The sequence below is a fragment of the Hemiscyllium ocellatum genome, chromosome 4 (genome assembly GCF_020745735.1).
Source record: "Hemiscyllium ocellatum isolate sHemOce1 chromosome 4, sHemOce1.pat.X.cur, whole genome shotgun sequence".
NCBI classification, from domain to species: domain Eukaryota; kingdom Metazoa; phylum Chordata; class Chondrichthyes; order Orectolobiformes; family Hemiscylliidae; genus Hemiscyllium; species Hemiscyllium ocellatum.
The window spans coordinates 84271482-84559839 of record NC_083404.1 but is presented as its reverse complement, the minus strand read 5'-3'; the positions used below and the strand labels follow the sequence as shown (position 1 = coordinate 84559839).

The 288358-nt window shown below is 40.4% G+C and overlaps 1 protein-coding gene across 4 annotated transcripts; it reads left to right on the top strand.

Annotated features, from left to right (window-relative positions):
- The first annotated feature begins 115969 nt into the window (after positions 1–115969).
- Positions 115970–275728, top strand: LOC132814652 (protein EFR3 homolog A-like). Of its 4 annotated transcripts, none has more exons than XM_060823555.1 (25): positions 115970–116050; positions 116243–116340; positions 141955–142092; positions 148497–148573; positions 163353–163480; positions 164590–164740; positions 168582–168703; positions 175950–176099; positions 189174–189311; positions 210214–210292; positions 211681–211816; positions 213236–213385; positions 217270–217384; positions 221483–221534; positions 224408–224580; positions 235589–235664; positions 238893–239054; positions 240448–240579; positions 241564–241625; positions 246061–246188; positions 260529–260617; positions 265126–265174; positions 268951–269054; positions 269621–269670; positions 272924–275728. In XM_060823555.1, the coding sequence occupies exons 3-25, from the start codon at positions 142002–142004 to the stop codon at positions 273030–273032; spliced, it is 2523 nt and encodes an 840-aa protein (XP_060679538.1). In that variant the 5' UTR covers positions 115970–116050; positions 116243–116340; positions 141955–142001; the 3' UTR covers positions 273033–275728. The 4 variants fall into 4 exon arrangements, with proteins under 4 accessions (XP_060679538.1, XP_060679537.1, XP_060679536.1 ...); XM_060823554.1 differs by having other exon boundaries at positions 241564–241631; positions 272927–275728; XM_060823553.1 differs by having other exon boundaries at positions 241564–241631.
- Positions 275729–288358: the final 12630 nt, after the last annotated feature.

Genomic DNA, 288358 nt, shown 5'->3' with positions numbered 1-288358 from the left:
AAAATTGACAGTATGGGTCAGCTGTGGCCCTAGAAAATTCTTTGAAGGCCCTGAGCACTGACTGCATTTACTATCACATGAAAAATCAATCGCACTTTTGCTTTCCATGTGACACCATATTGACAGTTACTTTATTAAAACTTAATCTTAATGCGTCACTACCCTAACATATTCTATAATTGATCTAAGTTTGATGTATTCATATTTGTTTATTGACAGACTTATTCTGCTCAGTAAACATTGTGGCATCCATCATAATTACATCCCATAGCTTTGCAATAAAACATGTGCTATGCCCAACATTTTATTGCATTACTTTGGAAATATGAGAGATTGTTAATATATCAAAACAATTCTCTGCATAATATTAAATTGCTGAAAGATGCCAAAATATAATGATAAATATATTCCTTCACAACTTTATTTTGGAGAACTTTATTAATAAATCTGGAATACAGATCCTCTGCATTCTGTTGAATTGTCTTTTATTCACAGGCATAGATTACATAGATTGCAGAATCCAGTCACAAGATCTTAAAATCCCAGTGCCTTTGATTATAGCAAACACCCTGAGTGTCTGTCCAGCACATCTACAAATTGAAATATTCTGACAGAATTTTAAGATGAAAATGGACCAAAATTGAATGATGTATCTACGAAGGTAGTGTTGATCAGGGATCAGTGCAGACACAGATATTTTTATATCATTTTAAGCACACGATAACTGTGCCATATGATACAGAGGCCTTTTTTTTGGGAAAGGGCCTCTTCAATGCTCATTGACTTAATAACTGCAAACATGTCACAATCTTTGCGATGCATCCTCTGAAAACAAGCCAGAAATCCAAGGAATCCACTTCACTTGTTACATGACACAATTGCAGGCAATCTTAGTTATGTCTCTTGTATTCAAATTTGTTTTAGGATAGGTTTCAGAAGACAATGATAATACAAAGTGCATTTTCTGATCATAACTCAGCCTACCAAAAGCTACTGAGTTGAATATCATTAATACCAGATCAAAGAACTGCAAATAAGACCACCTTCTCCAGGCAACTTAGAGTGGACAATGCTGGAGGCAACCACCTCACAGCATAAAAGCCAGAGAGCAAAAGAATACAGTGTGGTGAAGGTTAGTGAGAAGCCAGAAGATATGGAATCCTTTAAAACCAGAAGAGGATGAATAGAAACACAATAAGGGAGGAGAAGGTGAAGTAAGGCCAAGCTAGTTAGTAAAACAAAAGAAGATTGCAGGAGTTTTATTAGATATGTAAAAGGTAAGAGTGGACATTAGACTGCTGGAAAATGAGGCTGGAGAAGTAGTAACGGGGAACAAATAAATGATGGAGGAACTGAAAGGTATTCTGCATCATTTTCACAGTGGAAACACCAGTAGTGCACCAGAATTTCATCAGAGTCAGGGGGCAGAGGTGAGTGTAGTGGCCATCACCAAGAAGAAGGTGCTGGGGAAGCTGTAAGTCCTGGAAGCCAACAAATCACCCAAACCAGATGTACTACACCCAGAGTCCTACAGGAGATAGCTGAGGAGATTGCAGAGGCATTGATGATGATCATTCAGGAGTCACTGGAGTCAGGGAGAATTGTAGAGGAATGGAAAATGACTAATGCAACACCCCTGTTTAAGAAAGGAGAGAGGCAGAAGACAGGATTCCCTAGGTTAGTTAGCCTGACCTCGGTTATTGAAGATCTTTGACAATGGGCCAAACTGGAGACTGCTAAATAAGATAGGGGCCAAAAGTGTTAGAGCAAGGCACTGGCATGGATGGATGATTGCCTGGTGGAGAGAAGGCAGAGGATAAAGGGATCTTTTTCAGGATGGCAGCTGGTGACTAATGGAGTTCTGCAGTGTCAATGATGGGACTACAACTGTTCATTTTATATTTTAATGTTCTGGATTAAGGAACTGAGGGTATTGCTGCTAAGTTTGCAGATGCTGGCACAGAGATTAGATTAGATTACTTACAGTGTGGAAACAGGCCCTTCGGCTCAACAAGTCCACACCGACCCGCTGAAGCACAACCCACCCATACCCCTTCACCTAACACTACGGGCAATTTGGCATGACCAATTCACCTGACCTGCACATCTTTGGACTGTGGGAGGAAACCGGGGCACCCAGAGGAAACCCACACAGACATGGGGAGAATGTGCAACTCCACACAGTCAGTCGCCTGAGGCGGGAATTGAACCTGGGTGTCTGGCGCTGTGAGGCAGCAGTGCTAACCACTGTGCCACCATGCCGCCCACGTTGGAGGTGGAGGGGAGGTAGCACTGAGGAGGTAGGAAGACTACAGAAGGATTTGGACAGGCAAGGAGGGTGGGCAAAGAAGTGGAGGATGGAATGCAATGTGGGAAATTGAGATTATGTGCTTTGGTAGGAAGAACAGAGGCATAGACTATTTTCTAAAAGGGAAAAGGCTTTGGAAATCTGAACTACAAAAGGAATCCTAGTTCAGGATTCTCTTAAAGTTCACATGCAGTTTCAGTGGCTTTTGGGAAGGCAAATACAATGCTGGTATTCATTTTATTAGGGCTGGAATACTATAGCAGGGATGTATTGCTGAGGCTGTGTAAGACTCTGGTCAGATACCATTTGCAATATTGAAGGAGGGTTTGGCCCCCATATTGGAGAAAGGATGTGCTAGCATTGAACGGGATCCAGACAAGGTTTACAACAATGATCCCAGAGATCCCAGAGATCCTTGTCATATGAGGAGTCTGGGTCTGTACTCGATGGAGTTTGGAAGCATGAGAGAGAATCTCATTGAAACTGATAGAATACTCAGAGGCCTGGGTAGAGTGGGCATGAAGAAGATGTTTCCAGTAGGGGAAACCAGGACCTAAGGGTAAGCCTCATTAGGGATTACCCTTTTGAGCCGAAATGAGGAGAAATTTCTTCAGTCAGACGGTGGTGACTCTGTGGAACACATTGCCAAAGAAGGCTGTGGAGGCCAAGTCACTGACTGTCTTTAAGAGAGAAATAGATAGGTTTTTGCTTAGTTAGGGAATCAAGGGCTGTGGTGAGATAGCTGGAGAATCGGGTAGAGAAATATATCAGCCATGTTCAAATAACAGAACAGATTTGCTGCTCCAAACAGCCTAATTCTGCTACGATGATTTATGAACAGATGTTCTTGTCATCTTCCTGGATCCTACTGCCATTATTCAATTCCTATACTACAAAGGCATTCTGAATCAGGTTACTTTTTAACAAATGGTTTCAGCATTGTTCTATTTGTTCAAGTCTTATTCATTTTAGAAAAGAGGGAAGCAAAAGTAGTTTAAATAAACTTTTAAACTTTTGAAAATTAAAAATGGGTCAGTTTGCATTTCCTAACGCAAGAAGTCTGAACAAATAATAAACACTTCAGTAGTTATTGTTACCATTTCAATGAAACCCCCGGGAACAAATTACAAATCATGAATCCTTGCCTTATCCTCTTTTTAATTGAAAAGGAAGGAAAACAGAACTGTTCCTAAAACAGTGCAACTAAATTACTATTTAACGTTCTACTTCATTGGATAAAATTATTTTGAACGAAAGCCACTCTCACTCATCCCTATCAAATTCTTACTGAACATCCAATAAATGTCTAATTACAGTCATCATAAAGCTGCCGTTGATGTTTTTAAAATGTCTTGCATTTATCTCTTTCACGTTCATGTACAATGAATTACTTTAAAGTTCAGTGATTACTATAACTAAAGGAACACAATAGTACACAGTTGCTGTACAATTTCATGTACAGCAACTACCTACTGAGGTTTGTGTTTGTTCAATTCTGGTCTCTTGAAAAACCCTCATTTTAATTGCTGTACTACTAGTGACTTTGCTTTCAGCTGCCTAGCTCTTAAATTCTGGAAGTCTCTCTTCAAACTTCTCTGCTTGCTATATTTCTCTTTTCCTTCAATATATGCCTCAAAACAGATAGTTCTTCAATAGTTTTTGCCATTTTCCCATTATCTCCATATATGACTTAGAGGCAAATGTTGCTTGATCATGCTCCTGTGAAACATCTAGGGACATTATACTGCATTAATGGCACAATGGAAATACAAGTTGCTGTTGTGGCTACCAAACATGCAGCATTCTGAGCAAGCAAAGAAAATGCTGCTGTTGAAAATCTGAAGTATAAACACAAAATGCTAACAGTATCTGTGGACAGAAACAAACATAATATTTCAGGTTAAACGTCTTTGCCAGTTCTGTTGAATGATCACCTACTTGAATAATTTTGTTCTCTCCACAAATAGTGAGTATTTTCAGTTTTTTGATAATATTTCAGCAAGCTTGAATCAATGCTTCGGCATATGCACAATGTCTTGCTTCCAGGTGGGTATTTTTTTTATGTCTGGATGAGGGAGAATTGCATGCATTATTAAGGTGACATTACTAAGTTTGTAAAATGTTCAGAAGATTCACTGCATTGCCTGTCCATTTTTACATGCAGCTTTGTATTAGATTGAAGTTGTACTGTATACAAGACATTCAGTGTAAATCTATTTCCTGACAACCAATTGGTACTTTATATTATCAGGGGTTGAGGGAGAGTTCCATTCGCACATTTCCATTCCTCATCAGAATGAATGAGGTGAAGGATCAGATGCTGATCAAAGGTGATTTGCTCCATGCCATTGACATCTCAATGATGCTGAAGTTAGTAGCAATGTCTTAAGATAAGATGAATGCTGGCCAAAGATGACCCATTATTTGCTCAGCTTCCAAGAGTGCTGTGAGAGACACACCTTTCACCACCTTTTCACCATCATTTCTGTCAGTTCAAGGATGGTCTGTACTGATTTCAATGAAAAGTTGGATGTTTGATATGGTCTGGGGATGGGAAAGGGATTGAAACAGACTGGCAATCTATTTTGCTATAACTTGCTGGTGTCTTGCCCGACGCTGTACCTTCTAGGAGAAAGTGAGGACTGCAGATGCTGGAGAGCAGAGCTGAAAATGTGTTGCTGTTAAAACGCAGCAGGTCAGGCAGCATCCAAGGAACAGGAGAATCAACGTTTCGGGCATGAGCCCTTCTTCGGACTCATACCCGAAACGTTGATTCTCCTGCTCCTTGGATGCTGCCTGATCTGCTGCGCTTTTCCAGCAACACATTTTCAGCGACGCTGTACCTTCGCCAAGTTGGTTCCACACTGAAGCTGAAGCTGAATGATGGAGTCATGGTCCTCATTATTAGGGTGCAACATGTCTGAATGTGTGGAGGAGGGTACCCAGCCCTTCATCTACAGAGCATGTCACCATTAACTCCTTATGTTCCCAATGTAGGTCATTTCCAGGAGGAGGCTTGTATCGAGTTGCTGGTGGGATGCCTTCCTGAGATGATGAATAGGGTGGGATATTGCAGGAGGATCAGAGCTGACAGCACTCTCAGGAGCAGCAACAGGCTCTCACAGAGCCCTTCAGAATATGTGGGGTCCGTAGGAGGACTGGAGCTCCTTCGGAGCTGATCTCAATTTCTTGGGATGAGTAAAATGCAAGGTCAACATAGGGTCCATATGTCCCAAGATAGTGGGACAGAACTTTACTGACTGCTGGAGGGATCCTGAGGTCTGCAGGAGACCAGGACCACCCTCTGCCACTCATTATAAATGTTAGGAATTGGTGGCATAGTGCTAATGTCAGGCTAAAGTTCTGTGGAACTAGGTTTGAATCTCACCATGACATTGGGGATTTGAATGACCTAATTAATCAGGTGTCTGATTTTGATGTGGTGTGCGATGTTATCAGAAAATTGTTGATGTCCTGCTGCGATTGCTTTTCAGTGCAGGCCTGATGGGCTGAATGGCCCCGTTCTGGGCCATAGCATTTCTATGATTCTGTGAACTTCTATGCTACTGGCTTCTACCAGTGAGCAACTAGTGACCTGTGGATGTCATACACCCACACATACTTCAGGACAGTGATCAATACCATCTGCACAGGGTCACAGCAGTTCAATCTGTTCCTCCTTGATACAGTCAATGCAATAACCAGGCAGCAGGATTTGGGAACACGGCTATTTTCCTCATTGGCAGGAGCCATTGACTGCACACAAACATGGTGGTGAGAGGGACGTACCGTAATGCTGTGGGATTCATCAACAAGTACAAGTTCCACTTGTGATATGTGATCACTGTTCCCACTTCCTGGAGGTGTGTGCCCACTACCCTGGACCTGCCATGTCTCCTACATCTTGGAACACTGTCATATAACTAGTAAATTCAGGGCCCAAGTGTCTTACTAAGTTGGTTACTGGAGAACAAGGGCTATCCACTGCAGCCACAGCTTATGGCAACATTGTACAAGCTTCTGATTGAAACTTGAAAGGGTTCAGAAAAGATTTACAAAGATGTTGCTAGGGTTGGAGAATTTGAGCTACAGGGAGAGGTTGAATATGCTGGGGCTGTTTTCCCTGGAGCATTAGAGGCTGAGGGGTGACCTCATAGAGGTTTATAAAATCATGAGGGGCATGGATAGGATAAATAGATAAGGAGTTTTCACTTAGGTGGGGGAGTCCAGAACTAGAGGACATGGGTTTTGGTTGAGAGCGGAAAGATACAAAAGGGACCTAAGGGGGCAACGTTATTACAGAGGGTGATGCGTGTGTGGAATGAGCTGCCAGACGAAATGGTGGAGACTGGTACAATTACAGCATTTAAAGGGTATCTGGATAGGGATATGAATAGGAAGAGTTTAGAGGGATATGGACCATTTGATGGCAAATGAGACTATATTAGATTGGGATATCTGATCGGCATGGACGAGTTGGACTGCAGGTCTGTTTCTGTGATGTACATCTCTATGACTCTATGACTCTATAAATCTATGACGTAGACTGCAGGTACAAGGCTACGCAAGCCTTAAACAGAGTTGTGGTGAAGCAAACAATAGTGCTGCTAAAGGTGTGCTTCCTCTGCTTGGACCAATTCGAGTGAAGAGGATGGGAGGCCTCCTCTATAATCTGAACATAGTGTGCCACATCACCCTGAGCTGCTAGTTCTGTCCAACTGGAGCAGGAACAAGGTGAGATGCTGAATGCTGAGTAGCTAGAGGAACTGGAGTTTAGCTGCATTGGGTGCTATGCAGCAAACATGACCTGACTGACACCAGGTGGGAGTGGGTGCAGCTGACAACCATGGAGTGTAACCTTGCCGTTGGTCAAGATGCCAGTATTCGGTTTACATTGTGGGGGCAACTTAGAGCCTCTATTCCTTTTATTGCATGTGCTTTTGCCTCCGGTAAATAAAAGCTCAGCTCTGCAACTATCTGACTGCCTGCCTCTCTGTAATATTTTCCTACTGGACAAATATGGGACATGAGCTTCTAACGGGCATTGGGTGCAGTGTAATAGTGACTCTGAGAGGGTTCAGACAGAATGTAGCTAAGGAGAGCTTAACGGCGTGGCCTTGTGGTTAAATAGTGACTAGAGTGAGAGACTGGGATTAAATGTGAGGGAGCACATGTCAGCTATGTGCATTGACCAGCATGACTTTGTGGCTATTGTGCCATTACATTGCAGGTGAGGGGCAATGCTATATTGTTAATGTCTGTCCGGGTACACAGTGGCCTTTTAAAGATGGTGCAGCAGAATGTGTTGCTGGTCTTTCAGCGACTAAGAACAATATCAAACTCAACTTCAAACTAAACATATCCATCAATCTAGGTTTCATTCAGCAAGCTGAGTTGTCCAGCAGTTACCATCAGCTGGTATCATAACAAGTGTTATGGCTTGTTTAGGATCAGAATTGAATTTGAGAGAGAGCTGTGTTTTTTCTGAATAAATATAAAGGTATACAGAGCTGTGGGACAAAAAAAGATTGTTGCAATGAAATGTGTTGCAATGATTGAACTGTCAAAACAGTTTTGAGTTTTTTGAAGTTTATTCATGATCTTATAGTGTAGGTGTCCCTAGGTAACCAAAACCATAATATTATAGAATTTTATGTTTTACAGTTTGACAGACAGAAGTGAGTCTGAGATTTTTTGATAAAAACAATCAATAGAGATACAGTGGTAAACATTTAAGGGATATTTCAGAATATACAGTATAGCTCAATTTCAATGAGCAAAAAAACTTCCAAGGGTTGGATCTGTGGTTAAAGAGAAATGTTAAAGATTACATTAAACTTGAATAAAAAAAAACATGCATTTGTGCAAAAGCAGGTAGCAGATGAGAAGATTAAACAGAATATAAAAACACCTCAGAATGAGCAAAAATTTAATAAAAAGAGGAAAAGTTGAAATATGAGAGAAAACATATTAGAAATGTAAAAACAAATAGCTATAGATATTAAAGAAGAATTATCAAAGTGAGCATATGTCACTAGTTCAAAATTCAAACATGTAAACTTAATGTAAATAGTATTAAATCATGCACCATACATCACAACATCAAGAAAGAACCTGATGAATTTACATCATAATTTCCCATAATTGTCTTTGTTTTTTTTCTCAATTCACCTGAAACAAATAAAATTTTTGATTTGAAATATTAGACATCACTATTTGCTTCAGGAAAAGCAACTGACAGCACACTGAGCCAGGGAAAATAGACTAGAGGTCAAAGGGGAGAAACTGTCAGAGAGCAAAACAATGCCAGAGGAACCAGCGCTGGAAGTAAATCGCCAGAATTCCTTAAATGAGCTTTCATCTCTGATCCTCACTGCAATTATGAGTCAAATCCTGAATATGTTGGCAGTGGATCAAATATATCTGAACATTCTGGTGTGAAGAAGTGAAGAAGAAAGCCACCTTCAATGTGCTGCACATATGCTCAAGTATGTTTCTTAGGAGTCACCAGACTCTGGTGTTCTTATCGTGCAGGTAAATGAATGCAAGAGGCAATTGTAGACCTGAGTTCTGACACAGTCCCCACCCACCATAATATATGAGGAGCTCAGGGCGAGTTGGTAGGTAGTGGGAAGAACACCTGTTTTATTGTATAAGCCTCCGCTTCCTTCAATTACACTACCAAGTGACTGTAAAAACTAACCACACATAACTTAAATTCCTCATCCTCGAACATACTCAAATCTAAATCCTTTCTGTGCCCTTTAGAAAACTGTCCCATCCTTCCTATGTGGAAGTGGAACACAATACTCCAGTTGAAATCGATCCAGCATTTATAAAGATTGTCATTAACTTTTCAAGGAAAATAAGAGCAGTAGAATGGATTCACACACAGGAAGCCATGTCTCCTTTCACTTCCTGGATGTGTCGCTGGGTTAGTGAGGATTTGGAAAGAGATAAAATTCCCTCATAATGGGACAAAGAAATCTGCAGTTGATACCACAAAGGTGAGGTTGGAAGTAACATTGGATGTCAGCCTCAGCAATGAATTGGTACATTCCTGGATTCAGTGCAGAATCCATGTTCATGACCTAAGCAGATCTTGTAACACAACCACCTACATTCATGTGTGCACATCACTTCCTCTCCTCACTATTTCCTTTTCAAGTTTACTCCATCAAAATACTCCCTTCACTCACACACACTTTACAGGTGTATCTATCCCTGTTTTACTCCTCCCAAACCCTAACTATCTATTCACCACTCACAATGACCCTGCATCCTTGTCTAAGAAGAACTTATGCCCAAAACGTCAAGTCTCCTGCTCCTCGGATGCTGCCTGGCCTGCTGCGCTTTTTCAGCACCACACTTTTCAACTCTGGTCTCCAGCATCTGCAGTCCTCACTTTCTCCTAATGTTATACTTTACCAAATGAATTACATGCTGAACCAGAAGGAGTTCAAATCAAGAGCAGCGTAGACATGACAGTTTATTAATTTTAATGAGATAATATTGTGCGGTGTCAAAGTAGGCCTGACAAGTATTTAGACTTTTTTATTTCTGTGGCATCTACTGTTGTTTTGTTTCCCTTGTTATTCTTTCCAATGGATACATAAAAACAACAACCTAAACCTTGTTGAAATATCAAACACCAAAGATTTTGGTTTTCTGTGAGGAGTACTGACTCCTCAGTTGAAATACCAGCTAATATTCACCCAGAAAGTTATATGATCACAAGCATGACAAAGTACAGAAAATGTCAATGGCTACAGGCCAACTCTTGTCTTTCTCAATCTTAAACTTGCATTTGATGAGCTCAGTTAACTCAAACTAACAGAATGACAAAAATGGATTTATCCAGCTGATTGCGAGGTCTGATGCTTTCAGTGGAAAGCTACCCTCAAACAACAACTTGAGTGTATATGATGCCTGTGACAAAAACTCAAATCCAAATGTGCTTAACAACAGTGATGTCACTGAATCTTAGAAGGAACCATTAAGACAGATGACCAAAAGCTTGGTCCAACAAGTGGGTTTTAAGGAGTGATAGATAATGACTCTGGAGGGAAATTTGGGATCTTAGGATTAGCAAACTGAAAGCAAATTAGGGAACCTGCATCAGAAGGGGACAAAGACTTTGAAGGCTTGAAGATTTGGAGAAGTTCACAGAATTAGGGAAGGTCATAATTCAGATATAGAGTTATGACACCCTCATCCCATATGCACACCTATTGAACAAAGCTGGCATCATAGAGGCACAGATTAATTATTACATTCTGATAGTTAATGCCTTATGTATTCATTGTTATTTCTTCCAACAAAACCTTAACTTCAAAATTGATCCTCACTCAGTCACAGCTGTAAAAGCACACATTGAATTGTAAGAAGAATAATGTTAACAATCAAAGTGAAAATGGACTATCAATATCCAACTTTTTTCATTTGATTTTAAAACCTAAGATTTTCACAGGCTAAAATTATTTATAAAGGGATACATTGACCTAAAATAACTGTTGTGATTGCCTTACATGACCAAGCAATACACATGGATTATACAAACCAACTGACTCAGAATTATAATTTTTAAGCAATTGGCATAAAAACTCAACAAGGAGTAAATTAACAATTTCCCTTTTCTTCTATCACACACACAAACATAACTTCACATCTTGGGGATGAAAGGTTATATGTGGAGTCTTCAGTTTGAATTAAAGCAATGGAACAAGACTGGAAATAGACAAACAAACTACATTTCAGTATCAAGCTTTGACAAACAATAAGTCAGGAAAAGCAACATGGACTGATAACACAAAGAGTACTGAAAGTTCTTTTTATCTCCAGTGCTCGCTGAATTTCCAACTGAGATTTGTCGAAGAAAAGCAACTTAAAATATCAAGATTCACTGAAAACTGCAGCCATCTGCACCTTTGTATTATGGAGGAAACAAGGCAACAACTTGACAGTTGGGCTTGAATCATTTCAATCTCACAACGAAAAGACTTACAAAGAAAATTGAATGAGATCTCCTTTAACCTTCATACCTCTACTGGGTACACTGCAGCTACCTTCTCTGTCAGCTCACAGCGTTTGCTGTTGTGTTTGTTTTTCAACGTAGTGTTAGGTAATAAAGCTCCACCCTCTTTCACTCACGATCTTTTTTAAAAATCATTCATGGGATGAGGGGATCTTTAGCCATGTCAGCATTTATTTCCTATCTCTAGTTAAGAGCCATTGTTCAGGGTATGGAGACTGGACCATATCGATTTTTAGAACCATGAACGACAGTTACCTGCTCTCTCTAGGGCGGCTTTTCATTCCAGATTGTTATTGTATTAAAATTTCACCATCTGCCAAAGCAGGATTCAAACTCATGTCCCCAGAACATTAGCCCGGGGCTTAGAACTGGCTCTTTGATTTTCAATCTTGTCAACTTAAGTTTAATTGAGGCACAATAGCTATACATTAAAAAACAAAAATACAAAAAAAATGTTCTGACTGACTGAGAGATGGGTGTGGAGTCAAAAAATAAACATTGGCTCTGACCTTTCCTCACCTGGTTAAAACAAAATGAAGGGCAGTCCTGAAGTAGATTGATTAGACTGTAAAGCAAGGCTAAGATTTGGAAGGAAATTAGTCAGCTTTGTAATGATGGGGTGGAATCCTGCCCATTTTAAACACCTATATATGCCAGGGCAGCCATCAGCAGTTCAAACCCTTCCTGACAGGTTACATTGCCAGGAGCACGTAAGGTGGGGCATCCTGCTCAGAGTTTAAAATGTTGTAAGGGACCTGTGGGACTCTCATATGCAGCTAGTATTGAGGGTGCACTGGAGTCACCTGGGAACTTCCATCTCTGACAATAGTAATGTATCAATTTGAGGGAGCAATGGGAGATAAGTGGCAAAAGGAGTTGTTTTAGTTTAATTATTTCCCTTCTCCTTTCTAACTGATGGGAACATTCAGATACTACTTTTACAGAACGACGAGGAGAGAAGGTGGAGTGAAGCGAGGGCCACCAGGCAGGTAAGGGCTTAATTTATATTTGGGCAGTGGCTAAACCCAAGATACTACACGTGTAGTATCTCCCTCCCACCCCCCTCCTCTAAGCAGAGGAAAAATACTCTGTAAGGAAAGGCTTTTATTTTTTTCTTTATTCTTTCTTTTTCATATATTTAAGTGCATTGTTTGGTTTTAGTTAGTTCATATAAAGCTAAGCCTACAATGGCAGGGGACCTCAGACCCGTGGCATGTGCCTCTTGCTTGCTGTGGGAGCTTAGGAACGTGTCTGACATTCCTGACTCTTACACTTGCAAGAAGTGTGTCCAGCTGCAGCTGTTGTTTGACTGCATGACGGCTCTGGAGCTGTGGATGGACTCACTGTGGAGCATCTGCGATGCTAAGGAGGTCGTGGATAGCACGTTTAGTGAACTGGTCACACCACAGATTAGGATTGCTGAGGGAGACAGTGAATGGGTGACCAAAAGGCAGAAAAACAGTAGGAAGGCAGTGCAGGTGTCCCCTGTGGTCATCTCCCTCCAAAACAGGTATACAGTTTTGGATACTGTTGAGGGAGATGGCTCACCAGGAGAGGGCAGCAGTTGTCAAGATCATGGCACCATGGCGGGCACTACCGTTCAGAAGGGTGGGAAAAAAGCTCGTAGGACCATATTCATAGGGGATTCTATTGTAAGGGGAGTAGATAGGCGGTTCTGTGGCCTAAACGGGACTCCCAGACGGTATGTTGCCTCCCAGGTGCTCGGGTCAGGGATGTCACCGATCAGCTGCAGAGCATTCTAAAAGGGGAGGGTGAACAGCCAGTTGTCTTGGTGCATATAGGCACCAATGATCTAAGTAAAAAATGAGATGAGGTCCAGAAAGCAGAATTTAGGGAGCTAGGAGACAAGGAGGAGGACCTCAAAGGTAGTGATCTTAGGATTACTACCAGTGCCACGTGCTAGCCAGTGTAGAAATGAAAAAAATAGGCAGGATGAACACGTGGCTTGAGAGATGGTGTAGGAGGGAAGGGTTCAAATTTGTTGGACATTGGGACTGGTTCTGGGGAAGGTGGAACTGTTACAAAATGGACGGTCTACATCTGAACCAGACTGGCACTAATATCCTTACGGGAGTTTTTGCTACTGCTGTTGGGGAGGTTTTAAACTAATGTGGCAGGGGGCTGGGAACCAAAAGAGAAAACAAGTAGCCAGCGAGGTGGAAGCTGGAGACTGCAAGAATCATGAAGATAGCAGTAATAAAGGGAAGAGTAGGCAGACAGCAGATGAGCGCAAAAGAACTGGTGGCCTGAAATGCATCTACTTTAATGCAAGGAGTATATTGTGAAAGGCAGATGAACTTAGGGCTTGGATTCTTGCCTGAGAGTATGACATTATTGCAAGCACAGAGACTTGGTTGAAGGAAGGGCATGATTGACAACTAAATGTTCCAGGATATAAATGCTTCAGACAGGACAGGGAGGGAAGTAAAAAGGGTGGGGTTTGGAGTTGCATTGCTGGTCAGGCAGATATCACAGCTGTGCTAACGGAGGAGACTATGGAGGTCTTGGGTAGTGAGGCATTATGGGTAGAGCTGAGAAATAAGGGTGCAGTTACATTGTTGGGGCTGTATTACAGGCCTCCCAACGGTGAGCATGAGGTAGAAGAGCAAATAGGTAAACAGATTATGGAAAGATGTCGAGGCAATAGGGTAGTGGTGATAGGAGATTTTAATTTTCCCAACATTGACTGGGATACACTTAGCGTCAGAGGTCTGGATGGGGCAGAATTTGTAAGAAGCATCCAGGAGAGTTTTCTAGAGCAATATGACAATAGTCTGACAAGGGAAGGGACCATATTGGACCTGGTACTGGGGATCGAGCCAGGACAGGTGGCAGAAATTGCGGTGGGGGATTTCTTTGGGAGCACTGAACACAATTTTGTAAGTTTTACAATACTCGTAGCTAAAGATGAAAGTGGTCCTAAGGGAAAAGTACTAAACTGGGCCAAAGCCAATTATATCAAAATTAGGCAGGATCTCAGAAATGTGGATTGGACACAGTTATTTGAAGGGAAGTCCACATTTGAGATGTGGGAGGCTTTCAAAGATAGGTTAAAGATAATGCAGGATAGGCATGTCCTGCTGAAAGCAAAGGATAGGAAGGGCAAGATTTGTGAACCATGGCTGACAGGAGAAATTGTACAACTAGCCAAGAGGAAAAAGGAAGCGAACATAAGGTCTAGGCAGCTAAGAACAGAACGGGCCCTGGAGGAATACTGGAAGAGTAGGACAAGTCTTAAACGAGGAATCAAGCGAGCTAAAAAGGGTCATAAAATAGCTTTAGCAAGCAGAATTAAGGAGAATCCCAAAGCATTTTATTCTTATATAAGAAGCAAGCGGGTAACTAGAGAAAGGATTGGTCCACTAAAGGATAACGAAGGAAAGCTGTGTGTCAAACCTGAGAGAATGGGAGAGATTCTGAATGATTACTTTATATCAGTGTTCACTGAGGAGAGGAACATGATGAATCTTGAGATTAGAGATAGAAGATTGATTAGTCTGGATCACGTTGACATAAGTAGGGAAGATGTATTGGGTAGGCTAGAGGTTATTAAAGTGGAGAAATCCCCAGGAGCGGATGGGATCTATCCCAGGTTGCTGAGGGAGGCAAGAGAGGAAATAGCTGAGGCCCTGACAGATATCTTTGTGGCATCCTTAAATACAAGTGAGGTGCCGGAAGACTGGAAGGTTGCTCATGTTGTCCCCTGTACAAGAAGGGCAGTAGGGATATTCTACATAACTACAGACCAGTGAGCCTGATGTCAATGGTGGGAAAGTTGCTGGAGAGGGTACTGAGGGATAGATCTATTTATATTTAGAAAAGAATGGGCTTATCAGTGATAAGCAACATGGTTTTGTGCATGGGAGATCGTGCCTTACTAACTTAATAGAATTCTTTGAGGAAGTGACCAAGTTGACAGTTGAAGGAAGAGCTGTTGATATCATATACATGAACTTTAGTAAGGCATTTGATAAGGTTGTCCATGGTAGACTAATGGAGAAAGTGAAGTCACATGGTGTGCAGGGTGTTCTAGCTAGGTGGATAAAGAATTGGTTGAGCAACAGGAGTCAGAGAGTAGTAGTTGAAGGGAGTTTCTCAAAATGGAGAAAGGTGACCAGTGGTGTTCCACAGGGGTCAGTGTTGGGGCCACTGTTGTTTATGATATACATAAATGATCTGGAAGAGGGCACTGTTGACATGGTCAGCAAGTTTGCGGATGACACAAAGATTGGTGAGTAGCAGAAAGCATTAGGGACTGTCAAAGAATCCAGGAGGATATATACTGGAGAGTTGGCGGAAAAGTGGCAGATGGAAGTAAATCCAGACAAATGTAAGGTGATGCATTTAAGCAAGTCTAATTCTAGAGCGAATTATACAATGAACGGAAGAGCCTTGGAAAAAGTTGATGGGCAGAGAGATCTGGGAGTGCAGGTCCATTGTACCCTGAAGGTTGCTGCACAGGTGGATAGAGTAGTCAAGAAGGTATATAGTATGCTTGCCTTCACTGGACGGGGTATTGAGTATAAGAGGTGGCAAGTCATGTTAAAATTGTTCAAGACATTGGTTTGGACGCACTTAGAATACCGTGTACAGTTTTTGTCATCAGATTACCAAAAGGATGTGAACGCTTTGAAATGGGTGCCAAGAAGGTTTACGAGGGATGTTGCCTAGTATGGAAAATGCTAACTATGAAGAGAGGTTGAGTAGGTTAGGTTTGTTTTCATTAGAAAAATGGTGATTAAAAAGGGACCTGATTGAGGTTTACAAAATCATGAAGGGTGGTTAGAGATAAGCTTTTTCCCAGGGTGAGGTCATGCTTTCAAGGTGAGAGGTGGAAAGTTTAAGGGGGATACACACGGCAAGTACTTCACACAGAAAGTGGTGGGCATCTGGAACACATTGCTAGCAGAGGTGGTAGAGGCAGGAACGGTAGATTCATTTAAGATGTGTCTGGACAGATGGATACAGATGCTTAGGAATTGGGCGACAAGTTTAGACAGTAGATTTGGATCGGCTCAGGCTTGGCGGGCTCAAGGGCCTGTTCCTGGGCTGTAAATTTTCTTTGTTCTTTGTCCTTTTTGCCATTGTTTTCATCCATGTCTGCGCATTCCATTTTTTCTTTCTCTATGTTACAATTTCTTATCAATTTGTTAATATACCTTGCCTGGTGGTATCAACATAAAATTGGATATGTAGTGTTACAAAATCATTACAGAACCATAGAACACCATATTACAGAAATTGGCAATTCACCTCATTTTGTCAGCAGTGCAAAATCACAACATAACATCTGGATGGAAGTTTATTGAGTTCATTGAAGAATGTTTGCTCTGAACATGTCTTAGCACAGGGAATGCATTGCCGTGGTAACAAATTTTGATTTTTGAGGTTGGTTATCGATAATACAGTGACTGTTTTCTTCCATCCAACCTCATCCACATTTCAGGGCAAACGGCAATAAAGCTGATTTTCTTGATTCAGTAGCATTAGCCCTGCAATTTCAGCAGTCAGGGAGTGTGGATCCATTAGGTAAAGGAAAGTCATTAAAATAAATGTGTCCTGCGCAGAGGAATGTTGTGGTCTTTGGAAATTTCTTATTATGCAAGTCTCCAGAATACTTCAATGGTGTCATGATTAAAAATTAGAGTTTGATGCAATAACCTACAGCTGACTGTATAGCAGTTATGTTTTATTTAACTTTATCATCATCAGAGTCACACTTTCAGCTTGTAAAAATGTTCTGTATTATTAATTCTCAATGTTTCTCTTGAATCATTTTCTTGTGTGCCAGTTAAGCACCCAGCAATCATTTCAGCACAAGGAGTTATGATTCATTTAAAATGCTATTGGCCAAAGCATGAAAGATTTGAACAAAGTTGTGATAGACCATTGAGTTCGAAAGGGATGGGACTCATCAGTTTCTATTTTTCACAAAATTACATCTATCAATCCTTTTGGTTGCACCTTAACTCAGTCTTATGTTTTACTTCATACCTCAAAGCCAAGCATGCCTGTTTACCCCATAATTAACTGAATTTGGAGTCATTTAGTTGTCCATTCAGTCTCAGATATTTCATCAGCCAGTCAACACTAAACAGATACGACTTCATCCCCTCTTCACTCTTCATTCCTTTCTCAGTTTATACTGCATCTGAACAGCTCAGATCATAATCCCATTTGAAATTCACAGCCAACTGCCACAGTATTTTCCTCTGTACTCCATTCCCCACCAGACTATTCTATATCTTCTTCATTATGCTTTTGTTTCTTTATTTATTTTAAGACCCTCTCCTTTGTATTATACTATCAAACATGTTTGTTATTTAATCTCTCCTGTTGTCCATTTTAGCACAGATCTTCTTTTGTTTTGGCACCTACTAATAACAGCTCCTCCCCTGCCAATCCCACAACTCTGTCTCTCTCTCTCACACACACACAAACACATTCATAGCTGCCTAATAGTTTCTAACTATTTCGAGTTAAAGATGAAAAGTCATCAACTTGCTGAGATTTCCCAGTGCTTGTTGCATTTTCTGATTTTATTTTGCCCTGAATTTCCCATGAGTAATATCACAATGGCTGCACCAAACCCAGAAGAACAAATGCCCAATCCTCTGGAAAAATTATGCTCAGTGAGATTTGCCATTTCATGTTCAAGACTATCATTGGTGACCTTCCGTAAATTATTGCTCAAAAATACAGGAAGAGAAAGAAGAAAAACTCGGTTTTTGTGCCAATCCTTCACAAAAATAATGTTATGAGTCCTAATTTGGAAGTAATCAAAAATCTGTTCAGAAAGGAGGCAATCTCCTACAGATAACAGCAAAATCTCATTGAAGATTTCAAGTTTCCTTCAGTAGTTTTCAATGTTTGCTCTCGCCCTTTGTTTTAAGACTTATTGCTTTGCAGTTTAAAGTTTATGCAACCTGAAATTTTTCTGTCATTTTAAAACTGAAGTGAATTGCTTATCGGTAAAGGTCCAATTACTTGCTGATCACTTGTACATAAAACATAAAACTCAGTGGAATTTCTAAGGTTCAGTCTCAAACATGGCATAGCATTCATATCAATAATTGGACAAAGATGAATTCATCAACAGCAAATGTACACAGTCTACTTGTTTGTTAATTAATATAACCAGGTATCTTCTTGTGTGTATATTTCATATAGAATCTGACATAGTTTTACACAAGCATTAAAAAGCATTGGAACATAATCAAGCATGGCAAATGTACATTGAGGCAACACTTTCAGTATCTGCGGCAAACCAAACTCTTCAGGGAGAAATACACTTACCTAGAAAAACAACAAATCCACTGATGCAAGAAGATAGGACAACACACTTACGCAGGATTCATGGATTTCTTACAATTAGTAACAAATAAACAAGAGCTAACAAATAAACTAACTCTGTTTGCACTTAGACATTATTCAGTCATCGAGGCCAAAAGGTTTGATCAAGAAGGTAAAGTATAGTATAATAAAATGCAGGGAACATAAAAATGACCATCTATAAATACATGAAAGGAATGACAAGAGAGCACCATTGAGGGAAAACAGTGTTAGTAAGGAAATAATGCGAGGGAAATTATTTGGGTTAAAAGCTGACAAATTCCCTAGGGCCTGATAATTTACATGCCGGAGTAGGAAAGGAAATGGTCCTGAAAATATTGGATACATTGGTGGTCATCTTCCAAAATTTTAGGCTCTGGAGCAATTCCAACAGGTTAGAGAGTAGCAAAAGTAACCACACGAATTAAACAAAAAGGGAGAGAAAACAGAGAAAATTACGGACCCATTAGCTTAAAACAATTGGTAGGAATCATGCTAGAGTCTATTGTGAGATATGTCAACAGACTACCTGGAAAGGATTATCAGATTTGGAAAAAGGCAGCATGGATAAATGAAAGACAAATTGTGTTTCATAAGTTGACGAGAGCTTTTTGAGGAGATAAAAGGAGAACCACTGGATGTGGTCTACTTGAATTCATAAGGGCCCATATAAATTGTCAGTGGGCAAAGTCGGGCAGCACGGTGGCACAGTGGTTAGCACTGTTGCCTCACAGCACCAGAGACCCGGGTTCAATTCCCGACTCAGGCGACTGACTGTGTGGAGTTTGCACGTTCTCCCCGTGTCTGCGTGGGTTTCCTCCGGGTGCTCCGGTTTCCTCCCACAGTCCAAAGATGTGCGGGTCAGGTGAATTGGCCATGCTAAATTGCCCGTAGTGTTAGGTAAGGGGTAAATGTAGGGGTATGGGTGGGTTGCGCTTCGGCGGGTCGGTGTGGACTTGTTGGGCTGAAAGGCCTGTTTCCACACTGTAAGTAATCTAATGTAAAAAAAGTCACAGTACAAGGGATTGCAGGAATATATTGGCATGGATTGAAAATTGGTTGGCGAACACAAAAAAGAGAGTGGAAATACAAGGGTCTTTTTTTGAGTGACAGAGAGTGGCCAGTGGGGTACTGCATGGAACACTGACTTGGCCCTAGCTGTTCATGGTATATATAAGCCACCCAGATGTGAGAACCAAATGTAACATTTACACATTTGCTAATGACACAAAACTGGTTGGGATTGTAAGTATGAGAAGGATACAAGGAGGTTTCAAGGTGACTTAGACAAGCAGTTATATAGGGCTTTGGTGAGACCACACCTTGAGTATTGCATGCAGTTTTAGTCTCCCTACCTAAGAAAAAATATACTTTAGACAGAGGGAGTACAATGGAGGTACACTAAGCTGATACTGGGGATGGCAAGGATGTCCTATGAAGAGAGATTTGTTCAAATGGGCCTGTTTTCACTTGAGTTTAGACGGATAAGAGGGGTTCTGATTGAAATGCATAACATTCTAACAGGGTTGGACAGACTGGATGCAGAGAGAATGTTTTACCTGATTGATGAGTCTAGAATCAAGAGTCACAGTCTCAGGATATTTAGAACTGAAATAAGGAAAAATGTCTTCACTCTTTGGGTAGTAAAGCTGTGGAATTCTCTATCACAGAACTCTGAAGTACAAAATCACTGAATATATTCAAAAAAGAGATATTTAAGTGATTTCTAGGAAAAAAGGGAAGTGCCATGGATGATCAGAAAGATCCAGAGAAGATTTGCAAAATTCCTGAAGACCAGTTCAAGGTAAGATTTAACTTCAGGATTAATAGTTTCCATTTTATGTGGTACTTACAGCAAATCTTTTGTTAGTGTATGTATGTAATTTCTCTAAAGAGGAACTGTCAGACCCACCATGCTAGGCATTACCTCTGCACTAATTGAAACATTTAGGAAGTTTGTTTCAGACAAGCAAAATGACACATACCAATGGCACATTACTTGAGGACTTCAACTAGGCACTTTACAGCCTTCTGGACTTTATATTGAGTTCAACATCTTCAAATTGTGAACCATTTCTTCCCTTTCCTTTAGCTTGTTACATTCTGTTATCATGTCCACTCTCCTCTCCCCCCTCCCCCCACCCAAGTGGGACTGTCAGTTCTTTCCAATTTGGCCATTAAACACATCATTATCCAGCCATTCTCACATTCCGATCACTTAATCTGAACTTTTGACATTGTTTCTCCCCAACATCCTGCACCACAATCTCTATACCACCCCTGCCCCAAACTGTAGCATAAATGCTGCCCCTCCATACTTTACCAGCTCTGGTAAAGAGTCATCTCGACTTGAAATGTTAGCTTGCTCTCTCTCCATGGATGTTCCCTGGTCCACTGTGATCTCCAGCATTTGTTGTTTTCAGCTACTTGAGGATTGATGTGTTGTCTAGTTCTTCCTTAAACAAGTTACAGACAACTCTGGCCAGAATGTTATGAATGAATTTGCCCCGGTGTCCCACAATACTGAAGCAGTCAAGTCAATATAAAAACAAACTGGTACCAAAGAAAAGCACTTCACTAGGAACAAAATTACAATAATCTTTAATACTAAACAATCTATCCCTAATCCCATTTGGCCCACTTAAGGTTAAAATACTTCCCGAGTCATTGTAGATTGACACAGTCGCTTTTTCTGGGGCTCTGTCTCTGGGTTTGCGAAACTGCTTTCTTCCTCTCTCTCTCTGAGTGGCCAGTTGGCCTCTGCCTGTAGCCACGCAGTTCTCCTCAGAAGGCCTCAGATGACTCCAAGAGTGGTTCCAAGAGAGGGGTCTGCAGGTGAACTCTGTTTTTATACCTTTTAGAAGGTTTTTCTGGAACTTTCTATAGTTCTGGCCGATTAGGGAGATACACTTAATAGTTTGAAACAAGAGTCAATCATTTAGATGGCATTCTATTGATAATTTATTCATGGTGCAGGACCTGTCTGTCTGGGCTCTCCTCTGTTTAGTGGATAAGTTTTTGGCGAATTTCTGTCCAGACTAACAGTTGCCTTTTACATTATGCTAATATTATTAACATCTTGCTATTGTGTTAGCATTGTACCTGTGTGAGGGTTTTGTGATATCAGTGTTTTACTTGGCCAATGTACCCAGCATCCCTTGCTGTTTGGCCAAATTAGCAACCTATCTGTGTTGTAGCAGCCAGGAGGTTGCTACAGATGCAAATATGGAGCCATTATGGTATAATGGCAACAACTATATGATTTAGATGCAGTCAGTATCATTGCCACAGTTAGCAAAGTGTACCAAACAAATTAAATCTGCCACTGTTAGAGTTTGTCACACCAACTCAAAAGTTGTCCGATTTTCTTGGATGTCACAGTTTCCTGCGATGCTAAGAGACATTGGGCATGCATTTATTGGATATAAAGTTTAGTTTCAACTAAGTAAAAAGCATATTTGGAAATCGGTAACCTCACATATAATTTCAATGGCATACAATGATCACAAGTTTTTACAACTATTCATGTTATATGTTGCGAAAAGGCAGGACAACAGATAGTAAGACACTAAAAGCTAAAATCAACATAAGAGCTAACACCAACATATTAACACTATGCACTTGAAGGATGTGTACCTCAGTCTATAGTGTTCCATGGTACAGCCTGTGAGAAACTGTTTCACAGCATGACTATTGATTCATCCTTTGACAGAATACTTTGCAGCACCAATACACAGGCTCCTTTCGTCTTTCTGAAATTTTCCACTGGGTAAATTCCATTGGTGCTGGAGTGGCAGGACTACCAGTATGCACAGACTTTGGCAGAGTCACCATTCATGAGACTGACACAAAACCGTGGGTGGAACAGGTCACGTGTGACACAATTGAATCAAGGGTATGACTGTGAAGTGATTTATAAGGCAGGGAGTAGGGTGATTATGTATGACATGCTGAACAGATTGGCCAACTCACGCAAAAATTTCTTGATCTACAGAATTGGCAACCGCTGAAGTTGAAGAACTGCCAAAGATCATTATTCAGGGATGGCCTGACTGTACCAAAGAAGTACCTGAGAAGATACATGAATCTTGGCTATACAGAGACACACTTAATATATCACAGGAACTCATTACCAAAAGATAAACCTGTCCTGATTCAAAAGGCATTAAACCAATGTATGATATGTTGCACCAGGGTCAAATGGCTATTCAATGCACAAGATAGTAAGCATGTGAATCTGTACTTGCATGGATGAATCAGGATATTGAATAACTCATGAATGCATATGAACCATGCTGAACGTATCATCCCCAGCAGCAGAAAATGCTTCCATATTGAAATTATGCTCCTTTCATTTGAACAAAAGTTGTAACTAATCTGGTCATAGTGCATGAGGAAGATGTCATCCTTTTGACAGATTACCTCTTTGAAGGTCTTACAAGGAAAGGCTGAGGGAACTGAGGCTGTTTTTGTTGGAAAGAAGAAGGTTGAGAGGTGATGTAATTGAGAGATGTATAAGATAATCAGAGGGTTAGATAGGTGGATAGTGAGGGCCTTTTTCCTCAGCTGGTGAAGGCTAACACAAGGGACCATAGCTTTAAATTAGGGGGTGATAGATTTAGGACAGATATGAGGTGTAGTTTCTTTACTCAGAGAGTAGTAGAGGCATGGAATGGCCTGCCTGCAGCAGTAGTAGACTGTTAAGGGCATTTAAATGGGCATTGGACATACATATGGATAATAATGGAATGGTGCAGGTTAGATGGGCATCAGATTATTTTCACAGGTCAGTGCAACTTCGAGAGCCAAAGGGCCTGTACTGCACTATAACATTCTACGCTCTTGAAATTTCCCATTGCTCGACCACACAGTATCGCACTGAATATGACCATCATTGACACAATGAGTCTCATTTCAGCTTATCAGTCACGTACACCGTGACAGTAACCAGCACCAAGATAACCAAATTAAACAAGTGCAACAGACGATAATGTGTACATTCTCCAAGTGGATATGTGATTATCAGATAGGATGAGTTTTCAGATCTTCAAAGCATTACACTGAGTTTTGAAATGTTAGTCCTGTAATCTCAGTTTGATATGTTTATATAATTGTAGAATTGTTAACATATGCTATGGTAAAACTATCTATGTTTACTTGGGATAAGATTTTCTCTTTGGAGAAAGGGCTGTTATGTTGTGTCGCGCAGTCACCATGTCAGTGCACCTAAAGCAGCATGCTTATGTCACTGCTTGTGACCTGAGGATATAAATTTGTCATATTCCACCTTCTCCCAGAATGATTTAATATGCCATTGAAAACAATGTGTTCTGCCGTAACCAGTAAATCAATGTTAACCAAGATACTGATGTGTCGGTGAATGTAATGGTTGTACATAATAGTGTGGCAGCACAGTGGCTCAGTGGTTAGCACTGCTGCCTCACAGCGCCAGGGACCCAGATTTGATTCCAGCCTTGGGAGACTGTCTGTGTGGAGTTTGCACATTTTCCCTGTGTCCGTGTGGGTTTCCTCCAGGTACTCCGGTTTCCTCCCACAGTTCAAAGATTTGCAGGTTAGGTGAATTGGCCACACTAAACGTTATCCATAGTGGTCAGGGTTGAGTAGGTGCAGTAGTCAGGGGTAAATGTAAGGTAATAGGGTAGGGGATGAGTCTGGGTGGGTTACTCTTCAGAGGTTTGGGGTGGCCTTGCTGGTCCAAATGGCCTGTTTCTACACTGTCGGGATTATATCTTTAAAGGATAGTTATAATAAATGTCCATTGGATTCATGATATTTATAAACAGTTTCTTATTATGGGTAATATCATGAGCATTGCTAGAAGTAAAATCATTTACAGCCCACTAGTCTGGATGAGCACAGCTCAACAACACTCAAGAACCTCAAACCCTTCATGACAAAGCACACATCTTGATCAACATCTATTCACCACCTCCACTCGAACTTCTCCACTGCACCAATTTGCTAAACATGTTTGACAGCACCTTCCTCACCTGGGACTTCTATAGCCAAAAAGAACAAGAACCGCAGACTCTTTCGTACCCAAACCACACACCATCCTGACTTGGAAGTATATCTCTGTTCCTTTACTGTCACTGTGTCAAAAGTCATTAAAATCCCTCTTTAACACCAGATGGATTGCAACAGTTAAAAAAAAGATGTTTCATGAGCATCTGTTTAAAAGTAATTAGTTACAGGCAAGAAATACAGTACAAGCTTAGATAGTGGAGATTACAGCTGAATTACAATTTTAATTTAAACTGCTGACCTTTGTACTGGACCATGTAGCAATAAACTTACTTTCCTCATGAAACTAACAGAACTTCATTACTTAACCAGGATTCCAAAATATTCTCTATGTTACATTGCAACAAAATCACCTCATAACAGTTTCAAACGTTTGGACAGAGGATGTACATTGGACAAAACAAACAGTATACTAACATGCAGGTATTGGAAAGAGTAGTGATTAAAACGAGTGAAAGCAATATTAGAAATTAATAGATGATCAGAACTTCAATTTTATTTTAATTCATCATTTTCAATGAAGATCAATTACAAAATGTAAGCAGAGAGATTTAGGTAGGTTAATAGTTCCCAATGCATTGGTTCACAAAGGCACTGCATCTCAGCAAATGGTAGAACATGAATTGACAGCTGCAATAAGCTCTGATGAATTCACCACCTCAAATCTGAATGGTGTGGGTTTCAACTGAATAATGCAGCAAATAATTCTGTTGCCTTGGAAGCTGTATGCTGCAAATGATGTACAGAAAAAAAAACATTCAAAGAAATTCAAATTGGTCAGGACTTTGGCCACAATACAGTATAACCTCCGACTCCCAACTCCACACACAACATAAGAATGAGCAGGAGTGTTTTGGGGGTTAAAAATGAAAAATTGAGAGAGGTACGTCCAACTGTCTTCCCATAATTTTTATGTAAATCTGTCATAAAGTGTGCAGATGACTGAAAGTGAGTCACTTCATTTTAAACTTTAAAACTGGCTTTCAACTTGCAATTTAAACTATGGAAATACATTTCCATGACAGTGCACATATGTCTAACACAGGGACTTGTAGAAAATCTCAAGGCTCTGCCATTAAGTGACCTGAGCCTTTAATTCTAAAACCCACATTTAATGGACTGTTCAGCAATGTCTTAATAGATTGTGGAGGACCCCGACCTAAAACCAGGAATTAGTAACGTTTAATGATTATTGGATTTGTTGGGAAAATTTCCATGAAGCAGTTTCTTTGGGGAAAACTGCTTCAAAATTCCATCAAAAAGCAGTTCATTTTTTTCCCAGAAGTATATTACTTGAAGACATACAGACCAATGTTCAAATTTTATGTGACAAATATTCAAATAAACAATTAATAGTTTGGAAATAAAACAATTTATATCTTCTGTTTAGCATCCAGAATCTCAAGGTGCATAGGAAAGTTGACCTCAAGCTTTGAAGATGGTCTTTAGAGCTTATTGACAAGGATATCCCCATGATTGAGATAGGTGAGTTCCCTTGTTACTGTTTGGCAATACAGATGCTTCTAATAAGTCCTGAGGATCCAATCCTTTGAACTGATATATCAACATGACGTGAGTGGACCATTTAAACTGCTTAAAGAAAAGTTGATAAGTCAAAGAACATAGATTAGCTTTCGAGTCAATGTTTTCAGTTTCAAAGAGAAACCTACCAACTTGTTTTTATTATACATTTATGGGATGTGGACGTTGTTGGCTGGGTCAGTATTTATTGCCCATTCCTAGTTGCCTATGAGAAGGTAGTGGTGAGCTGCCTTCTTGAACAGGTGTTATCCACCATCTGTGCATTGACCCAAAATGCCATTATGGAGGGAATTTCAAGATTTTGACCTAATGACAGTGAAGGAACTGTGAAATATTTCCAAATAAGGACAATGAGTGGCTTGGAAGGGCACCTGCAGGTTCTGCTGTTGAAATATATCTGCTGCCTTTGTCTTTCTAAATAGATGTGATCATTGGTTTGGAAGGTGCTGTCTGAGGATCTTGGGTGAATTTCTACAGTGAATCTTGTAGATATTACATACTACTGCCACTGAGCATCAGTGGTGGAGGAAATGGATGCTTATGGACATAGTACCAATCAAGTGGGCTGTTTTGTCCTGGATTCTTGAGTGCTATTGGAGCTGCACACATCCAGGCAAGTGAGAAGTATTCCATTACACTCCTGCATTGTGCCTTAAAGATGCTGCACAAGCACTGGGGAGTTAGGAGGTGATTTACTCATTGCAGTATCCCTAGTCTCCGATCCAGTCTTGTTTGCATTTATGTGATGAGTCCATTTGACATTTTGGTCAATGGTAACCCCCAGGATGTTGATAGTGGGACATTCAGTGAGGGCAAAACCATTAAATGTCAAGGGGCGATGATTACATTGTCTCTTATTAGTGATGGTCATAACCTGGCATTGGCGTGGCATGAATGTTACTTGCCAGACCAACCCTAGATATTGTCCAGGTCTTGTTGCATTTGAACATGAACTGTTTCAGTATCTGAAGAGTCATGAATGGGGCTGAACATTCTGCAATCATCAGTGAACATCCTCAGTTCTGACCTTATAGTGGAGGGAAGGTTGTTGACTAAACAAATGAAGATGGTTGGGCTGAGGAGAGTATCCTGAGGAACTCTTGCAGAGATGCCCTGAAGCTGAGAACAACCACAACTATCTTCCTGTGTGCCAAATATCACTCCAACCACTGGAATGTTTGCCCTCAATGCTCGTTGATTCCAGTTTTGCTAGTGCTCCTTCAAGCTACACTGGGCCAAATGCAACCTCAATGTCATTCTCACCTTACCTGTGGAATTCAGTTCTTTTATCCATAGAGTCATAGAGTCATACAGCATGGCCCAACCAGTCTATGCACCAAGGATGTAATAAGGTCAGGAACTGAGTGGCCCCAGTGGAATCCAAACTGAGCATCACTGAGCAGGTTATTATTGAGCAGGTACTGCTTGTTAGCACTGTTGATGATACCTTCCATCACCTTACTGATGACCAAGAGTAGACTGACAGGGCAGTAATTGTCAGGGTTAGATTTGTCCTGCTTCTTATGTACAGGATATACTTGAGCAATATTATCACATTGTTAGGTCAATGCCAGTGTTGTAACTATATTGGAACAGCTTGGCAAGGGGAGCAGCAAGTTCTGGAACACAAATCTTCATTACTACTGCCAGAATGTTATCAGGAACTCTAGCCTTTGCAGTATCCAGTGTCTTCATTTTTTTTTAAGTGAATCAAATTGACTGAAGACTGGTAGCTAAAATGCTGGGGACCCCTGGAGGAGGCTGAGATGGATCGTTCACTCAGCCTTTCTGGCTGAAGATTAGGTGAAAGCTTTTGCCTTATATTTTGTACTGATGTGTTGGGCTCTTCCATCATTGAGGATGGGGATTTTTGTGGAGCCTCCTCCTTTAGTGAGTTGTTTAATTGTCCATCACCATTCATGACTGGATGTGGCAGGACTGCTGAGCTTAGATCTGATCCAATGGCTATGGGATTACTTAGCTCTGTCTATTACTTGTAGCTTCTGCTGTTTGACACATAAGTAGTCTGTTTTGTAGCTTCACCAGTTTGATATTTCATTTTCAGGTACACCTGGTGCTGCTCCTGGCATGTCCTTCTGCATTCTCCATTGAATCGGGGTTGGTCCCCTGGCTTGATGGCAATGGTCAAATGGGGGATATGCTGGGCCATGAGGTTACAGACTGTGCTGGAGTGCAATGCTGCGGCTATTGGTGGCCCATAGTGCCTTATGGATGTTCTGCCTTGAGTTACTAGATCTGTTTGAAGTCTATCCCATTTAGCACGGTGATAGTGCCACAGAATACAATGGTGGTTATTCTCAGTGTGAAGGTGGGACTGTGCAGTAGTCACTCTTACCGAAACTGTCATAGACAGATGCACCTGTAGCTGGCAGTTTGGTAAGGATGAGGTGAAGTATGTTTTTCTCTCTGTTGGTTCCCTCACCACCTGCCACAGATCCAGTCTAGCATCTATGTCCTTTAGGACCTGACCAGCTTGAACAGTAAGTACTGCTGCTGAGCCATTTTTAAAGTCCCCCACCCAGAGTACATTTTCTGCCCTTGATCCTCAGTACTTCCTCAAGTGTTGTTCAACATGGAGGAGTGCCAATTCATTGTCTGAGAGGGGATCGTATGTAGGTTTCCTTGCCCATGTTTAACCTGAAATGATGAGACTTCATGGGTCCAGACTCATTGCTGAAGACTCCCAAGGCAACTCCCTCCGACTGTATTGCACAGTGCCACCACCTCTGCTGGGCCTGTCCCACTAGTGGGCAGGACATATCCAGGGATGGTGGTGGTGATATCTGGGGCATTGTTGTAAGGTATGATTTCACAAGTATGACTATGTCACCCTGTTGTTTGACTAATCTGTGAGATAGCTCTCACAAATTTTGGCACTTGCCCCCACGTATTAGTAAGATGGACTTTGCAGGGTTGACAGGGCTGTTTCCACCATTGTCTTTTCCAGTGCCTAAGTTAATGCCAGTTGATCGGTCCGGTTTCATTTCTTTGAGATGTTGAGACAATCGATAACAATGAATAGGCTCTTTCACAGTCAAGGAGAAAGTGAGGACTGCAGATGCTGGAGATCAGAGCTGAAAATGTGTTGCTGGAAAAACGCAGCAGGTCAGGCAGCATCCAAGGAGCAGGAGAATCAACGTTTCGGGCATGACCCCTTCTTCAGGAAATTCCTGAAGAAGGACTCATGCCCGAAAAGTCAATTCTCCTGCTCCTTGGGTGCTGCCTGACCTGTTGCGCTTTTCCAGCAACACATTTTCAGTTCTTTCACAGTCAACCACATTGTTGGGGATTGGGAATCACATGTAGGCCAGACCAGGTAAGGATGGCAGATTCCTTCTCTAAAGCGCATTAGTGAACCAGATGGTCTTTTCTGAAAATGGAGAGCAGTTTCATGGCTGTTAGGAGATTCTTAATTCCAGATGCGTTTTAACATTAAATTCAATTCCACCATTTGCCATGGCAGGATTCAAACCAGTCTCCACACCATTAGCTGAGTTTCTGGATTAATAGTCTAGCGATAATACCACTAGGACACTACCACCCCCACATATGAGTTGGTGAAAAGGCATCTGAAGAGTGCTTATCAACTGAAAAAACTGAAAGCAGATTAAAAAGGCTAAAGTTCAAAATGTTGTTGCTGGAGTTAAGATGTTGGGATTGATATCAATCTCTGAGAAACCATTAAGAACAACATTGACCGGACCTTATTAAATAAAAAAGCTCAGTTAGGTAAATGTGGCGAGTATTCCAGACCGGAGAAAGAATCAGTGAGTGTGTGCCATGTTATTATGTCAACAAGATTTTATAATGGAGATAATAGTTGGGATAAAATACATTTATGGTCTTGAAAGAAATTGGGTAAGATATAAAAGTTTCAGAATAATTGGAGAATGAATCAGAAATTTAAAATACAAAAGTCCAGCAATCAGATTGGATAATACAAAGATACCTGAAAGTTTCGAAAACATAATATTTTGTTCTTGAAAAAATTATCAAAATATCTTACAAAGGCTTTTACATAACCATAAAGCAATTTGTGTGAACAGGCCATGAAATACATAATTTGCTGCTAATGTTAGTGAAGTTTACCTATGAATTAATATCCTCACAGATGTAATCCAGAAAAATTAACTCAAGGAAGAGGTTAAATTCAGATTAGACAATGACATTATTGAACTGAGATATACCAGCTGGAGCTCACCTATCATGACGGTGCTGAATGCAATTGAAAAATAAGGATTCAGTATCAATTATCAGAAAGTCAATACGCAATCAAAGTGGACTCGTGTTCTGTTCCAAGATTGAAAGAATTGAACATGTATAATTTGTCACCAAAATTGACCGGCAAGAAGGATCTTGGGAAGTTCCATCGGCTCATAAAGCCATTTAAATTTCAGTTTTTATAGTATCAGATGGATTTTATCAATGCAAAGTCATACAATTTGAAATGAAAAATGCAGCAGCAACATTCCATTGATTGATCAATGGTTATTGGTGGACTATGTAACTATGGTTTACACCAATGGCAAAGTTGTTTTCAGTCAAATCTGAGAAGAACACTTATACCATTTGACTGAATTGTTGATGAGCTACAGCAAGCCAATCTGGTTATAAATCTGGCTGAGTGAATTTGCCAAAGTTAAAGTGACTTATTTCAAAACACTATGAGGAAAGATTAAGTAACGTCTAGAGGAGTCAACCTGAGGGCTGTTTTGGATCTTGTTATACTTAGGACAAAACACAAGATTTTGCATTACATTGGCAAAAGTGCATTTTTATGGAGTTTGTTCTGAACTTAGCACTGCCATGGTTCCTTTGAAAAATCTGTTAAAGAAACACATCACCTTGAATGGGCATAAGACTGCCAGATAGCCTTTGATAACTTCAAAGCTATGCTGATAACCACACCAATTTTAACTGTGCTGAATTTTGAGAAGCCCTTCGAATTGGCTATTGATGCATTGACATTGATGTGGATGCCATTTTACTTTATTTTTCTGAACAGCTTCCAATTAATTAATTCATTCCATCCAGAACCATTACTCTACAAACAGTACGTATCAGCAAGCAGGAGTCTGCATGGATCCCTGAGTGTCGAGGGTAGTTTGTTTATGTTGAGAGGGTCTACAACAGGAGGGAGAAAACATTAAGCCAATAGTTTCAGGACAGTTGAGGATGAACAAATATGTTTTAAGCCAGTTAATAGAAGGTTTTGGTTCATTTCAAAAGAGACCTGGCTGGGTTCAGAAACAAGTATGGTTTTTCCTCAAAAAAGAGATTGTACAGAGCAGTTAAGGAAATGTATTGCCTCAGAGAGTGTAGTTTGCGAAACTTCCAGACCATACATGCTTGGTTAGATCTCTGCAGATTATTAAAAGACTGAGAAAATCTAAGCTTTCAGTTGTGTGAGTGTTCCTGGAAAAAGACTCCACAACTCACAAGACAGGAATTAAGAGAAAGCACTAAGTCCTAGAGTCATAGAGATGTACAGCATGGAAACAGACCCTCTGGTCTAACCCGTCCATGCTGACCAGATATCCCAACCCAATCTAGTCCCACCTTCCAGCACCCGGCCCATAGCCCTCCAAACCCTTCCTATTCATATACCCATCCAAATGCCTCTTAAATGTTCCAATCGTACCAGCCTCCACCACTTCCTCTGGCAGCTCATTCCATACACATACCACCCTCTGCATGAAAAAGTTGCCCCTTAAGTCTCTTTTATATCTTTCCCTTCTCACCCTAAACCTATGCCCTCTAGTTCTGGACTTCCCGACCCCAGGGAAAAGACTTTGCTTATTTACCTTATCCATGTCCCTCATAATTTTGTAAACCTCTATAAGGTCAGCCCTCAGCCTCCGATGCTCCAGGGAAAACAGCCCCAGCCTGTTCAGCCTCTCCCTATAGTTCAGATCTTCCAACCCTGGCAACATCCTTGTAAATCTTTTCTGAACCCTTTCAAGTTTCACAACATCTTTCTGATAGGAAGGAGACCAGAATTGCCCACAATATTCTAACAAAAAATACAAGCTGGACAGGGAAAGAAAATATCTCTGGATTTTGATTAACTGTAATGTGTTGGTGTGGGGCATAGTTAGTATTTTGTTTTGCCATGTGTTTTAAATCTTTTAAATTGTGTTATATTTAGATAAATTGATATATTTAGATTTGATTTATTTCATCTTAGCTTTGTTTATCTTGCATAATAAGTGATTATCTTATTGTTACAATGAAACCTGTAACCTTGTGTACCTATGTTTCAATGAAAAATGGCCATTCAAATTAAAAAATGCAAATATGATCTATCAAGCCAGCTTTCACTTTGGGATCTGACTTGTTCAGTAGTAACATCAGCTGGGATCATAACGGTTGGTAACAGAAGTCTCAAAATCCTTGAGAATGCAAGATCTAGTTATGGGTGTGACTGCTAACACCAAACACAATCAAATATCCAGGAAGCCTTCACAGCCTAAATGATTTGAGCATTAAGAACATATGTTCTGAGAGGCTAGTCTGCAGATTACCATCGAGTTGCTACTTGTTCCAAAGATAATTGAACACTTTCAATCCTGTCTATTAGAACAATATCATGCTTTAATTAATACTCTGCAATATCATATTATTATTGAAATAAAAATACCAATATCACATGGCTATTGCAATTTTTCCATAATCAAATTACAATCAAAATTAGCTCTCCGATATCATACTGCAACTAAAACCTTTCAATGATGCACATCTTTGCTGTTCACAAACAAGAAAGAGAATTGTTGTTACAAATTTGAATTTACAACAGCGATTGAATAATATTGGTATGTTTTATGATTGTTGCACAACAATTTGATTTAAATCTCCCTGATTATATTGAGCATTTATATGTGTTGCAATAAGTAGGAAATAACAAAATAATGACTGAAGCAAAATTCACATGTCTGAATGCTTGAACTACATAATTGCATATAAATTTATGCAAACTATACATTTTCTTTGAAACACTAATTCTTTAATATAATTTGACATTGCAGTTTGTAGCATTATTAAAATGGCAAAAGTAAAAGCTTAAAATATCAGGCTTTTTAATTTGAAATAAAATTATTCCAACTTCTAGTTAACCAGATCATATTTAATCATCCAGGCAGTGTGCTACCATGTTAATACAGGTTGTACCTCCCTAATCCAGCAGCTTTAGGACTGAACCATTGCCAGAGCAGAGAATTTGCCAAACCATGGGAGGACATGTGACAGGGTTTAAGTAGGAGTTTTTTAAACAATTCTTTTCTCTACACCCACCCATCTTCTACCATATTGAAGCTGCGGATTCTTTCGTTTTAATGGTGACCCTCAATGGGCTACTCTACCACAGGATTATTACGCTTGTACAGGTGCTTATAGAGGGTGAGTGACAACTCCACTGTCCTATCTCCATGAACCAATCTTGCAGCTTGGTACATCTAACATGCTTTGACTTTTCCTTGATAACTTTTTCCAGTATGACATATCTAGATATGACATCTTGCTCTGAAATTGATCTTCTTTTTTTCCATTCAACTATCAAATCTAATGCCAACTGAACACACATCAGTGAAAATACCCTCTGCAACTTTAGATTTTCATCAGCTTCCTTGTTTCTTCAATTTCCCTCTCACATTTTGCACATTCTTTTCATCAATCAGTTGATTCACAACTAATGAATCTTTGTCAACATCTATACAGTCCTTTGAATCTTCCTCTCTCAAAAAACATTGTCACTTCAAACACTGCAGGACCAAATATACTGTTGGCGTAGTCTAGAATCTCAGGAATAATTCCCTTCTCTTGAGACAGTCTGAATCCAGAGAGGTTGGTCTCCTGAGTTACAGGACTCAGGCCCATCTTCAATCGTTAAGTGTGGCCACTGAGTGTGGCATCCATTCTGCAGAGGGGAAAGAGTTACTTCTTTCCAGGCACGAGCTCGTGTCCAAATCATATCATTGATGTTACATTCCTTCTGAGAATACAACCACTGAGCTCCCAGCAAAAAAATACAAGATATCTATGTCAAATTTGGAACTGTGCTTAGACTTAAGGAATTGAAAGGCTGAGTTACAGAGATACAGTAAAGGCTTTGTGGTGGGCAGAACAAACATCAAGAATCAGCACAATTTTTGAAGTCACATGTAGCCTAACATTTCTGCAATAGGCTCTGGTTTCTGGTACAAAATATTGCTTGAACACCTCCAAGCATAACTTAGAGCTTATGTAACCTTTCTGGTTGCCCAGTACATAATTGGAATAATTGGTATTGAACACCCTTGGATTCAGACATTTGTCAATGACCCTGGACTTGGTGGGAAGTCTGCTTGGTCACATTAAACTATTCTAGCAATTAAATGTCTGGAAATATGCCTTGCTGCAATGTAAAAAGTATATTCTTTGATAAACTGAACACACTGTGGATTTTTCAAAACTTACTGGTGCTCGCTAGTCCTGAGAATTCCGAATTAGAGAGATACAACCTATGTCTTAAACATACTTCATATCAGTGGAGAGAAAGTACAGTACTATACAGTGTTGTACAGTACATGCTGCGTATGTAACAAATAGTAAATTTGATACCATACTATCTGTGCCTTGCTTTGAGAATACAGTCATTGCATATGGTACACAAGATTGAATTCAGTTTGGATCAATAGGTCAAGTTAAATCTGGTGTGCTAATGGTAGGTCTATCTAGTGCAGATGATTATGTCAATGCAAAACAGAAATAGTTGAGATTACATTTGTACCATCTACACAGAGACTGGCTGATTCCAATATGAAGGACAAAAAGGTTTTTTTGGTTCAAAATTCCTTATCAAGAAACCAATCTTAAAGAAGCTGATAGTCTTTTAAGCATGCTTGCAAAATATCAAATGTTCTCTGGCTTTGCTTGCCTTGATGACTAGTCTCCCAAAACTATAAAGATGTTCTTTTGTCCCTTCACTGCAACCATAGAACATAGAACATAGAAAAGTATAGTACATAACAAGCCCTTCGGCCTACGATGTTGTGCCAAGGATTATTCCTAACCTAAAATAAAATAACCTAACCTATGCACCCCTCAATTCACTGCTATCCATGTACATGTCCTGCAGTCGCTTAATTGTCCCTAATAACACTGCTTCTACCACCACTACTGGCAATGCATTCCATGCATTCACAACTCTCTGCGTAAAGAACCTACCTCTGACATCTCCTCTATACTTTCCTCCTAATATCTTCAAACTATGACCCCTTGTGCCAGTCAATCCTGCCCCGAGGAAAAGTCTCTGGCTATTGACTCTATCCATGCCTCTCATTACCTTGTATACCTCGATCAGGTCACCTTTCTTTCTCCTCTCCAGAGAGAAAAGTCCAAGCTTAGTCAACCTCTCTTCATAAGACAAGCCCTCCAGTCCAGGTAGCATCCTGGTAAACCTTCTTTGCCCCCTCTCCAAAGCTTCCGTATCTTTCCTATAATAGGGCTTCCAGAACTGGACACAGTATTCCAAGTGTGGTCTCACCAGGGACTTGTAGAGCTGCAGCAAAACCTCGCAGCTCTTAAACTCGATCTCCCTGTTAATGAAAGCCTAAACACCATATGCTTTCTTAACAACCCTATCCACTTGAGTGGCAAGTTTGTGGAATCTATGCACCTGAACACCAAGATCCCTCTGTTCCTCCACACTGCCAAGAACCCTGTCTTTAATCCTACATTCAGCATTCAAGTTCGACCCTCCAAAATGCATCACTTCGCATCTATCCAGGTTGAACTCCAGCTGCCATTTTTCAACCCTGCTCTGCATTCTGTCTATGTCACACTGCAGCCTGCAATAGCCCTTGATACTATCAACGGCACTTCCAACCTTTGTGTCATCGGTAAATTTATTAACCCACCCCTCAACCTCCTCATCCAAGTCATTCATAAAAACTACAAAGAGCAGAGGCCCAAGAACAGAGCCTTGCGGGACACCACTCGACACTGACTTCCAAGCAGAATACTTTCCAACTACAACCACTATTTGCCTTCTGTCAGCCAACCAATTCTGAATCCAAATACCCAAATCTCCCTGTATCCCATACCTCCTGACTTTATGAATGAGCCTACCATGGGGAACCTTATCAAATTGGAGAACTTGCCCCTTTGATTCCAGCTTTGCTAGGGCTCTTTGATGTTACACTCAATTGAATGAGGCCTTGATGTCAAAGGCTGCCACTTTCAGCTGCCTCTGGAATTCAGCTCTTTGTCAATGTTTGAACCAAGGCTGTAATGAGGTTGGGAGCTGAGTGGCCCTGGTTGAACCCAAACTGGGTGTCAGTGCATAGGTTATTGCTACCTTCATGCTGCTTGATAACACTGTCAAAGACTCCATGGATAATTGAGAGTACACTGACAGAGCAGTAATTTAGAACGTTCTATTATCCCCTATTTCAGCTTTGGGTTGTCTATGATTCTACCTTCTTCTATTATTGTCTTGTTGCTTTTGAAATAAGTAATTGATTATTGTTACATTTTGTGACTGAAACCATATTATTCCTGATTTAGAGGTGCCGGTGTTGGACTGGGTTAAAAATCACACAACACCAGATTATAGTCCAACAGGTTTATTTGGAGGCACTAGCTTTTGAAGCATTGCTTCTTCATCAGGTGGTTGTGTCTCGGTCTACTTTTGTTTACCTGATCATCTGAATTATATGTCTGTACGGTCTTATATTTGTCTCTCTGTTCTTGTATCTCACATTAATAGTCTTTGCCTTTAACTCTCACTCACGATACCTGATCAAATGCTTTCTGTTTGAATCAAAGGAATAACATCACCTTTTTGTGGAGTCTCTGTTGTTCGAAACATGATCTAAATGTTAGACATTTGCGCTCATGGACTTTCTTTAACATATGTTTCTCTAAATACTTAGTAACTTCATTTTATTGATTGAAGTAACTGAGCTGGCCTATAATTTTGCAATTTATTCCTTTCTCCCATTTTATCACTGTTTATCCCTTCACTCAATTTCCTTCAAAAGGAAATAAAGTTGATCTTTCAATTTTCTTCCCCAGCTTCCCTGGGGATCCTCAATTGTCAAAGTCTGAGGATTATTTTAAATTTTAAATTCCACATTTATATATATCACTTGGTTCTGGGATTTGAGTACATATCCTCCTCTGATTCTTTAGTGCAGCATTGCGTGTCATGCTATATTATTAGAAGTGCCATATTTTGGATGAGATCGACAACTGTCTGTTTGGCTGAAAATAAAATTTCCATGGAACAGTGCGTTCTCTTAGTGTGCTACCCATTAATATCAGCCAAACACATTATCTGATTGATCTGAAGCCATGAAAAGCACTTCAGAAATGCAAGTAGTTCTTTCTTTCTTTGAACTGTAACCTGCCCCAACTGCTGTAATTTACTTTGAGGTAGTTTGCAGAGGAGCAGAAACTTACCTGACTTAACTTTTGACTGACCCTGAATTTAATCACAATGGAGAAAAACAAATCAGAAGATGTTGGGAATCCTAAGTTTTGCTCTAAAGTGAGAAGCTTTCATTTTCACTGGGTGACACTGGCTACAGGCTGAAGTTCAGGCACACATGGGCTCTTAGAGGCAGCAGGTCATTTAATGGACATCAGCTTTTGGAGTTCCCATTGTCGTGAACCCAGAGGCAAGTAAGAACAGCTCTCATCTCAGTGTATTTCTTTCAGATAGCCAGGTTACCCATTTTGAAGTCCTCTGGATCTGGAGTCAGGACACCGTGAAGTGTAGGAATCAGGGATCTTTCATGAGCAGAGGGGTCAGGTGACTTTTAGGGATGTAAGCTGTGTTGAGGTGCATAATCCACTTGGAATTGAATAATTTGTCAGGAACCTGACAAGAACCATCATCCAGTGTCTGCAAGTGTCAACAGTGAGCTATCAAGAAGTGTTAACGTGCGAGTCCACAATATAAAACTTTAGTTAATAGAGCAACATTTTGTCTCCTATCTGTCTGCGGTGATAGTGAGTAAAAAGGGTCAAGAAGACTCAAAGTTCTGGAAAACCCTTCCAAACATGACTATGGGTATATCTGCATCCCAAGGTCTGCAGCAAATCAAGATAGCACCTGAGCACCCACCTCCTACTCCATGGCAGTTAAGGGTGGGCAATAGTAAGCTTGGCAAGTGATGCCCACATCCCATCAAATGAAAAAAATGCATTGAGACTGGTAAAGTTGCCAAAGGACTGCCTGAAAAAGTGTATCATTAAAAAGAGCATTGCTAGGTATTTCCGCATGCCTGTCCACATAAAACTATCGAGGAGAAAGTGAGGTCTGCAGATGCTGGAGTATCAGAGCTGAAAATGTGTTGCTGAAAAAGCGCAGCAGGTCAGGCAGCATCCAAGGAACAGGAAATTTGACGTTTCGGGCATAAGCCCTTCATCAGGAATAAGGAAAGTGTGTCCAGCAGGCTAAGATAAAAGGTAGGGAGGAGGGACTTGGGGGAGGGGCGATGGAGATGTGATAGATGGAAGGAGGTCAAGGTGAGGGTGATAGCCTGGAGTGGGGTGGAGGCGGAGAGGTCAGGAAGAAGGTTGCATGTTAGGAAGGCAGTGCTGAGTTCGAGGGATTCGACTGAGACAAGGTGGGGGGAGGGGAAATGAGGAAACTGGAGAAATCTGAGTTCATCCCTTGTGGTTGGAGGGTTCCCAGGAGGAAGATGAGGCGCACTTCCTCCAACCGTCGTGTTGTTATGGTCTGGCGATGGAGGAGTCCAAGGACCTGCATGTCCTTGGTGGAGTGGGAGGGGGAGTTGATTGGTTGGTCCGGGTGTCCCAGAGGTGTTCTCTGAAACATTCTGCAAGTAGGCGGCCTGTCTCCCCAATATAGAGGAGGCCACATCGGGTGCAGCGGATACAATAGATGATGTGTGTGGAGGCGCAGGTGAATTTGTGGCGGATATGGAAGGATCCCTTGGGGCCTTGGAGAGAAGTAAGGGAGGAGGTGTGGGCGCAAGTTTTGCATTTCTTGCGGTTGCAGGGGAAGGTGCCAGGAGTGGAGGTTGGGTTGGTGGGGGGTGTGGACCTGACGAGGGAGTCACGGAGGGAGTGGACATCTACTATAAACCGACTGACTCCCACAGCTACCTAGACTACACCTCCTCCCACCCTGCCCCCTGTAAAAACGCCATCCCATATTCCCAATTGCCGCATCTGCTCCCAGGAGGACCAGTTCCAATGCCGTACAACCCAGATGGCCTCCTTCTTCAAGGACCGCAGATTCCCCCCAGATGTGATCGACGTTGCCCTCCACCACATCTTCTCCACTTCCTGCTCCTCTGCCCTTGAGCCCCGCCCCTCCAACCGCCACCAGGACAGAACCCCACTGGTTCTCACCTACCACCCCACCAACCTCCATATACAGCATATCATCCGCCGTCATTTCCACCACCTCCAAACTGACCCCACCACCAGGGATATATTTCCCTCCCCTCCCCTATCAGCGTTCCGAAAAGACCACTCCCTCCGTGACTCCCTCGTCAAGTTCACACCCCCCACCAACCCAACCTCCACTCCTGGAACCTTCCCCTACAACCGCAAGAAATGTAAAACTTGCGCCCACACCTCCTCCCTTACTTCTCTCCAAGGCCCCAAGGGACCCTTCCATATCCACCACAAATTTACCTGCACCTCCACACACATCATCTATTGCATCCGCTGAACCCGCTGTGGCCTCCTCTATATTGGGGAGATAGGCCGCCTACTTGCGGAATGTTTCAGAGAACACCTCTGGGACACCCGGACCAACCAACCCGTGGCTCAACACTTTAACTCGCCCTCCCACTCCACCAAGGACATGCAGGTCCTTGGACTCCTCCATCGCCAGACCATAATAACACGACGGTTGGAGGAAGAGCGCCTCATCTTCCGCCTGGGAACCCTCCAACCACAAGGGATGATCTCAGATTTCTCCAGTTTCCTCATTTCCCCTCCCCCCCACCTTGTCTCAGTCGAATCCCTCAAACTCAGCACCGCCTTCCTAACCTGCAATCTTCTTCCTGACCTCTCCGCCCCCACCCCACTCCGGCGTATCACCCTCACCTTGACCTCCTTCCACCTATCACATCGCCATCGCCCCTCCCCCAAGTCCCTCCTCCCTACCTTTTATCTTAGCCTGCTGGACACACTTTCCTCATTCCTGATGAAGGGCTTATGCCCGAAACATCGAATTTCCTGTTCCTTGGATGCTGCCTGACCTGCTGCGCTTTTCCAGCAACACATTTTCAGCACATAAAACTATGGTAGGATTTATGCTACATGACTGATTTTCTAAACTATCTGTTTCACAATTGGTCACCTTTCAAGTAAGCATTTTGATGAACAGCTCTAACTGCCTTCAATGGAAACAGTTGTTGAAATAAGGGTTAAAGTTAAGCATTAAAATTAAATGCTTATTTTCATAGGGGGTAAGTTGAAGGAATTTCAGTGGAATGATTTTCTTTGTTATCATGTCATATTTTAACATCAAGACACCTCGTTAGCATGTTTCCTGAGGTTTGTCCATAATGGATACTGTTGAACAAGTGTAGAAAGGAAGGGCTGTAATTGGTGTGGAGGGTGTATGTGATGATATGAGTTGTGAGAGGGGTTACAAAGGCCTTGGCAATGACTTGGGAAAAATATGGTATGGAGTAAGAGGGGCTCTGGCAGAATGATATATGGGCATAAGGTGGCATTGGGCCTATAAAGCAGCCTGGAAATAGGACAGTAGGTATAGAGCGGTGCAGGGGGTACAATTTTCTATGGGGATGGGCAAATGGTGGCATAGGTAGAGCAAGGGCAGTGTGCAGGGATGAGAGGAATGAGTAGGAGGGTTTTTTTAAACTCTATTTTTAAACTTTAACTGCAGTACTGAAGCCTTGTAATAGTGGAGAGCAGTGTCTTTTCCTATCACTTGGTCACCCAGCCCAACTTGCAATCCAGCAGGGCCCCAGCCCCTAACCAGGCCAAGAAATGTGGATGCTGGAGTTCTGAAATAAAAAGAAAGTCAGTGTTTTAAGTCATATTTGTCTTTTCTTTGGAACTGAATTTCCTCAATTCCAAAGAAATGTTCACACCGTTCTTCTCTCTCTACATATGCTGCCAGATCTGCTAGGTTTCTCCAGTTAGTGGTGGGCTTTCTGTTTGAGTTTTCTCACAGGAGGAGGAAAATGGGAAAGGACAGTCTCACAATTCATACTTACATGGTGGAAGCTGTAAGGGCAAGGACTATAAGACTTAGGAGCCAAAATAGGCCATTCAGCCCATCAGGTCTGATCTTTCATTCAGTAAGATCATGGCTGATATAATAATCCTCAACTCCATTTTCATGCCTTATCCCCAAACCCTTGATTCCCTTACTAATTACCTTAGCCTCGAATACACATGACAACCCAATATCTACTGCTCTCTGTAGTAAAGAATTCCACAGAGTCACTACCCTTTGGGGAAATAAATTGCTCCGCATCTCTGGCTTGACTATGCAACCTGTTACTCTGGCATTATGCCCTCTGATATTCAACTCTCCCACAAGAAGAATCAACTTCTCAGTCCAACCATAAGAATCTTGTGCATAAAATTAATAAACAAACATATTCATGTAAGGGATCTACATTTGCTTAACTAATAATTCTTAACTAACCTTTTTTTTGGCTTTTGTAACTATAGAAACTTTTACAATCTGTTTGTATGTTCATTGCAAGTTTACTCTCATACCTTACTTTCCTCCTCTAAATCAGTCCCTTTCTCCTCCTTTGCTGAAACTTAAACTGCTACTAAATCTTAGGTCTGCTGCTTCTTTTTGGTCAATTTCTAAACCCCTTCCTAGTATCTAATAATTGCCTTAATTTTTCTCGATAGTCACAGTTCATCCACTTTTTCCATTTTAGCTTGGTGTTAGATAGGAATGAACAATTATTGCAGTTCCTCCACAGACACATAAATTTTTAGCCATTATATAACCCATCATCCCTTTCAGTAACATTCCACAAATTATCATGTCCTTTATTTAGATTCAGGACCCCTGGTCTCACAATCAACTTTGTCACTCTTCAGCTTATTGAAGAATTCTGTCATACTATGGTCACTCTTCTCCAAGGGGCCTCACACAGCTAGATTGACAATTATTCCTTTCAGATTTCCCAATACCCAGTCTAGTTGATTCTAAAAACCATCCCATATGCACTCTAGGAATTCCTCCTCTATGGTATTGCTATTATTAATTTGATTTGCCTAATCTATGTACGTATTAAAGTCACCCATGATTATAGTGGGACCTTTACTGCTTTTTTAATTTTCAGGTTAATGCCTTCCCCAGTATTACAACTCAGGTTTGGGGGTTTATATATAAGCCTCACTATAGTTTTCTGCCTCTAGGTGTTTCTATGCTCTATCCATAAGGATTCTACTTAACCAGAGCTAATACCTTTCCTCACTGATGTATTTATTTTATCCTTTATTGAGCAATGCTACCCTTTGATTTCCTGTTTGTCTGCCTTCCCAAAAACTTACAAACCTTGAATATTCAGTTTGCATCCCTAGTCCTCTCCAACCATGTCTCTGTGATCTCAATGAAATCATACATATTTAGATCTATGAGTGACTAATTTGTCGACTTTATTGCGAATGCTGCACACAATAACCAACAAAGCCTTAAGGCCTTTAACACTCTTTGTCCTGTTTGCATTATTTTGAAATGTGGCCCTGTTTCATTTTTGCCCTAGAGTTCTCTGCCTATCACTTTTCTTATTTCCCATTCTGCTTATTATCTTTGCCCTTGTTTCTCTGTCTTCTTTCTCCCTGTATAGGTCCCCTGCCATTTTTAGATTAAACCTTCCCCAGCCACATCAGCAAATACTCCCTCTAGGACAACAGTTCAGGTCCGACCCAGGTCAACCTGTCCAACTTGTATTGGTACCATGTCCTCCAGAAGTGGTGCCAATGTCCCAATGAAATTGAAACCCTCTCCATCATACCATCTCTCCCCCTACATATTCATCTGATATATCCTACATTTCTACGCTGACTAGTTTGTGGCACTGGTAGCAATGCTGAGATCACTACCTTTGAGGTCCTGATTAGATTGAATTTCCTACAGTGTAGAAACAGGCCCTTTGGCTCAACAAGTCCACCGACCCTCCAAACGGTAACCCACCCAGACCCATTTCTCTCTGACTAATGCACCTAACACTATGGGCAAATTAGCATGGCCAAGTCACCTGACCTGCACGTCTTTGGACTTTGGGAGGAAACGGAAGCACCTGGAGGAAACCCACGCAGACACTGGGAGAATGTGCAAACTCCACACAGAGAGTGGCCCCAAGCTGGAATTAAACTTGGGTCCCTAGCACTGTGAGGCAGCAGTACTAACCACTAAGCCACCATGCCTTCCTATCTAGGTATAGAAATATTAATAAAGTACTACTCAGTAAAAGTGATAAATTTACAATACATACGATTTAGATTGACAGATTGGAATGCACATGCTAATTTAACAATACTCTCATTAAATTCTTAGAAGTGTTGAACTGATCGTGACATGGTGGGCTATTAAATGTCACCTTCACAGATGAAGACAGTCAAGAGAAAGCTAAAGAGCATAGCCTACTTGGTTTATTTTTAGGATGTGGTTTTCTTTGCAGTTCAAATTTTTGTTGCAATCAGACAATCAAGCACTGTTAATTTCTTAATCAATAATGGGAGAACGGGTGAGGATCTATGTCATCCCTCAGTGTACATATGCTCCTTTATAGATTCATTACCAAACTCCCAAGAGAGAATATTATATTTTTTGGTTTATTATCTCTACACTGGATTAATAGAAAGTGGTCCAGCAGAGGATGTCATGGAAACAGATAATGGACTGTGTTAAGGCAGAGGACTGGGGATACAAAAAAAAGCAAAACAGCTAATTACTCTAAGCTTGGTATTTACATAAACCGTTCCCAGACTAACGTTGCCACAAACAAAAGAAATTTCAGAATCAGTGCGGCCTTTTTGAATAGTTATCTTATTTACCGTATTGAAGAAATATAGAAATTCCTGTTTTCATATTCCTTACTCATCTCCTTTGACATAGAACTTTTACCATCCAATTCTAGAAGTTAGGATAATGTGAAGTGGCGTTGTTAATATACAATAGCAAAAATAAGGCACCTCCAGGCATCAATATAATTACAAATGTGAATGAATTCATAAGTATTGTGACAAGATGCATCATTTTGCAACATTAGCCTCTGGATATAGCTGCCTAATCTATTACTGAAAACCATTTAATTCAGAAGGACAAACCTAATGACAAGAATTTAATGACACTTTTCTCAAAAATACTGAAATTTATTGTAATAAGCTCTGGAAATATACAAATGTCAATTATGTTTCATCAAGAGAAGAGGCTTTAATAAATCAGATGTTACTGCTATTGTTGATTGCTATTGTTCTCAGATTTTACTTTTGCTGCACCTCATTGAAGATGTGCCTAAAGCATTAAATCAGTGTCTCTCTTCATGGAATCTGACGGACGTGCTGGCTATTTCCAGCATTTTCTTGTTTTTAATGGTGCCTTTTCATACGTTAGACTCTAGATCTAAGCTATTGGCTCGAATTCCATTTCCTAAAATTACCCTGTAATTATATCTTTATATTTCAAGTACCCAATTACCTCTTTAATATTGTCATTGACTCAACTTCAAGAGTCACCTGCAGTGATGTATTTTAAATTCTAAACAAAAATTCTTTCAAGTCTTTATTTTTCTGATTTTCATTCCAACCACAAGTTACTGATGACTTATTGATTAAAATATTTAATTAATTTTTCATCATTTCATTTCATAAACACTTATTCAATTTGAAATCATTGAATTAAAACTCCCATCCCTGTTTGCATCAGGGAATACATTTGCAAATATAAAGGACTGTGACTAAATTTCACAGGGGCATTTTTTGGAAGGTATAGCAACATGGTGGGACTTTCCAAATTTTGCTAAAATAGTGGGACTGTTTGTGAGCTGGGAATCTGGTGGCCTAATTTTCCAGCTTTGCCAAAGTTCTTTCACTGAGACAGGGCATTAACAACCTACTTCCAGATTGCCAAATCAGTCGGAGAATATAGATGATTCATTCAGATTTAAAATGAAGAACCTCTATTTAAAAGTGCCTCGACAGGGTTCACAATGACAGCAGTCAGTAATGGAGCAGAGAAAGGTACTGCAAGATGAAAGCAAAACTTTGGGCGGATATCTATGTTCACCCTCCTCAAACACCCCAATCCTGATCTTAGAAACATAGAATCTCAACAGTGCAGAAAAGGGACCATTTGGCCCATCAAGTCAGCACTGACCCTCAGAAGAGCATCCCTCTGAGATCCTTTTCCCCCATTCTTCCTCCACAGCCTCACATTTACAGTGGCTAATCCACCTAACTTGTGCACATCTTTGGATTGTGAGAGGAAACAGGAGCACACTCATGTAGACATGGGGCTGGAATCGAACCCGGATTCCTAGCCCTGTGTGGCAGCCGTGCTAAGCACTGCACCACTGTGCTGTGATCTTGGGACTTTTTTCTGGAAGTCCCTGAAACATGGAACTTTTTTCATACATTTTGTACCATTAAGCTGAAAGTGTAAGCTAGATAATGATACAATGTTAATTAACTTGGTAATACAACTCAAACCAAAACACGACAGATTAGGGCAGCACAGTGGCTCAGTGGTTAGCACCGCTGCTGCCTGTGTGAAGTTTGTACATTCTCCCATGTCTGTGTAAGTTTGCTCCTATAGTCCAAAGATGTGCAGGTCAGGTGCATTGGCCATACTCAATTGCCCATATGTCCAGGGATATGGAGATTAGGTGGATTAGCCATGGAAAATGCAGGGTTATGCAGATAGGGTAGGGGGTGTAGATCTTTATAGTGGGTGAGATGGCCTTCAGAGGGTCAGTGTGGATTCAATGGGCTGAAGAACCTGCTTCCACACTGGAAGGATTCAATGATTTTACTTCTCCGTGTACTTTAGTCAGACTATCTAACCATTCAAATAAAATTTCAGATGTGTGCACATTAACTTCCATTTATATTGCATCTTTAACATCGTAAAATGGTCCAAGGAGCATTGCAGCTGCAATATTGTTTAAAATTTGAGACCAAACATTGAGTTATCAAGTAGTTGCTTTGTCAAAGAGATAGCTTTTAAGGAGTGATTTAAAAGAGGAAAGAGATGTAGAGAGATGAAAAGATTAATAAAAGATGGACAAAGAACAATGGTGGAGTGTTGAAAATCGAAAATATTTCAAATTCCGGAATTGGAGCAACGCAGACATCTCGGAAGGTTATTAAAGAGAGGAGGTTACAGAGATATGGAAGAATGAGGTTATGGAATAATTTGAAAACAAGGCTGATAATTTTAAAAAAGTCATACAGTTTAACAAAGAGGCTTTCGACCTCAGCAAGCACAGAGGTGATGGATGAGTGGGACTTGGGGGGCAGTAAGGACTTGAGAAGCAGTTTTTTGGATGACCCCAAGTTTATGGATTACAATGTGGAAATCAGCCCGGAGTACAATGGAATAGTTAAGTCTAAGGTTAACAAAGCCACATGTGAAGATTTCAGCAGGAATGAGCAGATGCATTAGGTGAGTCAGGTGAAATTACAGAGATTGGTTTCATTTGTGGTCCAAAGTTCATCTCAAAATCAAATATAAAACATGCAACAAATAAGCAATATATTTGGAAACCAAGTGTGAAATGATCCCCAACCTGTAGGAGCATGGGGGATAGCAAGAAACATTGATGGATCTGTAAGTCTATGAGAGATGGGTATAAGTAGGAAAGAGATTTTGCTGAAGGAGCATAACATGTTATGTGCTAAATTGAAAAGAACGCATTTTTCGATCACTCCCTAAGCCACATGCAAACTGGGGAATACATTGAATACAATTCGAGAAGCGAATGCATGGCTCACACTGGGAGGTGTGGGAGATAGTGTGTGAACGAGTGGCTCTACTACAGGGGAAAGTGGAATCTTTACCATTGGGATGACTTGATCCTGCACCGTGCTGGGGCTGATGATGTTGCAAGGTACATAACTAGGGGAGTAGAGAGGGTTTTAACATGAATACATCTTTTTCCAGACAGGGTTTATGGGCTTCACTGGTTGAGCCACCATTTACTCTGAAACCCTCATTGCCTTTGAGGAATTGGTGGTGAACTCAATAAAATATAATCCATTTGGTGAATTTACTCCCACAATACTATCAGGGAGGGATTTCCAGGATTTATCTCAACCTCACTGAAAGAATAAAATTAGGATGGTGAATGGCTTAGAGACGAAGTTTTAGGGTTGCAATGTATTTGATGTCCTTGTCCTTTGAGGTGGCCGTGCTGTTTAAGGAGTCTTGGTGAAGATCTGAAGTAAATCTTGTCAATGGTACACTCTGCTGCTACTGACCATTGATGGTGGAGAGAATGAAAGTTTGTGGATGTTGTGCTAATCAAGTGGTTGCTTTGTCCTGGATAGTGTTGATCGTTGTTGGAGCTGCATCCATCTAGGCAAGTGAGGAGTACTCCATCACTCGCCTGACTTGTAGCCTTGTAGATGGTGGACAAGCTTTGGGGAGTCAGGAGATATATTATGCAATACCAAGATTCCTATCTCCTCACCTGCACTCCTAATTGTTTTATTTATATGGCTAATCCAATTCAATGTCTGGTTAATGGTAACACTAAGGACAGTGATAATGGGGGAATTCAGGGATGGTAATGCAACTGAATATCAAGAAACAATAGTTAGATTTTCCCTTACTGGAAGCAGTCATTTCCAGGCATTTTTGTGGTATATATGTTACTAGTCATATGTCAGCCCAAGCCTGAATATTATCAGGTCTTGTTGCAGTTTGACATAGAGTCATAAAATCCCTGCAATGTAGAAGCAGGCCATGCAGCCCATCAAGTCCACACCGACCATCGAACAGCATCCCACCCAGACTCCAACCAGAGGAGAGTTTACCTCCTGATTCTCATTGAATCTAGCTTTGTTAGGGCTTCTTGATACTGCCAGTTAGATGCAGGCTTTATGCCAATGTAATCACGTGCATCTCACCTCTGGAGTTTAGAGGATGACAGGATTGGGTTCTAAATGTTGAGTGCATATGATAGTCAGGAAGAATAGGAAACTATGACTCTAGAAAATGACTCAAAGGCTAATCATGATAAATAAAGTATAACATGAGAAGAAGCTACCTGGAAATGTAAAAACAGATAGCAAGAGGTTCTATAGGTACCTGAAAAGGAAACATTTAAGTAAAGTGAGTGTTGGGCCTCTAGAGGATGAGAATGGGGAGTTAATAACAGATAAAAACAAAATGGAAGATGGAATGAATAACTATTTTGTCCCTGTCTTCACAATACAGGATAAACAAATCAAACTAGTAATATGTGTAATTTTGGAGGTTGAAGGGAGAGAGGAACTTTGTGAAAATGTCACTAGACAAGTGGTACTGAGCAAATTGATGGAGCAATCAATTGGTAAGTCAGTGTTGCACCAATAGCATGTGCTAGCTGCTTAAAGGGCAAACTTATTATTATATGGGCTTCAAGCGAATGGTCATGTCTGAAAGCAAATGGGAAGCAGTCCTTAAGGAGGCTACAGTTGGTCACAATGTTCCACCACAGTTAATCAAGGGGTCCAATTTATGGGGTTGGCCATGATCAGTTGATCTATTGGTATGATCTTGGGGATCTGTGCCCTTCTAAGGGATTGTACTATGATCAGTCAAGGGATTGGGCATGGTCAGTCCTGTAGTTCAAGTACAAGCAGCCTCAGAATCACATCAATGAGGATGCTGTGAAGATATCAGTCTAAGTATCGGGCTGTTCTCAGTCAGGGCTATTCTTCCAAAATAGTTTATAGTTGGATCAGCCAATCTTTCCAATTAAAGTCTGATGGAAGTAGATGGTGGTAGTGCAGGAAGAGGAGAGTTGATCAGGGGTCCCTGTTGAGGGAGTAGGAAGCAGACAGTGAAGAAAGGATTACCAGTTTGAGAGGACGATAGGATCGAGAGCCATTGAGTAGTGCATGAAATAGTGAGAGCTGTAATCCATGCACCTTGGTAAAATATGTGTGCGATGGCAGATGTAAAGTGAGTGGGGTGGCCCTGAGATTGTGAGATAATAGAAAGAAGTTGGTATCACTTCCCTTTGCAGAGAGCAGAAGATCATTGACCATTTTCCATGTACTACTGTGCATTTTGTCTTACCCATGATGCAGCACTGACCAGACTTTACTTTGATCCGGAGTAGCTGGGTCCACTGCATGGCCTCCTTTGGCAGTCAAGAGGATACAGCCCTGTCCTGCTCTCCAGCACCAGAACCTCCAGGTTCCTGTCAGCAAACCGAGCTTCCTTTTCTGAGCCATTAGTTCTGTTATGCTGTCTGATGGCTAGTTCTTGGCTTGAATTGAATTGAGTTGCATTAGCTTTACTGTCACATGTACTCAAATGAGTATGGTGACAAGTTTACAGTTGCTGCATTACAGCACCATGTTAGGTACTTAGGGAAAGATACTTAACGTCAAACACTTAGGAAACAAAAAAAATTAGAAAAGTAAAGAAATACAGATAGTTCTTCGACAATGTGATGGTTGCGTTCTTATATAACCCTGTGTTATAAAAAAATCGCACTTTAGAAACTGCGCTGAAAGTGTTGGCCATATAATTGCTTTGCAGCCAACACACATTTTTAAAAGTTTGTGGTTTAGAAACAATGTCCCCAGTTTGTCAATTGTGTTATAGCGAATTTGTGTTTACAAAATGTGCTTTATAGCAGAACGACCAGTAAATAGTCAAGATTTACAGGTCATAGAAATAAATTACAAAAGTAAAGAAATAAAAACTTCAAAATATCAGCCTTTCTGAGCAGTCCACACCAGTACCTAGCCTCAAGGGAGACCTTTACTGCCTCGCTGCTGCCTGCGCCAATCCCATCAATGGAGGAGTCGCCCCACTTTAGGTGCTATCTCTTCACCACTGAACCCACCCTCGCCCCGTAACCAAGAGTCCCTGGCTCTGCTGCCAGACTAGGCCACTGCTAGGCCACAAGTCCCATTTCAGCTACAGATGTCAACTTGCCGGTGTCGCCATCTTGAAGAGTCTGCTGTTGCTAGCACCGCTATCCCCGATGGCCAGAAGAGCTTTGCTGCCACTGGCCCCAAATGCCAGGAGAACATCCTCACTGCTGCTGCCTCCTATCACCGGGCAAAGTCACATCCGTCACTCTGCAGGTGACCTGGCACACCAGTGCTTGGAGTGCAGATGGGCTTCAAACATGGCCCCAGCAGGGTAAATGTTGGAAGATCTCAGCTCTGAAGAAAACCTATGCCTCTCCTGTCATTTCTTTAAATGAGAAAGGAACTGTAGAGCTCAGACACATAAGTAATAAGATAAAAGCTCACGACTGTGTGAAATGTAGCTCCAAGCCATAAAGGATTGGTTGCCATGAGTCTCACTTGACAAAATACTTTAACTCAAAATGAGAAATTTCTGTCTCAAAAACATATTCTGAAGCAAATAACCACATGTCTTGGAATTTTTCACTTTGTTCTCTATAAAGTTTCTCATCACTTAATTGTAATCTCTACTAGTTTACGTTATTTCTCCTGTGGCTATGGAATAGTCAATGATATTCCTTTCAACATCAATAATGGAGAAAGAGTAACAGTGTATGTGCTTGGCTAATATTGTATTATTATTACGGAGAACTTGCATATAAACTGAACACATGCAATCCAATCTATCCCATAAATCTATAAGATGCTTAGTTTCCCAGTGAAACATGTTTACCTTGGTCGGATATGTTTCCAGTGATGCTTTGGAAAACATATTTCTTCTTTACGTAAACATTATCCTCAAATAAATTAAAGAGGGGTGTATGTGATAACAATTCACTATAGAGTCATAAAGTCATAGAGATGTACAGCACGGAAACAGACCCTTCAGTCCAACTCGTCCATGCTGACTAGATGTCTACTCCCATTTGCAAGCACTTGGCCCATATCCCTCTAAACCTTCCTATTCATATACCCATCCATTTCACATGCTGTAATTGTAGCAGCCTCTACCACTTCCTCTGGTAGCTGATTCCATGCATGAAAAAGTTGCCCTTTAGGTCACTTCTAAACCTTTCCCCTCTCACCCTAAACATATGTCCTCTAGTTCTGGACTCTCCCAGGGAAAAGACCTTGTCTATTTACATTATCCATGCTCCATATAATATTATAATGAACTCTATAAGGTCACCCCTCAGCTTCCGACGCTCCAAGGAAAACAGCCCCAGCCTATTCTGCCTCTCCCTATAGCTCAAACCATCCAACCTGGGCAATATCCTTGTAAATATTTTCTGAATACTTTCAAGTTTCACAACATCTTTCCTAAAAGAGGGAGACCAGAATTGCATACAATATTGTAAAAGTGGTCTAACCAATGTCCTGCAAGCCACAACATGACCTCCTGACACCTATATTCAATGCTCTGGCCGATATAAGATAACATGTAAAATGTCTTCTTCACTATCCTGTCTGCCTGAGACTCCACTTTCAAGGAGCTATGAACCTGCACTCCAAGGTCTCTTTGTTCAGCAACACTCCCCAAGACCTTACCATTAAGTGCATAAGTCCTGCCCTGACTTGCCTTTTCAAAATACTTCACTCCACATTTATCTAAATTAAACTCCTATCATGGCATGTTTGAGGTAGTGTGCCAAGTTTGTAGTTGGGGCAGGGATGTTTGTCATTGACCATAGATGAATGGAAGTAGGATGCAAAATGGGTGGGGAATACAGGTGTAATTTGGATGGTATGTGCTTAGAAATATTGTGGCAAGTGGATAGGGAGGTAGAGTGACAGTTAAGTGGGCAAGGGTTTGGGGTACATTGAGAGGGAGCTGTTGAGGGTTGCCAAACGGGTTCAAATAGGATGGGGGAGCTGTTGGATCGTGGGAGTGGAATGGTATGGTCCATAAGAGGATTTTGGGGTTGGGTTGAGAGATTGTCAGGTCCAGGGGATGGATCCAGATGGGATGAGTGAATGTGGGAATTTGAGGTTTAGGTCAGGGGTTAGGAAGTATCAGGTGTTGATTGTCTGGGATGCATTGGGGAAGTCAATGGTCAGGTTGTGGAGAATTTGGATCCAAGGTGTTTGTCTGGCTGTACAGATTTGGGGATGCTGTTAGAACAGTACTGTTGACTCTACTCACCAATCCATGCTTGCAAATGTCAAAATAGAATGCTACATTAGTAGTGATTCGGAGATTAGACAACATTTGCTAAATAACCCTGAATGCATGTAGAATTACACTTACAACCAATTCAAGGTTTTCTGTTGAGCTTACAGTGTGGTGCAATTTTACATACTGGAAGCTAGACATATTAATTAATTATTTTTTAAAAACATTTTTCATTTGTGGGATTTGGGCATCACAGCATTTATTGCCCATCCCTAGTTGCCATTGAGAAGGTGGTGGTGAGCTGCTGCCCTTAGGGAGGGAATTCAAAGATTTTGATCCAACGTTAGGGAAAGAACAGTGATATACTTCCATGTCAGGATGGTGAGTGGCTTAGAGGAGAAACGTGAAGGCAGTGGTGTTCATGTGTATCTGCTACCCTTGTCCTTCTAGATAGAATGTGGGTTTGGAAGGAGTCATCTAAGGATCTTGGGTGAATTTCCACAATGCTTATTGTAGGTAGCACACATTGCTACAACTGAACATTGGTGAGCTTAATAGTCCTTATCCTTCAAAGGCAGAAAGAATATGTAAAGCCACTCCATGTATTTCAACTCAACCATATAGGTGATAGTTTTTCTCTGTTTTGTTCTCTCAGTCCTTGCTCAGTTTTGCCTGATTTAAAATTTAAATGAAGCTTAGCAGTGAATTGTCAGTCATCATCCAACTAGTGCACTCTCAGTGGCAATGTCTCTACGAATCAGAATCCACTTGCCAACATATTCAAACTTCCCTAGCATAGAGTAGAAATGTTGATTTCCTTTACATTAGCATTTCTTTTAAAGTGCCTGGTGAATGCAAGACAAAACGATTTGCCAAAATGTGTCTCTTTTCAGAGATACGCAGGTTAAGAAGTATTAAAGCAGGCTCTAATTTCTCTAACCATTCCCAGCAATCTATTAGGCAAGTGAGTTGGAAACCTTCAAAGTCATTAAACCAAATTCAGAGTAGGAGACATTTCCAGAGGGTTTTAGACATCACTTCCTGGGCAACTCCTGGGGTGTTAGCTGTGTAGGGACTTCACATGGTCCCCATGTGCAACTCTTGTTCATGCTCATGCAATAACTATCCATCTCCAGTCAGAATATCTGAGCCCTTGTATTAGTGGGAGGGTGTTAATTGATTACTTTTCAATCTGTCCTATCACCACATGAATAAGCAAAAAAAAGCAACAATAAATAGCAACAAAAAAAAATTGCTCAAGTGACTGAGCAGGTTTAGCAGCTCTTGATGAGAAAACAAAGTTAACATTTCTTCAGAACTGCTAGCAGCTAGGAATGGACGGTATTTAGGGTGAGGACAGGGGGTGGGAGGGCAAAATGAGTAAGCAGACAAGCAGAGATGGAGCCCAGAGAGATCTAGGGAGACAAAGGGATGGATGACAGCATGTGCAGGAGAAAGAAAAGCAAAAAAATGGGGCTGTAAGTAATTGAAAATGGATAGGTTGCATTGAAAGCAATTAATATCAAGACAGGGTGTGGAGGTGGGTAAAGGACATCGAGGAAGGTGTTCAGGTTCTAAATTATTAAGTGCTCAAGGCTGCAGAGTCATCAAGTGGAAGATGAGATGCTGTTCTTCCAGCTTACGCTGAGCCTCACTGAAACTCTGTCTCAGGCCTGCTGCAATATCAATTTCGAGTTCAGTAACTTAAAACTTGAATATCTCCTTCCACGTCCTTTAGCCATCTGCATACCCGAGGACCTTGTCATGAAATGAGTTGTTTTCAGCACAGTCAAAACATTTTCACTTATTTATGGTCCCTATTAGCAGTTTTTCTCCTTTCCTGGCTTACTATTATCCATTTCTCTGTCTCCCAAATTATTGTTTCCTCTCTCTCTCTCTCTCTCTCTCTTTCTATCTCTCTGTATTTCTCTCTCCCTTTGGGCTCTATGTCCACCTATCTTTTCAATCCCTTCCCTCGCTCTCCCCAACCCTTTGTCTTCAGCAAATGTACCACCTAGCCAGTTTCAATTCTGAAGAGGGGTCACTGGACTGGAAATGTTAGCTCTGCTTACTCTCCACAGATATTGCCAGACCTGCTGAGTTTCTTCAACAATTTCTGTTTTTGTAAAAGATTTCCAGCATCTGCAGTTATTTATCTTTTTTATTTTAATCAGCAACTAATAGAATTTGCCACCAGACAAAAAGAACAGTAGATGTAGGCCATTGATTTTCTAAGTTGCAAATAGAATGTACCTTGATCCTTATTTGCCAAGAAATCAATATACAGGATAAAAAGTCATTCTCTGACAATGACCCTATGCAAAATGCGTAAAAGCTAGTTATTGAAAATATAATTGCTATATTCTCCTTTCTAAGCCTGTGACCTTCATAATCTGGGACCAACAGTACATGGAAACACCAAAACGTACAAGTTTCGCTCCAAGTAAGAGTCAGATTTGGACAGAAATCATTCCATTAACATTTTTGATTCAGCTTTCCAGATTACCCTATTTCATTGTGGAAATAATTTCAGCACATGAAATAGAGCTTTTTACAAAGGATGGAAACAAACTTCAGGACAACTAGGGAAAGATAATATACATAGGTCTTACCAACAACACACATCTCAAAGATCAACAAAATGAACTTCTGGTGAATTGCATCAGTTAAAATCAAACTCAATAATTGTCATTGAAATTATTAATTAAAATCATAAATGGCTTTGTACTATTATAAGATTCATAGCTCCATGAGGCTTCTTCATTTCTTCCTCTGTAATTCTGCTGAGAGATCTGCACAGTTGTTGGAAAAGAATATAAATTTCTGAAAAAGCCTATTTATGCCATCGAGTGGTCTATTAGTCAGAGTGGAAAATGTGGACAATCCTTAAAGAATCACAGATATAATCCCTAATATGAGAGAGACTGGAAGACAGTGGATATCTCATGTCTGCAATGAGGAAACTCAGAAGGATCAGCATTGCAAAGGTTGGCCCAATTTGATCACAGGACCATGTTAATATTTTTAAAATTCCATTTCCCACCTTGTAGCTGTCAAATTAAAGTGGGTGGCTGCCCAGTAGGTAGGCACTACTGGGGTCTTGAGGACTGGGTTGGGGTTTTGGAGCATGGGCAGAAACGTGAAATAGAGTTTGCAGTAAGATCATAAAATTACAATGGGAAGTACGATGTTTGCAGTACGTTAGCAGACATGAGGTTAGACATGAGGTTAGATTTAACTGAGCAAACGAAGAACACTCTTCGTTTTCTTGAATCATGAAGAGAGTTCTTAAAATACTATCCTACTGGGAACTGTAAACAGCCAGCTCCCTCTAATTACTGGGCTTCCCATACCTTGGCAAGACCCAGCTTGCAACCATTAATTGTAAAATCAGAGGACAGTTGTTGTTTATTGGTGTCACGAAGATGTGATGCATCAATATTAATATTTCAGACTTACCTTTAAAAAAGACATCAGTCTGAAACAAAACACATTGATCAACTTTAAAATAGCTGCCAATGTGCATCACTGTAAGTCACATTCCATGCCACTGAATTGCAGACCTTATAAAAACTGCCAGATAAAATACAGCCACAGAGAGATGCTAACAGCTTATTTCATACCTTATCAATAATGACAATATGGACAATCACTTTGGACTTTAATACTGTGACTAAGAATATGTGCAGTAATTCGCTGATTCAAGCTAATATAGTGCATTTTTTAATCTTTAGTTGGCAGTTAGACAGAGGCCATGTGATTAACCAAGCTCCGTGTGTGTGTTTGTGTGTGGACTTGAATTTGGGTTGGCAGAGAATGTAACATCAGCCCAGAAAGAAAACAAAACATTAGGATTTGTGAATGTTACATACTAGGTTGACTGGAAGGTAGATGTAGACAGGTTGATCCCCCTGTAGGATCAGAGGGCATAGTCATAAAGGGTAATGCTGGAAAAGCACAGAAACTCGGGCAACATCTGAGGAACCAGGTCAGTCCATATTCCTGATGAAGGGTTTTTCCCAAAAAAGTCGACTCTCCTGCTCCTCGGGTGCTGCCTGACCGGCTGTGCTTTTCCAGCACCATTCTTTTTGACTGACTCTCCAGTATCTGCCATCCTCACTTTCTCCTCTGAGGCCATAATCTCAGAGTAACAGCTCGCACTCTACAGGTAGTCATTCAGTGGAATTCTTTACAACAGCAGGTTATTGAGGTCGGTTTGTAAAGTTTGTCAAGGCTGAGATAGATTTTTAATCAACAGGGAGCCTTTCTTTCTGTTTCTCTCTCTGTCTCTGTCTCTGTCTCTCTCTCTCTCTCTCTCTCTCTGTCCCTTGTTCCAATCTACCAGCTAAGCTTGGAGTTTGGGAGTTTTGACCGAGATCCCTGCAAGCAGACAGAAAATTTTACTGGCAACTCTTTCAAATTTCCAAGCAATACCTACAGAAGGAAAATGAGCTATCCATTCACAAACGTGACCTTGCTGTTTCCTGTTCCGTCAGTGACAACAAATGAGGCTGCCCTTTACAGGTCAAAAGAGGTGACTCAGTTTCTCAATGCAGCCAACCAATCTCCTGGCGCATAGCCTCTGTACCCAACAGCTCCTGCCCATGGTGTTCCAGTGATGCGTAACAACCAAAGTAGCCAGGCTATCCTGCTATACCACCCATCCTCAGCAGCTCCAGCCTCCAAAGCTGCAAGTACTCCCCCATGCACCTCTTATTTGCTTTCACGCTTCTCCTCTGAACTTCTTCTATTCCATTTGGAAAGTACTCATCAGGGTTATTAATGTCCTTTCAGGCAGGAGATTGGCCATCCTTACCTGGTCTGGCCTATATGTGATTCCACACACTCGCAGGCAGCAAACAGCCCAATATGGGGAGGGATCAATGTTGGAGGGGTGCCTGCTATCCATAGCAAGTTTGTGGACCCCAAGAGGGCTTCCCCACTTTTCCTAGCTCCATACCTTTTGGAAGCTTTCACAGCTTTATCCCCACAAGGTACAACAGGGCACAGCCTACACAATGCACTTAGCCCTCCAAATAAATAGCAGGGTCTAAAGTACATATTCAAACCCCTTCTGTACATGAATCAGGTTTGTTTTTCAGCAGAAAAACAACTGGGTGACCCAGTCCAACAGTCAAACAAACATGAGGATGGCAAGTGGTTAATACTTCTGCCAGGAGTGTCCAGGCAAGACCAATCCAAACTAAAACGTTGACAATAATATCAGTCCCAATAGTAGCCAGAGTTCAGGGATGAAATGGTTATTTTCTCTGGAATTATGTTCTCTGACCAAGCATGTTCCCATCCAACTGCTTATAGTGTAACAAGAAAAAAATTCTATTTTAAAATAGATTGCTTCAAACTAATTAACTTTACATTAAGATGCTGCTGCAAGATAGTCACCCTGAACTATTACCTCAGGCGTTTTCTCCCCACAAATGCTACCTGACCGACTGAGTGCTATGAGCATTTTTTGGTATCTGTTTCTTTCACCATTTTTTGTGTTGCATCACTTATATTTTAATTAACTTTGCTGTAATTTAACAGACAAATTATTTGAAATTATTATAAGCCTGCTGGTACATGAGCTGAAGGTCAAGGATAGCTGAGGAGAGAATTTGTACAAGCATCGTTTAAAAAAAAACTGCAGTCTGCCCAAAGACTTACTTATTGACAAATGTAATGTCGTTTACTGCGCTGCTGTGGACAAGACAGTTTCTGTTGCCTTGTGCCACATAAGACAATTAGTCAGGCTGAAGCAAATAAACTGAGCAATACTGGCAATAATATAGAAAGCCCAATGAACCCATCCAGTACGTCAGTGTTTAATACTGAACCAGCTCTGTCCAAGGATCCACATCTGTTTTCCCCAACTTAACCCGCACCTCTACAGTAGTGTCTGAGAACTTGTGTGCTCTAACATGATTCAGTTTGCGCCTGTCCACCTCCGTACAAAGCCAGAAAGGCATTTTAACAACTGGAATGGAACTGTCCTTTAAGAGGTAGGTTCAGGCTGTAAGTAGTGAGTAGGTGCCCTGCGTGAGATCCAGTCTGTAAGTCTGTTGTTGGTATGATCTGGTAAGGCAGCTGTTGATAGGATTCAAATGAGCCTCACCAGGTCTCGGACTGATGATACTGCACAAGGGGGGGTTGCCAGGCCCATCTGCCCAGTTCACCTGTCATCCGAAAACTGCAGCCAATTTATCTCCCCTCGAGTGTTTGCACAGCCTTCAGATCATTGATCTTGAAGGTCGCAGAAATGTTAGTTACATAAGAATTCAAAGAACAAGAATGCTCAGTGACAAATCTATTGTCTAGCAAATAATAAGTTTGGATTTTACAGCTGAAGAGTCAAATGCTGAACATAGAACATAAAACAATACAGCACAGGAGCAGGCCCTTCCGCCCATCATGTCTGCACCATCCCTGACATCATTCTAAACTAATCCCATCTGCCAGCATATTGTCCTTATCCCACTTTTTCGAGTTTCATACATATCTGTCTAAATGCCTCAACCATTTCTGTACAGTCTATATAGCTGAAGTCTCAATCCTGGAACCAGGCTTGTGAATCTATTTCTGACCTCTGTTTAATGCCCTCATATCATTCCTAAACTTTAAAGTAGGAGGAGACCACATTTCTTATTCGTGGCACGACCTAGGGAGTCATATTCCCAGAGGTGGCCAATTCAGTAACTGCTTTCCAATTAAAGATGATGAGTTATTCCTAAGGACCCAGAGATCCTCAGCAGTGCCATCAATAGTAATGGGCATTGCTGAGTCTGTATCAGCAGATAGAGGGACCTCAATAGCCAGACCCCTTGAAGAAGCGTAAAATAAAGAGCAGTACTTTGAAATGAATGCCCTAGTTGTATTGGAGCTCCATTTTGAGGCATGGAACCATTGAATCCCTACAGTGTGGAAGCAAGCCATTTGGCCCATGGAATCCACACCAACCCTTCGAACAGTATTCCACCCACCTCCATGACTGTAACCCTGCATTTTCCCATCGATAATCCACTTAACCTGCACATCTGTGGACACTGTGGGCAATTTACCATGGTCAATCAAACTAACTTGCATATCTTTGGACTGTTGGAGGAAATCAGTGTATTCAATGGCAACCCACACAGACATAGGAAGAATGAGCAACCTCCAAGACAGGCAGGCAGTCAAAAAGTGAGGACTGTAGATGCTGGAAACCAGAGTTTAGATCAGAGTGGTGCTGGAAAAGCACAGCAGGTCAGGCAGGGTCCGAGGAGCAGGAAAATCGACATTTTGGGCAAAAGCCCTTCATCAGGGAGGGCAGTCACCCAAGGCTGGAATCGTACCCGGGTCCCTGGCACTGTGACGTAGCAGTGCTAACCACTGAACCATCCTAAATCAGTCAAACCAGGAGGTCTCATTCATACGTTTTACTGATTTTTCTTTTTGGGAAGTAGGGTTTGGGAATATTGGATATCGCAGGCCCACCTGTTGGGTTGAAGAGTTTATCCAGGTTGGTGGTGTTATTGTCACTGAGGCAAACACTGTCCACTGAGGGGAGGGGGTTCTCTGAGTGAAGTGATCTAACAAGGATCCCTGTCCTGATATTGCAAACGGCCCACAGCTTTCAGTGAACAATCTCTTTGTGTGGTAGTGGTTCTCCCCACCTCCCAAACATGGGCAAAATACCTGCTGAGGATGAAATTGGACCTTCATTATAAACTTTCAATGGGGTTCCCACTGAGTGACCAGTCTATCAACTTCCTCTTTGCTACCTTCTCCCCAGCCCCACCCCCCACCCCCACCCCCCCCACCCCATTTATCTCTCCACCCTGGAGGGTCCCTGCCTCCATTCCCGATGAAAGGCTTTTGCGTGAAACGTCAATTTTCCTGCTCCTTAGATGCTGCCTGACCTGCTGTGCTTTTCCAACACCGCTCTAATCTAGACTCTGGTTTCCAGCATCTGCAGTCAGCCCTCGCCTTTGCCTATCAACTTGCCTGCCAATCACAAAATGGTAAAATGGTCTGGCAGAAACACCTAAGCGTCTTCCCCTCCCTTTGCCAATCTTTCTAACCCACCCTTTAGTTTGTCAACATTTTCCATTGTAAACTCCTGTCTCCTCCACAATGATCAAAATAGCTTTTGTATGTACACTGTGCTGTAATGACTCCCTCCCAGCAGTGGTTGAGCTGTAATGTCTCAGAGAAGTACACGATTCTGCAATCCAAATAGCACTAAAAAATAGACAGCAGAATTGGGCTGAAACTGTCCCTGTATACTGAGTCATGATCTATGAAATGTCCCACTTGACATAAGCATCACCTAATTATAATTTTTGCTGTTTTCTGATTTACATATTTGAGGCTAGCAGCCAAGCAGAAGCCATGCTGCTGATACGCCCCACATAATGATCAGAATCAAATCCAGATCATTGAAACAAGAAACCAGGCATTTGGTCCCATTTAATGGTGTGAGGAACTCAGGCTAGTCTCCCAGCAATGGGAACACCTCCACCAATAAAGTCAGAGGTGGGAAGAAATGTACTCACTCACAATGAGGTGTTAATTAGGTTTATAAATAATCAAAGTGACACCATTTGTCCCTGACCCCACCCCTTACAAATGTAAGGCTCACTGGTCTAACTGTTACAGTAGATAAGGAGTCAAAGAGCCTGACCTAGAGACAAAGGGCAAGCAGACTCAGGAACAGTGTAAGTGTGGACACCCATAGCCTGAGGTACTACACACCATAGCTCATCATGCAAGTATAGGTGGCATCCTGGACCATCATGCAGTGGTCCCAAAATAGATCCTTGTGGCACACCTCTTGTAATTGGACTCCACGCTGAATATTTTCCATCGATGGCCACTTGCTGCCATCTTACAGAAAGCCAGTTTCTAGCTCAAACTGCTAAATCACCTCAATACCCCAATCGTATTTTCTGCATAAACGTACCATGTGGAACCTTATCAAAGACTTAACTGAAATCCATGTACACCATGGCAACTGCCCTATTCTCATCCACATGCTTGGTCACCTTCTCAAGTTTCTGAGACACGACCTGCCCTTGATGAAGCTATGTTGACTATCTATGACCAAATTGTTGCTTGCTCAATGATTCCTACAACAAATGTAAGGCTCACTGGTGTATAATTACTTGGGTCGTCTCTACTGCCCTTCTTGAGCAAGGACACAACACTTGCAATCCTCCAGTCCTTTGGTACAAAACCTGTAGACAATGATGACTCAAAGATCAAAGCCAAAGGCTCCGCCATCTCCTCCCTAGCTTCCTAAAGAATCCTTGGATAAATCCCATTGGGCCCAGGAGACTTATCTATTTTCACACCTTCTAGAATTGACAACACCTCCTCCTTACTAACCATAATCCCTTCTAATCTAATAGCCCATGTCTTAGTCTTCTCCTCTATGATATTTTCCTTTTCCTGAGTGAAAACAGATGAGAAATATGTGTTTAGCACCTCTATGATCTCCACAGGATCCACACAGAACTTTCCATTTCTGTCTTTGACTGGCCTTATTCCTACCCTATTCATCCTTTTATTCCTCACATACCTATAGAAAGCTTTAGGGTTCTCCTTTATTTTACCTGCTAAAGACTGCTCATGTGCCCTCCTTAACTCTCTTGTTAATTGCTTCCTAGCTAATCTATAACTCTCCATCGCTTCATCTGAACCATCTTGTCTCATCATCAAATAGGCCTCCATCCTCCACTTAACAAGAGATGCAATTTCTGTTGTAAACCACGGTTCCCTTACCTTATCACTTCCTCCCTGCCTAACAGGGGATATACCTATCAAAGACACGCAATATCTGTTCCTTAAACCAGATCCACAATTCCATTGCCCCCATCCTTGCATTTTGCTACCCCATTCTATGCCTTCCAAGAATTGCCTAATTGCACTATATTTGCCCTTCCTCCATCTATAACTCTTGTGGCATATACCTATCCATTTCCATCGCTAAACTAAATGTAACCGAATTATGGTCACTCTCTCCAAAGTGCTCACCTACAATTAAATCAAACACCTGGCCTGGTTCATTACCAAGCACTAGATCCAGTGTGGCCTTCCCTCTTGTTGACCCTTCGACATACTGTGTCAGGAAACCCTCCTGCACACATTGGACAAAAACTGATCCATCTAACATATTAGAGTTATAGCATTTTCAGTCAATGTTGGGGAAGTTAAAGTCCCCCAAAATGACCACCCTGTTCCTTTCGCTCCTACCCAGAATCGTTTTGCGAATCCTCTCCTCCACATTCCTGGAACTCTGCGGAGGTCTAAAAAAAACTCCCAGCAGTGTGACCTCTCCTCTCCTGATTTTAACCTCAGTCCATACCATCTCAGTAGACAAGTCCTTGTCAAAAGTTCTTTCAGCCGCCGTTATACTGTCCTTGACTAACAAAGCCACACCTCCCCCTCTTATACCACCATCCCTGATCTTAATGAAAAATCTAAACCTTGGAACCTGAAACATCGATTCCTGACCCTGTGCTATCCATGTCTCCAAAATGGCCACAAGATCGATGTCCCAGCTACCTATCCATGCTGCAAGCTCAACTACCTTATTTTGGATACTCCTGGCATAGGGGAATGGGTTAGTAAGTTTGCATTTGACACTAAAGTTGGTGGAGTGGTGGACAGTATGGAAGAATGTTGCAGGTTACAGGGTAACTTGGATAAACTGCAGAACTGGGCTGAGAGGTGCCAAATGGAGTTCAGTGCAGATAAATGTGAGGTGATTCACTTTGAGAAGAGTAACAGGAATGCAGAATACTGGGTTAATGGAAAGATTCTTGGTAGTGTGGATTTGCAGAGGGATCTTGGTGTACGTATGCATAGATCCCTGAAAGTTGCCACTCAAATTAATAGTGCTGATAAGAAGGCATACGATGTGTTAGGTTTTATTGGTAGAAGGATTGAGTTCTGGAGCCATGATGTCATACTGCAACTATACAAAATGCTAGTGCGGCCTCACTTAGAATATTGTGTACAATTCTGGTCGTCCAATTACAGGAAGGATGTTGAAAATTGGAAAAGGTGCAGAGGATATTTACCAGGATGTTGTCTGGTCTGAAGTGAAGGTCTTATTGAAAAGAAGAAGGCTAAGAGGGAATTTGATAGACAGGGGATCAGAGGATTGGATAGGGTGCACAGTGAGAGTCTTTTTCCTAGGATGATGACATCGGCTTGCATGAGGGGGAATAGCTACAAATTGAAGGGCGATGGACAGATGTCAGAGACAGGTTCTTTACTCAGAGAGTGGTAAGGGCGTAGAATACCCTGCCTGCCAATTTAATTAACTCAGCCACATGAGTGGTATTTAAGCAATCCTTGGATAAGCACATGGATAATGATGGAATAGCGTTGGGGGATGGGTTTAGATTAGTTCACAGGTGGGTGCAACATCGAGAGCCGAGGGCCCTGATCTGTGCTGTATAATTCTACGGTCTATGTTCTATGTTCTAAGTAGCTGTATTGGCTAAAAGTGCAAGATCAAGATCCTGGCAGCTTTGCAGATCAGCTGCACATTTTGGAATGGTGGCTTGTGTGTTCCCTAAATCTATCCCATTAAATTGATTATCTGCCGTGTCATACGCGTGCAGCTATAGATAACCTGCACCATCAGGAATCTGCATCCTGGAGAAGCTACATGCCCTCTTAGCCCTGGTTTGTCCCACTGCAATCAGAAGATGTGGAGATGCTACAAAAGTGACATAATGTAAGATGTTATTAATGTCTGCCACCTAGAAGAATGTGGAGGCATAAAGATTGATGGTGAAAAGACTTCACCAGCCTCTTACAGGGCCATGCGCAGCTTCTGCAAGATTCTAGTAAGGCACTGCTTCTCGGTAAGCTATAGGATAGAGAGAAATGAGCAGGTATTTCTGTGTACAAACCTCTCCTCCACCCTCACTGCATCCTCAGCTCCACCTCCTGGTCATATTGCCTCAATCTCAGTCTCCTGACATGCTCAAACATTCCTCTTTCCTGCCTGTCTGCAAGAACAGCCTACTTCAATCACAAAGCTTCAGTGTTTCCATTATATCAGCCCAAGCACAAGTAAGTCATAAGCACTTGACCTGCAACTTCTTGACTGGTTTTTTAAATTGTAAGGTTGCAGTGTACATCTTGTAGTTGAACACTTGATCTTTATAGGGTGACATGAAAATTCAATGAATCCGGATAGATCAAATTTAGAAAATGAACATCACACCAGCCAGTTGTCAGTGTGACTCACCATCTCACAGTTCCATTGCTTCCAGCATTTGCAAAGGACTCCCACACAAGCTCCTTCCTGAAGCAATAACATTGAATAGGTCATGCTGGAAGTGAGTGGCAATGCAATGTGCACCCCTGCAGGACTTTCAGGTTCAATATTGTTGCCTGCAGTGCCACTACTGATCTATAATGTGTGCTCCATTTATTTAAAAGAGGGATTAAAATAATCTATACACTTGGCACAATTACTGTTAAAAGAAAACAATAATGTGTATATTGTCTGACAAGTGGTACTTATAATTTTTTGTAAAGATTGTCTGGGCAATAGTGTCCATCTAGTAATAACATCAGTAACATGCAAAATCACCTCTGTTCAGGTTACCCTGGATAACACAGTTATATTAAATACTTAAATGAACATGCATGCATTATATATATGCATTCAAAAGGATCTGTTTCTGGGTATTTTTTGAAAAATAATTGTGAAGTATTGTAGTAAATCCTTGCTTTATTTCCAATTTAGATAAGGAGGAAATTAAAAAGACACATCAGGGAGGTTTGAATAAATGGTAATAATATTCAGATAGAAGTCCAGCTAACACTATGCTTTTAAGGTGGATGCTATCTTGAACAATCAAAATCCTTTTTCATATCATCAGGGAAGACCAACATCAAAGATGTTTTCACATTTAATTAGATGCTGCAAGCAACATTCATTACTTGTAAATCTTAAAGCCACATTTTTTTTAGAGTAAGGAATTCTCTATGGAATTTTTCTACCCTTGGTCTGTCGGAAGGAACATCAGAGAGAAACTCACATAAGGAAGAAAGTGTGAGCCAAATACTCCACAGCTTCACTGAAGCAAAGCATAATTACTAATGTAACAGTTTGTTTATAAGCTGTACAACATAATCTATATAATCAAAGAAGATAGGTTCATGAATGAAGGAAAGAGTTTACAATTGAGTAAAATCTGAATATGTTCGAGAAAATTAAGATCAATATTACATCAAACGCTAACCACACTGACATGATGACTACATGTTACAGTATAAAATATATGATGAGGGTTTCTGCCTCTCCAACATTTTCAGACATTAAGTTCCAAACCCCCACAATGTTCCAGCTGAAAAGAAATTCTCCTATCCTTCAACCAATTCACATTTATGTCCAATGATTATTGACCTCTTAGCTAATGGAAATAAATCCTTCCTACCCTTTTGTTTAGACCTCTCATAATTTTATACACCTCAATTAAATTGCCCCTCAGTTTCCTCTGTTTCAAAAGATTCATTCCCAAACGTATCCACTTTCTCCTCATAGCTAAAGTTAATTCCTGCAAATAACTTCATAAATCTATAATGCATATTCTTGCATTGATCACATCCTCCTTCTAATGCAGTGTCTAGAACTGATGCTTAATTTTCAACACTGACTATATAGATACTTGCATGCATCTTACATAATGGGGAAATATTATGAATCAAAACCAGGATCATTTCAACCTCCCTTTAGAAAGTAAAATACTGTAGATATTTCAAATCTGAAACTAATCTGGAAATGCTGGAAATACTCACCAGGTAAATAGAATCTCTGGAGAGAACAGGAACAGACTCTAAGCAAAACCTTGACATTAACTTGCCTCTGCAGATACTGCCTGCCTTGCTGGGTGTTTCCAGCATTTTCTTTTACTGTACCAGTTTGGTTACTTAATTGTCTGTTGCATCCACGGAGGATACTGACCAGCACTTATTATTTGTGTTGTAACTGTCTTTTTGAAATACAATTAGCATGCAAAGTAACTGCAGATTTCATTTTTGTGTGAATAATTTCAGTAATTATATATTGTTAATAGAATATAAGTGCAAAAGCACGCTTTTCTAAAAGGTATCCTTTTAAAAGGTCACAACAAGATAACAAAATTCAGAAAGGCAGTTTCATAACAAAGTAGGTATTGGACCAGCATAATTTTGAGAGTAAGAAAATTATTAATTAAAATGAACAAAGCTCGAACTCCAACCTTCAAAAGTGAACTATTTATCTCCCTCTTGCAGCCTTCCCCATGAATTTTCTCCAGGCTTTGGGCTATGATTTGGATATGAAAAACCTTCCCTGCACTCTAGTTGTCACGAAGGCATAGATTGCAGTCTTTGGATGGATACCAATACTTGAGTTTGCAACATGTTTTTACATCTTCCTTCCTTTATAAAAAGGTTATCAAAGAAGGAAATATTTTGTAAGCTTATCAGTCCGTGCATTATCATTGTTTTCAAACCACTCACAAATGGATAGATGAAAAATTACATATACTTTGTGCCAATCAGTACATTATGAGAATGATTTGCTTTACTGTAGAATTGTCAAATGAAGGTAATTAAAATTGCAATAACATTATGCAATGAGAAGGGGCAGTTAAAAGTTCAAAGCATTTGTGCGCTCCAATATCATAAAAGGGGGAACTGTCAATTTAACACTATGTCATGGATAGATTTCAGGTTTTTCCTTCCTTTTTTTGGTAAATCAATGTGTGTACTCTGTTATCTTTGAAGTGAGTAATTTTATCTAAATAACTCAGCAGCAAGCTTTAGTGAAATTAAGAGAGTTATTTTATTTCTCATGCCCTTTCACCGAACGTTAACATAAAAATGAGATCTCAACCATTTGACTCAGTAACATTATCACACCATAAAACAAAATACAAATTCAGGCAAACGGTAATAATAAGGAAGACATTTAACTCTGCCTCTATTTCTGTGCAGACCTGATATTTCTTAGCTGAGTTGATATTTGGCATGGAGTAAAAGGCTTGAAAAAACAATCTTGCAGTGGACTTGGCTAAACTGGAGGTAGAACAGGTGACAGGAGTGAGTCCTTTTCTCTTGTTCTAGGTATTGCAGTTTAGTTGTTTTTGGTTGCTTAGGAATCTGTAGTGCATTTGGTGGCGTTTCCTGCAAGATTTTCTTGGTGGGAACTGCTGGCATGCCACTTTGACCTCTGTTAATGCCATTTTTAACATGGAACAATGATAGCCATCTCACCAGGAGACCTCCCACAAAGCGTCAAGTCACTCAATAAATAAGGTGCTATATTAAGTTGATAAGCAGGCTGGGTTGTGACTCCTCACCCTCTGTGGTTTCAGTTAGCCAAAGATCTTTGTGCTTCAAAAGGTGAACTAATCATATTACAATGAAGGGGTTGGACAGGATTTGTTTACCATTGGCCTGATCAACAGTGGGTAACATCAAGCAGAATTATCTCTTTGCTTCCTCAGGTAACTTCTTAAAAGATGTCTGGTTAGCATTAGAAATTATCTTGTTTTACTTTTTCCTCAAAATGCAGTTTCTAGAACATACCATGAAAGATTCAGGATATTGATATATAATTTGGTGCTTGGCATGTTACATTTCCCTCTGTGGAAAGAAAAAAAATACATATTTTACAGTATGACAGGCAGAGTCTTTGGAGTAAAGAAAAGTTAATGTGTGGAAATTACTCAACCCTTGGAATTGTGAGCAATAATGAGCCATTTGGGAAAATATGACAGGATGTGAAAAGTGACATTCTCAATATCAAGTAAAGATGCCTGGTTCTGCAATCAGGTTTTAAACAACAAGATGAGAAACTTGATACTGACATTGATGTTGCAGCTGTACAGGACATTGGTTAGGCCACTGTTGGAATACTGCGTGCAATTCTGTCTCATTCCTATCGGAAAGATGTGGTGAAACTTGAAAGGATTCAGAAAAGATTTATAAGGATGTTGCCAGGGTTGGAAAATTTGAAATATAGGGAGAAGTTGAATAGGCTAGGGCTGTTTTCCCTGGAGTGTCGGAGGCTGAGGGGTGACCTTATAGACATTGACGAAATTATGAGGGTTATGGATAGGATAAATAGACAAAGTCTTTTCCCTGGGGTGGGGGCGTCCAGAACTAGAGGGCATAGATTTATAGTCAGAGGGGAAAGATGTGAAAGAGATGTAAGGGGCAACTTTTTCACGCAGAGTATGGTACGTGTATGGAATGAACTGCCAGAGGAAGTGGTGGAGGCTATTACAATTGAAACATTTAAAAGGCATCTGGTTGGGTATATGAATAGGAAGGGTTTGGAGGAATATGGGCCGGATGCTGGCAGGTGCGACTAGATTGGGTTGGGATATCTGGTTGGCATGGACGAGTTGGACCGAAGGGTCTATTTCCATGCTGTACATCTCTATGGCTCCATGACACTATGAGAGGCCTATTTGCATGCATTAACATCTCATTTTTACCTAATCGCTCCTCATTGGTATGCATTTTCCAATTTCACGATGTAATGGAGAGAAATTAAATGGTGACAATTCCTAACATGAACATCTGAGTGGGCAATTGATAACTCCAAATCACTTCTCCGACCTCCACCTTACAGAGGAGCCACCGACATCTCAGGCCACATTTCATGAGCAACACCACACATATCCACTCCACCTTCACACAGAGAATGGCATTGGACATGTATCACCCTCATTGCATCACCATAGCATATCTGTAACCCCTTTACAGTATAATTATTCAGTTCAAAGCTACACTTTTGAGCACCCACCCATTATATGGATTCAAACATATGCATCTCAGGGCTCAAGACTTGTTCTCATAGTGTTCACACACTTTGCACCTACATGAATGCTCATAGCCTTTCACTGACATCCCAGAATGCACTTTTCCCCCACAACCAGAGCTTACAGGCTCGCAGGCCTTCTGTCTTTGTTGACCTTTTCGAGCAGACATGAAGCCAGGTAGCTAGCCACAGTGTGAACAGTGATTAGTCAAGGTGTTGGACACATTAGTGTTCGGAACTATATCCCATGTGCCAGTTACGCAGGCAGCAAACACAGTGCATGTGCTTCAAACGAAAGGTCATCTCTCAAATCCTCTGTCAAGTCAAAACAGTCAGTCTTCAATCGGGAGTCCTAGCATGATGAGTCAAGTTCATGATGGTTTATTAGTCCCAGGGCTTGGACATGCCCAATCAACTGCCTGGGTGTTCAGGAGGTCAGTACTTCCAGAGTCCATAGAATGGGGAAAGTCAGTGCCAAAGGTTAATTAAAACTATTTTGGGGAGTTGTAATAAGTCAATAAGGCAGCTGCACAGAGATCAGATGGGGCTCTGTTCATTCATCATTTGGGGCTGTCCTGAAGTCAGCTAGAGGTGTGTTCTTGGTGAGTCCTGCATGCCTGTCTACAGAAACTAAAGGGGCTACTGCTTGTCAAGGAAGCTGGGGTATTAAGTCATATGTATTGGAGGCAGCCTGCTGGAATGGAGAAGGGGAAACAATTGTGAAGGGGCAAACACAATACATAAGGATGCGAGACAATAGACCATGGGAGGGAAAGGAGTAATGAGTGGGAGAGGTTTGGGCTATACAGTATGCCTGGGGCTCAGGATATAAAGTAGGGAGTTTATAATTAAATAGTCTGAGTGATAGTAGGGGAAGCTGAAGGTGACTTGGTGGTTAGTACTGCTGTCTCACAGCATCAGGGACCTGGGTTCAATTCCATCCTTGGGCAACTGTCTGTGTGCAGTTTACACATTCTCCCTGTATTTGCATGGGTTTCCTCCCTGTGTTTCAGTTTCATTGCACAGTCCAAAGACACAGGGATAGGTTGTGGGTCCTCTTTTGTTTGTCCTTTATATAAATGATTTGGATGAGAATGTAGAAGGCATGGTTCGTAAATGTGCGAATGACACCAAAATTGGTAGCATAGCAGACAGTGAAGAGGGTTTTCTAGGATTACAAAGGGATCTTGATCAAAAATGATAGATGGAGTTCAATCTGGATAAGTGTGAAGTAATGCATTTTGATACAACAAACAAGGGTAGAGTTTATACAATTAATGGTAGGGCCTTGAGTGGTGTTGTAGAACAGAGGGACCTAGGGGTTCAAGTGCATAGTTCTTTAAAGTTTGTGTCACATATAGACAGGGTGGTTAAAAAGGCATTTGGCATGCTTGCCCTCACTGCTCAGACCTGTTGAGTATAGGAATTGGGAAGTCATATTATATTTGTACAGGACACTAGTGAGGCCTCTTCTGGAGTACTATCAAGAGTGTGGTGCTGGAAAAGCACAGCAGGTCAGGTTGCATCTGAGGAGCAGGAAAATCGATGGTCCGGGCAAAAGTCCTTCATCAGGAAAGATGCTGGGAGCCTCATTTCTGATGAAGGGCCTTTGCCTGAAACATCGATTTTCCTGCTCCTCAGGTGTTGCCTTACCTGCTGTGCTTTTCCAGCACCACACTCTCGACTTTTACGTCCAGCATCTGCAGGCCTCACTTTCACCTTCTGGAGTACTATGTCCAATGCTGGTCGCCCAGTTATAGGAAAGATATTATTAAGTTGGAGCGGGTTCAGAAGAGATTCACCAGGATGTTGCCAGGTATGGAAGGAGTTATAAAGAAAGGCTGGATAGGCTAGAACTTTTTTCATTGGAGGGTAGGAGATTGAGAGGCGACCTTATAGAAGTTTATAAAATATTGAAGGGTGTAGATACAGTCAATGATAGTTGTCCTTTCCCTAGGATGGAGGATTTCAAGACTGGGGTCATATTTTTAAGGTGAGAGGAGAGAGCTTTAAAAAGGGCATGAGGAGAAAATGTTTTACACTTAGGGTGGTTTGCATGTGGAATGAACTTCCTGAGGAAGTGGTGGATGTGGATATAATTACGACCTTTAAATGACATTTGGATAAGTACTTGAAAGTACAGGATAATTCCAGGAAAGGGTTGGAAGAATATAGGCCAGGCACAGGCAGATGAGACTAGTTTAGTTTGAGATTACTTTCAGCATGGACTGGTTGGACCAAAGGGCCAGTTTCTGTGCTGTATGACTCTATGATTCTATGAGCAGGTTAGGTGGATTGGCCATGTTAAATTGCCCATAATGTCCAAGGATGTACAGGTTATGTGGGTTAGCCATGGTAAAAACTCCACGCAGGATAGCAGGGATGAGGTGGAATGCGGGTCTGGGTGGAATGGTCAGTGCAGACTCAATGGGCCAAATGGCCTCTTTCTGCATTGTTCGGATTCTATGATTCAATGCGGTTGACAAGGAGGGCAACTAAGAAGGGAATGTGAAAATCTTGCAGAGAAGGAAGCAGTTTACTGATATTGAGAGGCTGACACTGCGAGTCACTCCATAAAGTGGATGGCACGGTTGCTCAGTGGTTGGCACTGCAGCCTCACAGAGTCAGTGACCCAGGTTCAAATCCAGCCTTGGGTGACTGTGTGGAGTGTGCACATTCTCCCTGTGTCTGCATGGGTTTCCTCCGGGTGCTCTGGTATCTCCCCCACAGTCCAAAACATGTGCAGGTCAAGTGAATTGGCCATTCAAAATTGCCCATAGTGTTCAGGGATGTGTAGGTTAGGTGCATTAGTCAGGGATAAATATAGAGTCGGGGATTGGGTCTGGGTGGGTTACTCTTCAGAGGGTCGGTGTGGATTTGTTGAGCCAAAGGGCCTGTTTCCACACTGCAGGGATTCTAGGATTAGAAAACGTAATTGTCATTTCCTTCAAATGCAAATCCCGGCCAAAGCAATCGATGCACATTATGAAACATTATGAATCAATTCTGCTAATGGCTGTGAGGTCAAAGCAATGTTTAGGGCCTGAAAAGATTCTCTCTAGCTGCCAAAGCAGCAATCACTATTCTGATTCAGAAATATGTCAATGGGTCAAATATTGGAAATCCCTCCATAACAGCATTGTGAGTCTTTCTATGTGAAACAGACGGAAACGGTTCAAGATGGCAACTCACCAGCACCTTCTCAAAAATGGGTAATAAATTCTGATTCGACCATATCCCATAAATTACGACAAAAATGTCCCATAGCCGACACCAGATGCAGGAACTGCTCACTTCACACCTCACACCATAAATCCAATGTCCTCAATGTAACTCGGCCCTTCTCAGTTACTGTGGGCATTGGGTGAATGTGGGGAAAAGTCCTCTTTATTACTGTCCCCATGTGTACAAACAGCTTGAGCAACAGTGATTGGTCTCTAATGTCATTTGTTAGAGGCCTCCATGTCCCAGTATTTGGAGGGTGTAGTTCAAATGTTATTTGTGAATATGCTATGACTACTGAAAGCTGCTGTGACCAAGGAGCTGCTTTGTTCCTTACATTACCCACACAGGCCCATTGGAACTGTCCTGACTGGATCCAGGCACTGAAGCTGTGTCAGGCCCAGTACCCGCTGCACTAAGAGCTCCAACATAAATGGATGGGGAACACATGCATCCACACACCCAGGACCAGCAGCAATGTCCAGCAGATGAGGAGCTGACCCCTACTGTGGAGGTTGCAGCCACAGGTCCCTCATGATGTGGCGAAGAACAGGGAACTACACCCCCTCGGCTCCCATGGATTGTTGTCCACATGAGAGAGGGACTGTGATGCTATACTCTGTCTAGAACTGGAGGTCAGTTTACCACACACTGTCAGTGCATCTGCATCGTAACCCTTCTTTCCACTGGGGCCAGTGAGGGACATGAGATGGCCATTCCATATCAGGTGTCCATGCAGATCATGTCTGGGGTTCTATAGCAGCACTGTCCAGACACAGGACACTGCTTAATCCTCAGAATCTCTGATCCAAACAACTGGAGGATGCACTGAGGCTGTGGGATGGATGTTGGGGTCCATGCGAGCCGCAGCATTGCAATGGGGAGGATGTTTATCAGATGGAACAGTACCATGTGGGAAGAACTTCCTGGTTAAACACATTCAATAGAATTTATTTGCGAGGAGTCATCTTCCAGTGAGTGCAAATATTTCAATTCTGCTGCGATCATCATCCCTGTTTAATCCCAGCTTCAAGTGTAGCTTAACACATTGATCTTTCTGCAATATAGGTTAGGGCTACAAATGGATGGAAGCTTTCACAACATCTGACGCTCCCTCTTTGAATCATGGTCATGTTTCACGATAGTATGGGCACTACTTGATAGTGATAGACATTGTTAGTGAGACTGAAGACTTAGATGTTAGGTCTTATTACTTTGAGATCCTAAGCTGTCAGTGTAACATGATTATAGTGGGCAGTGCTTAAGGTATTCATGGTATGAACATTTCCAGACCCTCACACCCATCTACAATTTATAAAGAATCAACCAAAACTCCACCGTGGTGGCTCAATTGTGGAAGTTTGAGTCTCAACTCTGGATGACACAAATTTCAATTCAATGTTGGTTTATTTATTTTTGGACATCTGGCAAGAGATTCTCAGTGACACCAAAAGAAGGAAGTGCAGTTTACTTGAGGTGGCACCCCTCGATGAATCTCTGAACTTTCCATACAAGCAGTGTTTTTTATATCTTAATTGCGTGTGGCTAATACAGAAGTCTGATTGATTTTATGTTGTTTAAGACAGGTATTTCACAATCTTACAAAGCCCGGTAATTGTTGACTTCCTGTGACAAATAATGAATGATTTACAGGAGCTGGCCATTATATTATTCACAATCGTATGTTAATGGGTAAAGGGTTTAGAAAATAGGATTTTTGTTTTGTTCCCATTGTTGGTCTTCAGATATCCTTGTTAATAGGTAAGGGAGTAGTTAATAGGGACAGGGAGGCAGTTAATGAGATCTATAACCTTGGCAATCAATCTTGTCCAGGAGGAGCAAACACTTTTGCCTGGGGCTGAAAGTAAAATCCATATGTCTGGCTCCAGACCATTTTGGCAGTTTGGAGATAGCAGCCAGACCTCCACTGTGATTTCTAGTCTCACTCTGTCAGAGGACAGGCACGCAATCGAACCTGCAGTGAGTCATTTTAATCGGGATCTTTAACCCTTGAGTTCCCAATACAGGATGATAAGCAAGTAAAACAGAGCTTTTTTCTTTTGTGTTTCTCAAACTTCATCACAATAGTATCCCCACATTTTGCCAACAGGGAAGTGCAGGGGGGTGGCCATATGAAGAGAGGTAGAAACAAAGCTAATAGCACTGACACTCATCTTAAGTTGCTCTGTCTTCTCAGACTTGCCCCTCTTCCTGTGAAGAGAAAACAAATGTTGGTAGCTTACAGTTGGAATCAGGTGAATTCATAATGAAACAACAAAGAGATGGCAGACCAGTTGAACAAATACCATCTTCGCTACGGAGGACACAATTAACCTCACGGAAGCACTCAGGGACAGAGGATCAAGCATGAAGGAGGAACAGAAGGAAATCTTTGTTAGTCAGGAGATTGTACTGGGGAAATTGATGCAATTAAACCCAACCAGTCCCAGAGTACTTCTGGAAGGAAGTGGCCCTAGAAATAATGAAAGCATTGGTGATCATTTTCCATCATTCTCTGGAAGATCAGCAATGGACTGGAGGGTAGTTGATGTAACTCCACTTTTTAAAAAAGGAAGGAGAAAGAAAATGGGGAATTATAGGCCAGTTAGTCTGACATTGGTGGTGTGGGGAGAACGCTGGAGTCAATTGTGAAGGATGTAATAACTGAGCATTTGGAAAGTGCTCGGTCCAAGTCAGCACGGATTCATAAAGGAAAAGCAAGTTGAGAAACCTTCGAGAATGTTTTGGGGATGTGACCAGTTGAGTGGACAAAGGTGAATCAGTGGATTTTCAAAAGGCTTTTGACAAGGTACATTACAGGGGATTAGTAAGTGAAATTAAAGCTCAAGAGTATCAGAGGTAGTTTATCAGAGGTCGGTAGAAAACTGGTTGACAGACAAGAAGCAGAGAATTGGAATAAATGGGTCCTTTTCAGAGCGGCAAGCAGTATGAGTAGAGTGCCACAAAGTTCAGTGCTGGGATTTCAGCTATGCACAATATGGATTAACAATTTGGATGACGGAATTGAAATTTTCAGAAGACACTAAGCTGGGTAGCAATGCGTGCTGTGAGGGGGATGCTAAAAGGCTGCAGGGTGACTTAGACAGACTGGCTGAGTGGGCAAATACTTGTCAAATGCAATATAGTGTGGATAGAAGTGAGGTTATCACCTTTGGTGACAAAAACAGTATGGCAGATTATTGTCAGAATGGTAGCACTTTGGGAAAAGGTGAGGTGCAATGAGAACTAGGTATCACAAAGTGGAACAGTCCCTGAAGGTGGGAAGGAAGAAGGACAGGGCAGCATCTGAGGAGCAGGAGAGTCAACATTTCGGGCATAAGTCCTTCATCAGGAATGTGGGTGGATGCTGAGAGATAAATATTGAGGGAGTCCAGCAAAGGTTCACCGGGCTGATTCCCGGGATGGCAGGATTGACACATAAAAGAAAACTGTATCGACTGGGCTTGTATTCACTGGAATTTAGAAGAATAAGAGGGGATATCGTAGAATTATTTAAAACCCTGATGGGATTGGACAGGCTTGATGTGTGAAGAATGTTCCCAATGTTTGAAAAGTCCAGAACTAGGGGTCACAGTCAAAGAATAAGGAGTAAGTCATTCAGGACTGATATGAGGGAGAATTTCTTCCGATTAGAATAGATTAGATTCCCTACAATATGGAAACAGGCCTTCAGCCCAACATGTCTACACCAACCCTCCGAACAGTAACCCACCCAGAACCATTTCCTTACCCTATATTTACCCCTGACTAATGCATCTAACACCGTGGGCAATTTAGCATGGCCAATTCATTTGACCTGCACATCTTCGGATTGTGCCACCACATTTAGAGCTTTGTGAACCTGTGGAATTCTCTGCCAGAGAAAGCTGTTGGGACCAGTTCATTATCTTTATTCAACAGAGAACTGGACATGGCCCTCGCAGTAAAGGGATCAAGAGGTATGGAGAGAAAGCGGGAACGGGAGACCAAAGCATGATCAGCGATGATCAGCCATGATCATATTGAATAGTGGCACAGGTTCAAATGGCTGAATGGCCTATTCCTGCACCTACTTTCAATGTTTCAACGTTTCCTCAGACAGAGCTGCTCAATCTGCTTCCTCCATCAATGACTGAATCCATCCCTGCAGAAGGTACATGTTAGAGAGGACTTCTGTGGGATCCAAAATCCAGTGATGTCCACAAAGGGCATCCCATTTGTCAAAGCGAGGTAATGAGCACCCAACTCTGATGAAATCTCAGGGATTGCTCGACATAGGCAATAGAGGTAATGGATGGGAAAATTGTCAATATTGCTCATGGGAACTCAATTTGGTGCTTTTATCAAGAGTAATGGAGTTAAAATTATGCCTATTTCAATGCATGAAAGACTTTGTGAACTGCTCATTTTCCTTTGATAAAATTCTGTAAGTAGATAGTACAGCACAGAGGAGGCCATTGGATATGCATCAAATATATACTGGCTTTTTGAAACAGCGATCCAATTATTTCCACTACTCCACTTTTTCCCTTAGCCCTGCATTGTTTTCTCCATTAGATACAATCATAATGGTAACACACATTTTTACATTCAAAGAAGTTAACGTTTCCAGTGAACCGGAACTTAAATTAATTTGAATGCAAGTCAGTTGGAATCTGGATTTATATTTGCACAAAGCTGACGGTCAAATTTTGCAACTCATCTCAAGTAGAGATTTATTTGATGTAATTTTTGGTGACTCTTAATTGTAGTTTACAAGGATACTTCTGTGAGGAAGTTACTTTGAGTAACATTTGTTTATATACTGATTGGTAGACATAAAATATACTGATTCTCAAGTAGAAAATAAACATTGAAAGTATACCATGGATCTTCATAAGTTGTGTTTCAGCATTTAAACCAGTTGAGATGGAGTATTCCAGTTATAAATATGTTATAAATCTCATCAGGTATCTTACAATAGAGTTTTATTAGTGCTCACATTTTTGAAATGCTCTAATGTGGCAAAATAAAGGCTTGTTCAATGTCTTAAAAGTGTATTAAGAAAAACATAAATTGCTGCAATGCAGAAGGAGGTCAGTTAGCTTACCATGTCCAACCCAGCTCTGTAAATGGGCACCTCACTTATTGTTTACTCCCCATAAGCCTGCACATTGGCTGTTTTGAAATAATTATCTAATTCCCTTTTAAGCTCTTGATTCAAACCTGCCTCCTCCACTTTATCAGTGCATTGCAGATTCAAACCTGTTGTATGAAAAGTTTTTATCCGTACCCATTTTTGCTTCTTCAAGTAATTACTTTAAATCGGATGTGGAGATGCTGGTGTTAGACTGGATGAAGTGGACAAAGTCAGAAGTCACATGACACCAAGTTATATTCCAACAGATTCATTTAAAATCACAAGCTTCCAGAGCGCTGCTCCTTTGTCACATGATGAAGGAGCAGAACTCCAAAAGCTTGTGATTTTAAATAAACCTGTTGGACTATAAGCTGGTGTCACCTACTTTAAATCTGTGCTTTCATGTCCTCAATCTTTCCACGGGTGGTAATATTTTCACCATATTTACTCTAACTAATCTTCTCATGAGTTTTAACACTTTGATCAGATATCGTCTCAGACCTCTCCAAGAAAAACAATCTCAATTTCTCGAATATATCTTCATAACTGAAATTCCTTATCCCAGGAACCAATCTCATATATCACTTCTGTGCTCTTTTCAGTACCTTCACATTTTCCATTAAGAGTAATGTCCTGAACTGGGTGTGATAGAAAATGAAAACTTTGGAAGATTTAGTTGAAGATCAGGAACTTGCTCAATAAATATTTTCTTGTCGAACCGAACTGGGCTAAAATCTGACTGCTAGTTTTTCAAAGTGTCTATCCCACTATGTCTACCTATTTTTGTTTAAATCGTGAGCACCCTAAAACAATAAGTCACCACGATATAACTTTGTAGATAGCTTGAGCTCCTCAGTGTTTTGCTCTCTGAATTAATTTGCTGCACTAACAATAGCACCAGCAATTTAAAAAGATGCAAGGGATGTTGCTCCTGGGACTACACATGGCCCATTGTATTTCACAGTGAATATCAGGAAATCATACTCTATCATATTACCCATTTCGGAAATAACATTAAACATCTGAGTGGACTCTGCTATATTCCCCAGAATGCCTTTTGCTTTTGTGCAGAAGAAAATGCATGCTTCAATGATACAAGCTAATATTGTATAATCCTCCACCTGAAACCAGGACCATTGGAGGTGATAGAAATGACAGAGTATGATTCGTTCAATGCAGAGGCTGATGAGGTGGAAAGTGAGGACAAGGGGAAACCTACCATTGTTCTGAGATAGAGGGGAGGAAGTGAGGGCAGAACTACGGGAGATGGGTCAGACATAGCTAAGTGCCCTTTCAACCACAATGGGATGGAACACTCAGTTAAGGCAAAAGGAAGACATGTTGGAAACGCTTGTGTGGATAATGGTTTAATTGGAACAGATATGACAGAGAAACCTGGAGAATGGAATTGAATCCTGAGAGGAAGCAGAGTGTATCAAGGTAACTAGTGAAGTTGGTGGGTGAGCAGTAGACATTTATGGACAGCCACCTTCAGAAGTGGAAATAGTGAAGTCAAAGGAGGGAAAGAACGAGTCAGAGGTGGACCATGTGAAAGTGAGAGAGGATGGAAATTGGAAGCAAAATGAATTAACTTTTTCAATTCTGTAAAACAGAAGGAAGCAGCTGCATTGATGTGATTGTTGTACCGAAGAATCAGGCGAGAGCAAGTGCTCATGTAAGACAGGGACAAGGAAAGTTCAACATACCCCACAAGAGACTGGCAAAACTGAAACCCATGTGGGTACCCAAAGACACACCTTTAACTTGGAGAAAATGCAATGACTTAAATGGAAATTGTTCAAAGTGAGGAAGAGTTTAGCCAGGTGAAGGAGGCTGGTGGTACAAGGGGATTGTTCAGGCTTCTTTTCAAGAAAGAAGGAGGGAGCCTTGAGACCATGCTAATGGGGGATGGATGCAAAGAGTGATTGAACATCAATGGTGAGGAGCAGGCTAGGAAACTGCAAGTTGTGAAACTGACATAATATGTGAGAAGACTCACAGATATGAATGGAAAGAAACTGAAGGAAGGAAAGATGAACTGAATCAAGATAAGACCAGATACGTTCTGTGGGGCTGGACCAGTATGAAATGATGGATCCACTTTTGTCCTGTTTATGGATTTTGAGAGGAGATGGAAGTGGGTTGTGCAGGGTTGAGAGACTCTGAGGTGCGAAGCTGTGAAAGGAAAATCTCCAGAGGAGATGCGGCTAGTGACAGTCCTGAAAATAACAGCTTGGTATTCAATGCTGGGGTCATGATCCAGGGGAAGAAAGGAGGAGGTTGGCACTTGCCATCCGCCAGGTAGAGGTCAGCACACCAGATGATAACAAAACCATCCTTATGTGGTGACTGTGATAAGGATCAGACTTGGGAGAACAGAATGAAGCAAGTTCAGAGGGATACAGGGGAGTGATGGGAGCAGAGAAACTAAGGAGAATGGCATTGAGTCACAATCCTCAATGGACAGGCAGTACAAACATGATGGGGCTCTCTCTGCACAGTAACAGATCTGTGATTCTGAAACCTTGTTTGAACTCTTTACAAAATACTTACATCTTTCCTTGTACAAGGTGACCAATACTATTCTAGGTACTCCAGTTGCGGTCTCACCAGTGCCCTATACAACTGAAGTATAACCTCCATATTTTCGTATTCAACTCTCTCCATAATAAAAGATAGCACTCTATTAGCATTGTTTTTTTTTGTACCTGCATACAGGCACTTGGACATCCAAATCACTCTATATCTCAGACCTCTGCAATTTCTCACCATGAAGATAACATGGGGAGGCAGTGGCACAGTATTAATGTTATTGCATAAACTATCCAGAACCTTAGCCACTAATCTGGGATATGGGTTTGAATCCCATCAAAGGTTGTCAGATTTGAACTCAGTTAGCTCCAGAATGAAAAGCTGGCCAATGGTGACCATGTAACCATTGTCAATTGTAGTAAATCGTCACATGGTTTTTGTCATTTGGAGAACGAAATTGGCCATCCTTACTTGGTCTGGCCTCCAAATGACTGCAGACCCATACCAATGTGGTTAACTCTTAACTGGACAATTAGAGATAAACAATGAATGACCTAACCAGTGACACATATCCACTTAAAAATAACGCTTACTTTTTATTCTTCAAATACAATTGACTATTTTGGAAACATTGTCTCTCTGTCTACACTTTTAAAACCTTTCAGCATTTTAAAGATCTTGACTGACTCATCCCTCAGACTTGAAAATGTGTTGCTGGAAAAGCGCAGCAGGTCAGGCAGCATCCAAGGAGCAGGAGAATCGACGTTTCGGACATGAGCCCTTCTTCAGGATAGTTTGTCCTCATCCCTCAGACCTGTCTTCTCAAGAGGATAGACCCAACCAGTCCATTCTCTCTTGTTAGGGGTACCTTTGCATTACTGGGATTTGCTGATAAATCTTTGTTGTATCTTCTATACGGCCTTGTTTTCAATAATATGGTGACCAGAATTGTACACAATGCTCCAGGTATGGTCAAAATCAGAGTGAAATACAAGATTGATAAAATTTCTTTATTTTCAATTCCACCTATTTTTCCAGAAACATTTACAATTTTGTTTTCATAATCTTGTTCGTCTGTGTTGCTTCTGTTCTTGGTTATGTACTTGTACTATCAGGTATTCTTTCTCCTCTATCCTAATTAGATTCTTATTTTCTAATTAGTATGCAACACTCTTTTCTTTGCCAAACTATTATATTTCACAATTAGAATTTTGAAAGTCATATATTCATTATTTGTCCATTTTGAAAGTCTGTTAATGTAGTATTTCTTATGAATTTACTCCTCAGTATTGCTTATGTCACGCCAGGGCCCTGAACTCCCAAGTTGGTGTAATTTTCAGGATTAGATATTGGCCCAGTTCTTTTGGTCCCAGATAGTTGGAGGCTGGACATATCCTGAAAGATGAATGATGGGACCATGCAAGAATTGTTCAGGAGGTTGATGGACAATTACCTGGCATCTGGAACTCTCCTACAATGTCCCCAATTCTTCCAGTCAAAGACCTTTGGGGAATCCAACCAAACCTGAACTGTTGTCCAAGGAGAATTAGAGGAATGTAAAACCTGGTGTCACTGCTGGCTACCTTTGAAACTGTGTCATCTCTCCATCACGACAAGTGTACAGTAAAAATTACCCAGAGTAAGTTAGCTAGGTTGACTATCAGGTTTTAAAACGGACAAAAATTTATTCACAAATTTACACAATGAATTACAAAGAACAGAATGAAGATCCCCTACAGAACTCAGTCTACCCAAACTAGACTTAATTATGCTGTTCTGAATATACACAACAGTCCCAATAAGCAAACCCCTTAAACACAGTAAAAATGAAACAAAGACTTACAGGTCAAAGTTAGAAGGACAGAAGGAGAGAGTTTAGCAGCCTGTTTTCACACAGCCCACAGGTGAACTCCATAACTAGTTCTGAACAAAATTGCACAGATAGCAAGCTGGCCACACCCCCTTGACTTATACAGGTTATTTCTAAAAACATAAAGGCTTTGGCCAAAAGTCTCATCTGTTTACATATAAGCAAAAAAGGCCTCGTAATACCCTTAGCTCTGGTTAGGCCCCATTTGGAGTACTGCGTCCAGTTTTGGTCCCCACACCTCAGGAAGGACATACTGGCACTGGAACGTGTCCAGCGGAGATACACACAGATGATCCCTGGAATGGTTGGTCTAACATACGAGGAACAGCTGAGGATCCTGGAATTGTATTCATTGGAGTTTAGAAGATTAAGGGGAGATTTAATAGAAACTTACAAGATAATACATGGCTTGGAAAGGGTGGACACTAGGAAATTGTTTCCATTAGGCGAGGAGACTAGGACCCCTGGACACAGCCTTAAAATTAGAGGGGGTTAATTCAGAACAGAAATGCGGAGACATTTCTTCAGCCAGAGAGTGGTGGGCCTGTGGAATTCATTGCCGCAGAGTGCAGTGGAGGCCAGGACGCTAAATGTCTTCAAGGCAGAGATTGATAAATTCTTGATGTCACAAGGAATTAAGGGCTATGGGGAGAATGCTGGTAAGTGGAGTTGAAATGCCCATCAGCCATGATTGAATGGCGGAGTGGACTCGATGGGCCGAATGGCCTTACTTCCACTCCTATGTCTTATGGTCTTAACTTTGAGTCAGATTAAGCCTTTGAGAAGAAAAAGACACTTTGGCAATATGTATAGATTTTATCATTTTTGACAAAGATAACATTGTTGCAGAGAAACAATACAGTGAATCAACTATTCAACCTCAATAGTTGCATCATGTATCATTTTTATAAGACACTCAATTCTAAACAATACCTAGTCCTGTTTTATTAATAGATCAACAGAGTTTCCAGAGAAATAGGACAGTTGGACATGATCTTAAATAATGAGATTTAAAATAAGCTAACTGAATGATTGAAAGAGGAGGCATGTTCAACATAAAGAAGATACACCTATGGATTGGTGCATTTTAATAAACTATCGAATGAAGAATGAGCAGAGGCATTACTACACATTCTATAATTTTTCAGAGAAAGTAGCAGTCTCAGAGCACTAACATATAGTCGACGGTATTCCATTTACAAAAAGGAGCAACAACATGTTTGGTATGTCATAAGACCATGCAGTTCATGATGAGTGACTGGAAGAATAATGGAATATCTCCAGAAGAAGAGAATAGTAGAACATCCACGAAGACATGAATAAGATTATGCCATTCAGCTCCCTAAGCCTCTTCCACCATTCAATAAAATCAAGGCTGATCTGTCCACTCAGTCATTGGAGCAGTAATCCAGAGACACAGGGTAATGTGCTGGGGACACAGGTTTGATCCCACAATGGAAGATGGTGCAATCTGTATTAATTTATTAAAACAGCAGGAATCTTTTTTTTTTAAAAAGTTAGTCTAATGATCAGCTTGAAACTGAAGTGGCCTCAATTTTAAGCCCTGTGACAGGAGTTGAGGGCAAAAGGATGCCTGGTAGATCGTACTGTTCAGATTTCTACTGGAGTGGGCATCGCTAGGGACTATTGCATCCAACTTTCAAAGTGTTCCAATGCTGTTTCCCCTCTCCAGAATATTGTAGTTTGTGACAAGGCTTTGAAGTCCTCTGAGATTCTTTTTCTTCTGCCTTTCAGAGTCTTCCCACTCTGTAGCTTTGTAATCAAGGTCACCTGAGGTATTTTCACCGCCTACGGAACTTCTCCTTTGGCAATTTTCTTCTTTTCTCTTGAGATCTTCAAAACACTTAGACTGTGTTTTGAGTCTCCTCACATCTCTGGTCATTCCTGAATCATAGAATCACTATTCTTTCACATTTATTTCCTTCTCAAGATAGAATCATAGGACAGCAAAGTTCATGTTTAATTTTTTTTGTTCAAATAAATTAATGGTGGAAGTGAGCTGGAAGTTAGATTAAATTGAAAGTCACTTGGAGTCTTGATCATCCAAACAAAGCTTATGGTATAATTTTGTAACTAATCTTAAATGGGAATTGTTTCCTAGGCTTTTTGGTGAATATTAATTATCGTTTACAGTACATGTTTGGACATGAATGTTACCTTGAAAAAGTGCATTTAGCCTTTATGTACACACTGATTTATCAGAAAAATATACTTAATTGAAAGTATAGCATAGAACTTCAGACATTCTGTATAACATTTCCTAGTAGTCAGCCTCTCAACTGGATATGGAATTGCAGACTTAATTGTAAAGTTAATCTGATTTAATACAATACAAATTCAGTTTCATTTGAACTTGGCATGTTGAAATGCTTTTGCCTTGTCGAAATATTCTGTGGTTGGATAATAAGAAGAATTACTCATTAAAAAATCATACAACACAGAAACAGGCCCTTTGGCCCATCATGTTGATGCTGACCAACAAACAGCAAAGTACATTAATCCCCTAGACTACCGCACCCTGGTATTTTAAGTGCTCATTGAGAATGCTTCTTAAATGTCGCGAAAGTACCTGTCTGTACCACCCTCTCAAACAGCATGTTCCATGTATCTACCAGCCTCTGGATGACAAAGTTCTTTCACAGATCTTCTCGGATCCACTTACTCCTCACTTTAGACATACGACCTCTAGTATTAGACACATCTGCCATGGGGAAGAGATTCTCACAATCTACTTTGTTTATGCCTCTCATTATTATGTACATCTCAATCAGATTCATCCTCAGCTTCCACTGCTTTAAGGAAAACAAACCCAGCCCATCCAATCTCTCCACATAACTAAGACTTTGCAATTCTGTATCTGATTGGCCGCTGCTCCTGACTTAACATCTACCCTGTGCCTCACCCCACCTGCCAAATTAGTTTAAAACTTCTCTGACAGCAGGAACAAACCTTGAGCATTGGACTTTTTAAATTTCTAAAACTATTTTAAAAATAATTTAGGAAAAACATGGAGAATAATAGGCCAGCAAGATTCAGTTAAGTACCAGAAATGTGCTTGGTGAATATTTTCCTGTCAAACTCAGCTGAAATTTGACAGCTTCACCCTTATCTGATTCTTCAATGCCCAACCTGTCATCTCCTGGGAGGATAATATGGCTATGTGCCATTCCTGTTTGAATCATGAGCATCCTGAAACTATGAATCACTCTCACTTAATTCTATTCAGAAATAACTTAAACTCCTGAGCATTATGAGATAATTTGAAGCTACAGTGGTAGCACCAGCAAGCTAATTAGGATGCAAAGAATGATATTCCTGGGATTACATCAAGGTACATGGGACTGTCTTTACACAGTGAGTGGCAAAATTGGATGCACCGTGACCTTGCTTATGTTGGGGATGGCAGCCATAATCAGAACATTGGGCTCTCCAATATTCCCTAGAGTACCCTGTATTATTGTGCAAAAGGAGGCAGGTTGCTCCACAAATAGTGTTGATTTGAAATCAGTAGGAGGACATCTGTATCCTCCTATAACTCTGTAGAAAATTCCCTAGGACTGGAGGGTTCTTGTTTCAACCCTTTTTTCACTAGTGCAGTATAATAAATAATGCAGCTGCGGAGGTAGTATCATGTATCCCTTCTTAATGGGATGGCAGTTCAAATATCATCACGGCATCTGATGGGATTTAATTTTATCTTGTGGTACAGTGGTAGTGACCCTGCCCCTGAACTGGGAGGCCTGGGTTCAAATTCCACTCATTCCAGAAGTGAGCAATAACATCTCTGAACAGGTTGAAATATAAAAATAGGTGAAAACATATATTCTGGAATTGAAAGCTAATCTGCTGCCATGAAACTATCATGTGCTGTATAAAAACTCATCTGGTTCTCTGGTCTTGAGAGAAAAAAAGCTATTACTTTGTGGGTCTTTGCCTACATGCAGTTATTTGGCCTAGGTTTATAACAAAATGGAAAGGAATATCAAGTCACATTCCAAATGTGGACATTTCCCACTTTCATGAAGGCAGACTTGGGAGCAAGGCATAATTCACACATATAGGGTTCCTGGGGCCATTTAAATGACCAGCCATGTCTCTTGATATCAGATTTGAGTGAAGATTAGGCCAGGTAAAAGCAAATGCCAGAGAAAGTGATGAATGACAGATGCTGAACTAACCAATCTATAGTTTCCTACTGTCTGTCTCCCTCCTTTTTTGGAATATGGGTGTCATATTAGCATTTTTCTAATCCATTGGAATCTTGCCAGCATCCATGGAATTGTCGCTACTGCCAGAGTCGTATTGCAGATATACCTGTCCAAATCATTACCTCTGCTGCCACTTCCTTTAAGACCCTGGGATGTAGGCCCTAAGGACTTGCTCTCCCTGCAATCCCATTAGTTTGCTCATACCTTCTACCCTAGTGATTGGAATAGTTTTAAATTCCTCCTTTTCTAGGACCTCTGCATTCCCTTACACTATTGGGATGGTATTAGTGTCTCCATCACAAAAACTGAGCCAAATTATTAATCTTGTACGATTTCTGTGTTCCTCACCATTAACTCCCCAGCTTCATTCTCTAAAGGACCAAGTTATTTTAGCCACTCTTTTTCTTTTAATATACTAAGTAAAAGCTTTTGCTATCTGTTTTTATATTTTGTACCAGTTTTCTTTCATTATTTACCTTTGCTGTTTTTATTACTTCTTTGGTAATCTTTAAAATTTTTGCAAAATTCCAGCCTGCCACTTGCCTTTGCAAAATGGTTTACTTTGGTTTTTGCCTTTATGTTATCTGTCATACTGTTGCTTAGCCAACGATTTCATTTTCTCCCTCTTACAGCCTTTCTTCCTCTCTAGAATATATTTTACTAGGACAGAATTGAATATCTCCTTGAACATCTGCTTCTGCTCAACAGTTTTCCCTTTTAGTCTTCCTACCCAGCCCCCTATAGCCACATCTGTTGTCATGCCGATGTAATTGTTTCACTCCAGAAAGCAAGTATGAGACTCAAGTTTCTCATCCTCAAACTGAATTTGAAACTCTAGCATGCTATTATCACTTTTGCCTAGGGGATCCTTTACTATGAGTTTAGTACTTCATTACATTGTACCAAATCCAGAATAGATTGCTCCTTGGTTCCATAATATATTGTGCAAAGAAACAATTCCTAATACATTCAATGAACTCTCCCTTGAGGCTACCTTTGATTAATTCAGTTTATGTGCATATTGATCTTACCCATGATTGTTGCTGTACTTTTCTTACAAGCCCTGTATTTTTTGGTTTATTCTGTGCCCTGTTGTGGAACTACAGTTTCAGACCAATACATTATTGCCACCAAGGACTTCTTCCACTTGCTTTGTCTTGATCTCCAGTGTCTCACTACAGCTCTGACAAAGCTAGACAACCTCTCTTTCCTTTCTGCCTATCCTTCTGAAATGCTGAGTACCCTTAGATATTCAATTCCCAAACCTAATCTCCCCTTAGCCATTTCTAAGTAATCCCCACAAAATCATACCCATTTGTCTCTATTTGCACTGTTAACTCAATAATTTTATTGTGAATGCTTCCCGTATTCAGGTACAAAGCCTTTAAGTTAGTTCCAAAATCAAATTTCCCCACTTTTTCATAATTTGTTAGTGCAATATGACATTCACTTGTTCTGTCTCTTCCTATTATTTTCTGATAGCAATCAGCTTCATCATTAATCTGCACTCCTACCTTCTTTAACTTTTGATTTTCTAATTTTCCACGCAACTGAACTCTCCCCCCAGTAATTGTAGGCTTACTTTTTAACTGTTCTTCTAAGCGATATATGTCTACTGTGCCTGAAGAAAAACATTCTGACTATTTTCTTTCTTCTAAATCTATCAAATCGTGCTGCTCATCAGTCTGATTATCAGAATAACAACCAGAGTGAGGAATTTGGATCCCAGTTGCTTCAGTTTCCAGTTCCAGACTTGATCATTCTAATTGAACATTGACTTCCTGCACTTCAAATTCAATGCATTTCATACTTTCTCTATCTGAATGTAGACCTCAATCCTCTTCATCACAGCCATCTGGGAATTTCTCCACTTCAAATCCTGCATGAAACACTCTGGGAAATATTGATTCTTTCTGACTATAATTTGACAGATCTACATGAGATTCTAAATAAAATATGTAGTCAGAGATTCAATATCCATTTTGCAGTCTTTTAACAAAGGCTGTGTGTATTTTCTCAGCCTCCTCCTCACTGGCAATGTTACTGCTTCCACAGTATGTTGTTAGAGACAAAAAAACTGCAGATACTGGAATCCAAAGGAGACAGGCAGGAGGCTGGAAGAACACAATAAGCCAAGCAATATCAGGGGATGCAGAAGTTGACGTTTCGTGCGTAATCCTTCTTCAGGTCTGAAGAAGAATTACACCCGAAACATTGACTTTTATACTTTCTGATGCTGCCTGGCTTGCTGTGTTCTTCCAGCCTCCTGCCTGTCCACAGTATGTTGTGACAGATCTATTTATGATGTTACTATGGAGATTGTTAAAAGATGTACAATGATATTATGTTCATTTAATTGCACATAGTTGGCCAGCATTATCTTGTTCTCCTGCACGTTGTGCAAAGTTATTATTTCCTAAGCACTGTAATCAAAATTTAAACCTTATTGCATCGATGAATCTGCTACAAACACTTAACAGTTGTTTCATATCCTTCTATCTGAGCAGATTTTTGTTATCCATTTATTTTCACTAGAGAATTATGTATTCTACATTCCTTGGTTACAGCTCATATTCAGTACATTTATCTGTTGTTATAAAGCATTTCTTCATCACAACTAGACTGTTTTTCTGAATTCAATAACAATGCTGCATCAACGAATCAAAAATTCCTTCTAGAGATCATGACTAATTTTATTTTATTGTAATCCTCCTTGGACAAAGCTGTCATTGTCCTCAAGCTAATAACATCCAGGAATTTGGTCCTCACATCCATAATTATCAGGATTGTTATTTTTAGTCAACTTGTTCAGGCATGTTACAACACCTAATAAATACTGAAAGTACTGTAAATGCTGTAAATTAGAAACACAAACAGAAGTTGCTGGAAAAGCTCAGCAGATCTGGTAGCATCGGTGAAGAGAAATCAAAGCTAATGTTTCAGGTCCGGTGACCCTTTCTCAGACCCTTCTGAGGAAGGGTCACTGGACCCAAAACATTAACTCTCATTTCTCTTCACAGATACCTGCCAGACCTGCTGAGCTTTTCTAACAACTTCTGTTTGCGTTACAACACCTGCCTGGGACACATGGGACTTGAACTCTGGCCTTTTGGTCTAGAAGTAGGGACACTACCAATTCACTCAAGAGTCCCTAAAGATGTTTTGATAGGAATTTTAATTCAAGGGTTTCCCGCTTACAAGGCAGACACTTTAACCCACTAAGCCACAACATCACCCCGTGCAAATGTAAATAGTAGAAGGTGGCTCTGACCCATTGATTTCAGGGCGGTGAACCCAGCACACACATGTTGTACGACTCCCCTATGGTTTAACAGTAAGGATGTATTGCACCGTGCTCTCATTCTTGGTCGTGATCCTATACAATCTACTAACAGTTGGCTGAATGGTTCCTCAAAACTTAGGATGGATATTAAAGATGCCAATATGACTACTTGTTGAAGTTTTCCCACTACATGAACTATGTGGCATGTTTTTGCAACATTGTACCATAACCCCAGGAAATTCTGACCAGGTAAAATGTCTGCTTATCAATGCTGAAGATTTCTATTTTGTTACATATCCTGCCATGTGACTTGCATGTGTTGCTCACAAGACATCTGCTATTTGGGTGGGAACACTATCCTGACAGTTTGACAAGTTAGTCAGTTCCAAGGGTTAATATACATTTTACACACAATTCTTTTCACTGAAGTAGAAGATGACACGGGGCAGGGTGACACTAAGCACATGGACACACAAGATGGCCACTGAGCCATCATTTGGCCACTTGACACATAAGATGGCTACTGGACAATATGGAGAAAGATAGCAGAGCAAATACAAACACTGCCTTAGCCATCAGAATGCCAGCACAATGCACTCACAACCTAGTTGATTAGTTTATGGCCTTTGGGGAGAGAATACACATGAGTAACGTACACTGCCCACCAAAGTGCCTTGGTCCAGCCAACACCTTTGATAGAAATGCTAACAGCTTGATATGGACTCATATAGAGTGGTAATAGCCAGGGCTGCAGTATTCATCCTTCTCAGGAAGAGCAATTAGCGCCCATTACTAGGCAAGGGACTTCCGTGCAGACATTGAAACTGACCATGTCTGCGCTGAAACTGACAACGACCGTGCTGAAATTAACAAAGGCTGCGCTGGAACTGACAATGACTGAATTAAAACTATCAATGATTCTGCAATCATTGCTATAAACAATACAAAGAAAATAATCTCATCATTGACCTTTTGTATCACATGATGTATAAAATGTGCTCCAAGTTGAGAGAAGAATCGCAGCTGACCACTGTGCTGTTGGTGTTTTTCTCTCCCCTGAGCTCCAGTATTTCCTTGTACAATAAACTCTGTCATTGAATCCCAACTCTGACTCTGAGACTAGTGATTTTCCCCATTACATCACAATTAACAGTCCCAAAGGACATCTGACTATATCCCAAATGATCCCTGACACCTACCAGCAAAGGGAAGGATCCATCTGATGCCTTCAACACCCAGAAAGGATCCTTGAACCCACCATCCCTGAGGTGTCTTGGGATCATATCTGCAAGGGTATCTCAGCTCTCCAAAGGAACACCATGGCTATCTCAGAAGAATTCACAGACGTACCACTCTCTTTGTTAAAATGTTGCCCCAATGTCCTTTTTAAATCTTTCTTCTCTCACCACTGATGCTTCCTCACACCCTTCTGAGGAAGATTCACTGGACCAAAACATTAACTCTAATTTCTCTTCACAGATATCTACCAGACCTGTTGAGCTTTTCTAGCAAGGTTTTGTTTGTGTTTTGAATTCCCCCACCCTAGGGAAAAGACCCTTGTCATTCAACTTATCTATGCCCCTCATGATTTTATAAATCTCAATAAACTTACCCCTCAATCTCCTACAATCAATTGAAAAACATCCCAGCCTTCCCAATCTATTTTTATATCTCAAACACACCATTCCCAGCGAAATCCTGGTAATTTTTTTTTTCTGAATCCTCTCCAGTTTAATAATATTCTTCCTATAACAGGACAACCAGAAGAGGTTTTACCAATGTCCTGTATAACCACAACATGACGTCCCAACTCCTATGCTGAGCAATGAAGATGATTGTACTAAATGGTCTACTTGTGACGCATATTTCAAAGAATTATGTACCTAAATCTTCAGATCTCTCTGTTCTACAACATTACACACAGGGCCCTACCATTAATTGCATTAGTTCTGCCCTTGGTTAAATGACCAAAGTGCAATACTTTGCATTTATCCAAATTAAACGTCATCTGTCACTCCCTTGACCCAATTGATCAAGATCTGTTTGTCATCTTAGATAATCATCTTCATTGTTGACTATACCACAAGTTTTGGTATCATCTACAAACTTACTAACCATACCTCCTATCTTATCATTCAAATCATTTACGTAAATGACAAACAAAAGTGGGACCGGTATCAATCCCTATGGAAAGTCAGAGTTGCCAGCGTTTGTTTTCCTTCAAAAGCATACTTTTTAGCTTCACTGTTGTTAATGTGGATCAATCACCTCATCTGGTTGACAATATCTGGTTCACATATTCCTTCACCATAAATCCTTGTGCCAGATCTGAGAAAAATAGAGTGCTGCTCCAGTACTAACCACAATCTCACTTACAAGGTTGAGTATTCTCCTGTGAGTTCACAGGCACCTTGAAAGCTCTAATTTCAGCAGAACTAAATAATCAGAAAATCTATCTTTCATAGTCAACATCTATCACATCTAGTCAGGAATGGTCTGATTTGTATACATAACAAATATTCCTCTATCTTGTGACAGACAATATATCTCCAACTTTACTTCAATGTAAGTTAAATATGATAATTATAGTCAATAGTTTTACACATATTATATGATGATATGCATTCAAATATAATGTTATTTTTGCCAGTGCTATGATTTCATCTTTATCAAACAATGTACAAGATTGGGCTTACTGTATTGATTACAAGCTGGAGTTCACTGAAGGCAAAAGTATGATGAGAGTGCGATCAATATGACAGATCCATACCATCTAATCTTTCTAAGTCTGTTGGAGGTAATCAAAACAAGATTGGTTAAGAAATGGCTGTAAAATACTGATCATAGATAACCTCACAATATTGATGTTCTGTCACATGATGCAAGTAGAAACTATATTGACAAATTACTGTTCTCTTCTATTTATGAGGAGGAATTCTTACAGTATTCTATTACTAGGATTGAAGTTTTCTAAGTTTTTGACAAGGGGCCACACACTTGTATGCAGTCTGTTGTATGTTAATTGACAATATGACAAACCAGCCATTGTTAGCTAGCAAATAATTGGATTAAACCTGTCAGCACTTTCATTAAGAATAATTTGCATCAGAAATAAATCGTGTCCTTTATGCAATAGCGCTACTGTTTTTTTAAAAAAAGTTTAAGAAACTACTTTGTAAATGATTGCAGCTTTACAAATGAACAACTATGAATGTTTCAATGGTAGTTACATTTATTAGAATGAATCAATATTATTATTTAGCTTACGTTTAAATATTACCACTGGCAAGGGCATTCAAAGAAGAATTTAATTCCCAAGGGCATAATTAAACACTAAACCTTCAATCTCAGCAAACTAACTTACATACCTACCATCACCTTGAGCTACAAACCTTCTCAAAAATTGCTAACTGGTAGATGTATGTAGTCAGGACATCAAAATTTACAGAAAAGGTTTGATTCTCAAAGGGCAGAAGAGAAAACGTGACTACCATAATTCAGTTTGTCAACACAGTTAGTAATTCTGAAGTATAATTAAACAAAGCAGTCACATTGCTTCATCATGTTGGTGTGTTTTTTTTTATCTTTTTTGATTATTTTTAAATTTGTTTGATAGAATGGGCATAGATGGACATTTAATTCTAGAAACACTCTTAAATACATAACTTCTGTTCACTATGGAAATGTATTGATAGGTTTGGAGTGCGAACAGAAATATCTAACAGCACAGATACTTTATCAGGACTGTAATTTTCCTCTAACTTCCATTTCTTTACTGCATATTTCCATTTCATCATTGATATTCTTTGAAATAAATTCAAGGTTTAAAATTTTCTCTTGTGAATGTTATTTTTCTTTCCAATACAAAAACAAGTTCATGTTTTTTTTATTAAAAAATAATCAATATTTATTCCTTAACTGTAGAACCAAAATAGCCTCATATTCCACGTCATGCAATCTGCCACTTTATGGCTGGATTTTGTTGGGGGTTGGGGGGGGGCGACAGAATAGGTGCAAAGCTAGCGGCAAAACCTCAACATTTTGGGGACCCTTATCCATATTTTAGGCCCATTAGACTGACAATGAACTATTTTTGGGGGTCCTCTGCATTTAAATAAGAGATAACATCCCCAGCCCTCAAGAACTACCATCCAGTGTAGGGCCAGCAACTTTTCCATCTCAGCAGTGTGACTGAGAGCAACAGCCACAGCTGGGCCTGCATTCACCCATGAGATGTCACAAGTGGCACTCTCTTTGCAAGTGAATTACTGGGAATTACTTTGGGAATTACTGGGGTCATTCAGTCTAAGCCAGGCTCGGAGTTGTGGGAGGCAGTGTTGGTAAGGGCAAAAGAGGGTCTTGCTGTGGGGACTGTAATTGTCACTGAGAAGTCCCTTCTTTGGCCACAGATTAGCTGATTGGGAGGCCACACTCCCTACCGTACAGGGAGATGATCAGTTCTCCCCATCAGCGTGTCTCACCATGCAGCAGAGGGCCTAACTGCCACTGGTAAAATGCTAGTGGTGGCAGAAAAAGTTTATTTTTTGGCCACTTGAGTAGTAGAATTGGCTTCTGGGTTGTGCTCCTGTTTCATAATGCAACTAAAATGCCTTGGTGGTGGAAAGGTGACCAACATCAGCAATATGGGACAAGTGGGACATCTTCACGTACACTGGGATGCCCATAGCATGTAAAATTGGAGGCAAGAACTTAGGGTTTGCAATATCCTGTTTAAAGGTGGGATGTTCTTCAAAGAGAACAGACATGCAACAGTCTTAAAGCATGGGGTAAAAGGAGCCAGCAAGTAAATGTCTCAAACTTCTGTAACATTAACTTATTCAAGCTGAAATTAGGCATGGAGCTGATGGAATTATGGGAATGGGAAGCCCAAACTCATTTAATACTGGAAGCAGCCCTACGTGGAAGAAATACTCATTGAGAATACCCAAGCTCTTCCCACTTCAACTCTTTCCAATCCCCCACTCTTCCAAAGCAAGATTAACTTTAATGACCTTAAAATCACCACAAAGGTTGGCAGGAAAATATGCTTAATATACATTGTGATGGAATCCATTTAGGGGAAATGATAACAAAGTAGTATTATTGACAGACTAGTAATCTAGAGTCCCAAGTAATGCTCCAGAGGTCTGGGTTCAAATGACCATGACAAAATATCCATCAGTTCACTAATGGCCTTTGGGGACTGAAATCTATTGTGCTTATCTGGTCTGGCCTATGTGTGACTCCAGACCCACAGAAATATTGTTGACTCTAAACTGAAATGGCCTAGCAAGCCACTCAGTTCTATTCAACTGCTTAAAGGTTGTCAACAAATAAAGAATGAAATTGGATGGATTTCCTCGCATTGGATTCGGCATTTGGAAATACAAGTAGTTCTTCTAAAACACGACAGTTGCATTCTTATGCAACTCCACATTATAGAAAAGTCGCTTTAGAAACAGTGCTTAAAAGTGTCGATGATGTAAATGCATTATAGCAAATGCATGTTTTAAAAGTTCATGCTTTAGAAACAGTGTCCCCAATTCGTCAATACGTTACAGCGAATTTGCATTAAAGACCTGTAACAGTGGCAATCCCAGCCACGCTGACTCTGTTAAAATCCTTCTTATTAACGTTTGGGTGCTAGCACCAAAGGTGAGGGAGCTGTCTTACGGTCAAGTAACAGTTTGTTGTAGTCCATGGAATTGCACCTTACAGGCAATGTACCAGAGATTACAATGACCAGCCTAGCAGAGATGGCAGCTCAGTGGTACACAACCAGGAGGGAGTCACCCTCAGGGTGTGCACTCCATGAATCCCATTGCACCAGCTCAAACGTGGACAAGGTAACTTTCCAATTTCACCGTACTATCCTACACCCATTGGCTGATGAATCTGTACTCCATCTTCAGGACTGTTTGATGAAGGTGGTAAGGGTGAGAGATTTCAATGTTCATCAACAAGACAGGCTTGGCAGCACTACTACTTATTGATAAGTCCTGAAGAACATTGCTGCTTGATTGGATATGAGGTAAAGGGTGAAGCGAAGAGAGAAGAGCATACTTGACTTCATCTTCACCAATTTTTCAGCCAGATTCATATCTATCCTTGACAGCATTGAGAAAAAGTTTGGTACCTTCCATCATGCTATGTGACAGTCCCAGGCATACCTTAAGATAATGTGTCACCTTGGTGAACATAGAAGGCAAGATGTTTGTGTGCCAAACAGCATCACTCCCTCCATTGTCATTTGCTTTTCCAATGTCACTTTAACTCTGTGTTTCGGCACTGTCACCATCAAACACACCCTCCAATGTGACTGTGCCTTGCCCTTCACTGTGACTGCCTCACTCTCTCTCTTCAGCTATGGTCATGCACTCACTGATTCCATTGTCACACTCCTTCTTTCCATTCTCTGTTACACTTTCTTTCTCTCACTACTTTCACTTTACTATCTCACACTCTCTTCATTGTGACTGTCACTCTATCCTATTCACTACGTTATCTCTCTCTCTCTCTCTAGCTTGCTTCCTACTGTCTCTCTCTCTCACTCTCTTTCGGTACGGTCTCTCACTCTCTCTTCACTGTCTGACCCTTTCTTGTGGGTGTGTGCCTTAGAATGGGAAAAATGTGTTTTCCAGGTGCTCCAAGTGACCTACTTGGGTTACAGAGTTGAGAAAACTGGGTTACAGCTGTTGGAAGAGAAAGTGAGGGCAAACAAGGGAATCTCAGCAGCCATGTCTGTACTGGAGCTTAGGTCTTTCCTTCGGTTAGCGAATTATTACAGAAAATTCATATGTAACCTGGCCTCTATCTTGGCACCCTTACACCTGGTATTGAAAAAGGGTCAGCCTTGGAAATGGTTGCAAAGTCAAGAAGCAGCCTTTGAGGAAGTGAAAAAGCAGCGATCATCATCTAGGATGTTGGACCATTACGAGCTGAAGCGAGAGGTAGTGCTGACATGCGAAGCCTCCCCATACAGTATCGGGGTAGTGTTGGCTCACCAGTGGCCCAAAAGAGAGGAACGTCCGAAAACCTGTTTCTCGGACTTTGGCTGATGCCTAACGCAGGCGTGCCCAGATAGAGAACAAAGTTTTGGTGGTCGTCTTTGGTGTGAGGAAGTTCCACCTGTACCTTTAAGGATGGGAATTTGTAATAGTAACAGATCACAAACCCCTGCTAGAGTTACTGAAGGAAGACAAGGGGGTGCCTCCTAGAGCTTATGGTAGAATTCAGGATTGGGCTCGTATTCTCAGCACGTCCAAATACAAGTTAGAACACCATCCAGGAAGCCAAGTGGCTCATGCTGATGCCCTCAGCCACCTTCCACTGGCAGATGGTGCCTCCTCTGGAAGAGTCCATTCTAGGTTTAAACTTCCTTGACACTCTTCCAGTCACCACTGACAACATCCAACTGCGAACACGGAAAGATCCTGCCCCAGCAAAACTTAAACAGCTGGTGATAATGGGGGAGACAGAAGGGCTGTTGCAACCAGGATTGAAACCTTTCTGGACCTGGCAAGACTAGATCACCGTAGAGGATGTCATATCACTGTGGGGAGCAAGGATGATTGTACCAAGTAAAGGTCACCACCAGATACTGGCCAAACTCCACCTGGGTCATCCAGGGGTTCCCAAGATGAAGCTGCGAGCAAGAAACTATGTCTGGTGGCCAGGGTTGGATGTCAACCTAACTGCAATGGTGGGGCAGTGACCATGGTGCCAAGAAGGATAAAACTTGCCACCAGTGGAGGCCCCACATTTATGAGAATAGCTGAGTAAACTCTAGACTCGGGTGCCTGTTGACTATGCCTGTCCTTTCATTGGCTCATTGTTCATGACCATTGAATGCCATTTCAAGATGGTTGGACATATATAAAGTTTGTTCAGTAAACTCAGGGATGACAATTGAGAAACTGTGAGCATTGTTCACGATACACAGAATTCTGGAAGTATTAGTCACAGACAATAGGACATCATTTACCAGCAGGGAATTTGAATATTTCCTCAAGTCAAATGGCATTTGGCACACAAGGACTGCTCCATACCATCCATCTTCCAATAGTCTAGTGCAAAGAGCAGTCCAAGTGTTGAAGATAGGTTTAAAGAAGCAGCCTACGGTATTACTTGATACCAAACTGTTCCAATTCCAATTTCTGTTATGGGACCACCCTACACCAACTAAGCGATAGCTCCAGCAGAATTGCTGATGAGGAGAAGACTGCACACTAGGTCAAACCTGATATTTCCAGACCTGAAGTGGAGGGTGAAATGGCAACAGGAATGCCAATGCCGGCCACATGCTCCTCTAAACGAAAGAGACAATTCAATTCAGGGGATGAAGCTTGGGGTTGGCACCATGGAAATAGCCCTGTATGGGTACGAGGTGAGGTTGATGTGAGGTCAAGTTCTATGGCTTACAAAGTGCTGGTAGGTGAGACAATCTTGAAAAATCATGGGGATCATCTGAAAGCTGTTATCTCACAAACAGGGCAGGAACAAAACCTACCTGGCCCTCAGAACAATCAGAAAGCCTGTCAGAAACCGTAGGCTCTCCCCCCTCTGTCTTATGTTGAGGAAAGTTTGGAGTCCAAGATGGATGCGGCCTTGATACCATTGCCACCAGATGAAGAGGAGGAAACTCTGCTGAGATACTCTGGACGCAATAGATGGGCAACAGGCTGGTACACACCGCTCGTGCCTGAGTCCGAATCAAAAGAACTGAAGCTGGGGTGAAAATAGTGCAGAAAAAGCTACAAGAGAAAGGCCAAGCCTACATTCTTGGACTCAGAGTGGGAGGGGAGAGATGTAATGGTGGTAGACCAGGTAGACCTTGTTGACGAGGTCCTTGATTGGGGTTGTTAATCTGAGCCAATCAGGAAAGCCTTGGCTGACCAATATCAACAAGGATTAGGTACATTCCCCTGTATCCCTGGAGAAGGAGTACGCAATATCTACCAACTCCATCGAGCTGTTCAGGGAGATGTGGGCACCACAGGGAGTTCAGTGTTTTATTTCCCTCTCCAGCGCTATTTTGATTTAATCCCTGCCCTTGATGTGAAGGGCACTGCTTGTCACTGACCACTCAGGTGTTTAACCTGTTAAGAGTTGGACCAGTGGCAGTGTTGTGCTGAAGAGAGAAGAAGGTGGAAGACCAAGGAGGAGGTGGAGGAAGGAGGTGAGAGCTTTGTGTTCTGGGCCCTGTGTTTGAGCTGACCTGGGGCCCACTCCCACTGCTGGTCTCTGGGACCCCGCCTGGGCCTGCCCTCCACCACCGCAGCCTGGGACTCGCCTGAGGCCCCTTCCCACAACCTCCTCCACTGGTGTGACCTGAGGCCTACCTCCACTGCTGGGACCAAGGGCCAGCCTGGGACTTGCCAGAGGCTTGCCTCCACCAGCGCTGCCTGGGACTCGCCTGAGGCACCTTCCACAACCTCCACCACTGCTGACTGGAACTCGCCTGGGAGTCCCTCCCCAACAGGTCCGCCTCCACTGCTGGGACAAAGGGCCAGCCTGGGATTTGCCAGAAGCCTGCCTCAACTGCTGCTGCTGCCAGAGGCCTGCCTCCACCACCACTGCCTGGGACTTGCCTGGGAGTCCCTCCCCAACTGAGGGCCTGCCTGGGACTCGCCAGACGCCTGCCTCCACCACTGCAGCCTGGGACTTGCCTGAGGCCACTCTCCACAGCCTCCACCACTGCTGCGACCCGAGGCCCATCTCCACCGCTGCTGCCCAGGACTTAATTTTGGGGCTGCCTGGGACTTGTCTTGGGGACCCTCCCCAACAGGCCTGCCCCTACCGGTGACCAAGGGCCTACCTGGGACTCGCCCGAAGCCTGCCCCTGCCATTGCCTGAGGCCGGTTTCCACCGTCGCTGCCTGGGACTCTCCTCGGGTGACTGGCTTTGGGCACGACCCCAGGACGTCCGCCACTGCTACAGCCAAAGGCCCACCTCCAGCAGCAGAATATGGCGAGCCCAAAGGTCGCAGGGCCCAGCCGGACCTACGCCGGGGTAGCCGCTGCCTTGGGCTCGGCTGGCCCAACCCCGGCCGCAACCGCATCCCCCTTCAGGCACCTGACCAAACGCCTGGGGGTCAAGGCCTATCCCCATCCCAACATGACCATCGAGGCCTGCAGTAAGGCCATGGCTAGTGTGGTCGGCCCACTGGCCATCGTCGCTGCGGCCCGCATGTACGGGAAGGCCGTATTCTTTCTTAAGACCGAGCAGGCGGTCCACCTGGCCGTGGAGAGGGGGCTCACTGTGGGCGGGACATATTTGCCAGTCGACCCTTTGGAGGTCACGGCCCAGAGAGTCGTGATCTCCAACGTCCCGCCCTTCATTGCCAGCGAGCTCCTTCTTCCCCACCTCAACACCTTGGGGGAGATCCGGTCAGGCGTTCAACCGCTCCTGCTCGGTCTTAAGGACCCCACCCTCCGTCACGTGTACTCCTTCCGACGCCAGGTGTTTATTTGCCTGGCCCGGGAGGAGGTCACGGAGGGCTCATTCACTGTCCTCCACGAGGGCGCGGCATACCGCGCCTTCTGGACGGCGGACGGCGTGCGGTGCCACCTGTGCCGTGAGGTGGGGCACATTTGAAAGAACTGCCCCACCCAGAAGGCTGCCCAGCCCACACCAACGGCTGCGGGTGGTGCCGCCGCACCCACTCCCCCTCCCCCAAAGTCAACACCACAAGCCCCGGCACCGGGGGCTAAGCCGGAGGCTCCCAATGCCTCAGCCTCTGGCAGGGAGGAGGGTGAGCGTCCGACCGAACGGAAGGCGCTCAGGAAGACGCAACGCGTCAAGCCCGCCCACGGGGAGACCACCCTATCCCCATCCCCTTCCCCTTCCCCTCCACGTAACCCACGACCTGCCCCGCCCCGGCACGACAATGCCCCTGCGGCCGTGCCAACGTCGCCCCGGCGCGGGAACCCTGACCCCCGAACCCCCAAACCCGTACCTGATCCTGGCCCCACTGACCCCGACCCCAACACCGACCCCCACCTCGTTAAGGAAACTCCTGGGGCTTCAACCCCCCCTCCAGAAACTGAGCCCCGCCCCACCCAGCCACCCCCTGGCACTAACCTGGGGGGAACCATCGCTGCTCCACTTCCTGCAGCGACCGTGTCTCTGGGCCCCGGAGAGGGAACTGGGCCCCTGCCCTGCCCGCCATCACCTGATATACCGGGGCGGGGCAGGAAGTGACACGGCTGACCCTCCCCACCCTGGCCACGCCCCCTGCCTTCCCCCAGCCAATCATATTCCGGGAAAGGCGGGGGGGAGGGACCTCGGGCCCCATGACCACCAAGGCGGGCGGGGAGGGGAAGACCCATAAATCCCCCCCTGTCTCTCTGGGGAAGAGGCGCCGGCCCTTGGAGGGGGGAGAAATCCCATCAGCGCGCCGGCGGCGCTGCCCCTCTCCAGGGGATGAGCCGACGGTGCCCCCCCACTGTCCTGCACCATGGCCCGACCTGCCCAAACCCCCAGGGGCGACAGCTGGGCCTTCCACCGCCATAACTCCTCCAGCCCCTGGGGAGGATTTTATTAGCAACACGGGCCATGGTGCAGTCGACAGACTTTTATTCACTGCTGGGTCGTCGAGCGGTGGAGGGGAGGAAGGTGTTATCCTCGCTCCTCCCTCCCAGACTGTTTTTCCGGGGGCCTTGGCCCTGGGGGAGGACCTTTTCCCCGAGGAGCCGGGCGTCCCGGTGTCGGGAGAGGAGCGGGGCCCCGAGCCTCTGCCGCCCGGCGACCCGAACTCGGGGCGTTCCGGGAAGGGGTGCGCTGAGGAAGATACGGAAGGTGACCCTGGGGGTGGGGTCACTGGAGGTTTGAGGCCAGTTGGCGGTGCCGGACCAGCCCCCATCCTCTCGGTGGGGGAGGGGTCGGTGACCGAAGGCGACCTCCCGGAGGAGGGTTCTGGATCGGTGGCGGACACCGGGGACGACGCGGAGTCCGTCTCCAGCGACATTTTCGAGTCCCAGGTGCCCCCCACCGATCTCCCCCTCATCCCCCTCGAGGAACTCCGGGAATTTGTCGAGGAAACTCGGAGTCGCCGGGATAGAGCCCAACTGGCGCTCGACCGCTGGAGCTCCTTCGAAAGAGTCTACTGGTCGGCCCACGCTGCGCGCCAGGCGCCCGGGCTTGACGTTAACGAGCGAAAGCGAGTCAGGAACTTCCTGGGAGCACTCCTGGTGAGGGCGAGGGACTTCTGTGCCCCTCTCTCGTCCTCCCAGTAAATATGTACATAGTTTTTGTTAACTGTTTACTGGTGGTGGTTGCACTATACTTTCGACATGGAGACAACTATAGCCAGCCTCAACATCAACGGCAGCAGGGAGTCACAGCGCAGATTCCAGACCCTCTCGGCCCTTCGGGACGGGAGGTATGCGGTGTGCTTCCTGCAAGAAACCCACACTACCCCGGGAGACGAAGCCACCTGGCTCCTGGAGTGGCGAGGGGGGGTCTACATGAGTCACCTCACCCGCAGATCTGGCGGGGTGGCTATCTTGTTGGCCCCGCATTTTCAGCCGGAGATCTTGGGGGTCAGGGAGCCAGTGCCAGGCCGTTTGCTTCACCTGACGGTTCGGCTGGGGGGCACGGTGCTTCACTTGGTGAACGTCTACGCTCCCCTGGCCGGGCCGAGGCAAGCGAGCTTCTTTGAAGAAGTGTCCGCTCATCTTGCTTCCATCGACGAGAACCAGTGCGTCGTCCTCGGGGGAGATTTTAACTGCGTCCTCGAGGACAGGGACCACGGCGGTGCCCGCACGAGTTCGACGTCGGGGAGGAGGTTGGGGGACTTGGTCAAGTCCTTGGACCTGGTGGACGTCTGGCGGAATCTCCATCCTGACTCCATCGCCTTCACCTTCGTGAGGCCTGGGGTCGGAGCGTCCAGAATCGACCGCCTGTACGTTTCGCGGGCGTACGCCTCCTGCTTTCCGAAGGCCTCCACGCGGCAGGTGTCGTGCACGGACCATCACCTGGTGTGGGCGGAACTCCTTCCGTTCGGCGCCAGGTTGGGCTCCGCGTACTGGCACTTTAACAACCTGCTGCTGGAGGACGAGCGGTTCCGGGACTCGTTTCGTCGTTTCTGGGCCGGCTGGAGAAGGAAGCGGGGAAGCTTCCCCTCCCTGAGGCTATGGTGGGACGTGGGCAAGGCTCACGTCCGCGTCTTCTGTCAGGAGTATGCGAGGGGGTCGACGAAGAGGCGGAAATCCAGGATCGGGGAGTTGGAGAGGGAGATGCTCGACCTGGAGTCACGCCTCGGTCAGCCCGACGCGGACCCGGCCCTGCGCGGGGTGTACGAAGAGAAGAAGGCCGCGCTCCGGGACCTGCAGCTCGTCGGGGCTCGGGGCGCGTACGTGAGGTCGCGGCTCCAGCTCCTCCAGGACCTGGACCGCGGCTCCCCCTTCTTCTACTCGCTGGAAAAAAGGCGTGGCACCCGTCAGCAGCTCCTTGTGCTGCTGGCCGACGACGGGTCCCTCGTCTCGGATCCGGAGGGTATCAGGGCCCACGTCCGATCCTATTACACGGCCCTGTTCTCTCCGGATCCGTCCAGCGAGGACGCTCGCAGAGTTCTGTGGGAGGACCTGCCGCAGCTCAGCCCGGAGGACGCCGGAAGGCTCGACGCTCCTGTCACCTTAGAGGAGCTGACCGGCGCCCTCGACCGGCTCTCGAGGGGCAAATCCCCGGGGCTGGACGGGCTGACTGTGGAGTTCTTCAGGGCGTTCTGGGACGTCCTGGGGAGCGACTACGCACAGGTCCTGGGGGAGTGTCTAAATGCCGGAGAGCTGCCCCTTTCTTGGCGCAGGGCGGTCATCGTCCTGCTGCCAAAGAAGGGGGACCTTCGTTCTTTGAAGAACTGGCGTCCGGTCTCCCTCCTCAGCACGGACTACAAAATCTTTGCCAGGGTGTTGTCTTCTCACCTGGCTTCCGTGCTGGCCCACATGATTCACCCGGACCAGTCCTACACGGTCCCGGGCCGGAGGATACAAGACAACGTCCATCTGGTCCGGGACCTGATCCATTTCTGTCGACGGGCTGGTCTGCCGAGCGCCTTCCTGTCTCTTGACCAGGAGAAGGCGTTCGACAGGGTCGATCACGAGTACCTGCTCGGGACTCTGCGGGCGTTCGGGTTCGGGACGCAGTTCGTCGCCCGGATCCGACTTTTGTACGCCGCCGCAGAGTGTCTGGTTAAAGTTAACGGGTCCCTGACGGCGCCCCTTCGCTTCGGGAGAGGAGTGCGTCAAGGCTGCCCCCTGTCCGGCCAGCTGTATTCCCTGTGCGTGGAGCCTTTCCTGCGCCTCTTGCGGAGGAGGTTGTCGGGGCTGGTTCTGCGCGGCGCCGGCGCGGGGGTGGTCCTCTCGGCCTACGCCGACGACGTGCTCCTCACTTTCACCGACCCGGCTGACCTGGGGAGGATGCGCGAGTGCCAGGCCGTGTACTCGGCGGCGTCTTCCGCCAGGATCAACTGGGCCAAATGTTCCGGGCTACTGGTGGGTCCGTGGCGGGTGGACTCCCTGCCGGAGGAGTTTCGGGGGTTCAGCTGGAGTACCACCCATCTCCTCTACCTGGGGGTCTACCTCAGCCCGACCGAGGAATCCTGGCCGGCCAACTGGCAGGAGCTGGAGGCCAAAGTCTCGGCTCGCCTAGGCCGCTGGACAGGACTGCTCCGAGTGCTATCTTACAGGAGCCGAGTGCTGGTCATAAACCAGCTGGTGGCCGCCATGCTGTGGTACCGGCTGGTCACTTTGGTCCCTCCTCCTGGCTTTGTCGCTGACATCCAGAGAACGTTGGTCGACTTCTTCTGGGACAAAAAGATGCACTGGGTCGCTGCGCAGGTTCTGAGTCTCCCCATTGAGGAGGGCGGTCAGTCGCTGGTGTGCGTCCGCACCCAGGTCGCGACCTTCCGCCTTCAGACCTTGCAGCGATACCTTTACGTCGAGCCTCCTCCTAGGTGGTGCGCCCTGGCGACGTATTTTTTCCGCCAGGTGCGTAACCTCAACTACGACACGCAGCTCCTGTTCGTCGACCGTGACGGTTTGGAGGTCGCCCTCAAGGTGCTGCCTGTCTTTTACCAGGACCTGATCACTGTCTGGAACATGGTCGAATCGCGTCGCGCCTACCCTCCGGCAGGAGTAGCGGCTGTCGTCAGGGAGCCGTTGCTCAGGAATCCGCACCTCCGTGCTCGCGGGTTCGAGTGGCTGTCGGAGGGGAGGGCCGTGGCGGCGAGGGTGACCAGGGTCGGGGACGTGCTGGGTGCCGGGGGCCTGGGCTGGACGTTGCCGCAAGACATAGCGAGCAGGGCAGTGGTAGACGTCCGGTACGTGGCCACCGGCATCCGACGCCTTAAAACGGCGGTGCTCGGACCCGACGTAGTGCACCAGTTGGAGGACGCTCAGGTGTGCGGTGGGATCCCGTCCGCGCTCACCCCTGCCCGGACGGAATTTCACATTGGCCCCAAGGTCCCGTACTTCCCGCGGGAGCCTGTGCCCCACAACCTGAGCCGCCTCCGAAATTTTAACTTTGTCCCGTTCAAGGACGTTAAAAGGTGTGTCCTATATCGACTGCTGCTGCACACCGTCCACCTCTTCTCCCTCATCCACCGCCCGGACACGCCCTGGCGTGCCCATTTGCCACCGGGCGGTGGGGATCCCCAGTGGAGGGCCCTCTACGCAGGAGTCCTCCCCCTTTCTCTCGGGGATCTGGGGTGGAGGGTGTTGCACGCAGCAGTCCCCTGCAACCGCAGATTGCGGTGGTTCACGGACTCCCAGCCCAACTGCTTGTTCTGTGGCGCTGTGGAGTCCGTGGACCATGTGTATGTTGGGTGTGGGCGTTTGCACTCCCTTTTTGATTTTCTGAAAAACCTTCTCCTCTGCTTTTGGTTGCACTTCAGTCCCACGCTCCTGATCTTCGGGCACCCGGTGCGGAGGAGGGAGGGCAGGTCTGAAGACCTCCTCGTGGGTCTGCTCCTGGGCCTGGCCAAACTGGCCATAAACAGGTCCAGGCAGCGGGCCGTGGAGGGGGTCGTTAGGGCCGACTGCCTGCCCCTCTTCCGCGGTTACGTTAGGGCCCGGGTGTCCTTGGAGAAGGAGCACGCGGTGTCCACCAACACCCTGGAGTTGTTCAGGGAGAGGTGGGCGCCGCAGGGAGTGGAGTGCATCATTTCCCCCTCCAACTCTATTTTGATTTAGTCCCTGCCCTCCCCTTCACTGTTTTGATCACACAGCATTGCCCTTTGATGAAGGGCACTGCTCGTCACAGGCCACTCGGGTGTTTTCCTACTTTTCCTGGTGGTGGAAATTAAATAAAGATTTGTGCACTTTATGTCTCTCACTGTGTCTCACAGCTGCACACACACACACACACACACACACACCATGGGTGCTGGGAAAAAAATAAGCACTACCGCAGTTAGGCGGTAGTGTGGGGGTAAAAAGAAAAAAAATATATAAATAAATAAAAAGAAAGGAACAACAGAGTCAAGAAAAGAAAAAAAAAATATCAACAAGGATTAGGTACATTCCCCTGTATCCCTGGAGAAGGAGTACGCAATATCTACCAACTCCATCGAGCTGTTCAGGGAGATGTGGGCACCACAGGGAGTTCAGTGTTTTATTTCCCTCTCCAGCGCTATTTTGATTTAATCCCTGCCCTTGATGTGAAGGGCACTGCTTGTCACTGGCCACTTGGATGTTTTCTTTCTTCCTGGCAGTGGAAATTGAATAAGAATTGGTACATCTGTTGTCCTTCACTGTGTCTTACACCTGCACACACACAACATGGGTGCTGGGGAAAAATAAGCACTACCGCAGTTAGATGGTCGTGTGGGGGGTTTCTAAAAAAAGAAAAACAAAAAAAAATTAACAGGGAGAAGGAGCACGTGATATCTACCAACTCTCTTGAGCTGTTCAGGGAGAGGTGGGCACTGCAGGGAGTGGAGTGCCTTACTTCCCTCTCCAACTCTACTTTGATGTAATCCCTACTCTTCCTGGGACTAGATTTATTTAGGACGTTGGTTGGCAAGGATGAGTTGGGCCGAATGGTCTGATTTTGTGCTGTACATCTCTGTGACTCGCCACCCGGGTGTCTCCTGTCTTCCTGAGGGTGGAATACAAATAAAGATTTACACACTTGTTGCTTTTCACCGTGTCTCACACCTGCACACACGCACCATGGGTTCTGGCAAAAAATAAGTACTACCGCAGTTAGGCAGTAGTGCGGGGTAAAAGAAAAAAATACATAACCAGGAGATTTAGCATCACCTCAGTTTAGAGAACTTGAAAAAATTAACAAGGGATTACGTATGTGCCTGGGTGTCCCTGGAGAAGGAGTACACGGTGTTCACCAACACCTCGAGCTGTTCAGGGAAAGGTGCTCTTTTATCTTACTCTTATCACAATCTCTCTCTCTTACTGTATCATTTCCTCTCTTTCTCCCAATATATCCCTCCCTTTCTCTCTCTCACTCTGTTTCACACTCTCTCTCACTGTCATTCTCTCTCAGTCTCTCTCTCCCACTGTATCACTCCCTCTCTCCTTCTCACTCTGCATCACACACTCTTTCTCTCTCTCAATGTATCATTCCCTCTCTTTCTTTCATACTCTCTCTTGCACTGTGTCACTCCCTTCTCTCTCTCTCCCTCACTATGTCACGCACCCTCTCTCACTCACTCACTATAGTCCTCCCCTTCTCTCACTGTGTCACAATCTCTCTCACTGCATCACTCCCTCCCTCTCTCTATCTCTCTCACTGTGAGTTCATGGACATAGGCTACTCAGGAACCAGGTCTGCAGACAGTGGGAGTCCTGCATGCAGAGAGATAAAGTGCTTCTCTTTTGTACAGGTTGTTCTGTTATAATGTGCATGTCGTTAATGCAAATTTGCTATAACGTGATTGACAAATTGGGGACAGTGTTTCTAAAGTGTGAAGTTGTAAGGCGTGCATAGATTATAACAAGATTCGAGCCCCATTAGTTTAAAAAGGGCTGCTATGATGCGATTTCCTTGTGACACAGGATTGCATGAGGACAGAGCTATTGCGTTCATACAGAACTGACTGTAATTGTAGTCAGGGTGATTAGGAAGAAGATTGAAAAAGGAACGCTAGTCAATTAGGCCTTCTTCATGAAGAAGATTCTCCTGGATTGGTGTAGCTTCCAAACAGCAGATATATTTTTGTCTGCAGTATTTCCCTAGCGGGGTTTTTTTTTAATGTGACCTTCAGGAATGTGAAACAATGTGGGTGTTGAAGACATTTGAAGAGAAGGAAGGTGAGGGTCCCCTCTCCATCCCGAATGCAGCATTACTGGTTGCACTTGCTGCGTAGAGGCTGCTCACTATCCACATGCTTCCCTGCTGCCCCCACCTCCCCACCCCGGGCAGCAAATGGCCTGACATTTCTGGGAAGGTATATCCAATTGAAAGGAGGCAGCACCACTGAGGTGGACCCATTTGGGATCTGGATCAGCAAACAACAGGTCAAGGTGACCCTGAAGGTGGACACTGAGGGGAACATCACCCACTCTCCAGCTTCGCGGGATAGTGTGCAGGAATCTGCAGGAGGTCAAGGCACATGACAGTGGACTGCAAAGTGACCCTTTGTAAAGAGTCAAAGAGCTGTAACCTGTGTGGGGGCACGAGGCACCTGTACAAGGCCTGTCTAAGATTGGGATGGGGGGGGGGGAGGGACTTCACATACCCTCTGATGGCTGGAAGTGGCAAGCAACCCATGGATCCCCAACGGACTGTAAGGTGTCATCCTCCAGCAGGAAAACTGAAACAAGGATCACCAGGAAGGAGGGACAGGCTAGCGAGGAGAGAAAGCACACAGCAAGCAACTCAGCCTCCACCTAAACATGTGGAGTCAATGGAGGAGGGGGAAATGAAGGAGGTGGGGGAGTGAATACCAGTGAGAAACAACTGGAAACAGCAAACCACATTGGGCCCCCACAGGCCATATTAAAATGGAAAAAGGCAACTGCATGATGAACACGGCAGCAGATCCTCTAACGATGAAGACCTGCAGAGGAATGGCCACAGCACCACAGGCGAGAAGGAGAGGAGCACGCCCCAACCCAGAAATGCTAGATGTAGCGAGGGGCCTGGTGAAACCATCCGTTGGGACCCAAGGGATTCCCACCACAGCACTGCTCCAGGCCCCTGGGAGCAGAGATGGTCCACATAAGGAGCAGAGCACAACACTCTCTCTGTCAGACTCCAAACCGGACCCTGCTGGCTTTGACATCATTGCGATGATACCCAGATCAGGACAACGTCCCCACGGAGGAACAGGACAACTACCTCAGCCCTGCAAGGGTGCATCTGTTCACCTACACCATGGGGATACAGGAACTTACCCAGGGATAAGACCATAGAAGAATTAGTATTGGATAATTGGTCATCTTAAAAATCTTTTGGTCTGGGGGAAACAATTGCCATTCCTCCAGCCTGGGTATTCTGCTGTGAGGAGGCAAGTTCACCATCACCCAGGTTAAAGAGGTGGAGAACAGGTACAGAAATTATGTACAGAAAGCTCCTCTGAGGTTAATTAATGTGTATGGTCCAATAGTAAAGAGTGAGCAGGTCCTGCAGCAGCACCCATTGCTGCTGCCAACATCCAAACTGGTCATTCTGGCTGGAGACTTCAACTGCATCATAGATGTAGATAGACAACCTGGAGGAGGGGCTAATAGCAAACTGAACACCACATCCAGATTCCTGATGGAAATGGTTAAAGTTGCCAAGCTGCATAACATTTTCAGTAATCCTGCAGCCACAGAGCAACATAAATACACCTGGTTGTAGCCAGACGGATGTATCTGCTCAAGGATAATTTCCTGTTTGTGACCCAAGGGTTCTCAGTCAGATCCACCAACTTCAAGCTGATGACTACTGCCTCCTGCTGGCCGACTGTCACCTACAGCAGGAGGCAGTAAGGCACATTGAAGTTGAGTGTGAAAGTGTTGACCCCAGCACATATTGAGGAGCTCAAAAGGGATTACACAGGTTGGAAAACCATGAAACCCCTCTTTGAGTCTCCTGCAGACTGGTGGGAAGAAGTCGAGGGGAACATCAAGAGGTTCTTCATCCTCAAAGGTTTTCAGAAGGCAATAGAGAGAGACAGACAGAAAGAGATGGCGAAAACTGTCCAAACTCCAGAACAGCATACAGAACCTACTTCTGCTGCAGATGATGGGGGCTGATGTCACAGAGGATCTCCAGAAAGTGAAGAGCCAGCAAGCCTCGCTTTTTGCCTCAGAGGCCTCCAAGATAATCTTCAGGCGCAGGATCCATGTGTGACATGCTCATGTTTTGCTTCCAGAAGGTGCACAAGGAGAGCTGTGTGCACAGCAGCCTGAAGGAAGAAGATGGCTCAGTAACGTCGTCTCAGTATGACACCCTAAGGATCAACAGATCCTTTTATGCCAGATCGTATGACACAAAACCCATAGCTAACGTGGCCTCCCAGTGGTTCTTGTCCTCTATCACGGAAGTCTTAGACAATAGCATGCAGGAGAGGCTGGACTGGCCATACCTGTGGATGATCTGACCAAGGCCCTTGAGTCCTTAGGAAAGAATAAAACAGCTTACTGGCCAAGTTGTACTCGTCTCTGTGAGACTTGATTGGCCATGACCTGCTGGAGGAGTCTGGCAGGTAGCATGTCTGAATCCATGAGGAAAGGAATCATCACCTTCATCTACAAATGGAACGGAGAGAGGGGGAAGATGTGAAATTAGTGACCAATTTCACTTTTGAATATGGATTATAAATCTTGTCTAAGATTATCACCAACCAGGTAAGGTCTGCTGTAGGAACAGTCCTTCAGCCCTGTATCAGGTAGGATGATCTCTGAGAGCCTTTGGGATATGATCGCCTATGGACTGGATGGGAGAGATGGATGCCTGCCTCATCAGACTGGACCATGAGGCCTTTAACAGAATATGGCACACTACATAGAATCATAGAATCCCTACAGTGTGGAAGCAGGTCGCTCGGCCCGTACACACTGACCCTCCAAAGAGCATCCCACCCAGACCCACCCCCTTACCCTACACTCTACACTTCCCATGGCTAACCCACTCAGCCTGCACACATCCTAGGCATAATGGGTAATTTAGAATAGCCAATCTATCTACATGTGGGACATGGTCTCCAAAGTGGGCTTTAGGGAGGCAAACCACAATTGGATCTAACTGCTCTACACTAACTTCAGTTGTACAGTCTCCATCAATGGGTCGGATCAGAAAGCTTCATAATCAGATCTGGAGTCAAGCAGGGCTGCCTACTCTCTCTTGTCTTGTCTGTGTGTTGTACACAGCCTTCTTCAGAGCCCAACAGGAAGGACGTGAGCCTGAGAGGGGTGTGGAGGCCTGCAGGTCAAAGCCTCCTGTACACTGATGACATCACCGTTTTCTGCTTGAATCCAGTCAGTACCAGACTCATGAGCATCAGCGACCAGTTTGAACTGACCTTGGGAGCCATAGTAAATCGAGACAAGAGTGAGACTATGTTCTTTCAGAACTGGGCTGACTGATCTTTTATTCTCTTCACTGTCAGGCCATATTACCTGAAGGTGCTGCAACTATGGTTTGGAGAGGTCGGGGCATGCACAAAACTTGGGAGGATCATATTGTCCATGCGAGGCAGAAATTCGGCTTTTGGAAGCACTGCTGCCTCTCCATTGCGGGTAAAAACCTGGTCTTCAGATGTGAAGCACTCTCACTGCTGTTGTATGTGGCGTGGGTCTGGCCTATTCCCTGAGGCATCTTCCACTTCATCTGGGGATCTAAGATGGACCACGCCCAAAGGGGCACCATGTACAAACCACTAGATAGTGTGAGGGAAGACATACCCAATGGCTCCCTCATTCTGAAGGCCATCCTTGTGTGTGGCTACAACAAGCTGTGCGTAGACCCTTGTTATGCAACAGTAAGTGTCACTATGTACTGAGCTTCTATCTGCCCCTGGTGTTGCGAAGGATGGGGCTGGCCTCAGCACCATGGAATGCTCCAAGTTATTGGACCATCTCTTGTCACCTGTCCTTCATGGAGAAATTTGCAAAGAAAAACACATTTGACCACAACTCCATCAGGAAGTGGTCAGCACCTCATGCACTCAAGACCCTGAGAAGAAAGGAAAGAGTGGATCCTGTCAGATTGCTCCCTGAACAGACTGTCAAAGTCGCTTGGCAGAATGTCTCATCACCAGAACATTCCAACAAACATCAAGACATCACTTGGTTGGTGATGAGGAAGACACTACCAGTAAGATTCTTCATGTATTCCAGGTTTTTCAGTACCACTGCATGCTACCCTGGAAGCCACTGTACGGTGGGGTGGGTGGACAGAACATTGTACATCCCCTGCTGGGATGAGCCTTTACAAAAGAATTCTGGAGAGAGATGCAACTGTTCTTGTTTCAGTTCGTCCTGAGCATCACCGTGACACAGGACACTTTCTTCTATGGGCGGTTACCCAGGACACAAACCAAGACAAACATCAACTGCACCTTGAGGACCATCAACTTGGTGAGAGACACCCTTTGGTCTTCCCAAAATTTGTGGGTCTTCCAGAGTTGACCTCAACTAAGTATTGTAGACTCTCATATTCCAAGAACCAGGACCACATACTGAGAGATGCAATTAAGTTTGGAACAGCTGTTGCCAAAATGCAATGGGGTAAGCCCACCATCTCATGTCTTTCTGCCAAGTACACTGGAGGTCTGCTCAGTTCTCAGGGCCTCTCATTACCTTAAATGTATGTATCTTGCATGAGTAAGAAATGGCTTTGACCTTTGCAACTACAGGGATTACCAGATCTAAGATTTTTTCAATATGCAAAAGTTGTACAGGACCGCTCCAGAACCTGGTTATGTACATAAATGTATTTTATGAACAAAGTACAGTCTTGCTATTAAAATCCTGACATTTTGTTATTGTAACCTGCTAGGAATAGAGAATGGGAGTGAGAGACCTGATTAGTGGGTAAAATTGTGTAATCAGTTCCTGGATTATTGCCTGTAGTCGATAATGTTCAAAATGCCAGAAGAACTTGGCCGCATGGAATGCTCCTCCTGCAATATATGGGAAATCAGGGACAATTCCAGTGTCTATGGTGACTGTGCATGTAGTAGATGTGTTCAGCTGCTGTAATTTGCTGAATGGATCATCTGGATGGACTCACTATAGAGTATCCATGAGGCTAAGAATGCCATGGATAGCATGTGTAGCGACCAGTAAGGACGGTACAGACAGTGAAATGGTGGGTGACCACCAGGAAGATGATGAAATATGGGCAGGCAGTGCAGGGGTACCCTATGCCATTCCCCTCTCAAACTGGTATATTGTTCTGGATATTGTTGGGGCAAGTGCTATTAGGGAAAGCAACAGCAGCGGCTGGATCAGTAGCACCACGATTGGCTCTGTTGTACAGGAGGGAGAGTCAAAACGTCAACAAGTGGTAGTAATAAGGGGACTCTCTATTCGGGGCACAGATAGGCAATTCCGTGGCCATGAGAAAGACTCCAGGATGGTGTGTTCAAGGATGTCTCTGAGTGGGCACAGGATGTTCTAAATTGGAGGGCAAGCAGCCAGAGGTTGTGGTACACACTTGTACTAATAACACAGGCAGGAAAAATGATAAAAACCTGCAAAGACAGAGAGTTAGGTAGCAAGTTGAAAATTCGGATCTCTAGGTTTGTATTCTCGGGATTAATCCCTGTGTCACATGCCAGTGAGGCTAGGAATAGGAAGACAGTCCAGTTAAATACTGGGCTGAAGAGCTGGTGTAGGAGGGAGGACTTCAGATATGTGGATCATTGAGGTATCTCCTAGGGCTGGTGGGACCTGCATTAGAAGGATGGGTTGCTTCTAAACTGGAAAGGCACCAACATCCCTGCAGTGAGGTTTGTTAATTTCACTCAGGAGGGTTTAAACATATCTGGCAGGAGGGGGTGTTCGGAACAGTAAAATGACTGAAGAGGAATTAGGGACTTAGGCCAGTAAGGATGAGGAAGAACAGATGAGGAGAGATTACTGAACACACTGGGACTATTGTCTGAATTGTATTTATTTTAATACAAGGAGTATGACTGATAAGGCAGAAAAACTTAGAGCTTGGATTCATCCATATAAATATGATATTTGTAGCTATTACAGGGTTGAGAGTGAGAAAAGATTGACACCTTTACGTCCCGAGATTTTGATGTTTCAGGTGAGATAGAGAGGGATGTAAAAGAGATAGGGTGTTGTGTTTCTGATAAGGGAGAATATCACAACTCTACTGAGGGAGGGCCATGAAGGATAGATGTCAGGAATAGGAAGGGTGCAACCTCCTTGATAGAATTATATGGTATCCTTCCAAAAACCAGCAAGTGATCGAGCAGCAGATACATGGATTGATTATTGAAAAATGTAACAACAGAGTTGTTGTTGTGGATGATTTTAACTTTCCTTATATTGACTGGGACTTGCTAAAGAGAGGGGCTTGGATGGGGATGAATTGGTTACATGTGTTCAGGATGGTTTTTTTGAAACAACACGTAAAGAGTCCAACTTGGAAAGGAATCATTCTCTCCTTGGTATTGGAGAATGAACCCACCAAGTGATCAAAGTTTCAATGGGAGAGCGTTTCAGGAGTAGTGACCATAATTCTGTAAGTTTTAAGATACTTATGGATAAGGACAACAGTAATCCTAGGGTGAAAATATTGAAGTGGGGAAAGGCTAACTACCACAATATTAGGCAGGAATATTTGAGGGCAAATCCACATCTAGTATCTTTTAAAGGCCAGTGGATTAGAGACCAGCATCCTGTAAAAATAAATGATAAGAATGGCAAAATTTGGGAACCTTGGATGACAAGAGAAATTGAGAGCTTCATCAAAAAGAAAAAGGAGGCACACACTAGGTTGAGAAAACTGAAGGCAGACAGACCCCTAAAAAAGTACAAAGATAGCAGGAAAGAACTCAAACAAGGAATTAGGGTGTTGAAAAGGGACTATGAAATGTCTTTGACAACAGGATTAAGTCCCAAGGTGTTTTATACACACATATGGAGCAAAAGGGTGACTAGAGAAAGGGCAGGTCCATTCAAGGACAAAGGAGAGAAATAATACATGGAGCAAGAGGAAATGGGTGAGGTCCTTAACGAATACTTTGCTTCAAGGACATGTTGGAGAGAGATATGTTGGTATTCTAGGGCATGTTTTGAAAATCATTAGAGGTGATAAGTGCACAAGATCTAATGAGATCTATCCCAGAATGCTGAGGGAAGCAGGGAAGAAAATTGCTGGATCCTTGTAAAAAATCTTTGTATCCACTTTAGTCATAGGAGAGGGCCCAGAGGACTGGAGAATAGCCAACGTTTTTCCTTTGTTAAGAAGGGCAGCAGGGAAAATCTGGGAAATTACAGGCCAGTGAGTCTTATCTCAATGTAGGAAAATTATTGGAGAAGATTCTTAGGGACAGAATTTACTCACATTAGGAAGAATATGGACTTACCATATATACTTGCGCATAGGTCGAGTTTTGAAGATTTTCTTTAAGCTAAAATTAGTGGGTTGACTTATACACGAGGTATTGTTTTCGAGGGGATGAAATTCATGCTTAGTATGAGTCAAAAAATGGACAAACAAGTGCCAGATCTTAATTTAAAATAATAAACAAGAAAAGGAAAAAGAATTATGGCCATTATTGAATATTTATCTACAAAATAACTGTTTCCATTCTGCCTGCTATGGTAGAACGGTAGTGTCGTACCGTATTCCAGTTACCAGTACCGTAAAGTGCATGTAGGTCTACACATATGTATAAAAGTTAATAGACATACCAGCAGGTGGTCAGGCCATCTGTCAGGGGTATTTGTACAACATGCAATTCATGAAATAAAAAGAAGAGCAGTAAAAACAAAAAAGACTGGTAGCATTTGATTCTGGACGGCACGGTGGGTCAGTGGTTAGCACTGCTGCCTCATAATGCCAGAGACCCAGGTTCGATTCCAGCCTTGGGTGACTGCCTGTGTGGAGTTTGCCCATTTTCCCAATATCTGCATGGGTTTCCTCAGGGTGCGCCAGTTTCCTCCCACAGTCCAAAGATGTGCAGGTCAAGTGAAGTGGCCATTCTAAATTGCCCATAGTGTTAGGTGCATCATTCAGAGGGAAATGGGTGGGTTACTCTTTGGAGGGTTGGTGTGGGCTTGTTCGGCCAGAGGGCCTGTTTCCACGCTGTAGGGAATCTAATCTAAAAAAAAAGACCGCATGAAACTGTTAATAATATATGACATCAAAAAACTCTCTCCCTCTCTGACACTATCTTCCACACACTGTCACTGTGACCACCCCACGTCACTCCCAGGCTCCTCCTGTCACTGACGCCCTCCGGAAGCGCCTCCCCGTGACCGGAAGTGTTTCTCCTCCGTTCCCGGTGTCTCGCGGATGGTTTTGATTCGCCCGGAAGCTGGAGGTAACTGTATGGGGGGGGAGATTATCGGGCATCTGGCTGGCAGGGTCAGGACATCTAGGCCTGTCCTATCTCCCTGGGAGGTGTTAGGCCGTGAATGTGCTGCTGTCGGGGGCTTGGGGCCGGGACATTGGGCCGGGCTGTTCCCGGAAGCTGCTTCCTCCTTGTGATGGGTCTGTGTGTTTGGGTTTGTAGGTGGTGAGATGCTCCATTTGGATCCATGAACTAAAACCTCTCGGTAACAGTCTGCCAGTTGTAAAGGTGCAGGTTACCAGCGCCCAGGATGCCTGCAGGTAAGGATTTGCCTCAATCCCTTTTGAATTCCTGTGACCCTGGTGTTAGTGACTAGTGACTGACAGAGGACTAGAATGTGTTCAAGCTAGAGTACTAAAGAAGGCTGCATGATTTGCTGGTTAACTTACCTGGTGTTACTGAGGCTACTCTCAACCGAAAGTTTGTGGGGATAGATTTTTTTGAAATGCAAGATTTTAGCCTGAACAACATTCTTTATTTTCATTGTCGTCCTTTGAGTTGATGGGATAATTTATGTTTACCCTTTCCTTAATGATTGTGTTCTTGCAATCTTCTTGAAATATTACATTTTATGAAATGTAAATTTAGATCATGTAACTTCAGATTTGGAGACTACATGACAAATCATTTCCATTCTGTGTGTGGGATTCTTATGTGAGTTTATATACTAGTGGTGTGTTTATATGTAATATGTATAACTTAAGATAGTATTTAACTTCTTCCTGTGTAACCCTAACCCTACCTGTAACCCTAGCCCAAAGTCTCTCTAGACCTAACCCTCAATCTAACCCTTTTGCACTATCTGTAGTGCTAGCCCTCGCCCTAATGCTAACCTTAACCCTATCGTGCTAGACTTAGCCTTAGCCCTAACCTAAACCTAACCCTGTCTGCATCATTCCAATGCAAGGATGCATTTTTGTTCTGATTCAAAACAATGCAGTATTTTGTATGTGAAGGACAGTGGAAATTTTAAAATCTGTTGCTTCATATATATACCTTGTGATGTCAAGTCAGGCAGTATCAACTTGTTGAATGAGTCATAAACTGCTCTAATTCACAAAATGTGGAACTGTTTAATTTAAAAGTTGTTTGAATTAGTTCATTTCTGCATTTCCACTAGGTATGATTGGCTTAATATTTTAGACTTGATATTTAATTCTTGACTAGTATTTACTATTGTAATTTTGTACAGTAGTTTGGCTTTTTAAAATTTTCTCATAGGATGTGAGTGTAGCTGGCTCGGCAACAGATGCTGGCCTATCACTAATTGTCCACATGGCTGTGGATCTGAAATCTCATGTAGGTCAGACCTAGCAAGTAATATTTGCACCCCACAAGTATAAATAAGAGACAATCTAACCACAGCCCTTGATATTCAGTTACGTTCCATCACTGAATCCTCACACTCAACATTGAGGGTTGCCAGTGACCACCAATTGAACTGCCCTCATCATATAAATGCAGTGGCTATATGAACCTCACAGCATCAGGAACTCTGGTTCGATTCCTCCCTTGGGCTACTGTCTGTGTGGAGTTTGTACATTCTCCCCCTGTTTGTATGGGTTCCCTCTGGATGCTGCAGTTTTCTTCCGCAGTCTGAAGATGTGCAGGTCAGGTGGACTGGCCATGGTAAATTGCCCATTGTGTCTAGGGCTATACAAGCTAGGTAGATTAGCCATGTAGGAAAAGGTTGGGGGTGTGGGTCTGTATGGAATGCTCTTCGAGGGTCGGTGTGGACTCAATAGGCTGAATGGCCTGCTTCCATACTAGGGATTCTAAGATTTTAAGAGCAGGTCAGAGGCTAGGGATACTGCAGCAAGTAACTCACCTCCTGACTCCCCAAAGGCTATTGGTCATCTGCAAAGCACAAATTAGGAGTGTGGTGAAATATTCCCTAATTGCCTGGATACCTGTAGCTCCTGTAGCTTAGCTCTATTCAGGGTAAAGCAATCGCAAACATCCACTCTTTCTGCCACAAATGCTCAGTAGCAGAGTTGTGTACGATCTATAAGATGCAGTGCAGAAATTCGGCCCTGATCGCTAGACAGCACCTTTTAAAGTCATGAATATTTTCTTCTAGAAGGACAAAGAAAGCAGACACCTGTAAGTTTCCCTCCAAGCTGCTCACCATCTTGATTTGGAAATATATTGCTATTTCTTTCCTCACCGGGCCATAATCTTGGAATTCCAACCCCCGTCCCCATTTTTTAAAAAAATCACGTTTTATTGTACTCAAGATTCCCAGAATATTGACCTGAGGATCTAGATTACTAGCCAAGTGACATTACCACTTTGCCACGGTGAGGTATTGGACCAAGATCTTGCAGTAGAGAAGACACAGTAGAAAATAAATTTATTCAACCTAACTTTTGTTCCAAGTAGTAAAATACTCACATTTCAATAATGCAAATGTTCGTCAGAATTCTGTTTTAAAAATCCCTGAGGATTGATTGTTCTGAAGTTGTTTCTGAAGTTTGTGACCATTTAATGTCTAGATCTGTCTTTAGAAGCAACTTTTGAAATCTAAACTGGTTTCAATGTCCTAGGATAGTAGAAGGCGCATTAGTTGTGAGATTTTGCATTTTCTTTATTTTAACCACGTTATATAATTTGCATTTTGCTTCACTTGTTGGTGTTCAGTTTGTTATAGGACATATTGGTGTAATAAAAACAAAATGCTGCACAACTCGTCAACCTAAAATAACGCACTTATTCTTACCATCTTTTCTTTCCACTAAGCAGTACTTATATTTTCTCATATTGTTTGTTAATTATCTATCTGGGATGTTAGCAGAAGCCTTCAAAATGTCTAAAGTCACCACATTGGAGTGGCCTTAATTCCCTAAGTTTCAGTGAGCATTGCGTTGGTCAGTAGCAGCTGTTTGATTGGCAGTGACACCTTTCCTTGTTTTATTGATGACTGAGAACTGACTGTGAAACAGTTCCTCACTGGATGGATTTGTCCTGCCTTTTGTGAAAGGAAATAGTGGGGGAATTTTCCACTTAGGTAGATGTCAGTGCTGTACTTGTATAGCGCAATTAGAGGTGAGGCTAGCCTTGTAGCATAAGTTTTTAATGTTTACAGCCCATAGACTTTCTACCCAGTCTGAAGATTGCAACGATCACAAATGCCAATCTCAGGTAGAGGCCGGAATGCACCATCTACTTAGCAATTCTGTCTAAAGACAGTTGTGAATGCAGGACACTTGCTTTTTACACTCAAGTAATGAGCTCTGCCTTTGTTGAGGATAGGGATAAAGGCCTCTGCTTCTGTTTGTTTCATTGCCCACCATAGTTAATAATCGGATGTGGCCGATCAAAAAGCTTTGAATTAGTCATGCTACATGTATGGATAAATTTCCTCTTCGAATCAGGGTTGTGAATCTGAAGGAAATAACAGGTCATAGGATAAGACGTTACACCATGGAGTACAATTCTGTTGCCTCTCCTGACCCACATTTAAGCTGTTAGTTGCCAAATCTATCCTATTTAGTGTACCAGACATGTCACGTTACAAGAAAAAGATGTCTTCAGTGTGAAGACACTACTTGGTTTCTACACACATCACATAGTAATCTCTCTCTTCAGTATTGTCACGTAGTTGTGTGTCTACGACAAGTAGTTTGGCAACATACCTGGCCTTGCCATTCTCATGATTAGCCTAATCCCATGAGACTATAGGAATTGGCATCAATGTTCACTCCAAGGGATACATGTTCCCAGTGTGAAAGGATACTGCATCTTTTCATTTGGATATAAGCCCTCTTTTTTTTCTCTCTTTCATGTGAGGCTCAGTATATTAAAGACCCAAGCTGAATATAGAAAATATGAAGAAGAGCTGCAAAGGGAAAGAAGGAAAAATAGAGCGTAGAAAATAGGAGAGGGATAGGCCATTTGGCCTTTGAGCCTGCTTCACCATTCAATATAATGGCTGATCATCCAACTCATTACTCTGTTTTGACTTTCTCTGCCTACCCTTTCAAGCTTTTGCCTTAACAGTCTTCTGCAGCAGAGTGTTCTACAGGCCTACAACTGAATTAAGAAATTTCTCAAAGCAAAATGTGTGAGAAACGATGATTAACCTGACTGAGGTGCAAAATGAGTATTTTATATCAATATTGTTAAAGAACTTGGAGAGGATAAAATTAAATAAAGAGGTGTTTTAAGGTTGGTAGCATTCAAAGTAACAAAAGTAAAATTAGCTCCTAAGTTCACTTGTTTTAAATGCATAATTCTGTGAACTGAGACTTTTTAAAGGTGTCTTGGAGAACAGCAGTGTTGATCTTTTAACTGTGTTTGGGAAAGGAAATATCTAATGGTCACTGCATTGTGTTGATTTCAGATTAATAAAATGCTTAAATTCTGAAGATTTCTTCATTTTTACTTTTGTCCTTTCTCACGTACAAACAGCTTCTGAGATGTAAAATCTTTTTGTGACATAACTGGGGTAAATATTTTGTTGCAGTGCATTTCAGTCTTTTGATATCTATTTTCAGGATCAAAATGGGGGAAAAATTGCAATGAAAAGTGTTTTTGCACACGTGACAAATCTTTGATGAGGATAAAGAGTAGGCCTCATTTGTTAAGTACATACGTTAAAATCTGTACGAGTAGCCAAGGGTTGGCTTCACAAAATTCTTGTTGCTTAAAACATGCTGCATTGAAATTAAGTTCAGCATCAAATCAGGATCTACATTTCCACTTAAAAAAGAATCATCCTGAGAGAAGTACTATCTCTGGTTGGTCTCAGGATAGCCAGAGATTTTGTTTCATTTTAACTATATTTTTGATCTGGGCTGTCGTTTATTGATGTTTTTTGGGATCTTGACATTTTTGATTTGTCGTCATTGATCATTGAGACAGTTTTGGTCATCTGGGAAAAGAACAGTAGAACAATTTAATATTTTTGTGCTGCATCTGAGTGATGGGAGATAAATCATTTCTGATACATAGAACACAGTGTGTTACAACACAGGACAAGCCCTTCGGCTCTCTGTTGCAATTATGCATTTGTGTTTCAAAAACAAAACAAAGAATAATGTATTTTTTATAAGAATAGTTTACTTCCTGGTCTTTAATGAAGATCCGAAAAGTCTAGATACATGATGGTTCACAGATTGATTTAATTTCACAATATTTCATTTGCAGAAGAATAATGTCCAGGTTGGTGACCATGTATAAATGCTTTAATCTTAAACCTTGCTCGTCAAGTCTAGTATAAATCTTTTTGAAATTACATTTCCCCTCATTTATCCTGTGCTGAAGATTTATGTAAGAGCAGAAGCACTAGATGCGTGGTAGGTTGAGCATTTACAATACAATTTCAAGTTTTAAATTACTGTTTATTAATTATGTAAGAAAGTACATGTGGAGTGTGATGCTACTTCTCTTATAGTGAAGAATAAATTTGACTTGAGGTTCCTGGCTATGTCTTAGTTGTTGGTTGTAATGATCTCCAATACAGCTGACTCAGAAATTGCTGTGTGTTGAACTGTGGATCACAGGATACTAGATAAATAAAATTGGGAGAAAGGGAGAGTCTTTGTTCTTCGTTCAAGCAATTTTAAACTCTGGATTGGAACTGAAGTAGTAACATATTTTTCAAAAAATTTTTGGCAATGTTATTTTAAAATGTGATGCCATCATCATCAAATGTGACTTTTATTAGTGATCTGATTTTTGCAGAATTATTAATCAGAGTGCATATTTGCCTGCTACTTGGCAGCAATAGATTAATCAATGCAGTTATATCACATTAAGATGTGGAAGAGTGTTGATATTGAGGAGAGCATTGCAGTGCTGGAGAGCCAGGAAAGGAGAGGCACAAGAAAATCTATGACTGAATAACGTGCTTCCTTCAAAGAAGAGAAAGTTTGGGCACAGTTTTCATTTATTCCGTCAAAGAGGACACGTACGCAAACCAATTCAAAACTTGTTGGATTGCAAAAGAGAGAGAAACTTAAGACATAACAAAATGTGTGCTGGTGACAGATGTCAAGTGGATGACATGATGGAGAATGTAGATGGTTCAGAAAAGCAAATAAAAGAAGCAAGGACATGGGAAGAGAAATTGGTAATTGATATGAAAGTTTATCCCAAAGTCTTCTACAGATGTGTAAATGGTAAGAGGAGTGGGGTTGATTAAGAATAAAATAGCACTCAGTGTGGTTTGAATGGTCATGAGCAATATGCTTTAGAAATTGTGGGTGGGCAGCCAGTGTTTTCATTCTAATTAGGTTAAATGTTGTATATTTGTCAGTTGTACTTGTATCCCTGTGGACAGGAGGCATGAGGTGTGTGTTTTGATTGAAATGTACTTGATGAACAGTCCAACAGTTAGAATATTAACTTTTTTAGAATTGCCCCTACCTGTTTTGAGCAGTGATAAATAGTATTACTCTCAAGTCTAATGCATCATGTCGCATTACATAACAACAGATTCTAATGTAGCTACTGGTTGTTGATGCTTCAATTTATTGCTATTTTAAAGTTGTGTATTTTTGAGGAGTCAAACGAAATGGGATTTTGATGATTATAACTCCTTGAAAATATGCAGTATGTGAAAATTACTGCCTTTGAACCACATAATAAAAATGCTTGAAGTATTAACAATTTTGTGTGAAAGAGAAGGGTCCTTTAATGATCTCCATATGCTTGCATCATAATGAGAATTAAAAGCTAGATTAAAGGTGTCCCTTTTCACTTTTGAGCTTTTCTTGGTCATTTAGCTTCCCTGCATTCATTTCTGGTTTTGATATGTAGTTGTACTTGTTACAAAATTGACATTCTCTAGAATGGTATTAGCAGTTTCAAGTACTGGCATTGAGGTAACAGGTTCCTTTATTTAGAGCCACACTGCTGAATGGTAATATAGGCATAATACTGTATAGGTTAGAAATGAGCATGTTGAGGTGGCAAGCTCTGTCCATAGCTGATATTGTCAGCTCCCTCTCTGCATGCTGAGTCCGGGTCTGCCAAAGCTGGTTTAAAAATTTTCATCCTTGTTTTCAAAACCCTCCCTATCTCTAACTTTCTGTAGTTCAAATCCTGAGATCTTCAGTGTTCCTCCAATTTTGGCCTCTTGTTCATCCCTGATTTTCATTGCTCATATTGGCAGGCGACGGCCTAGTGGTATTATCGCTGGACTGTTAATCCAGAGACCCACGTAATGTTCTGGGTACCTGGGTTTGAATCCAATTAAATTCTGAAATTAAGAATCTAATGATGACCATGAATCCATTGTTGTTTGTCAGAAATCAACCGTCTGTTCACTAAAGTCCTTTCCAGGAAGGAAACTGCTGTCCTCACCTGGTTTGGACTACATGTGATTCCACAGCGATGTGCTTGACTCTTAACTGGCTTATGGGCAATAAATGCTGCCTGATGAAGGGCTTTTGCCTGAAGGGTCGATTCTCCTGCTCCTCAGATGCTGCCTGACCTGCTGTGTTTTTCCAGGACCACACTCTTGACTCTGATCTTCACTTCTGCCTAATAAATGCTGCCTAGCCAGCGATGCCCACATCCTGTGAATGAATTTAGGAAATAACCGAAGGCTTGGCAATGTCCTAAATGTTTCCTCTAAGTCTACCTCTTTGATCAAAGTTTTGGTCACTTATCCTAAAATCTCCTTTTGTGATTTGGTGTGAGTCAAGGTTTATTTGGTGTGATTCTGTGAAGTGCATTGTGAGGTTTTACTACATTAAAGATGATATTCTAGTGTAAGATTTTTTAAAAAGTGTGTGAAGAAAAAATAGTTTTGAATCCGCATCATGCCAGGTTAGTTATTGAATAACTTGCTAACTGGGTCATATGTTCAATTAGATTAATCATCAAACTTTAAATACCCAAACCTTTCCATCGCTTTTTTAAGAATCACACTAATTCTGACCTACTTTTTAAAATTTAAATAATCAAAATTTTTTATAGTTTTTAAAGCATCAAAGCATTTTCATTTTTAGAATAATTGGGCCCTTTTACTTTGGACTTTCTACACATATTAAGTAGTTTTCTCACTTTCCAATCTGCTTTTCCCTTGATTCGTCTTTTCCAAATTCTTTGCTCCATGTTTTCTCATGGTGTTGTCAGTTGTGATAGCCCTCTGTTCTCTTCATCACAGTGTTATAGAGTTCAGTTAAGCTTCACTGTAATATCATGTGCAGCATTGTTGGTGTCATTTTTCAAATGATATATTGGTCAGAAGCCAGGTCTTCTCCCTTCGAAGAGGTAAAGGATTGCATGGCATGAATGGGAGGGGTTGGGATTGCAGGGAAGGGTAGCTGGAAAAGCGACGGGTAGATATAGGTGAGGGAGAAGGTGATAGGTCAGACGGGAGAGTGATGGACGGGGTCTGGAGGGCGGTGCCGAGTTGGAGGCTTGGGACTGGGATAATGTGGGGGAAGGGGAAATGAGGAAGCTGTTGAAATCCACATTTATCCCAAGGTGGAATAGGAGGTGTTTCTCCTCCAGGCATCGGGTGGTAACAGTTTGGCGGTGGAGGAGGCCCAGGACCTGCAGACCTCCCACATTCTCCCAGTCCCATGCACCCAACTCAGCACCGCCCTCTGGACCCGTCCATCGTTTCCCCTTCTGACCTATCACCTTCTCCCTCACCTTTATCTACCTATTGCTTTCCTAGCTACTTCTCCCCACCCCATCTGCCCTCCCATTTATCTCTCAGCCCTGACCCACAAGCCTCAATCCTGATGAAGGATGTATGCCCGAAATGTCGATTCTTCTGCTTCTCGGATGCTGCTTGACCTGCTGTGCTTTTCCAGCACCACACACTCAACCCCCAACATCCTGGTGAATCTCGTCTGCATCCTCTCAAGTGCAATCATGTCCTCCGATAGTTCGGTGACCAGACTACACACAGTGTTCTATCTGTGATCTAACCAATTTTTGTAACAAGACTTCAGCTAATGAATGTCAGCATTGTATATGCCATCTTTGCCACCCTATCTACCTGTGCTAACACTTTGGATTGTTAGACTGAAAGTACCTAATGGGTTCGTTAATGTCTGATCAAAGTATTTACAAGATGATGTGAACTTCAAAATATAGCTAATTACTAGCTTAAGTTTCTTTATGTACAAACTAATGAACAAATCTATTAGTCAAAAAAGTTATACACATGGAAACTAATGAGTCTCACTGCCTCGTGTTCTCTTTGGAACTTTGGACAAATGGCACTTGGAGGTCTATTTCTGAATAGTGGACTGGTCTTAAGAACCCAGATCTCATGGTGAAGTTCCATGGCCCCAGGGGTTCAATTGGAAAGTCCCACAAGTGGGGTAACGTCCCTTGTATTAATGCTCTTCTGGTTACATGCTTTATCACCATTTCATAGTACTTTCATTATTTTTCCTGTCATTCCATTGTGCAGAAAACAAGTTGAAAACACCTCCAAGTGGTTCTGTGTTAATTACATCAAAGAATGGTTCCAATAGACAGGTTATGCAGATACCATCCAGCCAAAACAGGCTGATTCTTTTACACCATGCCTATTTCATGTATTTTCCCTTCAGTTTCTCATTGTCATGTGCTCTTAGCTCTGAGCCATTAAGTCTTAATGCTCTTATTTGGCAAAATCATTTTTAAGACCAACTTCAGGGGTCTGTGAACTTGTGCACTAAGGTCCTTTTGTTCCTCAATGCTCCCGATGAACCTGCCTTTCATTGTGCATATCCTACCCTTATTAGGTTTTCCAAACTGCATTACCTCGCACTGAGCAGGATTAGTTTTCATCTGCCATTGCTGTGCCCAGTTTATCAGCTGATCGATGTCAGATGTAGCCTGAGACCATCCTCCAACGTACTTTTGATCCCATAGGCTCTTACCATTTGGACCAATCTTCCATGTGGGACCTTAACAAAGGCCAACTGAGGTCCATGTAAACCACATTAACTGCAGTACCCTAGTCAGTGTATTTCGGCACCTTTTCAAAAAAAAATCTATTAAACTAGTCAGACTGGACCCCTCTCTAACAAATCCATGCTGACTATCCCTGATCAATCCCTACCTTTCTATCTGTTGTTTAATCCTATCTCTCGGAATTTTTTCCAATAATTTCCCTGCCACTGACATTAGATTAATTGGTATGTAATTTTCTGTCGTGTTCCAACTGCCCTTCTTGAACAAAGGAACCGCATTAGCTATCCTCCAGTCATCTGGCACTTTGCCTGTGGCCTGCAAAGTATTAAATATCTCTGCCAGGGTCCCAGCAATATTCTGCCTTGCTTCTCAAAGCAGCCGTGGATACAGCTTATCAGGCCTTGACAATTTATGCCCACTAAGGCATCTAATACCTCCTGCTTATTATGTTAATATGTTCTGGAACCTCACCACCGCAACTGAAATCTCCAGTCAGTGTATTTCTCTTTTTTGCAAATACAGCTGAGAAATATTCATGTTAGACCTCACCCACACCCTGGATCTGTGTACAGATTGCCTCTTTGATCTCTTTCCCTGGTAATCCCATTACTCTTATAAAATGGTGTATTGGTAGTGTTTCTATCTTTTTAGTGACTGTACTTGATAGTGTTGCAGGTAAGTAATCACAAGTTACTCTTAATTCAGCTACTTAAGAAGAAATGTCATAGACAATCAAGTACTGAAACAATTATTCAAACTTAATTGCATGTAGCAACCAAATATAAGACCCCTCAAGCAAGGAAGTATAAACCTGCAACCCAGCTTCGTTATTACCTGATTAGTGGTGAAATCTGGCCCGACTTCAACCAACAGTGATCTGTCTCTGGAAATTTCCAGGGTTTGGTCCTTCTGCAGTGTTCTTTCAAGTTCTGTTATTGAATTGTTCTGGTGTTCAGTGTTGTACAGATTTTCATCATTTGGTCTCTGAGGTAATATATAGATGATATATATCAATGTCCTTTCATCCAAATTACTCCAACACTCCAGATGACTTCCTTATCACAAGTAAATTCTTTGTTTTTTGTTACATTTGACATTGACTATTCGAAGACTAAGCTTTCTTCTTGTTAACTCCTTAAATTCTCCTGCAGGGCGATCAGTTGTCCTTGTGGCAATAAAGTATCCAGTTTATCAGGCATGTGTCAAAGCAGCTTTGTTTGTGTAATCTCACAAAGGCATGGCTAATTGTTTGAGTCTCTGAGCAGCAGCTTGTCTTTGGTCCTTAACACTTTATTCCAGACAGAATTATTGCTGTGTGTGATAGCTGATCTTCTGTTGATTCAATCAGTCGACAAGCAATTATTAAAGTCCTGAAGTCTATAATATCACTGGTTAGGTTAATCCTAATCTCTCCCAGGTGTGATCAATGTTAGTCCTGACTGTCTAAGGGTTACATTTCAAGCAAAATCCATGTAGCTTCTTAATAATAGTTAAGATCTGGAGTTTAAAGTTTGCAATCCTACCTGAGCAATTGTGCTGGCTCACCCAAATTCATTATATAGACATGAGCAGTTTAAAGTGCATAAAATGAAAGTTTAATCTCTATTTACAAAATGGAATGTGACAATGACTCCCAGTAGTTTAAAGAAACGAATATTAACATGGTTAAGCACTGTCTATAATTAAATATAATTCCTTTAAATGTTAATGCAATTAGTACAATTGCATGGCAACTATAGTTTCCTTGCATGGGATTTCTTCAGGTATTGAGCCAATGCTTATGTTTCACCTAACATCACTAAGACTTTGGTCATAATCTCATTGCTGTTCAGGGCACATTACTTTGTTCAAATTGGCTGTGAAGTGCATTGAGCTGTCTTGTGGTTGGAAATGTTGTGATATGAGGCAGGGCTCAGTGTTATCTTCCAGTCTTTTACCCCTGCTTGACTTGAGAATGGAATTTGAAGTTGAGAACCCAGTACATCAGCACTAGGAATTACAAGTAATACTTTAATTGATGGATCCTTCTGTGGCTGTGGCTGAATGTTCAGGGTGGAAGGTGATGATGGGGCAGGTGAAGACCGATGGCCAAGGGGATGAGGGCATTAGGGTTAGGGTGAGAGAGCTGGAGAAGTAGGGAGAACTATTTAATCCACAGAATTTGTCAGCAGTACATACCTTTCCACAGGGTTTTTCAGGACCTGATTTGGGCCCCTAGCATCAACCAGTTACACCAAATCCATTTTGAAGAGGCATGCAGCTGTTTTTACTGGTTCAAATCTCCACAGCAGCCATCACTGCCAGAGAGCTCTCAACCCCAAAAGTTTGGCTGGCAACCTCACTGGGAGTCATGATGCAGAATTTGGGAAACCCAGTTCTCAGCCATGCCATTGGTCTAATGGAGATGGTTTTCAAAGTAGTCAAGCAATTGCTTGTCTCTACGTTGTAGAGATTGTATTGTGAGCAACAAATAACCAGAAGAAAGTACGGGTAAAATTACGATTTCATTTGGAAGGTGCATTTTTTACAGTCTGGATGATCAGAAAGAAAGAGTTTAAGGATAAATGTTTTGCATCTTACACTTTAATTCTCCCAGGTGAGGGCTGGTCAATTGACTGTCATTTTCTTCCTGTCACGCCCTGAATTAGGAAGTATAACTGCTTTTGTTGTGATTTAAAGAGACGCAGGGTTTGTTCAGTTTTTACAATAGTAATTTTTCTTGTACTCCACTCAGTCTAATAAAATATGCGTCACCTTTTCAATTTTAAAAGTACAAAGTTTGCAAACACACATATGGGTTAGAGTGAGGAAGGATAAATTTTAAAACAACTGTTGAGTCCAATCAAACTAAAGGCAACTTGTGAAGATTGATGACTTGCCTGTCTTCAAGCTAAATTCAACAATTCTGCTGCTTTTGAATCTGTTACTTCTGGTGTCAAGATGCAGTCTTATGTATTTATTTTGGCGTTGGTCATGTTTGATTGTCCTCTTTCAAGAAAGCTCCTTGGCACATGGAGTAGTCAGAATCAGTCAGTTCAGTTTCAAAACTTATTGGTTGATTGGTAAAAGGGGAAGAAACCCATTTGGATCTTGATCCTTCAGCTTTTGGCAGCTGAATATGTACAATATAAAAATTGTGTAGTTATCTTTGCCTGCAAGCTCTAGTCACTGGAAAATATGAGAGGATTATACAGTGGGTTTAAAGTTTTAAGCAACTTGAGCTGCTGAGAGGGAGGGAAGGAACTGCTAGCAGAAGTATGAGAAATGGGATGGAACTGTTTCTCTATAACTTTTCCAATTCTGATGATGGGTCATTAACCTGAAACCTTAAATTTTTCTTCCTCTTGATACATTTTGCTGGTTTGCTGAATGTTTTTTGAGCATTTTCTATAAATTTTCAGACTTTGAGAATCCCAGTATTTTCTTTTGTATTAGTTTTGTATAAGTTGATTTCTGTTTTCAATTGAATGTTTGTGAACTGTTCTTTGTATGTGAAATTTCTGTAGGAAATGTATTATTCTCTTAATCAAGCTGTCTTAATTTGAATTTGCTGTACTGTGCGGTTCAATTTTCATTTAAGTGCCTTGCTTTTAATTGATAAGTAAGTAAATAACAACTTTAATTGCCACTTGCAATAATGCATTCCACTAACTGGGAAGAAAAGTATTCTGATCTCTCCTACATGATAGTACTGTTATGTAAGGCATATTTGTTTGAGTGAGAGAGTAGCTTATGACAGCACAATTTTCTATTCCATGTTCTTCAAGTACTCAGAATTGAAGTGCTACCCTATCAATCATAGAATCAGGGGTATTGTATTTGTTGCTCCCGATGCAGTCTCCTCTACATTGGGGAGACTGGACGCCTCCTAGCAGAGCGCTTTAGGGAACATCTCTGGGACTCCCTCACCAATCAACCACACCGCCATGTGGCCCAACATTTCAACTCCTGGGCCTCCTTCACCGCCGCTCCCTCACCACCAGACGTTTGGAGGAAAAACGCCTCATCTTCTACCTCAGAACACTTCAACCCCAGGGCATCGATGTGGACTTCAACAATTTCCTCATTTCCCCTCCCCCCCCCCCCCCCCCTCCCCCCACCTCACCCTAGTTCCAAACTTCCAGCTCAGCACTGTCCCCATGACTTGTCCTACCTGCCTATCTTCTTTTCACGTATCACTCCACCCTCCTCCTTGACCTTCATCCCCTCCCCCACTCACCTATTGTACTCTATGCTACTTTCTCCCCACCCCCACCGTCCTCTAGCTTATCTCTCCACCCTTCAGGCTCTCTGCCTTTATTCCTGATGAAGGGCTTTTGCCTGAAATGTTGATTTTACTGCTCCTCAGATGCTGCCTGAATTGCTGTGCTCTTCAGCACCACTAATCCAGAATCTGGCTTCCAGCATCTGCAGTCATTACTTTTACCTACCTGAATAGATCAGCTTCTCTGGGTGTTGTGCAGATGCCAAATTCAAGTTGCTGCACAGTGAAAGGTCACTTATTGCTATTTGGCAGACAAAAGTTTTCTTAAAGTAGTAGCCCATTACAGTACCTTTCTTGTGAATATACTTTTTGTGTTTCATTTTTCTGAATGTCAGAAATTTGAAACCATAGAATGGAGTTATGGAAGTCATGTTATTGGAGTCAAAAGTATTTTTAGTATCCCAGGGCTTATTTCTGCCTTTCTGATCCAAACATCTGCTCATGTGAATCATTTTCCAATTGATCAAGATTAAATCAGCTGTAGTTTTTATAGTTTGCTTGTTTATCTGTGTTATTCAAAACCTTTAAAATTTTGGTTTAATTTACTTTCTCAATTGCAGTTTGTATTTGGTTTAAGTAAATGTGAAATGGTTAATTGAGCAAAATTATTGGATTTCTATCAAAGGCACCTAAACTTTAGGTTGTTTTCTGACTAATGCATTGAATTGCTTGCCTAAAACAGGGGAACTTCTGTTTCATCTGTCCTAGTCTATTCAGGTCAATGCTGCAGTTAAGAAAGTACAGCAATGTCGCTACTCCCTCATAATGCAAAGGAAATTCGGTATTACCACAACGACTCGTGGAAATTTTTATAGATGCACCACAGTTTGATATGGCAACTGCTGTGCCCAGACTGCAAGAAATTCCACAGTTGTGTACACAGCCCAGTTCTTCACGCAAATCAACCATACTTCCATTGATTCTATCAATACTTTCCTCTGCCTTGGAAAAGCAACCAACATAATCAAAGACTCCCTCATAGCCCAACCATGCCTGCTTTCACCCTCTTCCAACAGGCAGAAGATACAAACATTTGCAATCATGCACCAACAAATTCAAGAACAGTTTCTTCCCACTGTTATTACTTATGAATGAATTCTTATCTATTAGTGTTGATCTTTCTCTGCGCCTTCTCTGTAGCTGTAACACTATATTCTGCATTCTCTTCTATTACCCGGATGTGCTTATGTCAGGTATGATTTGTCTAGTTAGGATGCAATACAGTACTTTGCACTAAATCTTGCTACATGTGATAATAAATCAAATCAAATCCAAACAACCCAGTTCAAATTGTTATTTTTGTGATTGGTAAAATGATTGTGCCAAGATGATAGTTTGGAATCTTTTGCTGAACTGAATTTTGATTAGCTGATGAGATTATTGGCTGAAACATTTGATATTTTTTAAACTATTTGATTTTTGGAGTATGAGATAGGGAATTTAAAGTATGTTGTATGAAGAACACAAATACCTCTCTACTGGATTTTATGAAAAAAATTAATTTGAAACCATTTGTATGATTTCAGTAGCTGGAAAATCTGAGGTAGAAGACTTGTGATTTGAAAGTGCTTGCTTTTAATTATGGAGAATTCTAAAATCTATAAATTCTGGCACCTTCAGTGGGAATTCAAGCTGGGCTCAGTTGGGTTATGTGGGAATCAATGTCAGAGTGCATAGAGACAGACATAGTTGACATATGGTATGTACAGTGTTAGAATGTTCAACCAAAAGGAAGCATGACTGTGCAGCCCTGGTACGCAAACAGTGCTGTAACAATATTGCTTCAAACTGACCAGTCCTGTGTTTTGTATGCTGGAGTTTTAGGAAAGTCAAACTCTAATAATAACAACAAATAAAACTTGCACATCCAGCTTCCTTGAGCTTTTAATGACTGATCCATGACCTACAAGTGGCAAAGTGTAAGTATGGGGTTTGGGGATAAGAATGAGATTAAGATTTATACCATTTCATGTTGCTTCGATTTGCCAAAAGCCCCACTCCAACCACTAATCACCACCAAAAACATGGAATAATTTAAATCCTTCAAATGTCAATTTGAACTAGCTTACCAGCTGAGATTTAATTTGTCTGTTGTGTGTTGTGAATTAAGTTGTGTTGCTAAAAGCAGTCTTCTGGTTTGCTACCTAACTCCTTGATGAGATCATCCTGCTCTACTATTTAATGACATTCAAACAATTTGAATGAATGAAAATTAATGAGAATGGATATGATACTGAGGTTATGTATATTATGGTGTAGCAGTGATATGAATCAGGTGCAAGAGACTGAAGAAAAGATGGAATAGCTTGCACTAATGGGAGATGTACTTACCATTCTGTACGGTAATGTGAATGAAAGAGTTTCCAGACACCTACCATAGTCAGAAAACAGTCATTCTTGGTAAAGTGAAACCACTGTAGGTTACAAGTTGAATGAAGAGACAAAAATAGCCATTTCTCCAATGTGCAGAATTAACTCCAAGCAAAAAGCCGCATTCTGCTTCCACCACCCTCACAGGTAACGGGTTCTACATCATTAGCACACAATGCATAAAAATGTTATCCCTCACATACTCCTGTGGATTCTGGGCAATCCAAGATGGAGGACGGGAAAAAAAATTTGATTTTAAGAGCTGCTCTTTATTGAGGTATTTTAGGTGTTGGAGCTGATTATTATTTTATCAGCTGTTGCATTGTTTTGGACATTTGGAGGAAAAGATCAAAACAACAACACTTTAAAAATGAGACTGGTACAGTTGGGAAAAGGAACAAGTCAAACAGTCAGGGTAGGCAGGAACAAAGCAGAGTGTGAGGTAGGACTGATAAATTAAACTATTTATTTCAATGCAAAAGGCCAACAGGGAAGGCAGCTGAACTCTGGGCATGGTTAGAAACATGGGACTGTGATATCATAGCAATTACAGAGACGTGGCTCAGGGTAGGGCAGAACTGACAGGTTACTGTTCCAGGATACAAATGCTTTAGGAAGAATAGAAAGGTGATGGTGGGGTTGGGGGGGGGAGGAGGGGTGGCGGTGGGCAAAATAGGAGGGGGAGTGGCATTTTTGATCAGAGATAACATTACAGATGTACTTAAGGTGGATATTCCTGGTAATACGTCCAGGGACGATGGTGGAACTGAGAAATAGGAAAGGGATGATCACCTTATTGGGATTGTACTTACTATAGACCCCACAATATTCAGCGAGAAATTGAAAAGCACACTTGTAAGGCGGTCTCAATTATCTTTAAGAATAATAGGGGATTTTAACTTTCCGAATATAGACTGGGACGGCCGTGGTGTTAAGTGTTTAGATGGAGAGAAATGTAAGCATGTACAGAAACTTTTCCGATTCAGTATGTGGATGTACCTACTACAGAATGTGCAAAACCTGACCTACTCTTGGGAAATAAAACAGGGCAGGTGATTGAGGTGTCGATGGTGGAGCCCTTTGGGGCCAGCAACCATAATTCAATTAGTTTTAAAATAGTGATGGAAAAAGATAGACAGGACGTAAAAGTTCACATTCTGAGGAATCCCTATGTTGATAGTGTCAGGCAAGAACTTTGAAAAGTAGGGGTGGGGGTGGGAGTGGATGTTTGCGAGTAAAAGAATGTCTGGAAAATGGAAAGCCTTCAAAAATGAATAATAAGACTCCAGAGACAGTATGACCCCGTTAGGGCGATAGGGAATTCTGGATGACTAGAGAAATGGAAGTTTTGGTTAAGAAAAAAAAGGAAGTGTATGTCAAGTAGATAGCCGAGATCGAGTGAATCCTTGGAGTATAAAGGCAGTTGGAGTATACTTCAGAAGGAAATCAGGAGGGCAAAAGGGACATGAGGTAATTTTGGCGAATAGGGTTAAGGAGAATCAAAAGGTCTTTTATAAATACATTAAGGACAAAAGGATAATTAAGAGGAGAATAAGACCCCTCAAAGACCAGCAAGGCATCCTATGTATGAAACTGTAGGAGATGGGGGAGATACTAAATGACTATTTTGCATCAGTGTTTGCTGTGGAACAGGACATGGAAGATACGGAATGTGGGGAAATAGATGGTGACATCTTGAAAAATGTCCATATTATAGAGGTAGTGGTACTGGTTGTCTTAAAACACACAAAAGTAGATAAATCCCCAGGACTTGATCAGGTGTACTCTAGAACTCTGGAAAGCTAGGGAAGTGATTGCTGGGCCCCTTGCTGAGATATTTGTATCATCAATAGTCACAGGTGCGGTGCAAGAAGACTGGAGGTTGGCTAATGTGGTGCCACTATTGAAGAAAGGTGGTAAGGAAAAGCCAGGGAACTATAGACTGGTGAGCCTGATATCAGTTGTGGGCAAGTTGTTGGAGGGAATCCTCTGGGACATGATGTACATATATTCGGAAAGGCAAGAACTGATTAGGAATACAATAGTCAACATGGCTTTGTGCATGGGAAATCATGTCTCACTAACTTGATTGGGTTTCTTTTGAAGAAGTAATGAAGAGGATTGATGAGGGCAGAGCAGTGGACATGATCTATATGGACTTCAGGAAGACATTCGACAAGGTTCCTCATGGGCCGCTGGTTAGCAAGTTAGATCTCTCAGAATACAGGGAGAACTAGCCATTTGGATACAGAATTGCCTCAAAGGTAGAAGACAGAGGGTGGTGGTGGAGGATTGCTTTTCGCAGTGGAGGCCTATGATCAGTGGTGTGCCACAAGGATCGGTGCTGTGTCCACTGCTTTTCTTCATTGATAAATGATTTGAATGTGAATAGGAGGTATGGTTAGTACAGCTGCAGATGACAGCAAAATTGAAGGCGTAGTGGATAGCAAAGAAGGTTAACTCAGAGTGCAATGAAATTTTGATCAGATGGGCCAACAGGTCGAGAAATGGCACATGGAATTTAATTTAGATAAATGTAAGGTGCTTCATTTTGGAAAGGCAAATCAGGGCAGGACTTACGCTCTTAGTGATAAGGTCCTTGGGTGGGTTGTTGAATAAAGAGACCTTGGAGTGCAGGTTCATAATTCCTTAAAAGGGGATGCGCAGGTAGATAGGAAAGTGAAGAAGGTGTCTTGTATGCTTTCCATTATTGGTCAGAACATTTGAGTATAGGAGTTGCGATATCATGCTGTGGCAGTACAGGACATTCATTAGGCCACTTCTGGAATATTGTGTACAATTCTGGTCTCCCTCCTATCGGAAGGATATTGTAAAACTTGAAAGGATTCAGAATAGATTTACAAGCATGTTACCAGCACTGGAGGATTTGAGCTATAAGAAGAGGCTGAATAGTCTGAGGCTGTTTTCCCTGGAGCGTCGGAGGCTGAGCGTGGCCTTCTAGAGGTTGATAAAATCATAAAAGGCATGAACAGAGTAAATAGACTTGGTCTTTTTCCTGGGTTGGGGGAGTTAGAACTAGAGGGCATAGGTTTGAGATGAGAGGGGAAAGATATGAAAAGGACCTTGGGGCAACTTTTTCATGTAAAGAGTGGTGCATGTATGGAATGAGCTGCCAGAGGGAGTGGTGGAGGCTGGTACAATTATAACATTTAAAGGCATCTGGAATGGATACCTGAATAGGAAGTGTTTAGAGAGAGATGGGCCAGGTGCTGACAAATGGGACTAGATTAATTATATAATATCTAATCAACATGGACGAGTTGGACCTCCAAAGTATCTGTTTCAATGCAGTATATCTTTGTGACTTTGTCTCTCACTCAGCGTTAAATCCCTGCCATCAAGTTCTTGTAGCATCAGTTAAAGGAAATGGGTTTATTTGTTTACTTCATTTAAATATATTATAATCTTGGGTAAATAAATTCCTCCTCAACCTCTGTTGCTCCTTGGACAGCAATCTTACTTCTTCAATCCAATCAAACTCTTTCATCACTGGACTGTCCAGTAAATCTCCTCTGCATCTTCTTGAGGAGCCTCGCATCCTTGTTAAAATGTGGTGACCAAAAGTGGATGTAGCAATTCTGTTTTGACTTGATCTAGAGAATCAGAAAAACTTCCTTAGACATTGATGAAGACTGAGATCCTATCTGATCGCTAATTACGTGATATTTCTTTCGATCCTCAAAGATTTACACAAATGATTCCCAGGCCCCCCTACCCTGACAGACTTGCGAATAGTTTATCTACTCATGGGGCATGGACCTCTCTACTTGGCCAGTATTTATTGCCTGTCTCTAGTTGCCCTTTTTAGTTATCTTCCACCATTCCTTCTGCCAAAGTATGTCATCTAATACTTTTCTGTTCTAAACTCCGTTTTACACTTGTCTACCCTTTCTGCTAACGTACGTTGTTGCAGTTAATTTCTCGAGATATCTTCTATGCATGTGTAATATTTTGTTCATTCACAGGATGTAGATGTCACGAACTAGGCCAACATTCATTGCCCATTCCTAATCGTCCAGAGGGCTGTTAAGAGTCAACCACATTGCTGTGGGGTCTGGAGTCACATGTAAGCCAGGCCACATAAGAATGGAAGTTTCCTTTCCGAAAGAGTTTTAGTGAATCAGATGGGATTTTTCCAACAATTGTCAATGGTTTTTAATTTCAGATTTTTTATTAAATTAAAATTTCACCATCTACCAAGATTCAAATCCACGTCTCCAGATTGATAGTTGCGTCTCTGGATGAAAATACTGCTCGGTCATTCTCTACCTTACAACGATAGTCATGTATAAAAATTGATCTCTGACTCATGCCCAGAAAATCTCAACTCTTAGTTGCTAACCAATCACTGTCTCTGCTGCAGGCTGATTGTCTTTCTCTATCAGGCTCTATCTCTGTCGTTCTCACAAGTGCTCTCACGTTCTCTCTGTCTCTCTCTCACTTTCCCCCCTTTCCTCCTCGTCACTACTACAGGAATAGAGCAGGAGAACAAGACTGTCTGGATTCTTGTTTAGTGAGCTGATGTGGCCTGAATCAGCCAAGTGGCTCCCTTCTATACTATGTATGGTTATAGTAGAGTAACTCCAATCAATTGAGTAAGTCTTTTAAATGAGAGTTAGGCCATTTAGGGAGTATGTCACAAAATACTTCAGGTGTCCAAAGGGTAATGGAATTCTGGACTTTCACAAAATGCATCTGAGACTTGATTAATTTATAGTTCCAGTACTTAGCAGTAGTTCTTTGTTAGATAAGGTTTTGAAGGTTATAAGACCATCAGAGGTGGATGAAGTCACGAAACGGGTTTAGTGTATCCAAGCAGAGCTGGGTCTAATTTATTTTCAAGTAGCCTTATGCACGTGATCTGAGAGGCACGGCAAAGTGGAGAATTCAATTCACAAAACACAAACATGGAATAGTTTTTAACCCTCGTGCAAACATTCTTCAGTAAATGCTGTAAATAGTTTTGTAATTAGTAGGATCTTTGTATGCTGCAATGTTGTAAGAGGGGTAAGTTAACATTGCTAGGAAGTTTTAATCTCTAGTTAAAACTTAAGATATGACAATATTCACAACTCAAAAGCATTGAAGTCCGTGAAGTCAGCTTCCCTCTCTATCATTGCATACTAGAATTCATGCTTGGTGATATTCTGTTAAGTAGCAGGTGTTCTCTCTGGTCATCTTACCTACTAATGTTTTCAGCATGTTTAATTTATTTCGCTTCTCATTGACAACCTGGCCTGAGACAAAAGAAAAATACTCTTGAGTATCTGAGGAGGGGAATAGAATGAAAGTGAGGAGATGGTGGCGTAGTGTTACTACCACTGAATTAATAACCCAGCAATCTAGGCTAATGCTCTTGGAAGAGGGGCTCAAATCCCACCATGTCTGCTGCTGAAATTGAAACAAAATTTGGAATAAAGGAAGCTTGGCTCAGCAATGGTTATGATGAAATAATTTTTGATTGTTGGTTCATTAATGTTCTTGCGGGGACAAAATCTGCTTTTCTTACCTGGCCTTGTCAACATTTGTTTCCAAACACTCAATGTTGGGATTGACTCTTAAATGCCCTCGGAAATGTTCCAGCAAGCCATTTGGCTCTAGGGTATGATATCAATATGTGGCAGATTAATGGAGAAACAACTGGACTCCACCAGTTTATTCTGTGCATGTGTGTGCATTATATAAATGCACACAAATGGTAACGGTGCTATTACACTCCTTTTGTCCTTAAATTTGGAGAAGGATCTTGACCTGTTCAGATCTGAGACTGAGAAGACTTTCTCTTTAACTCACTGAACTGTGAAAATAACAATTGCTTTTGTGATGTGCCTCACAAAATGATTGACATAATGAAGGTTAGTTTTCTTTTATCAGTATCATTCAGTACCTGCTGAATATATTATGGAGGAACAGAAAAGAAATGACAATTGAAGAATCTTAGAGTTTCTGGTCTTTGTGATAAGATATCAGGAATGGGATTTAAGCCCACGATCTTTAATTAGTTGCTTGACTTGTCTGTGAGACAGCTCTCCCAATTTTGGCAGTATTCTGGTAATATGAATAGGAAGGGTTTAAGAGAGACATGGGACAAATGTTGAGCAAGTGGGACTAGATTAATTGTAGGATATTTGGTCTGCATGGATGAGTTGGACCAAAGGGTCTGTTTCTGTGCTGCATATTTCTCCATGGCCTGAATATTACACAGTGGTGTTTTGGCAACTGTATCAGGAGTGGTGTTTTCTGATTCTTTTCAGTTTATAGAAGGGTGTTTTGGAACTAATGGAATTATACTTTTGCTGGTGTCTAAAATGTTTGAATTGAATTGCAAGTGGCTAGTTTGGATTATTCTATTTTAAATTTGTTTATTTTGCTATTAAATCAAAATCTGCATCATTGAGTGCTAATGTTTCTGGAGAGATCACTTGAGTCATAATTTTACTTGGCTTGTTTTTAACTGCCATGCCAGGTTCCTAATTGGGATCTGACTTTTTAAATAATAACATCTGGTGAGATCATGACAGAAGGGATTCTTGAAAAGCTTATACTTCTTGGTGCCAGTCAGTGATTGTTTTCAGTGAAATCTTCCATGCTAATGAACAAGATTCAAGAGCAATTTTTATTTGCATAAAGGAAGAATAGTTCAAAAATAGTTCAATCAAATTAGGTGGATTTTAATTCATTCACGAATGTGACCATCACTAGCTAGGACAGCATTTCATTGTCCATCTGTTGGATGAATTGTTCAGTAGCTTCAATTGTTTCAAAACCCTTTTGGAAATTAAGATTAGACCCTCAGGAAAATCTGCAAGTCTTCATTTAATGGAGGAGGATACTATTTACTATAATTAATTTTATGCTGAGAGGAATAATTATTTGACATGCAAAAGTACATTTTCTGCAGACACTACAAGAAGGTTGTTGTATTCAAAGATATGGATTGTGTTAGCATTTAAATAATTTTCTGTCATCATCACAAACCCTAGCAATGCATAATGTTTTTGCCAGGTCCTCATAGCACCTGACCTCAATCTGCAGGTCTTCTGCAAATCAAATGGATGTTCTGTATAAGGAACAACATGATCAGGCTTTGTAGTAAAGCTTTTTTTTGTGTCCTGGTGTAAAATGAAGCATTCCCTACTGCATGGTTCATTTAATTGAAACGTTTCTTGTTTCAGCCTATTTAAATTTTAAAATAAAGAATTTATATGTTCTGCTTTTTGTGTCAATACAAGCACAGAGCTGGTGTAGTTTGTTTTGAATCTACAATACTGGCCACTTCCATGTTGTTTATCCAGTACTCATTCCATTTGTTCAGAGATTTAAAATAGTCCTTTCTAGTTGCAATCAGTTGTAGTCCCTAGTTGAGTCAAATGTGACTTTTATACAAAAAGATTTGAATTTGTACAAGTTTCTACAAATTTGTACAAAAGCAAAATACTGTGGATGCTACAGATCTGAACAAAATAGTGTTGGAGAAACTCAGCAGGTCTTGTAGAATCTGTGGAGAGAGAAACAAATTGTTGCACGTCCAGTATGACTCCTGTTCAGAATTGTAAAATAAAATGACATTCAGTTAGCATTACTATTTCACAAAGTATTCTGGGTTGCATTTTTAATTCTGTTTCCTATTTGTTACTAGGAACAATTTTATTTTGTAGCAATGCAAATATTCAATATTGTAAAAACTCTGCACCAGTGAAATTAAGACATTTTGCATTATGTCAATCATGGGCGGCATGGTGGCAGTGGTTAGCATGCTGCCTCACAGCGCCAGAGAGCTGGGTTCAATTCCCACCTCAGGCGACTTACTGTGTGGAGTTTGCACATTCTCCCCATGTCTGCGTGGGTTTCCTCCAAGTGCTCCGGTTTCCTCCCACAGTCCAAAGATGTGCAGGTCAGGTGAATTGGCCATGCTAAATTGCCCGTAGTGTTAGGTGAAGTGGTGAAGTGGGTGGGTTGTGCTTCGGCGGGTCGGTGTGGACTTGTTGGGCCGAAGGGCCTGTTTCCACACTAAGTAATCTAATCATACAGCAGTGTGTAACTGCTTTGGCTCAAATCGAAGCAGTTCTGCCTTGAGTGAACATACACTTGTTTTTGAGTGGTTCAGCCATTGTTAGGCATCCATTTCTGCATATTCTAAGATTCTTTGACTTTTGTGTGTTCAAGGCAAGTTGGTAAGAAAAAAGACAAACCTGAAAGAGGGTGGTGGTTGAGGATTGTTTTCTGGAATGGAGGCCTGTGACCAGCGATGTTCCACAGGGATCAGTGTTGAGTTCACTGTCGTTTGTCATTTATATGAATGAGAATATAAGAAGTAGGGTTAATATGTTTGCAGATGACACCAAAATTATTGATTATAGTGGACAGTGAGGAAGGTTATCGTAAGATTACAAGGGGAATTTGATCACTGGGCCAAGGGGTAGCAGATGGAGTTTAATTTCAATAAATGCAAGGTGTTGCGCTTTGGTCGGACAAACAAAACATGGCTTACACAGTTAATGGTAGGACCCTGGGGAGTGTTGTAGAACAGAGAATCTTTTGGATTCAGGTACATACTGCATCGCAGGTAGACAGTGGTAAAGAAGGCATTTGATAAGCTTGCCTTCATTGCTCAGACCATTCAGTACAAGAGTTGGGATGTCATGTTGCAGTTGTGCAGAATGTTGGTGAGACTACATTTGGAGGGCTATGGGCCAACCACAGGAAAATGGGACTAATTTACTTTGGGAAAGTTGGTCAGCATGAAGGAGTTGGACCGAATGGTCTGTTTCTGTGCTGTATAGCTATGACTCTTTAAGTTACAAAGGTTATCTTAGAATTTTTATTTATTCATGGGATTTGCACCACAAGAGGGCCCACCAAATTTTTTTTTAGTCTAATAGGCCACTTGTAGAATGATTTTATGGTGTTAATGAAATGCCAAATGTTTACTGTGGTTGTTCAGAGCACATTGCTGGTGGTAGGTATCTAAGGTGGTAGAGGCTACAAATTTGTATAATTCCCCCATCCAAAACCTTCCAATTTGAAAAGCAAAAGTTCAGTATTTGGTGACCATGCAGTTAAATGCTTTTAATATATACTCTCAGCTGGGGAATCTTTATTCATTTAAAAATTTCAGTTTGCATCTTTCTGAATGGATGCATGACCAGTATGTTTCTGGTTGTAAATATGACACAAACTGCATTGTATCTTGCATTCTTGTATCCCCAGTTTTCATATCCTGTTTGTCAAATCAATGGCAATACAAGATGTTAATTGGAAAGTTATTTATCTGATATAAACTCATCTAATGTTTCTGTAACTAGACTCCAGAGATCATCTGTCTGACTGTGGGTATACAATTCTGTAGGTGCAGTGAAATCTAAGTCTTATGTCTGAAGCTACAGAGTGTAGAGGATGCGGAGGTATATTCAGGTACCGAGAGCTGAACCTGAACAAGTCTACAGGTTTAACACTGGGTGGGAACCAAGACCCTTGCTCTCCTGTGGTAAGTTAGAACAATGTACCTTTATATTTATACAGTAGTTTATCTAGATTTATGTAATAAAACCATATTTCTATGGGAGATGCAATTGTTTGATATTTGAAAAATAGGATGCTAGCACATTCTTTTGCAACAATCTTTCTTTTAAAAAAGCTATGAACTGATTTGTACGAGACTTATTTATACAAGTCTATTACATACACATCTTTTAAACCATTGGACTAAAATATTTTAAGTATACCTTAAATGACAGTGTGGAATTTCTGCAAGTTTGATCTCCCATGTAACTTTGGAAAAGCCAGAGAAAATTGTTGTTTGTACCGTTTGTTGTATTCTGCTGATCCTTCACTGAAGTTATGATAGATTTTCAGAAAATCTAATGAAAATTGTGTTGAGGAAATGTGTTGAAGTAAATGTTGCATTGTGAATTCTTAAAGCCAAGTTTGTACTTAATATTTCCCTAGTTTACAGCGTATTTATATCTCTGGAACATACAATGTTTCCCACTGGACCCTTGTTGACATCTATTGTATCATAATATCATAGATCTCTCTGAAGTTTGCGCTTAGTTTTTTGCTGGAGGAAGATGCCCCAACTAATTCATCCTTTTTTGCTAGTTATAATCTTTATGTCTCTCAGAATTCTAGTAAAACTTTTTTTATACATACTCCAGTGACTCTAACTGGAGATCAGAAAGTTCACAATATTTTGAGTGTGCTCGAACCAAGATTCCCTGTGGGTTTGGCATAACTTCTGTTGTTTTCAATTCTATCTAGGGATAATGCCCAGTGTTTTGTTTGAATGCCTTTATTGATCTGCGTCGTTACTTTCCACATTTTGTGCATTCAGGTTCTCATGCCCTTTTAATTAATTATTTTCCAAGGAGTGCGTGGATTTCTTTGTCTTTCAACTAAACTGTACAATTTCACTGTTACCTATGTTGAAGTACTTTTGCCAATTACATATCCGTTTGGCCAGTTAATTAATGTCTATCTGTAATTTATTGTAGTCCTCCTCTGCATTGCTATGCGATTTGGTGTCCTATGCTAGTTTTGAAATGCTGATTCAGATTAATAAGATCCAAATGTTTATGTGAATTGTCAATAAGTTTTCTTTTTTGCATTGATCCTTGATCCTTCTCATCTTTTTTCTAGTTCCTTAACAATTCCTCTATTGTAGTTTATAGTTAATTTACTGGTCCATTCTACTTGCCCATGACCTCAAAAGTTCTGACTTTGGTCTTGAGGCGACAATCATCAATGAAAGTTGTTTTTGGGAACTCTAACATGCCTAACCTAATGTATTAATGAAGGGCTTTTGCCTGAAACGTTGGTTTTCCTGCTCCTCAGATGCTGCCTGGCCTGCTGTGCTTTTCCAGCACCACACTCTCAACTCTAATCTCCAGCATCTGCAGTCCTCACTTTCACCATGTTAATTACCCTTGTATGCCCTTTGTTTATCAACTTCAAAGAATTCAACATTAGTCAAGCATGATTTCCCTTTTGAAAAAAATGAGTTAACTATTCTCATTCTTAGTTTCTAGTTCAATTTTTCTTGCATTTTCATATAAGTCTATCTCTTCCCTAATGTTTAATATGTTGTCCACCAAGTTTATACTTTCTAATCAACCTTTTCAGAGATGTTATAGCACACCTATGGAGCAGTCGGCCTGAACCCGAGTCTCCTAGACTAGAGCTAGTGACATTACCACTGCCACAAGAGCCTTTTCCAAGGCGAAGGTCTTAACCTATTTCCTAATCAACCTGCTTAGTTATTACAAACTTCTGAAATGGGGGGACCCTTGAATCTAGGCCTCATGGCGCAAAGGTAGGGATTCCAACACTGCGCCACAAAAGCCTTCAAGGGATAGTGTTTATTTTTTTAAGGTTAAAAAGTATATTAATAAAGTCCTATTTATTCTAAATATCTTGTATTTTATTCTAATGTCAGCTCATCTTGGTCTCCCTGGTAAATGGTGATGCAAAATAATGATTGATATGTTTGCCATTTTGCTGTTTTGAATTGTAAATTTATCACATCTATTTCTTAGATGTCACATCCCTAACCTTTTTAATATTTGTCTACGTAGAATACCATTTTCATATTCCATGTTCAGCTGTTATTGGAGTTTATGTTTGTCTTACTAATTGTTTTCAATCTCTTGCCTTAGCTTTTTGCATTCCCTTTTGCTACCTTTTCCTTTTGTTGCCTTTTGTATTTATTTATCATATTTCTTCCCTTCAGCTTCAAGTTTGCACTTTTGATTTCTTTAAATATCCATAGTGTAGCCTTACTGGCTAGTTTGCAGGGTACTTTTTCTCTTGGATATTCTTGACAATTAAACTACATATTTCCCACTGCTGATTTTTTTTTTGAATAAAATATTTTGGTTTACTTTCTTTGCATTCAGATCCAGCCCTCTTTACCAGTTTTTTTTCTCTAATAGAGTTACTCTTTATCTTGTACTCTTTGCAATCTTAACTTCATGTTGTGATCACTTCTGAGGACTGCCCCTGTGTATCTCATAACCGTCCTAGTTCATTTTCCATTACTAGATCCTGCAATGCTCCCTCTTTTTACATGAATGGTAAGTAAGGAAAAAGTATCAAATTTAGTCTTTCTTTTTGTAGATTTTTGTCCTGTTCAAATGGCTACTATATTTAATTTCTGACGATGGATAGTTAGTTGAGGCATTTGCAAGCTAAAGATAATTACTTCGAAAAGTAATTCTCAACTATAACACCGTTACGGTTGAGTGTATTATTTTTGTTGTAGCAGTAGAATGTAGTGCCCTTGATTTAGTGCATCAAGGAAGATGCCTTGTATCTGTGTCTTTATTTGTGTATGTCTTGACATGTCTTGCTGTGGGTGTTATTCTCATATCTATTACAGGAAAATACACACCTAATACATTATAGATTAGCAGCTTTCACCCAATAGACGACTGAATAATAATGCATGATGAATTTATGGTTTCTGTTTATTATTACATGTTTATTATAGTTAGTTCCACCAGTAAGGAATTTATTACTGGGCAGTCGAGTGTTTAAGTTGTGTTTCCATACAATTTAACAGTTGAATGCATATATAAACTTACATAACAGTCTACTTTTAGCACATTTATATATTCAACTCTTTTCTGTAATCATATCACTTAAATTGTATTCATTCACCATGTGTCTTCATCCTGCTTTGAAGTCGCTTTCATGATCATTTTCAGCTAGATCAGAACAATCTGAGATGCTGCTGATTAACACACAATTTCCTCGCGATTATCTGTTTTTATTCCTTTTTTTTGGTTTACTGTAATGCAGTAGTAAATTAGAAAGGATGAAGAGATGAAAAAGACGTGAATGGTAACATTTGAGCTGCAAGGCAGTTGTGGTTGCTAATGAATGGTGGAAAATATTGTTTCTCTTCCTGTGACTAGCCTTATCGATCTCCCCCAGCACCCCCCACCCCTAACAAAAATGGAAAAATGGAGGGAATGTGGGGATTTTAATTTTCTCATAGTTCGGCTATGTTAATATACTCCAGTATAAAGATATGGTCCTAAGGACAACTGGTTCCGTTTATTTGCTCTTCCATTTTAATTTTTTTTAAAGTTGCTCATTTGGTCAATGCATTTTTTTGACACTGATTTTAGTTTGTGAATTAGGAATATGAACTGGATGTTAGAAATCTATTTTTAATATGAAGAATAGCTTCTGCTACAATGTGGTAAGTTGTAGGTGGTTGTTGTCTATCTATCTTTCAGCAATTCTAGAAGATAAAAACACATCTCAGCCATATTTTCAGCTTTATCAATGTCAAATTCATTAACCACCTTTAAGTGGTTTGCTGGCTTAGCCTATATGCTTTAATAATGAAAATCATCCATAACTGAATCGGTAAGTGTTAAAGAATTTTACTAATGCACTCAGTGTAATTTGCAATTTCATTGTCTGATTTCTCCATTTAAAGCAGGATTTTGATAAGTATTCTGGAAAAAGAAGTTTATTGCTATTCTGCAGAATGTCTATAAAGATTGTTCCAAACATTTTATATGGTTTATTTAAATATTTACCCTCTGTAGCCCTTCCATTATTGAGCTTCAATTATTCTAGAACACATGATTAAGCATATTAATAAATTAATAAATATGGTTCAGTGCTGATTGGTAAAAATTCGTCTATTAATAAAATGCAATGGTGCTTTTGCTGTGCTTTGTGATTGACATAGCAAGTAGACTATAACCAATGCACTGCAGATGTGATCTGCAAAGCACAGTGCAGTTATTGCTGTGTTCGGTACTCTTAATTAATCATAATCCGTGTATTCCTTTTTATTTTCAAAATCCTATGTTACATCGTAAACTTTTTGATTTCAGCAAGGGCTATCATTTGATGAAATTTGAATGTTCTTTTACTGTTCGAAGTACTCAGGCAAACAGTGTCTAATTATCTTCTCCTGTATTATGCAAATTAATTAAATGATTATGCACCAAAGGGGGCTATCTCAGACTAAAAAAGTTGATTATTTTGATTCTACAGTGAGTACTATACCATCATGTAATATTTTTGTGCATTTTAGATTCTAATGTTCTCTTTAATGTCCTGCTCAAATCTGAATTGATTTTGAAGGAAGGCTGTAATAAAATCTTGCAAAATCTTATGTTGTGTCTTAACATCTGCAACTAAGTTGGACAACTCTTTCAAAGGGCTAAAAAGTGAATGACTATCTTTGTCATACCCTGTGTGCCTCGATAATACTGGGACGTTGGGGATGAGAACTCGTGAATGACAGTGCTTGAATTTCTCAAGTAGATGTTTCCCTGCATAGCCTTCCTTCTGAATGATCCCTCATGTGTTTGTGCTTTCTTTATGTTGCTTCATCTAAGATATCTGCATTTTGTTTCATGCTGCAGTATATTTGTATGATCCAGCCATGCCAACAGCTGTGTAATCAGTGTATCTCTCTTGAATTCTTCTTCCATATTAGATGGGTCAGATAAATTAATTGCTCCAGTTGATTGTGAATAACTCAATTTCAATTCCTCACCTTTTGCAAGTTGCATCTCAAAATTCAGTTTCTCTGTGATCTGGATAAGCAAAGTACTTCCCTAAGCAGTACATCACAAGCCATTACTGTCTTATTTCTATTTATGGACATTGTGTTTCAAAGGTATTAATAAAATATTTTATACTCGGGGTTTTATTTTCATGTTTGCTCATTTTATCAGGGATCTCTTCCGGCTATACATTGACATAGCTGTGTTAGAATCTTAATCTTATGACTTAGAAGGGTGTCATTTGGCCTGTCATCCTTTTTCATGTGACAGACCAAATGATGGCCTTGGAAAGAACTGACCAATTTAGTTCCACACTATAGCACTTTGCAAATAACAATTAGCCCACTTTACATGTCCACTTGCTTTTGCAGATTCCTGCATTTTGTATCCAGGAACTTATTCATATCTTGCATTCCAGACCTTAACGGTACAACAATATTCTCATTTCTCTTGTAGCTCCTGAGCCAATTATTTCAAATCTGTGGTCCTTATTTCCTGATAGATTGCCATTTTTTTTATGAAAACCTCTCGATTTTTGAATACCTGCATTAAGCCTCCCCTTGTCTGCTTGGTAAAGAACAATCCCAGTTTTTCTAAAGCCTTAAAATAACTGAAATCCCTTATCTGCTCTCAACTTGGTAGTTGTTTACTCTGTCCAAAATCTAAACATTTTTCTGAAGTGTGGTGCCCAGAGTTATACAGTATTGCAGCAGAGACCTAACCAAAGATTTGTGAAGGTTTACCAAGACTGATTTTGTTTTGACAGTCAATGCCATTCTCCAATCACTGTTACACTCCCAGTTGGAAACCCACTGAAAGACACTCAATTCAACTTGCATAATACTAAATTCGATACTGCTTCATTCCTCACTGAGTTAGAAATATGCCAACCCTTAGTATGCTGTCCCTCTGTAGAATTGTGCTGGTGCAGCAAGGTGACAAGTGTTTATCAGGTTCCTCTCCACCCTGCTTGTCTTTTTCTCTTCCCTGTCTTTATTATTATATTAGAACCATGAAAAGTTTGTTTCAGTCAGTGTTTAAGTATGGTACTTTATGGCCATTATTTTGTAAATTCATTTGCAACTTAGACCTGTAACTTGTAAGCCTTATTTATAACTTTCTTTGCATAAGCATGCATTCCAACACAATGGACTGCTTTGCTTTTTTTTCTATCCAGCTAGGTCCTGTTCTGTTTACACCATTTTTTAAAATTGTACTCTTGCTGCTTAGTGTTCTTCATTTTCTGTATACCTTATGTCTGCTATGGCTCAGTTCTGGTGCCTTTCTCTTGCAGAGTTAGTTATTAGTGATTATTAATATGTAATTGTAAGTAATTAGAACATTTATATTTCTATAGGAGTATGTGGCTGTTGCAGCGCTTTTCGTCCACGTTACAAACGCCTGGTGGATAACATCTTTCCTGAAGATCCAAAGGTAAGTTAAAAGTGTAATAAAACTGCCAACTGTTTAGTGTTCATGTTTCATTGAACCTTATGGAGCTGCAGCTACTCTAATATTCAAAACAATTGAGCAGAACTTGTCAAATTTGATGATGGAACATAGATAGCCAGGAAAGCAAATTATGAAGCAAGCAGAGTTGACAAAGGAACATAAATAGGTTCAGTGAGTGGTGTTACAACCAAGGCTGGATTAAGTCATTGCTCTAGTACCACTATTCCATGGGTCAACCTGGTCTTAAAAGGTAGGTGATTTTTCTGTATTAATATCGATTGAATTTTAAAGTGTAAATTTCAAACCAAAGACATAGCTGTTGGCCAGTTTTCATGACGGGGATTAAAAATATCTAAGTCAGCCTTTCTGTAAACATTACTTTTAAGTCAGTAAATATCTATCAGTGAACAGGTAACTGCAGAGACCCCTGGAGAGTTGACAGGACTTTGTTAATACTTCGATTTTACAGTTCATGACAGGAGAGGAAAAGAAAGCTAAGCCATTAGCAAAATTCAGAATGAATTTTTTTTATTTTAATTTAGTTAAAAAAATCTTTTGGTTTCAGTTTGAAGGAAACCTGACTGAACGCAGATGCAGGTATAACCTTTCCTAGAAAAGGTGATTGTTCAGAGCAGTAAAGGAGTAAGTCACTTCATCGTGCTTATCATGGAACTAGAGATTAAAACAGACTTCTCTGCAAAGGTCGGCGTTCAGTTTGAAGAAAGTACGTTGGCCAATGGATTTTCTTGAATGTGAAAGGATAAAATGCAGAATATCCAAATCTGTTGCTTTGGCACAGGTGGGCACATCACTAATCTCCCACAGTCTTCTCTGAAGCCTTCCAAACACAGTTTGCTCAGAAAATACGTGTTCTCAAGGTTGTTCAGTCACTTGCAAAAAAAATTCTACTTTGAATCCAATAAGAGAGCTTTCTGTAACTGATGAATTAGGTGAGTTGAGCAGCTTGCTCTTAGTAAGCATTTCCAACTTGGCTTCTGCTTAGCATGCTTTTCTTCCAGCACAGCTTGTTCTTACCGAGCTTTCCAACAACTAAATCAGTCAAAACAAGCACCTTCCAAACCAGTCATTTTTCAAAACAGTCTCCATAGGGGTCTACAGTAAAGCAAGAACTTATCACTAGTTATGTGCTTTATACAAAGCCTTGTTTGAAAAAGCTCCAATGTCCATTATGAATTTCTAGCAACTTTGTTTTAAGAAACTGTTCCAGGTATTTATGCACAACATGAAATAAATCAATTTTCCAAAATCTTTCAAAGCCTAAGTTTTCTCACCAATATTAAATGTAAAGTGATTTCATAACCTCCATTGGGGAAAGGGAAATACCATTTGTAGTTGCAATTCATTCTATCTACCTCTGACAATATTTCACCCATCTTGCTTGATAATATTCCATCTGCCTCTGACTTAACAGTATTCAGTAACTCTGCTTCCAGGGGTTCCAAAGATTCATGGCCCTGTGGGGAATAAAAAGGTTTTGTCTCCTTTCTGTTTCTTTGGGCGATCCCTGATTTTGAACGGTGGCCCTGAGTTCACCCATGCTCCCATTGAAAGAAGCATTTTCTCAACATTACCTTGTCAGGACCTCTCCAGGATCTTACACTTTTCAATCAAGATACTTCTTACTTTTTTAAACCTCAGCAGACACATGCCTAGCTTAACATGAGATATGCTATAGGACAAAGAGTAAATCAGGAGAGATTGAGGGCATTACAGAGGTGGTCACATCATATCTTCAGGGATGGTGGGAAGGAAAGAATTGATGACTGCTAGGCAGGCCAAGAGAAGCAAACAAGTGGTGCAGGAGTCCCCATGGGGGTTCTGTTCGCAAATTGGTTTTCCATCTTGGAAACTGATGAAGCTTCTGTCCCTCAAGGGAGTGCATTCAGAGCCAGGCTTCCAGCATCATGAATGGCCCAGCTGTCCAGGAAGGGAGAATGAGGAAAGGATGAGCGATACTGATAAAACTTCATTAATTAGCAGAGCAGGTATGTGTCAACATCACTCTTGGATGGCATTTTCCTGTTTGATTGGTTAGGCCACATTTGGAATATTGTGTGCAAATCCGGTCTTCCTCCTAACAGAAGGATGCTGTGAAACTTGAAAGGGACCAGAAAAGATTTTCAAGGATGTTGCCAGAGTTGGAGGATTTGAGCTGTAAGGAGAGACTGTTAGGCTTGGGGCTGTTTTCCCAGGAGCATCGGAGGCTGAGGGGGTGACCTCATAGAGGTTTATAATATCATGAGCATGGATAGGGTAAATAGACAAGGACTTTTCCCTGGGGAAGGGGAGTCCAAAACTAGAGGGCATAGGTTCAGAGTGAGAGAAAAAAGATTTAAAAGAGACTTCTTCATGCGGAGGGTGGTGTGTGTAAAGAATGAGCTGCCAGAGGAAGTGGTGGAAGCTGGTACAATTACACCATTTAGAAGGCATCTGGATGGGTACATCAATAGGAAAGATTGTGAGGGTTATGGGCCAACTGCTGACAAATGGGACTAGATTAGTTTAGGATATCTGGTCGGCATAGATGAGTTGGACCGAAGGGTCTGTTACCGTGCTACACACCTCTGTGACGATGACTGTATGATGGTCGGATTAGGAATGTAGGATTAGAGCGGCTCCAGAACATTCTTTTGGAGGAGGGTGAGCAGTGAGAGATTGTGGTCTACATCGGTACCAATGACTTGGCTAGAAAGAGGGATGTGGTGCTACATTCGGAATTTAGGGGGCTAAGTAGACAATGAGTAAGCAGGAACTCAATGTAGTAATTTCTGGATTACTCCCATTGCCATGTTCAAGTCGATACAGAAAAAGGATAAGATCGATAATGCATGGAGGCATAGAGTTATACAGCATGGAAATAGATTCTTCCACTCAATTTGTCCATGCTGACCAAATTTTCAAAACTAAACTAGTTCCATTTGCCTGCATTTAGCCCATTCTCTCTAAGCCTTCCTGATGTATTTTTCAAATGATTTTTAAATGTATTAGCTGTACCCTCTGGCAGTTCATTCCACATACTGGATAGGCTGGGACTTTTTCAGTGAAGCGAGGGAGGCTGAGAGTGACTTTATAGAAGTTTATAAAATCATGAGGGGCATAGATAAGGTGAATAACCAAAACTAGGGGACACCTGGCCTGCTGTGCTTTTCCAACACCATATTCTCAACTCTAATCTCCAGTATGTGCAGTCCTCACTTTTGCCTGGCACATCTTTAAGGTGAAAGGCGAAAGATTTAAAAGGGACCTCTTTTTCATACAGCTGGTGGTTTGTATAGATTAGATTAGATTCCCTACAGTGGAAACATGCCTCTCGGTCCAACCAGCCTGCACTGGCCCTCAGAAGATTAACTCGCCCAGACCCATTTCCCTCTGACTAATGCACCTAACACTATGGGCAATTTATCATGGCCAATTTATCTGACCTGCACGAGGAAACCAGAGCACTCGGAGGAAACCCACGCTGACACAGGGAGAATGTGCAAACTCCACACAGACAATTGCCCGAAGCTGGAATCGAACCTGGGACCCTGGTGCTGTGAGGTAGCAGTGCTAACCACTGAGCCAGCGTGCTGTGAATGATTGATCTGAGAGAGTGAGGTGACAGATGTTTTGTGACACTTACTCTTGCAACGTACACGGAATAGGAAAGGTTTAGAGAGATATGGCCCAAATGCAGACAATAGGACACGTTCAGTTTAGAAAACTTGGTCAGCATGGATGCGTTGGCCTGGAGGGTCTGTTTCTATGCTGTGTGACTTTCTGACTCTGCTTATAACTCAAACCCTCCAGTCCTGGCAACATCCTGGTCAATGCAGATTTGGAGAAGATCTGTAGCTCAGGTTGTGGATCAGGTTGTAAGTTTGCTCACTCAGGAAAAGAATCAGAAGTGATATCACCCACCACAACAGAACAAGAGACACAAATAGTAAGTGGGACAGAACACTAGCGTTTCATCGGAGACTCACTGGTAATGTTACCTACCATGGTGACAAAACATCTGAGAACAAATCGACCAGCTCAGCAAGCAAACTTACAGCCTGATCTTGGTAAATCTTATCTGAACCCTGTCCAATTTAATAACATCCTTCCTATAGCAACCATATCTGTACACAGTACTCCAAAAGTAATCTCACCAAAGTCCTGTACAATCTCAACATGGCATAGTTGGAAAGACTGGTGCAGGGGGCAGTGCTTTAGATTCTTGGGACTAACTCTAGGACTAACTCAACCTGTACAAACTTTCAGGTTGCATCTGAACAGATTGGGGCAGAGTTCCTTGAGGGATGATTTGCTAGTGCAGTTGGTGAGGAACTTGAAGTTAACTTACCACGGGTATGGAAACAAAGAGAAAGTGGTCAAGGAGAATATCTTGGTTTGCAAAAATATTTTAGCTGGATGCACAGAATAACAAGTTATTCGATGAGGTCAGCACATGGGAGAAAGAAATGAAGTCCAAAACAGAGTTAATGTGTGTGCGTGTCAATCCCCTGAGTATAGGAAATAATATTGGGGAGTTGAAGATACTGATTGCTATGTGAAAAGATGATGTTATGGCCATATCGGAGACCTGGCTCAAGAAAGGGCAAGACTAGCTGTTAAATATTCATTGGCGTAAGTTATTCAGGAAAGAGGAAAGGTGGAGGGGTGGCAGTATTAGTTAAGAATGCAGTTTTGGAGAAAGAGGATGTCTCAGAGGGGTTTAAGGACAGAGTTAGTTTGCCTACAAGTAAGGAACAATAAAGACACTATCATTAGTGTAGTCTATAAATCACCAAATGGTGGGAAGGATGTTTAGGAACAAATCTGCAGGGAAATCACAGTGAAATGTCAGCATTGTAGAGTTGTTACAATGTGGCACTTCAATTCCCCTAATAGGCAGCAAAGGGTATGTGTTCCTAGATGACTTTGAGGAAGGTTTCCTACAGCAGTATGTGTACAGTCCAACAAATAAAGATTTAATGCTGGACCAGATCCTTGGACACGAGATTGGTCAAATGGATGAAATGTCAATAAGGGAACATTTTGGAGACAGTGGTCATCGTATGATAAGGTTCAGGATGGTGGCAGAGAATAACATGAAACATTCTGGAGTATGAAAAGTTAGTTGGCGGAGGGCTGATTTCATAGGGACTAGAACAGAGCTGAGCCGGATTGGTTGGAACGAAAGGTTGGTGGGAAAGACAACAACTGAAGAATGGGCCATCTTCAATGAGCAGGTGGTTTGGATACAGTCAAGGTATTTTCCCTCAAATGGCAAAGACAGGACAAACAAATCCAGAGCTCCCTGGATTAACATTATGACAGATGTAAAGCAGAAAATGCAATTGAGCTTCAACAGGGATGTCAAAAGTTGAAGAGGGAGCTGAAAAACAAATAAGAAAAGACTAGTAGCTAATATAAAAGAAAATCTCAATCTTATTTAAGCGTACAAACACTAAGAAAATGGTTAGAGGAGGGATAGGGCTGATCGGAGACCAGAAAGGGAATTTACACATGGCGGCATGAGGCTTGCCTGAGGTCTTAAAGAATGTTTTGTATCTATCTTGACAACAGAGGAGGATGCTGCCCAGGTCATAGGGACAGAAGAGAAAACTGATAGTAAAGGTATTCAAAATTAAGAAGGAAAATGTCTTGAGTAGTTTTTTGGCACTTAAAGAACAAGATGCTTCTAAGGATTTTGAAGGAACTGAAATTAGAAATTGTGGAGGCATTAGCCATAATCTTTTAGTCTTCCCTTGCCTCAAGAAAAGTGTCACAAGCGTGGAGAATTACAAACATTACAACTTTGTTCAAGAGATGTTGTAAGGATAATCCCAACAATTACAGACCAGTTAGTATAACTTTAGTTAAAATTCGAGAATCAATTATTCAGGTTAGAATTAGTTGTCATGTGGAAAATGATAGGTTTATTAGGAAGAGTCAGCACAGATTTGTGAAAGGGAAAATAATGTTTAATTAACATGCTAGAGTTTTTTGAAGATGTAGCTCGCTGTAAGAGTGTAATGCTATTGATGTGGTGAATGTGAATTTCCAGAGGTGTTTTATATAGTGCCACACAACAGATTTGAGGAAAATTTATATGTTATATAAAAGGAACAGGAGTAATTCTGAAAGATTCTACAAAATCCTTAAAGTGACTTGACAGGATAAATCCAGTAAAATACTTTCCCTTTATGACAGAGCCTAGGACCGGAGGGCATAATCGCAGAGTTAGGGATTGCTAATTTAAGACAGATGATGTTTTTTTTAGTTAGTGTTAGGGTGTTTAGGTATGGAGGAAAGCCAGGAAAGTGGAGCTCACGATTTTAAACTCAGCCAAGGTCTTATTGAATGGCAGAGCAGATTCAATGGGCTACTTCTATTCCTGCTTTTAATGGGACTCAACAGTGCCTTGTATAATTGAAGCATAACTTCACCTCTCCCCCACCTTTTGTATTTAATTCTATTATATTCTGCTGGTTTTCTTGCTAGGTTGTTCTACCCAATACTAATGTTATTTGATTCATGCACGAGAACACTCCGGTTCCTTTGCCATCTTGAGCTATGTAATTTTCCACCATGTACATCACAACATCTTCCAAAAAACACATACAATTGCACATATTTCCACTTTATATTCCATTTGCCAGATGTTTGTCCACTCACTTAACCTATTTGTTTCTTTTTGTAGCCTATTTATGTTCTCTTCACTATGTACTTTCCTACTTTCGTGCCATTTGCAAATTTGGCAACTGTGCCCTTTGACTTCGTCCAAGTCATATATGTTATGAGTAGTTGAGTTTGCTGTATGGATTCTTGCGATACACTATTCATCTTGCCAATCTTAAAAATGTCTCCTCTCTGCTTCCCATTAGCTAGCCAATATTCCATGTGTTCCAATAGGTTCTTGTTACAACTTGCATTCTGCAACACCTTTTGTTGATGTGGCTCTTTATCAAATAAGCTTCTGGAAATTTAAGTACAGTGCTCTCACCAGTTCTACTTTATGTTCAACATCCTTAAAAAACTCCAATGGATTGGTGAAATATAATTTCACTGAAGTCTTTCAGACACAGCTTGGTCAGGAAGTAGAATCTTTGGATTTCTTCAATATCTATCTCAAATGAGCAAATACATCTCAACAACAGCGCTTCCTTCTCAGAAACGGGTGTGTTCAGCTGGACAGCTTGCCTTAGTTTCTCCAATTCAGTTGGTTCTTAGGCTTCACTCCAAATTATCTGGTTGTTAGCGGTTTTCCCTTCATCTCATCTTGTTCTTAACAGTCTTCCTTTTAATCCAATTGGTTCTCAGAACCTTCACTGTAACTGAACTAGTTAAAATTAAGAACCTACTCCAAACCAGTCAGTGTTCAAAGCAACTCCAGCAGGATCTATAACAAAATAAGCATTTATTACCAGTCGTACAATTTCTAGGAAATCTTGTTAAAAAGGTACCCAGAGTACTTGGTGAACTTTCAGTTATCTTTTTAAAAGAAGCCACTCCAGACATATCCATAGAACTTGAGATAAATTCATTTTCCACAATCTTTCAAAGCTTAGATCTTCCAAACAATATTACATATCAATCATTTGCATAACATTGGGCAAAAAATTTGCAGATAGAGTGTAATACAGAAAAATGTGATATTGTCTACCGTAGTGATGTAAATGGAAAATCAGTCTGATTTGAAAGCAGAGAAAGATTGCAAAACTGCAGAACAGCAGGATCTGGATGTTCAGGTATATGAATCGCAAAGGTTAGCATTCAGATATAGCATGTAATTCAGAAGGCACAAAATCTATTTTTACAAGGGATACTGAATATAAAAGTATGGTAGCTTTATTCCAGTACTGTTGTTGAAATGTATTGGCAATATTGATTAATAATAGTGCTGTGTACAATTTTGATCTCGTTATCTGACAAAAGGCATAATAGTAATATAAGCAGTTCAGCAAAGGTTCATTTGATTCAAGGGACAAAGAATTTATCTTATAAAGAAGGTTTGGATACATTAGACCTACATCTAGTGGAGTTTAGAAGAATGAGAAATGATCATATTAAAACAAGTAATAATTTCAGAAGAATTGAAAGTCGATGCTGTAAGGATGATTCCTTTCATTGGACAGTCAAGAGTTAAGGGACACAGTTTTAAAATAAGGGGTTTCCCCATTTATCTTTAAGGTGAGAAGTCTTCCTACACAGTGTTGTTGGTCTCTTGCATTCTCTTTTTTAGAGAGTATATTTTCCAGGTTGAGTTAGATACATTGTGATTAACAAGGGTTTGGAGCAAATTGAGACCACAATCTGATTGCAGGCTTGAGTGACCAATTTGACCTGCTGTTAAGGCCTGTGTTTGTATAAACTTGGTCCAGTTTTCCTCGACCAAGGCTAATTTGGCAAATGTTCAGCAACATTTTTATTCTGATTGTTTGTTTATTTTCAGTCATTAAATGTTTCAGGTTTAACGTGTTGTTAGTCATCATGGCCCAATGTATAGATTTATAGGTTATTTTCTATCAATTGCTGTATAGTATAAATTGGCAGATTAAAAGCCCTTGGTTACTGTGTGGATTTAGGCAGTATAGGTAAGCCTTGCTTTCATTTGTAGAGAAGTGAGTTAAAAAGGCAGTGAGAGAAGAGATTTAATATAGTGGGAAAATAAAATGTGCGCACACTCTAGGTATCGGTTTACCAAAATGTACACTTCACATTTCACTTCAAGATGTTTGAAGTAGCTTATTGAGGTATTGATTTGCTTTAGCACCTATGTTGCAAAATGCTTTGCATCGATCGTTGTGACATACTTCAAAAAGAAAAAGAAAACAATACTGGTTTTTCTGTTGCATGACTACTTCTGGGTGATTGGATCTGATCTTTTTGTTCTTCCCCTCAATATGCTGGTTCTCACCAGATGATTGTTTTCATGTTGCATTGTTGAATATTAATTCATTCACTACTAGAAATGAAGTCTGTCACCAATCATATTTGGATGAAGAATTCATAATTCTTCAAAGTAGCTTTGTCAATTTTAAAAAAAATCAAGATACAAGATCAAGGGAAGAACAATAGTAATTTGGACTGAATAACTTATTTGATAGCTTTTGCTATCATGCTTCACAATCTTTAGAGAGAGAGCCATGAGCACTTAGGTGTATGGATTTGGTCCCATTTTCCTCAACCAAAGCTAATTTGGCAAATGTTTAGCAGCATTTTTTCAGACTGATTGTTTATCTATTTTCAGTCATTACATGTTTCAGGTTTAACACATTTAAAAACTTAAATAACATAATGCCAGTGAATGTACAAATCTGACATCTACATACTGTTTCAAAAGCTTCCTTGTTAATGTTAAGTGCAGATTTCTAAATTAGCTGTGCATTGGGTTGTTAGAGGAAGAGGAATAACAGATTTCTTTAAAGGTAGAGGGTCTGGGGAAGTCTTTGCCACAGAAGACTGTGAAGGGTTAAGTTTATTTAAGGCTGAGACAGATTTTTAATGAGTAAAAGGTTTGAGAAACAGGTAAGAAAGGAGAATTCAGGATTATCAGATCAGTCATCTCCTAGTCATCATGATTTGGATATGCCGGTGTTGGACTGGCGTGTACAAAGTTAAAAATCACACAGCACCAGGTTATAGTCCAACAGGTTTAATTGGAAGCACACTAGCATTTGGAGTGCCGCCCCTTCATCAGGTGTTTGTCAAACCTCCTAGTCGAGCAGACTTGAGTGGCCTCCTTTGCTCCCATGTCTTGTATATTAGATCAGATTACTCACTATGGAAACAGGCCCTTCGGCCCAACAAGTCCACACTGACCCTCCGAAGAGCAACCCACCCAGACCCATTCCTCTACATTTACCTCTTCACCTAACACTATGGGCAATTTAGCATGCCAATTCACCCAATCTGCACATTTTTGGACTGTGGGAGGAAATTGAGCACCCAAGGAAACCCACACAAACATGGAGAGAATGTGCAAGCTCCACACAGTCAGTCGCCTGAGGCTGGAATCGAGATGGGAATTGAACCCAGGTCTCTGGCGCTGTGAGGCAGCTGTGCTAACCGCTGTGCCACTGTGCTGCCCCAATTACCTTTTGCAAATATCATTACCTTTTGCAAATTCTTGGTATTTGTGCCTTTCATTATCAGTGTAGATTAAATAGTATTTTTAACGATCATTCTCGGATGCTTCATATAGAACAACTTGTATATGATGGGAAAGATTTGAGATCACGTCCAAACGGACCCCACCACCAGGAATATATTTCCCTCCCCTCCCCTATCAGCGTTCTGAAAAGACCACTCCCTCCGTGACTCCCTTGTCAGGTCCACACCCCCCACCAACCCAACCTCCACTCCCGGCACCTTCCCCTGCAACCGCAAAAAATGAAAAACTTGCACCCACACCTCCTCCCTTACTTCTCTCCAAGGTCCCAAGGGATCCTTCCATATCCGCCACAAATTCACCTGCACCTCCACATACATCATCTATTGCATCCGCTGCACCCGATGTGGCCTCCTCTATATTGGGGAGACAGGCCACCTACTTGCGGAACGTTTCAGAGAACACCTCTGGGACACCCGGACCAACCAACCGAACCACCCCGTGGCTCAACACTTTAACTCCCCCTCCCACTCCACCAAGGACATGCAGGTCCTTGGACTCCTCCATCGCCAGACCATAACAACACGACGGTTGGAGGAAGAGTGCCTCATCTTCCGCCTGGGAACCCTCCAACCACAAGGGATGAACTCAGATTTCTCCAGTTTCCTCATTTCCCCTCCCCCCACCTTGTCTCAGTCGAATCCCTCGAACTCAGCACCGCCTTCCTAACCTGCAATCTTCTTCCTGATCCCTCTCCGCCCCCACCCCACTCCGGCCTATCACCCTCACCTTGACCTCCTTCCACCTATTACATCTCCATCGCCCCTCCCCCAAGTCCCTCCTCCCTACCTTTTATCTTGGCCTGCTGGACACACTTTCCTCATTCCTGATGAAGGGCTTATGCCCGAAACGTCGAATTTCCTTTTCCTTGGATGCTGCCTGACCTGCTGCGCTTTTCCAGCAACACATTTTCAGCAAAGATTTGAGATCAACAACTTTGGCACTTACACAGCTAAAGTATGCTGAAATATGTGAATGTTTTTCTAGTGGATAAATACGCCTGGGTGAATTGTTTTCCCAGGTTAATATTTGAAGTGTTCTCTTCCACACTTGTTTTTAAACTTACACATGCACCTGAAAAAAATGAACCATCACTGTAGAGACAAAATAGTGTCACCCGGAGCAGTATTTCGTCTGCAGATAATTTTAGATTTACTCAAATGTTAAAATGACAATTTATGAATGAGTTGTATTTGGGTCATACTAATGCCCATTTACTAATTTTAACATTGGTCTACTGGCATGAAAGAATTGCCAAAGATAAACATTCTTTTTTCAGACTACTTGAAGGACGTTGCTGATTCCAGATTAGAGTCTGTCATCGACCTTCATCTGTCTTATCAGGACCTACTGAGCTTCCATATATTTTGTATAATGTGAAATTTCTTACCCAGTATCTGCCTCTCTCTATTCTTGGATCCAAAAATTCAGATGAATCAAAGATCTGCTAGCCCTGAAATGTTGTTTGAAAATTTACGTCCCAAACATTTCCTCAACAACTTGGCATTGATAGAGGGGAGCTAGATGATTAGATATTGATGTTCCAACTGATGTTCTCTCTAGACTCTAGAGAGTCTAGTTTTAATCTTTCTCAGACTGATAGAAATGTATTTTCTGGAGTTAAAAAAATCCACATGAATGATAGATCTGAATGCAGTTTTCATAAGAACATAACAGCTAAAGAAGTAGGAATAGAATTAGGCAATTCAGTCCTTGAACTTTGCGCCACCATTTAATAAGATTGTGACTGCTCTAATCTTGGCTTCAACCCCACTTTCCTCCCAGTCCCTATAATGCTCTAAGCCATTACTAATTATAATTCTGGCTCCTGAAATTTGTACTGTCCATGCATCTAGTGCACTCTGGAGTGGTTAATTCCACAGATTTATGACTCTTTGAGATAAGTAATTCCTCATCATCGCTTTCATAAATACTCTATCCCCCCTGACCTAAAACTATGGCTTCTCATTCTAGTTTGCCCCACAAGGAAAAGCATCTGCTCTTTGTCTATCTTCTTCATCTGCTTTAGCATTTTATACACCTCCATTAGATCTCTCATTCTTTTAGATTCCAGTGAGCATAGGACAAAAGCACAAGATTCCTACATTGCTGAGGTTCAGACTCTAAACTCTGTATCAAGATTGCTGTTGTAGTCATGTGCTAAATCATATATATTTATTATTATTCTTGTTAATTTCACTGAATCTTTATCTCCTAATGCAATTTTTAAAAAAATTCCAGACCTCCCTAATAAATCCCTCTTTGTCTGCCATCACCTTGCCTTTGGAATCTCTAACCAAATATCACTCCTCCTGCTACTGAGTTCTGGAATTTGTTTTGCACTATCATCAATTAAATGTTTCATTGGTTAAAAGCAAGTATTTTTTGAGATGCATTGGAATTCTTCAGTGTATGCTGCACTGTGGTGAATGTAATTGAACACATGATAGAACATGAGTAATCTTTAATATTTGAGGTAGTGATTGAACTTTGGAAACTTATTGCCATTTAGAAGGAGATTTATGCTTTGGCCATAAATTCACCAGGTGCTAGATTGATTTTTTTTTCATTCACGCTGATGCTTGCAACACTCAATTCTCCTGTGTTATATTCTGGGTTGTTCTTCTCTTTCTGGTAGCCACCCATTCCCTCCCTGCCTGCACTCGTAAGCTGTGGAGTGGTGACCTCCAGAAACATGCACTCTACCCTGTGGACATATCTCAGTAATGGCAATTGCTGCTCAAAGTCTGAACCAAAGCTCATTGCAACCTCCCCAACCTCAGCTGACAACAGTTCCTGTTCTTATTCAGGAGATGAGAAATGGACTTCCTACATGGCAAAGGATGTGGATTTGAGGCATTGAGGTGTCCTGCCAGGCTTCACTCACTTGGATTAACTAAACATATCAAAAATAATAATTGAGACTTTAAAACCTTAATGTTTAATTATTTATTTATTATATATTTTATAATAATTCCTTATTTTAGATCCTTGCCTCAATAGCTTGATCACAAGCCTAGTTCCCTTGGGGTTGGCTGCTGCTCCTCAGTTTTGACATCATTTGACATTTTCACTGTTATGGTCTGTTTTATCTATCCATGCCTACTCTGTTTTATTTCTTTGGTCATCCCACAATGCTCTGCTTCAAGGATTGCTTTAATTCTTGTTTTCTTTGATGTAATGTGTTTGATTTTTAAATCCAAACATTTTTAATCAGCTTTAGGAGTTAGTTATCGGCATGCCACTATTAGGAATGTGCTACACAGTGTAGAATATATGTCACCAGGAATGCTTCCTGAATGTGGATCATGCAAGTTTAGAATGTTATATTCTTGCATAGCTTTGCTTCTAATCAGATTGATATACAGTATTTACAAACATGGTACAGATAAATAATCTTTTTTCCGAAATCTGAAAAGTTCCGAAATCTAAAATTGTTTTTGTGGAGTGTGGAGTACCATTTTGGTGTGCAAACAGGTGACCCAACTCCACACCCACTCGAACCACGTCACTCAGATGTGACGTGGCAGTGTGACCCAGTACTGGCAGGCGTCAATTGTGTCTCAGCGCTCATACTATTGACACGTGCGTCTGCTGCTAGGTAATTTTTTTAATTTCACTGTGAAAATGTCACTTATTCTGAAATCTGAAACATTCCGAGAAACAACTGACCCCAAAATTTTGGATAAAGGATTGTCTGTCTGTACTGATTGAGATATAATGCCACCTAGTGACCAAAGCATTGATTAAGCTGATCCTGGCTAGTGCTTCTGAGCTAAAAAGTGAGGTCTGCAGATGCTGGAGATCAGAGCTGAAAATGTGTTGCTGGTTAAAGCGCAGCAGGTCAGGCAGCATCCAAGGAACAGGAAATTCGACGTTTCCTGATGAAGGGCTTATGCCCGAAACGTCAAATTTCCTGTTCCTTGGATGCTGTCTGACCTGCTGCGCTTTAACCAGTAATACATTTTCAGTAGTGCTTCTGAGCTGTTGACAGTGGAAGGAGTTACTACATTGCATATGTGAAATTCAAGGTCTATTGTTCAATTTTTTTCTCCTACATATGCTGAAATTTGGGCAATTATAATGTTTTAAGATATGGCTGTCTTCAATGGGTTCATCACTTTGATTTTGGTAAAACAACCCGATTAGCTGTGTGGCCACAGTCTGCAGAGTTGGAGATGAAATTTATCAGTATGCAAGTAACTGTTGAGTTTTTAAAAAAAAAATAGATCTGTGCAACAGCAAAGTTTGCACCTCTGTTATAATTTATAACTGTTTATAGTGATGATAACTAATATTGGTTGAGAATTAGTAATCTCCATGGGTTCATCTTATTCATATTTAGATTAAAATTTATTATCTAGAGTAGAGAGGGATTTGAATCTGCATTTCAAAATGCATAGTAGAGATATCACATTGTACAATGAATGAGTGTTACATTCCCTAATGGGGGTGTCCTTGACTTTGAGCATTACAAATGAGTTTTAGTAAATCTAGTTATGGGTAAAGTGCATAACACCAAGTCAGTATCTAGTAGGAAGAGCAGGTAACAACATTTTTAAAGCCCATTCATTAATCAATCCAGTCTTTTATTGCTAGGATGGCCTTGTCAAAGCTGACATGGAGAAGCTGACCTTCTATGCAGTTTCGGCTCCAGATAAACTAGATCGAATAGGGAAATATCTTGCGGAACGACTCAGTCGGGATGTTGTCAGACACAGATATGGGTAGGTTATTTGATTGTTTAAACATGATCCTGTTTTAAACACCATTGGCTGTTAATGTTTTTATTTTTTTAAAGATGTCTCCATGAGCAAAATACATTGGTGTGGTCTCTGCAAAAGCTATTATTATTTAGGCTGTGAAATCTCTGATGGCAGTACGATGAACAAGTATTAACAAAACTATAAAGAGATGTTGCAGAACTCTGCAGCATCTGGATATCCTGATATACGAATCACAAAAAAGATTAATATTTAGAAAGGCAAAGACTGCAATATAAAACTAAGGAAGTTTTATTACAAGTCCACATGGCATCAGTGAGACTTGTTTTGAGTAGTGTGCATAGTTTTAGTGTCCATTATTGGGAAAAAAAACATATAAGCAGTTCAGAGAAGGTTCACTTGACTCATTCGTTCCTGTAATGAAGTGCTTATTCTGTGAAGGCAAGTTAAGCCTGTACTCATTGCAAGATACTGAAGGGCATGGATAGGTGAAAAATTGCAGGCCCACCCCCACCAGCAATCCATATGGGAAAACAATCTGGAACAAATATTTAAATTCTTGCAAAATATATGTATGTTCTAATGATCACCAGAAATGGATTGGCCAAAAAGGTTTTGCCTGCTTGGTCTGCTTTCAGAGTCAAATTTCCATTCCACTTTCCAAATCCCTATGTTCCTATGCAAGAGAAAACACTCTGGTGACATGCTGTCTTTGTTATTTAGATGTTGTATATTTGATTGTTCATTGTATCTACATAATTAACTAAATCAACCAACCTGAAATATTGTATCTTGCTGCACAGATGCTGGCTGACCTTTATGTTTTCATGATGATATGCTGTTAAGCCCTCCAGCTTTTGATCAAAACATGGTTCTTCCCTACTCTATCTAAATAATGAATAATTGTTTATAAAAGTTGTTCTTATTTTCCTTTCTCTCCAGTATCACTTCATAACTAAAGCCCCCCCATCTCTGACATTGAAGAACCCCTTCTCCATCCTTTCCATGGCTAAGCATCCTTCCCAAAAGGACAAAATGTTGCATTTAGGCAAGGGGGAGGAATAACAGTATGTTTTTCTATATGATAGAGTTGATAAATTTGTTGTCTGCAGGTATGTTTTCATTGCAATGGAGGCATTGGACCAGCTTTTGATGGCTTGTCATTCCCAAAGCATTAACCTCTTTGTTGAAAGCTTCCTTCAAATGGTGGCCAAACTACTGGAGTCTGGAGAACCTGAGCTTCAAATTCTTGGCTCCAATTCGGTAAGTGTTGTGAGAAGGTGTGTTTATTTAAATCACATTTCGATATCAGGCTATCCATAGAGATTACAAATTTTCCACTAGCAGCTTAAAACAAATCTTTTCAGATTCTGTTGAAGGTGATGCTAAAAGCAGCATATAACATGTTTTTCAAGTTTTTTATAAGCTTTCATAAAACTTATTGTGCCAAACCATCTTTTTCTTCCTTACCTTGTGCAGTAGATATCTATCAAATTACTGACAAATTTCATAGCTCTGTACGCGTGCATCTGCTTCCTTAGACTGCTTAGTTTCTTCACCCTTCTGTTTCTTGCGACTTCACTTAGAGATGGCACTTACTTTAACTACTTCCTCAAGTGATGCCATCGTTCACAGATGGTGTTTTTTCTTTCCTGCTATTTCATAAAATCATAAAATAGAATCATACAGCACAGAAAGTAGCCTTATTGTTTACCAATGTTCGTATGAACTCTTTGAAAGTTGTCCATTTAACCGTATTCTCTCGGCCTGTAGGCAAATTGTTGTATTATTCCTTTTAGTCCCCGAATTGCTATATTTCTTAAGCTCATTTATCTGTATTCCTCATATACCTCAATGTTGGTTTTGAAATTTTCAATTATCAGTTGTTTTTGAAATTTATTTTTGTAAAACATACTCTGGACTGACAGAAAAATAATATTTAATACCTTCAACTAATGCAGTCTGGCTTTTAAATTAATCCTGACCACCCCTTCAGGTTAAAAAAAGGGAGTGAGTATGTAGTATACAGTTTGCTTAGCAACCTGTGTAGAAGCAGTGACGTGGCAGTGCTGACATTTTGTTTAAAGTAAATTTTTAAGATCTATATCTGTGTGTGGAATAGCTTTTTACTTGATAGAGTGGCCAAACTAAATTGCCTTGTAGTAGCCAGGGATGATCAGGCTAGGTTAATTAGCCCCGGGGTTATGGGTCTAGGGTGAGGGGTGGTGGAATACTGTTTGGAGGGTCAGTGCAGAACCAAATGGCCGCCTCCTTCACTGTTGGGAATTCTATGAAAAAAGTAGGAGATTAAGATACAAGGAAGATATTTTGTTTGTGGATAATGGCGTTACATCATCGGGGATAGATCCTAAATACTAATTTTTAAAACTTGAACAATACTGTATTTAATCTATACCCAAATATTTTCAGCAAAATAGAAAATGTCAAGGTTGCATGGCTTTACAGCAGCCTTTGTTGGATTTAATGTTTGTAATTGTTACATATGTATTTTCCAAGTCTTATTTAACCATACTTGTAATTAAATAAGATTGTAGAATGTTTCATCTAATGAGTTTACAATAATGTTGCAATGAGTTTCTTTGCTTCTGCTAATAGTAATGAAACTGCATTGTGTTGGTCTGAGAACTTTTGAAAATGGTGGTTACCATAGTGCATTTTTAGCAGAAAGCACATGGTTTCTTTGGCTCTTCAACAAATGCTAATAGCATTTGAATACAAATTAGCAGAGAATGCTCTCTTTTCTCTTGCCAGGAGAACAATATTGACTTGACAGTATAACTCTAACTTGCTAACACTCTACTGCTTTGAAATTGTAATTTTCTTACTTTTGTATAGGGTTTCCAATGGAAAGAGAAAAATTGATGCATTGTCAGGATTTTCAACTACTGAAAGAAAAGTTATTACTTTTTTTTGATTGGCTATGTTTAGTGAACAAGCACAGGGGAAAAAAAATAAATTCTCATTAGATGAACAATAGCCTAATATTCCAGGACATTTCCAGTTTACTTTGTAACCCCTCAAGTCCAAAAAGCTCCATATTGGCTTCAAGCTATTACATTTATTAAAATAAATCCATAATCACCAGCTCTGGGTGACAACCTCTCCATCATATTGCATGCTAATTTCACGGGATTATGAGAGGTCTTTATGCTTTTCAAAACTATCCAAATTTGCATGATAGAAATATTTTAGTTTTAACTGATTATACAAGCCCAGACATTTTGTGGAGTAAACTTTCAAAATTTTGATTGCACATATTTTACTGCATTAAAAAAAATCCGTGTCTTTTGCTGTAATGCAAAGAAAATATGAAATTGAGGCTGTGTTTTTATTAAAGGAAAGACCTCATGTGAGTAGACAGTACCAGTACCCTGACTTGCAACTACATACTATACTCCTTCACTATCATAGATTAAAATCATTCAGATTATTCTTTGACAGCACTGTGGGTATATATTTACATTATACTGACTTACTTTGGTTCAAGGTTGTTTCTCAAAGATAATTAAGGATGATCAATAAATACAGTATAGGCCTTGCCTGTAATGTCATACACCATGAACATTTTGTTTAAAAAATCTTGTTTAGTACAGCCAATTGTGCAATGGTGAGAAACTCTTGATTTGTGTAACTGTACTGCTGGTTACTGTTCAATTTTGCACATATTGTTTTGAAAATTGCAATTTGTCACTTTTTAATTACCCAGTTAAAGCTGAAGCTACACTATGGCAAGCTGAGAATAGTTTAAAGTCTTGTCTGATGGTAAACTCCGTAACTGAATACTGTTGTCTCAGTAGGTGGAAGGGATGCTATCTTTTTCTCATAAAGCATCTTCAAGACTGCTGGTAAAAGTGAAAGATCATAACCTAATTATTTCAAGTAACAGATGACTAATGAGACTTGTACAATCACAGATTTTATAAGTAGACACTTAATGCCAGCTGTCAGTGGAAAAGAGGAATTGGAGATTCTGAGAAAGTGTTGATTATTACCTCTCGACTGCTGGGCTCAACTTCTGTACATACAGAGACATCATTTTGAAGTTGATTGCAATAGCTGTTGAAAATTGCAGGCAAAATTACAGCCTTTCCATAAAAATGTTAATTAGTGCCATCGTAAGGCAACACTATTTTTGCAGAATTACCGCTGTTAAGTGGTCAGAAAATGCTCCACCCTTGACCTTATTCCAATGTTGAACATATTATTTGAAATAAATCAACTTAAATTTTCAGCTTTATCTGTGTTTGTTTTCAGCTTTATTTGTATCTGTTGTTTGGTTTATATTTAAACAAATAAAAATGATAATTTAATGATGTAAATTCTAACTATGGATACAATTTAATTGGTATGAGGAGTACATTGTGGGAATAACCCTGAGCTAATTTATGCCAGGAATATAGATGAGACATTCTATTATGGATATTTCTGCAGTATATTAAAATTGTAACTGATGTCCTTTGAAAATATGAGTTTCTGTATTACATAGATAAATCTTCTGTTTTGTTTTTCACAACTGTCGATGGAAATTTCCTCAATGTGTAATTTGAGATTTTTTTCAATTTGTCAAGTTTTTCTTTGGGAGCAAAATAGATTCACAAGAAAAAACAGTCGTGAATAGGTGGTGATTAATGTGTCCCAATGTGTTTGTGGAAAAAAAATGATTTAGGTGTTCATATTTTACAAAGTTGCATCTTTTATTTCTTAATTCAAGTTCTGTACTTTTAAAATTCACCAGATATTTGTCTGCATTCTAACCTGTTGGTATGTTGCTAATGCCTAGTAAACTTAAGAGTTGGAAGGAGCTATGATTTGGGGTACTCAACTGTGGGAAAGCCCAGCAGAAATGTAATCTATTAAAATCATATATATTTCCAGCTCAGAGCATAATGCCTCCCATTGATTGTCCATATAAGACCATCTTAAATTGTAAGAAACCCAACTTCAAGTGACAGTCTCACCTTCCAGGTCTTTCATTGATTCAGACTGTCTAACCAACAGCTCCCTGGAACATCTGACAAGTTATAACCTTCAAAACTGGTGCAAATTCCTCTTACTTTTTTAAAAAAAATGTCTTTTTTCGTAGTTTGTCAAGTTTGCAAACATCGAGGAAGACACTGCTTCATACCACAGACGCTATGACTTCTTTGTGTCTCAGTTCAGTGCAATGTGCCACTCTTACATTGATGATCTGGAGAGCAGAACAAAGTGAGTACATGAGGCTAGTCTTCAACTTAGTCCTTCTGTTGTGCATGTCATTTGTTGTGATGGGAAAGTATTTAAAATGTGGCGTCTTCAATCACTTTCAGATATTATGTTACATAATGTATATAATTGTTTTGATGGCTAATTTGCACAGAGTTGTAAAATACCCAAATAGAATTTTTGTCTAGTCTTTGACAGTACAGATGGCTTTCTGATGCAAATTAATCCCTATCAGATTGATTTGACAGGTTTTCACAACACCTACACACAATTGACATCCAGCTACAGTTCTCAGTTTTTAAAAATAAAAACCCTCAAAACTTGAAATTTCTGTGCCAGGGATGGGTGCTAATTTAATGCCTGGAAAATGTGCTAATTAATGCAGCAAAGTATTATGATGACGCAGGCTGTTTCGGAGACAGTGTTTCTATTTTTGTACAGCCCGCAGTACATTTGATATCTGTAAAGCCTGCTCTGTAGCTTTAGGTGTTTAATTTGCAAGTTGATAGTCATTTGCAAAAGTAAACTCAATCCCATCATAACTTGCAAATGTTCTGTGGGTTTGGATGAAAAGTTATCAACTTGAAAAGTTATATCTGGTTCCCCCTTGTTACCCCACAGATACTGCAAGGCCTGTTCAGTATTCCGTACAATATCTGTGACATTTCTTTTTTACGTTGCCAGTGTCCATGCCATTTTGCTTTTATTTTGCATAAAATACTGCTTTATAGCTTCTGCAGTTCTAAAATGCGTTCATGATTATTTTAAATTTGTAAGCTGAAATGTATTGAAGTCAACTATTTGATGAATATCAAAGTCATTCATATTGTATAATTGTTCGTAAGTGAGTATGTAAATTTATAAACTGTAGAAAGACACTGGATGCAGCAAAGATTAAGTCTTGGCAGTATCTTGGCGATGGTACTGAAAACTCCTGGTCCAGAATGAGCCATGTCCTGAGCCAAGCTATTTCAGTATCGTTACAGTAGAGGCATGTATCAATGATGTAATAACTTGCCCAGATATGCCCTCTCTTACAGATAGCATGTCAAATTCAGTTTTGTCAATTGCTGCCCTCGTACTATCAATCATTAGTAAAGTGATAGAATGTTTCTTTCAGACCGTAAGACATAGGAGTGGAAGTAAGGCCATTCGGCCCATCGAGTCCACTCTGCCATTCAATCATGGCTGATGGGCATTTCAACTCCACTTACCAGCATTCTCCCCGTAGCCCTTAATTCCTTGTGACATCAAGAATTTATCAATCTCTGCTTTGAAGACATTTAGCGTCCCGGCCTCCACTGCACTCTGCGGCAATGAATTCCACAGGCTCACCACTCTCTGGCTGAAGAAATGTCTCCGCATTTTTGTTCTGAATTGACCCCCTCTAATTCTAAGGCTGTGTCCAGGGGTCCTAGTCTCCTCGCCTAACGGAAACAATTTCCTAGCATCCACCCTTTCCAAGCCATGTATTATCTTGTAAGTTTCTATTAGATCTCCCCTTAATCTTCTAAACTCCAATGAATACAATCCCAGGATCCTCAGCCGTTCCTCGTATGTTAGACCAACCATTCCAGGGATCATCCGTGAGAATCTCCGCTGGACACGCTCCAGTGCCAGTATGTCCTTCCTGAGGTATGAGGACCAAAACTGGACACAGTACTCCAAATGGGGCCTAACCAGAGCTTTATAAAGTCTCAGTAGCACAACGGTGCTTTTATATTCCAACCCTCTTGAGATAAATGACAACATTGCATTCGCTTTCTTAATCACGGACTCAACCTGCATGTTTACCTTTAGAGAATCCTCGACTAGCACTCCCAGATCCCTTTTTACTTTGGCTTTACGAATTTTCTCACCGTTTAGAAAGTAGTCTATGCTTTTATTCTTTTTGTCAAAGTGCAAGACCTCGCATTTGCTCACATTGAATTCCATCAGCCATTTCCTGGACACTCTCCCAAACTGTCTAGATCCTTCTGTAGCCTCCCCACTTCCTCAGTACTACCTGCCTGTCCACCTAACTTCCTATCATCGGCGAACTTCGCTAGAATGCCCCCAGTCAAGTGGTACACACACAGCAATAACCTGCTCACTGGTGGGTGGGGAAAGAGCTGACTTATAGAGATGAGGTGAGAGTGATTACTGTTGAATCAAAGCAATATTTAATTGAGTTTGACATCAAGAAACTCTGCAAAATGTAAGTCTGTACGATTCTAGAATGGGTAGGAGAGGGCTATCTCCACTCGTTAAAGTAGTTAATTCTTTGGAAGTTTGTCAAGGTAGTGTTTTAGACCCAACCATCCTCAGTTGCTTCATATGATTAAACGTAGATTTAATCGTTGATTACACAATATTTAATACGATTTGCTAATCCCGAACACCAAAACCATCTGTACCTACATGCAGAAAACCTGGTCAGCATTCACATTTGGGCCAATAAGTGATGACAGTATTTGTGCGGAGCAGTTATCATCACAAACAAGTGAGGCTTAACAATCTCACATGACATGTCCTCCTGAACATGGAAAGTGATTGGGAGTGGAGAGATAGTAAAGCTAGTGGGGTGGGAAGAAGCTGGGCTAGAAAGGGAGCCACGGGATGGGTGGAAAAATTACTTGAAATTGGAGAACCAGCTTCACTACCTACTCACTCTGAACCTCATCCCATGTCCAGCCCTTACTCTCCTCTCTGTCTCTTTGACCTGACCTTACCTGCCCATCTTCCTCCCCACCTTTCCCACTGACCTTACACAATAACCTCCGACCTGCACCCACCTATCGCTGTCCCACCTACATTTCACCCAGCCTCAGCCCCTTCCCTCTATTTATTTCTGAGCTCCCTTACTCCTACCCAATCCTGATGAAGCAACTTGACCTGAAACGTCAACTTCTCCACATCCTGATGCTGTCTGTCTTGCTGTGTTCTTCCTGCCTCCTGTTGGTCTACTGTGATGTGTAACTGGACAAGCGCGTGGACCACAGGAAAGTTGCAAACTCTCAAACAGAGCAGGAACAAAACATAACCATCCCTCAGGACAGCTGGACAGGCTATTGGATTCTGTGGGTTCTTCCCCACTGTGTAGCGTCAAAGAAACCTTGGAGTCTGAGATGGACATGGCAGATGTCACAGCCTCAACACCTTCACCTGATGCAGAGTTTCTTCCGAGACGCTTCAGGTACAAGAGATGGGTTATGGTCCAGTGTGTGCTGCCCATAGCTGAAGCTGAGTCAGAGAAACTGGACCCGGTGTAAAAAAGCCCAAGCGAGACTACAAGATAGAGAACAGGCTTGACTTAGAGGGAAAGGATGTAGTGATTTGTAGTGAGATCTGAGTTCCCTGATTAGGGCTGTTAATCTCAGCCAGTTAGGGAGCTCTAGCTGACAGATGTAAAGAGGAGTGTCAGAGGTTCTGCTTTGAGAGAGCTAGACCAGTGTCAAGTATTATGCATGTGTAAATAAAAGATGACTTGGTGAGGACATGCCAGCCTCTGAGGTGTTATTTCAATCTTGACCTGAGCTTTCTCCATAAAATAATCAAAGAATTGTGGTTTGTTAGAAGTAATCATTTTGCGCACATTGTTGGTAATCTCTATTTCAAAATGATGAGCCAACACAAGATTCAGTGTCTCCCTCTCCACTGTCAAGTATTTATGTTGATATGTAGTCAGTTCCTTTGAAAACTGATGGCTTGTTTGATTCTCATCTTGTTATCTTGTCGTAAAATGGTACCAACAACCAACTTGAGTGGCTTCGCATAACACAACACTGCTAAAACCTGTCAGTCATCGGCGCAGATTATAAGTTGTCAAAGGCATTTTTGAGTCCCTTCAAGTTTTCTGCCTTTCTTTGACAAATTTGTTCACCGAGCCACAATAGTGCTGAAGTTCAAACAGTAAAAAATGAGGTCTGCAGATGCTGGAGATCACAGCTGCAAATGTGTTGCTGGTCAAAGCACAGCAGGTTAGGCAGCATCTCAGGAATAGAGAATTCGACGTTTCGAGCATAAGCCCTTCATCAGGAATAAGAGAGAGAGAGCCAAGCAGGCTGAGATAAAAGGTAGGGAGGAGGGACTAGGGGGAGGGGCGATGGAGGTGGGATAGGTGGAAGGAGGTCAAGGTGAGGGTGATAGGCCGGAGTGGGGTGGGGGCGGAGAGGTCAGGAAGAGGATTGCAGGTTAGGAGGGCGGTGCTGAGTTGAGGGAACCGACTGAGACAAGGTGGGGGGAGGGGAAATGAGGAAGCTGGAGAAATCTGAATTCATACCTTGTGGTTGGAGGGTTCCCAGGCGGAAGATGAGGCGCTCCTCCTCCAGCCGTCGTGTAGTTGTGTTCTGCCGGTGGAGGAGTCCAAGGACCTGCATGTCCTCGGTGGAGTGGGAGGGGGAGTTAAAGTGTTGAGCCACGGGGTGATTGGGTTGGTTGGTTCGGGCGGCCCAGAGGTGTTCTCTGAAGCGTTCCGCAAGTAAGCGGCCTGTCTCACCAATATAGAGGAGGCCACATCGGGTGCAGCGGATGCAATAGATGATGTGTGTGGAGGTACAGGTGAACTTGTGGCGGATATTGTCAAGTTCCAGTAACCGATATTACCTTGCATCTATCAAATTTTTATAACACCAGATTCACTTTATCACCACAAAGTCAAGCCATTTAGAAATGAAAAAATGCGAAAGATATTCTAACAATTAACCAATAAAATCATTAAAATGCTATACAACTGTAGGGTTTACATCAACAATTTGGCTGTTTTCAGTCAAGAACATGTACACCACCTGACTGAACTGAGAGATCAGCTACAAATGCCAATTTGATTATATATCTCACTAAAGGTGAATCAGAATGAACGCCACAAGTTCACCTGTACCTCCACACACATCATCTATTGCATCCGCTGCACCCGATGTGGCCTCCTCTATATTGGTGAGACAGGCCGCTTACTTGCGGAACGCTTCAGAGAACACCTCTGGGCCGCCCGAACCAACCAACCCAATCACCCCGTGGCTCAACACTTTAACTCCCCCTCCCACTCCACCGAGGACATGCAGGTCCTTGGACTCCTCCACCGGCAGAACACAACTACACGACGGCTGGAGGAGGAGCGCCTCATCTTCCGCCTGGGAACCCTCCAACCACAAGGTATGAATTCAGATTTCTCCAGCTTCCTCATTTCCCCTCCCCCCACCTTGTCTCAGTCGGTTCCCTCAACTCAGCACCGCCCTCCTAACCTGCAATCCTCTTCCTGACCTCTCCGCCCCCACCCCACTCCGGCCTATCACCCTCACCTTGACCTCCTTCCACCTATCCCACCTCCATCGCCCCTCCCCCTAGTCCCTCCTCCCTACCTTTTATCTCAGCCTGCTTGGCTCTCTCTCTCTTATTCCTGATGAAGGGCTTATGCTCGAAACGTCGAATTCTCTATTCCTGAGATGCTGCCTAACCTGCTGTGCTTTGACCAGCAACACATTTGCAGCTGAAGTTCAAACAAACTTGCAATAAAATGCACACCTGCCAACATATTTTGCAAAATTTCTTGTTTTACCTTAGGCATAGGAAAAACCTACTTGTCTAGGTGCTACTTGGCCTTCACCCACTGTGTGACCCAAGTAAGTCACCTTTTTTCCCTTTTCTGATTCACCTTTAGTGAGATATATAATCAAATTGGCATTTGTAGCTGATCTCTCAGTTCAGTCAGGTGGTGTACATGTTCTTGACTGAAAACAGCCAAATTGTTGATGTAAACCCTACAGTTGTATAGCATTTTAATGATTTTATTGGTTAATTGTTAGAATATCTTTCGCATTTTTTCATTTCTAAATGGCTTGACTTTGTGGTGATAAAGTGAATCTGGTGTTATAAAAATTTGATAGATGCAAGGTAATATCGGTTACTGGAACTTGACAATATCCCTTTAGCAATAATTGAGAGTATCCAATTCCTGCAATTCAGTCCTCCAATCTTGGAATCATATATGAGGCTGTATTTGTGTACTGAGTTTATTTTGTGATAATTAATACAAATAATTCGTAACTCACCTGATTACAATACAGACATGTTAAGTGAGCTCCAGGTGCTATGATTCAGTTCATGACTGCTTGTTGTCCATTATAAACTTATTCTCTTTCCCAATCTGAGCTAATTTTTCTGAATTGAGCCTGACCAAGTGTTGTTTTAGAGGTAATACTTCTCCTACCTTAGCATCATAAAGAGCAGAGGATGTTGTTCTTGGTGTATACAGTCAATTTATGATTCTGTAATAGCCTCAGTGGATCACCTTGTTTTCTGGAAGGGAAAGTATTACGTTATGTCACCTTTTAAGCATCTCTTTAGTATTCAATTTGATTACTGGAGGATCACCTTTTGAATTTTCAATTTCTGATTCATTCCTCAATTGTTTTGGTATCTTTGTTTCATCCCCTATGTTGTTCACAATTGTAAGTACACCTTTCTCCTGTTTATTGTCCCTGTAGTAATATCCTTTCTGCATTCACTGCTGCACCTTGAAGTGCAACAGTTACCATCAATGTAATACTGTCAGAAGGACACTTGGCACTCAGGGACATGAGTCCAACTAATGAACTAGATCAAGCTGCATTTCTGGCCTGTTCTTTGCTCTCTTAGTACTCATTCACATCAAGCATACCCAGATCTGCGTAGCATTCCTACCTTGCATTCCATTGCCTTTTTGCATCTTGTTCCTCAGCTAGAGATACCAGGCTCATAGAACTGCTATAATGCCATGAGGTTTAGCACAGAGACAAAGCCAGCTGATTATGGTGATCAGTAGTCCTCAGTCAAGCCATCTGTCCAGAAATCCTGCCCTAGTGGTTAACGGTGGCCTCTGATACCAGTTCAGGGGCTTAGAAGTGGTTAGACTCAGGATGCTGTCCTGACTATTCCCAAACTAGTGGTCATTTCTTTTTCCAGCTTTGCATAAAAACATTTCTGTTTCGTGACATTCTATAATTCATGTGATTTGTTCCTGTAGCAGTCAAAAGGTAATAAAGTATAGTTTGATTTTAGTTTATCATTGAGCCACCTTGTGGTAAATTTCATGTAATAAATGATGCTGGCAATCTGGTGGTGGTCTTCAAACTACTGGAGAAAAACATCAACAAAATGTTCAAGAACCTAATTTGTAAGTGCAGTAGTTTGTTGATTTTTACTTTCCATTAGCATTCTAAATATATGATTTACAAATGCTTAAATAAACTGTATACATGTGCTAAAAGGAGAAACTTTTGTTTGTTCTTGGCAGGATCAGGATTGCTGGTATCAAGGGTATTCAAGGGGTTGTGCGGAAAACTGTCAATGATGAGCTGCAGACTATAATATGGGAACCTCAGCATATGGATAAGATTGTTCCTTCACTTCTCTTCAATATGCAAGCAACAGAGGACCCTGACAGGTTAGACTTCTAATGAGAAATGAAGATGGTGAATGGTGAAGAGTGCTATGAAATTGTTGAAAAAAAATTAAAGTATTTAGTGTGCTTGTTTCTAAGAATGGATAAGAATGCCAGTTCTGATAGCTGGCAAAACTTAGCAGCATCAACGATTTGAGTGACTCCTAAGCAGAATTAGTTCTTTTCTGTCTTTAAAGATGCTGGAGAAAGGAATGATTTGATTGTAGGTTGTTGCCGTTCAAGTTTTTTAAAAATTGATTGCATTCTAAAATATTTGCTATGGTATCAAAGCAAATACTTTAGAATGCAATTGTTTAGTTCCAACAAGCTTTACGTAAAATTCAGGCCTTTTAAACGTTTGAAATTGTAGACTGCTGCTCTTTTCGGACTGAAGTCATTGAGGCTTCCTCATTGTTTTTAAAGCTAAGATAACTTTTTGAACAGTAAGGGAATTAAAGGTTATGATGAAAGGCTGGGTAAGTGGAGCTGAGGCCACAAAAAAAACAGCCATGATGTTAGTGAATGGTGGAGCAGGCTCAAAGGCCCAAATGACCTATTTCTGCTCCTATTTCTTATGTTCTAATGTCTGACTCCTTAAAATAACAAGTAACTGAACAAGTGATAGCTTGAAAGTCAGAACCAAACATTCAAGCTGCTGGAACTGTAAACACAGGTTTACTTGAAGGGTAGAATAGTTCTCTACTTTCTTGGTGCAGATTTCTCCATTAAAGACCAATCATATACAGTGTTGGAAGAAATATTCCAATCTGGCCATATTAAAATGACGTCAGCCTCAGGGGTATTTTATTCTATTTAGCACACCTCAACAAAGTGTTCACTTTTGCATTAATGAGGTGAAAACTATTACGTAACAACAGCTGTGTTTGCTGGTAATGAGGAAGACATTTGAGATGCTATAATCAGCAATTTTGAAATTAGAGTTAATACAGATAGATAATGGTTATTGTTTTTCACTGAGATAAGCAAGAGTTCATTTAGTGCAGGAAATGCCAATTGTACTAATCCTGATCTTAAACTCTGCTGTTCTGCTGATATGTATCCTGTACGAGTATCACTAAATGCAAATTTTATGTTTTGACCACAACTTATGAATTTAAAGCTTCTACATATACCTTTTGAAGTGAAATTGCAAGGACACCTCCGCATAAGGGCACATTTGTATGTATTTTACCATGGAGTCTTGACGTATGCAATGTATACATTATAGAGAGAAATGCAATGTAGCATAATAAAACCTTGGGGGAGTTTACAGCTCTCTTCAACTTTATCCATCTGATAGCTAATGCTTGCTAGGTAATATTTATTATTAGCACTCCAAGGTTTCCAATTTAAATGTTAACTCAAAGGAGCTCCATCTTGAATTTTTGATATCTATTCCCAACCTTTTTAATTTAATTCCCTCTGACAGGGAGCAATATGTTCATTTATTCTGATTGTTTCATTTTTCGAAAAAAAATCATTTCTCTCTGGAGCATAGTGCCCTAATAATTCTACAAGTTGTCTTACTGTACCGAGCCACATTAACTATTTCATATCATGTTGTAATTGAACTTGTATAGACATTTTTCAATGAAACTTCACCATACCTTTCACGTTTAAGTTGCTTCCTATTTTGAGCACAAAAATCTGTGTGCCAATATGAAGAAATATCTGACACGAACAATTATTAGGCTTTCAAGTCAATTTTCTTTCAGTGTTCATAAACAGTCTTTGTCTAACTTGCCCTGTATTATACTGGTCAGACTATCAAATATGACATTAGAGAGTATGGATTAAAACATCACTCACATCTCCAGGAGCAAGCTATCAATTTACTGTTCTTACCTAGTCTTTTTGACTTTCCCTAGAATGTATTGTGCTTTTAGGATGATATCATGATGACTTGTGTTCAGATGATTCATTCAAATTATATTACATTAGATTACATTCCCTACAGTGTGGAAACAGGCCCTTTGGCCCAACAAGTCTACACCGACCCTCCGATGAGTAACCCACCCAGACCCATTTCCCTTTGACTAACGTACCTAACACTATGGGCAATTTAGCATGGCAAGTTCACCTGACCTGCACATCTTTGGACTATGGGAGGAAAAAGTGAGGGCTGGAGATCAGAGCTGAAAAATGTGTTGCTGGAAAAGTGCAGCAGGTCAGGCAGCATCAAAGGAGCATCAGGAAGAAGGGCTGATGCCCAAAACGTTGATTCTCCTGCTCCTTTGCTGCCTGACCTGCTGCGCTTTTCCAGCAACACATTTTTCAATTGTGGGAGGAAACCGGAGTACCCAGAGGAAACCCACGCTGACACGGGGAGAATGTGCAAACTTCACACACAGTCGCCCGAGGAAGGAATCGTACCCGGGTCCCTGGCGTTGTGAGGCAGCAGTGCTAACAACTGAGCCACCATGCCGCCCCTAATTAAGCTAAAACATTAAGCTAAAAAAACTGATTTGGAAAGTTTCCCGCTTAAACATGGTCATACAGCAGGGAAACAGATCCTTCTGTCCAACCAGTCCATGCTGATCATCATCCCAAACTAAATTAGTCCCACGTGCCTGCATTTGGCCCTTATTCCTCCAAACATTCCTTATTCTTGTACTTAGCTAATGACTTTTAAATGTTGTAACTGTGCCCATATCCACCACTTTCTCTGGACTTTCATTCTACACAGGAACCACTTTCTGTTTAAAACAACAACAAAAAATTACCCCTCATGTCTTTATTAAATCTTTCTCCTCTCACCTTAAAAATATGCTCCCTGCTCTTGAATTCCTCCACCAGAGGGAAAAGACACCTTATCTAAACCCCTGATGATTTTATATATCTCTAAAAGGTTACCCCTCAACCTCTTACATTCCAATGAAAAAAAGTCCCAGCCAATCTATTCTATCCTTATAACTGAAACCCTACATCCCTGGCAACATCTTGGTAAATGTCTTCTGATCCCTCTCCAACTTATTGATATCCTCCCAATAACAGGACAATCATAACTGGACACGATACTCCAGAAGGGGCCTCACCAACATCCTGTACAATTCAACAAAACGTCTCAACTCCTACATTTAAAGGTTTGTGCAATGAAGGCAAGCATGCTAAATGTCGTCTTAACCACCCTATCAGGAGGTGACGCAAAATTCAAGAATTATGTACTTGAGTCCCCTAAGTCTCTCTGTTCTACAACACTACCCAGGGCCCTCCTTTTAATTGTAGAAGGCCTGCCCTTGTTTGTTTTATAAAAATGCAATACCTCACATTTATCCAAATTAAACTCAATCAGCCACTCTCCAGCCCATTGGCGGTGCTTGATACACTTGACGTATATCTCTTTTTGAGTGCCATTTTCAACTAGTGTGGAGATGCATAATGAAAATTAAGTCCAACTTTATTTTGGAATGTTCTTTCAGGGAAGTGGTTGCTAACTGCAATTTTTAAACCTTTTCACTGTTGTTAATGGAACCTTGCTGTGCTTAAAACCATTTCCACTTAATCTCTCAGAAATGCATTAGATTAATTGTATGTGAGGTGCTTTAGGATATTTGGAAGCCACAAGAGAGTGCTAAATAAATGTAAATCTATTCAGCCTCTTAATGGAGTTAGCAACAATGCAAGCTGCAGGGGATTAATAGCCTTTTCTTATTGTATGCTCTCATGTAGCTAAATATCTTGTAAGGAAGACACTGACAGCTGGCTGCAAAAACTGCAGAGTTACTTCAGAGTCATGTGGGAAACTGTTGGAGATGGAAACAACTGTTTCTTGGTCAAGTGATCTAAACTACAATTTTACAACTGCAATTTTTTTAAAATTCCAAACCCATTTATTACAGGGCATCCCAAATTGGAGATCGAGCCCCAAGTGGGATCAAAGCTTGAAATTTTGGCTTTGCAAGCTCCAAGGCAAGAATGGCTGACTCACCTCCCCACCACACTCAATGTCTCGTCCTCTCCCTCAAACATTCACCAAGTAATTATGACAATTTTCAAGCCTTGGAACGCTTCCACAGTGGGAAAAATCCTTGGGAAATAATGGTTTATTTCAGCCAGTAAAACTGAGATCTGAGAAGTGAACCATGTGGGACACATTTTATGGCACCATTTTAAAGCCACCATAATACCACTTGCACAGCTTTATTGCCTTTCTCTAGGGTAGTAAATGTGTCATTTTCAGGTTAGCACGCAGTGATGAATAGGATACCTCAGAATTAATGGTTGGATTCCAATTATTAACAGTCTGTGGCAATGATTTGCTTATAGACATTTTCAAGTTTGCAATTGTCACAGAAGGTAAAATGTGATTTGAGAAAAGTGCAGGTATACTTCAAAAGTATGTGGAGAGGCTAAATGAGTGCGGGCAAAAAATGTCAAATGGAATGCCATGTGGGGTAATGAGCAATTATCCACTTTGGTAAGAAAAACAGAAATGCAAACTATTTCGTAAAAGGCAGAAGTTTGAGAAGAGTTGAACTTCAGAGCAACATGGGTGACCTTGTTTGTAAGCCATTGTCGATTAAAAGTTAGCAACGGGTACAGTAAGCAATAAGAAAGTGAATGATATGTTAGCTTCTATTGCAAGGGGAGTTGAACAAAGGAGTAGCTAAGTCTTAATACAGTTAACTCAAACTTTGATGAGACCACATGTGGCGTATTATTCCGTAATGCTTAGTTTTGGCTCCGTAACTTTAAACAAAAGTAATACTTGCCTGAAAGAGGCTGCCATAAATGTGTATGAAACAAATTCCTGGGATAGAGGGTGATATGGACCAGAAACCCCCCGCCCCAAAAAGAAGAAAGTATATAATAGAGATAGCCTTATACCCTAACCTTGATACTTTTGTAAAGGCAATTGTAAGGCATTGTGTAGCAGATATCATTCATCTACTGTTCCACCATAAACCGCATTCCTCATACACACCCTTGGCAAAGACAATTTACCAACAGTTATTATTCTTATTTGCCTTTTTTCTCTCTGTCTCTCTCTGCTCTCTCTCTCGCTCTCTCTCTCTCTCTGCTCTCTTCTCTCCACTTTTATTCTCTTTTTCTTTTCGTCTCTCTCTCTCCTCTTCTCTCTCTCTGTCCTCTCTCTCCTTCTCCTTCACTCTCTCCTCCTCCTCTCTCCTCCTCCTCTCTCCTCCTCCTGCTCTCTCTCCTGCTCTCTCTCCCTCCCCGCGCTCTCTCCCTCCCCGCCCTCCCTCCTCCCCCCACCACCCTCCCTCCCCGCGCTCTCTTCCTTCTCTTCCTGCTCTCGCTCTCTCGCTCTCTCTCTCTCTCTCCCCTCCTCCTCCCTTTGTCTCAAGGTGTTAATTTTTTGAAGTTCATAATTTCCTTTTGTCAAATTGTACAATTAACCATGTGCTAAAAAATGTCATTTTAATAATGCTCAATCTCTCTCCAATAATCGTGTTTGTTCTGTGGTGTCATTTGAAAGTCAGTCAGCAGAAATTACGTCATTACAGACTGACTGTTGTATTGTTTCATCTGAATATTAGTAAGAAGTAAGTCCATTGAAACAATAGATATCACCAGTAACATCTTTCTTAGATGGCTCCTCCTCATTAGCAACTGACATAACTCAAAACTACACCAGTTTCCCTCTGCGCACTAGTGACACCCAGCTTTACCTCTCAGCCATCACTGTCAAGCTCATCACTATCTCTGAATAGTCAGAGTGTTTGCCCAGTATCTGGTACTGCATGAATAGAGATTTCTTCCAATTAAGTATTTGAAAGACATAAAGGAATTGATGTTAGTCCCAAAGACTATTCCCTCACTTATTCTAGCCCTATGTTTGGTAGCTGAGGCTGAACCAGATTGTTGGAACGTTGGTGCCAGATTTGATCTTAAAATGTGTTTCCTATTAAGCAATTTTCACTATCACTAAGATCACCTATTTCCACCCTCTGTGATATTGCCAAGCTTCACCCTTGCCTCAATTCTTAACAAATAGCAAGAGTACACAGGATCTGACCATAGTTTAAGTGAATATTATTTCTGTGACCTTTGCTGTGCTTAACTATGTTTGTAGTTGAAATATTCCAAGCAAGAAGAAGAACTGTCTTTGAGTGCATTGCAACAGTCAACACAACTTAACTCAAAAGCAACAGCCAGAGTTGAAATAGATGTTAAAATGGGTCCTTTGGTATTGGTTCATGAAGAAAAATGAAATCCAGAGGAAACACATGTTGAGTTATTTCGAATTCAGTTACAAATCAGCAACTTGAATTTAAAAGAGGAAGAAGGATGGAAAAACACTGAACTGGAATATTCATCAGTACTTAAATTCAGCAAGGAATATGCTGAAATTATTTTGCTTTGTTTTGAGTAAATTGCTACCAAGTCACAATGGCTATTAGAAATTTGAACTATTTGATTAGAAGGAATTTAGGTAGTAAAATCTTTGAAAGTTTTTGCTACCCTTTCAAATGTAGAGTCCAGGAGAAAGTGAGGACTGCGTATGCTGGAATTCAGAATGAATTTAAAAAACATTCATGGGATGTGACAAGACCAGAATTTATTGTCCAGCGGGCAGTTAAGAGTCAACAAAATTGCTGATGATCTGGAGATCCAGATAGGCCAGACCAGTAAGGATAGCAGTTTCCTCTCCAAAGGACAAAATTGAATTACAAGTTAGGTTTTTCCAACAACTGATAATGGATTCCAGGTCCATTATTAGATGTTTAATTCCAGATTTTTTTAGAGTTCAAGTTACACCATCTGTCGTGGTGGGATTCGAAGCAGGGTACCTTGCTCTTTAGCTTAACAGTCCAGTGATGCACTGCCGTCACCTCTCCTACAAGACCCTGCCTAATCTGCTTTAGAAATCTGAGGAAAAAAAACACAATCAAGAATTTGTAGAATTTGCTGGAGAACAAACAGATGTTTGATGGTTTAGAGCTCTGAAACTTGATTTGTACTTTGAAAAGATTGGAGAAGTGTTATTGATAGTAAACTTAAAATTGTATTCCTTTAGGAATTCAGTTCCTTTTGAAATGCAGTGTAAGATTGCCACTCTTTGGAAAATTTGGCCCATTTTATCTAGCAGTCTGAGTTAGTAATTCACAGAATTATTATCATGTCTTAAGTGTAAATTCATAATGCCTTTAGCTGGTAGCACTGATCTCTTGGCTCTGTGGTCGGCAATGTTTTTAAACACAAGGTCACTTTTTGAATTAAAGTGCAGCCCAGAATATACCCAAAAAAATGTAGAATAAACTGTTTAATTTTAGTGTTATGTAAATCTAAAACCAAATGTATGTGATTATTTATTTTGTGCTCAACTCATCAAATCGCAGTGTGACACCTGTGACTGCACATTATCTGACAGTGCCTTAAAGTTTGTGTTATAGTTTGAGATACTAGCCACAGTCTGAGGGTATTGAGATTCATTGGCTTGTTTATCTTAATTTGCTTCACAGAGGTAAATAGAGTAAGCTTTCACTTTAAAAGCACAGCATGATGGGAGTACATTTCTCTGTTTAAGAGTCCCTAAAAATCTCTGTTCGTTGATCTGACTTTCAGCTCAATGTCATTTTGCACAGTAATTATCACCATATCTTACACTCCACTTTACGAAACAAACACTTGATGGAATCTGTACTGAAAACAAAAAGTGCTAGAAATCGCATCTAGACTTGAAACGTTTGCTTGCACACTCCACAGATGCTATCTGCCCACTGTGATTTCCAGCATTTTTCATTTTCAGTACAAATTCCAGCACCTGCAGTAATTTGCTCTTATCTGATGGAATTTGGTAGCCAACCCACCAATATCTACTTGAAGAATTGAGACAAACATGATGATTTATTCCATCATATTGAATTCCTGAAATTGCCTGTTGAATTGCTCTGCTAACTTTCTCAGGCTTTCACAGAAGTTTTCAGGGTGGAACAATTTCCTTTGTCTTCCATTTTTTTTCCCCCCAGTATTTTTTGCAGACTCACAGTGTGTTGTAGTGTTTTTGTTTTTTAACTGGCAATACCACAGACTCCATTCACGGCACTGATCATATGTGTTAAATCTCTGCAGTGCACAGTTCAATGTGTTCTTTTTTAACATTATGTAGGGAACCTGAAGTCGAGCATCCACAGATTGACTAATTACTCATTGCACAATTCATTGTTTGACTTAAGAAAAGTGATGATTTCAGACAAAAGACCTTAAAATCATTGCAAGACCTTCCCTTGAATTAACAATGTCACATCAGCATGGAGGTTTAATTCAGCATAGGCAGCTTTGACTTAAAGGATTTAAAGAAACAGTACTGAAGGACTCTTGCTCAAACTGAAGTTTACCATATAACATCTTTCATTTCATGAGAAAAGTCCATACTTTGCTCTCTAATGCTTACTGGTAGAAGGGAAAAGACAGGATCATTCCTGCAAAATGCAATATAGCCTGCATTCCTGATGAAGGGCCGATTCACAAAATGTTGATTCTCCTCCTCGGATGTTGCCTGACTGGCTGTGCTTTTCCAGCACCACACTCTTCAACTCTGCTCACCAGCAACTGCATTCGTCACTTTCTCCTGCATTTGTGCTAAGCATGTTTGGTTCCCTCAGTTGTGATGGAAACCAGTTCTTGATTGGAATGTTTTTCTTAAGCATGTAGCTTTTGAATTTGTTGTAGAAATCCTCACCTTTTGTTGCCTCTTGAAAGGGCAAAATAGTGAGAAAGTACTCTTCAGTTGTTTTTGTGTTAATGTTTATTCAGGACGTGTGACCTGGACATCAGTCATAGAGTCATAGAAATATACAGCTTGGAAACAGACCTTCGGTCCAACTCGTCCACACCGATTGGGTATCCTAAATTAATCTAGTCCCATTCGCCGGCATTTGGCCCATATCCCTCTAAACCCTTCCTATTTGTATGCCCACCCAGATATGTTGTCATGTTGTAATTGTACCAGCCTCCTCCACTTGTTCTGGCAGCTCATTCCATACACTTTTGTAGTTGAGATATGTTTCCAGGGTCCTTGGACAGCTTGCGTTGCTAGGATATTGGATCTGGGGTGTGGCAGTTTTCCTCATAGGTCTGTGCAGGATGATAAAGATTCATCAGATAAGCAGCTGAAGAAAAATAAAACTGTCTGTCTGCAGAGGGAGCAGGCAGAAGAACGGGACTGGCTGAGCTTCTCTTAGTGTCCACATAGGCATGATTGACTGAATAGTCTCCTGTGTTTCTGGTACTGTAATATACTGGCTTCGTGCATCAGTTATGAACATATCTATTCATTTGTTTGCATTACCATCACACAACTTCTTTATTTTGCAATGATAGATTGTCATCTATTGTGACAGGAGAGACCAAACACTTGAATTGCTGAGCTCCTTTCTCCTGCATAGATGATGCCTACCTTCAGCCAGAAGGAACAGTAAATATCAAATGATGTGTTAGAGAGAGTCCCCTCACTTGAGCACAACCTTAAGTGAAAATACTTTAAGTCAAGCATTGATTCACATGGGGTTCAATGTTCAAATTGGAATTACGTTTTTTCGGGCCTTCCTTAGCAGAGGAAAAAATTTGCAAATTACCTGTATCCTCTAAACTTCAGTAGAGTACTACCTGCACTTGAAATTGTTGAATTCCTGCATTTTTAAATGAAAAATAAAAGGAAAGAGTAGTACTCTATCCTACTGTTAAATTGACTAGATTCCACACCGTGACTGAAGTTGACAAGGCCCGGGTGGGAAAGAGATGAAGAAATAAGGCCAGGTGGAATAAGTTGGGAGATGAGGCTGGAAAGAGGGACAGGAGGGAGGTAAGGCAGCTGCTTCGCATCCAGAGTATAGGAGGTCTGTGTCTGTGAACTAGCCAATGCAGTCCTGTCTACTGCTTTGTGCTGGCACTGAATGCTGATAAGACACACAAACGATGCTAAACAGCGAGAAGATAAAATAATACATTTTTAGTGGTGTTGATTGCGAGATAGGTATGTGCCAGTATATTGGGAAACTCTCCCTGCACTGCCCTCTTATTCAAACAGTTCAATGGAACATGTCATGTCATGAAGAAGATTTTATTTAATGTCATATCTAAAATGATGTACTCTGAATAGGTTCAAACTTGCAACTTTCAATCTGATAGGTTAGGCTTTTAAACCTAGATTACACAGAATTGTTTTTATTTTTAAATAATTCAGTGATGTACTTAAAATTACTTGATGTATCCTCAACATAAGTACATAGAAAATCGGAGTAGGCCATTTGGCCTCCATTCTGCCAATTCAGTGAGATCATGTGATCTCTGACATACCTCCATAAGCCTGTCTTTGCCCCATTTACCATTACAGTAACAGAGTTCTGAAAATCCCATACTTTAACAAATCATCAAATCAAATATGGAAAAAGTTTCAAAGTTCCAACACCTTAACTCAAAACCACAAACTAGTAAAGTTCAATGCAACATCCAGCTAGGTCTACTAATGTTTCAAAATACAGTTCTATTGAATTTGTGTAGATATAGGTGGAAGAAAGTATCTGACGATCATATAATTAACCAGTAGTTAGATTGCCCAAATCTAGGAACGGAGCAAACCTCGGGAGACAAAAAGAAGATTTTAATTTAAGAGTAATCTGGAGGAATGGACAGGAAGTGGAATTGCAAGGACAAACTGGTGGGGGAAACTGTGTGTCATGGGGCATGGAGTGAAGAGAAAAAAACTGTTTCATTTTTAAGGCATTAACATTAGAAGAATTTGGCATCCACACAGATGACAGCAAAAGGAGGGAGAACTGCAGGAATAATGTTCATTTACATAAACCAATTGGAATTTGCAAAAGAAAGATATGTTCAAAACATCTATACTGTATATCGGCAAGTCTCTTCAAGGTCTAAAAAATGTATGAAGTTGATACCAAATTAGCATCTGCAGTTAATGATTAATAGCAAAATGCTTAATTTGTCTATAGTCTACAAAAAATCTCGACTTCAAAATGTATGTCCTCGTTTTTTTCTACAGACAGCAAAATTATAGCATAGTGAGTTACTTAATAACTATTGCAGTTATTGCAACTCCATTTACTTTATATAGTACCTTCCTAAGTTAGATACATTTTCAGAAGCAACTGTGGCAGATCATGTTCAAATGCAGCAAGACCTGATGATGTCATCTTCATCTGACAAGTGGCAATTAAAATTAGCACCACTCAAATGTTAGGCATCTCCAAAAAAATCCCCACTGTGATTTAGTTGGGCTGTGTGTGATATTTGATGTTGTTTATTCAATTATGTATTTAATAAGCCTAGCGATTGGAAATAATTAGAGAAAATTCACAACTATGTAATTTCTATAGGTAACCAACTAACAGAGTAGATAGAGGAGCAAATTTAGAAGGGAATTAGAGATACAATACTATGGAGTGCAAACGTTTGCTTGATATTAGAGGACTTATGCTTTCCAAAAAGATATTTCAAAGCTTTTTGTCTTGTGCGACAAATGGAAGAAAACCATTTTTCAAAGGGAAGAACAATTTATACCGCATGAGAAACAATGCTGATTGGTTGCTAATTGGGACTGTGGCTCAGGCTTCGTCAATAAACAGTTACCCCAAAGCGTTTTGTTTAAATTCAGAAAAGGCAAGTTGATTTTGTTTGAGGAATGTACTAGAGAATAATGTCCCTCAAGTATATAATAGGATTCACCAGGAGTCATACAGGATCCTGAATTTTATGTACAGAGACGAAGTGTCCAAAAACAAGAAATCTATGATGAGTCTTTCTAAAATTTCAGTTCATCTTCAACTGCACTATTGTGTCCAGTTCAGGTTATATTAGAAAGGATATGAAGTCATTGGAAAGGGTGTAGAAAACCTGTATGAGATGACAGATTTCAATAACAAAGCTGGATTGGTGAAACTCAGTTCTTTGGCTGCAGAGAAGGTTAGTGCAGATTTGACAAAGGTGCTCAAAATCATGAAAGGATTGAACAAGGCCAAAAGAGGTAACTGTTTTCATAGATGGGTTGAGAACCAGAGGACACTATTTAAAGTGATTGTTTTTGGTTCTTGTGTCTATGTCAGGAAGTCTTGTGGGAACTGGAATGCACTGCAAGGGAGGGTGATACAGGTGGATTTATTTATAGTTTTCATAACAAAATTGGATAGTTGGTGCAAAGGAGTGACTCGAGCTCAGTTGGTCTAGTAGAGAATTGGCACATACACCATGGGTGAAATGATTTCCTTTTGTGCTGTAAACATTGTTATGTTTCTACTAGGAATATAGGAGCAGGAGTAGGCCACTCAGGTCCTCGAACCTCCTTGATGTCATTAGTAATGACAACAAAGATTGAGTTACTAATGACTGAGATTTGACCAGCCAGTGTGATAGAGAATTCCAAGGGTTCACCAACCTCAAATGAAGAAGGTACTCCTTATCCTTTATCCTGAAATTGTTTCTCCTAGTTCTAGATCCCACAGTCAGGATAAACATCCTTTCTGCATGCACCCTATCTAATCCTTCAAGAATTCTAGATGATTCTGAGATCAACCCTTATTCTTGCAAACTCCACAGAATATAGACCCAGTCTCCTCATACTCTTATCATTGACAGTCCCTTCATCCCCAGGAATCAGTCTAGTGAACTCCACTGCATTCCTTCTAAAGCAAGTATCTCATCCCTTAAGCAACTGAACTTGAACTCCACTCATTACTCCAGCTGTGGTCTCATTCATGTTCTATACAAATGAAGTGAGATTTGTATGCACCTGTACTCAAATACTCTTGTGATAAAGGCTAATCTACAATTGCTTGCAACAGAGACTTAAATATTGCAGGGAATTTGAGTGAAATTGATTGAAACACTAGGGTTAGAGATCTTGAACCTGGTGAATCTAGACCATTGAAGAACCTGTACTACAGTGCAATAGCAAAATAAATGAGAAAGTTGTCGCATACCCTGGGCCAGAGTAATCTATGAGTCAGACCTTGCAAAATCAGTACGTGAATAAAGCTTGCTGCTTGTCTGACCACATGATCTAAAATTTATAATATCTGTAATTAATCATATATACACCACTGCAAAGTTGGTTCACTTAAAGTATGTTCTTGATGTGCTGTGAATCTTTATTTTCAGTCAGAACAACCCTCCCTCAATATCAAGAAGTGCAGATAAAGATGAGGACCCTGCTGCTCTCGCAGAGAGTTGTTTTCGAGAACTACTGGGACGTGCAGCCTATGGTAACATGAACAATGCCATCAGACCTGTTCTAATGTAAGTCAAAAATAATAGAAACGTATTGAATATTTTTCCTCAAAATAATTGCATTGTAAATCTTTTTTTAAAAAAAGACAATGGTTTTTAAAACTGCACCACTACTCTCTTGTTGTCCTTCGTTTGCGTCTTTATTCACTTCTCCCCTGCAAAAGCAGAAAGCTGCTATCTGGTGGAGGGGATAGTACCAATCCTACAGAAGGTGATGAGCAGAAAAGAGGCAAAATAATTGAAAACTTATGCTGTAATATGGGATTATAAGGTTCCAGTCTTCAGCTCACGTGATTATAGACTTTAGCTCACATATTGTGCCACAGAAATAAACCATATCTGCTATAAAACAATTTAGTTGTGTTATAATATTCATTGAAATAATTTGTGTTACAGTTTAAATTCTGCACATCTTGTTGCCATGTCATAATTTTACTTTTAATTTCTGAACTTTTAATGTCTTGTTTGTCTGATTGCTTTTTTTTTTGGAACCCTGATATTTAATGCAAAGTGACTCGTTTCGTCATGCTATAACCATCGTGCATTAAAAATACATAACAGCGCTGCTGCAACTCATTTGAGATCTGTGTAAATATGAACTTGACAATTCAAAAAGTAATATTCTGTTCCCAGAATTGACAACTTCTCCGCAATGAGAAGTACACAACCAGTCAGAGGGCTGTATCTGGCTATGAAAACTTAGTGCACTGAGCTTGTGCGAGAGAGGCTGTAGGCTCTCAAAATGCATTATTACAATAAATATTGCTGCTAATGGATGTATAACATTTATTATAATTGTAGTGATAATGATGTATTGCATATGATAACAAACTAAATGTGCCCACTCTTTTAGACTATCCTGTCTTACTGTTCACCCAATTTTCGCAATGGCATCAAATTTCATTCTCAAATTTTCACTGAGTGCTGCAGATGCTTGACCTGCTAAGTACTTGCAGCATTTTCTGTTTTTTTTTCTTTCAGATTTTCAACAGTTGCAGTATTTTACTTTCATCTTGCCAATAGAAATCCTTTACTGTGATCTACATTATGGTGCTGCACAATCCACCAAAAGAAAAACAGTCAAGAAAATGTGGAGACACCAATAGATAATGAGACATGCACCCAGGCCTCACCCTCATCCTCATCATAATTAGAAGACCCCTAAGTTTTAAGCTGAGACTTGCATTCTCACCTGTCCTACAGGGAAAATCCTTCAGCATCCATCTATCAAGCCCCCACCCTCCACACCCCCCGGATCTTAAATGTATCAACAAGATTAACAAACAGGGGCACGAGTAAACCATTCAACCTATCGAGCCTACTTTGCAATTCAGTATGGTTGTATCCTTTATCTGAATGCCATGATCCCATTTTCTCCCCATAGTCTTTGATGTCTTTAGTGTCAGGAAATCCATTATTTCCTTCAATATTTTCAGTGTCTTGGCCTCTCCTGCCTTATATGTTACAGAATTTCACAGGGTCACCACCTTCTAACTGAAGAAATTTCTCCTTGTCTCAGTCCTAATTAGTCAATCCTGTACTCTGAAATTATGACCCTTTGTCCTAGACCACTCTCTTCCCGCCAAAAAAAAAGGCTGGGAACATATCTCTGTATGTAGTTTGTCCAATCCTGTCAGAATTGTGTATGTTTCAATGAGATTGCCTCTCGTTCTTGTAATCTCCAGTGGTTATAGGTGCAGTTGTCCTAATCTCTTCTCTTATGTAGAACCTGTCTTTCACTGCACTTATTGTATGAAAAATATGTCTTTCCTTGGTGAGGAGACCAAAACTGCACATGGCACTCAGGGCCTTGGCGAGATTGCACCCAATGTAGCTGCGGTAAGATATCTTTGCTCCTGTACTCAAATCCTCTTTCAATGAAGGATAATGTACCATTTGCCTTCCTAACTGTTCACTGCATCAGTCTTGCAGAATACTCTGTGTTCTGTTTTTCCTTGCTAAAGTGATGAACTTCACACTTATCCATGTTAAACTTTATCTGCCATCTATTTGCCCATTCACCCAACTTGTCTAAGCTGCCTTGAAGCCTCTTTACTTCCTCCCATATCCTCCTAGTTTTGTTTCATCAGAAAAATTGGAAATGTTACAGTTAATTAGCTTATTCAAATTACTGGCACATCATGTGAATAGCTGGCCACCTAAGCTCTAATGTTGTGGTTCCCTACTCGTCCACACTGCAAAAGACACATTTGTTCCAACTGTTTCCTGCCTGCTAACCTGTTCTCAATCTGTCAGTTTATTCCAGTAATCTTGTGTACTCTAACGTTGAACATAAATTCTCATGTAAGAGGTTATCAAAAGCTTTCTAGAAATCTAAATGCACCATATCCACTGACTTTCCATTATCTATTCTGCTAGTTACATCCACAAACCAAAGTTTGTCGAATCCATGTTGACTTTGCTTAACCCTGTTGATATTTTCTGTGTTTTCTGTTTTTGTATCCTTTATATTAGACTCCAGGAATTTATTTATTACTGGGGTGTTAGACTAATCAGTCTACAATTCTTCATTTTCTCTCTCCGTTTTTTATAAAACCAAAACTGTAGAGTTGCATTTACTACCTTCTGCTGTGACTGCTCTTAAATCTGTAGACTCTGGAATGTCAAAGCCAAAGCATCACTATTTTCACGGCCACCTCCTTTAATACTCTGGCATGTAGATAATCAGGCCCTGGGGGATTTATCAGCTTGCAGCCCCATTTAATTCTCCAGCACTTTGGTTTCTAAAAATGCTAATCTTCTTTAGTTACTTCTTCCCGATTGACCTTTATTCAGTAACATTTCTGACAAGTTATTTGTGTCATCTTCTATGAAGACAGAACAAAAGTAGTTATTTAATCAAACAGATCTGTCATTTCTTTTTTCTCTATTGTCAATTCTCCAGTTCCAAACTGAAATTGACTGACATTTGTCTTCACTAATCTTTTCCTTTTAGGTATTTACAGAGACGTTTGTAGACTCATGATTGTACAGGTTCTCTACATACTTTGTCTTTTTAGAGTCAAGACTCTTTCTGTCTTGATTTCCTTTACTAACTTTGGTAGGGCCACTTTTGTTGTGCCTTTGTGTCCGAAAGGAATGTATAACATGGGAATTCATGCACTTATTGCTTAAAAATTAGCTAATATCTATCCATTGTCATAGATTAGGTAACTTCACTGAAAACTATCACAGCCAATGCATCTCTAATACTTTTGGTGTTTCCTTTGTTTAGACTTAGAACCCTAGCATCAGTTTGGTCCACTTCACTTTCTATCTCACTGAAGAATTCTATCATGTTATGGTCACTTTCCCCTTTTCTATTGCACAATAACAAATCAGGACAGCCAGTACCCTAGTTTCCTTACTGGTGTAAAAACTCATCTTGGACACACTCCAAGAATTTATTCACCACCACACTATTGAACATGTTCTTTGCCTTGATCATATGTAGATTATAATCACTCATGTTTACTGCAACCCCCTTCTTACATGCATCTCTAGCATACTGGTTTATTACTGTCCCCACCTTAGCACCACTGTTTGGAGGCTGATTAACAATATACATTGAGTTCTATCTAAGGTTACACACCTTCAATCCCCAGCTTCTTTTGTATTTACCTTAAATCTGTGTCTCTAGTTACTGATGCTTCTGCCTTGAGAAATAGTTTCTATTTACTTACTAAATTGATATCCTTTGTGATTTTGAACTCCTTTCTCTGTTCTCATGGGAACAATCCAACCTTCTGTCATCTTTGCACTTTATTGATGTTCCTTATGCCTGGTGTCAATATAATTGTGGCTTTCTGAATGTATAATGTGGCATGTTGGCAGGATGTACACACAGATGCAAGAAAGTTCAATATTTTAGAGATATGAAAGTATTTTCATGGGTTGTGGTATTCCTTCAGTGTATCACTCTGCCATTGCTGACTCAGGTTCAAATCTTGAACTGTTGGCATCCATGGCACCAACAACAGCAATAATCAGCCCCTTCATTAAGAGAAAAATTGATAAGTTACACAAGACTTGACTTTCCATGAAGAGAATTAAAACTTAAGTGTGCAATAAATGTAAGTTTTCAAATTAGTGTATATACTTGAAAACCAAAGAGCAGCAATCTACTAAATAATCTTAAATGTATACTAATGCTGTGCTGTTCTCTCTACTCTACATGTGCTTGTCCCTTCAACATGACAGCTGCCCCCCCCCCCCCAGACAACCTCTGTCTGCTGCATCCAAACATTGGCTAAAATATTTTACCTGTGTTTAATTTTCACAACTCCCAATGTAGATCAGTCGATGCCAGAACACTTGTCTGTTGACCATTCAGCCCACAATGCTTGTACATTGCATCTTGCATGCTTTCCCTACTGTAAGCATAGGCCAGTTTAGAAGTGCCCAAGGGATGTTTGAGGCCCTCCTAGATGTTATTTGTCCAAGTTTGTACTTAACGGTAATGAGGCATCAAGTTTTTCTTTTTGCTTGAATGTGGTCTCCATCTGAAACCTTATTCATTAATTGAAATGTATTTAGCAAATGAAGGATTATGAATGTTATTTTTCTTTTACTCTAGTTTCCTGTTCAATGACAATGAATCAGTAAGGACTTTAGACTTTGGAACGGGTGGAGCCGGGATTGGTGGTTGGGCTTGTGGGCATATTCCAGCACAAATGGTGTCTGCCTCAGGTCTCTGCTGTTGATTGTATCAAAGTTCATGAAATAAGGGAATTCTGACTCAATTCCCCACAAAGCAGAAAATGTTGATAAATTTCATAAACTAGTGTTTGTGAACCCTATTGGATTTTGGACCATTATTTATCAGGATATTTTGCATGCCAATACTGAGGCTTCAGAAAATTTCAAATTCTCAATGTAACAAGTTCTTACTGTCTATCACAGACAACAATAACCTTGTTTTGTGGTGGCTATTGCTTCCATCACCATTAGATCATCTGAGTTATTTTAATGTAAACTTGTGTTGCTCTCCAGCTAGATTGTGGTATTTCACTGACTCTCATTCAAGCAATGACAGAAATATTCAGGAAAAACACATTCTTGGTGGGCTTAAAGTGCTTTAAAAAAAAAGACCTGTTCATGTTTGTCATTCATTGAACTAACTGGTGACCTGTTCTGAATAAGTACATTGAGTTTTAAGTGCCCTTGTTTAATCGAGTCTCTTAAGCTCAATCGTCCTTACCAATCCGGTTTTCTAATCTGACTAGTCCCATTTGCCTATATTTGGGCCTGTATGCCTCTCAACCTTCCTATCCACCTACCTGTACAAATGACTTTTAAATATTCTAATTGTACCCACCTCTAACACTTCCCCAGCCAGCTCTTTCCTTATTTGTACCATCCTCTGTGTGAAATAGTTGCCCCTCTTCCCTCTTTAAATCTTTCCCCTCTCACCTTAAACCTCAAGTTGTGGACTCCTCTACCCTGATCCAGATACTTGACTGTGAATATCTCAAATGTTCTTTAAACCTTATTTTATTAGCCTATTGGTCAGTTTTAGTTGATTGTTATTTTCAATAAGCAAACTTATACCATTTAAGTTGTTAAAAATATGACCAAATTATTCAAGCTGCAGCACAAGATTGACTGGAATTGTGCTTTAATCTGCAAAATGTTTGTTCATATTGCTACAAAGATAAAGCTAGATGAAAGTGTTGTATTAGTGTGTTCTGCACAACCTAATATAGTGCTCGCACTGCTATGAAGTGCTAATTTCTCTATTCAAAATCTGCAATCCTTGTAGCAGTACCCAATGTTATGCTGTTAATGAATCAAACCATTTTGTGGAAATATATGTTCCATGTTTTATTCAGCTCTAGCTAATCTTACTTGAATTGTAAAATTACTTAAAAAGTATTATTTTTGCAAATTTTATTGATGCTGAGCTACATGGAAGCGTGGCAGGTATGGAAATATATAGGTTCTGAAATATTTATTCTGCATTGCTGGCTTACTCTTTTCTGGTGCTGGCTGTGCATATGCCATATCTATAAAGGTAAGAATTTTAGGCGGAGAAATTTGCTGAATTAAGCAAACTAGACAGGTTGAACAATCATTCTAAAAAGCCACTAGGTGCTGGAGAAATGCAACAGATTTGACATCTGTGGGGAGAAACCGATTAATATTTTGAGTTCCAACAAATAGTCAAATTGGACTCAAACCCTTAATTCAGTTTCACTGTCCACAGATGTTGGTTGACCTGCTGGGCCTCTCCAGTTCTTGTTTTGATTTCAGATTTCCAGCATCCATGATGCATTGTGGCATAAGGGAAGCCACTGAAACTGTGTATTCCAAAACAATTGAATACATTTCATTTTTTCTTGACCGAGATAGGAATGTAGAACATAAACATGATTCATAGGATTGCTGGCTTCCATTATTTGCACAAATGGCACATTTCAGGTCTGCATATCAATGAAGACGTATTGCAACAGAAAGTAATCCCACTGTTGTGTGATCATACATTTTGTATCAAGTCAATTCCCAGTATCATGGCAACCACTGTTTCACCTTCTATCTGCAATAGTTAGGCATGCCAGCTGTATTTGTGTCACCAAAACAAACCAGAGTGTGAACACTGGTTGCTGAGTGCTGATGGTGTGGATCGTGACTACCGTGCACAGTTCATACTAAGGTGGACAGCATTTAAGGACATATGCCGCATACAAAATGCAACCAGGTGCACCATTTGGTGCTTAAACAACTGTTTTGCCAGCTGGACAAACTGTATGCTTTTCAACAGAGTGCTGAGCAAAGTCCATGGTGGTGATGCAAGCTGTAATCTTACCATCATGAGAACCTTTCTCACCAACTACATAGTGACCAAGGAAGGAGACAGCCAAGTCTGCCCCTTTTTGGCCAAGATGTACATGACCAACTTTAGTATCGTTTAATATGCTCTCATACCTTATATTCCTTCTCTTGAAGACCATCATAGCCTCCTCTCAAGTATAATGCTAATATTTTAAAAATCACAATTCAAATGTTCTAAACCAAAATTTATAAATCAAATCAAACTGTATTGCTTAGAAACATCAATGAATATCAATTGTGTATTCCCTTAGTGCCTAGCACTATTATTGGTCGATGCTGTTGGATTTCAGCAGGGAACTTTACAGGGTACCTTGCAAGATAGCCTTGAGTAACTGTGTACCCAGAAAGCCTGACTTTGAACTGTACCATCTTAGCATGGACAGAAGTAATTTGGACTATCTGACTGGCAGCAACATTGACACTAATAAATTGGCAATAGTAAAAGTATGAATACTGTATTCTGAGAGGATACCAGCTTCATGCTGCACAGTTTCCTCTTGTGTGCCAGGACAGCCTCTCCGCATCCTAAAATATGTTGGAGGACAAGCTATTTGGTCACTCTAACACAGTGGCTGCCACTTTGAACACTGATATCCATAGTCACGAGGCAGTGAGCTGAGCTTGTATGACTAAGGTTTGAGCTTTACACTGTAATGTTCAGATGTTAGGTAATTTCTGTTTGTGTTATGATGGAAAATGAGGCATTGACTATTAGATACCATATTTTGGTTAGATAAAAAATGTTCTTAAAGTTTACCAACACTATCACATTGACAATGATGAGGTTGAACCACTCCAAAGCCCTGTGCCAAACTGTTGATGAACATTTTTGTGCTGCTTGATCTTGAATTTAGGCCTGCCAATACACCAAGTGTTTCAGTAGATGAACATTAGCCTTCTGAGGGCTTACCTACTGGTAAGATTATGTCTGTACTGATGTGCTGCCCTGCGGGGGTCTCATGCATGATGTCACACCACGTGCAAATCTCAGTTTTAAGTGTAAGTCTCAAAGTAATGCCAATTTTTGAGCTGGTGAGTACAAGTATGAAAGTGATGGTATTGTTTCTTTGTTGTCTTTATGTGTCTTCCACAACTGTCTGACCAAGTTTCAGCTTTTGGTCCTCTTTGAAGAGAAAGGGAGAAGGAAGGATTATGATGACAGGTCAAGGAGAAAGTAAGAATTTAGTGGTTGAATAAATAATAAGATGAACGAATTCAAGATGGGATATTCGTTCTAAGGTTAACATCATATTCAATGTTGTCAGGTCTGAACAGGCCACAATTGTAGTTTGTGGTTCCTGATGAAGAGTTTATGCTTTAAATGTCGATTCTCCTGCTCCTTGGATGCTGCCTGACTGGCTGGACTTTTCCAGCACCACACTCTTCGACTCTGATCTCCACCATCTGCAGTGCTCACTTTCTCCCCGCAGGCCACGATCATAGTCTATCCATCAGGTCAATATTGTTATTGTTTCACTCCATAATTTTAGAATCAGTAATGGGAAATGTTGATGTTGAGGCCACTTTTTATTTTGGATTGTGTATTCCAGAATGTTGAAGACCAGAGCATTGCGACTGCAGTAATGGCTGACAATTATGAACTGATTGATGAAAATAAACCTTTTATCCTTCTTGCAAGAAGTATAGAGGATGGGAAAGTGAAAAGAGGATCCCCTTCTCAGGGCAGCAAGGAAAGGTGGAGGTTGAAATCTAATCCCTTAATGATTCCATTGTAATAAAGTGAAGCATCTTGGATGAGAACCTTGGAAATCGCAGGGGTGGCCCATGGGATTAATTGGAGTTTGTAAGAGAGAGTCTAAAAAGGGAACTTAAAAGGAATACCTCTGAGCAAATTGTAGATTTAACTACAAGCAATAAACTGCAAGTAAAAACTGCTATAAATGCATGGGAGGTAATTAACATTAAAAGAGATATTTGTCAAAAAAGTAAACAACCCATTTTCTTCAAATGATGAGCTAAACCCATAACTAAATATTCAGGGGCTGGAGAAAGATCCAATTTTACCCTTTCCAACAGAATTGAATGAATGCAGGTGTATTGTTAAGCAAAATAAATGGAGAGTATATCCCCATATCATGATAAATAGAGAAGTCATGGTTTGGATTATTATATGGAGCAGTGAAAAGTAGGAGTAGTAAGAGGTTGCATATGCTCCAGGAAATTGTTTGGCTGAAATAAATGTTAAAGCTTCACCATAACCACAAAAAAAAACAAAGTGAGGCTAAAGAGAACAGTTACAGGAACAAGTTCCTGTTATTTTTCCATCATGTGTAGTGACCAGAGCGATAACAAAACAAAATCTATCACCAAAGGTCAAAGTAATGCCTCAAGCAGGTGGTAGAGTAGCTGAAATTTTCTTCAAAGAAGAATATGTTCAGAAAGCATATCCGGAGATAAGTAAGCTAGTTCAGGCAGCTTGCAATGAACTGGAGTCTGAAGGAGCTCCAGGTGACTATTGTGTTCAGAACAGAGTTGATTAGACTTACAGTGTGGAAACAGGCCCTTCGGCCCAACAAGTCCACACCGACCCGCCGAAGCGCAACCCACCCATACCCCTACATTTACCCCTTACCTAACACTACGGGCAATTTAGCTTGGCCAATTCACCTGACCCGCACATCTTTGGACTGTGGGAGGAAACCGGAGCACCCGGAGGAAACCCACGCAGACACGGGGAGAACGTGCAAACACCACACAGTCAGTCGCCTGAGTCAGGAATTGAACCCGGGTCTACAGGCGCTGTGAGGCAGCAGTGCTAACCACTGTGCCACCGTGCCGTTCTACTGAGGAAATAGAGACACCCTTTCAAACCTGCAGACAAGGAATGGGCAGTTGTTTATCACATTATTATACCGCCCTGATATCATAGGGAAACATTGGCATATGACATTTTTTTTGACCAAGCTTGTGGGAATACAGAAAACTCTGACAATGATAAACAGGCATTTTATCTGTTCAAAGACTCCAGAAAGATGTCATGTAGTAAAGTGTCTCTTTCATGGCAGATGGTAGGTAAACCTCACCCTGCAATCAACCCTGCATTTGTTTTACTGTAATACCAGTTTTTGAAGAACTATTCAAGTATTTAGTAGATTATTGAAAATTAAAGTAGGATGCCAGTATGTCCTTACAGTTATGGATATCACATCTAAATTTCCAGAAGGTATTCTTACGAGAACTATTATAGCTATTTAGTCGTGGAAAAATTAAACCAGTTTTTTTTTGTCAATTGAAAACCAAGGTTCCAACTTTCTCAGGTCACAATTAAGAATCTGGGTTGTCAAAATACATGGAACTTTAGAGACACCATCAGATTCTCAAAATGATACTTAAAGTCTATTGTCATGATTATCACACAACTGGGTCAAAGAATTCAGTTTCTTGTTATCTGCCAATAGCTATTTCAAATAAATCTACTGCCTTTAGTTCATTTGAATTGATCCCTAGCATGAGATGAAAGATCCATTAAAATTGATTCAGGAAACATTAAGACAAAAAAGATAAATCCTCAGTGTTAGATTAAATGCTCATGTTTATAGAAAAAGGAATGTGTAAAATCACTTTGGGTACAATTAAAAATTTCACACGTGAACTGAGAGAATGGACAAACAAACATGTTGCAACTAGAATATCTCAAGCAGATGATGTAGTGATGATATTATTTTCACAAGATGAACCTCTGTGGTCACTATAAGGTAGTTAGAAGGGTTAATAAAGTAATTTATCTGATAGATACTCGTTGCAGGAAGAAAAATAAATTTTGACATATAAACATATTGAAGCAATATCATCACAGGGAAGATAATGAGAAAGAACAATTCTACCAGGTGTAAGAGTAGTGAAGAATGGCAGGTACAATAAGAGTGAAGTGACACAAGTAAGTGAGAGAGAAGTAAATACCTCACAAAGTGAGCCTTTCTCAATTTTACTATCCAATACAGAAAAACTGCGACTGTACTTGAAATTAGAATAGGGATGACAGGAAGTTATAGTAAGATTACTTGCAAAGTATAACGAAATCTGGGATATACACATGGATGTACTACTTGGTTAGTCATGATTTGGATGTAGGAGACTCTGTGCCAGTAAAATATTATTCTTATCAGTTGACCTCAAAGAAGAAACAGGCTAGGAGTTATGACCTGATCCATATAACTAAATTCTTTATCCTTCTTACAAAAAGTACAGAGGATGGGAAAGTGAAAAGAGGACAGTTGGGAATACCTCACAATTCCCTTCTCAGAGCAGCAAGGAAAGCCGGAGATTGAAATCAAAAGCCTTAATGATTCCATTAATGGAAATGGAAATTGAGTAAATGCTGGAAAATTACTTGATTTGAACACCTGGAATTAATCAGTGATATTAGTTCCTAAGCCAGCTTCATCAACTAGGTTCTGCGTAGACTACAGAAAAGTACACACTGTGATAGAAACAGATTCCTATCCATTTCTTCAGTTAGAGCTGTTTACAAGGAAATATGAATCACAACAGCTTTTTACTTTTACATAGTGAAGGGAGATATCCAGGTGCTTTCTCTTTGCAGGTGTTTCAGCTGTATTGTTCAAACACACAAGCTACCGACACTTGCCCAGGAACCAATCAAGAATTAGTGGTTACTATTCTAAGCACCTTGCCACACAACACAACTGAACCTGAAAGAAGAAAAAATTTAAAAGGCAATCTGTGTAAAACAGCCCTTAACATCCATCCATGGAGCTCCATCTGCAAATTCAATTGAAAGGAGACACTGAAAGGTGTAGATTCTCTACCGGTGAATTAAAGAAAGCAGTCAGTGTCTGAGCAACGTCTTCTTATCAACAAAGAACTGAAGGAAACTTACCAGGGTGGATGCTGAGAGGATGCTGTCAAGGCTGTCTGGAAGCACGGGCGCAATTTTAAAAATTACAACTCTCCAATTTGAGAGATTTTTTTCTTGTATGAGGGTTACAAACAAAGGAACAGGGGACAAGAATGGGTCTGTAAATTGTTTCTTAAACTTAAATAATTTATAATGAGAAAGAAGATAGGCCGAGATTTGGGTAAATTGGCGACTAGGAAAGATAACAGGCCAGGCAGCATCTGAGGAGCAGGAGAAATGATGTTTCGGGAATAACTGCAGAAGTAGGTGAGTGGGTTGGTTATAATCTTCCAAAATTCACTAGATTCTGGAAGGTTCCCAGCAGATTGCAAAACTGCAAGTGTTAACATCTTTGTTTTTAAAGCAAAAAGGCTGGAAGATGGAAAATTGTAGGCAAGTTAGGCTAATGTCTGTGACTGGGAAATCCTAGAGTTAATTTTAAAGTGCTGGTAGCAGGACATTTCAGGCAGAATCACTATGAATCTGTGAAAGGCAAATCATTTTTAGCAGATTATTTATTTGAGGATGTAACGAGAGGGTGGATGAAGGAGAGGCAGTTAATATAGTGTATTTGAATTTACCACATGTAAGATTTCTACATGAGATGGAATGATGGGGTTTAATGTTAATGTAGATAAAGAACTGGCCAACAGGAAAGAGTATGAATAAGTGGGTTAGTTTCAGATTGAAAACTGAAACTGATACAGTAACACACACATTTGTGAACCTCCACCTATTATGTATATTAATGACTCAATGAAGAACCAGCTGCTCCAGGTTTGGAGGCCAGGTTGAAGTCCTACATGCTTCAGAGATATTTAGTCGCATCTCTGAAAACATTGATAAGAAAAACATCTACAAATAGATGGCTCTGTGGTTAGCACTGCTGCCTCACAGCACCAGGGCCCAGGTTCAGTTCCCACCTTAGGTGACTGTCTGATGGAGTTTGCACATTCTCCCCATGTCTGCGTGGGTTTCCTCCAGGTGCTCTGGTTTCCTCCCATAATTCAAAAGATGTGAAGATTAGGTGAATTGGCTGTGCTAAATTGCCCATAGTGTTAGGTGCATTATTCAGGGGAAAATGTAGGGAAATGGGTCTGGGTGGGTTACTCTTCAGAGAGACAATGTGGACTTGTTAGATCGAAGGGCCTCTTTCCACAATGTAGAGAATCTAACCATGTAGAAGAGCAACTTGTGAGGATGATACATAGTCTGCAAAGAAATCTAGATAAGTAGATTTTGTACGTAAAAATTTATAGGTACAGTAAAATATTGGGATATGTGGCTTTGTATATATGCAGGAAGAATAGAGAGGTGAAAATTTATTTAAGTAATGAGAAACTGCAGTATTGCTGGATTTAGTTGACCATGATTCTCAAAAAGTCAGTGTGCGGCTACAGCAAGTAATTAGGAAGTCAGTTTAGATGTTGGCCTTTATTGCACAGGACAACAGTATAAAAGTAAAGAAGTGTTTCTACAAATGTATGTGGCATTAGTAAGGTAATACCAGTATTGTGTACTGTTTTGGTCATACTTTCATGGGTATCAGTTCAGAGAAAGTTCATTAGGCTACTCCCTTTTGTCCTTTGAGGAAAATGTTGAGCAGGTTGGGCCTTTACTCATTTAGAAGAATGAGGTGATTTTAGTCAGAATACAAGATCCTGAGGGATCTTGACGGGGTAGATGCTGAGAGGATGCCTTTTCTTGTGGAGAAATCTAGAACTAAGAGTATGGTTTTTAAAAAAAGCCAATGACTTTTAATCAGTCTCCTCTTTCCACCAAAAGGAAAAGTTTCTCCTCAGTCCAGATCCTTGTAATTTCAGTCACTTCAGTCAAGTTTCCTCAAACTTTCTCTGTTCTGTGGAGAAGTGTAGCTTCTTTTGGTACGTCCATGTAATTGAAGTCTCTCGTCTTTACAGCCATTCTCATGAATCTTTCTGAAATCTCTTCAGTACTTTCACACCCTTCGAAATTTGAACTAGAAATTGAGAATCAACTAATAAAAATTTACTGAAACTTCTTTGCTTTTGTGCTTTGTTTCGAAAAAAGCACAAGATCCTGTATATTTTTCATGTCAAGATAGTATATTGGATACTTCTTTTCATTAAGGCCCAGAATGTAAAAACATTATCTCATACCATACAGAATTATACCATATCATACCACAGTGAAATACTGACTATGATTTCTGCATTACAAGAAGCACGATCAAACCAGGCAGGGTGCCAACAAAATTCGTAATGATGTTTCTAGAAATTAAGTTTTTCGTAATGAGGTAGAGATTGACGTTTTAAAAATCTTTCTGGGAAAATTAACAAACAGTGAAATTCACAACTAATCTTGGAGGAACTGTTGGGCAAAGTTCACAGCACAGAATCAGATAAGTTAATTTTTGTTTTAAGTCTGTCCAAGAGAGGCTGCAGTAGTGAGTATAGTGGAATCTTTCCTGATTGTGTTTTTAGAGATAAGTCTCAATATTAAACTTAAAATATAAGCCATAGCTATTAATTTAACCTGGGGCAGTGTTTGTAGAGGAATAAGACGGTGCTATTTTCTGAGTCTGTAGATTGTGAAGGAGCAAAATTGGCCTTTGCAGTGATATGTACTTCTTGTCAGATGTGAGAGTTTAAAGAGAGTTTAAGGGTTACTGCGGATTATATCTGCCATAAATGCTGTCGAATGCAAATCTTATCAGATCGAGTGGATCAGTTGGAGAGACAGATAGAAGCTATGAGGAATTTGCAACAGCAACAGTATGTGATGGATGGCAGTTATAGAAAGGGGGGAAAGTTTCAAATACAGTCACATAGATGGGTTAAGTCCAGGAAGGGTAAGAGAGGTAGGCAGCTAGGGCAGGAGTCTTTTGTGGATATATCCATTTCAAACAGGTATGCTGTTTTGGAAAATGTAGGGGATGATGAATTCTCAGGGGAACGTAGCACGAACAGCCAAGTTTCTGGTATTGAGACTGGCTCTAATGCAACGAGGGGTGCGTCGGCTTCCAAGAGATCAAATTGTGTTAGGGGATTCTGTAGTCAGAGGTACAGGCAGACGTTTCTGTGGCCAGCAGAGAAAAAGCAGAATGGTGTGTTGTTTCCCTGGTGCCAGGATCAAGGATGTCTCAGAGGGTGCAGAATGTTCTCACGGGGGAGAGGGGCCAGCAGGAGGTCATTGTCCACATTGAAACCAACGACATTGGAAGGGAAAAGGTTGAGACTCTGAAGGGAGATTACAGGGAGTCAGGCAGAAATTTAAAAAGGAGGTCCTCAAGGGTAGTCATATCTGGATTATTCCCAGTGCTACGAGCTAGTGAGGGTAGGAATAAGAGGATAGAACAGATGAATGCATGGCTGAGGAGTTGGTATATGGGAGAAGGATTCACATTTTTGGATCATTGGAATCTCTTTTGGGGTAGAAGTGACCTGTACAAGAAGGATGTATTGCTCCTAAATTGGAAGGGGGCTAATATACTGGCAGGGAAATTTGCTAGAACTGCTCGGGAGGATTTAAACTAGTAAGGTGGGGGGAGGGGGGGGGGTGCGGTTGGGTGGGACCCAGGAAGATAGTGAGGAAAGAGATCAATCTGAGATGGGTTCAGCTGACAACAGAAGTGAGTCAAACAGTCAGGGCAGGCAGGGACAAGGTAGGAATAATAAATTAAACTGTATTTATTTCAATGCAAGGGGCCTAACAGGGAAGGCAGATGAACCCAGGGCATGGTTAGGAACATGGGACTGGGATATCATAGCAATTACGGAAACATGGCTCAGGGATAGGCAGGACTGGCAGCTTAATGTTTCAGGATACAAGTGCTGCAGGACGGATAGAAAGGGACACAAGACAGGAGGGGGATAGCATTACAGCTGTGCTGAGGGAGGATATTCCTGGAAATATATCCAGCGAAGTTATTTGGTTGGAATTGAGAAATAAGAAAGGGATGATCACCTTATTAGGATTGTATTATAGAACCCCCCCCCCCCCCCCCCCCCCCCACACCCCCCAGTAGTCAGAGGGAAATTAAGAAACAAACCTGTAAAGAGATCTCAGTTATCTGTAAGAATAATAGGGTAGTTATGGTAGGGGATTTTAACTTTCCAAACATCGACCGGGACTGCCATAGTGTTAAGGGTTTAGATGGAGAGGAATTCGTTAAGTGTGTACAAGACAATTTTCTGATTCCGTATGTGCATGTACCTACTAGAGAAGGTGCAAAACTTGACCTACGCTTGGGAAAGAAGGCAGGGCAGGTGACTGAGGTGTCAGTGGGGGAGCACTTTGGGGCCAGCGACCATAATTCTGTTAGATTTAAAATAATGATGGAAAAGGATAGACCAGATCTAAAAGTTGAAGTTCTAAATTGGAGAAAGGCCAATTTTGACGGTATTAGGCAAGAACTTTCAAAAGCTCATTGGAGTCAGATGTTCGCAGGGAAAAGGGACAGCTGGAAAATGGGAAGCCTTCAGAAATGAGATAAGAATCCAGAGAAAGTATATTCCTGTCAGGGTGAAAGGGAAGGCTGGTAGGTATAGGGAATGCTGGATGACTAAAGAAATTGTGGATTTTGTTATGAAAAAGAAGGAAGCATATGTCAGGTACAGACAGGATAGATTGAGTGAGTCCTCGGAAGAGTATAAAGGAAGTAGGAGTATACGTATGAGGGAAATCAGAAGGGCAAAACGGGGACATGAGATAGCTTTCGCAAATAGAATTAAGGAGAATCCAAAGGGTTTTTACAAATATATTAAGGGCAAAAGGGTAACTAGGGAAAAAATAGGGCCCCTCAAAAATCCCCAGGACCAGATCAGGTGTACCCAAGAACTCTGTGGGAAGATAGAGAAGTGATTGCTGGGCCTCTTGCTGAGATATTTGTATCATTGATAGTCACCGGTGAGGTGTCGGAAGACTGGAGGTTGGCAAACGTGGTGCCACTGTTTAAGAAGGGTGGTAAGGACAAGCCAGGGAACTATAGACCGGTGAACCTGACCTCGGTGGTGGGCGAGTTGTTGGAGGGAATTCTGAGGATTGGGACGTACATATATTTGGAAAGGCAAGGACTAATTCGGGATAGTCATCATGGCTTTGTGCGTGGGAAATCATATCTCACAAGCTTGATTGAGTTTTTTCAAGAAGTAACAAAGAAGATTGATGAAGGCAGAGCAGTAAGGCGTTTGACAAGGTTCCCCATGGGAGACTGATTAGCAAGGTTAGATCTCATGGAATACAGGGAGAACTAGCCATTTGGATACATAACTGGCTCAAAGGTAGAAGATAGAGGGTGGTGGTGGAGGGTTGTTTGTCAGACTGGAGGCCTGTGACCAGTGGAGTGCCACAAGGATCAGTGCTGGGTTCTCTACTTTTTGTCATTTACATAAATGATTTGGATACGAATATAAGAGGTACAGTTAGTAAGTTTGCAGATGTCACCAAAATTGAAGATATAGTGGACAGTGAAGAGGGTTACCTCAGATTACAACAGGTTCTGGACTAGATGAGCCAATGGGCTGAGAAGTGGCAGATGGAGTTTAATTCAGATACATGTGAGGTGCTGCATTTTGGGAAAGCAAATCTTAGCAAGACTTATACACTTAATGGTAAGGTCTTGGGGAGTGTTGCTGAACAAAGAGATCTTGGAGTGCAGGTTCATAGCTCCTTGAAAGTGGAGTCGCAGGTAGATAGGATAGTGAAGAAGGCGTTTGGTATGCTTTCTCTTATTGGTCAGAGTATTGAGTACAGGAGTTGGGAGGTCATGTTGTGGCTGTACAGGACATTGGTCAGGTCACTGTTGGAATATTGTATACAATTCTGGTCTCCTTCCTATCAGAAAGATGTTGTGAAACTTGAAAGGGTTCAGAAAATATTTACAAGGATGCTGCCAGGGTTGGAGGATCTGAGCTACAGGGAGAGGCTGAACAGGCTGGGGCTGTTTTCCCTGGAGTGTCGGAGGCTGAGGGGTGACCTCCTAGAGGTTTACAAAATTATGAGTGACATGGATAGGATAAATAGATAAAGAATTTTCCCTGGGGTTGGGGAGTCCTGAACTAGAAGGCATAGGTTTAGAGTGAGAGAGGAAAGATATAAAAGAGACCTAAGGGGCAATTTTTTCACGCAGAAGGTGATACGTGTATGGAATGAGCTGCCAGAGGATGTGGTGGAGGCTGAAACAATTGCAACATTTAAGTGGTATTTGGATGGATGAATGAATAGGAAGGGTTTGGAGGGATATGGGCTGGGTGCTGGCAGGTGGGACTAGATTGCATTGGGATATCTGGTCAGCGTGGACGGGTTGGACCCGAAGGGTCTGTTTCCATGCTGTACATCTCTGTGACTCTAAAGGCAACTATGTGAAACTTTAGTAGGCAAATTGTGCTGCGACCTCCTGCATAGTTGTGATGTGATGTATAGTTTTTAATGTTATTGAAAGTTGAAGTTTCTGGTTTTGATTTAATAAGCAGTGTGTCTGAAGTTAATTCTTTGTTAAGTATTTCAGTAGTCATGGTGACATCTTTTGAAAAGTTTTTTGAGGCCTGGCTTCAGAGTGAATAAACCTGTAATGCAGTTCTAATGGGCTTCCATTCATTTTGCATCGTTTGCACCTGCTATAGTAACTAATAAGACCTTGAAGATTGTTCAAGAGTTCTGGAACTTTTTTCAAGTTTAAGGAAGACACTCGAATCAGAGTGAGAGAGATACTCATGGATTTTTTTTTTACTTTGAGTGGGGCAATCTTGTAAAGTCCTTAGAAAATGATGGCAAAAATGCACCCAAGAAGGGAGAAGTATGTGGGACCGAGGTTATCTTAGAATGAAGACTGAGTATTTGTCTCAAACCAGATGTGTTGGGATAAAATCCTGAAGAGATTACTTAAAGCTGAGTACATTTAAGCAGTATTATAACTCCAAGAAAGTGTTATCTAAAGTTCCATTCTAAACATTGAAGTCCCAAGTGACAGAAACCTACTGAGGTGTTGGTACCTGGAAATACTGAAGTGAGTGTTGTACGAGTGTTTTTTTTTTGCTTACCAGTGGTATGTTTTGTGCATTGTCCAAGAACTATTCTGTTTCTTTTCAATTTATAAAGGAAAGATTTAGGATTAACAGTGTTATAGTTTTACAGTGTGTTTAAAATAAACTGAATTTCTAGTCAATAACATCACCATTGTCTGCCAGACCATAGGGCTGTTCTCTCATTTGAGAGAGGGAGAGAGGTGACTGCTGGTGATTTAATTTGAGTGTCACCACATAGCATATAGAACATTACAGCGCAGTGCAGGCCCTTCGGCCCTCGATGTTGCACCAACCTTTGGAACGAATCTGAAGCCCATCTTTCCTGCACTCTTCCATTTTCATCCATATGTTTATTCCATGACCATATAAATGCCCTTACGTTGGTAAGTTTACTACTGTTGCAGGCAGGGCGTTCCACGCCCCTACTATTGAGTAAAGAAACTACCTATGACATCACGTCTCCGGCAAGGGGAGAGGTTGAGAAGGAGAATCCTCGATGGTAACCTCAACCGATGTAGGATTTGAACCCAGACTGTTGACATTACACTACATTGTAAATCAGCCATCCTGTCAACTCTCTATTTTTATTAAAAGTAGGTAGTTTGGATAATTTTTCTTTTTGTTTGATTATTACCTGCTTATGTTTCAGTGAGAGACCACTTTGTTAAAAGCAAAAATATAAGATTTATAAGGCCATGTTCCTGTCTGAAATCTGACTTGTCTGATAAGAACATTAACTGGGATTATAACAGTATTCAACTTAACAGGTCCCTGGATGCAATGACTAGAATGGACTTGTTTTCCTTAGAGGAGAGGTCATTAAACAGGGGCTATATTTAAAATAATTAGCAGAAGGATTGAGAGGACATTTGCTTTCATCAGGCTCATGGTGAGGTTTGGAGCTCCCCAGCTGAAAGACTGATGAAGATTAAGAAAAAAACACAAAAGATTATAGGAACAGCAAATGAAGTGCCAAAGCCTAAAGGACTGCAGATCAAAAGGTAGTAAGTTTAATTGCGTTGGTTAACTTCTTTCCCTGCCTACTGCTGAGTTCCCTGCCATCATACATGCTATAACATTAAGCCAAGTTTGTTCATTTCACATCACCTGAAGTGAACAATTAGACATACCAGACACAGCAAAGGCTGAGTTTGAACTATTAAAGGTCTATATACACAGTCTAGTAGCTCTGGTCCAGCTGTTCCAGCTTCAGCATTGGCATTTATCATGCAGATGTTTGCTGAGGCATACCCAATGCAAACAAGTGAGTAAATTTAGCGTGACTGTTGAAAACAAGATAATAGGCTACAATCAATAATTTAATGTTGTTCTGATTTAAATGTATTACTGTGAATTGATTTTGTTAATTTCATTAGCAAGTTTGAGTCATTCAAAGTGTTATCAGTAAGCTAACTGATGTTCAGGTTATCACAATATTCCAAAATAATTGGGCAACTAGAAGTTAAAAATGAGAGGAGTGGGTCAATTAAATATTGCTCTTGCATCTTGAGAAATTGTGCATACCACACAGAGAGGAATCTGCTTGAACTGCTGTAGTATCCTAATGTCAGAACTCTACCCAAGTTGTATTTTTACAAGCATGTGTATTACTCTGTAATGGTGAAGCAATCCATGTATCTTCTATTTTAAAAATATATTTTTAGAAATATTAAGTAATTATAATTTATTTTACAATGGAAAAAATAACTTTTAAAGAATAGCCTTTGAAATGTTATTGCCTTTGTGAGTGCAAAACTGCATAATTTGCTGGTTTCTGTATTCTTTCAACAACATTGCTAGAAGTTCACAGCCAAAAATGATGTTTACTTAGCTATTGTTTCAATGAACCTGTGGTTAATTCAAAGCACCAACAGGCTCATCGCAGAGCCGTTTCTATTCCAAAAGAATAGGTAAAATATATTTTGCTTTATTTTTTGCATTGTGGTCTTAAATTTGCATTCAGTCTGTTTTTCTCTTCCTTTCAATGAGTAAATATTGAGTTATTAAAGAATATAGTGCAAGTGGTACGAATACTGTGGTAAATGATCTAAATTAAATGTAGATCTTCTAATTTCTGCTCATTTATACTAAATGTACTTTGTTCATGTTATTACCCAGTAGATTATTGGTTTCTTGCTAGAGTCTGCAATGCATCTCAACTGACTGCTAATTGAGTTTTTTGTTATTACGTTTATAGTCATTTAGACAACCATCAGCTCTGGGACCCAAATGCATTTGCTGTTTCCTGTTTCAAAATTACAATGTATTCTATACAGGTGAGTGTACAAGATTCTTCATTTTCTAAGAAAGAAAATGCTTGGAATCTTATAATGTTAATGCATTGTCTTCTTCTCTAATAAAGCAAAGTTTTTTAAAAATATAATCAACTCTAACAGCACAAAAGCTTATTTGTATTTTGATTTTATTTCCACATTCTATTTTTTGACTGTACTGCACGTAACTGAAGCGATTTCATACTTATATTAGGAAATATTAGAATACAAGCAAAGATTTATACTTCAGAAATGGTATTCTAACTTCATACTAATTGCCTAATGTATTGCAGAATTCTTGGAAAGAGATTAATCTGGCATTTATCCATTAGGGCTAATGTTACTTGATTATCTTTCTGATGGGGAAATTTGCCTTGCCAGGAGGGTGAATCAAGAGTTAAGACACATGTATCCAAATTGCTTATGGGCTCTAATGGTGGGTAAAACTCCCTGAAGGTCGTAATTTCATAACATTGTTCCCTTTTCATCCCCATCATCATGTTTGAATCTCTCAAAAGTTGAATTCTAATTCAGGTCTTGGTCAATCAGAACTCCCCCCCGATCTTGGTTAACGGGAGGTTTTGTAATGTTAATGCTGTTGAATGTGGAAGGGAAATGGTTCCATTCCATCATTCTGGCACTTGTAAGTGTGAATATCACTTGCCACTCATTAGCCAAAGCCTCAGTGTTGAACGAGTCTCTTGGAATGTGGACACAGACCACTTCATGTCTGAGGAGTAATTAGTGGTATTGAATACTTCCCTTAACAATAAACTTCTCCACTTCTGATGATGGAGGGAATATCATTGATCAAGCAGCTGCAGATGGTTGTCTCCTGAGGAACTCTCATGGTGGGGCTAAGATGAGTGACCTTTGACAAACAGAATCATTTTCCTTTGTGCTTGATATAACTCAGCATGAGTAAAGAGCTTTCCCCTGATCCAGTTGACTTCAGTTTTGCTGAGGCTGCTTGATCCTGCACTTATCCCAAATCATCTTTGATGTCAAGGACAGTTAAACTCTTGCCTCACATTTTGAAATTCGCTCTTTTGTTTCTGTTTAAGTCAAGGCTGTAATGAAATCAGAAGCCAAGTGGGTTTGGCAGAGCTCAAACTGAATGAGCTTATTGACAAAGTGCTGCTTAATAGCATGGTCGATGACTCTTTCCATCACTTTAATGTGAGAGCTTGGTTCCTCCAAAGTGCTTTGTTCAATGAACTTAATATTGCATATTGCTGCTTGCTTTTCAAACTGGATTGTTCCTTTCATCTTAGGTATTTTCTAATCAACCTGTTCATTTGCTTGCAAGAAAATGTTTTCACTTTTGTTTCTATTTCATACGAAAGAAATATTTCTGTCTAAATTTTATTTCAATACTTCCAACATTACAGGCTCAGCATTCTCATCACGTCATTCAGCAGATTCTTCGACATCTGGACACTCACAACAAAGATTCTCCCAGGGTCCGAGCAGGCATTGTACAGGTCCTTTTAGAGACTGTGGCTATAGCAGCCAAAGGTTCTATTGGTAAGCAGAACTGACATTTAGAAAAATAAATCATCGATTTGGACTGCTTCCATTTAGTGCAGAGGATTAATTTTCGCTGTTTATTTCTTCACCACATATGCACTGGTCCCATTTCTGTTTTTACTTGCCCTACCATTTCTCTGAATAGAGCACTTCCAGATTTCAGTTGTAGTCTTGTGTAAAGTGTGGACTAACTGACACTAGTGAATGGAAAGTCAATTAGTCAAATCACCCAACAATTAAGGAACTTCCTTTTATACATGTCCTACAGAACATTTAGGAAATAAATTGTGCCACCTGCTTTGTTTCCATTGTAATTTTGCCAGCTTTTCTAAGTGTGTATTATTGCCTTTGTCTGCTGTGATTGGAAATGTTCCGAATCTTCTGAGCAGCGGCAATGGTGAGTGGTTTTCCACTGTACTCCACGATTCCTCCAACCTGAACTTTGTGCATATTTCTTCAGAGATATTCTGATCCTGGCCGTTAAAGAAAAGCTCAACACACCATCCTTGGGAATTCTGTCAGAGTTGAGTTGGAACAGGACAGGAAATGTCCTTTTTTTTCATGTCACTGGCTACCTATGATAAGTTTAAAGGTTCAGTCTTTGAATATTAGTTGATAGATGGTTGAATATATAGGTGGGTAGGTCAATGGGTGAGGAGTCAGGAAGATAGATGGTTGAATGTATAGGTGGGTAGGTCAATGGGTGAGGGGTCAGGAAGACATCAGCATGGTGAGCTTGGGAAGACAGGTTGTAGTCAGGAGGAAGGATTGCAGTATTGGTTTTGTGCATTTATCCAGGTGTTAACACATTTTTAATTTATTTGATTTTTTGGGGTAACAATCCATCTAAGTGCGGTGGAATTATGTAAACTTTTTGGCTCGAGCACAGAGTCTAAGATGTTTGCACAGGATCTAGGGAGCAAGAACTTGCCCATGAGCATTGTCCATTGGTCATTCCACAGTGTCCCAAAATGCAACTTCATTTATACATCCAGCCTCCAAAGTATTGTCCGTAAGTCTTGGAATTCACCAGTTTTTTGAAACTGAAAGAGATCAGATATTTGTTTACTCCCCAAGCTCCATAAGGTCAGCAAAATCGCTCTGCCAGTTTTCTTCCTAAGTAATCTTCCTTGGATTTTTCCCAGGCAGAGGAAACAAAGGTTGCTATGAACTATTTGGTTTTTTGGCTCCAAATTTCCTTTCTTAAATTTTCTTTACTGAAGTATAATTTTATTGCTTTTGATATTGTAAGTGTTTTCTGCCAAACTGAGGAGGATAGGTTTCTGGTTTTGCATGTGATCAGGATTGAATAATTTGAGTATTTTTATTTCTAAGTTTCTTCTTGTCCTAAAAATAAATTACACAGTAAATGCAAATATTTCAATGAATACTAATTTGATCTTTTTATTGAAATAGGTCCAACAGTTTTGGAGGTATTTAACACGTTGTTGAAACACCTGCGCCTCAGTGTTGATTTTGAGTTATCCGGTGAATGTAGTTCGCCTGGTGGTTTTTCGACAAGCAATGATGAGAAATTAGTTCAGGATACAATTATCCAGACTATTGGTGAGTACAGGAATCAGCAGTGTGAAATTTCCATGTAATTTCTGATTGCACTAATTTGAGTCATGATTCTCACTGTGCATATTATCTGTATAAATCTTAATGTGATAGAGCACTGAACCTAAAGTCCTTCTCATTCCATGACTTTACTCTAAAACTTTAATCCTTGGGTTAAACTCAAAACTCTAATGAGAGAGCAGTCTCTGATCCTCTGGGACTTCGGTAACATTCACTTTCATGATTTCGAGGAATGCTAATATTATTATGAAGTTAATTCCTGTTAGATTCAAATGTATTTTCTTCAACCAACATTTGAGTAACTACACAGTCTTAAGAGATTTACAATGTCAATGCTAGAGTGCAGTAGGAAGTTGAGCTGGTTTTAGGGTCTGTAATTACTGTGAAAGTAGCTGTAGCCTACAGTCATAGAACATAGTACAGTACAGTAGAGGAACAGGCCCTTTGGCCTGCCATCTCTCAGCCGAAGATGAAGCCAATTGAAATTAATCCCACCTGCTCTGCACATGCTCCATATCCCTCTATTCTCTGCCTATTCATGTGGGTGTCTAAATGCCTCCTGCCAGAAAATGCTGTTAAAATTTCTTAACAATTCAGCCATTTCCATAGTGATACCAAGTATTAACACTTGTGAAGTTGTTATTTCACCGCATTAATTGAGCTTAATTTGCATGTACTTGAGTGCATATAGAGGGAAGAAAATCCCTGCATGAGACAACACCTGCTAAAGAGTTCTTAGTAAAGACTTTGCAGTGAAAATATTTCATTGCTAGTCTAATAATAACTAATCATCTCAGACAAGTATTGCTACGTGATACTTGCAGCCCAGTGGTTATTCTGTTGATTGTAATGGACCACATGGCAAAGAACATTGTACATTCCGATATTTGTACATAACCTAAAAGCTGGACAGCTTATCTTTAATGCAATCAGGTTGCAACTAAAAGGCAATAGTTTTTGTCCATAAATCTACTTTTGATGTTTTTCTTAAGTTCCTGTGAGGTCCAAATGGTGTGAGATTATTTAACAGATCGCATTTTAGTATATTTTAAGTCTGGTTACTAACCTGACTCTCTATGCCCATGACTATATTAATGCTGAGTTGGTAGAAGGTGATGGTTATCTCTGCTATAAATGGTGTGATTGGGGGAAAAAAAAAGATGTATTAAGAGTTCCATTTTCCTCTGCTGCTTTGTAAAAATTAAACTGGCAAGCTGGTGGTGCAAAATGTATTTTTTACTGCAATGATCCCATCAGATTTTTACAGACAACTGTCCCAAGCAGAACCCTGGCTTGTTGATCATAATTTTATGTATTTGTTTTGACAGTGGTCTGCTACTGAACCATAAGCATGCAATGATACTGATTTTATTTTAACAAAAAAAATCCAAACTAATGCAAATTCAATTAATTTAAATACACAGTAAGAGTGTAATCCCATTAAGCCCAAAACACTGCGTTATAAACTGAAAAGCAGCCAAACAGGTTTTATACAATATCTATAACACGCTGGTACAGTTTGCAAAGCATTATCACTGGAACTGCAGTAGTTTTGTTCCTGGAGCTATCATATACTTGAACTTCACTCCTACAGCTCAAACAACCACTTCTGGGTTTTTATTTGATCTGGAAACAACATTAATACTTTACTATGTAACTATAACTCACTATATCTTCCTCTTCTCGCGAGCACTGCTCTGTACAGTTATCTTATTCCAAGGTTTTTACAGGACTAAAACAACCCAGTGTTTCAAAGTGAAACTAAAAGTCTTTCTGTTTCAGCAAAGAGCGCCATCCCCAAGCTTTGAGGGGGAAAAAACACAGGGATTTCTAACAAATCTTTGAGACCCCATCATTTACCATGCTGGGTCACAAGCTAGCTAAAATAAACAGAAGTTGATTAATGTACTAAAACCCATTCACTGTTCAGCCAGGCATCAGAAACTATATATTTTTTAAAAGGAATCACCCCGTCTACAGAAATATTTACATGTTAATGATTAACTAATGACAAACTGAATAACCCACCAGTTATGAATTCAAAACCTGAAATCCAAGGTTGAGCAACTGAAATAACAATTATGAAAATAAATCCCATGGTTTACATCACACTGTTGAAAAGCCAATTTAAAGAGAGGGCAGGAACTTAAGAAGGGAGGATGCAAAACTGATGAGAACTTCCAGAATATGCACCTTCAACCATAGTTACTGTTCAACCAGCATCTTGCATGCAAAGATTGAAAGTTTAAAGAGGTCTACATTGGCTGATTTACCAAGCATGAAAAAATATAATTTGTCCAGAAAGTGCAAAGACACAATCACATCCTGACTCTGCCGAGAAGGCAGAGATGCAGATTTTAGGCAAAGCCTTTAAAGGAATCATGTTTTTTTTATCCAATAACGGTTGCTGATGTGTTTGATTCAACTTAAGACTATTAGACAACAAAGGACCAAGATCCATCTAATTCACCTCCTTTGCTGATCGTTAGGATAAGACCATGTTAGATTAACTGATTAATTATTACAATTAATTAGGTCTACAAAAGCTTTTCAAGGGCAATTAGTGTTGGTCAACAATCGTTGCTCATATCCTGTGGGTGAATAGAGAAAAAAAACTTCAACATGAGATATGGAAACATTTAGTAATAGTTTTCCTTTCTCGTGTTCTGTGATGTTCACGTTGCTGGGAAGGCCAACATTTGATGCCTATCTTGTATTATCTTTGAACTGAGTGGCCTGCTAGGCCATTTCAGAGAGCAGTTAAGAATTGTCTCAATATTGATGAGCTTAGTGTTTCACACTTCTCTATAGCTACAGATCAGTTTATAAGTGTAAACTCTTATAAGCTCTTCTAAGCCACGCATTGTTCTTTACATTTCTGATTTTCATTTTTGTAGAATAAGCATCCTGCCAGGACAGAAGTGATGTGTTTCTCTCCATGAAGTAGCTCTTGAAGATATGCAGCCTTAAGCTAGATATTCCACATTCAAAAGATTCTTTATCTCCGTGCTTTTAGTATTTTTTTCTGTCTGTAAGTTAACTGCATATTCCTTAGGCTGGTTTGAAATTGCTGTATTTTCTTTGCAGCCTCCCTCTGCTGGAAGAAAGCCCGCCTGAGATTAGAGGAACAACTCCTCAGAGATTCTATCCATTCTACTTTATGGGGCTATCTTTCCTTTGGTCATCTTTGTGTTTGAATTTTCCCAACTGTTTTGGGAATTTGCCAATTTAACCACACTCCTGTACATCTTGATTACTACATTTCACCCACACCTGTATTACTTTGGAAGTTCAGAAATTAAATAAAAAGTTTCCACAAAGGTCAACCCACTTATCAACAGATACCCAAAATTAAAATCCACACCTGCTTTCTGGAATAATTTTTTAGTCTTCAATAGATATTGGGTGATATTTAAAAAGCCACATGCTGACAGTACTCCAGCAGTGGTGTTAGATCAGATTTTTCAGAATTTTGATTCACCAAAAACAAAGTAACAGTAGCATAAATGCTAGTCAGAATATATGTCTTTGATTGAATGTTAGAGGTGGTGGCATTTCCCTGACCTTCACTGATCTGACAAAGAGAAACAGAGGAGAAAGGGACTGTCAGAAACACTGCAGAAATTTCACCTATTGACCTCCTGAGGTTTCTTTTCCTATTCAGAGTAAACTACATCCTCAGTTTTTTTTGTCACCTTCAAATTAGGTATTAGATTCCATACTACAGACCCAAAGTTTATATTTTGTTTTTAATTGACTAAACTTTCATTTGAGGTATTGTTCTGATATGTGTAAGTTTTATTGTACAACCTGATAACTCTGCATTGTTGATATCAAAGCTTAGTGCTACGTTCATTGTTTTATTTTAGGCTTTTTTGGGAGTAGTCTTCCAGATTATCAAAGATCAGAAATTATTATGTTTATTATGGGGAAGGTACCCATTTTTGATGCTGGATCACATTCACTGGAAGCCAGTAACTGTGGGTAAGTGTCAATAAGAAAGCAAAAGGCCTTTCATTAATATTAATGAAAAGAAAGTTTTACATAAACTGCTCTTCATTTGTGTTACTATTTTGACATTGGGCATTTTATAAGTTTATTTTAGCCATAATTGGCCATACATTATTAATCTTGTTCAGAAAAACCATAAAGTTTGGTGAATATGGAACTTTATGGTATAGGAGGACTTGGTTTAAGGTGAAGCTAAACATATTAGAATAGCTTTCGGAACCTCTCAATTCTGGCTGGGGTCTGAAGTGCATGACCTGATGGTGCAGATAGTGAAACTCATCCTGATACTCCCCTCAAAGTGGGAGAATGATCCATTTCTAACACGAATGTTATTTCCTTAAGAGCTTCAATAAAATACTGAGAGTGCTCCAAAAGTACCCAAACAAGCAGACACAAGGTACCCAGAAACCCTAGCCACTCTCTCCTACATCAAAGACATCTCGAAAATGATTGCCAGACTACTCAGACCTCTTAGCATCATGGTAGCCCACAAACCCACCAACACACTAAAACAGCAGCTAATGAACTTAAAAGTTCCTATACAGACAACAAGCAAAACAATCTTCTTTTACAAAATACCGTGCAAGAACTGTAACAAACACTACATTGGACATTCAGGTAGATAACTAGCCACCAGGATACATGAACATCAACTAGCCACAAAAAGGCATGACCCACTATCACTCATATCCTTACATATAGATGGAGAGAGACAACCCATTCATCCCAGAACAAGCCAAACAGAAACACGCACGAGAATCTTGGAAGCATGGCATTCCACCCAGAACTCTATCAACAAATACATTGACTTGGATCCCATCTGCCACTCTGAGCAAAGGAATAGGAAAGAATGTCATCAACACAGGAAATGCCATCACCAACCCAAAGAAACCGAAAAACATAAATAAAAAGAGGGACATAACATCTCTTCACCGGAGGCTTACTGATAATGTTCCCTAGTGTGGTGACAAAACATCTGAAAACGAACCTTCCTTCAGCTAGCAAACTTACATCCAGATTAATTGTACTTGTGCAATTTTTAAGAATCTTGAGGAGAGAAGATAGCAGCATTACTATACATAGTTAATTAGTTAGAGAAAGTTGAAAGGGGAAACCACCGACAGATAACATTCTTATGTTTAAAGCGATTGAATATGTGTGGGGAATTGTAGACTTGTCTGCTTCATGTAGTAAAAAATGCAATAGGAATCTCTATTAAAGGTTTTAAAAAAAAGTCTAGGTACCAACAACATTATCATGATTAGTCAGCACGGAACTCAAAACTCTTGCTTACGCACACTCGTTCAATTTTTACATTAGCCCTTTGATAAGGTTCCACATAATACATGAAATAAATTAGAGTGTGCAATGGGCACAGTCAGACATTAGTAGCAGAGCAGATGACAGATTGCAAGATAAAGTTCAGCTTTGTGGTTTGGGTACTTATTCAAAGAGGAAGAAGACAACAAATGAGGCCTCACCTCAAGTGAATGCTGGGACCATGATTGACAACTTGTATTGATGGTCTAACCTTCGAAATCAAAAGCCATAGCATGGAATTTTCCATTTTCAAAGAAATCAAAGAGTCATAAAGTCATAGAGCTTATTGCATGGAAACAGTCCAACTTGTCTAGGCTGACCAAAGAACCTACATTCATCTAGTCCCACTTGCCAACATTTGGCCCATATCCCTCTAAACCTTTGCTATTCATGTAGCCATCCAGATGCCTTTTGCATGATGTAATTGTACCGGCCCCTACCACTTTCTGTGACAGCTGATTCCATAAACTCACCAACCTCTCCTTGAAAATATTGCTCCTTAGGTCCCTTTTATATCTTGTTTCTCTCACCTTAAACCTCCATTTTTGGATTCCCATAGCTTGTGATAAAACCCTTGGATATTCACCCTATTCATGTCCCTCCATGATTTTATAAACTTCTAGAAGGTCATCCCTCAGCCTCCAACATTTCAAAGGGAATAGGACAAAGGAACAATTTCGGGTGCTGTGGGAACATCAGTTGGTGGCTGAGTCAATTATTTTCAGCAGTGAGACAAAGGGATTAAGTGTGGTGGTAGTGGATAGAAGAGCACTTGGTATGGATGCAGAAGGAAAGGTTATGGGGTATCTCCAGTGTGTGAGTAGGCAATACGGAAGGCAGGAAAGGTTATTAATTTGGGAAGATGAGGTGACTGGGAGTTATTGAGTAGATATGGTGCATGCACTAATGAGAATTGTCCCCCATGAGTCTTTGTTAGAGGTGCTTGCAGTGTGGCAGTGTTAGTGAGTGATTGATCTGAGACAGTGAGGTGGCAGAGATGTTTTGTGACACTTACCCTTGTAAAGCACAGAAGTTAATTAAGGTTGTAAATGCTGTATTTCACTGTGGGCACTACAGTGTCCGGATCTGCCATCTCAGACCAGTGTTAAGAGCAGTTCCTGGTTTGCACCATTTGAAGTGCTGTGGAGCCAGTTGTGTAAATATGCCACCAGCTGCATGAGCAACACAAAGTCCTAGCAGTGCGAGCACTTCTTCCTCTGTTTTGTGATTCAGTGAAATAGTTTTGTAGAGGCTGGTTGCATAATTAGTGAGATGAAGGGTAGAGGTTGCATGAGGAAAATAGCCCTCTGACATAGTAGACTGGGTACAAGAATCTCACTGGAGCAAGCTCTGTCTATAAATAGGAAAATTCAGCTCATAATTTCGAAGTTCATAAAACTGTCCACACCCCCAAAGTTAATCACTCATGCGAGTTTTCATTTTGTACTGAACCATAGATCTTCAGCCTTATGCTCAAAGTGGTATTTTTAGGTGCACTAAGATATCATGGATGCATTTTAAAAGCTTCTGATTTTTTTTAATTTGCTAAGAAATTGATGTCTATATGTTAGTGCAACTAGCAAATAGTCTTTTTTTTGTCATTTTCATTTATTTAAAATGCGGTGGACGCGATAATGATTAAAATATCTATTTTTAACAGCTCTGAAATATGCCAAGAATATTTTGTTGAAATAATCTTTTTACACTTTACATTTTAAGACATTATTGTTCAAATAATCAGAATTGTGAAAATTTAAAGATGCTCCATAATCTGTTGAATTGATACAATCCAGTGTCTATGGAGGATATCAGTCATCACCTAACAGGCATCCATTTGTCCTATCAGAACTATTAAATAATGCCAACATTAGGAATGGCCACAGAATAACTGCATTCTGAGTAATATGAAGGAGTCGGTGTTGGCTTGAGATAGACTAAGGGAGCTGATGAAGGAGCAGCACTCTGAAAACCAGTGGTTCCAAATCAAGCTGTTGGACTATAACCTGGTGTTGTGATTTTTAATGTTGTCCTGAATAATAGGCATTTATGGGCAGATTATATTTCTGCGATTGTATCTTTATGCAAATCTGTTACTTCCTGTATAATAATGCATTGTAGTTGAAATGCTGAACACATTGATTCAATTTACAGCTGCATTATTGGGCAACTTGTCAAGTGCTCAAAGCTTTCCTGCTCCAAATCATCCCCTACAACAAAGTGTGGAAAACAATTCCATTTTCTTAACTTTGACTGCAATTTGATTGCAACTTTGTTGTTAAGATTTCTGCAAAATATATCTTTTGTCACTTTTGCCAGTATTTATAACTGATTAATTCTGCCAATTTAAATTAGAGGATATTTTGCAAATATTATCTGATTTTCAGCACATGAATAATGGTAACTAGGTTGTATTTATTAGCCTGACAGGTTGATGATTGACTTTCTGCATGAATCATCAAGGCTGTTGCGGTGATAATATTAAGAAATATCGGAAGTTTAATGGCATGAAAATTTTAACTTAAAATGAATTAGCTGGCTCTATTTATTCGCAACCCTTTTGAATAAATTTCAGGATATTGAATAGATTAAGTATCATCTGTAAATATGCTTCTTAAAATTCAATTCCTGAGCTGTGATTAGCCACAGCTATGTATATTCTGTGCATTCTGGGACCTTTCCTGGTCTCAGCCATATTTTAATGAGCAAAATAAACTGCTGTGTATAAATGTTTACATCCTTTTTTCTTTTCAGAGAGCAGGGGACAAGAGCCATTCAAGTCATGCTTCTCAGATCTCTACTTATGGTAAATGTTAAATATTGAACTCTAAACAAACAAAAAAGAAAAAGTTACTTCCAGAATGACTGTTACTTTAATCTGAACTTGAATTGTTAGGGGAATAAGTATAATCAGTAGCTCAAATAGATCACAGTTTGATTCTGTGCTTAATGCCATTTCAATTCCTAATCATTGAGCAAATTGACTAGATACGAATGATCAATTGCTTCTTCATCTTTTCAAGGGATAGTAATATTTTTGAATGTGTTTTCATTGTTTTAGAGACTGGATTTTAGTTTTGGTTCCCGCCTTTAATTCTACGTCACTTGTGCAACATTACCATAGTATTTTCTATATTTGTGTTCATTTTGTACAGTAGGAACGATATACATTTTCTTTAAAGTTTATATGATCTTAGCAAAAAGGAATCATGCAAAATGTATTTTAGAATTCAGTTGTAGTAAACATCTTACAGAATATATTTGAACATCTGCTTAATGTCGTGGAAAGATTTCAAAATGTTAGTAGGCACAATGGGAAGAAATTCTAGATAATGTAAGATGTGTTTACGCTTTTGTGTTATTGAAGTTATGATCCCAGCTGATATTCTTGCTAGACCAATAAGATCCCAGACTGAATTTTGACTGAGACCATAGTTTGTTTTGTTGTACGTGAAATTAGGTAGTTTCTCACTGTGATAGCCACATGCAATATTAGAGGTTTTGTTTCAATTTTAAAAAATAAGCAAAAGAAATTAAAATGAAATAGAACAAAGCAGCCTTTTTTCTGAAAACCTAAAAGCAAAGGGTTTTAGATGCGCGCACACACAGCCTTTGTACAATACTCTCACCAGAATCCCTTTCACTAACACCTCAATAGGTTTTAGGTATCTGTGACTAACTGCTAGGCTGTAAATGCTGTTTCTTTATTCCTCGAGCTATCATGCATCTGAATTTAAACACAACTCAGCTTCATGTTCTCTTCAAGGTTTTATCCTAATACTTCCATTCTAGAGCTACCACTAACTGCTTACTCTAAGGAGAACTAATTTGCTATAGTCTTGTTGTCTTGGGTGCACTCTCTGTGCATTCACCTCCACAAAAAGGCCATCAAAACTGCTCAAAACAAAGTAAAAATCTCCAAAGTGTCTCTTTCTCTCTATGTTGAGTGTTTTCCTTGTGCTTTAAAAATAAACTTCTGAAACCTAAAAATTTCTAACAGACCTCTTAATAAAAAGAGTTCAACATGCAAATGTTCACCCTCAACAAACTTTTAAAAGAAATCACTATAGCTACAGAAATAGTTTAATGTTAATTATTTCAGATGCACAGGAAATCCATTTATAGAAAATGGTAACTTAGTGGTCTAGTAAGACGATCACAACACAGCAGTAACACAAATGTATAAACACTTGTCTTACATCACCTAGGAATTCTTCCCATTGTGCCTAATAACAGTTTGAAATCTTTCCATGGCATTAAGCATTTTAGTCAGATGTTCGAATATATGCTGTAAGATGTTTACTACAACTACATTTTAAAATACACTTTATAACTCAAAATTCAAGAAAACAATTTGAAATGATATTAAAAATGTTTAAATTCGGTAGTTTATTTGGTCTACATAGTTTCTTAAAAATCTTGTGTATAGCATGTGCCTTCTGTCCATGACTAGTCTTTTCTGAGGAAGGGTCTCTGGACCTGAAACGTTAACTCTGATTTCACTTCACAGATGCTGCAGATCTGCTGAACTTCTCCAGCAATTTCTATTTTTGTCCCAGATTTTTCTGGTTTCGTTGATTCTTTCCTCCATCATCCCATCGACCATTATGTTTCCCACCTTAATTACCCTTTAGGTGTGGCGAGGTGCCATCTTGAACTGCTACAGTTCACTGGGTATAGTACTCTTAGAGGAGGAGTTCCAGAACCCTGAAATTTCCAGACAGCAAGGGAATGACAACCGAGTTCCAAGTCTAGGTGGTGTGTGGCTTGGAGGCAAACTTGTGATGCTCCCGTGCCTTCGTTGTCCTCTAATTTGAGAGGTTCAGTTGGTGGTTTACTGCCATTAAATGTTAATGCTGGAGAAGCAAAGTTTTAAGGTGGTGGATGGGATGTCAATCAAATGTGCTTTGCCCTAGATTCTGGTGAGTTTCTCCACTCTTTTTCCAAACCTGGCGAGATGCTAGTATATGTTTGAGAGGCTGTGGAGAGTCAGCATTACAGTTAGTCATGTCAAAATTCCTAGATCTGACCTGCTCTTATAACCATGTTATTTTTGTAACTGGTCCAGTTCAGTTTCCATGGTAACAGGATGTTGATGTTTTGGGGGATTCAGTGATAATATTGCCGTTGAAAATCAAAGGGAAAAGTAAAAGTATTATCCGACTTGGCTGAACTTCTATTTGACATTTCTACACTGGCTTCATTCAGATTTGAAGCTCTTCTGAATGACAAATTGCTGCTATTTTAAAGCATAAATTTATACATGTTAATATTCAAGATTTGACTATTTCCAGATGTCTACAGAAATGATAAAAAGGAAATTGTGTGGGGAAAAGAGAAATCAAGGAAATTGGCAACAGTTCCAAATGTAGACCATCTGTAGCATTCTCCAGACTAATGGATTGACCAAATTTAATCTTAATGCAGTCTCTTAGGAGATGATTTTTATTTCCAACATGTGAACTCCTCATAGAGGTGTAAATCATACAGGAGGTGTGGGTCTCTTTGTGCCTGACTGTTTCAGTTGTTCTGTTTTGACCAAAATGTTGATTCATGAAACGTGGAAATAAACTGGGAGACTGGTAGCTCGTTCTACCTGACTTTTTGAAAGCCAGTGGCAATTGTATGATGGTGTTAAGTCATTAATTCATCTATTTTCTCTTTCTCTATTACTACTAGGTGACTTCAGGATATAAGGCTAAAAGTATAGCAGCTGCCCTTCCATCTCCATTTTTAGATCCAATCCTATCTGTTTCACTAATGGAAGATAGTGAGCTAAGGCAGCTTGTATTGCACATTCTACATAGTCTCATTGATCGTCATGAAAACAAGGCAAAAATCAAAGGAATGAGGTAAATGCTTGTTTATTAGAGTATCTAACTATGTATGGATGCTTATTGCTTTTGTTCAGGCATGTACGCTCCACTTGAATGAGAAATACAAACTCTAATGTGGATTATCTCCCAGTAAGGATGTCTTAAATGTGACCATGTTCATTTTTAAAATGCATTGTTTGTAAGAAAAAGATGTAATACTACAATTCCAGTTGGATCTTAACTGGAAATACAAGTCATCACAGAACTTGAGCAAACTAAACTCCTGAACAATACTTTGCAGTAAGAATAGAATTGTGCATGCAAAGTCACTTCTGCAGATTGAATTACTATGGAATTCAATCTAAACAAGCACTTTTAGAAACTATAAAATCAATAGTTTGTTCTTGTATGATAGATTTTCCTAAATATTATGTATAATTGCTTCATTTACATTGTATATTATGTTGCCCATATAAGATGCAGCTAATTTGTATAGTGTGTAGTAGCACGTTTCAGAAAATGTTTTGCAATAGAGATGGGCTTATTGGAGCTGGAGTCATAAGTAACACTAAAGCCTGATTTTATGGTATGTCAGTGTAAAATGTCGCTAAAATGTAGCCAAGGTAGTTTTTGGAAGCAGTGCTGTATTTCAAAGTTACACAGTCAAAACATAATTGTTGCACTCTTCTAGATCCCATTTCTGTTTGTACTTTGGCAATGCATACAAACACACAAACATATTAAAAGGGAGCAGAAGTAAACCATTCAACCCGTTGAGCAGCTTCATCATTCACTAAGATCATGGCTGATTTATTAGTGTTTCAAATTTCCATATTTGCATCTGCAACACCACCACCCCCACCACCCTCCCCACCTCAATAACCTCTGGTTCTCTTGTCTATCAAGACTATATCTTCTCTGTCTTTAAAAATATTTAATGATCCAGCCAGCAGTACTTTGCGTCTTGGTTCCTAAGCTTTACAACTCCAAATGAGAAAATGACTGCTCATCTCTGTCCTTAAAAACTGATCCCTAAATTTAAAACAGTGCTGTGTAGTTTTCAGCTAATCCATGAGAGGCAATATACTTTCCACTACCTCCTTATCAGGATCATTCAGGATCTAAGATACTTCACTGAAGTCATGCTCGCTACCATGGAAACAATCCCAGCCTGTCCAAACTAACCGCATAAGACATTGCCAATGAGAGAGTGCTACAAAGGTTCACCAGACTTGTTCCTGAGGTGGCAGGATGGCCCAGTGAAGCAAAATTAGGAAATTTGGGACGTGTTTACTAAAGTTTGAAGAATGAGAAGTGATCTTACTGAAAATAGCAATTATTGCAAGTAAGAAGTTTCGCTTAGTTCAGGAATCTGGAGCCGGGGGATGCTACTTAGGTCTGAGGTGAAAAATTATTTTAATTAGTGGGTGAACAATGGTACTGTTGTCCACAGAGGCATGTGGAAGAACTGTCTTTGAAAATGTAGAATGTAAAGATGATTCCTAATTACCAGTGGCATACAAGATAAGGGGGATGGGGTATTTAAAAGGCATTGAAGTATTCAATCAGCCATGACTGAATTAAATATTGGCAGTGGTTCAAATGGGCTGAAAGGCATACTTATACCTTTGAGTTCCTAAACTGTTTGTTCCAGGTGTAAATCCAATAAACTTTCTCTGAACTACCTCCAATGTATTTGCATCCCCCCTTAAATAAAGAGATCAAAACAACACAATATTTGAGATATGGAGTCACCAATAATTGAATCACAACGTCCTATTAACTTTCTTGACTACATGCTGTACTTGCATACTAACCTTTTGCACTTCATGCGCTAGAACACCTAATTTCCACTGCACTTTGAAATTCTGCAGTTGTTTAAGTAGTGCTCTGCTTTTTCATTTTTCCAATCAAAGTGAACAACTTCACGTTTTCCAACATTATACTTCATCTGCCAGAATCTTGCTTACTCACTAAGAGTCATAGAGATACACAGCATGGAAACAGACCCTTCAGTCCAACTCGTCCATGAAGACCAGATATCCTAACCTAATCTAGTCCCATTTGCCAGCACTTGGCCCATATCCATTTAGCCCTTCCTATTCCCATCCAGATGCATTTCAAATGCTGTAATTGTACCAGCCTCCACCACTTCCTCTGGTAGCTCATTTCATTCCATGCATGCACCACCCTCTGTGAAAAGTTGCCACTTAGGGGAAAAATTTCAAAAGGGACCTCTCACCCTAATCCTATGCCCTCTAGTTCTAGACTCCCCACCCCAAGGAAAAGACCTCATCTATTTATCCTGTCCCTGCCCCTCATGATTTTATAAACCTCTATAAGGTTACCCCTCAACCTTCAAACGCTCCAGGGAAAACAGCCCCAGCCTATTCAATCTGTCCCTATGGTTCAAATCTTCCAACCCCAGCAACATCCTTATAAATCTTTTCTGGACCTTTTCAAGTTTCACAGCATCCTTCCGATAGGAAGGAGACCAGAATTGCATGCAGTATTCCAAAAGTGGATTAACTAATATCCTGTACTTCAGCAACATGATCTCCCAACTCCTGTACTCAATACTCTGATGAATAAAGGAAAGCATATCAAACACCTTCTTCACTATCAAGGAACTATGAACCTGCACTCCAAGGTCTCATTGTTCAGCAACCCTCCCCCAGAATTTGCCATTAAGTATATAAGTCCTGCTCAGATTTGCTTTGAAAATGCTGCACCTCACTCCATCTCCCACTCTTCAGCCCATTGGCCTATCTGATCAAGATCCAGTTGTACTCTGAGGTAACCTTCTTCTCTGTCCACTACACCTCCAATTTTGGTGTCATCTGCAAACTTACTAACTATACCCTTTATGCTCACATCCACATCATTTATATAAATGGTTAAAAGTAGTGGACCCAATACCCAATCCTTGTGGCACACCACTGGTCACAGGCCTCCAGTCTGAAAAGCAACCTTCCACCATCACTCTCTTTCTACTTTCAAGCCTGTTTTGTATCCACTTGGCTAGTTCTCCTGTATTCAATGAGATCTAACCTTGCTAACCAGTCTCCCATGAGGAACCTTGTCGAGTGCTTTACTGAAGTCCATATAGATTACTTCTACTGCTCTACCCTCCTCAATCCTCTCTGTTACTTTTTCAAAAAACTCAATCAAGTTTGTGAGACATGATTTCCCATTTGCAAAGCCATGCTGACTATCCCTAAACAGTCCTTGCCTTTCCAAATACGTGTGAATCCTGTCTCTCAGGATTCCCATCCAACAACTTGCCCACCGCTGATGCCAGGCTTATTGGTCTATAGTTCCCTGGCTTTTCCTTACCACCTTTCTTAAAGTAGCACCACATTAGCTGACCTCCTGTCTTCCGGCACCTCACCTGTGACTATCGATGGTACAAGTATCTCGGCAAAGAGCCCAGCAATCACTTCCCTGGCTTCCCACAGAGTTCTAGGGTACACCTGATCAGATCCTAGGATTTTATCCACTTTTATGTTTCCAGGCATCCAGCAGCCTCGCCTATGTAATATGGATATTTGTCAAGATGTCACCATCTATTTCCCCATATTCTATATTTTCCATGTCTTTCACCACAGTAAACATGATGCAAAATACTTGTTTATTATTTGCCCCATGTCTTGCGGCTCCACACAAAGAGTGCCTTGCTGATCTTTGAGAGGCCTATTCTTTCCCTGGTTACCCTTTTGTCCCTAACATATTTATAAAATCCCATTGGATTCTCCTTAACACTACTTGCCAAAGCTATCTCATGTCCCCTTTTTGCCCTCCTGATTTCCCTCTTAAGTATACTCCTACTGCCTTTTGTACTCTTCTAAGGATTAATTCAATCTATCCTGTCTATACTTGACACCTGCTTCCTCCTTTTTCTTAACCAAAAGTTTCATTTCTCTAGACATCAGCATTCCCTATACCTACCAGCCTTTTATTTAACCCTGACAGGAATATACTTTCTCTGGATTCTCGTTATCTCATTTTTGAAGGCTTCCCATTTTCCAGCCGTCCGTTTACCTGCAAACATCTGCCCCCATCAGCTTTTGAAAGTTCTTGTCTAATACCGTCAAAATTAGCCTTCCTCGAATTTAAGACTTCAACTTTTAGATCTGGTCTATCCTTTTCCATCGCTATTTAAAAACTAATAGAATTATGATCACTGAACTCAGAGTGCTCCTCCATTGACACCTCAGTCACCTGCCCTGCCTTATTTCCCAGGAGTAGGTCAAGCATTGCACCTTCACTAGTAGGTACATCCACATACTGAAGCAGAAAGTTTTCTTGTAGTCACGTAACAAATTCCTCTCCATCTAAACCCTTAACACTATGGCAATCCCAGTCTCTGTTTGGAAAGTTAAAACCCCCTACCAAAACCACACTATTATTCTTACAGATAACTGTAATTTCCTTATAAATTTGTTTCTCAGTTTCCCACTGACTATTAGGGAGTCTATAATACAATCCCAATAGGGTGATCATCCCTTTCGTATTTCTCATAGCCCCCCAAATATCTTCCCTGGATGTATTCCTAGGAATATCCTCCTTAAGTTCAGCAGCAATGCTATCCCTTCTCAAAAGCGCCATTCCCCCTCCTCTTTTGCCCCCCTTTCTATCCTTCCTATAACATTTGTATATGGAACATTGCTCTGTTCATCCCTGAGCCACCTTTCTGTCATTGCTATGATATCCCAGTCCCATGTTCCAAACCATCTGTCTTCCCTGTTCAGCCTCTTGCATTGAAGTAAATGCAGTTTAATTTATCAGTCCTATCTTGTTCTCTGCTTTGTCTCTGCCTGCCCTGACTGTTGTCTCACTCCTTTTCCCAAGCGTACCAGTATCAGATTGATTTCTTTCCTCCCTATTTCCCTGGGTCCCACCCAGACTTCACCTATTTGTATCGGTCTGGATTCACTTTTTTTCTTCTTCACAATGTACTTTTCTACTTCTCTTGATCTCATCTGTGAACTTAACCATGAGGCTTTTGTTCCCCTCATCTAAGTCATTGACATATTGTAGGAAATTAAGGCCTCAATGCAAAGTCTTGCAGGATTCTGGTCATCACATCCTACCAATCAGAAAAGGCCCATTTATACATCCTGTAAAGATCATAGCTTTTATTTTCTTTACTTTTGACTGTGAACTTAAAGAAGATACTGCTGTGAACTGAGAACACTCTGCAAAGAATGGCTGCAGTTTTTTAAAAAAAAATTCGCATTTGCTCGTGCTCATTGTGAGTTGTATTCGGTGTTCCAATCCAATAGTCACATATGGTTTTTTCTTTGACACCATTCTGATTCTTTCTGGTTACCTTAATTATGCACTTAGAAAAATTTATAATCCCCTAAATTGATTTCAACACCTATGCCACAACAGATGTCAAACTAACTGCCCTATAGTTTCCTGTTTTACATCTCTCTTCCTCTTTAAGTAGTGAACAAAGTTAAAAATTACACAACACCAGGTTATATGTTTGGAAAGTTAAAATCCCCTACCATAACCACCCTTTTACTCTTACAGATAACTGAAATCTCCTTACAAATTTGTTTCTCAATTTCCTGCTGAGTATTAGGGGTCTATAATTCAATCCCAATAAAGTGATCATCCCTTTCTTCTTTCTCAGTTCCACTCAAATATCCTCCCTAAGAACAGTAGCAATGTTATCACTTATCAAAAATGCCACTCCCTCGCCTGTCTTGCCCCCACTCCCGCCCCTTTCTATCCTTCCTATAGCATTTATATCCTTGAACATTAACCTGTCAGTTATAACACCCAGGTTATAGTTCAACAGGTTTATTTGGAAGCACTAGCTTTCTGAGCGCTGTTCCTTTATCCAGTAGCTGTGGACCAGGATCATAAGACACAGAATTTATAGCAAAAGATTACAGTGTCATGCAACTGAAATGATATATTGAACAAACCTAGATTGCTGTTAAGTCTTGCAACTTTTAGAATTGGTTGCAAGTTTCAGTTCTTTAATATGTGATCCCAAAACTTCTTTTAAGTGACATTCTTGAGATAACTTGAGGTTTTATTAAAAAAAAGTGATATCTCAGCTCAGACAATGCATTAAAGGTTTGAGGTAAGAGTCTGCCTGTGTCCCAATCTTGAGTCAGACTGGTTCTATTTCCAAAGTAGGAATTTATGAAATATTACATGGATTGACTGCCTGCAGATTGTGCACTTTTTGAGCAAAATAGAATGTATCTAAAAATACAATTCTGGAGTTTTATTTGCTACTTGCCATTCTGATGGAATTGAAACCTGAATTGAGGGCATTTTGGGAAATGAAGATCAATGTATGAAATCCAGAGACTCGTTAGCCTGCAGCTTTATTGATTTATGTAGTACTGCTTCCCTCATCATTGCAATTTCACTAAGTTCCTCTCTCCTTTCCACCTGATTTACAGCTATTAGTGGGATGTTTTTGTTCCCTCTGAAGTGAAGAAAAGAAGCAAAGTATTTGTTCATTTCATCCACCATGACCTAATTATCTAATTTTAACTCCCCATTCTCCCTCTACAAGTCTAGAATCCACTTCACCATTTTTTGGTCTTTTTTCTAAAACAAAGAACTGCAGATACAGAAAACTCAATTCCCGCCTCAGGCGACTGACTGTGTGGAGTTTGCACGTTCTCCCCGTGTCTGCGTGGGTTTCCTCCGGGTGCTCCGGTTTCCTCCCACATTCCAAAGATGTGCGGGCCAGGTGAATTGGCCATGCTAAATTGTCCGTAGTCTTAGGTAGGGGGTAAATGTAGGGGTATGGGTGGGTTACGCTTCAGCGGGTCGGTGTGGACTTATTGGGCCGAAGGGCCTGTTTCCACACTGTAAGTAATCTAATCTAATCTAATCTAAAAAACTGTTTTTTAAAAAAAAGTTTTTGCCAAACCTGCTGGGTTTTTTCAGCATCTGTGGAGAAGAAAGCTGAGTTAACGTTCCAAAGAAGGATCACTGGAGTCAACATTAACTCTACTTTCTCCCCACAGGTGCTGCCGAACCTGGTGAGTTTCTCCAGCAATTTGTTTGTTTTCTTTTCCTTTTTGAATACTTCTGGAAACTCTTGCTCTCTGATTCCACATTGCTAATTTGCCTTCTGTCATGTTCTGATTGCTTACTCTTGATTATTTGGTACTTTTGGTATTCTTTGTGTTTTTTATATTCTTGCCAATCACATGGCTTCATCTTTGTGCAGTTATGCTTTTTCCTTGAGTTTGACACTTTCCCTAACTTTTTAGGATGGTGAGTCCTCCCTTTAGAATGTAAACAGAAATGCAGCAAGTCTGGCAGCATCTGTGGAGAGAGAAAATGGGTTAAGGTTATGAGTCCAATGACTCTTTTCTAGAATTGAAGGTGGTTTTCACGCTGTTAACAAAGTGGGGGGAGGAGGAGCAAGTGGAGCAGAGCAAAAAACAAAGGGAGGTGCTTTTGGAAGTGAAGGAGAAATTAAGTATCACTAGTTGTTAAGGGTAGATGTATATAGTTGAAAATACATGCCTCTGCTGACACCAAACCAGTTCTAACAAGACACTTGAAGGTGTTCCACAAAGTGGTCACCACATCTGCATTTCGTCTCACCATTGGAAAGGAGATCGCACTGTGAGCAATGAACACACTAAACTAGGTGTAAAGAAGTGCAAGTAAGCCACTGCTTCACCTAAAAGGTATGCTTAAAGCCTGGGGCAGTGGAGAGGGAAGAGATAAAAGAGCATGTTTTACAGCTTACAATTCCGAATCAGCTTAACATGTTTCTTTATAGTAAGGATAGAAATATTCCGAAATAGTCCCTTCACCACTGTGCCTCTATTGATTTATCCCCTCGCTTAATGTGCCAGTTCACATCCCATATGTTAATCTACATTTAGCTTTGAAACACTCCGGTTGTCTCTTTCAAAAGGGATGTAGAAAGTAATGATATTGTGGTCAGTTCTACCTTGGGTGTCTTTACTCTGAGGTTATTAATTCTCCTGCTGCTCAGATGCTGCCTGACATGCTGTTCTTTTTCCAGTGCCGCACTTCTTGATTTTGATCTCCAGCATCTGCAGTCCTCACTTTCTCCAAACCCTGGAACTTATGGCAATGCCAGTAAATGTCTAAATTCTGCTTAAATGCTGAGTGTGTTTCTAATACAACCATCCTCTCAGGCATAGTTCCAGACTTCTTCAGATCATCTGGGTGTAAAAATATCCCCCTAACTTCCCTCTTGGCTTTCTACCTTTTATTTTAAATCTTTGTCCTCTGGTTATTGACGCCTTATGAGCAGGGAAACAATGCCTTTCTGTCTTGTTCTTCTATTCCCCCTCACATCTCTTCTGTACCTTCACTGCTCCAAAGAAAACAAGTCCAGTTTTTTCCTCATGGATCAGATCCTCTATCCCAGGCAACATCTTGGCGAATCTCCTCTGCATCCTCTGGTGCAATCACATCCTTCTTTTATGTGACAGAACTATGTGCAGTACACCAGTTGTGACCTAGCCAGAGTTTTATGCAGTTCTGTCATAACCCCATTGCTCTGGTATTTTATGCTTCAGCTAATCAAGCCAAGTATCCTATATGGTGTCTTATCGGCTCTTCTACTTACACTGCTAACTTCAGAAATCTGTCTAACGGTTAGGTGGATAAACATGTTGAAAAATCATCTAGTGTCCAGGGATGTGCTAGGTGGGTTAGCCATAGTAATTGTGGAGTTATGGGGATATGTTAGGGGAACTGTGTCTGGATGTGGTGTTGTTTGGAGGTTTGGTGCAGATTCAGTGAAATGAATGGCCTCTTTCCAACAGTAGAGATTCTGTGACCATATGTGGATATACACACCAAAGTTCCTCTGATTTCCAATACTGTCCAAGGTCCAACTGTTCACAGTGTGATCTCTTGTGTTGTTAACTCTCTCCAGGTGCATTACTTCAACTTTTCTGATTTGAATTCAGTTTGCCACTGCTCTATACACCTGATTAGTTTTACCAAATTTATTATAACCTTCTGTCTGGTTGTTTCCAAAACGTACTGCTCTTAGCATCTACTTCAAAAGCATTTGATGAACTTTTCTGTCAGGCTGTTAGTGTCTATTTTCCAGTTTACATGCAGATTAAAATCACCCTTGATTATTGCAAAGTCTTCATTACAATTGTCATGATCATGGATCGTTACCTCAGATCAGTTTTGGGCAATTGAACTCTTAATTCCATCATGCGTTTCTTTTTTAAGAAGAGGGCTGCTCCAGCTAAACAAATGACTGTCAATATGAGTTCAGTGGCTGTTAGGGGAGAAACCCTCTAATGTCATACCTGAGGAGACATCAAGGAAGCTTCAAAGGGATGGTCTTAAAGGGGAGAAAATGCAGTATCAGCTAATCTCCCGGGAGTTATCTATTAGTGAATATGAAGAGAGAAGAGGCAGCGGTATGTGTGTTTGCCTGGGTTTGAGCATAAGTATGTTGTTAAGGTCACATTTAAAGAACCACCCATTAATCACCCCTCAGTTCTAGGTAAAGAACTTTCTTATTATGAGTGCTACAAAACTAGCATGCCAATGAAAGAATCAGGACAAAAGGAAGACTCTTTGTCTAAATGCTGCCATCCAGCCACCATCAAAGGATTTCAGCCAAACTGGAATCAAAAACCAAAATCAACTCAGACGACCCATAGAGACTGATCTGTGCACCATTTTATCCTTCCTTGGAACTCACTTCTCATAACTAATCAGTGTGTATGTGTGTTAGTGATTTATTTATTTATGTTCTTAATAATGAAAAGCCCACTTTTTTGTTATTCTGTGGAGGCCTACTTAAATCAGCTCCTTTTAAAATCTAAATTCCTTTGATCTGGGAGAAACATGCTCAAGGGAGGATATCTTTGATAAGTTAACTTTATTGAGACCAGCTGAGGGTGTAGGTGATAAAAGAACGGCAGTTTTTCCTTTCTCATCCAGGTGCTTAACAGTTTCGGGTCGAGTCTCTGAACGGTAATAACTTGTGGGACTTCACTTGGTCCTGGCACCCAGTGTTTCCTCTTGTAATTTGGACCCACATCAAAAGGAACAATAAAGAGAGGGTGTAGATTCAAAGGAATATGCAAAAGAAGCATTGGGTAATGTCAGAAAAAACCTATCCATTCAGTAAGTAGGGTTTGGAATGTAGTGCCTGGAAATGTGATAGGGGTGGTTTCAGTTAAGGCATTCAAGAGGACATTAGATGATTATATGGATAGAAAGAGTGTGCAAGACTACAGGGGTAAGGCAAGAGATTGGCCCGAAGTAATGATGTTTGTTTGAAGAATTGGTGCAGGCACAGTGGGCTGAAATAGCCTCCTTCTGCATCATAACAATTATGTATTTCGGTGATATTAAGTTTACCATTAGAGGGGCTGTGGGCTACTCCCAGAAGGGACTTTTCCATCATGTTCCTTATGTCTACTGAAACCAATTCCATATCCTGATATCCCGAGGCAAGGTCATCTCTAATTATTGCACAAATGCCATATTTTATTAATAGTGCTGCCTTCAGTCTTTACCTAGCTTCATTATGTGTCCTGACACAGCTTTTGCCATGATTTTGTCATGGTTTATTTACTCCAATATGTGCTATCAGTTTGTTTACTGACAATACAAGTATTGTTTCCTTGTTATGAATACTACATGTATTCAGATGCAGAGCCTTTACTTTTGTCTTTTTTGTTGTCCTTGTTATATGTGGTCTTGGGCGTTGGTGTAATCCGAGGTTTCTCTTACCGTTAATTCCCATATTACTATTTTCATCTCTTATCTTTCTTCTATCACATCTGCCTACATTTGATCCCTTAACTCCACTTTTGTTTGTTTATAATGTTATGGTATACAGGAATGGTTTAGTGACAAATTAAATTTGTTTAATTTTATATAAAGCATGTACCTGTTGGCATTACTTGTGTCACTAGTTATGTCCAATACTATAAAATTATTTCAAAAACATTTTTAAAGTTTAGCATGTTGTTTCTGGTCTTGCTTTTATTTGCAGTGATGTGTAGTAATGTTACCATTATTTTCTTTCAAGAGTCATCCCCGATGTTTCAGCATTGAAGATAAAAAGAGACAAGAGCTCAAAGCAAGACATTAGTTTTATGAAAAAGGTAATTAAAGATGCAATTAAGCAACCTCATTATGTTTAAGTGAACAGCTAATTTGAAATGTTGAAGGAATGGTTAGTGTTTTCATTAGTTTTTCAATTTAATAAATTGATGGGTTCTTATGGTTTTCAATTTGTTTCAGACTAGATTCATATTACAGTTTCTCAGGTTTGTACTCAAATTAATTTAAATGTTCTTGAAATGTATTCCTTTTTATGCAAGTATTTTTTTTCTGCTCTTTTCTCCTGTTAGCAATAGTTTCTTAACTGAGTATAGTTAGACAAACATTTGAGAGTTCTGACTTGCTGATCGTTGGATAGAAATCAATGAATTACTACATTAGTTTGAATTTTACAACATAGACCATTTGACCAACAGATATTGTGCTGGTGTTTATTCTCTACACGAACCTTGTCACATCTTATGTTATCCCACCCAATAGTCCCACCTGTTCCAATCTCGCACATGTGCTTACCTTGTATATGTCCTTCTCTCAATTGCTCTGTAATAGCAAGTTCTACATTCTAATCACTAAGGAAAGCAATATATCCTGAATTAATTGTGGTATTTATTAATAAGTACCTCTTTTAATTACGAGCCCACAAAAGGAAACATCTTCACTGCACCTACCTTGTCAATGCTCTTCATAATATTAAAGATCTCTCAGCAGGTCACTTCTCAGTTTTTTTTTCTTTTTGCTATAACATCTTGGGCAGAGCTATCTAGTCCCTTGGTTGGCCTTTGAATAATTCTGTTGCTTTCATAGATTTGAATTTCAGAAATGGTGTGATAATTTTTCAGAGCTCTAGCACAAAGTTCAAGCTAGCTGGACCTATTATCTATCTCGTCATCAAATGGTAATTGTTTATGGATTGCGGATCTGCAGTGAGCAAAATTGATTTTCCTTTCAGAGACCAAATTGCTATATGTAGTTCTATGGAACTCAGTGACAGACACCTAATTGGTTATATTTATTAGTGAGGGGGTCAAACAACAATTTTGCCAGGAGTCAGTTATGGCAAGCTCCCCTTTGGTTGATGTTTGAAAAATTATTTTTGGATACGCAATTAAACTCTTGCTTTGTAATACTTAAAAATGTAATGTGCAATACTAGTAGTAAATACAGCTTTTGTCTGATTGGCTGGCAAAGGGGAAATCTATCCCTGCTTCCTGACTGCACTAAAATTCAAAAGCACATAGTTGTAATTAGATGAGAGTCACAAATTGCACAGATGGATTGGCTATCTATATCGTGGTGAGATATTACCAGGTTCTCAATCATCTAAGATTGAAGTTAATGGCCCACAAGCTAAACCTTTGTTTCCAGAGAAATAAAATTCTGACATGGACGAAGGTGTATTCCTATCACATGGAATTCTACCTTTGGTCTCTAGAAATTCAGTTGTAGCATTGTTGAAATTTAAATTATTCATTACCACTCTAACACTGTTTTGCCAGAGCTTTCTTGTTGCTGGAGCCAGTGGAAATTCTGATTTGGTTACATATACCTCTAACACTACCTAATCGACTTTAAAAATATTGACTTGGATTAGAATGTATGTTTTATGTTGATGGGTTTACATGTTGAATTTTACAAGTCCATACAATTCCCATGGTGCCTCAGTCCAGCTGTGGCCCCTGAATGGCTTCCACTGTGTTCTATCCACGTTTCCTCCTCACCATGAGGCAGTCTTGCCCTTTCGTGGTGTCCATGACTTTGGGATCATCTGATAGCCTGGCCCTGTTCCAGTGGCAGTTCTGGGACTGGTTGTCAGCTCCTGAGGCAGGATCTTCATTTCCCTTGGAGCTTTGAGGATTTGTGAAGGTGCAGTGATCGACAAGGATGCATTCCTTTCCACCTCTTAAAGTGACAAGACTGGAAATCCTGCCATGCAAAAAATCTTGTCTGTGGAAAATCAATCTTCCTTCTTGTATTGACTATGCTTTAAATATTGAGGTCGTATAATAAAAAGAAAAACCCTACTTTTTTTAAACAACATTCAGAAGTGAGGGTATTTTTAGGGACTGCTTTTGAGTGAACATACTAGGATAGACTTCATCATCACGAATCATCTTATGATCAACTGAATATTTGTTAGACGTTTGCATAATTGCAAAGCTGAATCTTGAGTGGTTAATAAAGGTTAGTTTATGATTAACAATGTGCAGCAATTGGTAGGAATTTAGTACTAATGGTTAGAGTTGTTCATCATCTGTCACGCTTAGCATTTTTCCTGTTAAGAAGTTGACATTGAGTTCCAAGTGTTGAAAAACTCTGTTTTAACAGCACTAGATACATTTTATTTTGAAAACTGCAATTCAGGGAAACCTTTTTCCTATCAATGTGGGTGTCACTGGCAAGGTCAGATTTTGTTGCCCATCTGGAATTGCTCTTGAACTGAGGTGGCTTTTCTCAACTGTTAATGAGAACAATTAAGCATCAGTCACTTTGTATAATACGAGAATCACATGAAGGTCAGAATGGGTAAAGATGGCAGATTTCTTTCCCTAAAGTGATTAGTGAATAAGATTAATTTTTCCACCAATTGAAATAAGTTTTATGGTTATCATTCGAGTCTAGATTTTTAAAAAAAATTTACAAATCTTTTGTCTTCTGGTCTTTGGTAATAAAACATGCTTTGCATTTAATTCTGTGGTAAAAACTTAATTTCCTCTGATTCATTTTTTTCTCATCTGCAGGCTACTCTTTTATTACTGGCAGTGATTTAAACAAAACTCAAAGAAGATAATTTGCTTGTGGCTTTAATTGTGTAAAAGGTCAAGCATAATTGCTAGGTTGCTCAGCATAATGAGAAAAAAAATTAATTCAGATTGCTAACAAAAATAGAATCTCTTTTTAGAAATAATTAGAAGGCAACTGTCCAAAATAATGAACAGTACAGGCTGTAAAAAGTGCAAATAAGTTTTATCACCCTGTTTGATCTTCCCCCTCAGTATTCTCAGATCCCAGTGCTCAAATCTAAACAGCGCAGAGGTATACCATAGTAAACCCTCTATTCAGTTAATTGTTGGTGCAGGAAATTGTTTAAGCAGTTGAAGTTTAATCTTAGCATACTTTTCAGCATAAACTTTTGAATGATCAGAAATTCAGGAGTGTGTGTTCTTAGATGACTGTTAATTATTGTCAAGCACATTTGCTCATTAAAGTGCTGTTCATTTTTTCCTGATTAAAAAGACCTTGAACTTTATTCTTACTGTATTTGTTTTCAGCAAGGACAGCAGTTATACAGGCACATTTATATGGGTTGTAAAGAAGATGATAATGAACAGAAAAACTTTGAATCTCTTTTTGTTGCTCTTTTGCTCATCACCATTGAACTGGCCAATGACGAGGTCATCATAGACTTGATTCGGCTTGCTCTTGGTATACAGGTACTGTAAACTGGAAAAGTGTCTTGTTTTAGTGTTCTGAAATAGGCACTTTAGTAATTTTTAATATGTTGCAGTTTACACAACCTAGCTTATTAGGCATATCTAAACTGTACGTTGAAACGAGGCAATGTCTATGCTGCATAATCTTGTAAACCTTACAATTGCATTCTAAATCTAATTGTCAGCTATGAATTAACTTTTAAAAAGAGCTGTACTCACATTTTAAATTCTAAATTATAGGCTTCTATTACAGAACATTGAATATTGAGTCAACTGGCTGTTATACTAGCAATCCAGGCCAAGATTAGCCTCCAAAGACACAACTGGCGATCCCATTGCAAATTGCATTCAGAATAAACTTTGCAAGGCCCAAGCTTTTTCTCCATTTCCATTCAAACCCAGTTGCACATTGTCGAACATAAAATCTCCCTGAACTGTCCCATGCAGCAGTTTTTTCTAAAATTTGCAATTAAATAAATTTCTTCTACCTGTCTGAGTAATAATCTAGTGCAATTTTATCATTGCAAAAAATCGATTTATCACAAAAGATGAATATTTTTCAACAATGTCAGCATCTGTGGATAAGCTGATTGTAAGTAACTAAAAGGGAGTCTTTTTAAAAATTAGGCAAATCCATCCAATTTTCAAATTTCAAGTAAATTTGCATTTCTAACTTCAAATGCATTTATAGCTTAAATGTTTAATTATAAAAATACTTGTGAAAACCTGCAAATGGGTGCAATTGGCAGGAATTTCTAAGAGTGATTGATTTGATTTGGGCAGTGGATGTAGTTTCCAGCCTGATATTGCTTCAAACTAGAACAAAAGTTGCAACACATTAATTTGCATTGGTTATAATTCACACATGGCATTCCTCAATGTTTTGCGTTGGTTTGGCTGGTTTTGGTAAATCAATGCAACCTGCAGCAAACTACAGACATAAAGATACAGTTACTTTGAATTTTGAATAGGCAATTTCATTGGTCTTCAATATTACTTGAAAGCATGTGTTTCAGCTGAACTGTTTGCGGTGACTTTTGAAGAGTGCTTTATTAATGTGTTTGAAGATAAGTTCATAACTTCCTCTTGATGGTAACTGTTTCTAACCATCTTTTTCATTGTTTGCTAATATGCACAACAGGAACCATTCCACCAACAGCTATATATCATTAAGTTAAATTTATTCATAAGGACCTTCATAATTCATATATGCTTGCCATTGTAAGGCATGTATTTCACATTAAAATTCAGCAGGGCATTACCATACATCAGTAGTAAAATATTAACTTGCTGTGTCTTTCTGATTTGCTAAAGGTCAAAACTTTTAGAACATCATTCTGAAAAGATTTAGTAATTACTTTACTTCTAGTGACATCTTTATGTTTCACTCTAGGACTTAGCTGTTACTAATGAAGATAACTTACCTGTGTACAATCGTTGTGCCATATTGGCTCTGGTGGCTGCATACTTGAACTTTCTGAGTCAGATGATTGCAGTGCCAGCTTTCTGTCAACATGTTAATAAGGTTGGTAGCTTAATTCTAATAGTTCTAGTGGAATCAAGGGTTATGGAGATAAGGCAGGAACAGGATACTGATTAAGGATGACCAGCCATGATCATATTGAATGGTGATGCAGGCTCGAAGGCAGAATGGCCTATTCCTGCACCTGTTGTCTATTGTCTATTGCAATCTAGACTTAAAGCAGTCATTTCAATAAGATATCGGATAATTGCTGTTCCCACAGAACAAGTACTTCAAAATAATGTTGGGAGAGATGTCACTTGCCAATTTATATCAGGTTTTATCTTCCTTTACAAACATTACTTTTTTATAAAATGTAGGTAATGCTGCTGTGTGAGCATGTTGTAGTTAAAGAGGACTTGCTGTATAATATATGCTGATGAGGGAAAAATTGTCAATGTGCCTGCAAAATCATATTCTTGATGAGAAAGGAGCAGCAGTGGCTGCCAAATTCCTGCAGAGCTCGGGTGGTAATTTGCTGTAGCTTATGGAAATTTAAACCCATGAACTGAACCTTGGGTATCCTTAACCTGAATGCAATTTCTGCAGTACCCAGTGTTAACCCATTTACTTGAGCAGACTCTATATGTTGGGATACACAACAGGAGACTGTAAAATATCTATTTCATAGGAAACTGTAAATGAGCAACTTGTGACTGTTGATCCAGATAACTGGGCAGTCTTCATCACTTTGTTTTATTTCATGATTTTCAGTTCTTGATTTCTCTGTTAAACTTTATAGTTCTCAGCATACAAAACCTCATTGCAGCATTAAGTAAAATATGTAATTCTAAACTGATAAACCTAATCCATAGAGCTAGGACATTATCTTCATAACTTGGGAATTATTTGCATATTCACAAAGAAAACTCATCTTACTTGGATTCAAGTTTCATTTGATGATATTATGCATTTAGTTTTAATGTTTTTGGGTGATGTTCAAAACTTTCCCACTTTAATAAAACACAGCTCCTTTGCTTTTTCAAGGTGATTGAAGTGAGAAGCAAAGAGGCATCATATCTTTTGCCTGAATATATCTGCAGAGAAAAGTACGGGTAAATGTGTTACTTTGTCAATTAGTCTTTTGTTTATTTTGATCAAAGGAATTTGTGATTTCTGGAGCCTTGTGAATTGATCTCGCCATATCTTGATTTTATTCAATTTAAATGTAAAATCGATAATGGTAGAACTGTGTTTAACATTCAGGAATTAACCGTGCAGTGTTATGATAAAAACAAGTAATTGTGCTTGTCAGCAGGCCTTGATACAATATAGTATCAAATTCTTTATGTACTTCAAGAATAGAAATAATCCTGAAATTCAGAAATTAATTGAAATAGCTATATTTAGATTCATTCTATATATGTATGCATGTTTTGTTTAATTGACCTAATTACCAAATGTATTAGTAAATAATTATGAACATAGAGAAATACTGAGCTTGGTAGCATGATCAGCTTGTCTTTCGCAATACCACAAAGTTGCATTGCAATCCAGCATTTTTAAAATTTTTTTGTGGAAACAGGCCCTTCGGCCCAGCAAGTCCACACCAACCTGCCGAAACGCAACTCACCCAGTCACATTCCCTACATTTACCCCTCCACCTAACACTAGGGGCTGTTTAGCACGGCCAGTTCACCTAACCTGCACATTTTTGGATTGTGGGAGGAAACCAGAGCACCTGGAGGAAACCCACGCAGACAGCGGGAGAATGTGCAAACTCCACACACACTGTTGCCTGAGATGAGAATTGAACCCAGGTGTCTGGCTATGTGAGGCAGCAGTGCTAACCACTGAGCCACCGTGCCGCCCATTCTGTTGCTTCTGTCTACCAGAAAGAGTATCCTGTCATGGGAGAGTTGTAAAAAAATGTTCTAAGAGAGCATAGTGACTGAGATATATAATCCAATTATACATTTTGTTACACAAGATTTCCTGAAGAATTTGCAGAAAGTTTGCACTTGTAACGAGGCCCAGCATTTTGCGGAAGATAACTTGACCTGGTGTAAAGCAAAAAAGACCATCTGAAATCCAACTAGTTCTGTGTTCGGCTTGTGTGCCATGTCACATCAATTCTCTGGCTTTTTAAAATTCTTTCATGGGATATGACTATTGCTATCAAAGTCAGCATTTGTTGCCTATCCCTAATTGCCCTTGCACTGACTGGCTTGCTAGGCCATTTCAGAAGGTGGTTAAGAGCCAATCACATCAGTGTGGGTCTGGCATCACATATAGGCTAGATCAGGTAAGGGCAGAAGGTTTCCTGCCTTAAAGAAACTAGTAAATAATTGACAATTGTTTCATGGTTTTGGATTAGTGGTGCTGGAAGAGCACAGCAGTTCAGGCAGCATCCAACTACTACCAAGATGAGCTGTCAATTAGACATTTATTCATTACATTCAAATTCCATCATGTGCTATGGTGGGATTTGAACCATTATCTTCAGAGCATTAGTCTTTGAACCTCTGAGCTAGTAGATATATGCATTATCACTGTATCATCTTTCTAAACCTTAACAGGTTGGTGCGCATAGGCATTATAGTCATTTAAGATAAGTGATGTGGTTTTAAAAGGACTGGCTTGCCCTCAGATTAGGACCTGGAAAAGGGATGGAATCAGTGCTTGAGAATGCATTTGTGCCTGAGCCGAAAGACAATAGCTTTGATCTTCTTGGTACTTGGATGGATAAAATTTCTGTTTGTCCATTACTGGTTGTTGGATAATCAGCATGACAAATAAGCAGAAGAGGGGTCAGGAGGGCAGCTATATTAATCCAAGTTGCTGTTGATGTCAGAAGAATGTAGGACATTATAGACAAGTACAAATCATCAAAGATTCATGTACACTTTTTGTTTTCCTAAAGCAAGATCAAATATCCTGCAATATCCTTCTGTCTCTCAGGAGAAGATATAATCTAAGCAGTTCCCATGAATACCTTATAATTTGAAAGGAGTGTCATTGCAGTTAATAATGAAATGTTGATTCCTGGATGTTTAGTAGCAAAAAACAGTTTTCTATGTTTTAGACTTCACTGTATGCCTTTGAGTTAGCATTCTAGATGTAGACTGCCATTATAATTGATCTGATTTTTGCTTTTGGACATTTTACTCGCAAGCAAAACATTGATCATTGTTAATTGTCTGTAGAGCTTCATGCAAAATTAAAATTTAATTTAATGTCAGTGCCAGGATTTGAATATCATCACTCAAACAGCACATGATCTTTGATTATCATAGTTCATCATTGTTGGCAGTAATGAGGTTCCAACTTTTCAGTTTACCATGTTGGAATCCAGCCTGATCAATTTCACTGTGTTCATTAATTATTTTGTGTATATATTTCACTTGAATGAAAGGTTGCTGGTGACATTTATTTTTCCTGTATCACTTTATCCCAAACTTTACTACTTTAGACTCTCTGGAATTTATTTTTGTAACCATGATTTTGAAGGAAAATAACCTCACCATTAAAGATTCTGATAGCTTTGTTTTACTGTTATTCATTCAGCTGATGGATTAACACTGAACATTAATGATTGGTCATGTGTAGCAACAGGGGCAAACCATTTTAGCCCTTCAAACCTGCACCACCATTTCTATAAGATCAGGGCTGATCTTATCTTAAAATGTATCAACGTTCCCTCACTGCTGTTATGTTAAAATCTTGGAGCTCCCTCCTTTACAGCTTTGTGCGTGTGCTGACAGCAAATCGACTGCAGCAATTTAAGAAGACAGCACATCATTAGCTTCTAAAGGGCCACTCAGGATGCACAATAAATGCTGGCTCAGCCAGTGATAGCTAATATCCATGAACTAATTTTTAAAAATCTGGCTGTGGTCTCCACTTCCCTATCAGCATCCCGTGACACTCTACTTAATAGTCCTTTAACTATCTATCTCTATCAGCCTTGAATAAAATTAAAAACACAGCATCCACTATCCTACAGTGAAGAAAATTTAAATGCGAAGTGCTGCATTTTGGAAAAGCAATTCAGAGCAGGACTTACGCAGTTAATGGTAAGGTCCTGGGGAGTGTTGCTGAACAAAGAGACTTTGGAGTGCCCATAGCTCCTTGAAAGTGGAGTCGCAGGTAGATAGGATAGTGAAGAAGACCTTTCCTTTATTGGTCAGAGTATTGAGTACAGGAGTTAGGCGGTCATGTTGCAGCTGTCCAGAACATCGATTAGGCCACTTTTGGAATATGTGCAGTTGTGGTCCCCTTCCTTTCAGAAGGATGTTGTGAAACATGAAAGGGTTCAGAAATAATTTACAAGGATGTCACCAGCACTGGAGGATTTGAGCTATAGGGAGAGGCTGAACAGGCTTGGGACTGTTTCCCTGGAGCATCGAAGGATGACCTTATAAAGTTTTGTAAAATCATGAGGGGCATGGATAGGATAAATAGACATGGTCTTTTCCATGGGGTGTGGGAGTCCAGAACTAGAGGGCATAGGTTTAGGGTGAGAGGGGAAAGATATAAAAGGGGCAACTTTTTCAGACAGAGGGTGGTATCTGTATTGGATGAGCTGCCAGAAAAAGTGGGGGAGGCGAGTACAATTGCAGCATTTAAAAGACATTTGGATGGGTTTCTGGGATATGGGCCAAGTGCTGGCAAATGGGTCTAGATTAGGTTAGGATTTCTGGTCAGCATAGACAAGTTGGTTCAAAGGGTCTGTTTCCATGCTGTACATCTCTGTGACTCCATGACTTTGTCTTAAAGGGGGATCTCTTATTCATAAACTATATTCTCTAGTTTTCATCTCCAAAGGAGGAAATGCCCTCTGGGTCTTCCATCCTGTCCAATCCCTTCATGATCTCAGCTTCCAACAATACCATCTTTTGACTATAGCTGGAATGCTGATGCAGGCCATTTGGAAGATTCTGGAAATATGATAATGTCATCAACTTCAGCTTTTTTGAGTCTGACCAGGTTGTCCGTTTCTAAAATAAAGCACAAAATTATAGAATACATTTTCTGAGATTTCTCTTCATTCCCTGTGGCCATGACAAAATTAGCAATACAGTAACACAGCACTTTGAGCACTTTCATCTTCTACAGAAACTTTATTTTCATGCCCTGATTTTGATGGTTTATAAAATATGAATTTTTCAGTGGCATACTTGGGCAGTTGTATAGATCTGAAAATGTGTTGCTGGAAAAGCGCAGCAGGTCAGGCAGCATCCAAGGAACAGGAAATTCGACGTTTCGGGCATAAGCCCTTCATTAAGGGCTTTTCCAGCAACACATTTTCAGCTCTGATCTCCAGCATCTGCAGACCTCACTTTCTCCCAGTTGTATAGATTTAAACTTTAATTCAGTGAATAAAAGATCATATTCGTATTTACCAAATTTTGAAGAACGATTTTTTTTAAAAAACTTTATCACTTTTTGAACGTGCTCTGTAAATCTACTTTGCAAAATGTTGTTACAGGAGCTTTTATCAATTATGCAATATATGCAATGTTGTTTTTTTTCTGTCAATAGATTGCCCAAAACCCTCGAGATACAAGACAAAAGTTATCTTTTCTTGCAAAACAAGATTGCAGATGCGCTGGCTGGCAGTGGCTACAGTGTGGAGAGGCTGTCAGTGCCATATGTACCCCAACTTACAGGTAGGAGTGCAGTTGTTTCAAACTGTAGTGATTAAAGCATTATCATTATAATGGCCAGAAACTTATTTCTAAATTGAGTTCATTCATTTACAGCTAACTTTTAGTTGTTTCTGATATAAAAGCACTAAAACATCTTTTTTCTACAACAGAGGTGAAGCTAATTCCTGATATTGTTTTTCCGAGTTATAAACACCCAATGATAAATCATTTTTCAAGCAGTTTGCACAAAGTAGTTGGAAAAGCCACATTTTTTCCCAAGGTATTTTACTTAGTTTGTGGGATGTGAGCATTGCTGACAAGACCAATATTTATTGCCCTCTTGTAGTTGCCCTTTGAATCGAGTGGTTCACTGCAGCCATTTCAGAGCACAGTTAAGAGAATAACTGTGGAACTGGAGTCGCATGTCAGCCAGATCTGGGAATTAGTGATAATCAGTTACGGTTTCATGGTCACCATTACTGAGACTAAATCTAGAATTGAAAACTAGTCAGTTGAATTTAAATTCCACCAGCTGCCTTAGTGCAATTTGAACCAATGGCCACACTTCTTTAGCTTAGACCACTACCACTATGCCACCATCTCCACTTAGTGAGTGACTGGTAGGAATGCAGAATTGTAATACTCAGTGAATTCATTTCATGGAGCAACTTGTGCCGTGATGAGGTACTGTCTTTTGGACAAGACTTACTCTGAGTGCATTGAGACCAATGGCACTATTTAAAGAAGGGAAGGTAAGTTCATTTGACTGCAAGCATAATATTTCTCACTCTAACACCACTAATTTAGATAATCTGGTCATTTATTGTAAAGCTAACGTGGAACATTTTCATAAATGAACTCTCTTAGTTGCACTACATTGCAGTGGTAATTGCACTTTGAATGTAAGAAAATAACTGAAATAATTTACCATGACCTTGCACTTGGCCAAGAGCTATATAAACATACTCTGACTTCTCCTCCCCATTCCTCCTTCCTTTCCCTTCTCCATTCCAGTTCAGGATATGGTATTTTTGGTGCAGGTCTGCTCAGGTCCAGAAAGAGATCATAAGCCCTGGTGTGTTACCTGTTTCTGCGTCCCTAATTCCCCAGCCCCTTAATCCTCCACTCACATCTCAGAATTGGAAGCCATAATCATATTTGGGTTGAAGTATTTTATGTATGTTGAGCAAAACCTTTTGGCTTTTGTACTGTATCCCTCTCTTTATAATGCCCATCGAAAGCACAGATGTCATTGTGATACACTTTTTATAAGTACCCCTTTGTCAGACAATCGCACGCAATTTGATCATTAATGTTATGCAGTCAGCTCTGTCTCTTCGAACCTGGCCATGTGCAACATCCAAACAGTAATATTCACTTTGGCTTTGTTAACAGAAAATTTACTCTTTGCATTGACCAATGGATATTTTATTCAAACAAAACTACAACAGATTTCAGTCGTCACCCCATCAAGAAAGAGGTCAGGCCACTGAGGACCCTTCAGCAGCCATGCATGAGACGTTATAGAGGAGAGAGTATGAGAGATTTTGTCAGAAAGTAGAGTTGGGGATAGAACCTAATAGAACCATTCACTTTGGTCTTGGCTGATCATCATGTTAATGCAACCTTCACATGCTATCCCAATATCTCTCTATGTCATTTGTATTTGGAAGTCTTTCAGTTTTTGGCGTTTTACTCGATTATTGAGCTTCCACAGCCCTCTGAGGTAGAAAACAGCAAGATTTACTATTTGAGTGAAAAAAAATTCCTCATTATCTCAGTCTTATATGGGCTACCTCTTTTCTGTCACTTCCACCATCAGGGAAACGTCCTGTCTACATCTACTAGGTAAGAACTGAAGTTTCAACGTGATCACTTTTCATTCTTCAAAACCTTAAGAAAGTACAGGTCTAGTTTTCTCTATCTATCCTCATAAAACTATTCTGCCATCCCAGGGTGTAATTCAGTGAACCTCTGATGTACATGCTCAATGTTAAGTGTGTCCATCTTTGGATATGGAGACCAAAACTGTACTCCGTATTCGAGGTGCAAATTCACTAGGGCTCAATATGATCTTGGCAAGACAGCTTTACTCCTGTACTCCAGTTCCCTGACAATGAAGATCAGCATACCATTTGCTACATTAGTGTACTAGCTTTTAGTAACTGAAAAGGAAGGACACCTTGGATCTGTTTAGACATCAACACTCCCCTGCCTCAATATTTAAGTTTTGTGGTTCTGTTTTTCCTACCAAAGTGGATAATTCATATTTACATTTACAATCATCTTCCTTAACCATTGATTTAGTTTGTCCAAGTCTATTTGAATCCCCTTTTCATCCTTCTCACAACTTAGGTTCCTATCCAGTTGTGTGTAACAGCAAGTTTGGAAATATTATATTTGCTCCCCATACCATATCCAAATTATTTATATCAAGTGTGAATAACCTTGGCTGCAGCACTGATCCTTTCGATGCACACTTGTAGCGGTCTGAGAATGGCACATTTATTCCTACTTTCTCTTCTGTCGGTTAAACAATGCCCTTTCCATGCTATTATATTGCTCCAAGTTCCATATGTTTCACATACAAGGAACTTTCAGCATAGGGCACCATTGAGAGGGCAGGGGAAAGTGAGGGCTACAGCTGCTGGAGATCAGAGTCAAGCACAGCACAGCAGGTCAGGCAGCATTCGAGGAGCAGGAGAATTGACGCTTCTGGCATAAGCCCTTCATCCTGCACCTCACACTCCATTGAGAAGGTAGCAGCATGTCATGTCGAGAAAAGGGGCCTGGAGATGGGAGAGTAGATGGCTTGTTAAAAGAGCAATTAGCCAACATGGTACATCATCAAAAAGGAGAATGGAAGGGCCAACTCTGAGCCCTAGGCTTGAAAATCACATTCAGTGCCCTCTGCAATTTTACTTTTCATGCTCCTCAAATACAACTCATGTGGTCCTAGTGCCAGCTCAACTTTAAGGTGAGACAGTCTATCCAATACCTCCACTTTGTCTGAATTGCCTCTTTTTCACCATGACCTGGGCAGCACCTTCTTTCTTAGTAAAGACAAATGAAAAGGGCTGAATCTTTTGGCCAAGTCACATTCTGCTGAGCCTTTATCATTGAGGCATCGTGGATTCTCACATCCTACCTTCCCAAACTTGCTTCATTATATACCTACCATGCCCATATGGCACCTCTCATCCAATTTCCATCCCATCTTATCATGCGCCATACCCACAACAACTCACCTACCCAGTAGATATCCCAGAATTCATAAGACAAAGAAGCAGAAGCACGCTATTTAGCCCATCGAATCTGCTTTGCCATTCAACTAGATAATGGCTGATCTAAACATGTTCACCTCCACTTTCCTACATTTTTCCAATTATCCTCAATCCTTTACTGATCAAAAAATCTGTATTTCCCCATAGTATGTTCAGACCTCTACGGTAAAGAATTGTGCAAATTGACTACCACTTAAGAGAAGAAATTCCCCCACATCTTTGTCTTAAGTATGCGGCTCTTTATTCTGAGATTATATCCTCTGGCCCGAGACCCTCATCTAAGAGAAACACTTTTACCACATCTAACCTATCAAGTCCCCTAAAAATCTTGTACATTTCAATAAGGTTGCCTCTCGTTCTTCTAAATTCCCATGAGTACAGGCCCAATCTCTTCCACTTGTTACCAGAAGACAGGCAATCCATACCCAGATCAGTCTTAAGAATGTTCTCAGGACTGGCCCAAGATGTGAGGTGAGAGTTAAGTTGATACAATAGATTTTTTTTTAAATTGAGTTTTGGTGTTAATAAAGTGTTTAACAAGCAGTAATGACCATCCAAGGATATCTTGCTATTGCCGAGCAAGAATGCCACCATGCTTATTGTGAAACATATCAAAGATGGAGCGAGATCATCCTGATGTTAAGATGAGCTTCGCTGCACTTGGTGCCTCATTCTGCCACACATCCCACCAGAGCCCATATTACTCAGACCTCTATATAAATGCACCCAAAATGTGTACTTAATATCTCCTTGCCTCCATGCATAAATCCCCTCTTTGGTCCCTAATCAGCTCATTCCTCCTCTTGCCATCCATTCACTATATGAAATTACACAATTTGAAACAGTCTTTTCTGTATGGAATAACACAGTTAAAAACTTGTTCATTAAAGATTATACCATTGGTGGTTTAATATTGTTTACTTAAAATTGGTAGCAGACCAGTTTTGATAATTTTAAATGCTTCAAACTTTCATTTGGTCTGAAGTATTCTATATGGAAAAAGATACTTGTTTTGTCAAATTTGTTAACTATATTGCATGAATATAACCATAACCAGTATCTTTTCCATATACAATACTTCAAAAGTGCATACAAATGTGTCCTTTCTATTCATTGTTCCTTTCTATTTTTTACACTTATAATCACTCTTCTCTGATTTATCTCTTGCATTTAGTCCACAACCAGCTTTTTCCTTCTCGAAAACCCAGACATAAGTGCAGGCGGAAATCAAGAGGTAAACATTGGTTTAGTTAGAGCTGCATCATGTAAAACGACATGGATGCACCTGACCAATAAATATTAGCTCAGTTGATTACTGCCTTTACAGTAGTTAGTAGACTTTGACAAAAAAAATCCCCAAAAGCTGCCGATGTTAGTTCAGAAGCCAAAGGCGCAGCTATGCAAATTGATTTTGCGTATTTAATTTCACAAATGATGTGGCCTTATTGATTACTACTTTTGAAGTTCAAAGATGAAGATAGGATTGTAGAAAAAAACTTTTAGCTGATTGGTGTATTTTTCAGCAAACATATGATAACACATGACATTATGTATCAGTAAGTCCATATTCAATTAGGAGTGTTTCTGCACAATTGTACTAGTGTGGTAATTGTGCCAATGCCTCGTAACATTTTGCTGAATTTTCAAAGAAAAAATCTCCAGTCTCCAGAATAACTTGGTATATTGAGTTATTGTATGGCAATTAGTATCCTTTGTTCTTTAAGTTCCCCGTGATATATGAAACCCCACCTGAATAGAAGTAAACTGTTGTCTGCTCCAAGACAAAAAGTAACCAACCATGGGTAAAATATCAGCATTGCAACTTCTGTGTTCTAGATTATTGTCCTAGTTTATCAATTACAATTGATTTAAAATGTCCCAACCTGTGAGATTGTAACAATAGCATGTTTTTACAATCTGTTTTATATTATTATTAGAGGTATTCTTGCAAATGACAGTTGCTCTGGCTTATAATTAAGATATTTTCTAAATTTTAACTTAAATCAATGCTAAATGTTAAAATTATAATCTAATCCTACTGCCTTTGATATGTATTAGCATCCCACCTAGGAGAGTTTATAGGAACATTTTGATTAAATTTCTGTGTCTACAGCATTAGAAAACTTGGGATTGCAAAGGTGTTCTTTGTATTCCAGTCTCATGAATCATAGCCTGCCTTACCTGCCACTTGTGGTAGCGTGTTTCAAGTTTTAACAACCTTTGAGTGAGGGCAGCCCAATTTTTTGAAATATCCCCTTTTTTTCTTACAGCAACGATCTCCGGTCTGTGTTCCTTTCTTTTACTTATTGCTGACTATTGGAAACCATTTTATTATTAATGCTGTGAATTTTTAAACATCCTTCAGCACCAATAAACTTTCCTGATTTTCATTAAAAAGTCAAAATTATTTTTGAACTCTTAATAATATTAGGAAAGTAGTTGTTAATGTCATTCTTTTTTTGAAGTTATTATTCTCCCTTTTCATGAGCTTTTCTAAATTACATGCAATGTTCAAACTCTGGCCTTTCAGACAAAGTTATGATCACCCATATGTACTAAACCCAGACTCTCATTTATATTTTTGATGCTCTTTTCTACTTGCCTTCCTATTTTATTAAGGAACTATGTTTTTATATTCTAAACTCACTCTTCTTTCACTCTGTTTAGTGTGTTGCAATTAAGATCTATTTCTTTACGCTCTTCTTTTTTCCTAAAAAGTGTATAACTTTCTATTCTCTGCATTGAACTGCACTGTTATTTTTGGTATATGCAATCCTTAACATCATTTCTTGTGTGCAGATGTACAAATGATTCACAAAAATGGGAAACAAAGACTGAAGTTCAAACCTTTGGGACATACTGTAGCCTACATATTACCAATCCACAAAATAACTGTTTCTTTTCCATTTTATATCTGTGTCTATAATATTTTAATACATATGCCTTAATTTACATAAGTGTATCCATTAGCAATTGATTAAATATCTGAAAACTTCCATATCCTATTTCTATTATATTACTATCGTTTGACTTCATTTGTAAAATAATTCCAAACGTGAAAAGTAGACTTGCGTTTACTCTTTCGATATTGTCAGTAGGCTATTTTAAAAGATTTATAGCAGTTTTTTGACTGTGAGTGTTTAAATTATTTATGGAATATCTATTTTATCTTTATCTATTTTTCTTTTATATGTACAGTAATCCTCCTTTGTGCATATTTGCTAATAACGTGGAACCGGGAGAAGAAAACATTGGTTCAATTAAGACATGTTAATATTCATCAGTAGAAAGTGTATGAAAGAAATATATTTACCATTTGACATACTTCTGTTCTACATAATAAGCTTTGAACAGGTGCAAGGTGAAGAGCGATGTTTTATACGATATATTAGCAATGCAGAAACCTTGTATTGTGCATAATGAGTGGATCATTTCAGATGGTATACTTGAAAGACAACATTGGTACGACTTTGGTTTGACTAATTTAGAGCAATGCAAAATCCTGCACGATTGCCAATGTACCACTCGTGCAGTTTGACACCCAATTCTTTTGATTTTGTGTTTCTTTTAATCTAAGGCAATTAAATATTGATTTTCACTTGTAATTTGAGTGAACTGAACAACAAATCAATTCACCTATTTTAAAGTCTACACTCAGTCCTACAAGGAACATGTTGCATGATTGGTATTTTTATGTTTACCCTCTGGTTATCTGATATATTCCACTTCAATCAATTCTAAACATTTAACTATTGAGATGAATGATGCAAATCTGCTTCACTTTGGATAACAGGTTTTCATCACAATATAATGATTTCAGAAGATGCTGATATGCTTTTGTTCATGTCCCAGGTTTGAAAATGGGCTATATTACCTCTACCTGCATGCAGTTATTTATAAGAGAACAAACAGGCTTGGAATGTGAGGTTTTTATAACTAAATAAGTCTGAATTTTTGTCTTGCAAAAGGATTGACTAAATGTTATCAAAAGACATTCATAGCATACCGTGCAGGATACTGCGTATATTTTTGTAATCCAAAAAAGCCAAAGAACTACGGGTGCTGGAAATCAGAAACAGAAAAGAAATTGCTGGAAAAGCCTTAACAGGCCTGACAGTATCTTTGGAGAGAAAGCAGAGTTATCATTTCACATCCAGTTATCCCTTTTCTGAACAAGGATCACCTAGACCCAAACCAGTTTTGTAACCCACCTGCACTTCGATGAGGATTTTTTTTATCATACGAAATTAATGCAGTTCATTGAACAAAGAACATAAAAAAAAGTACAGGACAGAACAGGCCCTCCAGTCCATGTGCATGGCCAGCAGTCGCTTAATTGTCCCTAATGACTCTGCTTCCACCACCACTGCTGGCAATGCACTCCATGCATTCACAACTCTCTGTATAAAGAACCTACCTCTGACGTCTCCTCTATACCTTCCTCCTAATATCTTAAAACTATGATCCCTTGTGCCAGTCATTCCTGCCCTGGGGCAAAGTCTCTGGTTATTGACCCTATCCATGCCTCTCATTGCTTTGTATAACTCGATCAGGTCATCTCTCTTCCTCCTTCTCTCCAGCGAGAGCTTAGTCAACCTCTCTTCGTAAGACAAACCCTCCAGTCCAGGCAGCATCCTGGTAAATCTTCTTTGCACCCTCTCCAAAGCCTCCGGTTCTTTCTTATAATAAGGTGACCAGAACTGGACACAATATTCCAAGTGTGGTCTCACCAAGGACTTGTAGAGTAGCAGCAAAACCTCACGGCTCTTAAACTCAATCCCCCTGTTAATGAAAGCCAAAACATCATATGCTTTCTTAACAACCCCCTATCCACTTGGGTGTACTTGACCACCAAGATCCCTCTGTTCCTCCACACTGCCAAGAATCCTGTCTTTAATATTATAATCAGCATTCAAGTTTGTATCACTTCGTATTTATCCATGTTGACTTTCATCTGCCATTTTTCAGCCCACTGTGTATCCTATCATGCTGCAGCCTACATTAGCCCTTGATACTGTCAACGACATCTCCAACCTTTGTGTCATCGGCAAATCTACTAACCCACCCCTCAACCTCCTTATCCAGGTCATTTATAAAAATTACAAAGAGCAGAGGCCCAAGAACAAAGCCCTATGGGACACCACTCACCACTGGCCTCCAGGCAGAATACTTTCCATCTATAACACTCTCTGCCTTCTGTCAGCCAACCAATTCTGAATCCAGACAGCTAAATCTTCCTGTATCCCATACCTTCTGACTTTATGAATGAGCTTACCATGGGGAACATTATCAAATACCTTGCTGAAATCCATATACACCACATCCACTGCTCGACCTTCATCAACCTATCTCATCACGTCAAAGAGCTCAATAAGATTTGCCATGCTGACTGCCTTTAACCACATTATGCTTTTCCAAATAGTCATAAATCCTATTCCTTGAATTATTTCCAAAACCTTGCTGACCACAGATGTAAGACTGACTTGTCAGTAATTGCCAGGGATTTCTCTATTCCCCTTCTTGAAAAGGGGAACAACATTCGCCTCTCTCCAATCCTTCGGTACGACTCCTGGGGCGAGTAATGAAGCAAAGATCTTTACTAGTGGCTTAGCAACCTCCTTTCTCACTTCCCAGAGCAACCTAGGATAAATCTGTTCTGGCCCTGGGGACTTATTAATCTTAACGTTTGCCAAAATTTCCAGCATATCAACGTTATCAATCTTGATGTGTTCAAGCCTGTTTCCCACTCCTCAAAGTTCTCATTCACAACAAAGTCCCATTCCTTAATGAAAACCAAAGCAAAAAACTCATTTAGTGCTTCCCCTATATGCGCAGATTCCACGCACAACTTCCCTATGCTACCCCTGACTGGCCCTACTTTCTCCCTGATAATTCTCTTATTCCTCAAATATGAGTAAAATCCCTTTAGGTTCTTCCTATTCCTTCCTGCCAACCCTTTCTCGTGCCTGCTCCTAACTCTCCTCAGTCCATTTCTGAGCTCCTTTCTAGTAAGCCTATAAACCTTTAAAGTTGTGTTCGATCTTTGTTTCCCCCACCTTACGTAAGTTGCCTTCTTCCTTTTGACGAGAAGCTCCTCTGTTCTCATCGTCCAAGGCTCCTTAAACTTACCCCTTCTTGCCTGTTTCAGAGGAACACATTTGCGCATCAATCACAACAACTGCTCCTCAAACCATCTGTTATGCCCTTTCTGTGGAACAATTGCTCCCAATCTATACTTCCCAACATCTGTCTGATAGTATCATAATTTCCTTTTCCCTAATTAAGTATCTTCCCTTGATAACTGTTCCTTTTCCTCTCTAAAGTTATGGTAAATGTGAGGCTGTTGTGGTCAGTATCACCAAAGTGTTTTCCCATCGCAAGATCTGACACCTGTACTGGCTAATTGTGAGCATCAAATCCAACATGGCCTCTCCCCTTTTCAGTATGTCGACATACTTAGTAAGGAAACCCTCCTGAACACACCTAACAAAAATGGCACCATCCAAACCATCTGCACTAAGGAGACTCCAGTCAATATTGGGAAAGTTGAATTCACCCATAACAACAACCCTGCTACATCTGCATTTTTCCAAAATCTGCCAGCCTATGAGTTCTTCAATGAGTTCAGTGTCCCAAGATCTGTGAGACAGGTTGTACTATGAGATACTGTCACAGAATGAGGTATCTTTCTCTTCCAAATCTGTTTTGATCCCTTTTGTGAAATTTGATATCAAAGCATAATTTCACAATTGTAAATGTACATTTTACTGTACACTTCCTTAATCATATCTAAAGTAGTAAAATGTGATTTTTGAAAAGATTTGTAGCTCAGGTTGAGGTTCAGCTTGTAAGTTTGCTTGCTGAGTTGGAAGGTTTGTTTTCAGATGTTTCGTCACCATGCTAGGTAACATGATCAGTGAGCCTCCAGTGAAGCGCTGGTGTTATATCCTGTTTTCTATTTGTGTGTCTTGGTCTCTTAAGCTAAGTGTTATTTCCAGTTCTTTTTTTCTGAGGTTGGTAAATGGGGTCCAAATCGATGTGTTTACTGATGGAGCTCATGTTTGACTGTCAGATCTCTAGGAATACAGCATATTCAGGAAGAATAGATACCCAATAAACGCAGTCTGACGATTCCTAAACAACAAACCCAAACAAGCAGACACAGCGCACCCAGAAACTCTAACCTCATTACCATATGTCAAAGACACCTCTGAAATGACTGCCAGACTACTCTGACCCCTTGGCAACATAGTAGCCCACAAATCTACCAACACATTTAAACAGCGGCTAATGGACCCCATACAAACAACCAGCAAAATTAATGTCATTTACAAAATACCATGCAAGGACAGTAACAAACGCTATGTTGGACAGACAGGCAGAAAACCCGCCACCAAAATACACAAACACCAACTAGCCACCAAAAGACACAACCCACTATCACTAGTATCTTTACATACAGACGAAGAAGGACACTACTTCGACCAGGACCACATCTGTCCTAGGACAGGCTAAACAGAGACCTGCACGGGAATTCCTGGGCATTAAAACCAGGACTACATCAATAAACACATCGATTTGGACCCCCATTTACCAACCTTTGAGAACGAGAACTAGAAATGATATCACCCACCTTAAGAGACTAAGATACATTTCTAGAAAGGGGGCATAATACTAGCGCTTCATCGGAGGCTCTCTGATGATCTTACTTAGCATGGTGACAAAACGTTTGAAAACAAACCTTCCAGCTCAGCGAGCTTCCAACCTGAAAGTAATAAAGTTTTAAATAGTAGATTACACCACAAATCTAATACTTGACATCACTTCACACTGGGCATGGAACACAGGGAAAAACTGCTAGGGTTTTTATCATTTAAATGTACTTACTATTGGGTAAAAATAACAGAGACGATCCCGTAACTTAAATGATTTGCCTTGCCAGCTTAATAAAGTTTCTGGGAGAACACTAACAGAATTGAGGACAGTTAATCTAGTCCAGATGACATGTAGCTTGTTGCAATGCAATCATGTTTTGATTCAAAATGGTATATTTCATTTCTATGCCATTCGTAAAGTGAGAGTTTTAGGAAAATGCCATCAGCATCAATTTTCATATGAGGTGCAGTCCATGTATTATCTGTTTCCAGTGACATGGGCATAAGGTAAAAATGTATGTACATAATTGAAGCCAGAATATTCAAAATCCAGAATATGAAGATCCACTTGGTTGATTACTGCGATGAGTGGGTTATTTTGTGAGGAAAGGTCTAAGCCTATGACCACTGGAAGAATGAGATATGATTTTATTGAAACATATAGGATCCTGACAGGACCTGATTGGTTAATGCTGAGATGATGTTGATGTACAGTCTATAGCTAGGGAACACCGGTCAGAAATGAGGAGCCTCCAGTTTAATGTGGATCTGAGAATATTTTTAAGTGTTGGTTTCTGATAAGCTATCTTCCCTTGAGTGCATTGGAGGTAGGTTTGTTTGAATATCCTTATGACAGGAATAGATGGATTACTTACTAAGAAGACAGTCAAAGGGTATCAAGGCTCGGCAAGAAAATGGAAGTGAGGCTGCAATCAGATCAATTGTTATTTTATTGAATGGCAGAATAGCCTTTAAGAGGCTAAATGGCCAATTCTTATTCCTAATTAGTATGGTTCTGTGAAAATGCATCTTTTATTTTGGGAAATCATTGATCAAAATGTTCTTAGAGGTTACAGTGATACTCAGGACAGAGAAATCAATATCCATCTACCCTTTGAATCTCAGCTAGGAACTATTCCAGTTAGTTTTGTGATTGCAGCAAGCTAACATTTTCTGGTCAAATTGACAATTTGTCCCAGAGGTCAGTGACCTCTACCATAAACCTCTGTTTGTGTATCTTGCATCCATGTCCTCCCTAATTTGTCTAATTCAAATAATGTATCTATGTGAAAACAGTGTAGACTCTGCCCATACTTGTGATAATCTCAAGTATTTTTGTACCATAATACTAAACTAATAATTTTCCTCTCTACCTTTTCTAGAGACTTCATATTGTTCACCATGTGAAAAAAAATCTAAAAGCCAATATTATACTCTTTTTGTGTAGCTGTAATGAAGATTTATATAAGGCTGCAATATTTTGTTTTGAGATTGGGTACCCTTCTCATTACATCTGGAATGCCTGGGAAGGCAGTTGAGGCAGGAAATCTCACAACTTGTTAAAAGTACTTGGATGAACACTTGAAATGTCATAACATGCAAGGCTATGGGCCAGGTGCTAGAACGTACTAGTGTAGATTTAGCTTAGGTTTTGTTGGAGCAGATTCGATTGGCCAGAGGGCTGCTTTTCTGTCCTATATTCTATGGTTCCAATTACATTGCTCCTATGTGTACAGTGGGCAGAGATCTTACTGTATATTTTAAAACCATTTATGACTGGAGATGCAGAAATCTACTATGCATACCAAGGTAAATTAACATCACAAATACTGATTTGTTGTTTGATATTTCGTGTGATTGGCAGACTTCAAATGCAAACTTTTTAAAATTTAAAAACAGGTAATGTAATTCTTACTTAATTTGTCATGAAAACATGCATCATTTTCAGTCAAGTTATCATCTTGGGCTAGAGTTGGGAGTGATTATCCCTGGAACTAAGTTGGAGTTGTACTAAATGTCATTTTCAGTCATACAATCTTGTTAAGTGTGGTGTCCTAAACTCCTGCTCAACACGCTTTTTAAAAAAAACAATTCTGTTTGAATTATCATGGGGTGAGGATCATGTTATTGTAAAAAGCATAAACTTTGAAGTATAGTCACAAAATATGCTTGATCTTGCACAAGCCTTAAATGCTTAAGTTTTCTCTTAACCCTTTCCCATTTTGTAAGGTTTGATTCTATTTCTATTTGCTCGAACCTGCGAATTTTGATATCAGTAGAACATTCTTCAATGTGAATTGGGTATTAAAATTTATTAGCTTAACAGAAATCAAAACCCTGTAATACAGTGCTCCTGCTGTGGATTACATCGCACCAAAAAGTTTTAAAGTGTACCACAAAACAAGTATAATTGCCTCATTAATTTTCGCCTCCTGTTTGACCAGCAAGTTTCATTTATTTAATGGTTCCTTACACACACATGCAGTCAAAATAGTTGGTGTTCTTTCCTGACATCACTACAAGCAAATTTTTAACAGTATTCCTTCACTATTAGTGTCTAGCTGTTTACACTTGTAGGATAAATGTTAAGTTCACTATCCAATGGGTTTTCAGTATTTGGAAACAGCTGCTCACAATCTTTGTCTTGGTGATCTTTCTTGTCCAGCTTTTTTTTCAGTTTTGTTAACTATTTTGTGTGATCATTTCAATAAATAAATTACGAGATATTTCACTCATTTGGAAGTGCTCTTCATGGGATTATTTCCAATTTTTGCAATTTGTGTAATGTAGATGGGGGTGGTAGTTGGAAGAAAAAGTGACAGGCAAAAACCAAAGACTAGTCAGCATTTACTTATTAACTGAAAGTGCAAATATTTAAAGTTTAATTTGATTATGTGGTTTTGAAATGTGTTGATTTTGTCTGGTCTAAACATGCCCAGTTTGTGGTGCTACATGCAGTTTTCTTTTAGATTTGATGTTCATAGCTTTTTACCAGTGTTTTATTTTGTACATCCTCATTCTCCCTTCCTCCAAACCTTGAATGTTACTTTGCTTGAAGTAATTAATGCTGTACTGTCTTGTGTTCTTGAGTTTTGATATGCTTCACAGGAGCATCCAGTAGAGACTTTTTATAGTGCTTCAATTATTGAAGGTTTTTATTACTTTTTAAGCCTAAAAGGAATGACCATGGAAAAAAGATGGAGCTGACTCAAAAGCATTTTATAAATTGTGACACCGTAATTACCTGCATTTTAACTGTAATGATCATAAATTTCAGCAATTTTTCTTTTGCAGAAGTAAATTTTGATCTTCAAGGTTCATCTTTCCAATATGTCTTCATATTTTGGTTAATGTTTTCAACTACTTGATTTCACTTTATTTGTAACAGCACTTTTATTTCCTTTGCTTATTGTTACTTTTAGATGAAGACAGAATATCCAGAAGAAAAAGCATTGTTGATACTGTATCAATTCAAGTCGACCTTCTTGGTGACAATGTGCAACAGGATAAGGTAACAAAACCTTGTTGCACCATTTATAATTCCAGCATTCCAATCGTGTCAATACTATGACTCTAAGAGGTCAAGACAGAGGTACTGTGTGAATTGCTTCAAGCCAATAAAGTAATCAACTTGTAAGACCTTTTTTTAAAAATGATTGGGTCAAGAGAAGCAGCCTGAATGGGTGTAGTCAAGCGCCACACAGCCAAGATTTTTAGTTGAGCTTAAAGTTATTGCTGGGGTCTTAAAGATAGATGTGGAAGCTGTTTTTCCTCTCTCTGTTACAGCCAAACACAGGGGTTTTCTTCCTGTTGTTACAATTACATGTCAGGTAATCTATTTTCCTGACTTGGCTTTTGCCATGGATGTGGTTATGGGATATTACTGTGTTGGAACAGTTAAAGAGTAGTTTATTATTTCCTTCAGTATTTCAACAGTTATAGTTAAGCCAATTGTTTTCTTTTATTATTATTTTGACTGTATTTTAACTATAGTGTAATTAACTGTTCCATTATAGTAATACACCATAAACACACCCCTTCACAAAAAGGCAAATTCAGACACATACTCTCGCATACAGTTCTCCCATCCAGGTGGAAAAGGACATCAAGAGAAAATTCGGAGAGAGTAGCAGCCAGGCGACATTCGCTGAAGCTTCCAACTTCTGCTTAAAGCTGAACCTAACAACCCTGAAATCCTGATCCCTGATCTAAGGGTTGGCCACACCAATTCAGGCTTTTTTATTTAAATAATTTTTTTAAAAAGCTCTTTATTCAAGTGACCTTAACTAGCCAGCTCCCACCATTGCCATACAACCTCTTTTCAAAACAAAACCAGGACAGAATAACTGCTTAAAGTCACAGCATCAATACAAGAACATAACTCCTGGAACTTGCTTTTAAAATAGAAAAAGTTAGGGTATAGGCTATCACTTGATCTGTTTTGAGGGGGTTTGGTCTGATACACAGTAAGTCAGTGGCCTTATATCAATTTTACTACATTGAGAAAAATTGATGTAAAATACATTAATGAATATATAATTACGAGCAGTAACAGCTCAGAATTATATCTAAGGCCGATCCTCAATTTAAATGGCTTATTTATTACACTACATTTGTGTTTATTCATGATAATCTTTCTCCCCTTTCTTATCAAGAATCTATCCTTTGTTGCTCTAAAAATATGGGTATACTTCACTTGCATTCCACAGGCACTCTATCTCTCACTAGCCACTTCTTTTAATGCCCGAGGATAAAATCTATCAGGGCAGCTCTAACAGTTTGCACAGTACCACTTCGCTGATGATTGTAATTTTCTTGCATTATACCTTTTTTCCTGATTTGCAGCTATTTCTGAAATGTTACTTCTGTCCTCTATAGTGAAGACAGTTGCAAAATACCTGTTCAATTAATCTCATTATTTTTCATAATTTATTCTCCAGATTCTCACTGTATGATATCAACACCCATAGCAAATTTTCGATAGCAAATTTTAAATATCTATAAAAATGTTTGCTAACTGTTCTAGCCAGCTTTTTCGTGTATGTGCAGGTCAGGTGAATTGGCCATGCTAAACTGCCCATAGTGCTAGGTGCAATAGTGGTAAATGAGAATGTGCAATGGATCTGGGTGGGTTACTCTTCAGAGGGTCGGGTTTGGACTGGTTGGGCCAAAGGGCCTGTTGCCGCACTGTAGGAATCTAATCTAATCTCATCATTATTAATCTTTTCATCATTCTTCACCACTCTGACCTGACATCCACCTTTGCATACTTATGTTTTTAATGTTGAAGTTTGAGATAACCTTTAACTTTTTAGTTAGTCACATAGGGTGGGTCTGTACCTTGGAATTTATCTTTCATGTTGGAATGAAGCTTTTTCATGTTTTCAGACATTATCCCTTAAATGTCTGTCACTGTCTATTGATCTACACCTTAACTTCATTTGCCACAATTAAGCTAGCTCTGTAACTAGCTCAAAACTACCTTTATTTAAGTCCAAATGTTAGTCTTGGAACGTCTGGATTGCCCTACGTGTGTCTCTAGACCGACAGCAATGTAGTTCATTCTTAACCTCCCTCTGGGCAATTAGGGATGAGCAATAAAAGCTGGTCTAGCCTGTAATGTCCTCATCTTGTTACTTAATTTAAAGCAAACTCCTCTGAAATTCAATCATATTATGATCACTACCTTGAGATACCTTTACAATAAGGTCATTAATTAATCGCAACTCATTTCATGAAACTGGATATGGTATAATTTGATTTCCAATGACAGAACATGCTGGAAACTATCCTGACAACATACTTTGAACTCATCTTTGCCAATCTGACTTTTCTAGTCTGTGATAAATGACACAAACAAAATCAGAAATTGCTGGAGAAACACAACAGGTTGAGCAGCATCTAAGGAGAGAAAGTAAAGTTAACATTCTGGTGTCCCTGCTTCCCTGTCACCATAGATGCTGCACTGCTGAGTTTCTCCTGCAACTTCTTAAGCCTTTTGCTTTGCTTGTTTCAGATCTCCAACACTCATGGCTCTTTGTTTTATTTTTGTGATAAATGGTAAATTGGGAAATGTTAATGTTACTGAAATGCATGATGGTGGATTGGCAATGGCAAATCTTTAAGAGTGCATCAATGAAGTGCAAAAATAAAATGGGAAAGTTTTCCCAATCATGGCTGACGAGAAGTGAAAAGATAATTCTATATCCAAGGAAAAGGCATGCCAATTGGCAAACACCGATGCAGACCTGAGGAATGGGAGCAGATTAGGATTCAGCAAAAGAGGAAAGGGGATTGATTAAGAGGGGGGAAATAGAGTAGTAGATTAAACTTTCAGGGAACATACAAAATTATCGTGAAAGCTTCTACAGATACATTAAGAGAAAAAGATTAGTGAAGACAAATGTAGGTCCCTTGCAGTCAGGAACAGGGTAAATTATGAGGAACAAAGAGATGGCACACCAATGAAAAGCATACTTTGATTCTGTCTTAACATATGAGGGCGCAAGTAATTTCCAAAAAATATTGGGGAACACAAGGTCTACTGAGAGGGACGAACTGTGGGAAATGATGTTAGGTAAATTGATGGGATTAAAGGCCAATAAATCCCCGGGACCCAATAATCTATGTCCCAGAGTACTTAACCAAGTGGCACTCGAAATAGTGAATGCAGTGGTGGTAATCTTTCAAAGTTCTAACGACCCTGGAAAAGTTCCTATGGTTTAGAGGGTAGCTAACGAAACCCCACTACTTGAAGGAAACAAAGAGAAAACAGGGGATTATAGAATAGATAGCCTGACATTAGTAGTGGGAAACTGTTAGAGTACATTACATAAGGTTTTAAAGTAGAGCATTTAGGAAACAGTGACAGGATTGAACAGAGTCAGTATGAATTTATGAAAGGGAAATCATGTTTGACGAATCTTCTAGAATTGCTCAACAATGTAACTGTAGAGTTGATAAGGAAGAGCCTGTGGCTATGGTTTACTTGGGCTTTCAGAAGACCTTACATAAGAGATTAGCAAGTGAAATTAAAGTGCATTGGATTGGCTTGGTCTTTACATTCATGGATAGAGAACTAGTCGCAGACAGGATCAGTTGCTGAAAGTAAACATTCAGCAGGCAGTAAAGAAGGCAAGTGGTATGTTAGCCTTCATGATGAGAGGATTCAAGCACAGGAGCAGAGATGTTTTGCTGTAATTGTACAGTACCTTGTGAGACTACATTTTGAGTATTTTCTGCAGTTTTGTCCTCCATACCTGAGGAAGGAGGCTCTGGCTATGGAGAGATCCATGAAGGTTTACCAGATTAAATCCTGGGATGGCAGGAATGATAATGACTGAATTGATTAGTACTATATTCACTGGAGGTTAGAAGAAGGATGGGAGTTCTCATAGAAACATATAAAATTCTAACAAGACTGCAGCACAGTGGCACAGTATATAGCACTGCTGCCTCACAGCGCCATGAACCCGGGTTTGATTCTAATCTCAGGCAACCGTGTGTGTGGAATTTGCACATTCTCCCTTGCCTGTGTGGATTTCTTCTGGGTGTTCTGGTTTCCTCCCACCGTCCAAAGATGTGCAGGTTAGGTAGATTAACCATGGTAAATGTGGGGTTACAGGGATCGGGTTAGTCAGGGTGGGATGCTTTTCAGAAATGTGGTCCATACTCTGGGCCAAATGGTCACCTATGTAAGGATCCTATGATTCAAGGGCTAAATAGGGTAACAGAGCAATGTTCTTGATGACAGAGGAGTCCAAAGTCATGGAAGAAAGACCCTTTTAGATCTAGCTAATCAGGCATTTAGTTGGAGACCAGCTACCTTCGTGCTGAGGATGCTGGGATATGATGCGGCATCTACCTGAAGTTTTCAACCATGGGTCATCGTTTAAGGATATGGGGTATACAAGTAGTTACCAAGATCGCAACAAGCAGTTTTGGGTACTTAAGTCAATAAAATGAATCTTTAATTCTAAATGTAAAGTGTAAAAATTTTCTTTTTTTAAACTTTCACAGACCAAGATAGTTGAAGAAATCACCTTTGAAACACTGAAGAAAGCCATAGGTATGAATAATGAGTTAAACTGTACGTTTTAAAGTGGCAGGCATGCATATGATGGCAGGCGAATAAGTATGGTAAATAATTATAAGTCTGTGCACTATACAATTGAGTTTCATTCCTGATTCTAATAGAGAAAATGGATCTTATATAAATTTGATCAAAATCCATTCATTTAGGTATTTAAAATTGGGCCCAATATCTCTAAATGTTTGATGTATATTCATGTTGATTTCCACTATATATTATCTAACAACTGCCGTGCAATATTTAATTTGCTCATAATTATCAATACACATGAGCAGTAGAACAGTCTTGCATGTTTCTTTTAGGCAACAGGTTTAGGTGGAGGATCTGGATCATCACAAGCTTGGAGGGCTGAAGAGCCTGTTTCTATATTGTAATTTTCTGTGTTCTTTGTTAGGGAGATAGAAAATAAGTGCAGGAGTAGACCATTTGGCCTTCGGGCCTGCATCACCATTCAGTATGATCATGGTTGATCATGCAACTCATTAGCCTGTTCCTGCTTTTCCACCATATCCTTTGATTCCTTTAGCCCAAGTATTATGTCCAACTCCTTGAAACTCAATGTTTGACCTCAACTGCGGTAGCAAATTAATCAGTAATTATCTTTTAATTCATGAGGTGTAATTATCCAGAACTAAAATTGAATATTTGGATTTGGTGGATGTCCCACACTCACTCTTGGAAGAAAGACCCTTTTAGATCTAGCTAATCAGGCATTTAGTTGGAGACCAGCTACCTTCGTGCTGAGGATGCTGGGATATGAAGCAGCATCCACCTGAAGTTTTCAGCCAATTAGCGCTAATGAGAGGGCTGTGGTTGTTGCCAGTATAGCACAGTTTTGAGTGTCATTATTAAGGAGCAGCCCAGAGAGCAGTGTAGATATTGTGGGTGTGGGATGACAGCTTTGCTGTATGGAGGTCAGCAGGAAAGCAAATTCATCAGGATAGAAAGCAAGCCACCAACCCCTCCACCAGCACAACATGCTCAGGTGACTAACACCATACAGATTTACTTTTCAGGTGAGCTGCCTGTTAGTTTTTCTGCCTGTGACTGAGAAAATTGCCGTTCGGGCAGGAAGTGGCAAGTAAGCGATTGTTAATTGACTGACTGCTTAAGCCGTGTGGTCTTAAGTGAAAACTGATGGCAAGGTTGCCTCTGGCTTTTCTGTCTGCAACTTCAGAAAGGCAGGAAGGGCATTGGGTATCATTTCCAATGATAATATGCTTAACTGAGTTAAAAATCACACAACACCAGGTTATAGTCTAACAGGTTTAATTAGCACAACCACCTGATGAAGGAGCGATGCTCCGAAAGCTAGTGTGCTTCCACTTAAACCTATTGCACTATAACCTGGTGTTGTGATTTTTATATTTGTACACCTCAGTTCAACACCGGCATCTTCAAATCATGCTTAACTGAGGCATCTTGCCTCCAGCAGGCCAAGAAGATTCGACCCAATAATTCCTGTTTTTATAAATCGCTTTTGACCATAAGACACAGAAGTAGAAGTAGGCCATTCAGTCCATCGAATCTGCTCTGCCAGTCATTGAGATCTTAGCTGACCTGATAATCTTCAACTCCACTTTCCTGCCTGTTTCCCATCACCCTTAATTCTTCCTTGATTAAAACCATATCTCCACCTTGAAAATACCTAAAACAAGTGAAAGTGAGGACTGCAGATTCTGGAGATCAGAGTCCAGTGTGTCTTGGTAGAAAAATCACAGTAGGTCAGGCAGCAACTCAGGAGCAGGCGAATCGATGTTTCGAGCATAATCCTTTCATCCTGCTCCTCAGATGTTGCCTGACCTGCCGTGCTTTTCCAACAAGGTGCACTCGACTATACTTTAAACAACCCATTGTGGAAAAGAATTCCAGAAATTCATTGCCATCTGAGAGAGGAAATTCTTCCTCATCTGTCTTAAATCTGTGATCCCTTACTCTGTGATTATGCACTGTAGTTCTAGACTCTCCCACAAGGAAAACAACCTTTCTGCATTTACCTTGTCAAGTCCCCTCAGAATATTGAATGTTTCAGTAAGATTGCCTCACACTAAGCTATATTCAAATGAGTACAGATCCAACCTATTCGACCTCTCCTCAGTCGGGCCCACATGCCTGGCATCAGCCTGGTGAACCTTCTCTGGACTGCCTCCAATGCCAGTATATCTTTCCTTAGATGAGGACCCAAAACTATTGCTAAGTAGTTTGCTTTGATCTGCATCGAAGTCAATAATTTTTCTGTTCTTTCATTATTTCCCAATAGTCTAGAATTCCTGGCACCTTGCCTTTTTAGACATCAGGAGTAAGAATGACTCCAGGGCTGAATTATTCCATTTAAGTTTAAAACATCATTCCAAACTTCTGAATGAACCTGTAACGTCATTTTGTATCTGTTTTCCTTAACAATAAATGGAGTATTCAGGCAAAGATTTTCTTACTATACCACTGTTATCCATACTGATTTGAGTTTCCCACCTCTTGAAGTAATTGACCTGCCTGCCTTTGTGAGGCGTTCACCTCATGAATTGTCCAAAATCTAAACTGAGTCTATTATACTTCCCATTGGGAATGGAACTGCATATGCTTTTCTCCGAAACTAGAAATTTGAGAACACAAATTTCTCATCTCAGTAATTCTGATTCCGAAGACAAACAAGAGCCACAGCATGCATTTACATAGCAAGGGCAAATTAGATGTGGGCATTAAATGAGCATTGCCAGCAAAGTCCACATCCCATAATACATCGTCAGCATAATAAAACCTCTCTAGCAGCCTAACATCATGTAACATTTTACATTAAGCCACATCTAGTAACATTGACACAGATGGCTAAAAGCTTAAACAAAATGGTGGTATTAAGGGGTATCATAACAGGAACATATAGAATTAGGGTTTAGGAGAACCTTCAAGTTCTTTGCACGTGTTATGTATTTAACTTTCAAAGCATTATGTAAGTGATATGGAAATCTGCTTGACAATGCTGAAAAAGTACCTGTCAATTTTTATCAATGTTTATTCGAATAGCTGCCAATATAGTGCTGATGCATGGAATCATACAGGAACTTTGCCATAGTTCCACAATTGCTACCTTAGGCAAAAATAGTTTCATGTCTCCCATGCACAATTCCGATCACAAGGGCAAATAATATATAATCAAAGGTGAGGTATACATTCATTTCAACTGTTAGCTTCTCTGAACAAAGACATATTCAGTAACTTAGACTAACATAGAATGTGCAGATGTATACTTCACATGTATATATGCAGTCTTTGAATTTCAGGCAGATCTGGAATACACAGGAATTGCACTTTAGATTAGTATTTGATGAGTTTACTTTCCAGCAAGCAACCACTACTGAAATATGGGCAGATGGTGACGATGTAGTGATGTCACTGGACCAGCAAATCACAGGCCCAGGCTAATACTGTGGTGCCGTGGATTCAAATCTCAACCTGTGCTGGTGAAATTTAAGTGCATTTAGTAAATCTCCTACCTATCGGCAATTCTAATGCAATTTTGATATCAATGTGTTGATTGGATTATGGAACTTTGGAACCATAGATTAAAGCTGATAAAACATTGATCACTGCCATTCTGCCTTCTTGGTGAATGTAACCAAATTAGAGTAAGAAGTAGCAATTTTATAATATTTATTGTATGCATTTGTTAATCCCAGTAATTTATGAATTTTGTAAGATTTATGCAATTTTAATGAGGAGGCGTTCCCCCTCTTTCTGATGACTTTCTGAAACAGATAGCCAAAATCTTGAAGAACAAGAAAGAGAAAAGCGACGCCAAGTAATTGAAAAATTTCAGAAAGCACCATTTGAGGAGATTGCAGCCCAGTGTGAATCCAAGGTGAGACCAAATGTCTCCCACAATGTACTGTTTTGCTTAACATTAACAGAAGCAATTTGTAGTTTTTTATTTGGTCAGAAAATGCTAGATTTTCCTCAAAAGAAAACATTGTTGTATTTTTCTTTTTCACTGGATGTGGTGGAGAGATATGAAGATATTTTCTTTTTGCTAAGATGCCAGTTATTAAACTAGAATAATGTATGTTTATGACGGATTTTGTTTTTGTAATGGTGCACACTGAACTAATAACACAGATTTGAAATAGTCCGATCAGGTTTTAATTGCTTTCTGAGCCCAAAGGATCATTATATTTTTAAATTGTTATCAGTAGTGAAAGAAACTTCAGAATGTGCACTAAAGTCGTCTTCTGCCTTATTATTCAGCATTATTTCATATTACAGGCAGTGAAGTTCCTTAAACAACATGATTGTGTAAAATTCCAAGAAAGTTGGCTTACTTAAAAGGCAAGACTAGATGAAAAGATATTGTAATTTTATTGCAGACTAAAATCATTGTTTGTGTTGAGACTTGTTGAGAAAAATAAACAGATTTATTTCTTTTTCCAGTCAAACCTGCTCCATGACAAACTTACAGAGATATTTGAACTAACAATAAGGTAAGTTAATTGTTGAGCAAGAATTTCAAATTGAATTATTAATTTCCTAACAGTCTATATGATGTCCTGCAAAATGTTTTTAAAAACTTAGTTTCTGCTAAACAACAAAAATACAGTAGCTAAGAAAATGCTGAAGTATGTTATAAAGCATGTTCTAATTTCAGTCAGTTGGGAAATGCTGTGCTGAAGACCTTGGCAGGTACTGATTGCAGTTTGACAACCTTCTGGTTGATACAGTTGCTGAGTCTTCCGTTCTTTGACAACTTGATCATTACTTCGAATCACCTGTTCATTGGGCAAGTCTGAATTCTGTTACTGATGTATTCTTGACCTGTTTCAGCAATTCTGCTGTATTTCTTTGAGATCCCAAGTGCCTTGAAGTTCTCAGATTCTTGATACCTCAGTGGGCCTATTGCTCAGACAGAAGTATTAAACTCTGATATGCAATTGAAGCTGAGCTGGTTTCAGGTCTTCCAAACATGTTCTATCTGTCTTGCCTCCTGCTGCTTGTCTTGCTGTTAACAATGGGTTTAGTTTTGGGGAAGTCTTCTTCACGTGAACATTCAAAAAATGGCATGAAAGTCTTCAGATAATTGCCTAAACAAGATTGCTGATATGTGTATCAGTAGCAGAACAAGATGTCTGGACCAGTTGAGGTGCCAATATAGGATTGGCCCACTACCTCGCATTAAGCCTGATCTACCTGAAATTGAAAAAGCTACTGACCAAAAAGTCACAACAGCCGTCTGAAATGGGGAAGCTGAAGTTTCTGGACATGTTGGATATTTTCCAGCTAGCCTTCAATGAAGGTAGACAACGTTTGAGGAGCAGAGAAATTGTCAAAAAGATTAAAGATAGTGCAGAAGCCACCATTGAGTAGGGCAGAGGAACCACAAAGAACACTGGATCACTGACCCAACTTAAAAACTGGTGCTGAAATAAAGTGTAGCAGAGCAAGCAAGACCAGGAAAACGACATTAAGCAAAGATTAGAAGACAATGAAATGTGCAGAAAAAATGCAGGGAATCCTGAGGAAATTCAGCAAGTCCAGCAGCATCTTTGGAAAATATTGAGTCCAAAGTGACTCTTCTGGTAAAACCTGCTGAGTTTCTCCACGTCTATTTGTTTTAGATTTCAATCAGCTGCAGTGTTTTGACTTTATTTTAGATGTGCAGAAGACTACATATATCCATGCAAAACGCTGTAAACAAACAAGGATAGAGTTAAAATATAGGGTACAAGCTGAGATTTCAAAGTTAAGATTATCTAAAATGCTGGTCAGATCAGATTTGGATGACTGTCAAAACTGTAAAAATAGTCATGCTTCAGAAAATACATTGATATTTAAGGAAGTCAGATTGCAGATGTAAACAGGATTAGTGAATACAAATTAAAGAAGCTTAATCTACAGAAATGAGTTTAAGTGAGCAACCTATCTATGTTTGACTTTCATTAAGTCAAGGTAAAGATGGAAAAATATCAGTGGAAGAAATCAGTTGGCCAGTGTTGTAGATTCAGATTTGTGAGGAATATCTAATACTGTTGGTTTTAGACTGGATGAGTTTGTGTACTAGCAAGATCAGCCACATTGAGCTAAATGACCTTTTGCCATACGTTTACTTGTTATATCTATCCTTATGGTGAATATTTGAAAGCATGTTAGTTTTGAAATGAGCAGCATTTATGGCCAATGTTAAATATTCCTGTCAGTCATTGACAGTGATCTATTTTACCTTGGACTTCTTGGTTAAGGTGGTTTTCAGTTCAGTCAGCAGTTCTTCAATTTCTGTTCTTTTGGTTCTTTGGTATATGATCGCAATACAAAATATGCATAATTTATGTTAGTTTCCCAGTGTTTAAATGTGTTGAATACATCTGCTAAGCGAAGATTACTTTGATTTTAAATGGTTCCTATTCCTGAAGAAATGTCATGCTGAATTTTGTTTTAAAAATTGAACAGGATCTATATGTGACAAGACACTTGGTGCTCAACTGATCCATCCATGTATTAATGAAAGGCAAATTTTGATTGCTTTCAGCAAGAGGTGTTTCTTTCAAATGGTCGACATGTACAATAAACTGTTTTGTAGGATAGTCTAGGGAAAAATTATGTGATGTTATTTGAGACACAGTTGTATGATGTGTTAAGGAATAAGTTCCTCCAAATGGTTGAGGTAGACTAAATGAATTCCCCACTTTACAAAGCATTCAGAGCAGAAAACTAGTATAAATATATTTATATTTATAAAAATATAGTTGACAGAGTATAAGTATGTGCAAAAATATAAAATGCTTACCGTTACTCCTTTTATATATAAGACAGTTCAAAGAGTGTAGTCCTTGATCTCTGAGTAAAACAATTTAATCTGGAAAATAATTCTCTCTTTTCAAAAGACCAGATCATCGTATAAGATTCAATAGAACTTTATTGTTCTTCTGACCCATTTATTTTCTACATATGCTAACTGGAAAAATGCAGAATAGTGACTTAAGCTGGATAAAATAGGATTGCACTTCACTGAAACAGTGAACCATAAGAAACTCAAAAAAGACATCTAGAGTTAGATGGGGGTATCAGTGAAACCTAAGAAACTGATCATTTTCAGGAATAGAGACACATTTGCTGGACATAATCAGCAGGTCTGATAATATCTCTGAAGAGGAAAATAGAGTTGATATTTTTGTCCACCACCCTTGTAGTTCTGGAGTCCCACTTGAGTTTCTGCCAGAATGGTCATGAAGTAATCACTGATGTATCTCCTGGATATGATAATTTTATTGCTTTATTCTGAATACTTTTTGGTCAGTTTCTTTAGCATTGAAAACATTGCTTGTTCTTTACCCAGAGTGGCACGGTGGCACAGTGAGGTAGCACTGCTGCCTCACCAGAGACCCGGGTTCAGTTTCCGCCTCAGGTGACTCTGTGTGGAGTTTGCACATTCTCCCTGTGTCTGCATGGGTTTCCTCCAGGTGCTCCGGTTTCCTCCCACAATCCAAAAAGGTGCAGGTTAGGTGAATTGGCCATGCTGAATTGCTCGTAGTGTTAGGCAAAGGGGTAAATGTTGGGGAATGGGTCTGGGTGGGTTGCGCTTTGGTGAGCCAGTGTGGACTTGTTGGGCTGAAGGGCCTGTTTCCACACTGTAAGTAAACTAATCTAAATTATTTGTGAATAGCATCATATAAGTTGGTTTATTAAAAAATTGTCTTGAATATTGTGAAAGAATTTCAAAACCTAACTTAGATTTCTCTCTAGCAGGCCACCTCCAAGCCCTTCAGGATCCATGAGTGTTGCAGCTGGCCATGTACAATACCATTCCATTCCAGTCTACGAAATGAAATTTCCAGACCTCTGTGTTTATTAGCCACTGTTTTGGCCTCACAAGGTGACAGATAATGAAGCATATGTCATTTCAAAGATCAAAACTCCTACGGGAGGACATTAAGTTTTCCACTGATTACGTTATGTCTCGGAAGAGTGTTCAAGTGGATCAATTGCTTTAAATCAGTTGAACCATGTTAGGGCTAGTTGAACTGAAGTTCACTGTGATATATAGTCCTTGGTGTATAGAATATGTTAGGGTATCAGTATCATGTAGTGCAAGAATTCATTTGAAATTTTACTTTTTTTTTGAAGGGATAAATGCTATAAAGTTCATGCCTTGCAAGAGGTCCAACAGACGAGAAGTGGTTGTTAATATTGTAGGAGCAGTTAAGAACAAATCTATGCATGGCTTTTGTTTTTCATTCAAGACATAGGAATATCACAAAAGATTGGACCTTATCAATGCAAATGAACAAGCTTAAATTTTTATCTATCACATTCCTGTTAACTAGAATTATTTTTAGTGAATTTTGTAATTTTTCTTCTGCATTCCAATCTTGCATCATTTAAAAAAAAAGACTTGTTTCTGAATTTAGTCCTGCACATGAAAGTTAAATAGATTTATAAACTTTTGTTTTACTGCCTAGGAAATTTACCTCAATTGCTGATTTTCAGATGCTACACCATAAGGTCTGTTCATATTGACAGTATAAATATGCCTATGGTAATATTTGAAGAATTGTTTTGGATTTTCATATCATGACTTTAGCATAACTCAATTGGCCTGAAGAATCAGTAGGCCCATTTCCACTTTCCATAGGAAAACCAAATGGCAATTCAACTCTGCTGACCGTGTCTGTTTCATGCTCAGAAATGTATACCAATACTTCACGTTCAATAAGTTGGAATGTAAATGTTGAGGAACTATTGTTGTCATTCTTATAATTTTGAATTTGCTGCGAAAATAGCTTTTATATGCTCATTTAGACAATGGCATCTTGCTGGCAATTTTCTCCTTTCACCCCATTAAATATTAGGAGTTTTCAATTCCATGCAGCTTTCCTCATCAAGAGTAATGACTGAGGTTCTGCTTCCAATCCATCACAAATCCACAGAGCTGCTAGAAAATGCACAAATATCAGCTGCTGTGATAGATCACTGAGTTCCCTACCTAAGCTGTGGATCAGATCTCGTCCTAACAATGTGCTGTGCGCACCGTATTGTTTTGTTTAACTACTCCGTCTTGTCATTTAGAAATTCAGATGAAAATTGGACATCCATAAAAATGGTAACTAGATTTCTAATAATTGCTAAGTATTTTACACTGTAACATTGAACCAAAGGACTTTTTAAAAAAAAATCAGTTCTACACATTTTAGATTTCACCCGCACGAGATGAAATACCTCTGAAATCATGCACAAGGAAGGATTTCATGTGACTTCTCAAAATAATTACCGCTGAAAACATAATTGTTACCTCAACTGGCAGATGAAAATGGTCAAAAATTTATAAAACAATCAAGTGTTTAAAACAGTTTGTGTATGCTTTAATAATTGCAAGATTGTATGATATAGGCAGGAAATCCTGTCATATTTTAAAAATGCACAGGCATCTTTGCTTTTAAGCATGTCTCTTGGCTGCTTATCTTTTTAATATTTTCTTTTGAAATGAGATTTCTAAACTCACTGTTTCAAATTGGCTAATTAGAAATACTCAGCACCTCTGGAAATTCTACACACCGGTTAAGTCTGAACAAGGTTGTAATTAAGCATTAAGGTGTGGAAGTTAACTTGTGGATGAAAATCTATGTAATAAATCTGCCTTTCTATTAAATTAATGACAAGGAATTTAAATGTAGTTAAATACTAGCAATAGCAGACAAACCAGTTACCATCCTTTTTGGATCTTCTATAAAATGTTCTCATCAATCAACATTTTCAAGCAATTATTGTTGAATAGTATTATTTGAATTTGTTTTTAAATATTTCTGATCTGGTTTTTTTTTGTCATTATCATCAGATTAGACAATCTTTGCACTTTAATTTGATTTTGTTCAACTTCGATTTGTATGTTCAAACAGTTCAAAACTTCATATGCATTTTAAAATAATGTGCAAGGCACTATCCAGTTTTAACCTAACTTCAATTGATGTTAACAGTGCTGTATTATGAGAAAATTGCATTGGACAAATCTTCATTCGCAACATGTACTTTTAAACCAAATATTAGCAAATTCCAAATGTTATACTGAAAGTTAGTCTTCTATGGACCGGAATGTTGATGCGATTAGCAGTTTCTTTGGATTGGTAAAAGTCATATGATTTAATTCATTGAATGTTTTGACTTTATTGAGCACTTTTTAAGTAACTATTTGCTGTCCTTAAGACCAGGCATTTTTTTGTACATGTATAAGTTAGTGATTGCTGTGTTACATTAGCACAATATTTCCCATACATTGTATGTTGTGATGTGTTTATTATGCTTCAACATGTCAAAGCTAGTTTGCTTCCAAGCATAGCTTCAGCTATGACCAGGTGTGCGTAGATGATGTTTGTTGGCAGTTATGTAAATCTTAGAAATGTGGAGTATGGTATTTTCAGAATGAACTCCATGTGAAAACACCTTTTTTTTGTCTGCAGTAATTTGGCTACTGTGTACAGTTCTGTCTTTATCAGCCTTCAGATTTTTTTAAAAATGTGAAATGTATGGTGCACATGTGTAAGGGCAAAATAAACATCTTCACTGTTAAATGCTTTTGTTTATTTATCTCAAACCAATAAAAATGTAGATATTTATGGAGATAATGCACCTTTAATGTTCAGAATATTTTTATTCATGTATTTATGATGCAGATATACAAGTGACCTACAAAATGCCTGATGCTAAACCTTCCTTTATATATTCTCGAATTAGAGTAAACTTTAGAAATTATACAGTAGCACTTTTCCATATCAGTTGATAAGCACACAGCACTTCCATTTTCTTCCTCCATTCTCCTCTTCAGGCTAACCTCAGCCGGTCTCCTGCCTAAACATCCAAACAAGTTGGAGAGTATGTCTAATTCTCTGAACATGCAAATTGCAGTGCTGGAGAAACTTGACAGGTCTGGCAGCATCTACCAAGAGAGAGAAACAGTTAATGTTTTAAGTCCAGTAAGACTTTTCTTCAGAACTGAAAAGGGTTTGGGAAATGTTGGGGAGAGTGGGTGAAGGTAAAGAAAGTCAAAAACAGGTGAAGTGGTATTGCTTGAATTTGCATTGTGTTTCATTGGAACATTATGTCCTGGTTAGAGGCATTGGGGGGGGGGGGGGCGTTGTGGTCAATAGAAAACCGGGTTTTCAAAAAATATGGTTAGAAAGAAGAAACCCATTTGGAGCGAAGTGTAGACTCTATAAGTTATTGAAATTGAATAGTTGAAGTTTAGTTTAGTTGTAGGATCTCTTCTTTTCACTCAGTGATCTGAATGTTGATCGAAAGGCAGTAATGAACATGTTCAAATAGTTAGTAAAGCTAGTAGTATCAGTTAATCTTTAAAAGTCCAATTCAATACATGTAGAAATATTGATGAGATGAAATATGATATCTCAGTGTGTCATAATATGTTTTGGTAAAAGTAGTTAAAATTTGAATAGGAGTAAACTTGAAAAAGCTGATGGATTGGGGGTTTGTGAATCCAGAGGACAAAAAAGCCAGCATTTTTATTTTAAAACCCCTCAACCTCTTACTGAATTAAGACAACTGAGACAATTGAGTGGGTGCATGATTCATTTGGACTACCTGACCCAAGGAGAAACAAATGTGAAAATGCTAGATATTTTTCAAATAGAATAATGCAGATTAAGGAGCAATAAAATAAAGATGTTTGAAATTGAGATGGTCAGCAGCAGCAAAACTTTCCATTTATTGAAGGATTGAAAATGAGTTGTAGATGCAAAATTATTTGTAAGAGATTAACAACAGAATGAGAAAAGCTAGTGAGATGTGAGACACAATAGTTCACTTCCAGGGTTAGTGATTGAAGTGGAAATTATGCAAATATTTAAGATTAAGTTGGATGAAAGACAAAAGACGGAATACATCTCTAACTTAGAAGTGAGATAAGAATATATTGGGTATTCACATGGCAGGTAAATGCTGACATAAGCTGGTTGAGCTGAATGACCAGTTTCCAAATCGTAGCTCCTGTGTAATGTGGCAGCATGGAATAACGTGAGAGTGCAGTATTATAAAGATGTTTTACAGAATCACAGAATTGTTATGGTGAAGAAGCAGGCCAATTGGTCCTTCATGCCTGGATTGATTCTATTACCTATATCCCTGCACCATCACCGCTTCTATCTAAATAATCATTCAATGCCATACAGTCAGAGAGATGTACAGCATGGAAACAGACCCTTCGGTCCAACCCTCCATGCTGACCAGATATCCCAACCCAATCTAGTCCCACCTGCCAGCACCCGGCCCATATCCCTCCAAACCATTCCTATTCATATACCCATCCAAATGCCTCTTAAATGTTGCAATTGTACCAGCCTCCACCACTTCCTATGGCAGCGCATTCCATTCACCCACCACCCTCTGCGTGAAAAAGTTGCCCCTTAGGTCTATTTTATATCTATCCCCTCTCACCTTAAACCTATGCCCTCTAGTTCTGGACTCCCCAACCCAGGGAAAAGACTTTGCCTATTTACCCTATCCATGCCCCTCACAATTTTGTAAACCTCTATAAGGTCACCCCTCAGCCTCTAACACTCCAGGGAAAACAGCCCCAGTCTGTTCAGCGCCTCCCTATAGCTCAAATCCTCCAACCCTGGCAACATCCTTGTAAATCTTTTCTGAACCCTTTCAAGTATCACAACATCTTTCCGATAAGAAGGAGACCATAATCGCAAGTAATATTCCAACAATGGCCTAATCAATGTCCTGTACAGCTGCAACATGACCTCCCAACCCCTGTACTCAATGCTCTGACCAATAAAGGAAAGCATACCAAACGCCGCCTTCTCTATTGTATGTACGCCCATCTTGAATGATTCAGTTGAATGTGCCTCCACTGCATTTCAAGGCTGTGCATCCCATGCCTTGACCACTCGCTGTGTGAAAATGTTTCGTACTCAAATTACCCTTACTTTGTTTGCACATCACTTTAATTCTATGCCCTCTTGTTCTTTTTTCTTTTGTATAGGGAACAGTTTCTCCTTGTGTACTTGGTCCATTTCAATCATGTCAATTCTTCACTCATCCGCCTTGTCTTCAGGGAGAACAATCCCAATTTCCTCAATGTATCCTCATAACTGAAGTTTCTCATTCCTGGAATCTTCTTGTAAATTGCTTTTGCATCCTCTCCAATGTATTCACATATTTCCTATAATTGCTCACAATGTCCATATTACAGAGCAGAAACTGTGGGATGTCTTGAAACACATAAAGGTGGATAAATCCCCAGGACCTGAATAGGTGTCTTCTAGAACTCTGTGGGAAGCCAGAGAGGTGATTGCTGGACCCCTTGCTGAGATACTTGTATCATTGATAGTCACAGCTGAGATGCTGGAAGACTGGAGGTTAGCGAACATGGTGCCACTATTTAAGAAAGAAGGTAAGGACAAACCAGAGATGAGTGAGACTCACTTCGACGGTGGGCAAGTTGTTGGTGACAATCCTGAGGGACATGATGTATATGTATTTGGAAGGGCAAGGACTGATTAGGGATAGTCAACATTGCTTTGCGCATGGGAAATCATGTCTCACTAACTTGATTGAGTTTTTGAGGAAGTAACAAAGAGGATTGACGAGTACAGAGTGGTGGACGTGATCTATATGGGCTTCAGTAAGGTGTTCAACAGGGTTAGCAAGGTTAGATCTCATGAAATACAGGGAGAACTAGCCATTTGGATATCAAACTGACTCAAAGGTAGAAGGCAGAAGGTGGTGGAGGGTTGTTTTTCAGACTGGAGGCCTGTGACCAATGGAGTGCCTCAACGTTCGGTGCTGGGTCCACTATTTTTCTTCATTTATATAAATGACTTGGATGTGAACATAAAAGGTATAGTTAGTAAGCTTGCAGATGACACCAAAATTGGAGAAGTAGAGGACAGCGAGAAATGTTGCATTGATCAGATGGGCCAATGGGCTGAGGAGTGGCAGATGGACTTGATTATACAAAAATGCAAGGTGCTGCATTTTGGGAAAGCAAATCTTAGCAGGACTTATATACTTTAATAGTAAGGTCCTAGGGAGTGTTGCTGAACAAAGAGACCTTGGAGTGCAGGTTCATAGCTCCTTGAAAGTAGAGTCACAGGTAGATAGGATAGTGAAGAAGGTGTTTGGTATGCTTTCCTTTACTGGTCAGAATATTGAGGACAGGAGGTGGGAGGTTATGTTGTGGCTGTACAGAACATTGGTTAGGCCACTTTTGGAATAGTGTGTGCAATTCTGGTCTCCTTACTATCAGAAAATTGTTGTGAAACTTGAAAGGATTTCAAAAAAGACTTTCAAGGATGTTGCGAAGGTTGGAGGATTTGAGCTATAGAGAGGTCGAACAGGCTGGGGCTGTTTTCCCTGCAGTGTCAGAGGCTGAGGGGTGACCTTAGAGACTTTATAAATCATGAGGGGCATGGATAGGATAAATAGGCAAGGTCTCTTTCCTGGGGTAAGGGAGTCCAGAACTAGAGGCCATAGGCTTAGGGTGAAAGGGGAAAGATATAAAAGAGACCTAAGGGGTAACTTTTTCATGCAGAGGGTGGTACGTGTGTGGAATGAGCTGCCTGAGGAAGTGGTGGAGGCTGGTACAATTGCAATATTTAAAAAGCATCTGGATGGGTAGATAAATAATAAGGATTTGGAGGGACAAGGGCCCGGTGCTGGCAGATGGGACTAGATTGGGTTGAGATATCTGGTCGGCATGGACAAGTTGGACCGAAAGCTCTGTTTCTGAGTTGTACATCTCTATGACTCTAATTGTGTACAATACTCCAGCTGAGGTCTAACAAGAGTCTTGTGTATAGTGTACAGGCTCAACATGACTTCCCTGCTGTATGCCCTTATTAATAAAGCTGAGGACTCTATATGCTTTAATTGCTTTCTCCACTTTCTCCTTTGATGATCTATGTACATAAAGACCCCGGTCCCCCTGTTGTTATCCCCTTTAGAATTGTATCCCCGGTTTTCTATTGTCAGTGTTTTTACGATTAGATTACTTACAGTGTGGAAACAGGCCCTTTGGCCCAATAAGTCCACACCGACCCGCCAAAGCGCACCCACCCAGACTCATTCCCCTACATTTACCCCTGCACCTAACACTACGGGCAATTTAGCATGGCCAATTCACCTAACCTGCGCATTTTTTTTGGACTGTGGGAGGAAACCGGAGCACCCGGAGGAAACCCACGCAGACACGGGGAGAATGTGCAAACTCCACACAGTCAGTGGCCTGAGGCAGGAATTGAACCCGGGTCTCTGGCGCTGTGAGGCAACAGTGCTAACCACTGTGCCACCGTGTCGCCCAAGTGTTCTTTCGTCCAAGGTGGATCACCTCACATTTCTCTGCATTGAACCTCATCTGTCAGCTATCCATTCACTCCACCAAAAAGTCAATGTGCTTTTGGACTTCCACACAATTTATAATTCTTCCAAATTTTGTATCTTCAGCAAACTAAGATCCATGTCATTAATATATATCAGAAAAGGCAATGAACCCAACACCAATCCCTGAGGAACTCCACTACAAACATTCCTCCAGCCTGAAAAATAACATTTACTGTTACACTTTGTTTCCTATCACTCAACTAATTTTGTACCCACATTGCAACTGCCCCTTTTATACTATGACCTATAGCTTTCCTCACATTTGTTGTGTGGTACCTCTTCAAAGAAATCCAGCAAATTAGTTAAATGTAACTTTCACTTTGCAAATCAGTACTGACTCTTCCAAATCAAGCCATCATTTTCTATGTGACTACTAATTCTAACCCGAATAATTGCTTTTAGAAGGTTCCCACCACTGAACTTAAACTAACTGAACTGTGTTTGCTGGGGTTATCCTCTCAACATTTCTTGAACAAAGATGTAAAGTTTGTAATTCTCCAAACCTCTCGTGAGCCAAAGGCAGACTGAAAGATTATGGTCAGTGTCCCCACAACTTCTACCTTCACTTCTTTCGAAATCCTTGGATGCATCTCATTCTTTAAGTAGCAGAAATCTATCCAAGACTACTTCCTCCTTAATTCGGGAAACTTCTATTGTCAGAGTTTCCTATGTCCCCATGGCCTGGGCAACATCCTCCGCTTTTGTCAAGAGAGCTACAAAATATTCTTTAACACCGCAGCCATGTCTTCTGCCTCCATTTGTAAATCCCTTTTTGGTCTCTGATCAGCTCTACTCCACTTCAACCATTTCCTTGTTGTTCATACACTTATGGAATATTTTGGAATTTCTCTTTGTTAGCAGCTAAATTTTTATCATTCCTCATTGCTTCTCCTCTTTTTCACCTTCCCCCTTCAAACTTTGGCATTCTGGTATAAACATTTTCTTTCTAACATTATGTTCTACCAACTTTGTCATCCAGGGAACTCTGAATTTATTCATCCAGTCTTTCCCATTTATGGGAAAATACTTTGGCGCCCAAACCATCTGCTCCTTGTAGGTGGCCCATTATTCAGTTTTTCCCAGCAACATTTTATTCCAATCAATCCTGCTGGAGTTCTGTTCTCGTCCCAATAAAGTCAGCTCACCACAGTTGGTTTTTTATTTACTCTAGATTGTTGCATGTCATTCCCTCCCAGCATTCTGAATCGTATGATACAATGACCATTGTCTCCAAAATGTTTATACAAGGGCCAATAAAAAGATAGGAGTAGCTAAGCATGCTATTGGACAAAGATGGACAATATTGTCACATGTTTCAAATCACTGCCCTTCTCAATGTCCTTACGCCCAGATGAGTTCAGAGGATAAACGTTTTTTAAAAATTCCATTACATAACACATTTTACAATTTTACGATATCCTAAAGCGCTCTGCAGCTAAAGACAGACATTTTCCAAGTATAGTCATCTTGTAGGAAAAGCAGCAGCTAATTTGTGGGTCACAAAGACACCAGTATGATAAATACAAGATAATCTCTTTTAGTGATGTTGATTGAAAGTATTGGCCAGGGAAAAGACCGATCATTGACATCAACAAGACTCCCTTTGATCTACTTCAGTTCTGATGTACAATGAGGTTCAGCTAATTAAAATATTAGCATCACAAATTAAAACTTCACAAGTTTGGTTCTCAGTCGCTGTTGTCCCATGCCATGCAATCTGTTGCAATAAAGACTCAAAATGGGCATGCCCTACAGCTCTGTTGAGATACTCACTCATCCATCTTTTTCAACATTGCATTAATTCAATTAAGCAATCATTCTGTTTGTCCAGAATATTTGTAAATTTAATCAGTAGATCAATATGCTGCAGATTAGCTGCCAAAGAAATCACAACCTGGAGGCTGATAAGAGCCAACATCATGGAAGTTGAGAGCATTTCAATTTCACTTTTTGTAGCCAAGTCTGATTTAGCAACAATTAGTTTGAATTTTTAATGCAAATCAGCTCTCAAATTGAAGAAAATATTGTTTCCTCTCTCCACTTTGCTTCTCACAGAGACCTGACAACTTAATGGAAACATTATCTGCTTCCTTTTGTTATTTTATTTTCCACAGTTGCATCAAAATACATCAAGACATGGTTACCTCATGGAAATTTAGCTTCTCTTCAAATGCTTGGACATTTATGTAATCTTAGGTCCTCTACTTTTGAGCTTGGTTAGCATGGGAGCTCCTGCACTTTCTCCCCCTTCCCCACCAGAATGCTGACCACCTAACTTTCTTTCCTGGCTCCCATATTAGATAATACCATTAATTATTTTCTCATTTTGATTACTATTTCCCTCTCCTTCAAATCTGCCATCATCATCTCTTCTCAAAAACCTTGACCCCTCCAACCTTGCAAATTAACAATCCATCTCTAATCTACTTCTCAACTCTAAAGCCCTTGAATATGATGTAACCCTCAAAATCCATGCACGTTAGTTCCAAAGCTCTATGCTTAAACTCCAGTTGCGTTGTTGCCTCTGCCATAGTGCCAGAGTCCTGAATGATATCCTCTGTGACTGAGGTAAGTTATCTTTTTTCATTATTCTTTCCTATCTGCAGTTTTTGATGAAGTTGACCACACCACCCTCCCCCAGTGCCTCTCCACTATTGTCTAGCTCAGCAGGACTGCTGCCATAGAGTCATGGAGATGTACATCATGGAAACAGACCCTTCGGACCAACTTGTCCATGCAAACCAGATATCCGAACCTAATCTAGTCCCATTTGCCAGCGCTTGGCCCATATTCCTCAACCCTTCCTATTCGTCTACCCATCCAGATGCCTTTTAAATGCTGTAATTGTACCAGTGCCCACCACAACTTCTGGTGGCTCATTCCATAATGTACCACCCTCTGTGTGAAAAAGTTGCCCCTTAGGTCCCTTTTATATCTTTCTCCTCTCACCATAAACCTATGCCCTCTGGTTCTGGACTCCCACATCCCAGGGAAAAGACCTTGTCTATTTATCCATGCCCCTCATGATTTTATAAAACTCTATAAGGTCTCCCCTCAGCCTCCGTGCTCCAGGGAAAACAGCCCCAGCCTATTCAGCCCCTCCCTGTAAGCTCAAATCCCCCAACCCTGGCAATATCATTGTAACTCTGTTCTGAACCCTTTCAAGTTTCACAACATCTCATCACTGTCTTATCTGTTGCATCATAGCCAGAAAATTCCCTTCAATAGCTTTTTTCCTGCTTTCTCAGTTATTTCTGATTATTCCAAGGATCAATTAATTCTCCGATTTCTCATCCACATGTTTCCCCTTGATGATATTAATTAAGAGGCTGTGTTTTGTCGGAATGGCACCTGTTGGTACAAAAAATGTGCCAGTGCAGAAGTAATATCATTCCCACCCATGAGTCCCTGCCAATCTGAGAGGCTGACCGTATCTTGTGACTTTTGCTGCTGCTCTCCAAGCCTGCTGTAGTAAATGTTAGCACCCGGTTCAGCAATGACTTGGTCATAAAAATGTTTATCCTTGTTTTCAACTCACTCTTTGGTCTCACCCCTCCTAACCTGTAATCTCTTCAAACACCACAATAACCAATATGACTGTATCACCATGGCAGCAGTGGTACATGGTAATAATCAATGAATGGTTTTCTTGTCCATGTTTGATCTGATACCATCAAACTTCATATAATCAGGAGTCAATGTTGAAAACTCCCAGGGCAATTCCCTCCTTACTGTCTGTCACTATCCTGCCACTTACGCTGAATCTAGGCAGGGTATACCCAAGGGATGGTGATGACTTTTGAAAGTTGTCTGTAAGGTACAATTCCATGAATATTACTATGTTAGGCTGAAGCTTGGTTAGTCTGGCATCAGCCTCCAGATGTTTGTAAGAAGACCTTTGTAGGATTGACAGGGTTGATTTTGGCATTGTTATCTCAGGTATTTAGGTTGATGTCAAGGGGTGCATCTGGTTTCATTCCATTTTTGAGAAGTTTTAGTGGCTTGCTAGACCATTTCAACAGGCAGTTAAGAATCAGCCATATTGCTGTGGGTCTGCAGCTAGAGACCTATAGGACAGCAGGTTAGGCAGCATCTCAGGAATAGAGAATTCGACGTTTCGAGCATAAGCCCTTCATCAGGAATGAAGGGCTTATGAAGCCTGATGAAGGGCTTATGCTCGAAACGTCGAATTCTCTATTCCTGAGATGCTGCCTAACCTGCTGTGCTTTGACCAGCAACACATTTGCAGCTGTGATCTCCAGCATCTGCAGACCTCATTTTTTACTAGAGACCTATAGGACCCAATACAGGTAGACCTTTGCTGCCTGTCAAATCAAACAATTCATCTGTCCTGGATCCAACACCATGTACATAGCCTGGCCAAATTTCTTTTGCCTAGTATGGGCCACACACACAGGCCCTCTGCTCCTCCAATAATACTGGGGTATGATCTCACTTGTGTTTTGAATGATATTTCTTCAGAATAAGTTAACTGTCGGAGGTTATGACTAATCGAAGACTTAGTGTACGATGCATAACTGGATAGAATGGCAATTTCAGACCACACCCCCCCCCCCCCCCCAATTCCTGATGAAAAGTTGACTCTCCTACTCCATGGATGCTGCCTGATCCATTGTGCTTTTCTAGCACCACGCTGATTTCCAGCAGCTGCAGTCCTCTTTTGCCTGGATAGAATAGCAACTGTCATCCGGTCCCTATCTTATCTGCAGGAAAATTCCCTTCAATGGCTTCTTTTCCTGCTTCATCGGTTATTACTGACGATTCTAGGAATGGATTCATTCTCCTATTTCTCATTCACATGTTTCCCCTTGGTGATATTAATTGAGTTTAAGTCATCAGTAAACTTGGCTACCCTTGGTATACATACAGAAGTAGGTGATGCAGCTGTGTGAATTATGTTGGGAGGGCAGAAAAGGGTGATAAATAGAGAAAACCAAGCAGCTTATAAACAAACGTACCATTGTGAATCCTTGGTTCTGTTGAAGTGAACATCCTTAGAAGAGTATAAAGGAAGTAGGAGTACACTTAAGAGGGAAATCAGGAGGGCAAAAAGGGGACATGAGATAGCTTTGGCAAATAGAATTAAGGAGGATCCAAAGGGTTTTTACAAATAAATTAAGAACAAAAGGGTAACTAGGGAGAGAATGAGCATTTTGCATCAGTATTTATTGTGGAAAAGGATATGGAAGATATATACTGTGGGGAAATAGATGGTAACATCTTGCAAAATGTCCAGATTACAGAAGAGGAAGTGCTGAATGTCTTGAAACAGGTAAAAGTGGATAAATCCCCAGGACCTGATCAGGTGTACCCTAGAACTCTGTGTGAAGCTAGAGAAGTGATTGCTGGACCTCTTGCTGAGATATTTGTATCATCGATAGTCAAAGGTGGGGTGCCAGAAGGCTGGAGGTTGGCTAACGTGGTGCCACTGTTTAAGAAGGGCGGTAAAGACAAACCAGGGAACTATAGACCAGTGAGACTGACATCGATGGTGGGCAAGTTGTTGGAGACAATCCTGAGGGACAGGATGTACATGTATTTGGAAAGGCAAGGTCTGATTAGGGATAGTCAGCATAACTTTGTGCGTGGGAAATCATGTCTCACAAACTGGATTGAGTTTTTTGAGGAAGTAACAAAGAGGATTGATGAGGGCAGAGGAGTAGATGTGATCTATATGGACTTCAGTAAGGCATTCGACAAGGTTCCCCATGGGAGACTGATTAACAAGGTTAGATCTCATGGAATACAGGGAGAACTAGCCATTTGAATGCAAAACTGGCTCAAAGGTAGAAGACAGAGGGTGGTGGTGGAGGGTTGTTTTTCAGACCGGAGGCCTGTGACCAGTGGAGTGCCACAAGGATCGGTGCTGAGTCCTGTACGTTTTGTCAAATTTACATAAATGATTTGTATGCGAGCATAAGAGTTTCAGTTAGTAAGTTTGCAGATGACACCAAAATTGGAGGTGAAGTGGACAGCAAAGAGGGTTACCTCTGATTACAAAAGGATCTTGACCAGATGGGTCAATTGGCTGAGAAGTGGCAGATGGAGTTTAATTCAGTTAAATGCGAGGTGCTGCATTTTGGGAAAGCAAATCTTAGCAGGACTTATTCACTTAATGGTAAGGTGCTAGGGAGTGTTGCTGAACAAACAGACATTGGAGTGCAGGTTCATAGCTCCTTGAAAGTGGAGTTGCAGGTAGATAGGATAGTGAAGGCGGCGTTTGGTATGCTTTCCTTAATTGGTCAGAGTACTGAGTACAGGAGTTGGGAGGTCATGTTGCAGCAGTACAGGACATTGGTTAGGCCATCGCTGGAATATTGTGTGCAATTCTGGTGGTCTTCCTATCGGAAAGATGTGAAACTTCAAAGGGTTCAGAAAAGATTTACAAGGATATTCCCAGTGTTGGAGGATTTGTGCTATAGGAATAGGCTGAGTACGTTGGAGCTGTTTTCCCTGGAGCGTTGAAGGCTGAGGGGTGACCTCATTGAGGTTTATAAAATTATGACGGGCATGGATAGGGTAAATAGTCAAAGTTTTTTTTTCCCTGGGGTGGGAGAGTCCAGAATTAGAGGGCAGAGGTTTAGTGTGAGAGGGGAAAGATATAAAAGAGACCTAAGGGACAACTCATTCTCACAGAGGGTGGTATGTGTATGGAATGAGCTGCCAGAGGATGTGGTAGAGGCTAGTGCAATTGCAACATTTAAAAGGCATCTGGCTAGGTATATGAATAGGAAGGGTTTGGAGGGATACGTGCCTGGTGCTGGCAGGTGGGACTAGATTGGGTTGGGATGTCTGGTCGGCATGAACGGGTTGGACCACAGGCTCTGTTTCCATGCTGTACATCTCTCTGACTCTTTATCTGTGATTGGTAGATAGTTGTTAAACCAAAGTTATTAAGTGATATGAGGCAAAGGGTAGGTGCTGAGGTGTGGTCTCAGATTAGCCATGATTTTATGGTATGGCAAAGTAGGCATAAAGGACTAATGCTGAAAATGTGTTACTGGAAAAGTGCAGCAGATCACGCAGCATCCAAGGAGCAGGAGAATCGACGTTTCGGACATGAGCCCTTCTTCAGGAATGAGGAAAGTGTGCCAAGCAGGCTAAGATAAAAGGTAGGGAGGAGGGACTTGGGGGAGGGGCGTTGGAAATGTGATAGGTAGAAGGAGGTTAAGGTCAGGGTGATAAGGTGAGGGTGATAGGCCGGAATAAGGGTGGAAAGGTCAGGAAGAAGATTGCAGGTTAGGAAGGTGGTGCTGAATTCGAGGCTTGGGACTGAGACAAGGTGGGGGGAGGGGAAATGAGGAAACTGGAGAAATCTGAGATCATCCCTTGTGGTTGGAGGGTTCCTAGGTGGAAGATGAGGCGCTTTTCCTCCAGCCGTCGTGTTGCTATGGTCTGGCGATGGAGGAGTCCAAGGAACTGCATGTCCTTGGTGGATTGGGAGGGGAAGTTGAAGTTCATTTCCCCTCCCCTCACCTTGTCTCAGTCCCAACCCTCGAACTCAGCACCACCTTCCTAACCTGCAATCTTCCTCCTGACCTCTCTGCTCCCACACCCACTCCGGCCTATCACCCTCACCTTATCACTCTCACCTTAACCTCCTTCCACCTATCGCATTTCCAACGCCCCTCCCCCAAGTCCCTCCTCCCTACCTTTTATCTTAGCCTGCTTGGCACATTTTCCTCATTCCTGAAGAAGGGCTCATGCCTGAAACGTCGATTCTCCTGCTCCTTGGATGCTGCCTGACCTGCGCTTTTCCAG

What these genes read in the sequence shown, in the direction of transcription:
- LOC132814652 (XM_060823553.1), top strand. Translation starts at nt 142,002, where the DNA reads ATGCGGAGGTATATTCAGGTACCGAGAGCTGAACCTGAACAAGTCTAC. An exon ending in TCTTTCCTGAAGATCCAAAG is followed by an intron (nt 148,574 to 163,352) that starts GTAAGTTAAAAG and finishes TTTTATTGCTAG; the next exon opens with GATGGCCTTGTCAAAGCTGA. An exon ending in TTACAATGTATTCTATACAG is followed by an intron (nt 210,293 to 211,680) that starts GTGAGTGTACAA and finishes CCAACATTACAG; the next exon opens with GCTCAGCATTCTCATCACGT.